Source organism: Sparus aurata, chromosome 10 (genome assembly GCF_900880675.1).
Source record: "Sparus aurata chromosome 10, fSpaAur1.1, whole genome shotgun sequence".
Lineage (NCBI taxonomy): Eukaryota > Metazoa > Chordata > Actinopteri > Spariformes > Sparidae > Sparus > Sparus aurata.
This window is the reverse complement of record NC_044196.1, coordinates 27684490-27917376: the sequence shown is the minus strand read 5'-3', so window position 1 is coordinate 27917376 and position 232887 is coordinate 27684490. Positions and strand designations below refer to the sequence as shown.

Here is a 232887-nt window from a genome sequence, read left to right as displayed (position 1 = left end):
CAGCTCTAATGAAATCGCTATCTGCTCTGCTCACCTGTATATTCAGGATACTTTTTTGTGTGACTTTGTTTCATGCATATAAACCATGTATCTGAAATTATAATGTTAAAATGAATCAATGAATCAATGTGACTTAACCAGTATATTCAGAAGCTTGCATATAACGTCGCTGTAGAAGTCTGAAGAAGCCTAGCTTAAGCTTTCATGATAAAGACTGTCTCGTACTGTCTGTGTTTATTGGGTGATGGTTTTTAACCAAATTAAAGCATATATATATATATATATATATATATATATATAAAAATATATTCAGGATGCCATAACTGATCAGTTAAATACAATAAAAGATTTTGAGTACATTGAGTTTGGAAAATGATTTGTGTGCTTGTTCGATCCAGAAGTAATTCAGACTTGAGTTATGAGTCTCTACCATGATCTTTCTGAAACATTGATCACAACAGTTTCTGTCCACAGAAATAGTAGGGACTTGATCATCATCATTATTTATCAATATCATCATTATTTATTGGATCTTGAACCAATACATTTGCATTCACGTTCACTTTCCGGCAGCACTTCCTCTGGTTTGATCCTTTTGAGTGTGACAATTTAATAAAAAAACTATGTGATTGTCCTACCTAACTTCATTTGTGTGCCTGTGTTGGCGCCCAGCAATGACACAGTAAGTCTCCTGATAAGGACAGTTTGACTTGCAGTACCCACGCCTCAGTATCCTGTTATTACTGCCTCACTTGTACATTTCAATTCAACTTTTACCTCTAGCAAATTCCTGTGATATGGAAAAAGAAATGTTTATGCTAATGATGATGTTTTATTAAATGAATCCTTCCCACTAGGTTTAGATTGTATTTTATTTTCAGATGGTTTCAAACCAAGTTCCAAGATGTTAAATAAAATATCTAGTAAGGACCAACATTAGCACCCTGCTGATAATGTCAATACTTTCAAACTGAAAATTGCAATGACCATCTCCATACTGACATTTTGAATGGCATCTGCTCTACTGCAAATGAGGCCTTCACCTGATCACCATCTTCTTTTAAAATCAATATATGTATGTGACATGAGTATGGAGAATTAATGTTCCTCTTCTGATCCAAACTCTGAATGGAAATCTGATAGGCAAATGGTTTGAAAGCAGTTTGATCTGCAAAACATGTCTTAAAGACTAAGTTAAAAGAATAAAAATTCAACTAGGACTCCAGATGTATCTCAGTTTCAAAATGAAAAGAAAAAGAAAAAAGGGGTATGCAATCCACTACATCACTTACGCTAAATTATGGAGGTCCTCCTTGTTTACACTGCTGCTGTCACTATGAGATGTTATCTACTACAGTGCCATTCAATTCATTATTCAAGACGGCTCTCCCAGTGTTTCCCACACATAGACTTCACTTGGGCAGGCCCGCCTAGGTATATTAATGGCCACTATTTGGTGACCCATCTCAGTATTTCTTACTTCTATTTTTACTTGAGTATCCAGGCGGGAGAATGACGCCATTTGTGTAGGCCTACTCATGCCATTACAAGCTTACAAGCTTGAGAGTATCTGGCTGTTACGAGGTCATTCGGTACCATGTTTGTTTCTATATGACCCCTTAATTAACAAATATCTTCTACTTCATGCGGCTTGCCTGCTCTTGTGAGAACCGAATCACAGGGAGTTTTTTTTTTGTCTGCCATTTTGTTGGAAGTTTATCACATCTCCTTTACTAGATGAGTTTGGGAAAAATACACAACTATGAAACCAGAATAAATAATAGGTTAGCTTTAATATTTCCTCATCTACTACCAACTTGTTATACAAATTAAGTACGATTCATTGATTGAGGAAAATTGATGGAATCTTGAGAAATGTGGATCTTGTACTGTACACCTTATTCAAGTTACAATATGAGAGATTGTAAAGTTTTACTTTCCTATGTTTTAAATGACAAATGTAACTGTTTCAATTAGTGTGTCAACATGTGTGTGTTTCTGACAAAGGCTCAACTGTCCCTAGTTGAGAAAAAGCTTATCTGTGGATCAGTGGTTAACGTTAGAGTTTGTGTTAGCATTTGATGGTGAGGGAGAATTTACAGGAAATGAATGTGAGTCTATGTAGTTTCCAGATGTGATGTTCCTCACTGACTACCTACTGGTAATTTTAAATTTAATAGCATGCAAACACACTTAACTGTTTTTTTCTGCAGGATACCTGCTAAACACCAGCATAGTAGCATTGTCATTGTGAGCATGTTAGCATGCTGATGTAAGCATATAGTTCAAAGCACAGCCTCAAAGAGCTGCTGGCATGGCTGCAGACTCTTGGTCTTGTTTCACTGAATGTCAGTGCAGTGTTCATTGTGGTTTAAAGCATACAGCATCCCACACAGATCCACCTTGAGACCCATCGACATGTGAACACAGAGTTCTTACCAGCACTCAATTTTATGACTTAGAGTACAGTTAGAATAACTCATAATCAAACAAGAGAGAGAAAACTTTTAGAAGTCAAAATGTTTGTGTGTATTGAAATTGATATTGTTGTTGTTATTATTATAAATGATTGTATTGCTTTTGTGCAACTGGCTTTGCCTGTCTATTATTGTACATGGACGGTAAATGGACTTTTGGTTATGGCACTTAGAGCATCAGAAACCTCCTGAGTCCTGTTGAATCATGCGGTCAGACACTGCGAAAGGAAGTATTTATTGATTTATATAATGGTTTAACACTTTTAATATCTATATTTTAAGAAAACATCTGTTCAATACAGCACAGAATGCAGTGTTGGTTACAACTTGATATAATATTTCTTTTTAATCATGAGATGGTAGATGGTTGCTGAACGTACAGCAGAACTCTTATTGTGTATTGGTGCGAGTGATTATATTTGATGCAGGTCATATATTTTTTCAGTAATTTTGAATGCAATTTCAGGGTGAAGTTTTCCATTTATTTTCTCTCAACATGGGACTCTCACCAACGCGATACTTGTGACAAGTGACCATGTGACCATGTTTCCTACATAGCTCATACATAGTTATTTCAGGCTGGCCAATCAAACACAGTCTTGTGTCTTAAGGGTGGAGAAGGTGTTGAGATTCTGTCATTCAACACAAGGATTCTAACATGATGATATATCTGAGGCTTGTCTTCTTCCATCTGACATGTTTGTTCTTGGGGATAATGGGTGAGTTGAGTTTGTTGATTCAAGTATTCATTTTTGAATGTATGGTTACTCCTCATACTTATGTGTCTAATGTAATGATTATTCTGAACTCTTTCATAAAGAAGTAACTGTGTGTTTGCTTTGTCTCTCATTTATTTTCAGCTCAGACAGTAGCTCAGTTTTCCCCATCTGTTCATCCAGACAGTGGTTTTTTATCAGTAAAAACTGGGGACAGCTTAACTTTGCCATGTTTTTACAAAGCCGATGTTGTTGCAAGGCTTTACTGGTATAAACAACCTCTGGGACAGAAACTACAGCTCATCGCTACCATGTTCAAGTTTGAAAAAAATGGCACTTTTTATGGTGAATTCAACAACAACCCACGCTTCACACTGGATACAGGGGATGGTAAAAATCACTTAAAGATCTCAGATCTGCGTATTTCAGATTCTGCTGCTTACAACTGCATGAGCAGTTTTTTAAACACGTTAGAAATTTCAGAGAGTATTACTGTCAGTGTGACGGGTTCAGCTTCAGTCCTTCAGTCAGCATCTGAGATCATCCAGCCAGGAGGCTTTGTGACTCTGAACTGTACAGTACACACTGGGACCTGTGATGGAGAACACAGCGTTTACTGGTTCAAACACTCTCAAGAATCTCATCCAGGACTCATTTACACCCATGGAGGCAGGAATGATCAGTGTGAGAGGAAAGACAACACACAAACACACACCTGTGTCTACAACTTGCCAATGAAGAGCCTGAATCTTTCTCATGCTGGGACCTACTACTGTGCTGTAGCCTCATGTGGACACATACTGTTTGGAGACGGGACAAAGCTGGATGTCCAAGGTATGTAACTCTATAGAAAATATTGTCCCATTTGTAAAATAGTCATTCTTATTCCCCCATAAAACTTAACATGGAAAAAGTAAACATGCTAAGTCTCTGTCACTCTGCAGACAAAGTGGACTCTCCTGTCTTGGTGTATTTCTTGACTGGAGCTTTGACATTCACCACCATCCTGATAGTTTTACTGGTTCTCTCAGTTTTCAAAATGAAGAAGAGAAATGGTTATGGGTCTACAGGTAACTGATACTATCTGTATCTGACAGCTTTTATTTTTATATAAATGTAACTGTTGAATGAAACAGCTTCATCCGTGTCTTCCAGAGTCTCAAGCAAGACTATCTGCTCCGTCGACAACAAATGCAGAGGTGAAATTTATCCTAACGATCCATTAATTGCCATCAAAATAGCTTTTAATTGCGCAACAAAATTTAGAATTCAATCAGAACCCTAATCCACTTCTACATATTTTGTCACCAGGGTCATGGAGATGCAGACAACCTCCATTATGCTGCTTTAAGTGTCAAGCTGCCCAAAAGATCAAGAAGAGAGAGGAACAACACCAACAATGAATGTATGTACTCCAGTGTGAAGCTCTAGAACTGGACCTGTTTCAGCAAATACTCCTGTGTGGCCGTGTTGGTACACAGGAATGGCATGGGAAAGTCTCCTGGCTAGGACAATTTGACCTGTAGTGCTTACACCTCACTGTCCTGTTATTACTGCTTTTTTGTACATTTCAGTTCAGTTTTTATCTCTGGAAAATGTATGTCATATGGAAAAGAAAATATGCAGTCTCATTGGTCGACTCACAATGCATTGCTTTCTGGTAGAACATGTTTTCCTTCAACCATAGCTGTCAGGATACCTACTCATGTTACAATATTGTTCTTGCTGATATTTTCATGTTGCTTGATGGAAAAACAACAATGTGCTGCACTGTAGATCTGTTCAGTACATTTGTCCCTGTTGATCATAATGTTTATTAAATATCCCGCTTGCCACGAGTCTTGATTAATCTCCTTTCCATCTGGTTCAGATCATATTTTAAGTAAATTTCAGAGGGTGTCAAACCAAGTTCCAAGAGGGTTAGTGTAAAGGAATTTTACTTCTTAGCTGGTGACAGGGTTCGTACACATTTTTCAAGGTCAAATTCAAGCACTTTTCAAGCACTTTTAAGGGTAATTTACAAAATTTTCCAGCACCTTATCGCTGGGGTAAAATACATATCTACAGGAATATATATACTCATGATTATTTTTTTCACTTTTTATCACAATAATGTACATTGTATTATGCTGTAAACATCTAAAATTAAGTTTCATGATAGCAGAAAGTAAGAAATTAAAGGAGAACACAACGTTTTTTATCCAAAAAAAGGGAAGCCACTTGGCGTTCTTCAGGTACACTTGCACCGGGACAAAGAGAGACCTGAGAGCTCCCTGTAATCTTCTTTTTTGACATAAACTTTTATAAGATTTTCGCTTATTCATCGAAGTTTATTAATATTAAACGTGTCATCAGTCCAAATTGCATCAAATTCACCTTCTCCTCAGCCATCCTTCTCTATTGCTACCAGGCTGCATGTGTGATGATACACACACACATTGATTTTATTTCCTCTTGTAATAAGAAAACTATCCAGTCTGATCCCAATGTTGCCAAGACACAGAGTTATAATGTCAAGCACTTTCAAGCACTTAAACTACAATCCAAGCACTTTTCCGACCTTGAAAACACAACATTGAAATTCAAGCACTTTCAAGGAATTCAAGCACCCGTACGAACCCTGTGGTGAACGTCTTCTGTTCCCTGTCTCTGAGTTCAGTGTAGTTTTTGACAAAGGCGAAGTAAACAGGTCCCGTTTCTCACTGTTATGCTGTCTCTTACTAAATAAGTGGAATCTGAGGTAAGTTTGATCGTTCTGTCTGTTCAGAACGGTAGTGGTTGACCCACTGTGCTGATCGCTATTATTCTCCTTGGTGAAGCCTGTCAATAAAAGCTGCCTCATATGTCATCAGGTCTCCTTGCATCTTCTTTATAATCTTTTGCATCTTTTTGCCGACATAATGTATGAGCAAGATCACTCACTCAATCAATCAATCAATCAATCAATCAATCAATCAATTATTGGTACAGCACTTTAGTCTGCAGTTGTTTTTAAAGGTGCTTTATTAACTGAAATGGCTAACACAGTGAAAACACAAAGACACAAGGACAAACAGGGGCCACTCTCATACTGAATTAAAAACCAAGGAATTGAGCGTAGGAATACAGATGTTCTATGATTGAGGATATGCACTGACAACGGAAAGGGATGCCTGAGAACAATATAAAGCACCGAAAATTTTCCAAAAAAGCGTATACTGAAATTGATATATATGTAGCCTGGGTGTAAAAGTTAGGGATTAAAACAAGTTAGTTCGTAAATAAAAGCAGATTAAACAATAATTAAGACTATTAAACTGAATGTAACTCAGTTGTATAAAGAAAGAAAAAATGGGTAACTCAGAGATTAGGATAAATTAGTCGGTTAGTAAGGGCAACAGTGTGGAAAACTAAGTGAAAAAAAGCAGAGATTGTGCTTTTATTTTCCATTGTTGTATTTGATTGGTTGTTGTCAATATCAGTCAATGTCACCTGTGGTAACTGGCCTTTGATAGGGAAGAGAACAGTGAGGGAAGAGGAAATAAGAAGAGACCGCGCACAGGCAGAGAAACAGGTTATTTTAATAATCACCCAAAACAGGTAAACCTTTGTGGTACATACCTTAAACAAAACCGAACCCAAAACACTCCATCATTCAAGTCTAAGGTTATCATAGACAATTTAGGTATTTTGTGCAGGGTGGTGGGGTGCTGCGTATATATATATATTTTGTTTAGATGTGCCGTCTTTTAGGTAGCTACAATACGTCTTGCTGTCGGTGCCGTTCTGCACCCTGCTTCTCCACACAGAGGGCAAGCTGACGGTCATCTACTGCAGGTAACACACTGTATAGAGAGAGGTAGGCTACCTCATATAACCCCACATCAAAAGAACTAACAAAGTACTGAGGCATTTAATTTGGTAGCTGTGTGATCTATAAAATGTGTCAAAGAAAAAAAAAGGAAAAATTCAAGCTGGATTCAAGAAACAGAGCCAGTTTCATTTTCAAATCTGAAAAAAAAACAGTAGCTATACGATCCTTTACTTGAGCGGACAGCCAAGGTATATTGAATGCTGCGACTGATATTACATCCCTTCTATAAATGTACTGACTCTAATGCAACCCCTATTCAATGTAGGCCTGCTAATGCCATTGTTTCATACAAATGGTGAATGGACTTGCATTTTTATAGCGCTTTTCCAGTCTACTGGCTGCTCAAAGAGCTTTACACTTGTCAGATTCACCCATTCATACACATTTTCATACAGTGATAGTAGAGGCTGCCATGCAAGTTGCCAACTGCTCATCAGGAGCAATTTGGGGTTCAGTATCTTGCTCAAGGACACTTTGACAAGCAGCTAGGGGGAGCAGGGATTCAAACCAGTGACCCCTCCAACTCACAACAACTCAGAATGATGGTGACCACCTGTGTGTGTAGACGACACAAGAAAATGAGCATTCCGACTCGCAAATCGAGTGCGAGGAAACTGACAAAGACGAAGAAATTGTACAGAGGAAAGGTCATACCACTTCGCTTATTTGGATATAGCTTGGGTAGCTGAAGTCTTACAGGAGAGACCAGCATTATCCGCAAAATGTCAGTGGCCACCAACCTCTTCCATCATCTCAAAAGGTGCTGTCCCAAACAGTACTCCGAAAGCATGCGTTTACGCTATCATGCTGGTGTCAGCCTCCCTGCAAGTAGCCATCAGTCCATCAGGTGTAAACAGAGTGTAGGGTAAAGGTCGAGGAACAGCTCAGTGACACTTTGCAAACTCGCTGATATGTGATCTGGTTGCACGTCTGAGCCACATCAGGTCTTAGAGGACAGGAGGCTAATGAAGCTGAACTGAACAACTACCTGCAAGGTCAACCATGTGCAATATTCACAGAATACAGTAGTATAATCTTCCTCAACATTTAACTTTTATTTAATTTTCTTTAATCAATGTCCAGTTCAGTATACTACCTCTAAAATGTTTGAGACATATTTTAAACAGGCATTTATTTATTCAGTGTTTCACATAGAGCTATTTGGTAGTTTTTTTTTTCTTAATGAAAATACTCTTAAAACTGTCAATTCAGCATTATTATTTTTGTTCACATACTGCATATATTGATCGACATCGATCAAAATAACAAAAAACATATTGTGATAACAGTTTTGGCCATGTCGCCCAGCGCTACACATCTACCTCCTGAGCTACAGCCGACCCCCTACAAGCCTGAGTGCACCTGGTTCTGATAAGTCATTCTGTACCATGCTGGTTTCAATAGTTTTGCATTAATTACATGCTTCCTCAACATGGGCTCACCTGCTTTTGTGACAATGTGATTATGTGTGTGCATTAAGGTGGACAAATAAAGCAACACCATGGGGGCAAATGTAGAGAGTGATTATGAAAAAGATTGATTTTTTTATTTCATTCTCAAGTCATCAACTCCTGATCAGATTGATCTCAATGAGAATTTATGAAGCTTAGTTGACTACTTACTGGATATCTGCTAATGTTGGCATGCTAACATACTAAACTAAGGTGTAAAGCATTGTCTTTACAGGATACCGTGCTCACAATGACAGTGCTACCATGCTGACGTTATCTCGATGTTTTCTCTGAATATCTGTCAGTGCAGTGTTTATTGTGGTTTGCAGCGGGCTTTAAAGGTTTTAGCATTCTCACACCTAAAGACCGTTAAACCATCAAACACTGCAGAGCTCATAGCAGCACCTTATTTTATGACTTCAAGTGCAGTTAGAATAGCTCAAGTCAAACAGTTCAATACAGATAAACTTTTAAAAGTCTAGATGATAATGTGTAGATATTATTGCTTTTCTGCTGCTGCCTGTCTCTCACTGTATATACATATATATATATATATATATGTATATATATATATATATATATGTATAGCCGATACATATATGTATATATGTATATATATATACATATATATATATGTATATATATATATGTATATATATATATATATATATACATATATATATATATATATATATTATTATTTATTAATCTTTTTTTTCTCTTTTTTTTCAGCAATTTGAAATGCAATTTCAAAGTTTTTCATATATTGTCTCTCAACATGGGACTCTTATCACCGCTATACTTGTGACAGTGAACATGTGACCATGTTTCCTACATAGCTCATACAGAGTCAGTTCAGGCCGGCCAATCAAACACAGTCTTCTATCTTAAGAGTGGAGAAGGTGTTGAGATTCTTTCATACAACACAAGGATTCGAACACGATGGCACCTCTGAGGCTTGTCTTCCTCCATCTGACATGTTTGTTCTTGGGGATAATGGGTGAGTTGAGTTTGTTGATTCAAGTATTCATTTATTAATGTATGATTACACTTCATACTAATGTGACTGATGTAATGATTATAATGATTTCCATCACAAAGGAGTAACCGTGTGTTTGCTTTGTCATTTTATTGCAGCTCAGACAGCTGCTCGGAAGTTATCCTCGTCAGTTCATCCAGACGGAAGTTTATTATCATTAAAAACTGGGGACAACTTGACTCTGACATGTTTCCATAAAGCTGATGTTCCTGCAAGGCTTTACTGGTACAAACAACCTCTGGGACAGAAACTACAGCTCATCTCTTCCGTCTACAGGTTCGATAAAAATGGCACTTTCCATGGTGAATTCAAGACAAATCCGCGCTTCCAACTGGATACAAGAGATGGTAAAAATCACTTGAAGATCTCAGATCTGCGTATTTCAGACTCCGCTGTTTACAATTGCATGAGTTGTTTTTCAAGCGCGTTAGAAATTTCAGAGAGTATTACTGTCAGTGTGACGGGTTCAGCTTGGGTCCATCAGTCAGCATCTGAGATCATCCAGCCAGGCGGCTCTGTGACTCTGAACTGTACAGTACACACTGGGACCTGTGATGGAGAACACAGTGTTTACTGGTTCAAACACTCTCAAGAAGCTCATCCAGGACGCATTTACACCCATGGAGGCAGGAATGATCAGTGTGAGAGGAAAGACAACACACAAACACACACCTGTGTCTACAACTTGCCAATAAAGAGGCTGAATCTTTCTCATGCTGGGACCTACTACTGTGCTGTTGCCTCATGTGGACACATACTGTTCGGAGACGGGACCAAGCTGGACGTTCAAAGTGAGTAACTGTTAGTCCATCTCACAATTACCAATTTTTACTTCCTAAATAAAATTAGGATAAAAACAGAAAAAGTAGAAAAAAACACTGTTTGGTTCTATACAGATGAGGCTGCTTTGGTGTATTTCTGGAGGGGAGCTTCGGCATTCTTCAGCATCCTGGCTGTTTTACTGTCTTTCTCAGTGTGCATGATGAACAAGAGAAACAGCTGCCAAACTCCAGGTAACTCACACTGTCTGTGTGTGGCAGCTTAAATTTAATAAACATGACTTTGAATAAAAAGCTTTTTTGTGTTTCACAGCAGAGTCTCAATCAGGATGTTCAGCTCCCTCCGAACCAAGTGCAGAGGTGAATAATAACTGTTGGTTATATGTTTTATTGAACAATACATGTCTTCTGTCAAGAAAGTAACGTTAAGTGATATATATTTTGTTACCAGCGTCACCAAAATGAGGACAAGCGCTGTTACGCTGCTTCAAGTGTCAACCTGACGAAGAGATCAAGAAGACAGAGGGATCAGACCTGGAGTGAGTGTGTGTACTACAGTGTAAAGCAGTAGAACTGGACTCATTACATGTGTACTTTTGACTGAGGAAGAACATATCTTCTCATTGACTCTTCTGAGGTGTAATGCAGAGTTAGATTAAAGTTTGAGGTAAATATGCTTTTAAATATGTATTTGTGGCTTGCAGCTCTATTGAAATTGCTCTCTGCTCTGCTCATTTGTATATTCAGGATACTTTTTTGTGTGACTTTGTTTCGTGCATATAAACCAGGGGTCACCAACACGGTACCAGGTAGCCCCCAAGGACCACATTAGTAGCCCTCAGGCCTGTTCTAAAACTGAAAATTGAATATTGATATTCTCTATTTCCCACCTTGTTAAGTCATTGTTGATAATTATTGTGAGAAATCATTAACGTGATCAGTGTCTTCACATAGATGAGTATCATTAATCATTAATAATCATATAACTAAAGGCAAATTGAGCAAATTAGTTTTTTCAGAAGAGTGTATCAAACAGGTAACTCTTCGTATGACTCGGTGCCCATTAAGTAGCTCTCAGTTTCAAAAACATTGATGACCCCTGAAACCATGTATCTGAAATTATAATGTTAAAATGAATGAATGTGGGGCACCGTTTAGCTCAGTTGGTGGAGCGCGCGTCCCATGTGCCGAGGCTCTGCAGCGGACCTGGGTTCGACTCCCGGCCCGGGTCCCTTTGCTGCGTGTCACTCCCCCTCTCTCTTCCCCTGTTTCCTGTCATATCTTCAGCTGACCTATCAATCAAGCCATAAAAGGCCCAAAAAATACTTAAAAAAAAAAAAAAAAAAATGAATGTGACTTAACCAGTATATTCAGAAGCTTGTATAGAAGCGAAGTATAAGCTTTCATGATAGACTGTCTCATACGCTCTGTGAAAGTTGGGTGATAGTTTTTAGCCAAATAAAAAAATATATATTTCTTTTAAGGATTTGTTATGTTGTTACTGATCAGTTAAATATATTAAAAGATGTGGAGTACATTGAGTTTGAAAAATGATTTGTGTGCTTGTTCCATCCAGAGGTAACTCAGGCTTCTTCCAACATGAGTCGTACCATGTTCTTTCTCAAACACTGATCATAACAGTTTCTGTGCACAGATATAGTAGGGACTGGAACATATCATAATTTATCAATATCATTTTGATCAGTTTGACCTGCAGTACCTACGCCTCATGATCCTGTGATTACTGCTTCACTTGTACATTTTAATTGAACTTGTACCTCTGGCAAATTCCCGTGATATGGAAAAAGAAATTGTTATGCTGATGATGATATTTGATTAAATGCACTGCTTTCTGTTGGTCTTGATTATTCTCCGTCCCACCTGGTTTCACATTTTATTTTATTTTCAGATGGTTTCAAACCAAGTTCCAATATGTAAAATAAAGGATCCAGTGAGGACCAACATTATCACCCTGCTGATAATATCAATAATTTCAAACTAAAAACTGCAATGACCATCTCCATGCTGACATCTTGTATGGTATCTGCTCTACCGCAAATGAGGCCTTCATCTGATCACCATTACCATGGCTGCAGACTCTTGACCTTGTTTCACTGAATATCTGTCAGTGCAGTGTTCATTGTGGTTTTCAGTGGGCTGTAAAGGTGTTACCATTCTCACCAGTGTTGTGGGTAATGCGTTACAAAGTAACGCATTAGAGTACTCTAATTACTTTTTTCATGTAAAGTGTAACGTAACGTGTTTTCTTGCGTCAAGCAACCAGTAACTTATTTTTTTTAAAAAGTAATCCGTTATTTTAAGAATTTCTCCGGATAAGGAAAAGAAAATCCCGACTGCAGCCTGCTTTTTGTCAGACAGTACTGTGCCACCTGCGGATGCGCAGTGCTGTGATGCGTCTGTGCCCTGCTGCTGACCTACGTTACCTGTGTGTGTGTGTGTGTGTGTGTGTGTGTGAGTTTTTTTCGAACCCCCGGCAAGATGGCAGAGAGGACAGCTTTTGCATCGTGGAAGTACGCACATTATTTTCAATTCGCCAGCGAAAAGGACAAGAACAACATAACGGTAAAATGCACACTCTGCGTTGGTGAAAAGCTTCTGTCGACCGCAAAAAATTCCACTTCAAATTAGCTCAGCTAAAACTGTCCCTACCAGTGAAATTCACAAGCTTGTGGCCGGTTAGTGGTTGAGGAGATGCTTCCAATTACAACTGTGGAGTCTCCATCTTTCCGTAAATTAATAAGTAAAATCCTAACGACACGTAACACAGAGGGAACAGTGCCGGACCGAAAAACCTTTGCAAGCTATCTGGACAAATCCTACCTAGATATGGAGAAAGAGCTGAAAAAAACATTTGAAGATCTGGAATATGTTTCTACCACGGCAGACTTGTGGACAGCTAATAATAAGAGTTTCATGGGAATGACGGCACACTGGATACATCGCTCCACTCTGAAGCGGGAGAAAGCTGCAATCGCTTGCGGGTGAGAGGACGGCACACGTATGACGTAATTGCCAGGGAGATTGAACAAATTCATACGTCATATGGCCTTGGTGGGAAAGTGACAGCCACGGTAACTGACAATGGATCTAATTTTGTCAAGGCATTCCAGGTGTTTCACAAAACGGCCTCGGACTCAGAAACAGAGGAGAATATAAACAATGTACTGTCCAGCTCTGATGGTGATGGCATGATCAGTCTCCCTCCACACCACAGATGCGCGTCTCACACGCTGAATCTGATATCCACCACTGACATAGAAAAAATGGCTGTCTTCCAACAGTGACACAAGAGCAGTATACAGGAGTGCCATCGCTAAATATTCGGCACTCTGGACCAAAGCGAGCAGATCAACATTAGCATCAGAAACTGTGGAAAAATTCCGCAGGAGAAAGCTGCTGGTTCCCACGCGACCAGATGGAACTCTTTTTATGAGGCTTTGTGCAGGGTCATAGACATCCCCATCACTGACCTGCATAACTTATGCACCCAACTGGGCATCAGGTGCATTACTGACAGGGAGTACCAGTTTATTAAAGAGTACTGCGTGCTTCTCAGACCGCTGGCCATGGCCCTGAATATTCTTCAAGGGGAGGAGAACTGCTTTTATGGAACTATCCTGCCGACACTGGAGGCCCTGATGGCTAAAACACTGGATTTAAAAGACAGTCTCTCCCGGATGACATCTGGCCTTGCTTGTTCGTCTGTTTTTTTGTTTTTGCTCATATCGTAACAAGCTTTACTAAAAACATTGGGGCATCCACTGCCGGAGGAACTGCCACCTGCACCTGTCAGCGGAGGAGACGCCGAGTCTGACTTTTTTTCATTTACAGAGGACAGACTGGTCTCAGAGTCGGTGGACACTGAAATTGCTGAGTATCTTAAGTCAGGTGTCGAGATTGATATGTTAACCCTCATGTTGTGTTCGTTTCATGTTAAACAATTTTGGGTTCCCGGTCAAAAATGACCGTTCCATTTAAACTCATCAGAAAAACTGTAATAATACATATATTATCACTACTTGTTGTGTTAGATCTTTTTATCAACTTCAGTTCTTGTGAACATTACAAGTTTTGAACTTCTATTTGTTATTTATGGCCTGTATACCTCACTGGTCTGAGCGTATACATCTTGAATTCGAGTTCTAAAAAGCATAATTTCTTGATTATTTTGACTATAAAAAATAATCAGATGAAACATAGTATATTGTTTATCACAGACTACTTAGGGTCAAAGTTACCAAGGACATTTGTTTTGAAACCATTTATTTTTTTTATACAGTCACATAAAGTAACACTAGTCGTGTTCCCGGTCAAAGGGTTAGGTGGGTCTCAGGTGGGGATGAAGACCAGGATAAGTTCCCATTCTTTGACCTGAATGTGACAGCAGCCTCAGCATGGCCATCCTCTTCATCACTGGATTCCTCCCCATCAGTTAATTCTTGGTCAGGATTATATTCTGTGTCGTCTTCATCGTCTGACACTTCCTCCTCTAATCCATCCTCACTGTCAGTTTCCTGGCCTCTCTCCTCATCACCAGTGTGGTGATCACATATGTAATCAATAGCCTCACTTATGGTATATCGACGTGCCATGGTGCTGCCACACAATGAACTGTGAGCAAGGCCTCAAAAAAGCATTTAGATAGGCTACCAAAGCTGCGAGAAAAGTTGAATATTATTGAAACAATGTTGCAACTTTCTGAGAACAGGTGTTGTTCCTGTGGGAGAGAGACTCTACTGGGCTAAGGTTCCCGTGGTGGTTGCCCGGGAACCAAGGTGTGTGTGTGTGTGTGTGCGTGTGTGTGTGTCCATATGACAAATGAGGATGTACCTGAGATCAGTTTTTTACACTAATTGTAGTCTCCCCCATTCATTTCTAATGACTGGTCATTTTTGACCGGGAACACCAAGAGTGTACAAAAGTTGAATAAAATACACAAAATTGTATGCAAATGAATACTAGGGCTGGGTATCACCAGGTACCTCGCGATACGATACTATCACGATATTTTGCCCACAATAACGATAATATCACGATACAGCGATTCTGCAATAATCGATATATTGCAAGGAATTCCATCCACGATACATCACGATATCTGTGTCACTAAAGAAATTCAGAATTTATTGACTGTACTGAATCCATTTCACAGGAATTACAAAACATTGTCAATCAATTTCACATGAATGACAGCCAAGTAAACAAAGAGTATAAGTGTCTCTTCTTAACACACACAATGACTACAACTATCATTAAATATCTATATGTGTGGGTTTCAGAGCTGCTTAAAGCTAGGGTCTGTAATGTTGTTCAGAAACACATTTTGTTATACTGGGTGAAATGATCCTGCTATCCTGAGAGTAGTCAATACATTATGTATTCAGAAAAAGGAACGGAAATAATCAGACCTCTGTGGCAGCTGTAGGACTGAGAAAAATCTGACCAATCCGTGCCATCCGGCCCGGACAGCATGGATTGGTCAGATGCACGGACTGGTCAGATGCCTTCATGTCTCGTCCTTTGTCCCTCCCTCCTCTGCAAGTTGCAAGAGAAGACGTTCATTTGGTTACAATGGCAGAGAAAATGCAGCCAGCGTTACTTGTAACAGCTCACCCCACTAAAAAGGCAAGGAAAAGAAAGCCTGAGGCAGGAAAGGCTGCAACGAAAAAGGCTCTGGATAAAGAAAGAAGTCGGACCGAGTCAACATCGGTGCGGCGTTTGAGTGGTGGAGACAACTGGGGCATGTACGCAAGAAAAACATATTTCTCAATATATTATCTGACAATATATTTCATGTGTATTCATATATTGTGAAATGTAGATATTAATATGTTATATGATATATTATAATAATATATTATATATATGCAAGTCATATATTGCAATATATGGAAAAATACTGCAATTATTGCCGTTTTCATATATTGAATAAATACATAGTTATACTATATAATGTATTGTTATATATTCAAATATGTCCCACATTAGATATGAGATTATATATTGGAAGACATTGTACATATATGTAAATATATGTACGATGAGATAATATACCTCAATGTACAAGATATTATAATTAGATCTATATGGGAATATGTCTTAAATATGTTGAAAACATTGATTTACAATAAATATATAAATATTATATATTGTATACATGGTAAATATGAAATAATCTCACGTACAATGTCTGTCATATTTTAATATAAAATATACATCAAATAAGACACCACTTTAGTTTACATTAACTGAATGTTAAGGCAGCAGCTGAAAGAAACACACAGAATGAAAGGCACTTTTCAATGGCAACACAACAATAAATTAACAGAAACACTGATAAAACATGTCCAATAGGACAACTGTCCATTACAATAAAACAGTAATCAGTGCAACAAAAACACAACAGTCCCTCAGTGGAAAAAAACAGGACAACAATCCCTGCCAACATCAAGACCCGCTCTGATTGGCCAGTCCTTCAGTTGTCCTTGGACTTTTTCTTCTCCTGGTGTCTTAACTCACAGATCCTTTGTTTATTGCCGTCCGTATTTCTGGAATCTTCGCCCTTGGGTGTTGTTGGACAACTGCATCTGTAAAAGATAAGAAATTGAGCAAGACATCCACAATGTTAGCCTCTGATTGTTGCAAAAGTAAAGATGAGGTGAATCCCAATACTGGTAATATTTTCCTTGTATATCAAATATCAAAGCAGTTTACGCGTTTTATCTAATCCATCTGTTTCGCTATTAGGTGTGTACATTTCAGTCCTAAAGTGTTTGTTACCCTTAACTTCAGCAAAATATATTAATCCATTAAACTTTTTTTTTTTTTACTGTCTTACTGAGTAAAGCTTTAAGCTTCTCTGGGTCCAGAGGCTGGCGTCTTTCCGCAGAGGGATCGCCCTTGTTGATCCCTCCTGTCAGGTTGGAATTGAGCAGGACGTCAATGCTGAACAGGCCCAGCAGAAGGGTGCGGGCCATTCCTTTTGCTGTGGCTTGTGCCTTTGCCATCTCCCAACAATGGGCAGACACTGCGGCGGCGTCACCATTCCCTAGTTGCACCTAATTAATTGTAAGAAGCAAAGAATTACAGGAATAAAAAAGAAAATCACCAGTGACAGAATGTTTTATGTTTTTAATTGATCAGTACAAAAATGTACTTACTGTTGTTGGTTTGGGTGATGTGGGTTGAGGAGGTGGAGATGGTAGAGAAACCTCATATTCGCCTTCAGCTTCATAGCTCTCTGTGACCTTAGCTGAAATGAGGGCTCTCACAGCTGCCAAGAGTGATGGAATTTCTGGAAAATATAGCCCACCGAATTTACCACAACAGGACTCCAAACAAGTTGTACATACATAACATGTAAACAAAATACAACTCCGCTCATTTTTGGTGTCTCAACATGTAACAAAATGTGTTGGTGAGGGCTTCTGAAGGCATTACATGGTTTCTGCCAGACCAATTTTGCCTCAGTGGGGAGTTGAGGCAAACCTTGCTCCAATGTTTAACCCTAGGCTAAAAAAAATTCCTACAGGAAACCCTATACTCCATCCAGGGTTCATACACATTTTTCAAGGTCAAATTCAAGCACTTTTCAGGGTCATTTTCAAGATTTTCCAGCACCTCAGAAATTAATTATCCCGTCTGATCCCAATTTTGTGAAAGAAAGAGTTATAATGTCAAGCACTTAAATAAATCCAAGCACTTTTCAGACCTTGAAAACACAAGATTGAAATTCAAGCACTTTCAAGGATTTCAAGCACCCGTACAAACCCTGTCCATCTGTAAATTTCCCCGAAAATGTAGGCAGTTATATCTTTAAGAATAACACCAAAAATTAGGAGAAAATCGAAACACAATCTAAAAGAATCCCTATTTTAATCTAAAAGAGATGGTTGCCTTTAACTGCCATGAAGCGCAGCCTGGTGTTCTCCTTCTGTAAAGCCTTGACTCGGATCTCAAGATCTTTACTGGCTGCAGAAGATGCTACACTCTGCTGGTCTCGCAGTCTTTTATTCTCTTCCCTGAGGGCCCTGATCTTCTCCTCAAGTGCCTCTGAAGAAGTCTCCACTGGGCTGAGCTTAGGTTCTTCTTGGGAAAGAACCTCTAATTCAGACTGTCTTGCTGCTACGAGTCTGTAGTTTTTCTGTTGGATAAAAATTATCAAATCAATTATGTATGAAACAATACAAACAAGAGTTAGGAAAATGAAACCAAAAGATTCATAGCTGTAGTACTATCCACCTTTTAACAAACATCAAAAACGTGAGCCGGTTTTGCTCTTCCGGTGGAATTGTATGTTTATGTTTCCATGGTTTCAGTAGTTTTCATAATTGCGTTAAACCCATGGATCTATTAATGCTGGCATACTCAGAAAGAATAAGAAACTCCACACAGAAAGGCCCCAGCCAGCCGGCAGGTTCAAACCCAGAAACCTCTTGCTGTGGTGTGACAGTGCTAACCACTGCCCCACCATGCCGCTGGTCCCAAAACAATTACAGTTAATATTTTCCATTGTTTGTGTTAGTCTGGCTCACAACCCAACTACAAAACTGACAGTAATGTAAAAATATATTCTCAAATAGCTGTCACGAAAAAAACCCCAATACCTTTTTTGCAGCTTGTCCAACAGTTTCCTCTTGTGTGTCCAGGAAAAGTTTGTTGTGTACCCTCTTTCTCTTCTTGCTTTTTGGTAGGTCCTCTTGCAAGAGATTCTGCTCAGCAGTCTTCAGTGTAGACTCCTTTTCTGTTAGTAAAAAATAGTAGCAAGACAGAATTTAATGACTAGAAACAAAAAAAATGTGGATTACATTACATCAAATACTGTATTTTTATAATAAGTTTAGTCTATTCATTTTAACACGTTACATTTTGGCTGACAATGTTGACTGACAGTCAAGTATTATTATTAACCCAAATCTTACTAATATCTAACGTTAGCTAGCTATAGATAACGTTAGCTACGTTAGCTAGCGACCATCGCTAACGATAGCTAGCTGGTTAAAGACCGCCAACCGCCGTTTGCGAGCTAGGTACCGGTCGCTAACGTTAGCAGCCTTTGCGTTACCGGTCGCTAGCGATAGTTAGCGATAGTTAGCTGGTTAAAGACAACGTTAGCAACCGTTTGCGAGCTGATGACGAGGCCACTGGTGACCATAACCGCCTCCCATCGAGATTACTGAAAGGTGAAGGCTTTCTACCTAATTCAGACATGCAACTGCCAAATCCCCCCAATGAAGATCCTGGGTGCTCATCCTCAGTGTGTCAGACAGAGACTAGAAAGGTCAGTGGAACAAATGAAAAAGTGACCAGTCAGATCGTTGGGCCTATGTTCCACAAAACCAAGAACCAAGACAGGAAATTCAAAAAAATCAAGATTGCGGCCAAAGCACCAGCACAAGCCAACAAAAAATATCAGATCCCTCGCTATGTCCCCAAAGAACATGATCCTGGCTTCACATCAGATGATCCAGTGGATATCTTCCTCACATTCTATCCAAAGTCCCTCAGAGATGCCACACTGGAAATGTCCAATCTTTACGCTGAACAAAAAGGGAAAACACTCAACCTGACTGAGGATGAACTTCTGACATTCTATGGTATTCTGTTGACCAGTGGATACAGCACAGTTCCAAGGCGGCGTCTTCTCTGGTCAGATGATTATGATGTCAGCAACACTGCTGTAAAAGATGCCAATGCGGAGGAACAGGTTTGATGAGATTATGTCTTTTGTTCATTTAGTAGATAATATGAAGATCACAGCTGACCCGTTCTTCAAGGTGCGTCCCCTGTTTGAGTGTCTAAATGACATCAACAACAGAATCCCAATAGCAGAACATGTGACAGTAGATGAGATGATGATTGAGTATTTTGGAAGGCATGTGTGCAAACAGTTTATTAGAGGGAAGCCCATTCGTTTTGGGTATAAAATATGGAGCTTAGCATCCTCCTCCGGGTTTGTCCATCAGATGGAGCCATATGCAGGAAGGCACACAGGTCTGGTGGAAACTGGACTTGGTCAGGGTCCAAGTGTGGTTCTTGGCCTTGCAAAAAAAGCTGACGTGCCACCTGGAGTCAAGTTTTACCACAACAACCTCTTCACAACCCTGTCCCTGCTGGATGAGATGACCCTGAGAGGCTATGGCAACTGTGGCACGATGCGACAAAATCAGCTCCATAACGTTCCCTTCACAGCAGCCCAGACCTTCAAGAAACTGAGGCGAAGAGATGGAACAAACAGAAGCGGAGCATGGACGAGGTCAGACAGCCCAAGTGTATCCAAGACTACAACACACACATGGGAGGAGTGGACCTGCATGACCAGTTTGTCAGCCGCTACAGAGTCAACATCCATTCCAAGAAGTGGTGGTGGCCATGCTTCAGCTGGGCCCTGAACAGTGCCATGGTGAACAGCTGGTGCTATTACAGGTACACAAGGCTATATGTTATTTGGTGATATCACAATTGAGTTTGTGATGTCTGACTCGCTAGTGCTCTTCGGTCGACAACATCACAAACTCAAGTATGATATTGCTTTTACAGAACATTCTATATATGGGGTATAACGCAAGAAAGGATGATAATGATGATTAATCAAAAGCATCATATGCAAACAAAAACATGGCACATTCATGCATCTATCATGCTGTTTTATCATTCATTTAGGTCCTGGAAAAGCGGGGAGAAGGATCTCCTCTCCTTCCAGAGGCTGGTAGCCCAGACCCTCCTCATGCGCCATGGAACAAAGCAAAGTAGGCAGGGCAGAAGATCTTCGATGCCGGTGGCGATAACTGATGCCACCAGGTTTAATAATCTCAACCACTGGCCCTACAACACTGGTAGCAGGTACAAGCGATGCAAGACATGTTCAAGAAGTACCACATTGCATAGAACATGAATGAATGGTAACGGAATGTATGGGAAGAAATAAGTTTGTAGAGGTTCAAAGAAAAAACTGTTTTTGAGTATATAGGTATTTGAGAATATGTAGGTTATCTATTTCATATGCATTGCATTTCTGTGACATAGAAATTATTATTTCTGTTCTGTTTCATTTGCAAAATCAGCAACAAATTATGATTTTATTTCCAGCAACTTGTTCCCACGCTTGTTTGGCGGTTTTTCAATTGGCAGTGTGAATTCAATGTTTACAACCTTTTGTTGTTATGTTTTAACCTGTTGGAGGTTGTTTTTATATCATACAGACTTGGTCTGAGATGTATATCTAATACAAATTTTATTCATTAATAAAGAAACCAGTTAAAATTGTTTGTTGTTTTGAATTTCATACAGGCGGAACCAAGGTTTGAACCATGATCATTAGCTACGTTCCTAATGATAATATCCATTGGTATCCATGTACAGCTTTACATTTATTTATTTTTTTTACACCCCCCACCCCCCCTCCACCTTTTTGTTATTATTTATTATGACTATATTATTATTTTGTTATTACTTTATTATCATTATTATGTCTATATTATTATTAGGTGACATTTGACCTAGTGACAAGCTCTGTGCCCACTGGCAACAATTGTTGCCAGTTATAAAAATGCTGTTTTCTTCAAAACAAAGTACAAAATGGAAAAAATAAATACATAACCTGATTCAGAGGGACTCAATTGATAAAATGATATGCCTTACAACTCCCCAAAAAATCTGGTCACAAACGGGTTAATGATTATAAATTATATAATGATTATAATTTATATCTAACATAAAAACAACAGAATCAAAAATAATCAGCCGTGTATACCATACACATGCTTTGTCTAAAACTGTTCTCTGTTCTTACACAACAGAACCTGGATCAGGATTCCTCTGACCACAACTCTGACAATGGCTCAGAAGACAAACATGATGGTGGTGGGATTACTGTAAGTAATCTACTACTAACTACTACTACTAATGTACTGGCTTCTGTGTTTGACTATGTCTGACAGCACTTCCTCTAAGACTTCTGTATTCTTACACAACAGAACCTGGATCAGGATTCTTCTGACCACAACTCTGACAATGGCTCAGAAGAAGAACATGATGGTGGTGGGATTACTGTAAGTAATCTACTACTAACTACTACTACTAATGTACTGGCTTCTGTGTTTGACTAACTCTGACACAATACACCTTTTAATTATGATTTCTCAGATCTGCTTCTTTGCAAAACAACAGTTCACCTGACACATGCAAGTCGTTCGGGAATTGCTCGGCTCTGTACTGAGGGGTAAATGTCAAGTTTCTCAGCTTTTTCGCCGACGAAGATGGAGCTGTGGGCAGTCGCTTCGCCATGCTTGCATTGTTTTGACGGGGGAGCTCAGTCTGTGGGGGCGGCAGCGACTTGTTGTGCCACCCAGATTTGGTCCCCCCCTGTGCAGTTTTCCCCAGACAAACGTTCCTCTTCCACACGAGAACAACATTTCAGTGAAATTATGTCAAATTCCGCGATATTCCATTAAAAAGTAGATTCCGTTTTAATCGGCCAATTCCGCGATTCTATCCGCGAAACTGGGAAATCATAGGGCCCTACTAAGCCTTTTTTTTCCCTGTATACAACAATGCAACATCTTTAATATTTTTTGTAAGTTTTAATTTTGTGCAAATTTCCTAGCGCCTATGTTTGTCAACTATTCCTTGGACTTACTGTATTTTCCCGTTACAGAGCCTGCAAACAGACCCTGGTGATGATATCCTCAGACATCCTTCCTCCCCACTCTTGTTTGAGGACAGTGTTGATTTTGAGTTGTTTGAACCACTGTGGCAGTCTTTTACTGACTCTGAATCCATTGGCAATGGAGAAGAATGTCCCATGGAAGACAGCACTGACAAGTCAGAAAATTAAGAATCACATTTGGGAGTAGGCGGTAATGAAAAGTTTCCTTTGGCAAATGATAAGCCACTTTACACAGGCTCACAACTAACGAAAGCTCAGAGTTTTTTACTTATACTTTCATATGCTTTGAGACACTCACTTACTGGTGTGGACCTGTCTGATCTTTTAGATTTGATTAATATCCACTGTCCGGAAAATGTTCTAACTTCAAAGCATCTGCTCTTAAAAGAGCTTAAACCAATACAAGGTCACCTAGAACGTCACGTATACTGTCCCAACTGTGAATATTACATCGGCGACCAAGTCACTGAAGGGCAGTGTTCTGTATGTAACTCTGCATGGGATAGAAACAGCTCACTGAAGAATGGAAATTTCTTCCTATACTTACCCATCCAAACATAACTGGAACATCTTCTTCAAAGAGAAGATATTGCATGTTGTCTCAAGTCAGGAAATGGCACGTGCAATTCAGAAAATTATGTTGACATATGTTGTGGTAAAATGTATCATAATCTGAACAAAGATGGAGGCCCACTAGATAGTCCTCATGCATTCTCCTTAACATTAAATTGTGATGGACTTCCATTATTCAAATCATCCCAGTATGGAATTTGGCCATTACAAGGGATGGTAAATGAGCTTCCTTATCATGTCCGTAAAGAGAATGTTTTACTTTTTGGCCTTTGGTTTGGTACTAAAAAGCCAAATGTTAATACATTTTTAAAACCATTCACACAAGAGTGTAAGTCATTGTCAACTGTTGGCTTCAAGTTACACAGCAACAACATTGTGAAGCAGTGTAGAGTGAGCTGTTATGATGTGTGATTCAGTTGCCAGACCCATTCTGCAAAACATGACCCAATTTAATGGTCATTATGGGTGCAGCCTCTGTCTACATCCTGGTGAACAAATTCCAAAGGGAAATGGAACTGTTAGGGTTTATCCATACAAAGATGTTCCAAATAGAGATCATGCTTCAACCCTAACTGGTGCAAGGGAGGCTGTGCGTACCACACAATCTGTGAGGGGCTTTGAGAGAGAAACTTTCAGTCACCACGGATACAGTTGTAAAAATATTCAGTAGAACTTTAGTCAAAGGAGAACTGTATTACTCAGAGCAGTTCACTAGAGTAATGAAAAGGAACAGCTTCACTATTTTGTCGTATGATGGACACATAATCACTGTGTATTATTACATTGTGGTAGGGAGACTTGATAACAGAAAATGTTTTGCTGTTGGAAGACAGTATGACAAATCATACAGTTCAGTGCCAAATTTAGAAAATGTAGTTGGCTTGAAAAGAGTGTTACAGGGCAGGAAACAGGTTTTTGATGTGATGAAATTCAACAGGAAATGTTGGTTGATCTGCCACATCATGCCAACCTTTATGCATGTGTACCTCCACGTGTGGAGGACTGAAATGTTGAGGATGAAATGTCATTTATGGAAAAAAAATTTTAAGATGGAATGTCATTTGTGGAAAAAAATGTTTAAGATGAAATGTCATTTATGGAAAAAAATATTGAAGATGAAATGTCATTTATGGAAAAAAAAAATGTGGAAGATGAAATGTCATTTATGGAAAAAGATGAAGATGAAATGTCATTTATGGAAAAAAATGAAGATGAAATGTCATTTATGGAAAAAAAATGTTGAAGATGAAATGTCATTTATGGAAAAAAAATTTTGTAGATGAAATGTCATTTATGGAAAAAAAAGATGAAGATGAAATGTCATTTATGGAAAAAAAATGTTGAAGATGAAATGTCATTTATGGAAAAAAAATGTTGAAGATGAAATGTCATTTATGGAAAAAAAAGATGAAGATGAAATGTCATTTATGGAAAAAAAAATGATGAAGATGAAATGTCATTTATGGAAAAAAAATGTTGAAGATGAAATGTCATTTATGGAAAAAAAAGATGAAGATGAAATGTCATTTATGGAAAAAAAATGATGAAGATGAAATGTCATTTGGAGGAATAAAAAGTGGATTCAAAGAAAAAAATGTTGTCATTTTTTGCTGCTGTTAATGATAATTTAATTCATAATACTCTGTCATCTACAATTTACAATATATGAATCAACACATAGCCATGTATGGTCCATCCATATGGCTATATAATGTACATTAAATATAATGACCTAAGCATGACTCAAAAAATACTTAGGCAACATACGCAATAATGTATTAGTTTTTTTTTGCACAGCAATGTATTTTACAATATATGAATCGATATATAGCAATAGTTTGTCTATCCATATATCGCTATATATCTTCAAATATATGATCAAGTTTATCATATATTGAAATATATTTTCTAATATATTGCAATATAAATTCAAGTAGATTGCAATATATATTTTGTTTCGTAAGAGGGGCTTGAAAAGTGATGCAGAGGTTGCTCTCTTTCTGTTGGACAGGTAATTATTTGTTTTGTTTCAGGGGGATTTGTTATTTTCATGAAATATGTGAGGTTTGCCAACTTGGCTACATTTGTAGCTCTTGTTAGCCCAATGCTAACGTTAGCTTCTTTGTGTGTTGTTTTTAGCCATGAGAATGGCTAATGAGTCGGCCCAATTTCCACTGGATAGGGGTCCGCTGCGTTGCGGCTCCGATCCGGTTTTGCTCCGCCGTCCGTTGCGGTTTGAGTCCGCAATGGTGCAGTATGGTAGACAGTTGGCCTCACGATGCGGAGTCAACACGGAGTGTTTTATTTTGAAAAGTAACCAGATGTAGTATGTTATTTTGGCGCTTAACTTCCTGTCTGCTCCGTGCTAATTTCAGCTGAATTGCTGCGTCTTGCTCCGGCATCTCCTTCTCCCTGCTGAGTCCCACTAACAGATGCGTGTTCAAGTTTGTGGGGGCGTGGCTTTGGACGGAGCACTGACAGGATGGGGAGGGGGAGGTGGAACTTAGTGGAGGTGCCACTTTCAAATCTTGCTAGCTCTCTTGCTCGCTCTCCAGGATTGTAGAACCTAGCTTTAAACCATTTTTTTAAATTTTATTTGGTTGTATACCTATGTTTGAATAAAGATAAAGCTGTCCTCCGAAGACGGGTGGTGGTGGTGGGCCAAAAAAAAAAATATATAAATATATATTATCATTATTATTATTATTATCATTATTTTTTACATTTTTAAATATCGATATTTGGCACCAGTGTATCGATAATGTACCTCAAGACGAAATATCGCGATATATCGTAGTATCGATATTTTGGCACACCCCTAATGAATACTATTTATTTTGTGTGTTAAAATCCTCTTTGTGGACAAAGTCATGGACTCTTAGGTCAATCTGATCAAATGAAGTACATTTTTCAGAGATAAAACTTTTAAATCGGTCAGATTTGACCGGAACACAACATAAGGGTTAAACAAGTTCCCCAGGATCAAGACAGTATTTCTGCGCTTCAGTACCCCACCACCCTCCAGGGCACCCGTGGAGAGGCTTTTCAGCCTTGGGAGTCTCGTTCTTACTCCCAGGAGAAATCGACTGTCGGATAGACGTTTCGAAAATATTCTTCTGCTACGTTTTAATCATTACTTTAAAGAGTAAATGTAAGTGGACGATGGTAAAGTGAATTTAGGCCTGTGACACTTTAATAGTATTTTAGTTCGGCTATTACGCTATTTGTCATTTGCCTGTGTGCCAGTGAGCGATTTTATTCGGCCTGTTATAATTTTTGTTTGACATAGAGGCAGCTGTTAAAATTTCTGTTAGATCGTTGACTGGTCGTTAATTTTCTAAATGGATCTGAATCTGCTACCTGTTGACCTCAGATTGTGTTTACAAGTAAGCGCACTTTATGCACTTTCATAACTGCATTCGGGTTAAAAAAAATTCAGGAGTTACCTAATCTTGTTTGGTGCTCATATATAGGCTACCTGGGCTGGGTAGGTGTGAATTTTGATTCATATGTTCTGTGATTAAAAAAAAAATTAAAATTAATAAAACGCTATGTGGCATATTGCTGACTGTCTTTCCTGTTATTGTTATCCTGCAGAGTTAATTTGGTTGGATGACTGACGTTATTCATCATTGTCACAACTTCTCGGTGCATTTAAAGGAGGCTGTGTGTGTCAGTTAAGTTACAGCATGTGCGAGGCGCTGCAAACGGCTTTTAATTTTTGGTAACGCATGAGTACTCTAACGCGTTACTTTTATTCATAGGTAATGCTGTAACTTAACTGATTACTTTTAATTGATGGTAACGTTGTAACCTAATTAACTACTTTCCAAAGTAACTATACCCAACACTGATTCTCACACAGATCCACCTAAAGACCCTTCAACATGTGAACACAGAGCTCTTACCAGCAGACCAATTTTATGACTTAGAGTACAGTTAGAACAGCTCACAGTCAAACAAGAACACAAGAGAAAAAACACTGTTGAAAGTCAAAATGTTCATGTGTATTGAGATTGATATTGTTGTTATTATTATGAGCATTGCTTTTCTGTAACTAGCCTTGCCTGTCTATTACTGTACATGAAAGGTAAATGGACTTTTTGTTATGGCACTTAAAGCATCAGAAACCTTCTGAGTCCTGTTGACTCATGCAGTTAGATACTGTGAAAGTATTTATTGTTTAGTATCATGGTTTAACACTTTTAATTTCTATATTTTAAGAAAACATGCGTTCAATACAGCACAGAATACAGTGTCGGTTACAACTTGATATAATATTTCTTTTTAATCATTAGATGGTAGATGTTTGCCAAACGTGGAGCAGGACTCTTATTGTGTATTGGTGAGAGTGTTTATGTTTGATGCAGGTCATATATTTTTTCAGCTATTTTGAATGCAATTTTACAATGCAAGTTTTCCGTTTGTCGCTCAACATGGGACTCTTACCAACGTGATACGTGTGACAGTGAACATGTGACCATGTTTCCTACAGAGCTCATACAGAGTCATTTCAGGCTGGCCAATCACACACAGTCTTCTCTCTATAGGGTGGAGAAGGTGTTGACATTCTGTCATTCAACACAAGGATTCAAACACGATGACATCTCTGAGGCTTGTCTTCTTCCATCTGACATGTTTGTTCTTGGGGATAATGGGTGAGTTGAGTTTGTTTATTCAAGTATTTATTTTTGAATGTACAGTTACTCCTCATACTAATGTGTCTGTTGTAATGATTATTCTGATTTCTTTCACAAATAAATAACTGTGTGTTTGCTTTGTCTCTCATTTCATTTCAGCTCAGACAGCTTCTCAGTTGTCCTCATCTGTTCATCCTGACGGAGGATTTTTATCAGTCAAAACTGGGGGCAGTTTGACTTTGCCATGTTTCTATAAAGCTGATGTCGCCGCAAGGCTTTACTGGTACAAACAACCCCTGGGACAGAAACTACAGCTCATCGCTGCCATGTTCAAGTTTGATAAAAATGGCACTTTTTACGGTGAATTCAAGAACAATCCACGCTTCACACTGGTTACAGGGGATGGTAAAAATCACTTAAAGATCTCAGATCTGAGGATTTCAGATTCTGCTGCTTACAACTGCATGAGTAGTTTTTTAAACACATTAGAAACTTCAGAGAGTATTACTGTCAGTGTGACGGGTTCAGCTTGGGTCCATCAGTCAGCATCTGAGATCATCCAGCCAGGAGGCTCTGTGACTCTGAACTGTACAGTACACACTGGGACCTGTGATGGAGAACAGTGTTTACTGGTTCAAACACTCTCAAGAAGCTTATCCAGGACTCATTTACACCCATGGAGGCAGGAATGATCAGTGTGAGAGGAAAGACAACACACAAACACACACCTGTGTCTACAACTTGCCAATGAAGAGCCTGAATCTTTCTCATGCTGGGACCTACTACTGTGCTGTTGCCTCATGTGGACACATACTGTTTGGAGACGGGACCAAGCTGGACTTCCAAGGTGAGTAACTTTCTGGAAAAGATTGTCCCATTTGTAAAATAGCCATACTAATTCCCCGATAAAACTTAATGTGAAAAAAATTAAACATGCTTGGTTCTGTTTCTGATGTCTGTCTCTCTGCAGACAAAGTGGACTTTGTTGTCTTGGTGTATTTCTTGAGTGGAGCTTTGACATTCACCACTATCCTGGTTGTTTTACTGGCTCTCTTGGTTTTCAAGATGAAGAAGAGAAACAGTTATCAGTCAGCAGGTAACTGATACTAACTGTATCTGACAGCTTTTATTTCATATATATAATTTTTGAATGAAACAGCTTTATCTGTGTTTCACAGAGTCTCAAGCAAGATTATCTGCTCCCTCCGCAACAAATGCAGAGGTGAAATATGTCCTAACGATTCATTAATTACCATCAGAATATTTTTTTTTCTTTATTTCACAACAGAATTTAGAATTTGATCAGAACCCTAATCCACTTCTACATATTTTCTCACCAGGGTCACAGAGACGCAGATAACCTCCATTATTCTGCTCTAAGTGTCAAGCTGCCCAACAGATCAAGAAGACAGAAGAACAACACCAACAATGAATGTGTGTACTCCAGTGTGAAGCTCTAGAACTGGACCTGTTTCAGCAAATACTCCTGTGTGGCTGTGTTGGCACACAGGAATGGCATGGGAAAGTCTCCTGACGAGGACAATTTGACCTGTAGTACCTACGTCTCACTGTCCTGTTTTTATTGCTTTAAAAGTACGTTTCAGTTCAACTTTTATTTCTGGAATATTTATGTAATATGGAGGAGAAAATGTGCAGTCTCACTGGCCAACTCACAATGCATTGCTTTCCAGTAGAACACGTTTTCCTTCAGCCATAGCTGTCGGGACACCTACTCATGTTACAATATCTGCTTGTTCTGGCTGACATTTTTATGTTGCTTGATGGAACAAACAACATTGTGCTGCACTGTAGATCTGTTCAGTACTTTTGTCCCTGTTGATCATGATGTTTATTAAATATTCTGCTTGCCACGAGTCTTGATTAATCTAATTTCCATCTGGGCAGAACCCCATCTCATTTCCTAAATTTGTATAGGTCTACATTAAGTTCTACTATGGAGGACATAACAGGTATTTCTTTTGTGCTCTTTATTATTAAAATAATGCCACAAACAGAGCCAAGTATCTTTATTAAAGTGGGAGATTCGACCGTATTGATGGGCAACATTTCTTCGACGATGAACGAAGCGACAAGTTTGTCCAACCCTTGTTTAGATACCTGGTGAAAATGAAATTTTAGCTGCTCATGTGGGCTTGGACTCGTCATATCATCATTTTCCTGGGGGTCTTGAGCTGCAAGCTTCATGCAGTGCTGGTCCTGAGTAATTTGGTGCCCTAGGCAAAATCTTAGGTGGCGCCCCCCTTGCATCGCAGTCAATTTCACAATCAATTTTCATACACTCACACAGAAACTGCATGTATGTATTCAAGACTATATTTCTTTTAAGTCAAAAATATCACACTAAATAAAAACTGAGGAAATAAACAAGTGATGAAAATAAAATATAAATAAGGCATTGTGTAAACATATCTCTCAGCCTCAGCAAGTGCCATCTCCCTCTTATCTATTGTCAGCCACTTTGCAAAACGACCTTCAACTCCTTCCATGTTGCCATGTGGGTATTGTGCGCCCGGCTATCCTCATGAACCTTCAGCAAGTGGCTTACATTTTTCCAGTCCTTTAGACCTTCCTTATTAAGTCTGAATTCTTTTGGAGAAAACATTTAGCAGCAGAAGCAGTGCAAGCTATCATTTCTGTTTGAGTACATCAGCCAGCTTCTTTAGATTTTTTCAGCATTGACTAAGACTCTGTTACAAAAGCCATGTTGACACTCTCCCATCTTTGTTTTTGGGAAATGTGTACATGTTTTTTTAGTTGAAATGGTCCTCTGTAAACTAACTCTCATCTCACTTTGTCAGTTAGAAGAGATGTCCAGTCAGCATCTATTGGTGCAGCCTTTAGTCCTGATGCTGTGTCACTCTGCTGTGCTGAGGTAGAGGGACAGGAGCACCTGATGATGCTGTGTCACTGGGCTGGTGGTGGTGAAATATGTTAAAAGTGCATCTGAAGAGAGAAGAGAAGTATATGTGACCACTTCATGTTACATTTTAATAAAAAAAAAAGATAAACAGATTGGTGTCATTCATAGGTGATTTGCCTATGAATGACATGGGAAAGCTAAGGTGTGGAGTCTTAACAGTAATACACTTTAACTGCACTTTAAACAATTTCCCCCCGGGGATTAATAAAGTATTCTGAATCTGAATCTGAATTTAACACTGATGTAAACTTTAACAAACATAAACTGTGACACAATAAACCAAAGGCTTACATCCACCCTGTTACAAAGGGGATGGAAAACTAATAGCATTTTAACTAACATACAAGCAGGATAGACACCTGTAATAAACAACTGAACAGGCCTAAGGTTAACTTTCCAAACGTCCCTGATGAATTTAAGTGGAGTAACATTAACACACGTCGACTCAGCTATTTATTGATTATTAATGATGCTGCAATCTGAAGTAAGCTAGCAAGCTAACACTCTGCTCCAACAACGATCATTAAACTATTTATTTCACTCACTTCATCACATTGACGTTACTGTACCTGTATCTTCTTCACGTTTTTCTTCCTCTTCTTTCCGTCTTTTCCTTCACTGGGCGCCGGATGGTTTCATTCTTTTGGACCTTGTGGTTCTGCTACAGTATCAGTAAATCTGTCTCTTGGTCTTGGGGTCTCGGTGCAGCCAGATTCAGGCAGCTCGCCTCACGACCCACCCCCCTAACAAAGGACAGGTACAGTGCAATGAGCCAGAACCCAGAAAAAAGGTCTCTCCGTCATTTAATAGTCTTTGCTATGACGTTATGTGGGCTTATATGATATTTCGAAATAATAGTTGTAATGGCACTGATAAAAAATATATATTCTTTAATTTTGTTTCTCCCTCCGTTTCCGGCACCCCCCGTGGATGACGGCGCACCTAGCATTTGCCTATACTGCCAATGCCCAGGGCCGGCTCTGGCTTCATGTTAGCATGTTTTGCTTTCAAATGTTTGGCGAGGTTGGCTGTTGAGTTCACGGCAGTGAACAAAAGTTTCTGGCCAGGGCACAGTGTACACCTCACACTCAAATTCTTCCCCTTATTTTCAATCAGTTAGAAATAATGGGAATACCGCTATCCCTCAGAAGTTACCATTGGTTGTGGTTGCTCCGCTGCGTTTGCCATGATGACTGACTGCTCTCTGCATGCTATTGCTAGTACCAGCCTCAGTGTGGAATGACAGCCCGCGATTACTGTGCAAGTGCGTAGCTGAGGCGGTGTCGCTGTCAAATCTGTCCCTGAGAAAAGTAATGTTGTGCCCAACTGAAAAAGGAACTATGTTTCGTTACCATATTTTCAGTAGTAACGCGCTACACTACTTTTTACCGTAAAAAAGCAGTTACTTTACTGTAACGTGTTACTTTGTAACATGTGTGTAACACAACACTGCTCTTAAGACATCGGGTCTCCTGGCATCTTCATCGTTACCACAAGTTAAAAGTTAACTTAAAACTTACAAAACTTTTAAAAAATAGATATCTGTTTAAGTGTACACTATATTTTGGACATTTTTGACACTTTTTGACAGCAGTGTCACACAGTCCACGACTGGGACAGCTACACTTGAGAGTAGGAATACAGTTGTTTCACGGTTGAGGAAATGCAGTGCCATCGAATACGGATGTGTGACAGCAATGTAAAGCACAAATGATGTTCAAAATATTGCATACACTGAAATGCATATATATTTTCTAGATGTGCCTTCTTTTTGGTGGCTAAAATACATCTTGCCGTCTGCTGTTTAGCAGCAATATGCTCTGCTTCCCTGACGACGCTGCGCCCCACTTATCCACATGGGGGGGAGCTGACAGTCATCTACTGCAGGAATAGCACTGTATAGAGACAGGTACCTTATACAAACCCACATCAGAAGAACCAAACTATCACTTATGTACTGAGGCATTTAATTTGACAGCAGATTGATCTATAACACACGTTGTAAAGGGGAAAAAAAAGGACAAATTCAAGCTGAGTTAAAGAAATAGAGCTAGTTTCACTTTAAAATCTGACAAAAAAAAAAAGAAGAACAGTATAAAAGCCTTTACTTGAGCGGACAGCCGAGGTATATTGACTGCTGTTGTGAACCATTTTAGCATTTTTAACAGCCATCTGTTTTTATCCATCCAGGAGATTGACACCATCAACGATCTGTTAACTTATAGACAATCTGCATTCCCTTCTTCATCATTCACATGTGTTCTGCAGAGAAACAGAGAGATAATTGTTCTCTGAAAGTACCGATTGTGATCCAACCCCTATTCAATGTAGGCCTGCTTATGCCGTTGTTTCATTCAAGCTTAAGAGCACCAGCTTCTGGCATTGTCATTCGGTACCATGTTGATTTCAGTAGTTTTGATGAGGCTATATCATTAATGACACACTTCCTCGACATCTGCTCACCTGCTGTTGTGAAGATGTGTGTGCATTAAGGTGGACAACTAAAGCAACAGTATGTAGGCAAAGTTTTAGAGCGATTCTGAAAAAGATGGATTTTTCAATCTCATTGTCATGTCATCAAATGCTAATCTGACTGATCTCAATAAGACTTTAAATGAGGCTTAATTGACTACATACTGGATATTTGCAAATGTTAGCATGCTAACACAAAAAACTAAGGTGGTGAGCATTTTCTTTACAGGACACTTGCTAAACACCATGCTTGCAATGACAATGCTAGCATGCAGATGTTAGCCTGATGTTCACTAAATATCTGTCAGTGAAGTGTCCATTGTGGTTTTTTGTGGGCGGTAAAGTATGAGGGGCCGTACAAGACATAATTCATTCTGGCCCTCTCACACACACACACATTCTCCTTTCACATACATATATTCTCCTTTAACACACATACATTCTCCTTTCACACATACACATTCTCCTTTATGCACATACATTCTCCTTTCACATACTTATATTTCCACTCTCACACACACATTCTCCTTGCACATACATATATTTTCACTCTCGCACACACATACATTCTCCTTTCTCAGGGACACAGGAAGTCCCTCCTTAAACAGGAAGTCACTCTCAAACCAGGAAATACATGTGCTTGCTTAGCTTATATTAGCCAGACACAGCAAAACTATGCAATGATGCTATTCAAACTCATCCTATTTTCCCAGTATTTTTTTTATTTTGGGAGTAAGTAGCAATGAAAATGACATAATTGTATTTTAATAATATCTTACAATGTGTGGAATGATTGCATGGAGAAGCTACAGATTCTTTTGTTCACGGGAAGCTGTATAGAGAACTTTGTGATCACATTCAAACCTTATCTGGATTTCTCTCAATCTCTCAAAGATTTGTGGAAGATTCAAGAAATAGAGAAGCAATCAATACTTTACAGTCCTTACATGGATTTCTTAACTTTCGGCTGACTGCTTTTGAAACCAGAAAAAGAACCAGGTCTCGCTTGTGCTTCTCAGCCAATCACAGCGCAGTAGATATTCGACGCAACCGTTACCATGGTAACCGTGGTCAAGAACCATAGTGTGAACAACTCGCAAGAGCTTCTCTCAAAGTCTCACTACACAGGCGCAAAGTTCAACGTGCATTTGTGGTTTGTTGTGTATTGAAGTCATGAAGTCATGATGGAGGGAGAACAGTTGCTTCCTTTGGGATATATTTTGGCTACTATACGAATGCCGAGGGACAGTTTAGTCGAAGTCGTTCATCACGACTTTGGCTACTCTTGCTGCATTCATTTCAGCTCTGTTGACCGGAGCAGTATCTATTGGTGGCAGACGACACAATGACAGGCAGAAAGCCTGTTGTTTTGATAAGGTTTTGCCTGTGATACTATTTTAATATAAAATACATCTATATTTAAATATTCATCTTGGTGAAATTGCTTCAGGTTATCAATATATCAGTGTTTTTTCAATATTTTGAAGACATTTTAAAAATCCCAGTGTATACCAATAACCGCGATCATTTTGGTCACTATTACCATGGTATGAAATGTTCATACCGTTACATCCCTATCTATAATCAACCAAAATTTGTACCTGTGAATAATCTCATTCATCCAGGTCATAGATATATCAAGGAAACTGAATTGAAGGCAACTGAATTTGTTTATATGTACTTGACATACATACAAATAAATCCAGAAGCCTTTGATTCAATTTCCTTCAGAAAACCAAAATTGTGTGACAACATTCTACAAAAGGATGAAAAATTAAAGGAAAACCCGAACATTTTGACCTGGCATCCTGTAGAACCTGGCCGGGCCACTATGAAACTATTTTTATGAAAGTAATGCAGTTACAATTTCAAGTGGTTTCAAACTCTGAAAACACCACATTAAGATTTAAGTGTTTAAGGATATCAACCCTGATTTATGCTTTAAAATGTGTGTCAAACGTGCAAATTGTTTGATACCCTTTTCAAAATACCATACCGAATATTCAATACAATATATTGTGATCTGGCAACACAATAATAAGTTTGATATGTGATGCTTACAGAGTCATTATTTATTAAAGGATTAATGGCAAAACTCTTTCCAGACTTTCTTTTCTCTAATGCCACAGTGCCCTTAGTGTTGAATTCGAAGAAGACAACAACTTTCATTAAAACCAAATCACTTTATTCAATGCCAATGAGGATAAATTAGGTACAGATAAAAGTAGGAAACACTTTTATGTAAACTGTCCAGATCATGTCCTGAAATCAAGTTTCCTTTATACTGAACTGTGTCAGCTGATAATGGAACTCTCAGGTCACACAGATCATCCTGATGCCTCTTCTGTGGATACTGATGCTTCCTGATGCTGCTGGCCGTTGTCTTGACAGCTTTTGCTTGACTGAAGCAACACCCGCCCAACAATATCTTCCTCCTCTGATGGTTTGTCATACTGCAAGGAGAGTCTGGCTGGGTCCAGGAAAACCTCAAACACAGCATCATCAGGTCAATTTGATGATCTGTAAAATATGGCAGAACCACTGTTACTTATATTATACGGTCATGATTAATCAGTCGCAACCATGCACATAACCACTGCATAAATTTGGTTTTGAATGAAGGAGAAGCATGTAGTGGTATGGTGATCTCAGTACTAAAGTCAAGGTGATTACAGTATTAAAACCCAAATGACAACGACATGTTTTTGACAATTACATTGAAATACTTTCTTTGTTTTATTGTCCTTCTGTAAGGATCACTCTTTGTTGATGTGGCAGGCCTGATAAAAGTGTTGTGACATTTGGTAACATTTATTAGTATGTTTATTTTAGTGTAGGCATGTGAATTATTTTGAGCACTAAAAGTATTATTCCTGTTTTATTTGAACTTGGTCGTGTTCTCTGTTTCTTCTGAATATTGCAAGTAGTTGCACCTACCATGCTTTTATGCAGAATGACAGGATTACACTGTTGAAGGCCTCAGTAGTGATGGCTGAGCATCTCCACATCACTTAAGACTGTCCGAGAGACAGGACTGACTGCCACTGAGCCTGAAAATAATATTACAGAGAGAGTTCAAACACTGAATTAGACTGTGTTAGTTTAAGCGAATAAACAGGCAACTAATCAATATATAGAGAGAAATAAAGGGATATTTGAGTAACTCACACCATGTTTATCAACTTTGTCAAAGATGTGGTGGTGTCTGCAGGGTCGGTCTTGTAGTGGTATGTTGGCCTGTGTGCAGAACAGTTACAGTTTACTCCAAAATCACCTCAAATATATGCAACAGCACCAAACAGTTTGCAAAAAAATGATTACAAATCATTGTTTGCCAGTATGAAGGAAATGATTGATTAAATAGAGCATTTGCATTAGACTATGATCTGTGTTGTGACTGACACTCTCCTAGTGATGCTCTGGGTTGTTTATAATGCAATTCAGGACAACCTGACAGCAACAGGGGAGACTTGGAGCTGTTGACAGTAGGGACAAGCAGAAAAAATACACAGACCCCCCCATAATAAAATGTTTAGGTGGATCTGGCCTCTGCAGGGTTTTTTTTTTTTTCAAAACAAGGTCTATTTTGATGATTTTTTCTGCACCCAAGCACCTCATTTACATCAGAGTAGATGTCTTAATCATTGTTGCTGCTTATGTCCATCATCAGCCATCTGATCATGACTTACCGGCTCCCTTGTACTCAACTCACTCCCTATTTCCATGGTCAGATGGCTGATTTTGGCGAATTTATCTTTCTTCATCTGTCCAGTGTTCGAACAAACATAAGCACATGGCTAATTATTATTCAGAATGACATCATAGAAGTTGCGATATTTAGCTTTATCAATAATCCACTGTCAAATGCAATACTGATATTCTGAGGATAGTGATGGTTTCATGTCCTGCATTCATCATAAAAGCGTGCCTCAGGAGTTATCACTGTTAGACTAACAGACTGATAAAATGTAAAACCTTTTGACTAATAGTGCGAGAGACACAACGAGGCTAACGGCTTAGCTGTCTGTGATGCCATGCACAGTTACTTACGTTAGCTGCTAAATTTTTATAACTTCTACACCTCTACTGCTCATGTCATGTTCACGTAACTTAAAAGTCATACAGACATTTTACACACCACCTCATCCTCCTTTAGCTGTCCCTTAGTAAGGTTTTAAATACTTCATAGGTCCAGCTATGCTAAATTAGCCAGGTTAGCCGCGGACAGCGCTGATGCCAGGCTCAAAAGGCTAACATGAAAAATAAACAGTAAAGCACCATAAGAAAGGGCAAAACTTACAGCTTTCAAGTTTGAAGTGAGCATCAATCAATCCTTGATCTTCATTAAACCTTCTTTGTACTGCCACAGGAAAGCAGTCTGCAGTAGTTTTCACAGACATGTCAGAGTTTTCCTGATGTAGGGTTATTTCCATTTAAAATGAAGTGAATCCACTCAGCTCCTCTGTCCTCTGAGGCAGGGGGCTATTCAGCCAACAACAGAGACCTTTCAGTGATTAGCTGTCAGCTTCTACACAAGGCTGGTGAGGCCATCACACGCCAGAGAAAAAATGGCATCCCTTCACAAAAGTAATTTTCAGGGAGTCCCACCCAGTCCCAGCCGAACAGCCAATCACAGCACTTTTCCACTAAACTACTTCCTTTTCCACTAAAATCTCACACACACCTATATTCTCCTCTCACAACCATATATTCTTTTCTCACACACACACATTCTTCTCTCACACAAATATATTCTTATCTCACACCCATATATTCTTCTCTTACACACACATATCTTCTTTTACATTCATATATTTTCTTCAGATATATATAGACACATATTTTCCTTTACATGAAAAATGAAAAAATATATATGTATGAAGGGAGACCGTATGTGTGTGAAAGGAGAATGTATGTGCGTGAAAGGAAAATATATGTGTGTGAAAGAAGAATGTATGTGCGTGAAAGGAGAATGTATGTGTGTGAAAGGAAAATATAGGTGCGTGAAATAAGAATGAATGTGTGTGAATGGAGAATGTATGTGCGTGAAAGGAGAATGTATGTGCGTGAAAGACGAATGTATGTGTGTGAAAGGAGAATGTATGTGTGTGAAAGGAGAATGTATGTGCGTGAAAGAAGAATGTATGTGCATGAAAGGAGAATGTATGTGCATGAAAGGAGAATGTCGGTGTGTGCGAGAGTTAAAATATATGTATGTGAAATGAGAATATATGTGCGTAAAAGGAGAATGTATATGTGTGAAAGGAGAATGTATGTGCATGAAAGGAGAATGTAGGTGTGTGCGAGAGTGAAAATATATGTATGTGAAATGAGAATATATGTGCATAAAAGGAGAATGTATATGTGTGAAAGGAGAATGTATGTATGTGAAAGGAGAATGTATGTATGTGAGAGGAGAATGTGTGTGTGTGAGAGGGCCAGAATAAATTATGTCTTGTACGGCCCCTCATAGTAAAGGTGTTTAGTTCTTAGCAGCATCTGATTTTAGGATCAAGGGTACAGTTCAAATAGCTCACAGTCAAACTGTAACAAGAGAGAGAAAACCTTTAAAAGTCAAAATGTGAGACTTTTAAAGAGAGAGATGTTGCAAAACATTTGTACAACACAGCACAGAAAGCAGGGTTGGTCTCTTGATGATCTGCCCGAAATCTTATACTTCATTTCTGTTTGACATTATGGCATCTGGTCCATTGCTGAACATTGAGCAGAGCTCTTATTGTGTATTAATGCAAGTGTTTATATTTGATGAAGGTACAATATTTTTTCAGTGATTTTAAATCCAATTTCAGGTTCTGTGACTAGCGACTCTAACCAACGTGACACTTGTGGCAGTGAACATGTGACCGTGTTTTCTACAAAGCTCATACAGAGTCATTTCAGGCTGGCCAATCAAACACAGTCTTCTCTCTAAAGGGTGGAGAAGGTGTTGAGATTCTGTCATTCAACACAAGGATTCGAACACGATGACATCTCTGAGGCTTGTCTTCTTCCATCTGACATGTTTGTTCTTGGGAATAATGGGTGAGTTGAGTTTTTTGATTCAAGTATTGGTTACTCCTCATACTAATGTGACTGATGTAATGATTATGCTGAACTCTTCCACAAAGAAGTAACTGTGTCTTTGCTTTGTCTCTCCTTTCACTTTAGCCCAGACAGCTGCTCTGAAGTTGGCCTCGTCGGTTCATCCAGACGGAGGATTGTTGTCATTAAAAACTGGGAACAACTTGACTCTGACATGTTTCTATAAAGCTGATGTTCCTGCAAGGCTTTACTGGTACAAACAACCTCTGGGACAGGAATTACAGCTCATTGCTACATTCTATTATTTTGATAAAAATGGCACTTTTTACAATGATTTCAAAAACAATCCACGCTTCACACTGGATACAGGGGATGGTAAAAATCACTTAAAGATCTCAGATCTGAGGATTTCAGATTCTGCTGCTTACTACTGTATCTGTTACATAAACACGATAGAAATTTCAGAAAGTATTACTGTCAGTGTAACAGGTTCAGGTCGGGTCCATCAGTCAGTTCTTGAGATAGTCCAGCCAGGAGGCTCTGCGATTCTGAACTGTACAGTACACACTGGGACCTGTGATGGAGAACGCAGTGTTTACTGGTTCAAACACTCTCAAGAATCTCATCCAGGACTCATTTACACCCATGGAGGCAGGAATGATCAGTGTGAGAGGAAAGACAATGCACCAACACACACCTGTGTCTACAACTTGCCAATGAAGAGCCTGAATCGTTCTCATGCTGGGACCTACTACTGTGCTGTAGCCTCATGTGGACACATACTGTTTGGAAATGGGACCAAGCTGGACTTTGAAGGTAAGAAACCTTCTAGAAAACAATTTGGTAAATAGTCACTATATAGTCAACAGTTTTGTTCTGTTATTCCCCCATGAAACCTAGTATGGAAACAGAAACAATGATAAGGTTCTGTTTCCGATGTCTGTCTCTCTGCAGACAAAGGTCATTCTGCTGTCTTGGTGTATTTCTTGACTGGAGCTTTGACATTCACCACCATCCTGGTAGTTTTACTGGCTCTCTCAGTGTTCAAGATGAAGAAGAGAAACAGTTATGGGTATACAGGTAACTGATAAAATCTATATCTGACAGCTTTTATTTTATGTATTTAGGTTTTGCATGAAACAGCTTTATTTGTGTTTCACAGAGTCTCAGGCAAGATTATCAGCTTCCTCCACAACAAACGCAGAGGTGAGATTTATCCTGCTGATCCAGTAATTGCCATCAAAACAGTGGCAAAGTGTTATTTGGATATTTTTCATAATTTGATAGATATCCTAAACCACTTCTACATATTTTGTCACCAGTGTCATGGAGACGCAGACGACCTCCATTATGCTGCTGTAAGTGTCAACCTGCCCAACAGATCAAGAAGACATAGGAACAACGCCAACAATGATTGTGTGTACTCCAGTGTGAAGCACTAGAACTGGGCCTGTTTCATTTCTACCCTTTTAGTGAAAATGGATTTGGTGTCATCCTTGTGGTCTGCAGTCAAAAGAATCAGTACAGTATTCCTAGGAATTATATATCGTAGGAAGCAACAGTTTAAAGTGTTGTTGTCACTTGATATCATGTTGTCTGGATTTATGGAATCTGAAGATTTACTTTAAATAAGCAAAAGCAGGGATGCTCTTTTGGATGTCCTCTTACATCAGTACTTATTTTATCAAGCTATCATATTAATTGGATATTGAGATGATACATGAACATTTGTGGTCACTCCCTGGCAGCACTTCTTCTGGCTGTGTAAATTCATGTAATATGGAAAAGATAATGTGATGCTGTTGATGATGGTATTTCATTAAATACATTTGGTGACCTTGATTATTCTCCTTTCCACTTAGTTCAGAACATATTTTAATTATATCTTCGATGGTTTCAAACCAAGTTCAAAGATGGTCAGTAAAGGATCCAGTAAGGACCAACATGAGGCCCCTGCTGCTACTGTAAATAAATTAAACCTGAAAACTGCGCTGTCCATCTTTTTGCCAACATCATGTATGCCATCTGCTCTACCGCAAATTAGGCCCTTACCAGATTAAAGTCTGTTTCGGATTACACTCAGAAGTCTTTCACTAACTTAAAGCTTGTTTTAACTCCAAAAAGAGACAAACATGTATTGCACATGAGTATGGAGCATTGATGTTCCTCCTCTGATCAAAACTCTGAATGGAAGCCTAATAGATGTAGTACAGCGAAATTAAAATGATAGTATGGGTCTTTTGATTGGTTGTATGAGGCATGTATCCCTGGTCAGTGTATTACCAGCAGGTGAAGTCAGCTCTCCCCCCGACGCGGAGAAGCAGGGCGCCACACCGACAAGTAAGTGGAGTGTTATACTGCTGAACAGCACCAACAGCAAGACGTATTTTAGCCACCTAAAAGAAGGTACACGTTGAAAAAATAGATATCTGTTGAAGTGTACGCTATATTGTGAACATTCATAGTTTAGATTGTTGTCAAAGCACTGCGTTATACAGTCTACAGTAGGGATGGGTACTGAGATAAGGTAACGGGCCCGCGAGCAACAAGTGCAACAAGTCTTTTGCATGTTAGGGTGGAAAAAACCTGCAATCTCTCAGAACATTCAGCAGAAAGTACATCACATACAGACGGAGAAATGCAGCTTATAACCGCCTAGCTAGGTCATGAGCTCTGTCTGACATGGTGAAAACATTATCAGGGTTGGAGTTACAACATGAGGTTTGTGGGGGTCTCTGTGATAAGCAACCTTAACCATTGTTACATACTGAAACAGATTTATTAAATAATAGCGCAAACAATGGTTAGCATCAAATGCGTCAAGCCCAACTCTTTATGATGATGGAGGCCTATAGCGACATCATTCGAAAAAACTGATTTGTTTCATACACAAACATTTTCTTTATGTATAATATTTGCTCAATGAACAAGTAAGCTGAAATAGTGGAGAATGTGTTGTTGACAGCGTTTCAGAACGTTTATACAGTTTCTCCTAATGCAACATGTTTAAAAATTTAGTTTTTTTTTTTTCTTTAAGGGAATCCGGCGAAAAAGGCTTTTACAGGGATGCTGCAAAGAAACTGACACTTTTTAAGAGGAAGGAAACTTCTTAATGTTGCACTTAAAGCTGAATTTACAAAATGGCACTAGTGACTTAAAATTTGACAAACCCATTTCACAACTTTACTTAAGTTTCTCCTCATAGCGCAATAACTCTTAAAATCACTTGCCATTGACATTTATCACTTCATTATGTGGTCCATATACATAAAGTTAATCACAACATCAGTTTCATTTATATATAAAAAGGTGTGAAAATGCACATCTCAGAGAGAGAGAATTACAGTACGTGGTCATTGTCACTGTCATTCATGAAATAATATGGTGAGTAGTTCCACTGGAAAACATGGGTCTTTTAACCTATTCATATAAAAATGACCCATTACATCGAAAAATCAATATTTGTGATTAAAATAACAGTTGGCAGTAATGTATTAGAAACCCATACAGATCTGTGATTTCGCAGCTCTAAGAATATATACATACATATATATGTATATATATACATATATATATACATATATGTACACACACTGTCCTGTTATTACTGCTTCACTTGTACATTTCAATTCAACTTTACCTTATTCCTGTGATATGCAAAGGAAAATGTGATGCTGTTGATAATGATGTTTTATTACGTGCACTGCTTTCTCTTGGTCTTGATTATTCTTTTTCCAACATGGTTCAGATCGGATTTTTTTTCAGAAGGTTTCAAACCAATTTTTAAAGGTCCCATATTATGCTCATTTCTGCTTCTTAACATGGTTCCTTGAAGTCTAAATGGAATGTTAGTAACATGCTTTGGTCGAAATAAGCTGAAGGATTGAGCACAGCAGGGTTCTTGAAACACCAGTTTCACAGCCCTGCTCCAGGTGGCCTGTTTCAGTGCCTTTCCCTTTAAATGCTAATTGGCTACTGCGCACCGCCTACGGTGCCGCCCACTTCTTCCTGCCTGCGGAAGACGTGAGGACGGCATCATGTGACCAGGGCAACGGCGGAGTTTCTGGAAGTAATGGCCGCCGGACAACAAGAGGCTCCAGAAGAAAGTAAGAACCAACATTGATTCTTCTCATTGGTTAGTAGTTAAGTTTGTTACCTCGACATTACTTTTATGTTACTGCAGACTAACGAAAGTTTTACGAGCTTATTGGCCGTCTGCCCCGCGTTGTTTCAAATAACAGCCCCCTTCTCCTGCCTCAAATGTTTTACGTTACATCATAAAGCTTAGCCAAACCTCGGCTGGTGTTTACTGCTGTCCAGTTAAAGTAACGCGGATGCAATTTAGCAATAGCAGTTACAAGAGAAAAGCGTGACCGTATATTATTATTTACCTTTATGTAGCCAGGTACGTTGCTTGAGAACCTGTTTATTTGTAGTGACGACCTGTGATTAGCTACTGCCAGCAATTTTCAAGTTTTCAATAAGCCACAGTTGCCCCCCCATCACCTCTCTACCAGCAGAATTGTTTTTTTTTACCAGTTACAACGGTTTATAAACTTTAGATATATTATCAAAGAAAAAATGCGACGTGATTAGCGATTATAGTTTCCAGTGAATAATACAAATTCTGCATAAAAGCAGGTGTTCCTGTGGCAATTGTGTACAAATGCCTACATAACCTGAGAATATCTGCTGTATGGAAATACCACAATTAAGTGTGAACACTGGGCAAACATGGTTGTCATTTTTCTGTCTCTTTTCTCTAATCTATCGTCACTCACTTACCTTTCATAATTTCTAGGTTACACGAAGACTACAGCAGCTTCCTGAGCCACCATCGTGCATGGTGGACCCTCCTGGCCTGTAACGTGTCTGCCTGAATGTATCTGCACTGCAGAATGCACTGAACATTTATCGGACAGACTATGGACCTTTGCGTCTGAGGGGAATAGTGCAGTAAGCTTTTAGTCACATAAATACTATTAATTTATCGCAAAAGTGTTATGATGAAAAGTACATAACTGATTCCTCTATCTTACATTGCTTGTGGTTCATCTTTTACTTATTACCATGAAAATTACATATCAAACAATGAAAACACAGAACAGTCAGGAAAGATGTTTTATTGTAAGAAACATTTGTAAACATGTGTTGACATGAATGAAATAATAACAAGAAAATAAATATCTGAAGTGAAACAGTTTGACTTTACATGTTAACTTCAATATCAAAATAATAAAAAAAAAAAAGTATCTAGTTACCATGGGTGTAAACATTCAGTGCTGACTTTTTATTGAATTGTGTTCAGCCAATATAGCCTACAGAAGCTTTGTAAGCTGGTGCTCTCAGGGGCGGAGAGTGAGAGTTGTGCTGCCTGTCTGCGTTGTCCGAGAGGTCTTCAGGGATTATGAGTTTCAGCACCTCGTTCACATATGGGGCAGGGTCCTGGAAAACCTTCTCGAGAGCAGGTCCAACAGTGCATCACCTCAGTCTGCAGTGCAATAAACAAAAATGTATGTTTACAGGAAAATTGCAGTAGAACCAAAAAGCCTTGTGCTGCAGTGTTGTAAAGTTTCTTATTTCTTCTAATTACTGCTTATTTATACATTCTCCTTATTATTTATTTTGAAAACCATCTTAAAATAATTCAGGTTTTAAGTGTTTGTGTTCAACCTTTTGTGTGATGCCTGTGTGTCCATGTTTATTTTAATTTGAGAGGTTCAAATAAAAGATTGTAAAACTTACGGAATGTCGCCTCTGTCTTCACTGGTTTGGCTCTGCACTCTCCCTTCCTTCCTGGACTTTGGAAAGCTCAGTTTGAAAAGAGGATCTCCTGATGATGTGGTAGCCTGTCCTCCATCAGCCTTCTCACTGTAATGCAGTGCAGCCAGGTAGAGTCTTAAAACATGAAAACAATTGCAAGAAATGGGCAAACAATTTAAATTTTCTCAACAAGTAATCACAGTTTAATTATCCTGCACAGAATTCCCAGATATGGATAGGAGTAACACATGACATCACTGTTACAGTATAATTCAAGCACTAAAGGCTGCATCTAATGCGTTAACATTTCCAAACAAGTGATCAGATTAAAGTTATTTATTCAAGTCACTGTGCATTAGAATTATTTTGGTCATTTTCCTTAGTAAAAATATATATTCTTGCTTTCTTCTTGCGTCTCGGGGAGTGATGTCACGTACGTCTCAAGTCACGTTTTTACCATGAGGATAACTCACGTGTAACACCACGCAGCAACACAAAAATGGAGGGAGGAGAGAGATGCGCGTTTTTCTAGCTGTTATTAAAAACAAAAAAGCACAAATACTTGGTCAAGGGCCCGGTCCGGCCCGTCCGAGGATAGCGGCGGGCTCGGGCTCGGGCAGAGAATCTAAACTCTGTGCATCATTCAGCAGTACACTGGTTTTGCCCTGGCCTAGGCCAACATATTCCAGCTTAGAAAACCTTTTCAAATGCATTATTTCACAAAAACCTGAAAACTTAGACCCGGCGGAGGGTGTGTGTATGTACCGCTTGACCGACCGGGTCTCTGGGTTTGCATGTGGAGACCGTGTTGATCGCGAACGAGCTCGCGGTTAGCATTAGCTTGGAAGATCGCGGTTAGCGTTAGCTGGTACTATGTGACACTGCTTGGTTAGTTCGTGTAAAATTGCTAAATAAAAACAGCTAAATACTTGCACATGCAGACATTTCCCTAGGACACGCATTACATAATGTGCAAGATCAGAAATGTAATACACAGAATGATTCTGCTGTAGCACTAACTTGTGTGGTCAGAGAAGCTAACGTTAGCGGTTAGCCGCTAACCATACCTTGTTCTCAATGGTAAAACACACAGTACATCAGGCACGAGTTCAGCCTTATCTACAGGAACACACAGCACATTATTTGTATACTTACATGTCCTTGGTCTGCAAGTATTCCTTTGAGTACAAGTCTGCCGACTACTCCTGCCTTGTACTGGCCCAAGTTGGTGAAACAGTCAGCGTCAAAGTGGTTCACACACACCAACAGTTTTTTGCCAACTTCAGCTGGGACATTGCTCTCAAAAATAAATTCAGTCCATGCAGCTCTTTTGTCCTCTGCAGCTGGGAGACGATGAAGTGTTTTGTGCTGGTCCTTGCAACCAACAACAGCGCACTTCTCCTTGAGCTTGGACATGGTGATTTCAATAGCGTAATGGCGGATCTCCCAGACGGTAGCTGTACCTGGTGGGTGGAGACACCGTGCGGTGAAGGGAGGGGCAGTGGGGTAGCCATATGCAAATGAGCTGCCGTCGACGTCGACAGCAGCAGGAAATTTGACTGGTGTATCTGGAAACTGCAGGCAGGACCCCTTTAGAAATCTGTATCTCACTCAAAAAAGCACGGATAGGTTTTTTTTTAAAGTTTCTAGGTGTGTGGCAGCACCATGGACCCACAATAACACCCCAAATACCAGAAAAAGTCAGTTTTTCATAATATGGGACCTTTAAGATGTTAAATGAAGGATCCAGTAAGGACCAACATTAGCGCCCAGCCTCTACTTTCAGTCATTTTAAAAGCGAAAATTGCAAGGGCCATCTCTACGCTGACATCTCGTGTGGCATCTGCTCTACCACAAATGAGGCCTTCATCTGATTACAATCTGCTTTTGACAACATCCAACTTAAAGGACTTTTTGAACTAGCTCAGTTCAAAAACTAAAAATTCAAGGTGGATTCCAGATGTAGCGCTAGTCTCAGTTTCAAAACTGAACAAAAACAAAACCAGTATGCCATTCATGACATCATCTGCACTGAAACATGGAGGTCCTCTTTGTTTACACTGTTGCTGTCACTATGAGATGTCATCTACCACGGTGCCATTCAATTCATTACTCGAGACGGCTCTCCCAGTGTTTCCCACACATTGACTTTACTTGGGAAGGCTACTATTCAGTGACCCATCTTAGCATTTCTTACTTTTAATTTTACTCCGAGGGAATGACACCATCTGTGATCAATAAAATTCTACAGCATTCACATATGCTCTGTAGAGAAACAGAGACAGAGGGAGATGTTCTCTGATATCACATTACTTCTATAAAGTACTGATTGTCATGCAACCTCTCATATTTACTGTATGCCGTTGTTTTATACAAGCTTCAGTGCACCTGGTTGTTACAATGTCATGCTGTACCACGACGGTTTCTACATTCTACAACATGTTTTTTGTTGGCCATTCTGTTGGAAGTTTATGTGTCTCCTTTCCTAATTGAGTCAGGAAAAAGTACACAACTATGACACTAGATTAAATAATAGGTCAGCTTTAAAATTTCCTCATCTAGTCCCAACTTGCTATACGAATTAAGTACGATTCATAAAATTTAGAAAAATGTATGGATTCTTGAGAAATGTGGATCTTGTACTGTAGACTTTACAATTGGAATTAATTTCAAAATAAATTGAAGTTCCAATCTGAGAGACTGTAAAGTTTCACTTCCTCATGTTTTATGACAAACATAGCTGTTTCAATTAGTGTGTCATCGTGTGCGTATTTCTGACAATGGCTCACCTGTCCCCAGTTGAGCAAAAGCGTATCTGTGGATCAGTGGTTAAGGTTAGAGTTTGTGTAAGCATTTGATGGAGAGGTAGAATTTACAGGAAATGCATGTGAGTTTCCAAATGTGACTTGAATCAACGTGTGCCTCATTGACTACCTACTGGTAATTTTCAACTGTCAGCATGTAATCACTCTAAACAAAAGTGCTAATCAGTTTTTTTACAGGATACCTACTAAACACCAACATGGTAGCATTGTCACTGTGAGCATGTTAGCATGCTGATGTTAGCATGTAGCTGAAAGCACAGTCTCAAAGAGCTGCTGGCATGGCTGCAGACTCTTGACCTTGTTTCACTGAATATCTGTCAGTGCAGTGTTCATTGTGGTTTGCAGTGAGCTGTAAAGGTGTTAGCATTCTCACACAGATCCACCCAAAGACCCTTCAACATCTAAACACAGAGTTCTTACCAGCACCCAATTTTATTACTTAGAGTACAGTTAGAATAGCTCACAGTCAAACAGGAACAAGAGAGAGAAAAACAATTTTGAACTTTTCCTGCGACTGGCTCTGCCTGCCTATTACTGTACATGAAAGGTAAACTGACTTTTGGTTCTGGCACTTAAAGCATCAGAAACCTTCTGAGTCCTATTGACTCATGCAGTTAGATACTGTGAAATAAATTATTCATTGTTTTGAATCATGGTTTAACACTTTTAATTTCTATATTTTAAGAAAACATGCGTTCAATACAGCACAGAATACAGTGTCGGTTACAACTTGATATAATATTTCTTTTTAATCATTAGATGGTAGATGGTTGCCAAACGTGGAGCAGGACTGTTATTGTGTATTGGTGAGAGTGTTTATATTTGATGCAGGTCATATATTTTTTCAGGTATTTTGAATGCAATTTTACAATGCAAGTTTTCCGTTTGTCTCTCAACATGGGACTCTTACCAACGTGATACGTGTGACAGTGAACATGTGACCATGTTTCCTACATAGCTCATACAGAGTCATTTCAGGCTAGCCAATCACACACAGTCTTCTCTCTATAGGGTGGAGAAGGTGTTGACATTCTGTCATTCAACACAAGGATTCGAACACGATGACATCTCTGAGGCTTGTCTTCTTCCATCTGACATGTTTGTTCTTGGGGATAATTGGTGAGTTGAGTTTGTTGATTCAAGTATTTATTTTTGAATGTACAGTTACTCCTCATACTAATGTGTCTGTTGTAATGATTATTCTGATTTCTTTCACAAATAAATAACTGTGTGTTTGCTTTGTCTCTCATTTCATTTCAGCTCAGACAGCTTCTCAGTTGTCCTCATCTATTCATCCAGACGGAGGATTTTTATCAGTCAAAACTGGGGACAGTTTGACTTTGCCATGTTTCTTTAAAGCTGATGTCGCCGCAAGGCTTTACTGGTACAAACAACCCCTGGGACAGAAACTACAGCTCATCGCTGCCATGTTCAAGTTTGATAAAAATGGCACTTTTTACGGTGAATTCAAGAACAATCCACGCTTCACACTGGTTACAGGGGATGGTAAAAATCACTTAAAGATCTCAGATCTGAGGATTTCAGATTCTGCTGCTTACAACTGCATGAGTAGTTTTTTAAACACATTAGAAACTTCAGAGAGCATTACTGTCAGTGTGACGGGTTCAGCTTGGGTCCTTCAGTCAGCATCTGAGATCATCCAGCCAGGAGGCTCTGTGACTCTGAACTGTACAGTACACACTGGGACCTGTGATGGAGAATACAGTGTTTACTGGTTCAAACACTCTCAAGAATCTCATCCAGGACTCATTTACACCCATGGAGGCAGGAATGATCAGTGTGAGAGGAAAGACAACACACAAACACACACCTGTGTCTACAACTTGCCAATGAAGAGCCTGAATCTTTCTCATGCTGGGACCTACTACTGTGCTGTAGCCTCATGTGGACACATACTGTTTGGAAACGGGACCAGGCTGGATGTCCAAGGTGAGTAACTGTTCGTCCATCTCACAATTACCCAGTTTTACTTCCTAAATAAAATTAGGATAAAAACGTAACGAAAAAGTAGAAAAACAAACCCAAAACACTTTGGTTCTGTACAGATGAGGTCGCCTGGGTGTATTTCTGGAGGGGAGCTTCTGCATTCACCACCATCCTGGTTGTTTTACTGGCTTTCTCAGTGTGCATGATGAACAAGAGAAACAGCTGCCAAACTCCAGGTAACTCACACTGTCTGTGTGTGACAGCTTGTATTTAATAAACATGACTTTGAATAAAATGCATTTTCTGTTTCACGGCAGAGTCTCAATCAGGATGTTCAGCTCCCTCCGAACCAAATGCAGAGGTGAATAATAACTGTTGGTTCATTCAGACACTTTTTTATTGAACAATACACGTCTTCTTTCAAGATAGTAACTTTAAGTGATATATATTTTGTTACCAGCGTCACCAAAATGAGGACGACCACTGTTACGCAGCTTCAAGTGTCAACCTGACGAAGAGATCAAGAAGACAGAGAGATCAGACCTGGAGTGAGTGTGTGTACTACAGTGTAAAGCAGTAGAACTGGATTCATTTCATGTGTACTTTTGACTGAGGATGATAATATCTTCTCATTTACTCTTTTAAGTTGTAATGTAGATTTAGATTAAAGTTGGAACTTCATATGCTTTTATAACTTCATTGTGGCCTCCAGCTCTAATGAAATTGCTATATTCAGGGTGCTTTTTTGTGTGACTTTGTTTAATGCATATAAACCATGTATCTGAAATTATAATGTTAAAATGAATGGATGAATGAATGTGTTTATTGGGTGATGTTTTTTAACCAAATAAAAACATATATGTATGTATATATATATATATATATATATATATATATATATATATATATGTATATATGTGTGTGTGTGTGTGTATATATATACATACATACACACACACATATATATATATATATATATATATATATATATTAGGGCCGGGACTTTAACGCGTTAATTACGATTAATTAATTACACAACAAATAACGCGTTAAAAAAATTAACGCATTTTAATCGCAATAATTTTTGCACCGCGGAACGTTTCTCACTGGACGAGTTTCAGCGGTACCGATTATACTGGAGCACCAACTATCATGCATACCGTTCATGCAGTGTAAGGCAGTAACGTTGCTACAAGTAGGAGCGTTACTAGTTTAACTACATTTTTCAGTAGTGTGGTGGTAGCGTCGCTACTTTCTGAATGAAATAGCTTTTCAGTAGCTTAGCTCTTTTATTGACCAAGTAGCGCGGTAGCGTCTACACAAGCTACATTTTTATGAACACCTCTGAAGTTCAGCGCAGCGGAGCTTTCTGTTGCGGTCTGAAATGAAAGGATAAGTCGGTGATGCCACCGCCACACATGGCCGTGTATGTGGAGCCGACAGAGGCACTTCTGTATGACGGTGACACCACAGACTAATCCTTGCCTAAAACGTCTCTGCTGCACAGGAATACAGACAGGTTAGCCTCAGTGAGTTACGTTACTTGATGGAAAGATGGCAGAGGGTGAGGAGGACAGAGACGAGTTGATCCCGAGGGATGCAAAAGACAAACTTGGATAATAAACAAATACAGTAACAGAGAAACATTAATCTTAATTGTTACTTTTGTAATTTTTAACCAGCACAGGGTACAGCAAAAATGCAATTTCTACAAAACCAAAGTATGGTGATTAGTCAAAATGATTAGCTTAAAATGTATGTAGATATAGCTACTACTACAGAGTGGGCCTAATAAAAATACCAGTTTTGAAACTGCCAGTTATATGAGACACTGGTTGATGGATAGAGTACTTTATTAATCTCAAAGGGAAATTAAAGTGTTACAGCCACTTGACATAAATCAAAATCCAAAAACAATGAGGTAAGTAAAAGAAACAAATACAATAAAAGGCTGAATTATATACAATAACTAAATAGACTAACTCAAATATCAAATATAAATTATAAAGCTGAAACTAGAAGACCAGAGAACCTTAACGAAAACTACAACTATAAACTATGAAAAAAAAAACAACAACAATGTTTTGTTGCCTAAGCTTCTGTATTCAGTCATTAAACAATGGTATACTAAAATCTATGTGAAAAAAATTGCTTCTCACTGTTCTCAGGTCAAATATTTATGTGCGATTAAAATGCGATTAATTTCGATTAATTAATTACAAAGCCTCTGATTAATCCGATTAATTTTTTTAATCGAGTCCCGGCCCTAACATATATACATATATACACACACATATATATATCTTTGAGAATTTTTTATGTTGTTACTGACCAATTAAATATATTAAAAGATTTGGAGTACACTGAGTTTGAAAAATTATTTGTGTGCTTGTTCGGTTCAAGAGGTAAACTCAGGCTTCTTCCAATATGAGTCGGTACCATGATCTCTCTCACACAACGATCGTAACAGTTTCTGTGCACAGGTATAGTAGGGACTAGAATATTATCTTTATTTATCAATATCATCATCATTTTTTAGATCTTGAACCAATGTGTGTGCATTCACGTTCACTCCCTGGCAGCACTTCCACTGGTTTCATCGTCTTGAGTGTGGCAGTTTAATAGAAAACTATGTGATTGTCCAACCAACCCTCATTTGTGTGCCTGTGTTGGTGCACAGGAATGAGACAGGAAGTCTCCTGCCGAAGACAGTTTGACCTGCCTTACCTATGCCTCACTGTCCTCTTATTACTGCTTCACTTATACATTTCAATTCAACTGTTATCTCTGGCAAATTCCTTTGATATGAAAAAATAAATTGTTATGCTGCTGCTGATTTTATATTAAATGCACTGCTTTCTGTTGGTCTTGATTATTCTCCTCTCCACCTGTTTCAGATTTTATTTTCATATGGTTTCAAACCAAGTTCCAAGATGTTAAATAAGGGATTAGATAAGGACCAACATCAGCACCCTGCTGATGATAATAATCAATAATTCTAAACTGAAAATTGCAATGACCATCTTTATACTGACATCTTGTATGGCATCTGCTCTACCGTAAATGGAGCATTAATGTTCCTCCTCTGATTCAAACTCTGAATCTGATAGGCATTTGGTTTGAAAGCAGTTTGATCTGCAAAACCCATCTTAAAGACTAAGTTAAAAAAAAAAGTCAAATTCAAGTTGGATTCCAGATGTAGAGCTAGTCTCAGTTTCAAAATGAAAAAGAAAAAGAAAAAAGAGTATGCAATCCACTACATCATCTACTCTAAATCATGGAGGTCCTCCTTGTTTACACTGCTGCTGTCACTATGAGATGTCATCTACCACAGTGCCATTCAAATCATTCCTCAAGACGGCTCTCCCAGTGTTTCCCACACATAGACTTTACTTGGGCGGACCCACCTAGGTATATTAATGGTCGCAATTTGGCAACTCATCTCAGCATTTCTTACTTTTATTTTTACTTGAGTATCCAGCCGAGAGAATGACGCCATCTGTGTAGGCCCACTCATGCCATTGTTTCGTACAAGCTTGAGTGCACCTGGTTGTTGTGATGTCATTCGTTACCACGTTGGTTTCTCTGCAACATAATTAACAAAAGTCTTCTTCCACATGTGGCTTGCCTGCTCCTCTGAGAATAGAATCACAGGGGTTTGTTTTTTGTCAGCCATTTTGTTGGCAGTGTATCAAATCTCCTTTTCTAGATGAGTTAGGGCAAAATACACACCTATGACACCAGATGACTTAATAGGTTAGCTTTAATATTTCCTCATCTACCACCAACTTACTGTACAAATTAAGTACGATTCATTGGTTGAGGAAAATTGATGGAATCTTGAGACATGTGGATCTTGTATTGTACACCTTATTCAAGTTAGAATATGACAGACTGTAAAGTTTCACTTTCTAATGTTTTAAATGACAAATGTAACGTTTCAAATAGTTTGTCAACATGTGTGTGTTCCTGACAAAGGCTAAATTGTCCCTAGTTTGAAAAAAGCTTATCTGTGGATCAGTGGTTAAAGGAGAACTTCGGTCGATTTAAACATGCAGCTTCATTGCTCAAGCTACCCTTGACTTGACAGTACCGAAGACGCGAAAACATTTGGTCCAGCCATTACAGAGCTCTGTGAACGGAGACTTAGCATTGAACACCAACAGCATGGGGTCAGAACTTTACACTGTGTTTTAAGCATCTTAACATGCTCCACATCTCACACCAAAAGTTATGCAACATCAGCAGACACCTTAGCACACAGCACTGTAGCGTGTATGACTCAAACTGAATAAAAAAGTAGTTAAAACAGTGTGTTTGTGCAAGCAGCTACTTACCTGTTTGTTGACATCCGCGTCTTCCGGTAGCTAGACCAAACTAGCATATCCACCGAGTGTGCACTTAACAGGCTTAACAGGCTATTGTAAGGCTCATGGCTCATGACAGGCTGTAACATGGACATGTACATTATGAACAGAAACACGAAAATGCTGGAATACGTTTCCGTCTCCGCCAGTGAGGGAGTAAGCGCACGCTCGACGGATTGACTAGTTTGGTCTAGCTACCGGAAGACGCCGATGTCAACAAACAGGTACGTGGCTGCTTGCACAAACACACTGTTTTAACTACTTTTTTATTCATTTTGAGTCATACAAGCTACAGTGCTGTGTGCTAAGGTGTCTGCTGATGTTGCATAACTTTTGGTGTGAGATGTGGAGCATGTTAAGATGCTTAAAACACAGTGTAAAGTTCTGACCCCATGCTGTTAGCGTTCAATGCTAAATCTGCGTTCACGGAGCTCTGTAATGGCTGGACCAAATGTGTTCGCATCTTCGGTACTGGCAAGTCAAGGGTAGCTTGAGCAATGAAGCTGCATGTTTGAATCGACAAAGTTCTCCTTTAAGGTTAGAGTTTGGGTAAGAATTTGATGGAGAGGGAGAATTTACAGGAAATGAATGTGAGTTTCCAAATGTGACTTGAATCAACTTGTGCCTCACTGACTACCTACTGGTAATTTTCAACTGTCAGCATGTAATCACACTAGACAAAAGTGATAAGCAGTTTTTTACAGGATACCTACTAAACACCAACATAGTAGCATGTCACTGTGAGCATGTTAGCATGCTGATGTTAGCATGTAGCTGAAAGCACAGTCTCAAAGAGCTGCTGGCATGGCTGCAGACTCTTGACCTTGTTTCACTGAATATCTGTCAGTGCAGTGTTCATTGTGGTTTGCAGTGGGCTGTAAAGGTGTTAGCATTCTTACACAGATCCATCTAAAGACACAGTTAGAAGTTCTTACCAGCACACCAATTTTATGACTTAGAATACAGTTAGAACAGCTCACAGTCAAACAAGAACACGAGAGAAAAAACACTGTTGAAAGTCAAAATGTTCATGTGTATTGAGATTGATATTGTTGTTATTATTATAAGCATTGCTTTTCTGTAACTAGCCTTGCCTGTCTATTACTGTATATGAAAGGTAAATGGACTTTTGGTTATGGCACTTAAAGCATCAGAAACCTTCTGAGTCCTATTGACTCATGCAGTTAGATACTGTGAAAGTATTTATTGTTTAGTATCATAGTTTAACACTTTTAATTTCTATATTTTAAGAAAACATGCGTTCAATACAGCACAGAATGCAGTGTCGGTTACAACTTGATATAATATTTATTTTTAATCATTACATGGTAGATGGTTGCCAAACGTGGAGCAGGACTCTTATTGTGTATTGGTGTGAGTGTTTATATTTGATACATGTCATATATATTTTCAGCGATTTTGAATGCTATTTTGCAATGCAAGTTTTCCATTCATTGTCTCTCAACATGGGACTCTTACCAACACGATACGTGTGACAGTGAACATGTGACCATGTTTCCTACAGAGCTCATACAGAGTCATTTCAGGCTGGCCAATCACACACAGTCTTTTCTCTTAAGGGTGGAGACGGTATTGAGATTCTGTCATTCAACACAAGGATTCGAACACGATGACATCTCTGAGGCTTGTCTTCTTCGATCTGACATGTTTGTTCTTGGGGATAATGGGTGAGTTGAGTTTGTTGATTCAAGTATTCATTGTTGAATGTTTGGTTACTCCTCATACTAATGTGTCTGATCTAATGATTATTCTGATTTCTTTCACAAATAAATAACTGTGTGTTGCTTTGTCTCTCATTTCATTTCAGCTCAGACAGATGCTCAGTTGTCCTCATCTGTTCATCCAGACGGAGGATTTTTATCAGTCAAAACTGGGGACAGCTTGACTTTGCCATGTTTCTATGAAGCTAATGTCGCTGCAAGGCTTTACTGGTACAAGCAACCTCTGGGACAGAAACTACAGCTCATCGCTGCCATGTTCAAGTTTGATAAAAATGGCACTTTTTACGGTGAATTCAAGAACAATCCACGCTTCACACTGGTTACAGGGGATGGTAAAAATCACTTAAAGATCTCAGATCTGAGGATTTCAGATTCTGCTGCTTACAACTGCATGAGTAGTTTTTTAAACACATTAGAAACTTCAGAGAGTATTACTGTCAGTGTGACGGGTTCAGCTTGGGTCCATCAGTCAGCATCTGAGATCATCCAGCCAGGAGGCTCTGTGACTCTGAACTGTACAGTACACACTGGGACCTGTGATGGAGAACACAGTGTTTACTGGTTCAAACACTCTCCAGAATCTCATCCAGGACTCATTTACACCCATGGAGGCAGGAATGATCAGTGTGAGAGGAAAGACAACACACAAACACACACCTGTGTCTACAACTTGCCAATGAAGAGCCTGAATCTTTCTCATGCTGGGACCTACTACTGTGCTGTTGCCTCATGTGGACACATACTGTTTGGAGACGGGACCAAGCTGGACTTCCAAGGTGAGTAACTTTCTGGAAAAATTGTCCCATTTGTAAAATAGTCATACTAATTTCCCGATAAAACTTAATGTGAAAAAAATTAAACATGCTTGGTTCTGTCTCTGATGTCTGTCTCTCTGCAGACAAAGTGGACTTTGTTGTCTTGGTGTATTTCTTGAGTGGAGCTTTGACATTCACCACCATCCTGGTAGTTTTACTGGCTCTCTTGGTTTTCAAGATGAAGAAGAGAAACAGTTATCAGTCAGCAGGTAACTGATACTAACTGTATCTGACAGATTTTATTTCATATATATAATTTTTGAATGAAACAGCTTTATCTGTGTTTCACAGAGTCTCAAGCAAGATTATCTGCTCCCTCCACAACAAATGCAGAGGTGAAATATGTCCTAACGATTCATTAATTACCATCAGAATATTTTTTTTTTTAATTGCACAACAGAATTTGGAATTTGATCAGAACCCTAATCCACTTCTACATATTTTCTCACCAGGGTCACAGAGACGCAGATAACCTCCATTATGCTGCTCTAAGTGTCAAGCTGCCCAACAGATCAAGAAGACAGAAGAACAACACCAACAATGAATGTGTGTACTCCAGTGTGAAGCTCTAGAACTGGACCTGTTTCAGCAAATACTCCTGTGTGGCTGTGTTGGCACACAGGAATGGCATGGGAAAGTCTCCTGACGAGGACAATTTGACCTGTAGCACCTACACCTCACTGTCCTGTTATTACTGCTTTAACAGTACGTTTCAGTTCAACTTTTATCTCTGGAATATTTATGTAATATGGAGGAGAAAATATGCAGTCTCATTGGTCAACTCACAATGCATTGCTTTCCGGTAGAACATGTTTTCCTTCAACCATAGCTGTCAGGACACCTACTCATGTTACAATATCTGCTTGTTCTGGCTGACATTTTTATGTTGCTTGATGGAACAATTAACACTGTGCTGCACTGTAGATCTGTTCAGTACTTTTGTCCCTGTTGATCATAATGTTTATTAAATATTCTGCTTGCCACGAGTCTTGATTAATCTCCTTTCCATCTGGTTCAGATCATATTTTATGTAAATTTCAGATGGTATCAAACCAAAATCCAAGAGGGTTAGTGTAAAGGAATTTTACTTCTCAGTTGGTGACCGTCTTCTGTTCCCTGTCTCTGAGTTCAGTGTAGTCTTTGATAAGACTGAAGTAAACAAGTCCTGTTTCTGACTGTTATGCAGCAACTGTTTCTCAATAAAGTTTAATCTCAGGTTAGACTGATCGTTCTTTCTCAGTACGGAATGCATGTGCATCAACCCAAAAGGATATATAGTATAGAATACGGGAAACCCTGGTGCAACAGCAGGGTTGTTGCACCCCCATCCTCCAAGCACCAGCAGCAATAGCATTTTTAAATGGTTTTATTAACAAACATGGATTGTACACAAACATGCATGCTGGCAGTCTGGAACAATGGAGGAGAGAGCCCACAGGAACTGGGGAGGAGCCGGCCTTTACACCCATGGCTCCAGGAAAGCAGCCAATTGGCTTCACAGGGCAACCTACAATCAGACACACCTGCAACCAATCTCACACACACACGCACACTCATACAGGGTGAGAAAAGAGGGATATTAAAAACAGACAAATAGAAATATTTATGACCTCTAGGGTCGTAACATAAACTTTAACAAACATAAACTGTGACACAATAAACCAAAGGCTTACATCTACCCTGTGACAAAGGGGAAGGAAAACTAATAGCATTTTAACTAACATACAAGCAGGATAGACACCTGTAATAAACAACTGAACAGGCCTAACGTTAACTTTCCAAACGCCCCTGATGAATTTAAGTGGAGTAACATTAACACACGTAGACTCAGCTATTTATTGATTATTAAACGATGCTGCAATCCGAAGTAAGCTAGCAAGCTAACACTCTGCTCCAACAACGATCATTAAACTATTTATTTCACTCACTTCATCACATTGACGTTACTGTACCTGTATCTTCTTCATGTTTTTCTTCCTCTTCTTTCCGTCTTTTCCTTCACTGGGCGCTGGATGGTTTCATTCTTTTGGACCTTGTGGTTCTGCTATAGTATCAGTAAATCTGTCTCTTGGTCTTTAGGTCTCTGTGCGGTCAGATTCAGGCAGCTTGCCTCTCGACCCGCCCCCCTAACAAAGGACAGGTACAGTGCAACGAGCCAGAACCCAGAAAAAAGGCCTCTCCGTCATTTAATAGTCCTTGCCATGACGTTATATTGCTGTGGGCTTATATAATATTTCAAAATAACAGTAGTAATGGCACTGATAAAAAAAATATATTCTTTAATCCACGTGGATGATGGCGCCCCTAGCATTTGCCTATACTTCCTATGTCCAGGGCCGGCTCTGGCTTCATGTTAGCATGTTTTGCTTTCAAATGTTTGGCGAGGTTGGCTGTTGAGTTCACGGCAGTGAACAAAAGTTTCTGGCCAGGGCACAGTGTACACCTCACACTCAAATTCTTCCCCTTATTTTCAATCAGTTAGAAATAATGGGAATACTGCTGTCCCTCAGAAGTTACTGCTGGTTGTGGTTGCTCCGCCGCGTTTGCCATGATAACTGACTGCTCTCTGCATGCTATTGCTAGTACCAGCCTCAGTGTGGAATGGCAGCCCGCGACTATTGTGCAAGCGCGCAGCTGAGGCGGTGTCGCTGTCAAATCTGTCCCTGGGAAAAGTAACGTTGTGCCCAACTAAAAAAGGAACTGTTTCATTACCATATTTTCAGTAGTAACGCGCTACACTACTTTTTACCCCAAAAAGTAGTTACGCTACTGTAACGTGTTACTTTGTAACGTGTGTGTAACACAACACTGCTCTTAAGACATCGGGTCTCCTGGCATCTTCATCGTAACCACAAGTTAAAAGTTAACTTAAAACTTACAAAACTTAAAAAAAATAGATATCTGTTTAAGTGTACACTATATTTTGGACATTTTTGACACTTTACATTGTTGTCTGACAGCCGTGTGACACAGTCCACGACGGGGACAGCTACACTTGAGAGTAGGAATACAGTTGTTTCACAGTTGAGGAAATGCAGTGCCATTGAAAACGGATGTGTGACAGAAATGTAAAGCACAAATGTTGTTCAAAATATTGCATACGCTGAAATACATGTATATTTTCTAGATGTGCCTTCTTTTTGGTGGCTAAAATACGTCTTGCCGTCTGCTGTTTAGCAGCAATATGCTTTGCTTCCCTGACGATGCTGCGCCCCACTTATCCACACAGGGGGAGAGCTGACGGTCATCTACTGCAGAAATAACACTGTATAGAGACAGGTACCTTATACAAACCCACATCAGAAGAACTAATCTATCACTTAAGTACTGAGGCATTTAATTTGACAGCAGATTGATCTATAAAACATGTTGTAAAGGGGAAAAAAAGGACAAATTCAAGCTGGGTTAAAGAAATAGAGCTAGTATCACTTTAAAATCTGACCAAAAAAGAACAGTATACAAGCCTTTACTTGAGTGGACAGCCGAGGTATATTGACTGCTGTTGTGAACCATTTTAGCATTTTTAACAGCCATCTGTTTTTATCCATCCAGGAGATTGACACCATCAACGATCTATTAACTTATAGACAATCTGCATTCCCTTCTTCAGCATTCACATGTGTTCTGCAGAGAAACAGAGAGAGAATTGTTCTCTGAAAGTACTGATTGTGATCCAACCCCTATTCAATGTAGGCCTGCTTATGCCGTTGTTTCATTCAAACTTAAGAGCACCAGCTTCTGGCATTGTCATTCGGTACCATGTTGATTTCAGTAGTTTTGATGAGGCTATATCATTAATGACACACTTCCTCGACATGGGCTCACCTGCTGTTGTGAAGATGTGTGTGCATTAAGGTGAACAACTAAAGCAACAGTATGTAGGCAAAGTTTTAGAGCAATTCTGAAAAAGATGGATCTCATTGTCATGTCATCAAATGCTAATCTGATTGATCTCAATAAGACTTTAAATGAGGCTTAATTGACTACATATCGGATATTTGCAAATGTTAGCAGGCTAACACAAAAAAATAAGGTGGTGAGCATTTTCTTTACAGGACACTTGCTAAACACCATGCTTACAATGACAATGCTAGTGTAGCCTGAGCACCCTCACCCCTCCTCACAGCGGGGCGCTGTGTCTCTCTGGTGCACTGATTGATGGGCGGTCACTCCTCTATATAGCAGGTGGTTTCACCTGGCGCGCCCTCTCCTTTTGCCGTTCTGCTCGTCCTCAGTGGTGGCGGAGTGGATGTCAGCGTGGCGAAGCTCAGGTGGTGTGGCTCTGCTGGCGTTGGAGCGTCCTTGGCATCTTCACCACAGATGCACGTTATCTCTGCAGATGCACGTTATCTCTGCAGACGCACATTATCTCTGCAGCGCACAGGTAAGGCGCAGTAAAGTGCACCGCTGCCTCTTCTCCCCACTCACTTGTCGATTGTGTAAATGTGACACAGTTGTCTCCGCTGCAGTGTGGCAGACTGCTGGTGCTGTGGGGCTGGGTCGTCGTTGTGTTCTCCACGTGGTAAGGCGGCGTTGTCTGCTCCTCGCTTTCCATTCTGTTGTTCCGCCTCCAGCTGATTGCTATTTTGTGTGTTGCCTTAGCATATTTATTCTGACTCTCCACGACGCTGTGCCGGTGAGGTCCAAAAACACCGAAGCCATCACCTCCTGGACCTACTGCTGTTTTGGTTATACTGCAACTGTGTTTTGTGTCTCCTCGGCTCTTCGGAGCTGCGTCGTAGGTCAATTGACCTCAGAGGCTTGTAGCGGAGCTGGCACCGGGGCTTAGATTGCTGCCCCTGGGAACTTCATTAATTAATTAATATAATTAAGATTTGTATTGTGTTTTGGGAATGAGACTCCTCTCTATTAATTTAGTTAACATGGTTTAATAACCTTTTTCTTGATTTGGGTCTTTGTTTATTTCCCTGTTATTCAATTAATGTATTGTTATTCAATTAATGTATTGTGTGTGTGTGTGTGTGTGTGTTAGTGTGTGTGTTAAAGTGGCTGTGCTAGGACTGTGAGGCTTGGTTATATTCTTTTTGTTTGTGGACAGGTGCTGTGGGCCCCTGACGGTGACCTAATCCCTGGTGGTGGACCCTTTTCTTCACGAATGTGTGTGTGTGCAGTGTCACGGGTGCTTTTGTTAATTCTCCCTCCCTTGATTTGATTTCGGGCACCAAGGTAACCTCAGCCCTGTTCACCCCTTCATTTGGCCACAGCCTAGCAGCAAGTGAGTCAGCCAATGATGTCTGTCTTATTAATTAACTGTTAAATAAAACTGTTTAGATTTTTCTAAAAACGTCTCTCGCCTGTGGTAATTTCGGACTGTGCGACCTGTAATAAAGGTAATCAATTATTCCTTTTCCACAATTAACTATTTCCTGGGGCGAAACTCCCCAGGTGGCGTTGTCGGTGACACCTTATTACCCTCCACTTGCCACACTAGCATGCAGATGTTAGCTTGATGTTTACTAAATATCTGTCAGTGAAGTGTCAATTGTGTTTTTTTGTGGGCGGTAAAGGTGTTAGAATTCTCACACAGAAGCACCTAAAGATCCGAAAACATTCAAATACTGCAGAGTTCTTAGCAGCATCTGATTTTAGGATCAAGGGTACAGTTCAAATAGCTCACAGTCAAACTGTAACAAGAAAGAGAAAACCTTTAAAAGTCAAAATGTTCTCATGTGTAGAGATGAGAGAGAGAGAGAGAGAGAGAGAGAGAGAGAGAGAGAGAGAGAGAGAGAGAGAGAGAAAGATGTTACAAAACATTTATACAACACAGCACAGAAAGCAGTGTTGGTCTCTTATCTTCTGTCTGATCTGCCCGAAATCCTATACTTCATTTCTGTTTGACATTATGGCATCTGGTCCATTGCTGAACATGGAGCAGAGCTCTTATTGTGTATTGATGCAAGTGTTTATATTTGATAAAAATATTTTTTCAGTGATTTTAAATCCAATTTCAGGTTGATGTTTGCTATTTATCTGTGACTTGCGACTCTAACCAACGTGACACTTGTGGCAGTGAACACGTGACCATGTTTCCTACAAAGCTCATACAGAGTCATTTCAGGCTGGCCAATCAAACACAGTCTTCTCTCTATAGAGTGGAGAAGGTCTTGAGATTCTGTCATTCACCACAAGGATTCGAACACGATGACATCTCTGAGGCTTTTCTGCTTCAATCTGACATGTTTGTTCTTGGGGATAATGGGTGAGTTGAGTTTGTTGATTCAAGTATTCATTTTTTAACGTGTGGTTACTCCTCATACTGATGAGCAGGAGTCTCGTGTCTGATGTAATGATTATTCTGAACTCTTCCACAAAGAAGTAACTGGGTGTTTGCTTTGTCTCTCATGTCGCTTCAGCTCAGACAGCTGCTCAGAAGTTGTCCTCTGTTCATCCAGATGGAGGTTTATTATCAGTCAAAACTGGGGACAACTTGACTCTGACATGTTTCTATAAATCTGATGTTGGTGCAAGGCTTTACTGGTACAAACACTCTCTGGGACAGAAATTACAGCTGATCACTACATTCAACTATTTTGATAAACATGGGACTTTTCATGGTGAATTCAACAACAATTCACGCTTCACACTGGTTACAGGGGATGGTAAAAATCACTTAAAGATCTCGGATCTGCATATTTCAGATTCCGCGGCTTACTACTGTATTTGTTATATTAACACGTTAGAAATTTTAGAAAGTAGTACTGTCAGTGTGACGGGTTCAGCTTGGGTCCATCAGTCAGTTCTTGAGATCATCCAGCCAGGAGGCTCTGTCACTCTGAACTGTACAGTACACACTGGGACCTGTGATGGAGAACACCGTGTTTACTGGTTCAAACACTCTCAAGAATCTCATCCAGGACTCATTTACACCCATGGAGGCAGGAATGATCAGTGTGAGAGGAAAGACAACACACAAACACACACCTGTGTCTACAACTTGCCAATGAAGAGCCTGAATCTTTCTCATGCTGGGACCTACTACTGTGCTGTTGCCTCCTGTGGACACATACTGTTTGGAAATGGGACCAAGCTGGACTTTGAAGGTAGGAAACCTTCTAGAAAACCATTTGTTGAATAGTCACTATATAGTAAATAGTCTTACTCACTTATTCCCCCATAAAACTTAAAAATGGAAACAGAAAACCTGCTAAGGTTCTGTTTCTGATGTCTGTCTCTCTGCAGACAAAGGCCATTCTGCTGCCTTGGTGTATTTCTTGACTGGAGCTTTGACATTCACCACCATCCTGGTAGTTTTACTGGCTCTCTCAGTGTTCAAGATGAAGAAGAGAAACAGTTATGGGTCTACAGGTAACTGATAAAATCTATATCTGACAGCTTGTATTTTATATGTTTAAGTTTTGAATGAAACAGCTTTATTTGTGTTTCACAGAGTCTCAGGCAAGATTATCAGCTCCCTCCACAACAAATGCAGAGGTGAGATTTATCCTACTGATCCAGTAATTACCATCAAAACAACAAGTGTTATTTGGATATTTTTCATAATTTGATAGATACCCTAATCCACTTCTACACATTTTGTCACCAGTGTCATGGAGAGGCAGACAACCTCCATTATGCTGCTGTAAGTGTCAACCTGCCCAACAGAACAAGAAGACAGAGGAACAACACCAGCAATGATTGTGTGTACTCCAGTGTGAAGCACTAGAACTGGTCCCGTTTCATTTCTGCTCTTTCAGTAAAAATGGATTTGATATCATCCTTGTGGTCTGCAGTCAAAAGATGCAGTACAGTATTCCTAGGAATGATATATCGTAGGAAGGAACAGTTTAAAGTGTTGTCACTGGATGTCATGTTGTCTGGATTTATGGAATGTGAAGATTAACTTCAAATTAGCAAAATCAGGGATGCTCTTTCGGATATCCTCTTACATCAGTACTTATTTTATCAAGCTATCATATTAATTGGATATTGAGATGATACATGAACATGTGTGGTCACTCCCTGGCAGCACTTCCTCTGGCTGTGTAAATTCAAGTAATATCGAAGAAAAAAGTGATGCTGTTGATGATGGTATTTCATTAAATACACTGTTTATTGGTGACCTTGATTATTCTCCTTTCCACTTAGTTCAGAACATATTTTAATTATATCTTCGATGGTTTCAAACCAAGTTCCAAGATGGTTAGTAAAGGATCCAGTAAGGACCAACACGAGGCCCCTGCTGCTACTGTGAATAAATTAAGCCTGAAAATTGCACTGTCCATCTTTTTGCCAACATCATGTATGCCATCTGCTCTACCGCAAAATTAAAATCTAACCAGATTAAAGTCTGTTTTGGATTACACTCAGAAGTCTTTCACTAATTTAAAGCTTGTTTTAACTCCAAAAAGAGACGAACATCTATTGCACATGAGTATGGAGCATTGATGTTCCTCCTCTGATCAAAACTGAATGGAAGTCTAATAGATGTAGTACAGCGAAATTAAAACGATAGTGTGGGTCTTTTGATGTTAGGTTGTATGAGGCATGTATCCCTGGTCAGTGTATTACCAGCAGGTGAAGTCAGCTCTCCCCCGACGTGGAGAAGCAGGGCGCCACACCGACAAGTAAGTAGAGTGTTATACTGCTGAACAGCACCAACAGCAAGATGTATTTTAGCTACCTAAAAGAAGGCACACGTTGAAAAAATAGATATCTGTTGAAGTGTACGCTATATTGTGATTGTTTATAGTGCTTTAGATTGTCGTCAAACCGCTGTGTTATACAGTCTACGGTAGGGATGGGTACTGAGATAAGGTAACGGGCCCGCGTGCAACAAGCGCAGCAAAGTATTTTGCATGTTAGGGTGGAAAAACCTGCAATCTCTCAAAACATTCAGCGGAAAGTACATCACATAGCAGACGGAAAAATGCAATTTTCAACCGCATAGCTAGGTCATGAGCTCTGTCTGACATGGTGAAAGCATCATCAGGGTTGGAGTTACAACATGAGGGTCGTGGGGGTCTCTATGATAAGCAACCCTAACCATTGTTACATACCGAAACAGATAAATAAAATAATAGCGTAAACAATGGCTAGCATCAAACGTGACATGCCCAACTCTATATGAAGATAGAGGCCTACACCTACATCATTCGGAAAAAACGTCATGTTTCATACACAAACATTTTCTTCATGTATAATATTTGACGAATGAACAAGTAGGCAGGAATAGTGGAGAATGTGTTGTAGACAGCGTTTCAGAACGTTTATACAGTTTCTCCTGATGCAACATTTTTTTAAGGGATTCCAGCGACAAAGGCTTTTACAGCGATGCTGTAAAGAAACTGACACTTTTTAAGAGGAAGGAAACTTCTTAATGTTGCACTTAAAGCTGAATTTACAAAATGGCACTAGTGAGTTAAAATTTGCCAAACCCATTTCACAAAGTTTCTCCTCATAATGCAATAACTGTTAAAATCACTTGCCAGTGACATTTATCATTTCATTATGTGGTCCATATCCATAAAGTTGATCACAACAACAGTAATTTAATTTATATATAAAAAGACGTGAAAGCATACATCTCAGAGAGAGAGAATTACAGTACGTGGTAGGGGTGGGCAGATCGATCCAAATATCGATAGTATCGATACCAAGTTGAGTATTGGTATCGGATCGATACTAGCGTGATGAGATCGATATTTTTGTTTCAGTTTCTCTCCTATAAATTCAGCAAATCACACGTATTTCTTCACAGCGTTTGCGTAGCGCAGTGTCTCTCTTAGTCCTCAAGAACAGCGCTCCTCTTCACCTCTCTCACTCCACTCACGCAGGTTCAATGTAACTGTAACACAAAAATATATACTTATATTTAGATATATAGCCTACCTCAAGAATATGATAACCCTTTTGTGTATCTGTTGAAGAAACATTAGTATTCCTATTTAGGCTACATGCAGACAGGTTATAGATTTAATTATGTTAAATATAATTTCCTTATTTGGCTAAAATCTTTTTCCTGTGTTTTATCGTTATTATAATCATGATCAACTAATTAAAGGCAAAAGTACAAAATCATTCATTGATCAGAAATTTTCAAGTATCAGTATTGGTATCGATATCGGCAATACTGGCCCTGTATTTACTTGGTATCGGATCGATATCAAAATTTGCAGTATCGCCCACCCCTAGTACGTGGTCATTGTCACTGTCATTCATGAGATAATATGGTGAGTAGTTCCACTGGAAAACATGGGTCTTTTAAGCTTTTTTATTAATTAATGTTTGTGATTGAAATAACAGTTGGCAGTAATGTATTAGAAACACATACCGATCCGTGATTTTGCAGGTCTAAGAAAATATATATATATATATATATACACACACACACACTGTCGCGTTATTACTGCTTCACTTGTACATTTAAATTCAACTTTTACCTTATTCCTGTAATATGGAAAGGAAAATGTGATGCTGTTGATGATGATGTTTTATTAAATGTACTGCTTTCTCCTGGTCTTGATCATTATCCTTCCCACCTGGTTCAGATCGAATTTATTTTCAGAAGGTTTCAAACCAATTTTCAAGATGTTAAATGAAGGATCCAGTGTGAGAGGAAAGACAACACACAAACACACACCTGTGTCTACAACTTGCCAATGAAGAGCCTGAATCTTTCTCATGCTGGGACCTACTACTGTGCTGTTGCCTCATGTGGACACATACTGTTTGGGGACGGGACCAAGCTGGACGTCCAAGGTGAGTAACTTTCTGGAAAAGATTGTCCCATTCGTAAAATAGTCATACTAATCTCCGATAAAACTTAATTTGAAAAAAAGTAAACATGTTAAGGTTCTGTTTCTGATGTCTGTCTCTCTGCAGACAAAGTGGACTCTCCTGTTCTTGGTGTATTTCTTGAGTGGAGCTTTGACATTCACCACCATCCTGGTAGTTTTACTGGCTCTCTTGGTTTTCAAGATGAAGAAGAGAAACAGTTATGAGTCTACAGGTAACTATTACTAACTGTATCTGACAGCTTTTATTTTATGTATATAATTTTTGAATGAAACAGCTTTATCTGTGTTACACAGAGTCTCAAGCAAGATTATCAGCTCTCTCCACAACAAATGCAGAGGTGAAATCTGTCCTATCGATTCCTTAATTACCATCACAATATTGTTTTTTTAATTGCACAACAGAATTTAGAATTTGATCAGAACCCTAATCCACTTCTTCATATTTTCTCACCAGGGTCACAGAGACGCAGATAACCTCCATTATGCTGCTTTAAGTGTCAAGCTGCCAAACAGATCAAGAAGACAGAAGAACAACACCAACAATGAATGTGTGTACTCCAGTGTGAAGCTCGAGAACTGAACCTGTTTCAGCAAATACTGCTGTGTGGCTGTGTTGGCACACAGGAATGGCATGGGAAAGTCTCCTAATGAGGACAATTTGACCGTAGTACCTACGTCTCACTGTCGTGTTTTTATTGCTTTAAAAGTACGTTTCAGTTCAACTTTTATTTCTGGAATATTTATGTAATATGGAGGAGAAAATATGCAGTCTCATTGGCCAACTCACAATGCATTGCTTTCCTGTAGAACACGTTTTCCTTCAGCCATAGCTGTCAGGACACCTACTCATGTTACAATATCTGCTTGTTCTGGCTGACATTTTTATGTTGCTTGATGGAACAAGCAACATTGTGCTGCACTGTAGATCTGTTCACTACTTTTGTCCCTGTTGATCATAATGTTTATTAAATATTCTGCTTGCCACGAGTCTTGATTAATCTAATTTCCATCTGGTTCAGATCATATTTAAATACATTTCAGATGGTCAAACCAAGTTCCAAGAGGGTTAGTGTAAAGGAATTTTACTTCTCAATTGGTGACCGTCTTCTGTTCCCTGCCTCTGAGTTCAGTGTAGTCTCTGATAAGACTGAAGTAAACAAATCCCGTTTCTGACTGTTATGCAGCAATTGTTTCTCAATAATTAAGCTGAAACTCAGGTTAGACTGTTCATTCTTTCTCAATACAGAATGCATGTGCATCAACCCAAAAGGATCTATAGTATTGCATACGGTTTGACCCAGGTCACTCTAAAGTATACACTGACATCAAGCGATAGGTTAAATAGACCACTGTTCAGAATGATAGTGGTTGACAAACTGTACTGTTCGCTATTATTCTCCATGGTCAAAGCCTGTCAATAAAAGTTGGCTCTTAAGCTGTGTTGAGGAAGTTACTTATAAAAAGTAGTGTTTGCTCGTTACCCGTTACTTCTTAAAAAAGTAATCCCTTACTTTACTTAGTTACCCTCTATGGAAAGTAACTTTTTTACGTTACTGGTTACTCATACTTGAACTTTTATAGTGCTCGACTTTGGGCAGAACCCCATCTCATTTCCTAAATGTGTATAGGCCTACATTAAGTTTTACTATGGAGGACATAACAGGTATTTCTTTTGTGCTCTTTATTGTTAAAAAAACGCCACAAACAGAGCCAAGTATCTTTATTAAAGTGGGAGATTCGATTGTATTGATGGGCAACATTTCTTCGACGATGAACGAAGCGACAAGTTTGTCCAACCCTTGTTTAGATACCTGGTGAAAATGAAATTTTAGCTGCTCATGTGGACTTGGACTTGTCATATCATTTCCCTGGGGGTCTTGAGCTGCAAGCTTCATGCAGTGCCAGTCCTGAGTAATTTGGTGCCCTAGGCAAAATCTTAGACGGCACCCCCCTTGCATCACAGTCAATTTTACAATCAATTTTCATACACTCACACAGAAACTGCATGTATGTATTCAAGATTTTATTTCTTTTAAGTCAAAAATATCACACCAATTAAAAACTGAGGAAAGAAACAAGTGATAAAAATACAATATAAATAAGGCATTGTGTAAACATATTATCTCTCAGCCTCAGCAAGTGCCATCTCTGTCTTATCTATTGTCAGCCACTTTGCAAAATGACCTTCAACTCCTTCCATGTTGCCATGTGGGTATTGTGTGCCCGGCTATCCTCATGAACCTTCAGCAAGTGGCTTGCATTGTTCCAGTCCTTTAGTCCTTCCTTATTAAGTCTGTATTCTTTTGGAGAAAACATTTAGCAGCAGAAGCAGTGCAAGCTATCATTTCTGTTCGAGTACATCAGCCAGCTTCTTTTGATTTTCTTTAGTCCTGATGCTGTGTCACTCTGCTGTGCTGAGGTAGAGGGACAGGAGCACTTGATGATGCTGTGTCACTGGGCTGGTGGTGGTGAAATATGTTAAAAGTGCATCTGAAGAGAGAAGAGAAGTATATGTGACCACTGCATGTTACATTTTAATACAAAAAAAGATAAACAGATTGGTGTCATTCATAGGTGATTTGCCTATGAATGACATGGGAAAGCTAAGGTGTGGAGTCTTAACAGTAATACACTTTAACTGCACTTTAAACAATTTCCCCCCGGGGATTAATAAAGTATTCTGAATCTGAATCTGAATTTAACACTGATGTAAACTTTAACAAACATAAACTGTGACACAATAAACCAAAGGCTTACATCCACCCTGTTACAAAGGGGATGGAAAACTAATAGCATTTTAACTAACATACAAGCAGGATAGACACCTGTAATAAACAACTGAACAGGCCTAAGGTTAACTTTCCAAACGTCCCTGATGAATTTAAGTGGAGTAACATTAACACACATCACCTCAGCTATTTATTGATTATTAATGATGCTGCAATCTGAAGTAAGCTAGCAAGCTAACACTCTGCTCCAACAACGATCATTAAACTATTTATTTCACTCACTTCATCACATTGACGTTACTGTACCTGTATCTTCTTCACGTTTTTCTTCCTCTTCTTTCCGTCTTTTCCTTCACTGGGCGCTGGATGGTTTCATTCTTTTGGACCTTGTGGTTCTGCTACAGCATCAGTAAATCTGTCTCTTGGTCTTGGGGTCTCCGTGCGGCCAGATTCAGGCAGCTCGCCTCTCGACCCGCCCCCCTTACAAAGGACAGGTACAGTGCAATGAGCCAGAATCCAGAAAAAAGGTCTCTCCGTCATTTAATAGTCCTTGCCATGACGTTATATTGCTGTGGGCTTATATGGTATTTCGAAATAATAGTAGTAATAGCACTGATAAACAAAATATATTCTTTAATCCACGTGGATGACGGCGCCCCTATTATTTGCCTATACTGCCTATGCCCAGGGCCCGCACTGGCTTCATGTTAGCATGTTTTGCTTTCAAATGTTTGGCGAGGTTGGCTGTTGAGTTCACGGCAGTGACCAAAAGTTTCTGGCCAGGGCACAGTGTACACCTCACACTCAAATTCTTCCCCTTATTTTCAATCAGTTAGAAATAATGGGAATACCGCTATCCCTCAGAAGTTACCGCTGGTTGTGGTTGCTCCGCCGCGTCTGCCATGATGACTGACTGCTCTCTGCATGCTATTGCTAGTACAAGCCTCAGTGTGGAATGACAGCCCGCGACTATTGTTACCATATTTTCAGTAGTAACGCTCTACACTACTTTTTACCCCAAAAAGTAGTTACGTTGCTGTAACGTGTTACTTTGTAACGTGTGTGTAACGCAACCCTCACCTTAAGACATCGGGTCTCCTGGCATCTTCATCGTAACCACAAGTTAAAAGTTAACTTAAAAGTTACAAAACTTTTAAAAAATAGATATCTGTTTAAGTGTACACTATATTTTGGACATTTTTGACACTTTACATTGTTGTCTGACAGCCGTGTGACACAGTCCACGACGGAGACAGCTACACTTGAGAGTAGGAATACAGTTGTTTTACAGTTGAGGAAATGTAGTGCCATCAAATACAGATGTGTGACAGCAATGTAAAGCACAAATGATGTTCAAAATATTGCGTACACTGAAATGCATATATATTTTCTAGATGTGCCTTCTTTTTGGTGGCTAAAATACGTCTTGCCGTCTGCTGTTTAGCAGCACGATGCTCTGCTTCCCTGTCGATGCTGCGCCCCTCTTCTCCACACAGGGAGAGAGCTGACGGTCATCTACTGCAGGTAACACACTGTATAGAGACAGGTACCTTATACAAACTCACATCAGAAGAACCAAACTATCACTTAAGTACTGAGGCATTTAATTTGACAGCAGATTGATCTATAAAACATGTTGTAAAGAAAAGAAAAAGGAAAAATTCAAGCTGGGTTAAAGAAATGGAGCTAGTTTCACTTTAAAATCTGACAAAAAAAAAAAAAAAAGGAACAGTATACAAGCCTTTACTTGAGTGGACAGCCAAGGCATATTGACTGCTGCTGTGAACCATTTTAGCATTTTTAACAGCCATCTGTTTTTATCCATCCAGGAAGTTGACACCATCAACGATCTTTTAACTTATAGACAATCTGCACTCCCTTCTTCATCATTCACATGTGTTCTGCAGAGAAACAGAGAGAGAATTGTTCTCTGAAAGTACTGATTGTGATCCAACCCCTATTCAATGTAGGCCTGCTTATGCCGTTGTTTCATTCAAACTTGAGAGCACCTGGTTCTGGCATTGTCATTCGGTACCATGTTGATTTCAGTAGTTTTGATAGGCTATATCGTTAATGACACGCTTCCTCGACAACGGCTCACCTGCTGTTGTGAAGATGTGATTGTTTGAGTGCATTAAGGTGGACAACTAAAGCAACACTATGTAGGCAAAGTTTGAGAGTGATTCTGAAAAAGATGGATTTTTCAATCTCATTGTCATGTTATCAAATGCTAATCTGATTGATCTCAATGAGACTTTAAATGAGGCTTACTTGACTACATACTGGATATTTGCAAAGGTGGTGAGCATTTTCTTTACAGGACACTTGCTAAACACCATGCTTACAATGACAATGCTAGCATGCGGATGCTAGCTTGATGTTTACTAAATATCTGTCAGTGAAGTGTCCATTGTGGTTTTTCGTGGGCGGTAAAGGTGTTAGCATTCTCACACAGAAGCACCTAAAGATCCGAAAACATTCAAATACTGCAGAGTTCTTTGCAGCATCTGATTTTAGGATTAAGGGTACAGTTCGAATAGTTCACAGTCAAACTGTAACAAGAGAGAGAAAACCTTCAAAAGTCAGAATGTTCATGTGTAGAGATGAGAGAGAGAGAGAGAGAGAGAGATGTTACAAAACATTTGTACAACACAGCACAGAAAGCAGTGTTGGTCTCTTGATGATCTGCCCGAAATCCTATACTTCATTTCTGTTTGACATTATGGCATCTGGTCCATTGCTGAACGTGGAGCAGAGCTCTTATTGTGTATTGATGCAAGTGTTTATATTTGATGAAGGTACAATTGTTTTTCAGTGATTTTAAATCGAATTTCAGGTAGATGTTTGCCATTTATCTGTGACTAGCGACTCTAACCAACGTGACACTTGTGGCAGTGAACATGTGACCATGTTTCCTCCAAAGCTCATACAGAGTCATTTCAGGCTGGCCAATCAAACACAGTCTTCTCTCTATAGGGTGGAGAAGGTCTTGAGATTCTGTCATTCAACACAAGGATTTGAACACGATGAGATCTCTGAGGCTTGTCTTCTACCACTTGATATGTTTGTTATTGGGGTTAATGGGTGAGTTGAGTTTGTTGATTCAAGTATTCATTTTTTGATAAATGGTTCCTCCTCATACTAATGTGACTGATGTAATGCTAATGTAATGTTGCTTTGTCTCTCATTTCACTTCAGCTCAGACAGCTGCCCTGAAGTTGTCCTCATCTGTTCATCTAGATGGAGGTTTATTATCATTAAAAACTGGGGACAACTTGACTCTGACATGTTTCTATAAAGCTGATGTTCCTGCAAGGCTTTACTGGTACAAACAACCTCTGGGACAGAAATTACAGCTCATTGCTACATTCTACTATTTTGATCAAAATGGCACTTTTTACAACGAATTCAAAAACAATCCACGCTTCACACTGGATACAGGGGATGGTAAAAATCACTTGAAAATCTCAGATCTGCGTATTTCAGACTCAGCTGCTTACTGCTGCTTTTGTTATATAGATACGATAGAAACTTCAGAAAGTATTACTGTCAGTGTGACGGGTTCAGCTCGGGTCCATCAGTCAGCATCTGAGATCATCCAGCCAGGAGGCTCTGTGACTCTGAACTGTACAGTACACACTGGGACCTGTGATGGAGAACACAGTGTTTACTGGTTCAAACACTCTCAAGAATCTCATCCAGGACTCATTTACACCCATGGAGGCAGGAATGATCAGTGTGAGAGGAAAGACAACACACAAACACACACCTGTGTCTATAACTTGCCAATGAAGAGCCTGAATCTTTCTCATACTGGGACCTACTACTGTGCTGTTGCCTCATGTGGACACATACTGTTTGGAAACGGGACCAAGCTGGACTTTGAAGGTAAGAAACCTTCTAGAAAAATATTTTGTTGAATATTCACTATATAGTAAATAGTCTTACTCACTTATTCCCCCATACAATTTAAAATGGAAACAGAAAACATGCTAAGGTTCTGTTTCTGATGTCTGTCTCTCTGCAGACAAAGGCCATTCTGCTGCCTTGGTGTATTTCTTGAGTGGAGCTTTGACACTCACCACCATCCTGGTAGTTTTACTGGCTCTCTCAGTGTTCAAGATGAAGAAGAGAAACAGTTACGGGTCTACAGGTAACTGATAAAATCTATATCCGACAGCTTTTTATATGTTTAAGTTTTGAATGAAACAGCTTTATTTGTGTTTCACAGAGTCTCAGGCAAGATTATCAGCTCCCTCCACAACAAATGCAGAGGTGAGATTTATCCTACTGATCCAGTAATTACCATCAAAACAACAAAGTGTTATTTGGATATTTTTCATAATTTGATAGATACCCTAATCCACTTTTACACATTTTGTCACCAGTGTCATGGAGACGCAGACAACCTCCATTATGCTGCTGTAAGTGTCAACCTGCCCAACAGAACAAGAAGACAGAGGAACAACACCAGCAATGATTGTGTGTACTCCAGTGTGAAGCACTAGAACTGGTCCCGTTTCATTTCTGCTCTTTCAGTAAAAATGGATTTGGTATCATCCTTGTGGTCTGCAGTCAAAAGATGCAGTACAGTATTTCTAGGAATGATATATCATAGGAAGGAACAGTTTAAAGTGTTGTCAATGGATGTCATGTTGTCTGGATTTATGGAATGTGAAGATTAACTTCAAATTAGCAAAATCAGGGATGCTCTTTCGGATATCCTCTTACATCAGTACTTATTTTATCAAGCTATCATATTAATTGGATATTGAGATGATACATGAACATTTGTGGTCACTCCCTGGCAGCAATTCTTCTGGCGTGTGTAAATTCATGTAATATGGAAAAGATAATGTGATGCTGTTGATGATGGTATTTCATTAAATACACTGTTTATTGGTGACCTTGATTATTCTCCTTTCCACTTAGTTCAGAACATATTTTAATTATATCTTCGATGGTTTCAAACCAAGTTCCAAGATGGTTAGTAAAGGATCCAGTAAGGACCAACATGAGGCCCCTGCTGCTACTGTAAATAAATTAAGCCTGAAAATTGCTGAAAAATCACTGTCCATCTTTTTGCCAACATCATGTATGCCATCTGCTCTACCGCAAAATTAAAATCTTACCAGATTAAAGTTTGTTTTGGATTACACTCAGAAGTCTTTCACTAATTTAAAGCTTGTTTTAACTCCAAAAAGAGACGAACATCTATTGCACATGAGTATGGAGCATTGATGTTCCTCCTCTGATCAAAACTCTGAATGGAAGCCTAATAGATGTAGTACAGCGAAAATTAAAATGATAGTATGGGTCTTTTGATGTAAGGTTGTATGAGGCATGTATCCCTGGTCAGTGTATTACCAGCAGGTGAAGTCAGCTCTCCCCCCGACATGGAGAAGCAGGGCGCCACACCGACAAGTAAGTGGAGTGTTATACTGCTGAACAGCACCAACAGCAAGATGTATTTTAGCCACCTAAAAGAAGGCACACGTTGAAAAAATAGATATCTGTTGAAGTGTACACTATATTGTGAACATTCATAGTTTAGATTGTTGTCAAAGCACTGTGTTATACAGTCTACAGTAGGGATGGGTACTGAAATAAGGTAACGGGCCCGCGAGCAACAAGTGCAACAAGTCTTTTGCATGTTAGGGTGGAAAAAACCTGCAATCTCTCAAAACATTCAGCGGAAAGTACATCACATACAGATGGAGAAATGCAGCTTATAACCGCCTAGCTAGGTCATGAGTTCTGTCTGACATGGTGAAAACATTATCAGGGTTGGAGTTACAACATGAGGGTCGTGGGGGTCTCTATTATAAGCAACCTTAACCATTATTACATACTGAAACAGATAAATTAAATAATAGCGCAAACAATGGTTAGCATCAAATGCGTCAAGCCCAACTCTTTATGAAGATGGAGGCCTATAGCGACATCATTCGAAAAAAACTGATTTGTTTCATACACAAACATTTTCTTCACGTATAATATTTGCTCAATGAACAAGTAAGCTGAAATAGTGGAGAATGTGTTGTTGACAGCGTTTCAGAACGTTTATACAGTTTCTCCTAATGCAACGTGTTTAAAAATGTAGTTGTTTTTTTTTTCTTTAAGGGAATCCGGCGAAAAAGGCTTTGACAGGGATGCTGCAAAGAAACTGACACTTTTTAAGAGGAAGGAAACTTCTAAATGAATTGCACTTAAAGCTGAATTTACAAAATGGCACCAGTGACTTAAAATTTGACAAACCCATTTCACAACGTTACTTTCGTTAGTTTACGTTAGTTTCTCCTCATAGCACAATAACTGTTAAAATCACTTGCCATTGACATTTATCACTTCATTATGTGGTCCAGATACATAAAGTTGATCACAACAACAGTTTCATTTATATCTAAAAATGTGTGAAAACGCACATCTCAGAGAGAGAGAATTACAGTACGTGGTCATTGTCACTGTCATTCATGAAATAATAAGGTGAGTAGTTCCACTGGAAAACATGGGTCTTTTAACCTATTCATATAAAAATGACCCATTACATCGAAAAATCAATATTTGTGATTAAAAAACAGTTGGCAGTAATGTATTAGAAACCCATACAGATCTGTGATTTCACAGCTCTAAGAATATATATATATATATATATATATGTATATATATATATATACATACATACATATATATTCATATATATATATATATATATATATATATATATATATATATTTATACACATATATGTACACACACTGTCCTGTTATTACTGCTTCACTTGTACATTTCAATTCAACTTTACCTTATTCCTGTAATATGCAAAGGAAAATGTGATGCTGTTGATAATGATGTTTTATTACATGCACTGCTTTCTCTTGGTCTTGATTATTCTCTTTCAAACCTGGTTCAGATCGGATTTATTTTCAGAAGGTTTCAAACCAATTTTCAAGATGTTAAATGAAGGATCCAGTAAGGACCGACATTAGTGCCCAGCCTCTACTTTCAGTAATTTTAAAAGCGAAAATTGCAAGGACCATCTCTACGCTGACATCTTGTGTGCCATCTGCTCTACCACAAATGAGGCCTTCATCTGATTACAATCTGCTTTTGACAACATCCAACTTAAAGGACTTTTTGAACTAGGTCAGTTCAAAAACTAAAAATTCAAGGTGGATTCCAGATGTAGCGCTAGTCTCAGTTTCAAAACTGAACAAAAACAAAACCAGTATGCCATTCACAACATCATCTGCACTGAATCATGGAGGTCCTCCTTGTTTACACTGTTGCTGTCACTATGAGATGTCATCTACCACAGTGCCATTCAATTCATTGCTCTCCCAGTGTTTCCCACACATTGACTTTACTTGGGAAGGCCACTATTCGGTGACCCATCTTAGCAGGGGCGAAAATCCCAATTCATAGTTGGGGGGGACAATAAACAGTAACATTTTAGAGAATAATTCTATTGGGGGACAAGGACTAAAAGTTGTAGCCTGTCTGTTATACAGCATCTTTTAACGCAATTTGAGGCTTTAGTCTCTCTATCTCTCCAACAGGCAGGCAGAAGACCTTTCTTAGCACTGGCTGAGTCCACCTGCACATGTCTAGATTTAAAACAAAATGACTGAAATCAAATTAACATGTACACATGCAATCAATAAACTAATTATCAGGCAAACATCTAAGTTTGTTTATCAGATTTCTCATAATCAGATAACTGCCTTTTTCCAGATGAAAGATATCAGATTATGCTATTCTCTCTCTCTCTCTCTCTCTCTCTTTACTGTCAAATGTGTACAACTCCAGAATGAATATCATGTGTAATAATAGGATCTGATACTTGTGACAATACTGCTAAAAAAATCTGTTGAAAATTAATTAAAGCCCCTGTACAGACTTTTCATTTAGTGTTGATTTTGGCGGCCCCGGTGGACGAAAGCGGTGGTGTTTTGACGGAATGAAGACCGCATTTCCCATGAGCCCTAGCGCCCACTGTCGTGAAGACGTTTGTCTGGCCGGCGCGTGTAGATTTGTTTTGGAAACGTCGGGAAGAAGACGGGACTTGCTTTGAAAACTTTTTTTTTTTTAGCAGCTATCTGCAGCGTGCATATGGATGAGGTAATGTGTCTATTTGTATTTCTATGTAATATAATATGCCGCCGGTGAAACAAAGTAATGTTAAAACTTGTATCTAAGTTCTCTCTAAGTAATTTAATCATGCCTTGACCTGGACAAATGAGAATTTACACAGGCATACATCTAAGTTCAGTAAGCCTACAACCAACAGTTTAGATAACTCGGTAGTAGAACTGTTTAGTTTAGTTGTCAACTTACCTTAGTAATATTTTATTGTCAGTGCAATAACCCAGCATTGGAAAAAACTGCAGTAGCATTGCCAACATAATACCTTACGTTGTAAGCTAACTGTATTACCGTGATGTCTGTGACATAGGCTAAACATGCAAAGACTGCACTATTGTCACTGTGTGTAATGCTGCTGTTGCGCTGCAATTTCCCAGCTATAAATATTACCCACGGTGCTACAGAGCTAGCGTTACAGCAAAGTCATAGTGATTGTGATGGATGTTTTGTTCTAAGTAAGAAACCGAATCATTTATAATGACAGAGGATATTACCGATGCATCGTTGCAGGTCGGCTGGGCTGATACACATAGCTGAAATGGATGCGTGATCTAAGAAGTTTGTTGTCGTTTTTACGAGTGTAGTATCAAGAGCTAATCTAGTGGTAACGTTAGCCAGCTTTGTTGTAACAATATAAATTCATGTATTGCTGTAAACTACGTCCCGCAATACATTTCATAAATGAAATAAAATTTACATACCTGTCTAGGAGGAATCGGGCAATTTCTGGATCCGACTTGAATCCCTTCAAGCCCCGCAACTCTCTCCATCTCTCGAAGGAATCGCCAATGTTTATCCGTGTGTAGCCCTAGCTCGATCGGATTCCCTCTCGGCCTTTCGTTCGTCTTCGGTTCGAATTATTTTTCTTTCTTTGTCTCATTATCAGCCATGACAAAGGTTTTAGCTCGGTTAGCACTGGCTAGCGTAGCAACAAAACAGATATGCTGAGTGTCGTCAGTTCCGGTCTGACTGCTGTAAATCGTTTTGTCAGTGGTCCGACCCGACCAAGGCCTTTCAGAGGTATAGAATTAGACTACTTAGAAAAAGCGTATCTTCACACTGATGGGCTCATTTGCTGTTGTAGGTAACAGAGATACATCAGCAGAAACCAGAGACTTTTGCCTATCCAGTTAAAAACTCCGTACAGGGGCTTTAAGTTGTGATAAATTAATTGGAGATTGACAGAGACTGCAACATTTGACTCAGAAATGAAAAAATCTGTTTTAAAAACAAAGTAGATACAGTATCTACTAGTTAACTGAACATATTTCAAGACAATTAACTCTGGATGACTGGATAAAACCTTCCTGGAAATAAATCTAAAATGTCTGTAATATCTGATTCTGACATTTATATCCAGACAGTGTTTTAGAATGACAAAAATAATTATTACTGCTCTTGTCCTGTCCCGTCCTCTCCTCTCCCTCTCCTCTCCTCTCTGTCTGTGACTATCACTATCTGTAGCTTTTAACTTATCTTAACAGCACTCGTAATTGAGTAGGCTTTTGAACAATGCGGGATAAATGTTGCAGACAGCCTGGACCTGGCGCTTTTTGTAAAAGGGATGTGTGTTGTTGTAACTTATGTAACTATGTCTGTATAGACCTCTTACCCCGCGAAGCACGGTGTGAGTAGCAGGCTCCGTCCACACCCTGCTGCAGCTGCTAGCTCCACCCGTTGGAAAGAGTGTGGGGTGGAATCTTTAAAGATGTAAATAGCACATTATCGCGCGACTATAATGAGCACTGCTTACATTGTGCTTTCAATAAATGCTACTGCATTGTTCAAAAAATATGAATTGTGTCTCAAATTATTCTGGGGGGACAGCTTTACTGGAGGGGGGGACATGTCCCCCCTGTCCCCCCCGGGATTTCCGCCTATGCATCTTAGCATTTCTTACTTTTAATTTTACTCCGAGGGAATGACACCATCTGCGATCAATAAACTTCTACAGCATTCACATATGCTCTGTAGAGAAACAGAGACAGAGAGAGATGTTCTCTGATATCACATTACTTCTTTAAAGTACTGCTCGTCATGCAACCTCTCATATTTACTGTATGCCGTTGTTTTATACAAGCTTCAGTGCACCTGGTTGTTACAATGTCATGCTGTACCATGACGGTTTCTACATTCTACAACATGTTTTTTGTTGGCCATTCTGTTGGAAGTTTATGTGTCTCCTTTCCTAATTGAGTCAGGAAAAAGTACACAACTATGACATTAGATTAAATAATAGGTCAGCTTTAAAATTTCCTCATCTAGTCCCAACTTGCTATACGAATTAAGTAAGATTCATACAATTGAGAAAAATGTATGGATTCTTGAGAAATGTGGATCTTGTACTGTAGACTTTACAATTGGAATTAATTTCAAAATAAATTGAAGTTCCAATCAGAGAGACTGTAAAGTTTCACTTTCTCATGTTTTATGACAAACGTAGCTGTTTCAATTAGTGTGTCATCGTGTGCGTATTTCTGACAATTGCTCACCTGTCCCCAGTTGAGCAAAAGCTTATCTGTGGATCAGTGGTTAAGGTTAGAGTTTGTGTAAGCATTTGATGGAGAGGTAGAATTTACAGGAAATGCATGTGAGTTTCCAAATGTGACTTGAATCAGCGTGTGCCTCATTGACTACCTACTGGTAATTTTCAACTGTCAGCATGTAATCACTCTAAACAAAAGTGCTAAGCAGTTTTTTTACAGGATACCTACTAAACACCAACATGGTAGCATTGTCACTGTGAGCATGTTAGCATGCTGATGTTAGCATGTAGCTGAAAGCACAGTCTCAAAGAGCTGCTGGCATGGCTGCAGACTCTTGACCTTTTTTCACTGAATATCTGTCAGTGCAGTGTTCATTGTGGTTTGCAGTGGGCTGTAAAGGTGTTAGCATTCTCACACAGATCCACCCAAAGACCCTTCAACATCTAAACACAGAGTTCTTACCAGCACCCAGTTTTATTACTTAGAGTACAGTTAGAATAGCTCACAGTCAAACAGGAACAAGAGAGAGAAAAAAACTTTTGAACTTTTCCTGCGACTGGCTCTGCCTGCCTATTACTGTACATGAAAGGTAAATTGACTTTTGGTTCTGGCACTTAAAGCATTAGAAACCTTCTGAGTCCTATTGACTCATGCAATTAGATACTGTGAAATAAATTATTCATTGTTTTGTATCATGGTTTAAGACTTTTAATATCCATAAAACCATGTGTTCAACACAGCACAGAATGCCATGTCGGTTACAACTCATATAATATTTCTTTTTAATCATTAGATGGCAGATGGTTGCCGACTATGGAGCAGAACTCTTATTGTGTATTGGTGCGAGTGTTTATATTTGATACAGGTCCAATATTTTTTCAGTGATCTTAAATCCAGTGTCAGGGTGATGTTTTTCATTTTTTGTCTCTGAACATGGAACTCTTACCAACGCGATACTTGTAGCAGTGAACATGTGACCACGTTTCCTACATAGGTCATACAGAGTCATTTCAGGCTGGCCAATCAAACACAGACTTCTCTCTAAAGGGTGGAGAAGATGTTGAGATTCTCTCATTCAACACAAGGAATTGAACACGATGACATCTCTAAGGCTTGTCTTTCTCCATCTGTCATGTTTGATCATGAGGCAAATGGGTGAGTTGAGTTTGTTGATTCAAGTATTCAAGTTTTTGTTTTTTTTATGTATGTATGGTTACTCCTCATACTAATGTGTCTAATGTAAGGATTATTCTGAACTCTTCCACAAAGGAGTAACTCTGTGTTTGCTCTGTCTCTCATTTCACTACAGCTCAGACAGCTGCTCAGAAGTTGTCCTCGTCTGTTCATCCAGATGGAGGTTTATTATCGTTAAAAACTGGGGACAACTTGACTTTGCCATGTTTCTACAACGCTGATGTTTCTGCAAAACTTTACTGGTACAAACAACCTCTGGGACAGAAACCACAGCTCATCTCTACCTTCTACAAGTTTGATAAAAATGGGACTTTTCATGGTGAATTCAAGAACAATCTACGCTTCACACTGGTTACGGGGGATGGTAAAAATCACTTAAAGATCTCAGATCTGCGTATTTCAGACTCCGCTGCTTACAACTGCATTCGTTGTTTTGCAAACGCGTTAGAAATTCCAGAGAGTATTACTGTCAGTGTGACGGGTTCAGCTTCAGTCCTTCAGTCAGCATCTGAGATCATCCAGCCAGGAGGCTCTGTGACTCTGAACTGTACAGTACACACTGGGACCTGTGATGGAGAACACAGTGTTTACTGGTTCAAACACTCTCAGGAATCTCATCCAGGACTCATTTACACCCATGGAAGCAGGAATGATCAGTGTGAGAGGAAAGACAACACACAAACACACACCTGTATCTACAACTTGCCAATGAAGAGCCTGAATCTTTCTCATGTTGGGACCTACTACTGTGCTGTTGCATCATGTGGACACATATTGTTTGGAGACGGGACCAAGCTGGACTTCGAAGGTAAGTAACTTGCTAGAAAAAAAATCTCTGATTTGTTTAAGTCATTCTTGCTCTTCTGTCAAAGTTGGTCTGAAAACCATACACATGGTAAGGATTTGTTTCTGATTCCTGTGTCTTGGCAGACAAAGTGGACTCTCCTGTCCTGATGTATTTCTTGAGTGGAGCTTTGACATTCACCACCATCCTGGTAGTTTTACTGGTTCTTTCAGTGTTCAAGAAGAAGAATAGAAACAGTAATCATTCTACAGGTAACTTGGTTCTGTTTTTTCTGACAGCTTGTTTCCACTAAATATAACTTGTGAATGAAGCAGCTTTATTTGTGTTTCACAGAGTCTCAAGCAAGATTATCCGCTCCCACCACAACAAATGCAGAGGTGAGATTTTTCTTACCCATCCATTAGTTACCATCAAAATACCTTTTAACTGCAAAACAACAAAATGTTATCTGGACATAATCTGATCGATATCTTAATCCACCTGTACATATTTTGTTACCAGGGTCACGAACATGCAGATGACCTCCATTATGCTGCTTTAAGTGTCAACTTGCCCAATAGCTCAAGAAGACAGAGGAACAACACCAACAATGAATGTGTGTACTCCAGTGTTAAGCTCTAGACCTGGACCTGTTTCATGACTACTTTTTCATTAAAGATTGATTTTACGTTCACTGCCAACAATTAATACCAATGCCTAGACCTGTGCCTTTTATGGAGCGAGGTGGAAGGACTGGTGGAGTTGGCCGGGTGGATGGCTGCGTATAGTACACCAGACTGTATCTCCTCAAAGACATGTGGGTTACAATGGCCCTTCTTTTGCCATTAAAACAAGCTTTTTTATCACCTTTACCAAGCAAATAATTTGCCTTACCCTATGCCTGTTGTAACAATAGTTAGTTGTTTTTTGTCTGACATCATTCATAACATAGTTTTTCATGAACCTGCAGCTGTTTCATGAATAAAGAAAACAGAAATATTATCATAAAGGCAATGACGCTTCTGACCTCAACACCTATAGGCCTGTATCCAAGCTGTTCTGCAGTCTCATTGGTCAGCTCGCCATACAGTCCTTTGATCAAAAATGCCGTCCTTCAATCGGAGAGGTCAGGACACCTACTCATTATACAATAACTGCTTGTTCCAGATGACAATTTTAATTTGCTTCGCTGCAAATCTGATCAAAGTTTCTGATGTTGTTGATTATGATATTGTATTAAATAAAAAAGAATGCTTCCTATTTGTCTTGATGATTCTGCTTACACCGGGTTCAGGTCACATTTTAAACGGATCACCGTTGCTGACACAACGAGATGCCATTTACCACAGTTTCATTCACTCCATGACTTAAGATGACTGTGGCAGCAGTGTTCCCACACATATATTTGACTTGGGCGTTATCAGTGTTGGGAAAAACAGCGTTACAATAAACAGCGTTACTTTTTTTTCAGTAACGGGTAATCTAAATAATTACTATTTCCATCGTTACAACGCCGCTACTGTTACCGACTATTAAATGTGGCGCGTTACAAACTGAAGCTGCTCATTGAGCTGTCATCCGACTCAGCTCTCAGCCACCGGAACTGCAACGCTGTTTTATTTTATTATTTTTTTTGCTTGGCGAGGGAGGAGGGAGGGGCGGGACAACTGCATAAGTGATGGTGATTGGCTCTCTAAGGTAGAGTGAGAGTTCGTAAGCCAATCAGAGGCTGTGTTCAGTTTACACACAAACCACACATACACACAGCAGCCTCACACACACAAACTAGCAGAGGTAAGCTGCTGCAATAGCAAGTCCGGAGGGAAAGTTAACGTTTTCAAAGTGGAAGTACAGACACTACTTTAATCTCTTTTGTCTATGTCCGTTGTAAGCAACTCTAAACTAATGAAGCATCTCTCAACTGCACCGTTGTTGACACTGTTGATGACAGCAGGCCAGATGTTGTTGAGAACATGCTCCTGTTATCAACAGCTGACTCAGACTCCTTCAGAGCACTCACTGGCAAAAATATCGGGGAGAACAGGTGTCGGTCCGCCATGCAGGAAAACATTTTCTAAATACATGGATGCCGAGTAGCTAAAATGAATGCCGAGCTCAAAAGGGGGAATAATTAAAAGTAACGCAATAGTTACTTTTCCTGGTAACTAGTTACATGTATAGTGGAGTAATTCTGTTTCTCACTCAGTAACTGGTAACTATAAATAATTACTTTTTTAAAGTAACGTGCCCAACACTGGGTGTTATACAGGTACGTTATAAGGCGAAGTTACATGAGGAGGGACGCAGCCAGCTGGCACAGGAAGTTACATGGGGAGGAGCGCAGCCCAGCTGCACGGTGCTTATTAGATATGCAAATGTAGCATGAGTTGCCTTTGCGTAAAAAAAAAAATAATAATAAATAGAAAAACAGAAATATGTGACTGCCCCTGTCTCGGAGAGCAGAGCAGCTGTAGCAGTCTTTATTAGGAGGAGGACAGTCACTGTCGTGTGTCGTGACGTCATCGTTGGGACAAAATGAGCCAAAGGAAACGGAGCAGCATTTTGATGCACTTTTCTCATGTGGAAGACAGTAATGCAAAATACAATATTTGTCATAAAAACATTTCTTTTAAGTCCGGTTCAACAAATAATTTGCATAGACACTTCAAAACACAACACCCAACAGTAAAAGTGGCAGAGGTGAGAAGAGAGCCAACTGACTCAGGCAATAGTGACAATGAAGTCTCCATTGACACTGAAAATGCTAGTGCTTCCCCTGCCTCCACATCAGGTAGTGCTTTGTTTTTTATTGTTTATTTGTAAGTGTTAAGGTCACGGTGTTGCATGAATAACAAGTCATGGTAGCTTTACACACATACAAACAATTTGTACAAAGGGTAATTCCAAAATAGTGACGTCACTGTCAAAGCAGAGTGATATGGCACAACCTTGTGGAATATTTATAATGAATCCAGATCAGACTTTAAAATCTAGTCCACACATGTCAAATGAGGTTATAATCAATATTTCAGAAAAATTGAAACTCAGATATTGGTGGGATATCTAATTTTGTATTATTTTGTTACAAATCTCACCCCATCATACCTCCCTCTGATTATTTCCAAGATAAAATGAGTTACCACCAGGCTGGCTTCTTAAAACTTAATAAATGTAAAAATCAGTCAAATGAGCCAGTTTTTTGAACGGCTCTTTGAAAGGAACGGTTCACCAAGATCCGGCTCCCCTCAAAGAGCCATAAATCCCCTCTCTATTAATTTGTCCTGAACGGACATAAGAACAGCTAGTCTCATGCCAGTACTCCAAAACATGAAAACAAGAAATGACGTAAGGGAGTGCATAGAAAAACAATGCGCACACAGTATTCCGTCCCTCCCACACACCGCGCTGATTCCCTAGCACAGCGCCAATCAGAGTATCCAATGGCTCAGACGACCGACAGCCAACCTCCTCAGACTTCACATGTTGAATCAGAGCCGACAACATCCAGGTGGCTCCGAAAGCTTCCAACGCAGCTGAACCGGACAGATTTGTTCTCGAACTCATCCGAGTCTCCCCAAACACTTTAGATGTCGAACAGTTGGGCCGGTGTGTCCCTGCCTATAGTCCACCCAAGTATATTTGTTGACTGTTTTTTCAAATTGTTTACATTGTCTTTTTTTTATCCATCTGGTTGGAGGCCTACCACATTTAATTAATTACTCAGTCAGTCCTTATTTGCAGTGTGTCCCCTAGATTTTTTTGCAGCAGCAGTGCTCTGAGTCGGTAACCTAGCAACACTAGGGGGGTACAGGGTTGTGCCCCCCCCCCCGTAAGAAACTTTTGAAAAATAACCCTTTAAATGATAACTACTGGTAAGATTTTTGAAAAAAAAAATACAAATAAAATGACAGATTGAGACTTACAACATGAGTCTCATTCTTACAAATGACATAACAAGCAACAGATTCAAGGCATCTGCTGAGACCAGATCATTGTACAAAAGTGCCTTAAACTGGGCAGAAACAAAGTTCATAATTTGTGATAATTTTCAGCTTAATTTTCTTTGATATTTATCATAAGCCTTAAAAAAACAAATTAAGTGGCACAATGTGGAAATATATTTGTTGAATCTAATTTATTTTAAGTACCGCTGCTTATATACTGCTGGTTTGGACTCAGGCGGTCACATGACATGGAAGCTATTGACAAAAACTGCAATTATTTTGTATTAATATATTTATGCTAAGTAATTTAATGAGAGTCCCCAAATCAGTATCCAGCATGAGGCTCTGCGAGGTGAGCTACCCATCTTCCTGCTGCAAAGAATGGGCGAACCTCAGTAAAGTCGCGGCTGGCACCCGAGTGAATATCCACCAAATGTCCAACCTAAAACTAACTTTACCCCGGTGGTTTACGTAGAGTAACGTTTTGCCTAGGAGTGTGGACAGCAGGTCTGAGGGGGACTTCAGACGTCTCTCTCAAGTTTACGTAGTTAGCTGCTAGCAACTTTTAAGTCAAGCTAGCAACTGGGGTCTAATGAATGTAATGTTAATCCAACAAGCGCAGTAATTTGCTCACAACATGGGGTTAACAATAAAATCAGGGACGTTAAAGGAACTAAAGGATATTTATATGGTACTTGTTTTTATTATAACCTAAGTTAGGCTGCCTAACTATACAAATGTTGTTGTCTGCATCACGTCTGGCTTGGATGAGTCACCTGTTGCAGACTTTGAATAGGATGAAGAGGATTTCAGTCACTCAACTTAAACAGTGATTTGGAGAAATTATAAAAATAACAAATGACAATAATAATCGATTTCAAGATAACTTAGGGTGTAGTGCTTTTACTGTGTGCAACTTAAATTCACCATTTGCACGTGATATTAAACCTACAAAAATCATGTCTTTTTTAAAATTTATTTTTCCAATGCAGAATGCATATAGGGGAAACACTGCTTATTTGTATAGCACCAATTGATAACAAAAGTCATCTCATGACCTTGTCCAAACCTTTTCCAGACCTTTTTCTAAACCATACTCCATGATCAATTTATTTACAGAAACCCAACATTTACTCCATGAGCAAGCACTTGGTGACATTGGTGAGAAAAAAAACTGCCTTTTAATAAGCAGTAACCTCAGAGCACCCCATGTCTACTGATGTCCACACATGTTCCACAGAGAAACACAGAGAGAGAGATATTCTCTGGTAACACCTCCATCCTGTAAACTCTAATTGTAACACCACCTCTCCTATTTAACACAGGCCTACATATGCCGTTGTTTTGTTCAAGCTTGAGTGCATCCAGTTGTTTTCTGTGTCATTTGGTATCACATTGGTTTCAATAGCATACTGTAGTTTCTGGGCCGTCATCATCAAAGGTGTTGTGTAGTTTGTTCATAAAAGAATCTGCGGAGGCAAGTCTGGGTGGAATGATAGAGCAATATTTATTGAAACAGATCTCAAGCCTGCGTCCGTACCAGTGCAGCCACTCTCTGGTATTCTCAAATCTGTGGCAAAGTGATGCCCAATGCTATGCTCTCTGCTCTATCAGAAATCCTCTCGAAACTTTGACCTTAGAAAATCTACAAGTAACCATCCCCCTTTCTCTGCTGGTGCAGGCCTTTTTTTAAAGTCTATTCACTTGCCCCTTCCTACTTCTTGGTCGCTTTGGTGGAGCGAGGGTCCATCTATCCAATAGTAGAAAAAGAAGTTGACATGCCTCCTTCTTCTGTACATTATCTAACTCTGCGGAGATCACTCCTTGGCGCTTACAGCCTAAAGTGGACAGGATCGTCTCTTCATTCTTATATGGAAATGTATATTTTAAGTCAGCTCTAAACAACTGGCATGAGAGATAAATTCAGTGTTAGTGCTCCATACGGGCCTGTCCTCCAGCTAAACTTTAACACACACACACACACAGCTGTTAAATTGCTCCAGGCCCCTAGTCATGTAAACATCACATCAGCCACATCTCTTACCTCACAATAAGGGAACACAAACTATCCCTATTAATGCTTAGCTCTGGATGTGTAACTGTGCAGACACCTCATAATCTCACCTGAAAACACACTTATTCCGAGTGGCTTACTCTGTATTAGATTAATCATATAAACACACTCTTGACTATTCTTTATTCCACTCTATTGTACTATTCTCACCCTGGAAGCTCAACCCTGCCTAACCTGGCCCGACCTCCTGTATGGTGAGGACTGCAGATTATGAATTCTGTGCCGAGCTCCTGGCACTATGCAATTGCATCTTCTTAATATCTATTTATTCGCATTGCATTAAATTTTCTCCTGTTTTTGTTGTACTGTTGTTCTTATATGCGGTGTCCATGAGTGCTTTGAAAGGCGCCTTTTAATAAAATGCATTGTTATTATTAATATTTTGTAAAAATGTATAACACATTTTTCATATCATCATTATTATGGTATCAACTCTGGACGATCTGCTCAAAATCATGTACTTTATTTCTGTTCCATTGGAGTGGAGCAGGACTCTATTGGTGCGAGTGTTTATATTTGTTACAGGTCAAATATTTTTTCAGTGATTTTAAATCCAATTTCAGGTAGATGTTTTCCATTTATTGTCTCTGAGCATGAAATTCTTACCAACGTGATACTTGTAGCAGTGAACATGTGACCATGTTTCCTATATAGCTCATATAGAGTCATTTCGGGCTGGCCAATCAAACACAGTCTTCTCTCTGAAGGGTGGAGAAGGTGTTGAGATTCTGTCATTCAACACAAGGATTAGAACACAATGACATCTCTGAGGCTTGTCTTCTTCCATCTGACATCTTTGTTCTTGGGGATAATGGGTGAGTTGAGTTTTGAGAAAATGTCGCTTTTTATGGTGAATTCAAGAACAACCCACGCTTCAAACTGGATACAAGAGATGGTAAAAATCACCTGAATATCTCAGATCTGCATATTTCAGACTCTGCTGCTTACAACTGCATAAGTAGTGTCTTACACTCATTAGAAATATTAGAGAGCCAAACTGTCAGTGTGATGGGTTCAGCTTGGGTCCATCAGTCAACATCTGAGATCATCCAGTCAGGAGGCTCTGTGACTCTGAACTGTACGGTACACACTGGGACCTGTGATGGAGAACACAGTGTTTACTGGTTCAAACACTCTCCAGAATCTCATCCAGGACTCATTTACACCCATGGAGGCAGGAATGATCAGTGTGAGAGGAAAGACAACACACAAACACACACCTGTGTCTACAACTTGCCAATGAAGAGCCTGAATCTTTCTCATGCTGGGACCTACTACTGTGCCGTTGCCTCATGTGGACACATACTGTTTGGAGACGGGACCACGCTGGACTTCCAAGGTGAGTAACTGTTAGTCCATCTCATCATTGCCCATTGTTACTTCCTAAATGTAATTTTAGGATAAAAACAGAAACAATCTGATGTGATGAAATTCTATTTATGGTCTCTTACAAAAATGAACTTAAGATGAAGACAGTGTTAAAATCTCAAACTTCTGCTGATGTCGGTGTCTCTGCAGACAAAATGGACTCTCCTGTCTTGGTGCATTTCTTGAGTGGAGCTTTGATATTCACCACCATCCTGGTAGTTGTACTGGTTCTCTCAGTGTTCAAGATGAAGAAGAGAAACAGTTATCAGTCAACAGGTAATTTGGCACTATTGGCACTATGGCTTGTGTTCGCTTAATGTCACTTTTGATTGAAAGAGCAATATCTGTATTTCACAACCAGAATCTCAAGCAAGATTATCAGCTCCGTCGACCACAAATCCAGAGGTAATATTGATGTTAACAATCTATGAATTTCTATAAAAAAAACAATCAACACATTTTTTTATTGATATTTCTAGGATCGATATCCTAATCAACCTCTATATATTTTGTTATCAGAGTCACAGACACGCAGACAACCTCCATTATGCTGCTTTAAGTGTCAACCTGCCCAACAGATCAAGAAGACAAAGGAACAGCACCAACAATGAATGTGTGTACTCCAGTGTGAAGCTCTAGACCTGGACCTGTTTCATTTTTACCTTTTCATTAAAACTTGATTTTACGTTCAATACCAACAATTACTACCAATGTGAGAAGGCGTGTGCCCTTTATAGAGCAAGGTAGAAAGACTGGTCGAGATAGACGATGGCTGCGTATAGCACACCACACTGTATTTCCTCAAAGACCTGTGGGTAACACTGGTATTCTTTAACATTTAAAACACGCTTGTTATAACCTTTACCAAGTAAATAAATTACCTAGCCCGATGCCTGTACTATCAGTAAGTTGTTTTTTGTCTCACATCAACACTTATTGGCCTGTATCCAAACTGTTCTGCAGTCTCATTGGTCAGCTTACCATACAGTCCTTTGTGGTAGAAAATGCCGTTGAGGTCAGGCCACCTACTCATATAACAATAACTGCTTGTTCTGGTTGACAATTTTAACTTGCTTGATGAAAAAAACAACATTGTGATGCACTGCCAATATGTTCAATGCTTTTGATGCTGGTTGTTATGATATTGTATTAAATAAAAAGAATGCTTCCTATTGGTCTTAATGATGCTACTTACACCTGGTTCACTTCACATTTTAACAGATCACTGCTGCTGACACACAAGAATTGTGATTGTGAGATGTAATTTACCGCAGTCTCATTCGATTCATGACTTATGATAACTGTGGCAGCAGTGTTTCACACACATATATTTTACTTGGGCGGATGCCCAGGTACATTGAAGGCCACCCAAGAATATTTGGTGACCCATTTTTACTTGAATTAGTTTTGTCCATCTGAGTGGAGGCCTTCAATTATCTGTCGCTCTTCACTTCCTGTCTACTGATGTTCACACATGCCCTGCAGAGAAACACACAGAGAGATATTCTCTGGTATCAACTCCCTCCTGTAAACTCTAATACTGGCCTACTTATGCGTTTTTTTGTTCAAGTTTTTTTGTTCCAGTCCGCTTGTTTCCGTGTCATTCTGTACCACATTGGTTTCAACAGACTACATAATTAACGACATGCTTCCTCCACATGCAGCTCACCCACTGTTATGAAAATAGAATTGGGGTTAGACGACCCAAACCAGGAGGTATGTTTTATGGGTGACTTTAGAAAACAAACTGCTGACGAAGAAAGTGAACAGTGCAGACACACACTGGGAATCAGAAACAGGAATGGCAGTGCAAGCCGGTGTATGTACATGAAGGTGGAAAATTAGTGCAACAGTATGTAGCCAAAGTTTAAAAGAAATTCTGAAAAAGACAGTTGATTTTTGAGTTTCATTCTCAGGCCACCAAATACTGACGCCCACTTAAATGTGCACTCAGTGTACAGGGAATAGGTTTTTAACATTAAATTTGGAGAGGAAAAATAAATAATTGAAAAATCAAAATATGTACGAGGCAAAAATCGTGTAATTGTAAGAAGTGCCAGAATTTCAACAGTATTTACCTCAGGCAAGATTTACTGCACAGTGTTTTTTTTCTGACACTCTGACTGTTAAGTGTTCATCAGAGTGACAGCCTGGGGGAAGAAACTTTCTCTGTCTGATCGTTTTGGCGTACGGTGTTCTGTATAGCCTACCAGAGGGGTGGAGCTTGAACAGTATGTGTCCGGGGTGTGAGGCGACTGCAGAGATGTTACCTGCCCATTTCCTGACCCTGGACAAGTTCTGTGTGGAGGGCAGGTCGGCTGCCAATATTTTTTTTCTGCAGACATGGTTGTCCATTGCAGTCTGTCCTGTCCTGTCCTGTTTGGTTGCAGAGCTGAATCAGACAGTGATGAAAGTGCAGAGAACTGACAGTATCATCACCTAGAACCAGATCACCAGCTCTTGAGTCAAGTTGAACTTCCTGAGCTGTTGCAGGGAGGACAGACTCTCCTGGGCCTTTTTCCGAAGAGTGTCTATGTGGGAGGACCACTTCACGTCCTGGGAGACTGGGGTCTCCAGAAACCTGAAAGTGTAGACACTGTCTGTTAAAGATCGTGGGGGCGGAGTTATAGATGGGCTTCTGTCCACTGTCATTTTCATGGTCTTGAACTGGTTCAGCTCCAGATGGTTCGGACCACACCAGAGGGCCAGCTGTTCTACCTCGCATCTGTATGCAGACTCATCACTGTCCCGGATGAGGCCGATGACAGTGGTGGGAGTCTGCAAACTTCAGGAGTTTCACAGAAGTGTCCCCTGAGGTGCAGACATTTGTGGGGGCCACCCACCAATGCTGATAGTTCAGGTGCTGGATGTGATGCTCCCCAGCCTTTCCTGCTGCCTCCTGTCAGTCAGGAAGCTGGTGATCCACTGACAGGTAGAGGAGCTCAGGGATAATGGTGTTTATCACTGAGCTGAAGTCCACAAACAGGATCCATGTGTAGGTCCATGAGGAGTCGTGATGATGCGGGATTAAGTGCAGTCCCAAGATGACTGCATCATCCACCGATTTGTTTGTCAGGTAGTCAAACTGCAGGTCCAGCAGTAATGGTTTACTATGATGTCATTCAGATAGCTCAACACCAGACTCTCACTGAATTTTATGATGGAGGGTTTCTAAGGGACCGGTATGAGGATGAAGCGTTTGAAGCTGGTAAGTGGGTTAGGGGTGTGAAATAGTTTCTTTGAAACCCGGTGTAGAAGGTGTTAAGGTCATCTGCCAGTTGGTGTTTTCCACAGGTTGGGGGGATGGTTTCCTGTAGTTGGTGATGTCCTGGTCACACCAGACCTTATAAAATGGACCCAGCAGTTAATGGCCTCGAGATTATTCGCTGGTACCAGGACTTTATGACCAACCCCGCTAGCCGGGCTCGTCAAATTGCTGCTAGCAACCTTTTTTTCAAGCCACAGCCAAGCTACCAGCCAAAACCCACGCCACAGTCACAGCCACAGCCAAGCGACTTTCCTCAGCCCATGCCTCAACTCCAGCATCAGCTGAAGTGTCTCCTTTCTGGGGAACCCGCCTGGCCTACAAAGCTCCCCTGCCTAGAAAGTGCCGCTCTCGGTGGCGTCTGGGCTCCCTGAGGTCTGGCGCCCTCCTTTGCTGTCCTTCGCCCACACCTGCCAGTGGTCCTCAGTTGGCAGCCTGGTCGACACCTGCCAGTGGCCTTCAGTCGGCGGCCCGGTCGACACCTGCCAGTGGCCTTCAGTCGGCGGCCCGGTCGACCCCTGCCAGTGGCCTTCAGTCGGTGGCCCGGTCGACACCTGCCAGTGGCCTTCAGTCGGCGGCCCGGTCGACCCCTGCCAGTGTCCTTCAGTCGGCGGCCCGGTCGACCCCTGCCAGTGGCCTTCAGTCGGCGGCCCGGTCGACCCCTGCCAGTGGCCTTCAGTCGGCGGACCTGATGGCGCCTGTCCCTGCACCACTGTCGGAGGCCCGGCCAAGGCCCACGCCAAGTCCAGCGCCTGCTCCTCGGTCGGAGGCCCGGCCGATGCTTGCTCCTGCTCCGAGTCCAGTCCCTGCTCCTCGGTCGGAGGCCCGGCCGCGTCCTGTGCCTGCTCCTCGGTCGGAGGCCCCGGCCGAGTACCACACCAAGTCCTGTCCCTGCACCTCGGTCGGAGGACCGGCCGAGGCTTGTCCCTGCTCCTCGGTCGGAGGACTGGCCGAGTCCTGTGCCTGCTCCTCGGTCGGAGGCCCCGGCCGAGTACCACACCAAGTCCTGTCCCTGCACCTCGGTCGGAGGACCGGCCGAGGCCAGACCCTGCTCCTCGGTCGGAGGACCGGCCGAGTCCCACGCCAAGTCCTGTGTCTGCTCCTCGGTCGGAGGACCGGCCGAGGTCGTCTGCTGCCAGCGACCGTTCATCAGCTCCCTGGCCACCAGTTCCCTGCAAACCTCTGTTGGTGGTCCAGCCAAGACCCAGGAGGTTTTCACAGCCAGCGGTCCGGCCTCAGGAGCGTCTTTGTCTTCGCCGCCGGCCTCCAGTGGGTCAAAGCCCACGCCTTCGCCGCCGGCCTCCAGAACGCCTACGTCTTCGTCGCCGGCCTCCAGAACGCCTACGTCTTCGTCTTTGTCTTCGTCGCTGGCCTCCAGAGCGCCTACGCCTTCGTCTTCGTCGCCGGCCTCCAGAGCGCCTACGCCTTTGTCTTCGTCGCCGGCCTCCAGAGCGCCTTCGTCTTCGTCGCTGGCCTCCAGAACGCCTTCATCTTCATCTTCATCGCCGGCCTCCAGGACGTCGGCCTCCAGAGCGCCTACATCTTCGTCGCCGGCCTCCAGAGCGCCTTCGTCTTCGTCGCCGGCCTCCAGAGCGCCTTCGCCTTCGTCCCCGGCTTCTAGTGGGTCCCAGCCCACGTCCCCGGCCTCTAGTGGGTCCCAGACCACGTCCCCGGCCTCCAGTGGGTTCCAGTCCTCGCCTCCACCCTCCTGTTTGTTTGGACCTTGTTTGTCTTGTGTCTATTTCCATGTCTTTGTATCTTGTCTTGTGTCTTATGTTTTTCCATGCCCTCATGTGTCCTTTAAGTTCTCCTGTGTATTTTCCTATTTTCCCTCTGGCTCCCTCTGTCTATTGCTTTGTTCCCTTCATGTTCTCATGTGCTCCTCCCCTTCGTTGTCTCACCTGTTGGTCCACCTCACCTGTTCCTCGTCTTGTCATCAGTGTCTGTGTATTTAGTCTCTGTGTTCCCTTCACTCCTTGTCTGGTCATTGTTCTTGTCAGCGTCCGTCTTTGTCCATGATCCAGTTCATGTGCCTGCTCCTGTCTGTTCCTTGTTCCCCCACGGTATGTGTTTTGGGATTTGAGTTTTGCATTTTGCCTTTTGATTTGAACTTTGCTTTTGATTTGAACTTTGTGCTATTTGGTTTGTACTTTGTCTTGCTGTTTTTGGTTGCTACTTTGCCTTGCTTTCATTTGCTACTTTGCCTTTTGACTTCCTTGGTTTTTGTGAAATTCAGCTTTTGTTAAATAAAAGCTTGCCTTTTGTTTCCCCATGCCTTGCCTCTCGTGTGTTACTGCATTTGGGTCCACCTCCTCTATCCATAGTCTTCCCTCTAACCCCCTGCCTGACAAAATGGGTACACCGCCACCTATCGTACCGGGGTATGACATGCTTCGGCCAATAATTTGATTTTCTCACAGGCATGTATACTCGGACAATTGCAGTTGCATAGTCTATGGCAACTAGAACTATGGCTGTAATCCGACTAAGCTGTGCATGTAAGCGTACTGAATGAGGACCAGGGTGTTTGGGTGATTTGTCTCCAAGTCTGTTATCCAAGTTTTTTGAGTTGAGAAGAAGCAGCTGTTCATCCATCTTATTTGCCAGGGAGCTGACATTTGCCAAGTGTATTGATGGGAGAGAGTGTGTTCTCTCCGCTGCCTCATCTTGGTGAGCACTCCTGCGTGCTTCTTCCCATCTGTGTCTCTGGCAAATCCCATAGAATGCTGCTGCACCTCCAACAAGAATCTCTGTGAAACTTTTTGGTTAAAAAAAAAAAATGCAGAAAGCCAACCGCCCCTCTCCTCGCCAGAAGCAGACATTACCGTGTTTTGATCCCATTTATGGTAAGGGGATATTTTTTGAGCCTTTTATTTTCCTGCATGATTTGAAGTGTTGAATAAACATTTTCATAAAGCAAGCATATTTGCCTAACCCTAACCCTTTCTTATGTTGTTAAAAGTATTAATAACATGAAAAAATACATTAGGGTACATTTAGAACAGAAAAAAATGTGCCAAAAAAATTGCTCGCAAGTGAACTATGGACAAAATGCGATCAATCGCGATTAAAAAAATATATCGTTTGACAGCCTATATATATGTATGTATGTATGTATGTGTATATATGTATGTATATATATATATATATATATATATATATATATATATATATATATATATATATATATATATATATATATGAGATATTATATGAAACTTCAGAATGAAGGGCTGAATTGGTTAGAGTGGCACGTCACAGACACATGGGAAACTTCATTCTAAAGTTTCCCATGTATCTGTGACGTGCGACTCTAACCAATCTGACACTAGTAACAGTGGACATGTGACCATATTTCCTACAAAGCTTATACAGAGTTATTTCAGGCTGGCCAATCAAACACAGTCCTCTCTCTTTAGGGTGGAGAAAGTGTTGAGATTATTTCATTCAACACAAAGATTCGAACACAATGACATCTCTGAGGCTTGTCTTCCATCTGACATGTTTGTTCTTGGGGATAATGGGTGAGTTGAGTTTCGAGTTTTAGTTTGTATGAAAGTGATTTTTAATGTAACTATAATTCTGAATTCTGTTGGGTTGAATCAATGAAGTTTTGCTTTGTCTCTTCTTTTACTTCAGCTCAGATGACAGATCTCTCCGTAACAGTTCGTCAAGAAAGACGTTTCGTATCAGCCAACATTGGAGACCATGTCTGTCTGCAATGTTTCTATGAAGGTGATGACACAGCATGGTTATACTGGTACAAACAACCTCTGGGACAGAAACCACAGCTAATCTCTACCTTCTACAGGTTTGATCACAATGGAACTTTTTATAATGAATTCAAGAACAATCCACGCTTCACACTGGAAACAGGGGATGGCACAAATCACCTTACCATTTTTGAGTTGAGCATTTCAGACTCAGCTACTTACTACTGCGCAAGTGGCTATACATTTGTCTTTAGTTTTACTGAGGGCACAACCGTCAGTGTGAAGGGTTCAGGTTTGAACATCCCAGCTTGGGTCCATCAGTCAGCATCTGGGAACATCCAGCCAAGAGGCTCTGTGACTCTGAACTGTACAGTACACACTGGTACCTGTGATGGAGAACACAGTGTTTACTGGTTCAAACACTCTCAAGAATCTCATCCAGGACTCATTTACACCCATGGAGGCAGGAATGATCAGTGTGAGAGGAAAGACAACACACACACCTGTGTCTACAATTTGCAAATGACAAGTCTGAATCTTTCTCATGCGGGGACCTACTACTGTGCTGTTGCCTCATGTGGACATATACTGTTTGGAGACGGGACCAAGCTGGACATAGAAGGTAAGTAACTTTCTAAAAAAGACTGCCTCATTAATACTCCCAAAACCAAAAACATGCTTATGGATATGTTTCTGATGTCTGTGTCTTTGCAGACAAAATAGACTCTCCTTTCTTGGTGTATTTCTTGAGTGGAGCTTTGACATTCACCACAATCCTGGTAGTTTTACTGGCACTCTCACTGTTCAAGATGAAGAGGAGAAATAGTTATCAGTCTACAGGTAAATGGTACTGTTTGTGTCTGACAGCTTGTTTCCACTTAATATAACTTTTGAATGATCAGCTTTATATGTGTTTCACAGAGTCTCAAGCAAGATTATCTGCTCCCTCGACAAATGAAGAGGTGAAATTTATCTTAATGAGCCATTAATTACCTTTGAAATACAAATTAATTGCACATTAACAAATTGGTATTTTTTTAGAAGTTGTATGATTGCTGTCCTAATTCACTTCTATGTATTTTGTTAACAGGGTCGCAGGGACGACCTCCATTATGCCGCTTTAAATGTCAACCTGCCCAACAGATCAAGAAGACAGAGGAACAACACCAACAGTGAATGTGTGTACTCCAGTGTGAAGCATTAAAATGTTTAATCTTTAATTTCTACTTTTTCAATAAAGTTTGATTTGGCGTCTTTAACGTGGTCTGTAGTCAAAACATGCAGTATTACTATACTATGTCCGTAATGAATGATATTGTGCACCTCGTGATTTGTGTTCAGTGCCAACATTTGGTATCAATGCAAGAAGAAGTGTGCCTTTTTGTGGGAGTTGAGGTGGTGTGTGGCCAATTTTGGAAAAAAAAATAAACAGAAACCAAGACTACATCTTTGACACATGTATGAGAAAGTTCCCAGACTCGCTTAAAAAATCTTGACATTTTGAGAGTTGTTGAGTTAGGAGACACAGGATACATTTTGTTAATGCTGTCTACAACAAATTCTTAATTATTTTCACCCTCTTGTAAATTCTGTAAATGTTATTTCTTATTTCAGTGTACTTTTTTATTGACATGCTGTATACAGTAAAGCAGAGAAGTGAGATCTGAAGTCATGTCAGGTGTGAAAAAGGCTCTTCCTGGGCTGTCTTTGTGGGTTCATCCTTTGCCGGCTTTGCTCGCCCAACATTACAAGACTGTACCCTTTTTAGTTTATCCAGTTCAATCATGATAGCAAACCTTCACATAGACATGACTCAGTATTGCTTCAATTGTATGTTTTCAATTAAACTTTGAGAGGTCGGGAAACTTTTGAAGGGTGAGAATATTTTTCTTATGAAAGTGCTGTATCTATTTTTGTTTTAAAGTATCCATTTAAAAGTTATATTAGGACCCCATGTTGGGTCAAATTCCAAACATTCCATAAAACAAAGTAGATAAACTCATGTGTACCCTGTGACTCTATGTTTTTGAAGCTACCGTCGAAGTCCAACCATCTTCAACAAATTCCACCTCCAAATCCGAATAAATAAGACAACAATTCAAGCTTTTGCAATCAGACTCTTTAAGTGCATGACATAGGCCCAATTACAACAATAACTCAAAAAACTACAGACCATCCTGTGATGGACTCACACCTGCAACGCCCATCAACAGTCATGAGTACTCAGCACCCACTACTAGATTATTCCATGAGCAGTCAATACTCATGAGTTGGACCACACCCATCCTCCAATTGGCCATAACCTTTTAGCTCAACCAAAGTAACATTACCAGAGCTTGCACGGTTTACCTGTTATAGCATTCTGTCCACGGATAGGTGTAGTAGCTATATGTGAACACATACTCTTGAAAATTCTATAGAAGTGTCTCCAGGAGCACATTTTGACATGATGACGCACACACACACACACACGTGCACAGTTTTACAAGGTTTACAACATTGTATACTGAGGCTTTCACAGCAAGGCTATAAAGGCCTGACTGAACCTGTTCCTCATATCCAGATGGTATAGTCTAACATCACAGTGTCAAGTCAAACAGTTGCAACATGCCATCAGGAAATAGAACAAAACTTGACAACATGGATTCTGAGTGACTGACCCACAGACTGGACCCAGCCCCTCACTCTGTGCATGTTAAAGAATATGCCATAATGGGAAAGAAAACATAGCACACTAAGTGAAAAGAAATGTATACTTCTATGCAGACTGCACCTGCACACCCCAAATGTGAACATGACACAGTTTTAAAGTTAAAAATATTTAGTAACATAAATTCACAGATTTGTGTCAAGCTATTGCTAACCAAACCACAAATAAGTAGGTGACAGCTGTGCTATTTAAAATCATTTGTCTGCCCGTGTGAAACACAACAGACTGAACAACTACGACTACTCTGAACACTGTTGGCTGGTAAACATTATACTGTTCTTAAGTGATGAACTATCTTATTTTACCGACTTCTTAGAATACGTGTTTTAGCTATTAAAAGACACATGTAACAACATAACTGTTTAAGCTGAAAAAACATTTTACGAGTTATTCACCAATTCTAAAAATAATCTGCCCAAAATCGCCTGATTTCTCTTTGACATCATGGCATCCAGCCCATTTCCAAACACTGAGCAAGGACTTGTATTGTCCATAGTAACTTGTGTTGTATTTAACTAAGATCTCTTGCTTTATTTTTATTCTTTTGTTTTTTTTTTAACTTATTTTAAGTCCAATGCAAGGAGGATGTTCTCTGTATAGTGTATGTCTAACCGTGTGAATCTCCTCAGAAACCAAACTTGGTGGTGAGCATGTGATCATGTTTCCTACAAGTCACACAGAGATATTTCAGGCTGGCCAATCAAACTCAGTTTTGTCCGTGAAGAGCGGCGAAAAGATACATTTTATGTTACTCAACACACAACTTTGTTACGATGACATCTCTGATGTTTGTCTTCCATCTGACATGTTTGTTCTTTGGGAGAATAGGTGACTTGTGTTTATATGTCTCCAATATTATTTTTTTAATGTATGGTTACTCCTCATGCTAATATGCCTGATGTAATGATTAGTCTGAACTCTTTCAAAAAGAAGTAACTGTGTTTGCTTTGTCTCTCATTTCATTTCAGCTGCTCAGAAGATGTCCTCATCTCTTCATCCAGATGGAGGTTTGTTATCAGTAAAGATTGGGGACAACTTGACTTTGCCGTGTTTCTATAACGCTGATGCTGCTGCAAGGTTTTACTGGTATAAACAAACTCTGGGACAGAAACCACAGCTTATCTCTACCTTGTACAAGTTTGATAAAAATGGGACTTTTCATGGTGAATTCAAGAACAATCCACGCTTCACACTGGATATAGGGGATGGTAAAAATCACTTGAGGATTTCAGATCTGCATATTTCAGACTCAGCAACTTATTACTGCGTAAGTTGTTCTTCAATCGCTTTAGAAATTACAGTGAGTATTACTGTCAGTGTGACGGGTTCAGCTTTGGTCATCCAGTCAGCATCTAAAATCGTCCAGCCAGGAGGCTCTGTGACTCTGAACTGTACAGTACTCACTGGGACCTGTGATGGAGAACACTGTGTTTACTGGTTCAAACACTCTCAAGAAGCTCATCCAGGACTCATTTACACCCATGGAGGCAGGAATGATCAGTGTGAGAGGAAAGACAACACACAAACACACACCTGTGTCTACAACTTGCCAATGAAGAGCCTGAATCTTTCTCATGCTGGGACCTACTACTGTGCTGTAGCTTCATGTGGACACATACTGTTTGGAAGCGGGACCAAGTTGTTCTTTGAGTGTGAGTAACTCTCAAAGATTTCTCATTTGTTTACAGCATCTTACTCACCAATCAAACTTAGAATAAAAACTGAAAGCATGAAAGTGTTTCTGATGTCTGTCTCTCTGCAGACGGAGTGGACTCTCCTGTCTTGGTGTATTTCTTGAGTGGAGCTTTGACATTCACCACCATCCTGGTAGTTTTACTGGCTCTCTCGATGTTCAACATGAAAAAGAGAAACAGTAATCAGTCGACAGGTAACTTGATACTGTTTGTGTCTGACGGCTTGTTTCCACTAAACATAACTTTTGAATGAATCAGCTTTATTTGTGTTTCACAGAGTCTCAAGCAAGATTATCTGCTTCCTCCACAACAAATGCAGTGGTGAAATTTATCTTAATGATCCATTCATTACAATCAAAATACCTTTTAATCACACAACAACAAAATGTTATTTGGATATTTTTAACAATTTGATAAATATCCTAATCTACTTCTACATATTTTGTCACCAGGGGCATGGAGATGCAGATGACCTCCATTATGCTGCTTTAAGTTTCAACCTGCCAAACAGATCAAGAAGACAGAGGAACAACACCAACAGTGAATGTATGTACTCCAGTGTGAAGCATTAAAATGTTTCATGTTTAATTTCTACTTTTTCAGTAAAATTTGATCAGGTGTCTTTAACGTGGTCTGTAGTCAAAACATGTAGTCTATTATTTCTATATTGTGGCTATATTGAATGATATTGTGCACCTTACAATTTATGTTCAGTGCTAACATTCAATACCCATGCAAGAAGAAGTGTGCCTTTTTGTGGGAGTTGAGGTGGTGTGTGGCCAATTTTGAGAAAAGAAAAATAAACTGAAACCAAGGCTACTTCTTTGACACATGTATGAGAAAGTTCCCAGACTTGCTTAAAAGAATCTTGAAATGTTGAGAGTTATTGAGTTAGGAGACACTGGATATATTTTGTTTATGCTGTCTACAACAAATTCTTAATTATTTACAACCTCTTGTAAATTCCGTGAATGCTATTTCTTGTTTGTCCGAGCATTATTTTTTTTAATTGACTATGTGTATATAGTAAAGCAGAGAAGTGAGATCTGAAGTCATGCCAGGCATGAAAAAGGCTCTTCCTGGGTTGTCTTCATGGGTTCATCCTATTGCAGGCTTTGCTCGGCCAACATTACAAGACTGTACCTATTTTAGTTCATCCAGTTCAACCATAATAGCAAATCTGCACATACACATGTCACCATATTGATGTGATCCACCTAAACCTAGTCAAGTCCCCTCAAGAGGACGACTTCCGCTGTTTATTACCGTTTTACTTGTGTGTTTTCAATTAAAATTTGACCTCTTAACACAATAAACTAAGGTGGCGAGTATTTTTAACATCATACAAGCTAACATTGCCATTGTGAACATTTTAGCAGGCTGATGTTAGCATGTCGCTCAAAGCGAAAGCTGCTAGCATGGTTGTATGAATGTGGTTTTCAGCTTGGTTTAAATGTGTTTGCGCTCTGACACAGAATTAATTACAAATAGTAACATGGGAGGAATCATTTTTCTTATAAAACTGCCATATCTGTTTTTGTTTTTAAGTATCCATTTAAAAGTTATCTTAGGACCCCATGTTGGATCAATTCCAAACATACCATAAAACAAGTTTGGTAAACTAATGTGTACCCTTTAACCCTATGTTTTTGGAGCTACATTCGAAGACCAACCATATTCAACAAGCTCTTTACATGCATCACACAGGTCCACTTACAACAATCACTCAGAAAACTACAGACCATCCTGCGATGGTATCACACATAGAACACCCATCAACAGCCATGAGTACTCAGCACCCACTACTACACTACACTACTACATGAGCAGTCAGTACTCATGAGTTGGACCACACCCATCCTCCAGTTGGCCTTTACTTTTTTATCTGAACCAAAGTAACATGACCAGAGCTTGCAAGGTTGAGCTGTTATTGGATTCTGTCCACAGACAGGTGTAGTATTGTTAGATCCCGAGTTTTACCCCTGTTCAGGAGGCACTCGACCAGCTCTCCATTTAAAGGGTTAGATCCCTAAACCTACAAGAGGTTGCTTAAAAACTGGCAATTTAAATAGGGATTGCTTAAACTGGTGGTGAGGAGACTCGCCTAGCTTCTAACTGCCTGAATCCGAACGTCTACCCTGCTTCCTCTGGTTTGGCACTTGACATGAATAGCCCTTGAGTCAGATACGGCCACCAGCCACGCCCATTATGGCAGCTCTCCTCTAAATGATCTGGGCTCTTGGTATGGTGCTAGGTTGGATTTTAAGGGATTTTGGTAAACCCTAAGGGACTGTTTCAATTTGGTTGGCTAGAGTAACCTTTAAGAACCTTTAAGATATTTTGCACACTTAACACCTTAGTTTTACTTCCATCAAAGAGACATAAAATCAATGTCCACAACTTTAACTTTAACTATATTATGTAGGTTTTATTGCACAGACTTTAGCAAGGGCAAAGCATACAGCGCAATACTTATTTCAATTACTATCATTGTCAAAAATTGTTATTGATAGATCACAATACTGTAACTAACAAATTAATCTTAAAGAGCTGAGGCCTGGTTAGAAATACTTAAATTTAGGTGAGATGGAGAGGGTCAGGTCTTTCCATGGCTTGCCTTTCCCTTCCTGCTGAAAGTCCAAGTCCCTGAGGCAAATCACAACCCTGGCCGTGGTCTCGTAACTTCCTCAAAGTCCAAACTTCACTCCAGCAGAGTGAACAAAAGTACTCCAATATCCAAATCCTAATCCACAGCATGTTGGCAAAAATGGTTAATCCGTTGTGCTTTTAATTCCTTGGTCTGTTTCTGCTGAACATTTCTTGAAGTCCTTTCTGCGATGTTTAGGCTGCTCACATTCTCCGTCTCAGGTGTTTCTTCAAGGCTTGTGTGAGTGGAAGAACGAACTTTAGTCCGTGCTCCTCAGGTTATATACACTCTTGCTTCGGACACTGGCTTGGTTTTGTGTCCCTATTAGGACATTGTTATAGCATCTCTCCATTCACTGGCTGATGACCCCTTGATTAAGATTTCATAGCGCTTCCCTCTTGCTTCAGACAGTGGCATGGTTTTATGTCCTTATTAGAACATTTTCCAACCATATCTCCGTTCAATTACTAATAGTCTCTTGATGACGGCTAACAATTTCATAATGATCTAACACGCCTCAGTCACGGTCTGTGCCCGTGCTCAAAACGTGATCGGATTTTGACATTTCCTTTTGGCTTCTTGTTGACCTGATCAGTTCTTTAACACTTTCTCATGACCTCAGCTCAACAACGTTTCTTTACTGAGACAGAGCCTTGAGTGTAACACTTCCTCTTTTTCACATACACACCGTGTCGCACTTTCCTCTTCACTTCCTATTTCAACACACCTTTAATGTAATGGTTTAACACTTTCTGATGAATTTATGGCAAACACAATGCAGCAGGCAAAGTTTTGATATATTTCAGAATCATTTCAGGACTAAGTATGATATCCCTTTCTTGTATTTGTGTCTGGTAAGAGTGTATGAATCTCAACTTTTCTGACACTGTCTCTGTGTGTGTGTACATACTGGTATTTACATTAGACAGAAGTAAATGGATCTCAATTATTTTGACAGTATATATAAACACATACTCTCTAAACTGCTATAAAAGTGTCTCCAGGAGCACATTTTGACATGACACACATACACGCGCACAGTTTTACAAGGTTTACAACATTGTAGACTGAGGCTATCAAAGCAGGGTTATTAAAATGAAACTCTCGCCAAAAAGCAACCCAGGCTTCATTTGTGTATATATATGAGTCAAACTTTCGTGTAAAAGCATAATTACGGCGAAAGAGGCACTTTTAAGATTTACCGTAGTTTCGTTTTCGGGCAAGGTAATTTTCAATGGAGTGCAGGGGCACTCTTATGCTAGCATCAAAATCGCTATTTTCAAAACTCTAAGAAGGCTCGACTCAACATGAAACTTTGCTCATAGTATCACCAGGGTCTCTACACATGAACACGAGCATTGAGAACATTGTTTGTGTACACAGAGTTTACTAGAAAGAAGGGTTTTAAACTACTCACCATTGGAGCTGGATCTCCAGCGCACAGCCGTCAAGGTGCAACCTAACAGGCAGGAGAGTAACGGTGGACCTTCTACCTGTTAGGTCGCACTCGGGGATTGACACTTTTTGTCTGCCATGACGGCCGTGTGTCGGAGATGCTACTGCTAAAGTGAGTCGTCCAAAAACAATCTTTTTAGTAAACTCTGTGTACACAAACATTGTTCTCAATGCTCGTGTTCATGTGTAGAGACCCTGGTGATACTACGAGCAAAGTTTCATGTAGTGTCGAGCCTTCTTAGTGTTTTAAAAATAGCACCTTTGATGCTAGCATAAGAGTGCCCCTGCACTCCATTGAAAATTAGCTTGCCCTAAAACGAAACAAGGCTTAAAAGTGCCTCTTTCGTCATAATTATGCTTTCACATGGAGGTTTGACTCATATACATTCACAAATAAAGCCTGGGTTGCTTTTTGGCGAGAATTTCACTTTAATGCCGGATGGGATGGTCTGACATCACAGTGTCAAGTCAAACAGTTGCAACATGTCATCAGGAAACACAACAAAACTTAACAACATGGATTCTGAGTGACTGACCCACTGGACTGGATGCCAGCCCCTCACTCTGTGCATGTTAAAGAATATGCCATAATGGGAGAAAAAAACATAGCACAATAATTGAAAAGAAATGTATACCTCTATGCAGACTGCACCTGCACACCTTAAATGTGAACATGACACAGTTTTCAAGTTAAACATATTTAGTAACATAAATTCACAGGTTTGTGTCAAGCTATTGCTAACCAAACCACAAATAAGTAGGTGACAGCTGTGCTATTTAAAATCATGTGTCTGCCCGTGTGAAACACAACAGACTGAACAACTACGACTACTCTGAAGACACTGTTGGCTGGTAAACATTATACAACTGTTCTCAAGTGATAAATTATCTTGGTTTACTGACTTCTTAAAATGTGTTTTTCAGCTATTAAAACACATATGTAACAACATCACTGTTTAAGCTGAAAAACATTTTCCGAGTTATTAATGAATTCTATGAATCTGCCCAAAATCACTTGATTTCTCTTTGACATCATGGCATCCATCCCATTTCCACACGCTGAGCAAGGACTTGTATTGTCCATAGTAACTTGTGTATTTAATAAAGGTCACTTGCTTTCTATTTTTAAGTCCAATGCAAGAGGATGTTCTCTGTAGAGTCTATGTCTTACCATGTGAATCTCCTCAGACACCAAACTTGGTGGTGATCATGTGATCGTGTTTCTTATAAGTCACACAGAGATATTTCAGGCTGGCCAATCAAACTCAGTCTCGTCTGTGAGGAGCGGGGACAAGATCAAGTTTATGTCATTTGACACACAAATTCCTTGCGATGACATCCCCGATGTTTGTCCATCTGATATTTTTGTTCTCGGGGATAGCGGGTGAGTTGAGCTTGTTGATTCAAGTATTTATGTTTTAATGTATGGCTGCTCATACTAATGTTTCTGATGTAATGACTATTCTGAACTCTTCCACAAAGAAGTAATTGTTTTTTTTGCTTTGTCTCTCATTTCATTTCAGCTCAGACAGCTGCTCTGTTTGACTCGTCTGGTCAGCAAGACAGAGGTATTGTGTCAGTAAAAACTGGGGACAACCTGACAATCAAAAATCTGACCATCTCAGACTCCGCTACTTACACCTCTGCATATTCAGTTTCATACATGAATGGGAGTATTAATGTCACTGTAGAGGACAGGATCAAGCTGGACTTTGAGTGTGAGTTATTTTCTAGAACAGGCTGTCTCATCTGATGAACATTAGACCTTAATCAAACATAACAAACACAAGCTAAATCTCTGTTTCTGGCGTCTCTCTACAAATGAAGTGGACTGTGAGGTCTTGGTGTACATCTTGAGAGGAGCTTTGGCATTCACCTCCCTCCTGGTTGTTTTACTGGCCTGCACAGTGATCAAGATGAAGAAGAGAAACCGTTTAAGACTCCAAGGTGGGGTAGTCAAATTTTATTCTTGTAACCACTGATGATGGATTTTCATAAAAAAAAGGATTTGTCTGTTTCTCTTTCAGATTCTCAAGCAAGATTTTCAGCTTCCTCCGCGGAAAATGATGTGGTAAGTTTTCTTCTCTCAAACGAATTACCACTCAAATAATACTTTATTGCAAAAAATGTAATCATTCTTCGTCGACGTTCTTTACATTTTTGTCAGACTACTGCAATACATTTTGACCTTGTTTTGTTGTCAGAGTTCCCAAGAGGCAGACAACCTCCATTATGCGACTGTATGTTTTAACCAGCCCAACCAATCAGGACGACAGAGGAATAACACCGTCGATGAGTGCGTCTACTCCACTGTGACGCCATAGAACCAGACATGTTTCACTTCCACTTTTTTAAGTAAGACTGTACTTGTTACCTTTAAAGTAAATTTAAAATGTAGATCTCGAGGTGAACCTTTTATGTTTTTCTTCCCATTGGTCTGTTATCACTGAGATGATAAGATTAGTCAAGGTTTAGCAAAGCACATGGACAGCCCTGTACTCTCTAGTGCTATTGTTGTTACCTTAGAACAAAGTCTCCATCTAATCAAACCAGTAAATTATTTTAAGGTCAGATTATTTGATGCTGCCCAAGCGACATCGACTGTTTTGTTTTGCCAACAGTGGCTTTTTCAACACCCTTGTGTAGGTTTTTGTTTGCACATTTTTGGTTATTAAAGGTCACACACGTATGAACTTCTGTCTGAAACCATGTGAAACCCTTACACATGCGTAGTATATTGTGAGCGTAACCTGGGAAAAAGTTGGGTAAGAAATGGCATCCTCCACGTTGATTTACATAGGGGCCTGGTGTTTTTAGAGCAAAACAACTGTCTAAAGATGGCCGCTGAGTGCCAAGACTCCTCTAAAAGGACTTTGGTTTTGAGTGTGATGGTGACACATTCTAGGGAGGAAATAGATGCGCTCAAGCCTTTTTTGTTAGACCTGGGGGAAACTGTGCGCTTTGTTGAGTTACGTAGGTAGTTTATGTGAAACTACACTTCCTGTGTGTTGTGCCCACTGTACAGAGGCGGATGCCGACGTGCTACACATGCAGCAAGTGTTGACCAGATGTTACATGGCCAAAACTTTTATGATGTACTAAAGCTGTTATGCATGATAAAAGGTGTTGTCCCTCTTTTGGTAATCAACATAGAAATAAAGCAATGAAGCATGCAGTACTCTTATCGTGATTACCTTTAAGTCCCCATGCTTTTTGTAGTGTCTTCTCTTTTCGAGCAGCCCCTTTTTGTGGTTTTCAGCAGGACGCAAGGGCGCCTCTCGCACGGATATCCCTTAAAGCACACAGTAAGGTTCAAAGGCAACAGGTCAAATTCGTACAATTATGTCGACCCTGGGAGACCAAATGTGTACAACTTCAAAGTTACATAAAGGTCATTTTAATTGATTTTAACCCTCTAAGACCCACTGTTGTAATATTACAACGTTACCTTTAGCCACCCTAAAAAACAATCTGTTACATTTTATCTTGTTTTTTACCACATTTACATAGTCATTGGGTCCTATTGTTTAGTCTCACGATGCTATTGGATAGTACATTTGTTTTTAAGTCCAGCCTCATGGCCATGAACTCACACAACCTCTCATGGTTTCCTTCGGACAACATTGCTTTGTTTCATTGGACTAAATTCATCAGAATCAAGTAAGTAAAATGTCTTTTATATTTTTTTTTGTTGTTATTACAATGTCTAGAACATGTACATATGTAGTTTTTGTAGAATAGATTCATCAAGTTTCATTTAGAGCTTGTTATATAATTGTTGTAATATTACAACGTTGGGTGAGTGTGGTAGTCAAAATAGCAGGCTTGTTGCAGTGGGAACAAACAGGTTGTATTCCCTCCACTACACCACTGCCTGAAACAGTGTGTTTTTTTATACATGGAAAGTATACATACTACCCTTGGGTTCAATTTTGACTGATTTAAAAGTTTATCTCCAAAAAAATGTAGTTAATTTGATCAGACTGACCTAAAATTCCACAACTTTGTCCACAAAGTGGATATCAACAGACATTCAGTTCTGAGAAAGGTGAACATTTTCCTGAATGTGGATGTGTGGATGTAAGTTGGGGTATGCATGTTTTCCTTTTAGTATGATAATTAGAGGGCATCACAAGCAGTATTGTCATGTCAAGGCAGTATTGTGTGACTTAATGGCTGGTGATTGGGATGCACATTTCTTTTAGCATGATAAGTAGAGAGCATAGGCTAAGCCATCAACATTTACATTTAGGGCATTTAGCAGATGCTTTTGTCCAAAGCGACTTACAATAAGCAGACAGTATTGTCTGCCTGGAAAACATTGGGGAATTCATTACATGGGAACAGCCAGGCAGGTGCGCCTGCCCAACTGTGACCTTGAGGACGAGAAGAGCTTGAAGAAAAAGGAGAGAGAAAGCGATGACGTCAGAGTGGAGGGGAATCTCAACATCTGTGCTGTCAAATGGTGTGACAACAGGGCCATCACACTTGTGTTATCCTTTGCTGGACCTGAACCTGTGCAGAAGATTCAACGCTGGGACAAAGCCGGCCGAACCTACACTGAAGTTAAGAGGCCTTACATTGTTGGTGTCAACAACAAGTACATGGGAGTTGTATATTTGTTGGACTCATTTACAGCCAAATAGAGGTCCCCATCAAATCCCGTCGCTGGTACATGTACATCTTCTGGCAGACCATCATCCTCTCTCAAGATCTCTAGCAAAGAATCAATGAACAGGAGACAGTTTCAGGCACAGCCAGCATCCTCTCTCATCCTGGTGAACATGGCGCTCCAAACTCCAAAGAGAGGACGACCATCTTCAGGCAAAGGGAGCCCAGCAACAGTGACATCAGGAAGCTCTCTGACTCCTCAGAAGAGACCATCCAAGAGAAGGGCACAGCTCCATTGGGTGTACGCAAGGACCTAGTTGCGCATTTCCCAGTGAAGACAGGGAGAGGAAGCTGCAGACACTGCACTAAAGGATACACTAAAGTGCAATGCAGCAAGTGTGATGTTCACCTTTGCTTTTCAGAGGACAAGAACTGTTTTTGGGACTTTCACTATGAATGAAAGTCAGCCATGAAAAGAAAGAAAAGGAATGAAGAAGTCACTAGAAAAAGCTATTTAATAAAAAATAAATAAAAAATTCTTCATAAAAATATGAATGTGTGATTATTATTAATGTTATATACCTTTATGGGGCTAAGTAAGCAATCAACTCTGCAAATGAATCCTTAGTTGTTCAAAATTGTTGTTCAGAGAACATGAGTACACATACAAAATTCTGCTCCCACCTAAGCCCAACGTTGCAATATTACAACATTTCTCTAAAACCGTACATAAACATTTTTTTTCAAAAACTCTTTAATTTCTGCATCAGAGGCCTCCTACAACAACATCTGAAGGGTCAAAAATTTTTTTTTTTAGGTTTTTCTATATTTGGGTCTTACAGGGTTAAGTCAAATTCTATATAACCTACTTCCTCACCATTTGGACAAAACCTGACACTATATGAAGCGGTGCACATGTGAACGTCCAAAGTAGGACACACAGCACATTGTCACTTCAGCTTGCACAATCACACACACGCTCGTCGCTAAAGGGCAGAGGGGCCATCTACGTTCGTTTCATTTCCCACAGCAGTCTGAACACGATGGCCTCTTCAGTGTTTGCTTTCTGTCTCATATGGCTGTTTGGGGGACAAATGGGTAAGTAGTGTTTTTTGTTATCAAAACTCAAATTTTTAGTGTACAATCATCCACAGGTTTCCATTATTTTTCATGTACTGAATTCTGAGAAAGAAGAAGGAGAAAATTAAATTCACACTCACTCTGTCTTTTATCTCATTTCAGCTCAGACAACTGCTCCCAAATCCTCATCTATTCATCAGGACAGTGATTTTGTATCAGCTAGAGTCGGGGGCGACATTACTTTGCCATGTTACTATAAGGGTGAAATTGCTGCAAAGCTTTACTGGTATAAACAACCTCCAGGACAGAAACCACAGCTCGTCTCTACTTCCTACTTGTATGAGAAAAATGCCACCTTTTACGATGACTTCAAGAACAATTTTCGCTTCACACTGGACAGGGAAAATGGCAAAAACTACTTGACCATCACAGATTTGCACATTTCAGACTCGGCTACCTATTACTGCATGAGGTGTTTTTTAAACATGCTAGAAATTTCAGAGACCATTACCATCGGTGTGACGGGTTCAGCCTCGATCCATCAGTCAGCAACTGAGATCATCCAGCCAGGAGGCTCTGTGACTCTGAACTGTACAGTACACACTGGGACCTGTGATGGAGAACACAGTGTTTACTGGTTCAGACACTCTCAAGAATCTCCTCCAGGACTAATTTACACCCATGGAGGCAGGAATGATCAGTGTGAGCGGAAAGACAACACACAAACACGCACTTGTGTCTACAGCTTGCCAATGAAGAGCCTGAATCTTTCTCATGCTGGGACCTACTACTGTGCTGTAGCCTCATGTGGACACATACTGTTTGGAGACGGGACCAAGCTGGACACAAATGGTAAGTAACTGTTAGTCCATCTCATAATTATTCACTGTATGTCCTAAACTTAGGGTAAAGAAAATACAAAAACACTGTTTGGTTCTGTACAGATGAGGCTGCCTTTGGGTATTTCTGGAGGGGAGCTTCGGCATTCTTCAGCATCCTGGCTGTTTTACTGGCTTTCTCAGTGTGCATGATGAACAGGGGAAACGGCTGCAAAACTCCAGGTAACTAACACTGTCTGTGTGTGACAGCTTGTACTTAAACATGACTTTTGAATGAAAAGCTTTTTCTGTTTCACCACAGAGTCTCGATCGGGACGTTCCGATCCCTCCGAAGCAAATGCAGAGGTGAATAAAAACTGTTGATTTATTCAGACACATAGTTTTACTGCACAATACATGTCTTCTGTGAATAGCAAAATAACTATATGTGATGTATATTTGTTACCAGGGATACCAAAATGAAAACAACCTCTATTACGCTGCTTTAAGTGTGAACCTGACGAAGAGATCAAGAAGACAAAGGGATCAGACCTGGAGCGAGTGCGTGTACCAATGTGTAAAGCAGTAGAACTGGACATGTCTACTTCTGAGTAAGACATTGTAATCCTGTAAAGCAGATTTAGATTAAAGTTGATCTAAAAATGCTTGCGTAGCTTCTTTGTGGCCTGCAGCCCTCATTAAATTGCCCTACATTTTGCTCGTCTGTATATTTGGAATACTTTGTTATACTTCAGTAGCTCAGATTTAATGTCGCTATAGAAGCTGCTCATGTGCTTTTAGGATCAAGATTATCTCATGTACTTTGACTTTCTATTTTTCAATAAATTCAATGTCAATATGCAATCAAATCAAGCTATATTTTTGTATGTGAATTTTATGTTGTTAATGATCAAATAAAAGTTCCAAACATTTTGAGATATTTGAGTTTCAAACATTATGTGTGTGCTTGTTCAATACAGAAGTAACTCTGACCACATGTATGATGGCGACCTCCACCCACTCCCTTTCGAAAGTGAGTGATAAAGCCTGATTGTTGCGATGCCGGAGTAAAATGAGAGTGAACTGTAAATGTGAGACTCTCCTATGAGACATTTCTGCCTGCAGCATGCTAATGCATCAGGTACTGATTTAGATTTTTGATCATTATTCTAGAGGGAGTTTGGTTTTGTACAGAGCCCCAGACATGACATGGTCAAAAAAAGTTTAAATTGTGGCCACAATATAGCTATAGTGTGCGCACGAAATACTACTTTGTGGCCACAATTTAGTTTTAAATACTAATTTGAGGCCACGAAATACTAAATTGTGGCCACTATTTAATATTTCGTGGCCACGAAATAAGGATAATGTGCGCACAAAATACTAATTGATGATATTTATATAATTCCTGGACAACTGGGTAAGCAAATCGAGCGCACCTTCTCTAGAATCCGCAATAGCCTACGTGATGTCCTTTAGTTGAGCATCTTTTCTTATTCTGTTGTAGTCAATATCTTGTTATCCCGCATTTAGGCAGTTATTTAAGTAGGCCTATAATATAGTGAACTTTTAATCGTCTGTGATTTTATTGCTGGACAAATGTCCAGAGAACACTACAGAAACCTTCAGTAGTTCAGTCAGAGCAACAACAACCTGCAAATCAATACAAACTAGATTCTGATCTCTGATAGGCTATAGGTTCCCTTGGCAACACAATACATACAGTGAGTGCTACTGTAACTTTACGGCTGCGTTCAGTGGCATCATTAAACGCTGCGGCTCATATAGCCTCTGTATTCCCTCAGCTGAGACTCTGATACACATGATGCTACTTTCAAAGGAGATGATCAGTGAAAGGCACTGCCTGAATGCGGGATAACAAGATATTGACTAGAACAGAATAAGATAAGACACTCACCTTAAGGACATCACGTAGGCTATTTTGGTTTCTAGAGAAGGTGCGCTCAATTTGCTTAGCGAGCTGTCCATGAATGATATTAATATCATTAATTTGTATTTCGTGCACACAATATACCTACTTCGTGGCCACAAATTAGTATTTTGTGTGCACGTTATACTTATTTCGTGGCCATGAATTAGTATTTTTTGGCAACAATTTAGTAATTTGTGGCCACAAAATAGTATTTCGTGTGCACATTATAGCTAGTGGCCACATTTTTAATTTTTTTTGACCATGTCATGTCTGGGGCTCCATAGTTTTGAAACTTTGGCACAAGATTAAACATCCATAAAACATACACACAAACACACATTGCAAGAGAAACATGGCAGAAACACCCTACACAAAAATAATAACAGTACCTGCTGCCACTCATGCATGTGTTATGAAAGCTGATGGCCAAGGAAACAAAGGAATCATACAAAGCCCTTTCAGCTCTAACGCTTTAACTGCTCCATCAAAGGAGGGAAATGAACAATACAGTGAAAACTGCCCAGATGTTGAGCGCTACGGAACAGTATATTACGCAGGAAATTATTAGATCATGTGGTCAAAAGCTAGGATGAGAAAACTCCAGTGAAAGCACTCCTCTTTGCCACGTGCCACATCTGAAAATGAAAGCTGACAGATATCATCTACATTGTTGACATCTTTCAGTGAGCCGCTGAGCTAACTAAGTTAGCTAATGCTATAGTTTCACAGACACACAGATGAACAGGTTGGTGTGAGGCCCTTGACAGGAATTAAGAGTTTCTGACTATTTCTATCTGTTAGCATTAGCTCTTGCTCAGGGTCACAACCTGTGTGAGCAGGACAAGAGTGGCACCATAAGGAACACAGACAGACAGAAAGACAGACAGGCAGGCAGGAAATCAAGGAACAAAATATGGAGTACAAAAAGCACAAAGCTACCTGGATGAAGTGGCAGAGTATGAGGGAGAATGGGCTGGTTAAATATCTTTAAGGGGAACCAGTGAAATAAGTGGGGGGGCAATGACCCAGACAGGAGATACAAATCTGAGGGCATCTAGTGGACAGAACATGAATAATGACTGTCTGGGGAAGAGGAAGTAAGAGTGTGGCTTGAAGAGAGGGACAAAGACAGATTTTGATAGGCCGGCGCTCCCCTGCTAAAACATTTAGGGCTGTAAACGACGTGCGCAGGTCAGCTAGATCATTCATTGCCTCAAAGAAATATCACTCTGTTAGTCGTTCTAAGCAGCAAAAAGATGCAAACCACTCAGCAGGATGTGAGGTTGATTGCACTCAGAGAATGTCCCGAAACCCTAAAACCCCTTGCAATACAGATCCAAAATAATAGATTATTTATCAGGTCACGTATGATGATAATTCAAACTTAAAGCGCTAGTCAGAAAACGTTTTAATTGGAGTAATAAAAAAAGATCATATTTAGAGTAATCATGCTGGCTTAGATCAATAGAAATCTGATTATGATGTTCAAAGCATCTCACGTTTTAAACGCATCACCCAGTACAGTCTTGCTTTACTCTACCACAGCCCACAGAGTGTTGAATATCAGTATATAATAACAGCAATGGATGAACAGATCAAATCTTTGTTGAATATAATGACCGCAGTTTTTACCCGGACATTGAGCATAAATGCAATGAACTGTCTGTTACTGGCGTGTTCATATTGGAAATGAAGATATCCTTTTGCTTCACGGGGATTTAACCTCCAATAAGGAGCCGTAATGTTCTTCATATATCTCTCGTTTTTTTCAAACCCAGAACTTAGATAGATGGCAGTGATCATGTGCTCATGATCCCTCTATGGGACATAGAGTGTCATTTTAGGTTGGCCAATCAAATTCATGCTTGTCTCTGAAGAGTAGAGAGAACCATCAACATTCTTTCATTCTCCACAGCAGCTTGAACACGATGACATCTCCTGTGTTTGCTCTCTGTCTTCTCACATGTTTGCTCTTGGTGAAAATGGGTGAGTTGCTCTTTGTGACTTTAATCTAGTGTAGTGTACGGTCTCAGTCAAACATTTCTCATATATTTTACTGATTATCCCAATTTGTTACATTCCATTACCTTGTCATTTGTTTTGTCTTTTATTTGATTTCAGCTCAGACGACTGTTCTGAAATTCTCTTCATCTGGTCATCAAGAGAGAAGATTTGTATCAGTTACAACTGGGGACAAGTTGATTTTGCAATGTCTCTACAAAGACGATGTCGTTCCTCCAAGACTTCGCTGGTATAAACAAACTCTAAGACAGAATCCGAGGCTCATCTCTAATTACTACAAGTATGAAAAAAATGTCACTTTTTATGATGAGTTCAAGAACAATCCACGCTTCACACTGGATACAGAAAATGGCAAAAATCACTTGATGATCACTGACTTGAACATTTCAGACTCTGCTACTTACTTCTGCTTAAGTTTCTTTGCAAACGAGTTAACATTTTTAGAGGACATTACTGTCAGTGTGAAGGGTTCGGGTTTGAACGTCCCAGCTCGGGTCCATCAGTCAGCATCTGGGAACAACCAGCCAGGAGGCTCTGTGACTCTGAACTGTACAGTACACACTGGGACCTGTGATGGAGAACACAGTGTTTACTGGTTCAAACACTCACAAGAATCTCAACCAGGACTCATCTACACCCGTGGAGGCAGAAATAATCAGTGTGAGAGGAAAGACAACACACAAACACACACCTGTGTCTACACCTTGCCAATGGAGAGCCTGAGTCTTTCTCATGCTGGGACCTACTACTGTGCTGTTGCCTCATGTGGACACATACTGTTTGGAGACGCAACCAAGCTGGCCTCTAAAGGTGAGTAATTTACTGTATATCCAGATCGTATATTGCACAGACTGTAAATGTGGGGCTTTGGGCATTAAATTTAAAATGGATTTGCCTAGCCATGATACCTGCTTACCAAATTGTGGATCAAAACAGACAACATACTGCAAGCTCTCTTTCTGATGTCTTACTCTCTACAGATGAGGTGGACCGTCTCGCCCTGGTTTATTTCTTGAGTGGAGCTTTGACATTCACCACCGTCCTGGTGGTTTTGCTGGCTCTCTCAGTGTACAAGATGAAGAAGAGAAACAGCTGCCAGTCTACGGGTAACTTGAACTTTTATCCTTTCCTTTTTTGTCGGTCAGCTTGTGTTCTCTTGAGTTTGGGATCAAAACAAGATTTTCTGTTTCATAACCAGAGTCTCAAGCGGGATTTTCACCTTCCTCCACAGAAAATGCTGAAGTGAGTACAATTTTGATCAACTGTTGAATATCTATTTCCCCTCTTTTTATAGCACCGTAATTAGCTGTCTTGTGGACATTTGTTTCTAGGAACCAAATTGTGATCTACTCTTAAAATATCTTGTTTACCAGGGTCACCAAGAAGCTGAAAACCTCCATTATGCTGCTTTACGCGTTAACAAAGCCAAGAGAACAAGAAGACAGAGGAACAACACCAACAATGACTGTGTGTACTCCAGTGTGAAGCTTTAGAACTGCATGTGTTTTTTGCATTGCATCAGTACGGTGTCGGTTTTCCTAAGAATCTTTTGGGAGCTGTCACGTAGGATTAGATGTAGATCCTCTGATGTAGATTTATTGTGATAAGGTTCCATAGCTACTTTGTTTTCTCACTAAAAGCATGTATCTAAACTCTTACCAGTACTTTTAGAGGGACAATTATTTTTTTCAAGCTCCTCTTAGGCTATGAGCACCAACACAAATCAGTGGTATTATATGTCTGTTATCTTTCATTCTTTTTCATTTCCATGTCGATTTTGTGTCATCAATGATCAAATAAATCTAATAATGAAACTTTTTGTTGGTTTCGATCCCTGGAAGTGCCACTCTTATCACCAAAGCATGTGACTGACCTAATCAATACATCGCCAATGGTCTAAAAAATGATACACATTTCATGCAGATGAAACAACATTTACAAATCAATGATGAATTTAACACAACAGACATCTGAGCTGCACTTATGAGTCTGAATTTTTAACACTTAGGTTTTATGACTTATTTCCCAAAGACTGTTTAATGGATGCTCTCAAGCATTGGTATTTTTATCATTATTATAATTATTATTATTATTATTATTATTATCATCATCATTAGTATTACTACTACCAATATTAGGTATTAGTTATGTTTACAGAGTTAGTTGTATAAGGATGTAAAATGCTGTTGATGGCCAATACAGCCATTAGTATTTGAAATTAATTACCTCCAATGGCATGGACGGGTTAAACGAATAAAAGTATAAAATACTAAAATAGGTCAAGTATATGTGTGGGAACCACCGGTATACATTTATTAAGTTACATGTATGAAGAGACTGTCTAGGTTTAAGGTGCCTTGCGGGTGACTCAGATGGTCCCCACTGTAGCACCAACTGTTGAGATGAACAAGATTCACAAATCCACCTTTAATGGCTACTTGGCCTGGTTACATGTTACAAAATATAAAATACTTTACAGCTGTATGTGTAAAACTAGGGAACTCTGAGGTTATAACTTAAATTTGATTTTTACCTTGCCAATTACCTGATATGTACAGGTCCCTGATAAAACCCATTGCATTACATCAAAAATATGGACTTGAGGCAGACTGTGTCACTATGGTCAAAATTTAATGTTCACCATTAGAGGACATATTTACACCAATAAATGCAGAGAACATTATTATTCACAGACACTATGAAAAAATGCATTGTCATTTTCATTTCATTTATTCATTCATTTTACTCAAATCATTTTCTGTTCTTGTTACTACTTGTCTAACTGTGTGAGACTGTCTTTACTTGTTCAGCTGACTCGAACCTGAGCACTGAATGCAGAACAGACCTGCAGCACTGAATGAAGAATATGCTTCATGTATAAGACCACGTTAACAAATTTATGTTTTACAGATGTAACTGTAATTATCCTATGAGAATGAATACAACTGTAAAATATCTATGAATGGCAACATATAAAGGCAATGCCTATCCATGTAATTTAGCCTAATGGAAACAGTTAAGACAGCCGCTTCTCTTTGCAAAACCATCAAAGTCAAGCGTCATATCTGATGTTGAAATTTGCAGCACATAGGACAGGTGTTTATCAGTCAGTTGTGATATGAAACGTGACTTGTATAAGTTCATCACAGAAAAAGTTTCACACACATACATGGAGGCAAATTAAACAATTATCCTCTATGCGCATTTGGAACCTTTTTTTGAGAGCAGGGTCGCACTGTACTGGCGATGTTATGCCCACGGGCCTTGATAAAGTTAACAAGTTTTACCACTGTCTTGGCGACATGATCAAGTGGCAACACAGATTTACACAAGGATTCTTGGTGAATGATGCAGCGTAGGACTATCAAATCTAAGTTAGGGCTGTCCTCTCTTACCCGGTCCTGATTCCTGTGCAGCAGCCTGATGTTCTGCCCAATAAGCTTTGTCAGTGGTCATGTTCAGCAATGTAGTCCATTGCAAGTTCAGTCTCTCAGAGCATCCTGATATAGCATACTTTGTCTTACAGGCCTGATCGCCATGGACTCCATGGCAAGAAACTCCTCCACTATTTTAAACCTGTCATTTATCCCTCAAATGAAAATAAGTAGCTTGGTGGTGTCTTTGACATCTGTGCTCACATTAGGCACGTTGGAAATACATATAAAGTCATCTGCCATTTTTGACAATTCAGCAGACAGTTCTTCATCAATTGATTCCACATACTGGGCCCTATCTTAACGATCTGAAACGCAAGTATCAAACGCAAAGCGCAAGTAGCTTTGTGGGCGGATCTCAGGCAATGTTGCTATTATGCTGGCGGGATAAATGACTCTTGCGCCCAATGCAAATCTAAAATGGGTTGGTCTGAAGTAGCTACATTATTCATAAGTGTGGTTTGGGCGTAACGTGCAATAAACCAATCAGAGCGACATCTCACACTCCCTTTAAAAGCAGGCGCGCTTGTTCCATGGCGCATTGCTATTATAATGGCGAATTTGCCAGGCGCACGCCAGGAGCGGTTCACAGCCGAGGATACCGACGTTCTCGTAAGGGCCATAAAAGACCGAGAAGTGGCCTTGTATGGGGATAAGAGAAATCCATCCAAATTATCTTTGGTTAAACGGGCGTGGGAGGAAATTGCCACAATTGTTTCTACGGCTGGCATCCCCAGGACATCGCACCTGGCCTCGGGAGCAGTGCGCACGGGCCGAGCAGTGCGCAACGGCCAGCTCATGAGGGAGCAGCGCAAACACCAAGGTGCAGAGGATCTAGACCCACACGCCGTGGCAGCATTGTCAGACCGGACCGCACTGTCCGGGATGCGGCAAGGTATTAATGCCCGTCTTGACCGGGTGGCGATGTTGCTGCGGCCTCTCAGGTGCATCGCCTCAAGTCTCCAAACGCACCACCTGCTCCTGTTGTGCACCTTTCTCCTCCTCCCCCAACTCCATCTCCGTCCACCCGCTCCACTAGGAGCACATCGCGAATTGCCACTCCCAGACCCTCACGGCTACGGTGGGCGCGTCGCATATCAAAGGGAAAAAGAATTAGTTCTTCTGTTTAAATCTTTTCAACTTTTTTTTGTATGGTTTGCAAAAACGGGAACTGCTTCCATGTAGATGAGAGAAGCAAAGTGTATGCACGTTAAGCACACGCTACATTATGGCCAAGCATGCACCCTTAAAATAGCATCTGAATAAGCGCCACTGACTTTAGACTAGTTTTTTCCTGGTCTGTGGCACAAGTGTTTTCTGAAACGGCAAAATAGCACCAGTGAACGTTTGCGCCGGAACACGCCTCCTCTTTTCGCTGAACCGCCCCGGGAGCGCAAAGTCATTCCCTAATTTAGGGACGTGCGTCTGCGGAGGGAAAATTCCAGTGTGCGCCGAATGCAAAATAGGAATTACACAAGCGCCAGTGTACAAAGTCAATTGCGCTGAGTGCAAGATAGAGCCCACTGAGTCACTGTGCAAGAAGACAGATTGACGTTTTCGAACTGACCTCTGTTGTCTTGGCACTAGTGATGTGGGGGGACCACTGGACCCTGGAATGCACCTGTGGGTCAGGCGGGTTTGGATCAGCTTTACTAGAGAATATCACAGGTGAGTCAATGACTGCCAAAGCAGTGTTCACATTTGGCCTGACTTATTAATAATGTATGAGAAAAAAACGCCTGTGCCAAAACACTTCTCTGTAAAGGAGCATTGGAAAAACAGAATGTTCACAGAATGGGAAGAAACACTGGGTGAAATCCGGTGAGCATTTTTAGCTAATGCATTGTTCATGTGTGAGAGACAAAAACATTTCTTTTTACTTGTTGAAATGTTCAGACTTTTTTTGCTGCTTTATTCAACAATGAACACCTACGTTTTAGTAATTTTTAATTGACTTTTGTAAAAAGAAAAGAGTGACAGATTTGTTTTGGTCTCCTCTGCTCCCAACAGCTGAATCAGCATCACACACAACACATGATGGACAGCCTATGATTAAGACAGACGTATGGAGCAGGGCTTGTGAGCAACCATGAGGCAGGGCCATACGACAGAGCAGATCTTGATAAAAGCCTGGATGCAGGCAACTCAGATGGAGCTGCTCTAAAGGCTGGCTTCCATGGGCAGAACTGTTCAGGAGGGAGGGCAGAGCTACTCTCGAGGATAGCCTCGTGGTTGGGTGATATACAGAACCGCTCTGGAGGCTGGTAACAGTGCAGGTGGTAAGGAGCAGCTTTCCGTTTCCGAACATTCTGCTGTACGTTGGTGCAGGCTGGTGGATAAGCATCCAACGTGTGGAATACAGGCTAGCGACTGGAGCTTGCTACTGGCCCCGATGATAATCAAGAGCTGAGAGCTTGAGAAGGGTGTTGGACAGGCATGAGGTGGGAAACTGAAGGTCTGGCTATGGGTTGGCAGTGACTGCCATCTTAAGGTGTGGCTGGGTGTCAGTATGGGTAGTCAAGGGTGGTTTTCTGGATGCCGTTACGACGCGTCTTGGCTTCCGTGGGACCTAGTGAAGTGACCTTGCAGTTGTTACCTTCCAAAAAAGTGACTGCTGGATTTGGGTGGGTGGCTCCAGTTTATTGACGGCTCAGAGCAGGGGAGGGAAGTGTAGGATAGGGCTCACAAAAGGCAGGGTCAGAAAGACAGATAGTGGGATAGCTTCAGGCTCACCCAAATCTAATTGGTTGGAGTGAAGGCTTTTTGCTGGCAGACTGATGTGCAGACTGCAGGCTAGCCAGCCAGGGTGAAGGCTGGTCGCTATCATCCTGATGGCAAGCATGCTGAAGGTTAGCTAATTGGGAAGCTGTATGAAGACTACACCCCTTTGCAGTCTCAGCTTATTCATCTGCCAGGCGAGGTCTGGAAAAAATGTCCCACCTGCTTTCTTGTGTGCTTTTGAGCATGTTGCAATACTTTGCAAGGTCGTGAAAGGTGTAAATCATCTCATTTATCCGTGTTTGGCCAGTTCATACTGTCATGACATAGTGTAAGCAGGACCACAGAAGTAGACAATGCAGGCGGAGCTAACATTGATCAATGATTTACTTACAACAATCTGATTCAAAGCTTACAGAACCATGAGGCAGGCAAACAGGTATTATACAACAAGTATTTCCGACCAAGCAATCTGATTGGTCAACAAGACATTTTGGCCTTGCTCAAATCAGCAAGACAGCATGCCTGACTCATTACTCAAAATATTACTCCGCCAAGTCTGTGGCAATAGTGTATCCATCTCCATGGCAACATAGTAACTGTCAGAGCTAGAGCAAAAAAAATAAAAAGTACGACTTGAAATTCAAACTTTCTGCCGTAAAATATGCAGAGGAGAAGTCGGGAGGAGCAGCTGCTAGACGTTTCTCTGTCGACCCCAAGAGAGTGAGAGACTGGCGATAAAATAAAACGGAGCTGTCCGAGGAGGACAGCAACAGGGCCGGGCTGCTTGCTTGAGGGACGAAGAAGGCTAACGAGGAGCCTGAGATAAACATGCGGGAATTAGTTATCAGCAAACGGACACACCACGAGAGAGTGACCCGCAAAATGATCAGGGCGATGGCGAAACAAATGTACGCCACCGTGAGTGACGCAGAGATGAGGAGTTATCTGTGAGTGCTGGTCGGCTGAATCGTTTCCTCCGCCGGAACAACTTCACCTGCAGAAGACAACTATTGCCCAAAAGGATGCCAGAGAATTCACCGAGAAGCTGGAGAAGTTTGTGACATTTTCATGCCGGATTTTTGAGAGGAAGGAATTAAACGCCTGTCCCAAATAAACGCCTGGTCTGTTAAGTGATTGAAACAAATAAACGCCCCGGCTATTATTTATTTTCCCTTCAGTGTGAGAGACACTATTGTGACCGAGGTGAAAATGTTTTATAAAAAGTATAAAAGAAAAAAAAAATCAACATCTCTGTTATAACTTGGGCGATAAAAATAAGCATCTTCTGTTTATCTGTGCAGTATTGATTTAGTTCGGGAAATTCCGAGACCGCGATAAAACATTAACGTCAGCTCAGAGTTCACTCATCTGGGACTAGAAAATCCTTTGTTGCTAGGTCGTTACTAAGGGTTGGATTATTTGCTGGAGTGGTAAACTATGTTCCATTACACATATGAGTCTACTGATGTGACTGATTTTGTTTCAGTTATTAGTCAGACCCCATGTGTTTCCATGGAAACGCGCCGCGCACTTGCAAAAACCTTTAAAATTTGAGAGCAAATTGTCCATCAACATGGATATATTTTGATTATATATTTTATTTGTGTTGGTATTAGTTGTATAATCAACTGCTTTAACGTCATTTGAAATTACGTTAAAGCACACCCTCTCGGGTAATATTGCTTAATTCAATACTCACATATAAATGCACAAACCAAGAAGCCATCCAAGAGGAACTTGCGATGTTTGAGCAAAAATAAAAATCAGGGGGCATCTGGTGAACAGAGAGAGAATGGCAAAGACTATGACTGAGGAAGTGAGAATTTGGCTGAAGTCAGCTAGACCATTTTAACCTTCTTTCAGGTCACCTTTGACAATGCTGCAACAACAAGTTCTAGTCAGAATATATTTTATTTGAATAATAGGAATGATCTTATTTTGAGTACCTATTCCTGGGGCCTTGATGATTGGAATTGATGTTGTGATGATCAAAGCATTGTACGTTTTATTAATATTAATTAATTGTCAAAACCACATAGTACAGTGTGTTGTTTCACTGCACTAAAGTTTGAAAAGAGAGTTAAGTATTAGTATATAATAATAGCTAAGGATGAATGGCTTAAATCTTTGTTTTGGCACACGTTAAACATAATGACTATCAGTTTTTAACTAGATATTGATCTTGTTACTGCTTGTTTATACTGGATCTCTAGATATGCTTTTGTTTTTCGGGAGTTGTAATGTTCTTCATATATCTCTTACCGCTTGAGCATTTTTACAAAACCCAGAACTTAACACAATAGATGCAGTGAGCATGTGATCATGTTCCCTATATGGGGACATAGAGTGTCACTGTAGATTGGCCAATCAAGTTCATTCTTGTCTCTGAAGAGTAGAGAAACCATCAATACTCTTTCATTCAGTACAGCAACTTGGACACGATGACATCTCCAGTGTTTGCTCTCTGTTTTCTAACATGTTTGTTCTTGATGAAAATGGGTAAGTTGCTCTTTGTGACTTTAACCTAGTGTAGTGTACAGTATCAAACAAATGTTTATCATATGTTTTAGTGATAACCCAGATTTGTCACATTACATCAGCTATAAACTGCTCTCATATAATTTCAGCTCTGACGACTGATCTGACATTCTCATCATCTGTTCGAGAGAGAAGATTTGTTTCCGTTAAAACTGGGGACAAGTTGACTTTGCCATGTTTCTATAAAACTAATGTTCCTGCAAGGCTTTATTGGCATAAACAAAGTGTCAGAGAAATACCAAGGCTCATCTCTAATTACTACAAGTATGAAAAAAATGTCACTTTATATGATGAATTCAAGAACAATCCACGCTTCACACTGGATACAGAAAATGGCAAAAATCATTTGATGATCACCGACTTGAACATTTCAGACTCTGCTACTTACTACTGCACAAGTTTATATGCATACAATTTACAGTTTTTAGAGGGCATTACCGTCAGTGTGAAGGGTTCAGGTTGGAACATTCCAACTTCGGTCCATCAGTCGGCATCTGGGAGCATCCAGCCAGGAGGCTCTGTGACTCTGAACTGTACAGTACACACTGGGACCTGTGATGAAGAACACAGTGTTTACTGGTTCAAACACTCTCAAGAATCTCATCCAGGACTCATTTACACGCATGGAGGCAGGAATGATCAGTGTGAGAGGAAAGACAACACACAAACACACACCTGTGTCTACAACTTGCCAATGAAGAGCCTGAATCTTTCTCATGCTGGGACCTACTACTGTGCTGTTGCCTCATGTGGACACGTCGTGTTTGGAAACGGGACCAAGCTGGACTTTGAGGGTGAGTAATTTACTGTTTGAAATTGCTTATCTGAGGAGAAGTAAAAAAAAAGTCAATGCTCGCTCCCCCATTAGAGTTTTTTACTTATTCTAATGAAGGGTTTGATGATAGAGGATCATTTGCTGTACAGACTGTGAATGTGTGGCTTTTGCCTGTATATAAAATGGGTTCTCCTAGCCGTATTACCTCCATACGAACCTTCAGATGGAAACATGCTGCAAGCTCTTTCTGATTTCTTACTCTCTACAGATAAGGTGGATAGTCTCGTGTTAGTATATTTCTTGAGTGGAGCTTTGACATTCACCACCATCGTGGCAGTTTTACTGGCTTTCTCAGTGTACAAGATGAAGAGCAACAGCTGCCTATCTGCAGGTAACTGGACCTTTTATTTTGTTTATCTGGCAGCTAGTGTTGTCTTAATTTTGCCTGGGATTAAAAGGTTTTCTGTTTCATAACCAGAGTCTCAAGCAAGATTTCCACCTTCCTCCACAGAAAATGCTGCGGTGAGTGCAGTTCTGATTAATTGAATGATTGAATAGTTATTCAGTCAGCTTTTATAAACTTTCTTTTCCAACTTTATCAACTGTCTTGTGGACACGTGTTTTAAGGAACCGAAGTGTGATCTACTCTTTATAAAATGTGCTACCAGGGTTACGAAGAAGCTGAAAACCTCCATTATGCTGCTTTAAGTGTTAACCAGGCCAAGAGAACAAGAAGACAGAGGAACAACGCCAACAATGAATGTGTGTACTCCAGTGTGAAGCAGTAGAACTGTTTCATTTGCAATACATGAGTAAGGTGTCAATTTCTAAGAATCTCTTGGGGGGCTGTCACATAGGTTTAGAGGTAGATCCTCCGACGTCTCTTTGTAGCTTCCTTGTGGTAAGGTCTCTCAGCGTACCTTTGCATCCTGGTGGTTTCACTGTTACTTTGTTTTCTCAACAAAAACATGTATCTTAACATACCAGCACATTTAGGACAGATTTTTCTGTTTCGAATCAAGCACTCCCCTTTGGCTCTATGCACCAACACAAATCAGTGATATAATATATCTTTTAATTGTCATTCTTTTTCATTTCAATGTACATTTTTCGTCATCACTGAGTAAATAAATCTAAAACTTTTCTACATTTCCTTAAGACTGTATTTAATGGATGCCCCATTAATAATAACAAAGTTGAAAATGGAAAAATGTTGAATTTTTAAGACTTAAAACATCTTTCAGCGTGGTTAAATGTTTGTAAGTGAGTTGTGTGAGGATTAAAAATACTGTCCATGGCCAACACAGACAGATTAAAAAAGAAAAGTAATAAATACTCAAATGTGACAGCAAATATACTTGGGCCTGCCCAAATAAAATATTTGTGTGGGAAATAACAGTATACATTTAATAGGTCCCAGGTAAAAAAGTAGTATACTTTAGTGTATTAGTAATCTGAATAAAGTACATGAAGTATATAACAAGCATGCTTCTCGGTTTTTGTGCTTCATTTGAAGTGTATTTAATATGTACTTTAAAAAGTATACTTCAAAATAGATGTAATTAAGTTCAACTTCAGAGTCCAAAAAGCAAGTATACTAATTTTTGTAATAATCAAATTGTTTTTTAATTGTACTTTTTGAAAGTGTACTTTGTTGTTAGTGTATTTTAAATTTTATAGAAGTTTAGTTTTTTTAAGTGTATTAAATTCAACATACATGGAGTGGTAATTCAATGTTCTTTTGGGAAGTATCATTTTTGGAAATCAATTGTTAGTATACTTTTTAAAGTGTTACTTCTGTATACTTTATACAGTACACTCTAAAATAAGTGTATTTTTAGTGGCATATCAGAGTACTTTCACAAAATATGTTAAAATACAAAAAATTATAGTGGTAATTTAGTGTACTTTTAGTAAGTACACTTATGTGTAATACAGAGTTAGTATAACTTTCGAAAGTGTCCATTGATTTCACTTAATCAGTAGTGTGATCTTAGTACACCGTAAACAAAGTGCACTACAATATAAGTGTACTTTTATTAGCATATCAAAGTAATTTCAGAAAATATGCTAAAATGCTCTTAGTGGAAATGTATTAATTTACTGTATCCTACTAATGGAACGTGTATTTACATTGTTAGGCTGATTTCTGAAAGGGTAATATGATAAAATGCTGCAGTGTGGACTAAGTAAGTATATTTTTTTCAAATAGTATTTTTTCATTAGGCTCTACGTCTTGTCGAGGGAGCATACAGGTGGCATATTTTAAAAATTATTGTTGTCGAGCAGTGCAAACAGATCAAGATTCAAGACGAATAGACCCAGGAAATGGACCCACCAGTTCCCACATCCAATCAGCGTGCGCAGCATCATCGACATCCAATCACTATGTACACTGCCTGAATGTATCCAAATTGACAGTTAATATTTGAAATTCATCACTGATACTCACTTTAGCACAATGTATGGGTTGTTTTATTTCGTAGACGGGTCCGTTATTGCATCTATTATAGGCTACAGGATGCATATAGAAATGTAGGTATTACAGTCACCTGCATGGAAGACCTCCAGTCCAAGCATGGCTGGATAGAGGTGATTTTGCCTGCTGAACTGCCAACAGGTGCGCGTGCCAGAAGGGAGCGCGACTTTGGTAAGTGATGGTTTCAACAATTTTGATATTTTCTGGTATATCTAACGTTAAGTTACCCAGGAACTCTGTTGACATAGGCTTAGCTAACGTTAGCTACAGCTTGATGAATTGAGTCATTGAACACAGCAGGAGAGAACGCAACGTTAGCCAGCTAAAGCTCCGGTGGAAAATCATTAGCTAACGCTGCCATTAAAGTTAGCCTAACATTAACTAGATATTGTTACAAAAGTTAGCTGCTAGCTTGTACAGCTAACGGTAAATCACAAAAAAAGATATATATATATATATATATATATATATATATACATATATATATATGGATAGGATAGAAGATAGGATATATGGTCTTCCTTTGGTCAGTTTGGCAAAACAACTGGCCAGGATAAGGGGATGATGGAATGACTGTTAGCTTGATTTATGAATTAACAATAATGGAGCATTGTGATTCCACTTTACAATTAACAATGCTGTGGCATCGTAGAATGTGTTTGCCATGGGAGTTACATTGTGATTTTTTGCAAGCTGGGTGCACAAGCATTTAGCAGATTTAGCCAGCAAATATAAATTTGAAATGATAAATATTACTTAAAAGACTGTGAAACAAATCAAGTTAGCTTTTTTGTAATGCCATGCATGTTTAGTCAAAATTAAGTCTCCTGTTACAAATAGCCTACTATCAGAGTGATGGATGGATGGATGGAGGTGGATTCTTGGAAAGTGTGGTGTAGTAGTAGCCTAGTTGCTATATGAAGAAATGCACTAAAGCTATTAAAAAAATAGTCTCTACAGTTACTTAAAGGAGAAATCCGGCGAGTTTTCACATACATCTCCATTTCTCGAGGTCACCGAGTACTGTCGGTACGAAACAATTGTTTTCATTTTGTTTTGTACCAACAGTAATCGGTGACCTCGAGAAACAGAGATCTTTGTGAAAACTCGCTGGATTTCCCCTTAAAAGTCTGGTGGTTTGTGTGGAAATTTTCAAAATCATTCTCTTAAACAAGATGTACGTTGTCAGTCGGGTTCACAGATGGTCCAGATGGGTGAGGTGCTGAAGAGGGACCTCAAACGGCAATGTACAGCACAAGTCGAGTCTGATTCCAACGACACATGTTGCAACATGTTTGATCAACCCAAAAAACGTAAACCGGTATGTTTAAAAATGTAACTGCCTTCATCAAATAATGTGCAGAGTTCCCCAGAGACTTGTCAGAGTTTACAGTGGTGGATAGCCTATTGGTGCTGACATGCATGTAATAGCGCACTTTGAGCTTGCATTGAATTATGTCCCAATATCAAAGTCCAAACCCAACCTAAAAACCTATGCCCTTGGTGCTCAGGGTAAAGCTTTATGTGATATAGCAAAACTGCATTTTTGTGATTTATACGCATACACTCACACCATGAAAATTGTGTTTTGGCAAGTGTATGATTAGGAGTGTATAGCTGCCCTTTTTGTTTAAGGTAACTAGCTTGATGTTTTCTGCATAGGTGATTGTGACCAGTGACGAGAGGGACGCCATCCCTCAGGTGGAGTCTCAGCGGCCAGGGGCAGCACCTGCCGATTTTGTTGAGATGGATGAGGACACATTAAAGGCTCTGAAAGGTGGGTGGGTGCATATGTATGCTAGTGATGCCAGGGTTATCTCTGCCACCACCTGAACCCTCCCATACACCTGTAGCCATTGTCAATGAGGTCATGAAGTGAATTCAAGACATGCACCCCACTGTTAATTTAAAGAACATGAATGCTATGTGTTATGTCTTAGAATACAGACCCGACTTCCCACATTACAAATTTGAAAATAATTTTGCCATCATTGTCTACTGTTAATACTCCTTGTTTGAATTTCACTGATTGAGCAATATGGCACAAGTGACAGTGGGGTTGGTGCGGATATAACCACAAGGCCTCTGGCAGACTGGTGCAGGTAACCACAGCCGTGGGTATCTGTACCAATACCATGACCACAAGTGCCATATTGCTTTTATATATCAGTTCCACTTCCATCACGTTTAAGATATCAAATTGTGTTTTCAATCATTTATGTAGATGCATTGATTTATTTATTCATTTCATCCACTCCAAGAAATAGTTCTAATCTTCCATCTCTGTTGCTAAGCATTCACACAAGAATGTGTAGCAGTTACTTGCAGGGTTCCCACAGGTCATGGAATTTTTGGAACATCATGGATTTTCAGGAAAGGTCAGGGAATGACCTTCCTTGTCATAATTATGAATACACATCCATTGTCATGATTAATTTATTTGTTTGATGTGCTACTGTTGCATTTCTAAAATGGTATGTTTTATTCTATCTGTTACTTTTTGCTGCCCTGTTATGTCTCTGCTGACCTTTTTGGCCAGGTCACCCTTGCGAAAGAGATCCCGATCTCAATGGGCTTTTATCTGGTTAAATAAAGGTTAAATGAAATAAAATAAAATAAATTGACAAATCCACTTTTATCATTAATGATTGTATTTCAATGTTATACATTGTCTATCTTGTTTTAATTCATGTCCATGTCTCTTTCCTGTTTTCACAGATGCAGTGAGGGAGCAATTCCCCAACACACAGGTGACCGAGATCCGGTCCCTTCTACGGAGGAAGTGCAACAATGAGAGCTACAAGGCCTTATCTCATAATCAGAATTAGATGTTGTTCGTTGAAGTTAAAGGCTGTTTGCTGGTGATGTCAATACCTGCTTTTGTATAAGTGTATCATCTTTCTTGTGAGTGTGTTTGAGTTGTTTTCCCCCTTGTGTCAGTTGTGTGATCTATGGCACAGAATGGTGATGTGTAATTATGTCCCTGTTAGTGTTAATTACTATCATCATGATATGTCCTTTGCTTGAATTATGTATTTTTGTTTGAAGTGTATTAAAATTCCTTTTCTGAAATGCAATTTGTAATCTGCTGATGTAATGCACTTGAAATGTAGAAATGTAGTATAATAGCAACATTTATGCTTAAGTATAACAAAATGGGGATAAAAGTACAGATGAAATATACTTCAAACACAATTGTTTTCAAGAAAACAATATAATAGCATTGCACTTAAAGTATGTGTCTATGATGTTTAGGTTGTTATTGAACTTCACTTTAAATACATTATCATTGTCATAGTGGGACACTTTAAAAGCACTAAATATAGTAAGGAAGTGTATTTGTAGATCACTTGAAATATTAAAGAGGCATACTAAATTAACATAGTTTATAGTAATAGTAAGTATGATAACAGTGTACAAAATTTACTTAAACACAACTGTAAGTTGAGCTGCAGTGCTTTTTTAAGTGTATTTCCATTAGAATGGTGATATAATGTAATTGTACTGTAAGTGTGCTTAATTACTCAAGAATCTTGATTTTCATTAGTGTAATTTAGTGCACTTGAAGTTTGAAAAAAGTTGTTCCATTTTAGCATACTATTTACACTTAAAGTGTAGTCAAATAGATTTTAAGTTGAACTTAATACATAATAGAATACACTGAACTACACTTGGATTTGACGAAAAAAGTACAAACTGCACTTAGTACACTTTCAAAAAGTATATTTTTAATAGATTTTTTTTTCACCTGGGGTTACATGTATTAGGAGAATGTCTAGGTTTTAGGTACCCAGCAGATGACTCAGATCCTCACTGCAGGCAATCAGGCACCATCCTTTTAGAACCTGAGGCTATTATAGCTACTGTTCACTACCTTTAAGTCATTATTTGAGACCTGTTGGTCTCTTTCCATCAAACAGTTGGCTTGATGCCTCTTCAAGCACAGCAGGCTTTGTGGTTTTCATGCAGGATGTAAGGGTGGAGTAAATGTAAGGGGGGCACTCTTGCATACACTATGAAGTTCTGTAGTCATCAAATGAAATGACAGATTTAAACATATATCATACATGCAGACCATTTACCATATCAGCCACAAAACTAAAGCCACCTGCTTTATCATGTGTAGATTCCCTTTTTTTTTTTTTTGCCAAAACAGCTATGATGCATCAAGGCGGAGACACAAGACTTATCCTGTGGTGTCTGGCATTGGGAAATTGGCTGATGATCCTCCATGGATCGGAGTTGTTCCTGAACATCCCACAGATGCTTGTCAGAATGGGATCTGTGGAATTTAGGGATCAGATAACCACGTTGGGCTCATGGCCAGTTTTTGTGCTACTGGGAGGCCACTGTCATCTGGGATTGTCGTTAACAGGAAGTAGTTTAGGTGGTCTATGTCTTTGTTTGGTTGGGTGGTGGGTGTCAAGCGGCATCCACATGAATGCCAGCATCTGATGTTTCCCAGGATAACACTGCTTTATAAATGAGATGATCAAGATTAATCAGTCCGCCTATAAGTGGTTTAAATGGCGTGGTTGATCATTCAAAGTCCATTTCTCCTACTCAGCACCTCTAAGGACACACTCTAGGGAATTCATACCATGACCAAGCACATTTGACCGCTAAAGTCTAGTTGGTTTGATCAGTGTAAGCTATCTGTGCCGTCCTCAAGCATGGTACACTTTCTTGGCCATGGCACGGTTTGAAGAGGTGCGTTTTGGCACAGATTGGCAACGTGAAAGAATAATCGTGCATATTACAGCACCTTGCATAATCATGATATACAGAAATGTGAGAGGGCCGTCTATGACCAAATTGACACAAAATACGCCAAAAGAGTCAGTCAAGTTTTTGTGTTCTGCATTGTGCTGGGACCGCCCTACCACATCTTTGTGTGTGTATAAGAGGTAACCTTGCTCAGGCCTCAGCGATGTGAGTGTAGGCCAGTGGGGGCCTTGGGAGGAGGGACTATTGTTCTTGGTATGGAGCAACTGGGCTAAGTGTGAGTGCGATCTGAGGAGTCCCACAAGGTTATGCTCTATATCCACTTTGATTCAAAATGAATATGCTGCCTCTTGGACAAATCTTAAGGAAATATAGTCTAGGATTCCATGCTATGCAGATGACACACACATTTACATATCAAACAAGCCTCCCCTCTCACACACAATACTAACTTGAGGATAGCAAAATGTGAATGCAGCAGAGCTTCCAAAAACTCAACTGTTCAAGTGCTCAGTCTTTTTTGAAAGACTTTTCTTAACAATAAATAAAGCAAGAGAACTAAATTTTATCACTGACATCACTCCAATATCTTCACCGTATCTCAATCGCGGTGTCCTGTTTAACAGCCAGTTCTCTTTTGTAACACGTACAAATTACATAACCAAAACCTCAGTCTTAAACATTAGCAGTATTGCAAAAATAAGACCTTTCTTGTCACTTCCTGGTGTAGATAACAGTATTGCTGTGTTTTATGATCTGCTATGACTTAACTCGACCAAACTTCAATTAGTTCAAAACTGTGGTGACCCTTTTCTCATACACACCATTCATCTTTTTTTTGTAGAATGTGTATGTCTCTGAATTTCTTTGAACTCAGGATTCAAACCCTTAAAACAATTTTATCCACAGCAATTTATACATATAACGTGTGATTCAAGGAATCAAATAACAGTGTAGGTGGCAGGTTTCATGTGATCATGCTTCCTTAATGGGTCCTACAGTAGATGTCACTTCAGCTTAGCCAATCAAACACAGTCTTGTCTGTGAAGTGTACAGAGAGCCTGAGGGTGTTTTTCATTCAACACGACAGTTTGAGCACGATGACTTCTCCAGTCTTTGTCTTCTCTCTCACGTGTCTGTTCTTGGGGAAAATTGGTGAGTTTTGGTCTTTCGTAATTCTAAATTTTATGGAGTATGTTGACTCGATATTTTTCAAATGTTTTAAAATGTACCAATTATGTTGAATTCTGTCACATAAAGTTGACTGTGCTTTTGCTTTGTCTCTCATTTCCCTTCAGGGCAGGCGACTTATCGAAAATTCTCATTTCAACATCAGGAGAATAGTATTATATCAGTTAATGTTGGTAAAATGCTGACTTTAAATTGTGTCTATGAACGCACTAGTTCAACTAAGATTTTCTGGTACAAGCAAAGTCTGGGACAGAAACCAAGAGTCATATCTACATCTTTTTTTTTTCACTCAAAACGGCACTTTTCATGATGAATACAAGAACAATCCACGCTTTGCACTGGATTTAGAAACTGGTAAAAATCACCTGCAGATCTTAGATGTACGCTTTTCAGACTTAGCTTTTTACTACTGTGCAAGAAGGGATTCAATAGATTTTGAATTTGCTGCAGGAGTTTTTGTCAGTGTGAAGGGTTCAGGTTTGAACATCCCAGCCTCGGTCCATCAGTCAGCATCTGGGATCATCCAGCCAGGAGGCTCTGTGACTCTGAACTGTACAGTACACACTGGGACCTGTGATGGAGAACAAAGTCTTTACTGGTTCAAACACTCTCAAGAATCTCATCCAGGACTCATTTACACCCATGGAGGCAGAAGTAAGACACAAACACACACCTGTGTCTACAACTTACCAATGAAGAACCTGAATCTTTCTCATGCTGGGACCTACGACTGTGTTGTTGCTTCATGTGGACACATACTGTTTGGAAACGGGACCACGCTGGATTTTGAGGGTGAGTAACTTTCTAGCAGATACTGTCCCTTATCAAACTTAGAATGAAAAAAGAAAACCTCTGAGGAGTTTTGTTTCTGATCTCTGTCTCTCTGCAGACAAAGTGGATTCTCCTGTCTTGGTGTATTTCTTGAGTGGAGCTTTGACATTCACCACCATCCTGGTAGTTTTACTGGCTTTCTCAGTGCACCAGATGAAGAAGAGAGTAAGCTACTCAGGTACGGCCATTTCATATATCTGACAGCATTTAGTTATTGAATTTGGCAATTTAACAAAAAAAAAAAAAATTGTGTTTCCCCAACAGAGCCTGAATTGAGATCTCCAGCTCACTCTACATCAAATGCAGAGGTGAATACAAAGTTGTTGACTGTAAATTAACCCATTTTCTTTAGACACCTTAATTATTTACCTTTTTTTCTAATATTTTGGTACCAGGGTCACAGAGATGCAGATAATCTCCATTATGCTGCTTTGAGTGTCAACCTGCCAAACAGATCAAGGAGACAGAGGAACAACACCGACAATGAATGCGTGTACTCCAGTGTGAAGCATTAAAACGGACCATGTTTCATTACTACTTTGTGAATAAGATGGAAAATTGTTATAATCCTGTGTTGTATGTTTATGTCTTGTATTTTGAGTTAGATCTCAAAACAATATGGTATTATATATTTGTTTCTGGTCTGGGATGTGTAGAGTTTTAAATATGTATAAACAGCATCTCAAATACGGTCACCATGATTTCCATGCATACAAGTGATCGGCTTCGGTTGTCATTTCAATGATCCATACAATGAATAAAATGCAAATAAAAATTATAAATGTGTAAAGTTCTCTGTGTGTTGTTTTCGTTTGTTTCATGAGTTTTTATTAAACTTTTTGCCAGATAGATTTGACTTCTTTACAAGCCAAAGTAATTGCTGATCATTTGAATATAAAGAATGAGTTTAATCTTTGTATTGCAATTTAAAAGTGGCTGCTAATGATCTAAAAAATACACAAGGGTTAATAAGATAACAATCTTTTACACCACTACAAAATTCAAATGTCAACATCACATCATCACAGCCAAACTAGGGGTGGGCAGATCGATCCAAATATCGATAGTATCGATACCAAGGTGAGAATTGGTATCGGATCGATACTAGCGTGATGAGATCGATATTTTTGTTGTAGTTTCTCTTCTATAAATTCAGCAAATCACTTGTATTTCTTCACAGAGTTTGTGTTAGCACAGCGTCTCTCTCAGTCCTTAAAGCGCAGTGCTCCTCTTCAACTCTCTCACTCCGCTCACTCAGGTTCACTGTAACTCAAAAATATATACTTATATTAAGATATATAACCTACCTCAAGAATATAATAACCCTTTTGTGTATCTGTTGAAGGAACATTAGTATTCCTATTTAGGCTACATGCAGATAGGTTATAGATTTAATTATGTTAAATATAATTTTCTTATTTGGCTAAAATCTTTGTCCTGTGTTTATCATTATTATAATCATAGTCAATTAATTAAAGGCAAAAGTACAAAATCATTAATTGATCAGGAATTTTCAAGTAAAAAGTATCAGTATCGGTATCGGCAATACTGGCCCTGTATTTACTTGGTATCGGATCGATACCAAAATTTGCAGTATCGCCCACCCCTAAGCCAAACATCTTCCTGTATTGTAATTAAACATGTGGAGCTACGGGTGACACTTTGGCCGGGCTTGTTGAAAAGAAGACGATCGCACAAGTTTCAGTGTTCTGGATGAATACAAGGCTGGGTGACCACCATCAGGGGACATTTCCACAAAAAGAAATCTTTCTCGACAGGGGTTATGTTACCTGATTATTTTCCCTTCCTTTCCATAGCACTGCCTTTACCTTTGCTGACATTAACCGTGCTAACATCAGCCATATGTGTATGTAAGAGCCCCTGCTGGTTTTGTTGTTTCTGCCTATGTTACCTAGTTTCAAACAGGATGTCTAGGTGCTCCTGCGTTGTCTTTCGCTGCAATGAAGCAAGCAACCCTTTCATTATTTTTAGCAGCAGAGAAGAGACTGTTCTTTTTCCAATGAAACCAGTATATTTAGAGTAACAGGTTTACTGATACTGCACATTGAGTTATCTTTGTTATAACATTGTGCTGTAAATAATTATTGTACTTTTATCCTCAGTTGTTCCAAATGGCTTGTTGTTATGTTAACTTTGTGCTCAAAAATTATGACATGTAATGCAAGGTACTCATGTGACATTTTGATGAAATCTCTTTTTTAATACATAATTCAATAAAAATGCCAATTAATGTCATGAACCAAATAAACGTACCTCATTCAGAAAAGACTATCCAGTTACTCTGTAGTGCTATAGGTTATTGCTTTGTGTTAACAGGGTTAGCTGCTAAAGAAGTGACTTGCTACTAGCTGCTGAAAAACAGGCTCACAGGCTGTGTTCTAGGCACAGCGCATCATTATTGTAACACATTAAAGTGAAACTCTCGCCAAAATGCAACCTAGGCTTTTTTTGTGAATGTATATGAGTCAAACCTTCGTGTAAAAGCATAATTACGACGAAAGAGGCAATTTTAAGATTTACCGTATTTTTGTTTTCGGGTCAAGCTCATTTTCAATGAAGTGCTGGGGCACTTCTACGATAGCATCAAAATCGCTATTTTTAAAACACTAAGAAGGCTCGACACAACATGAAACGTTGCTCGTAGTATCACCAGGATCTCTACACATGAACATTGAGAACATTGAGTACACACGGTTTGCTAAAAAGAAAGTTTTTGAACAACTCACCTTAGCAGTAGCTTGTTTCGCTCGCAGTCATCACGGCAGCTGAGAAGTTTCGATCTCCGAATGCAACGTAACCTGGAGGAAAGTTAAGGTGGATTGTGGGTTTCACACGGAATTTCATAGGATTTAGAAGTAATCCCATAGGTTTATTATGCAATCCCATAGGTTTATTATGCAATCCCATAGCTTTGACATGGAACCCCATAGATTTCATACGAAATCCCATAGGTTTCACATGTAATTCCATAGGTTTCACATAAAATCCCATAGATTTTACATAAAACCCTATTGGTTTCACATGTTATCTCAGGGGTTTTTACATGTAATCCCATAGGTTTCAGATATAATACCCAAGATTTGACATGAAAACCTATTGGTTTCACATGTAATTCCATACAATTCACATTCAATTGCATAGATTTAACATGTTGTCCCATACGTTTCACATGCAATCCTGTAGGTTTGACATAAACTCCTGTAAATTTCACATTAAACTGCATACATTTCAGATGTAGTCCCATAAATTGAACAAGTAATCCCATAGGTTTCATATGTCGTCCCATTGGTTTCATATCCAATCCCATAGGTTTCACGTGAAATCCCATACATTTTGCATGAGATCCCATAGGTTTCACATATGATCCCATGGGTTTTACATGTAAACCCATAGGTTTCACATATAATACCGTAGATTTTACATGAAATCCTTTTGGTTTCACATGTAATTCCATACATTTTACACTAACTTGCATAGATTTAACATGTTGTCCCATACATTTCACATGCAATACCAATGGTTTCAAATGGGAATTTTCATAGTTATCACTTGTAGCATGAAAATGTTCGAAAAACCAAATTTACCATGTGCAAACCACATCTAGGTGTGTAGGTTGTAGAGCATGTCCAGTCTTTTCATTTGAGCCAAATACGTGTAGAGAGCACCATTGTATTAGCCACTTAGAGGCCTGCAACAGCCAGAGTAAATAGATGTATTTTATTTGCCAGAGCATTTCATTTATTGATTGCTGTCATGACATCAAGAGATTACAACTAACAGAAACGGTTTCCAGTGAATTTCCAAAACCCTACCTTCAAAGAAGGACAGCACTGTCAAACCCAATGACATATACTTTTTCAGAAAAGCTTTTAAGTTGTCGATGTCTTTGAACAGTCTAGCTCGGGTATTTTCTCAAAGGAGACCACAGTAAGAAGCGTACCCTTTATATATTATTATATTGGGACCCTTTACAACAGCAACAATGAGAGTCTGGTTTCTGTGGTCTGCAGCATGTTGATGAAATATGAAGAATATTGATGCAACAAATCTGCCATGTTGTATTCTTAGTGTACTGGACAGATTAGATTAGATCAGTTGTGCTCCAAAGGTTTTAGCGTGACAGAACTCCACAGTATGTTGTTCGTATTAACCTGACTGTGAAACCACACATTGATTTATGAATTCACAACTTATCTGCTGAAGGCTGCAAGCAGACACACCATGAATGATGAACCAATGTCACTACAGTAGCAGTGAACATGTGATCAAGTTACCCTAAATAGGATGTACAGTGTCACTTCTGGTTGGCCAATCAAACACAGTCTTGTCTGTGAAAAGTGGAGAAAGGACTGAGATTCTTTTCATTCAGCACGACAATTTGAACACGATGACATCTCCAAAGTTGGTCTTCTATCTGACATGTTTGTTCTTTGGAAAAATGGGTGAGTTTTGCTTTTGTTTGTTTTTTCGTTTTGGTGATAGCAGTTTGAATCTTTTAAAGTTCATGTCCACTCCATGTGATTTATTTTGACTTCTTTCACATGGTTGTAATGTGAACTTGCTTTGTCTTTTTTTTTTTTTATTTCAGCTCAGACGACGGATCTGAAAATCTCTTCATCCGTTTATCAAGAGAGCAGTTTTGTATCAGCTACAACTGGGGAAAACTTGACATTGCGATGTTTCTATAGAGGTGATGTTGCAGCAAGGTTTTACTGGTACAAACAACCTCTGGGACAGAAACCACGGCTCATGTCTACTTACTACAAGTATGAAAGAAATGGAATATTTCATAATGAATTCAAGGACAATCCACGCTTCACGCTGGATACTGAAATACATCAGAACCACTTGAAGATGACAGATCTGCGCATTGCAGACACAGCTACTTACTACTGCGCAAGTAGCTATTCCTACAATTTTCAATTTGCACAGGGCACTTTTGTAAGTGTGAAGGGTTCAGGTTTGAACATCCCAGCTTTGTTCCATCAGTCAGCATCTGAGATCATCCAGCCAGGAGGCTCTGTGACTCTGAACTGTACAGTACACACTGGGACCTGTGATGGAGAACACAGTGTTTACTGGTTCAAACACTCTCAAGAATCTCAAGAATCTCTTATTTCCATTCATGGAGGCAGAAATGTTCAGTGTGAGAGGAAAGACAACACACAATCACACACCTGTGTCTACAACTTGCCAATGAAGAGCCTGAATCTTTCTCATGCTGGGACCTACTACTGCGCTGTCGCTTCATGTGGCCACATACTGTTTGGAGATGGGACCAAGCTGGACTTTGAAGGTAAGAAACTTTCTAGCTGAGGTTGTCTTAGCTGTTAAAAGTATTATACTTAAAATGTCTCCTGGTGTCTGACTCTTTGCAGATGAGGTGGACTCTCCTGTATTGGTGTATTTCCTGAGCGGAGCTTTGACATTCACTGTCGTCCTGAGTATTTTACTGGCTTTCTCCATGTGTTTGATCAAAAAGAGAAACAACTGCAAATGTGCAGGTACTGTTCCTACTTATCCTTGTAGTTGACAATGAATACTCACTTGATATGGTGTCAGACTAAGGGCGAATTCACATTAATTCTCTTTCAGAGTCTCATGCAAGATTTACAGCTCCCTCTACAATAAATGCAGAGGTAATTACTTTTTGTATTAACATCCAAACATTTTCGTACATATATAGCTTTTGTTTCACTCAAGTACAACATTGCAATTGACTGTTTAACATTTTCATATCAGGGTGACCAACATGAAGAAAACCTCCATTACGCAGCTCTAAGGGCACACAGGGGCAACAGATCAAGAAGGCAAAAGAACAAGAGCGAGACTGAATGTGTGTACTCAAGTGTAAAACAGTAGAACTGCACAGGTTTTGTATTTTTTTCTGTGTGACAGGATAAATAAAGACTTGTGTGTTGCTATATTAGCAGTTTTTATTCCCGTGGCTATAACTGAAGCGGGCAGTGCTGTGCCTCGTTCGGTTTCCACTCCTTTCTGTGAATCCTAGAAATGTGTTGATTCAACTGGTTATTTTGTGTCTGTGGTTGTGCGCTGGGTTGGCCTGCCTTGACCATATTTAAAAGCAAAAAGGTTAAAAGATTAAAATGGTCTGCCCTTGATGTAGTCCTCAGTTTACAATATAGCCTTCAGAACAAGTGAATGGTAGGGAGAGTGGTATGAATTTACCTTGGCTGATCGCAAATAACACGACAGGCATTAAGGATCTTAATCGTTGTTGTTGTTACATTAGATTATTTTATGTTTCCTTGAACAGAGCTGGAGAAAAAATAAATCGAGACAAACGAAGGGACAGAGGAAACAGACAAAAAGTTGTAGAAAGGAAAATTTTTCATGTGGTCTTTGGGAAAAGTGAAAAAACACATTGCATCATGGCACATCAAAATAAGTTTTATCTCATTTGTTAACATTTATTGGTGCAGGTTTTTTTTTTTTTTTTTTTTAGGTAATTCTACATTGTGTTATGCTTTTGACAGCAACGGGGACAAAAATGGTCATTTCAAGAATTGGCAAGGACATAACACATCTAAGCAGTAATATGATCTTCATCCTATGTGTTCCTGTGACGTTGAACAATTGGTCTGTTTTTTTCAGAATTTTATCACATCACAGTGAAGTTGACCTTTGACCTTTTGGATATAAAATTACTACATGTCATCATTTTATCCTGTTGGGTACGTTTTTGTCATACCTATCAACCTGCCATTTCCGAGATATTGCGGATGGACGGGCAACATGAAAACGTATCCACGGCTATCATCAACACAGACACATAAGGACTTTATTGATCTTAACATGCAATGTTATAACGTGCATACATTGACTGTTTCATTTAAAGTCCATGAAAACATTACAGTCACTAATCACCTTAAATATGAAGAATATGGATCATAGATGAGACATTTTCTGTCTGTGCTCTTCTCAGTTGTTGAAAATGGGCGTGGCTAAGTGAAAAAAGAAAAATGTATGCTACATTTATTTCCAACAATTAGATCTTTGCAGTATTTTGATTAAGAATCTGACGCCAGTGATTAGATTGTTTTGCCTGGCCTCTGTCAGTCAAATCTGTTAAGCGACACTGACACGGTCCTGGTGTAGCAGATCAGCTGACATAATAAATAATACCTGAGGATGTTATTCTTCTAGTGTTGAATATATTTGTTATATTGTATATAAGACTACTAAATTTGAAATCATAATTTCGATGGCGTTAATTGTTATGCAATTAATTTTTGCTGCAATAATAAATTTGGCTGATGAATCACCTAAACCTTCTGCCGTGTCCTGAGATGATGTCATCTCCTGTATGTGCTGAAAGGAGACACCCCCACCGCTAATTATCTGCATGTGTCTATGACTAAATATCTGATGTGTTAAGCATAAACATACAGAAATCATAACAGTTCATCATCTTTGTAGTTTCTTCTGCCACACGATGTCCAGATGCCAGGGAGGTTCTGCAAGAGCGCTTCTGTTAGATGCAATTAAATCAGAAAAAGATCAAGGACATTAAAACTAGACGTCTGTGCCATACACCCAACAGCAGTTCAAACATGTCTAACAATACCAACAACATGAGCCTCTTTGTGGCGATAAAGGAAATGTCCACAGGTCACTTAACATACTCTGAAAAACCCCTGGGAGCCCACGAATGTGTGTACAAAACCTCATGGCTATTGAGTCAATATATCCAGAGAGACATCTCTTTGGACCACAGTGGGTAACTGACAGTGGCATAAACCGAGCTACACCAGTACAGCTCAGTTTCACACCATAGTGTTTAGTAGGTAGGTTGAGTGTGATTTGTCTTGCTTCAGGCTAAAAAGTACATGTGTATGAAGGTTGGAAATCCCACCTTTGGGGGAGGTTGGGGTTGATTGCGTGGGTCATTCATGGGAATTTTTGTAGTCCTATATAAACACGATACTGTAAATAGCAGTACTGCAATATAAGCAAAACCACATTCTTTTTCTAAACCCATTAAACTACGAGTGATTGTTTTAAGGAAGTAGTTATATTAAGCCAAACCATGATCTTTTCCTAAACATAACCAATTACAGTTTAAGCCTTTGCAAACAGATGTTGTATGTTTTTTTATTGCTAATTTAACCATAGAATGAGACAACAGTGATCACACAGTTGGCTGAAAATGTAGCTGGAGGAAGAAAGAAGAAAACAGATTTAAAGTGTGTTTGATGACTTATTGATATACCAAAGAACAATTGGAAAAGCTCAATTGTTGCTGAGCATGCTATAATTACTTGAGTGGAGCCACAATATGGCACCATTTCCAAAAAAAAAGCTCCTGTATTAATCAATACACTACACAGTCGCCCTCTCTCAGCTCTCATAACTAGCTCTAAATACACACATCAGCACCAAAACAAACACATTCGTAGTTAAAACTCACAATTTTGAGTTTTTTAACATCTATACAAAGTAACAATTAAAGATTATCTCCTTATTATTGACAATCCTGAGGAGTCACTCTGTCTTTCATATACGTCTTAACGAGCAACATTTCTCAGGAGCCAAGCTTGACACAATAGGTGGTAGAGAACATGTGGTCTTGTGTCCTAAATAGGACATACAGTGTCACATCAGTTTGGCCAATCAGCCACAGTCTTGTCTGTGAGGAGTAAAGAAAGAGCTAGATTCTTTTTTTTTCACTCAAGTCAGCAGCACGATGACAGCTCCAGCATTTGTTTTCTTTCTGACATGTTTGTTCTTGGGCAAAATAGGTGAGTTGTCTGTTGATGGCTCCAATTTGTATGGTATAGAGTGTATGGTGACTCGTGGTGTCATTGTTTTTTTATGTATTTCGTATAATTTAATTATTATCAGGTTAAAGTAATTGTGTATTTGCTTTGTCTCTCCTGCCGCTGCAGCCCAGATGGCTGATCTGTCCTCATCTGTTCGTCAACACAGTGCTTTTGTGTCGGCTAATGTTGGTGACAGCTTGACATTACCTTGTTTCTATAAAGATTACATATCAACAATGTTTTACTGGTACAAGCAAAGTGTGGGGCAGAAACTAACGCTCATCTCTACCTACTACAAGTACGAAAGAAGTGGACTTTTTCATGATGAATTCAAGAACAATCCACGCTTCACACTGGATATCAAAAATGGGACATATTTCTTAAAGATCTCAGATGTACACATTTCAGACTCAGCTACTTACCACTGTGTGACCAGCCACTCAGCATCATTCGAATTTGGAGGGGGTGTTACTGTCAGTGTGAAGGGTTCAGGTTTGAACATCCCAGCTTTGTTCCATCAGTCGGCATCTGGGAGCATCCAGCCAGAAGGCTCTGTGACTCTGAACTGTACAGTACACACTGGGACCTGTGATGGAGAACACAGTGTTTACTGGTTCAAACACTCTCAAGAAGCTCATCCAGGACTCATTTACACCCATGGAGGCAGGAATGATCAGTGTGAGAGGAAAGACAACACGCAAACACACACCTGTGTCTATAACTTGCCATTGGAGAGCCTGAATCTTACTCATGCTGGGACCTACTACTGTGCTGTTGCCTCATGTGGACACATACTGTTTGGAGACGGGACCAAGCTTGATATAAATGGTGAGTAACTTTCATCAGACTGTCATTCATTTCTAAGAATATTACTTCATATTTAAACTCAGATGAACATGACTGAAAGCTCTGTAATGTCTCCTGCTGTCAGGATCTACAGATGATGAAGACCCTCCTGCCTTGGTGTATTTTTTGACCGGCACGTCAGCATTCACCACCAGCCTGTGTGTTTTAATGGCTTTCTTGGTGTGCATGACGAACAAGAGACACAGCTGCCTTTGCACAGGTAACAGATCATGTTTTCATCTATAGTGTGTATTTTCTGAACATTACAGTATGGTAACATTTTTATTTTGCTTTTCAGAGTCTCAAGCAAGATTTTCAGCTCCCTCCACAACAAATGTCAAGGTAATTAACTGTTTAGAGGACTACACGTGTTATTCAGGTATCACTATGGAACTAAAAGTTTTTTTTTTCTCTTTTTCATTAACAGGTTTACCAACATGAGGATCATGACTATGAGAATGTTTCAAGGGAGAACAGGGTCAACAGACGGAGACGACAGAGAGACAAGACCTGGAGTGAATGTGTGTACCTCAGTGTAAAGCAGTAGAGCAGTTTCATCTTTGTCTTTGTGTAGCAGAACATGACTTAATACTGACTTTTAAAAGTATAATACGGCTTTTGTAAATATAATTTTACCTAACTATGATGACTGTAAGGCATTGTTTTTTAATAAACACAATAAACAAGCTTTTAAAAAGACAATAGATGAGAGAGTGCAATGATTTTAACTGTCTGTGCCAATAAGCCGCGATAAACATACCACAGTGTTTCTGTTAGCTGCTACATGGACTTCCTGACAGAAAAATGAGCACTAAGTAAAATAAGTGCAAATCAGTTGTGGATCTTATTATAGTTTCCATGTGGTCAGCAGTAAGCTGTGGTTTTGTAAGGTGTAGACTTGTGCACTCTTCGAGTCATGACTATCTACACTTTTTTGTAAATGCGGATGTAGCGGTTCACGCAGGATGTGTTCATACATATAACCAAATCATGTTGCAGTGGAGTAGACAACATTTTCTGTGCCTTTGAAACAAGGACGTAGCAAATCAGAAATTTACAATGCGACACTTTTCAGCTGCTCTTGCTGCTTTTGCAGCGTTATAAAATCAAGGAGAAGTAGCAATACTAAGGGGGAAAGTACTCTGTAACAAATAAAAGTTGGCTGTTCAAAATGTTAGTCAAGAACAGTATCAGCGTTAAAATATGAAGTGCCAAATGTAAGAGAATTCATAATTTCAGAATCATTCTATATGTACTGCTGGGTAGTTTAACATTTGATGATAAATGTTTGATTTGATCTCTATCTAAATCAGCAAATCTAAAGCTATCAAGTAGCAAGAGTTAAAAGTATGACCACAATTGGGTGGAGTTGAAGTATCAGGTAAATGGAAATGCTCACGTGAAGTACTTGACCCCCAAAATTGTACTTGAGTACAGTTTAAAGAACAGTATGTACTTAATTACATTGCAGGACTGAATATGGGTCATAAAAATCATTGCAGAGGCCAGGATGTCTGGTACAACTGATACATCAGTGATCTCTTCTTCTTGTTTTAGTCCTGGTTGATCTAGTGACACTTGTGGTTGCTGATGGTAAAGCACATGCAGTTTAATACCCAAAGGTCCATGAATTCTGAGGTCAACACCCTCCTTGAGCTGCTACTTTTTCATTTACTTCATCTTTTTATAGTGCTGCCAATCAAAGGCCATGAAGATATCAGTCAATAAATGGCACTCAATATCATGCCATTAGCAAATGTGATGCAATTTCATACTGGACATGACATGTTTCCACACAACATCCTTCTCGTTCCCATACTGCCAGCAATAATTAGAACTCTTTCCAGTCAAAAAATGCTTATAATGACCATGTCTTGCTTTGTGGACACAGTTTTGATGGACATCCTGTCATGATTCTGAATCTTATGTTTTGTCATTATGCCCTTTTGTGTCTCTTCTGTCTTTTCAGTGTCTTTTTGTTATGTGTTCTGTTCTATTTTGACTCTATGCCCTCGTGTGTCTCTTCAGTTATCCTCTGTATTTTCGGATCGGATTTCTGCGTTGTGCGCACGCTTGAGATTTTTTTCCCAGGACTGCTATCCGGAAGTGGAAGGACGGCGATGTCGACGGCGGTGGCGTCTTTCCTCTGAAATAACCGCAAGCAAGGGAGCCATCGTGCATCTAGTTTGTGTAATTATCATGTATACCATATACGTAATGTACAAAGATGTAGCTTCGTCTCGCTCATCGTATGCCATTTTTCTCGAATGCCGAGGCGGTTTGTTGTTGCTGGTGACGTAAAGAGGTCAGCCGGAGGTGGCTCTGTTACCACTTGTTGAAATGGGTACAGCACCACCTATTGTACCAGGGTATGACATGCTTCCACCAATAATTAGATTTTCTCACTGGCATGTATACTCAGGCAATTGCAGTTGTCTGATTGAGTAGCTGGCTTAATGATTTAATCCGACTAAGCTGTGCATGTAAACGTAGTGCCTATGTATCAAATCTATGTTCTCCCTTGACTCCTTGTCAGTTTGTTTTGCGTGGATTTTGATTTCTGTTTTTTTTCTATGTTGATGTGAACTTTGCTTTTTTTTGCGTGTTCACGGCATACTTAAATAGACCTCGCGATCGCTCACAGAATCACCGATGGGAACATGGATAAGAGTCGCGCTTCATATTTCACGGCCGCTGAACAACAGCTCCTGATGGAGTTCTATGAAGAGGTGAAAGATCTCATAAGAAATAAAAGGCAATACCAATGCCATAATTAAAGAAAGAGACAAAGCCTGGCAAACAATAGCGGACTGGCTACATGCGTAAGTCGTCCAAAACTGTACAATTAATAAACAGTGCTCCACTGGAACTGTCATAATTAGGCTACAAATAAAGGACTAAATGAGTTACTTTTCAAGTCCACTTATCAAATGTTGTACACTTTGCTTTAAATCTGGCAAGTAGAGGTGCATGTTACTCAGGAATTAAGTATGATTAAGTGCAAACAATTATCCACAATGTGTGTAATTTAATCTATTTTTCTCATGTTACATTTTTATCTTATCTTTCTATCCTTCATTAAGAACAAACTTGTCTGGCCATAAAAAGACCTGGCAGCAAGTTAAAATTAAATGCAAGAATATTTTGTAGGCTGGTAAGTGACTTTAAAGTAGATAACAGTGAACAAATGAGGTGAATAGATTAGGTGTCTGCTGACATGCTGAATGTCTGTATGATTGTAGCAGTTAACCCACCAAGCCAGGATATGATCCCAGCAGAGGAGCTGGCACTCCATTTAAATAAAGGGAGGCCAGTGATGGAGGGGATCCAGGGAGGGACAGTAACAGACTCTGTCTCAGACACAGAAACTTCTCACACTTCTCGAGCCACCAGAAGATGATCCGGTTAGTGCATTGTATTGAAATCACAGGCTTGGTATGTCCTGTGAAGTCTTAATACAAGTTCTCACATATGTATGTATGTATGTATGTAGGTATGTAGGTAGGTAGGTAAGTAGTCAGTCAGTCGTCTCCAGAAGGCTTGAGGTATGTCAGTTTTATGGAAATATCCTGCTTATTTAGTCCATAAAGGTTATGAGGTCAGTGATGTGGTGCTAATATATGTGTAACAGGACCAGATGCTACAGTCTTCTAAGCAGCCTGTTAACATTGGCCCTCATTTATCAATCTTGCGTGAAAACGGGTGCAGATCTGAGCGCAGAATTGGCCGTACGACAGGACACACGTGTGATTCATGAAACATTCGTATCTGACCAATCTCACCGTACAAATGATCGGGTCGGAATTCGATCGTCATTAACATGTTACACCCTTAAATATTCCTGGTTCGGAGGCCTCGCCCACTGAGGTCAAACATGGAGAGGAGAAACACTGGCAAGAAAATAAACTTTTCCGAGATGGAGATCGGCATCCTGACATCTGAGGTGGAGCAAAACAAAGATGTGCTTTTTGGCAGTCTGAAAAACAGAATTAAAGGAGGTCATAAAAACGCTGTATGGAAGAGAATAACGGAGGCAGTCAACAGCGTTGCCAGAGGAACGGACTCCGGCTGAGGTGACACAGACGCACTCGCGTCAGAGCCAGAGCAGAATGGTAACTAACAACCCCCTTTGCTTGCATTGTAAAATCTATCAAACTCTGACTGTTCACATTTCTTACAAATAATTAGGCTTACACATGTTACATGGGTGACATTTTTATTGTATTTTTAAATGTTTCAGAGCCAGGCACCAGCATCATGTCGGCGAGGTCTCCTCCCCAGAGCGCATGTCCTCTGTCCCCAGTGCTGCGCCCAGACCAAACAATATCACGGCAGTGGTCCTGGACAGACAAACAGAAATATGCAGTTTATTGGCCTCAGTTGTCGGCGCACTTGAGGCAATAAATAACACATTAAAAGAAATTAATGAAACTCTAAAAAAGGCTTGAAGTGTTGTCCATTTTCTGTGTTTATTATGCCTTAGCCAATTCCACCAATACTTCACATTACTGATTAAATACTGCAGAGCATTTGCAAGTGTTTAAGGTATACTATACGTTTTAAAGGCAATGAATGAGGTCCTTTCTCCTCCGTATCGCCCACAGTGGAAGCTGTGCTGGCCACGGTTGGCATTGGCTCATCTGGCTGCGCCGGCACATCAAAGGCACTCCATTCACTAATGCGATGTTGTGCAAAACTTGACAGACCAAATAATATCGCACCCCCTGCTGGTCTGAGACAGAGCCACCTGCCCTTCAGCAACTCGAAGCAGCTCCACTGTGACCCGTGTGCGCATTGTTGAACCTGCGTTCCTGCTCTGTAGTGGGGTTTGCCAGCGAGGTTATTAGGTATTCCGTTAATTAGTTGTCATGTTAGGCTATTTAGCCTATCATATTTTATATTACAAAAAAGTGGTAGCCTATCAGTAAAAACGTGGGCTTTTAAAAAAAAATGTTTCTGTTTTATTCGTTTTAAGAATCCGTTTTGATCTGATCTAAATATGTGACTGCTTATGTCCATTAGCTACATGGTAGTAGAGCTGTCCAAAACGACTATTTTTCAAACGATTAATCTAGCGATTATTTTTTCGATTAGTCGACTAATCTAACGATTAAGTTAACGTTACATTACCAAACAAAAGTGAAGTAGTAACTGTAACAGTCCTTGGTAACTAATATGAGGAAAAAATACCGCAGTTGTAGGCGGAGCAGCGTCTTTCCTCCCGCCTGTCCTACCAACTCTTCATCACATTTCTGCCCGAAAAACAGCGGCAAAAACCCTTAACTCACTCAAGTGGTTGTGTTGATATAAATCACTGCGATGGTCAGCCCTTCCGACCGAGACTTCAGTGAACTTTCCCCCAGAAAACAGCCTCCGTCCCCGCAAGTGACAGAGTCACGCAGCGACCTGTTTACTGATGGCGATTATGTAATAATGTAATTTAGCGCGAACAACGTAACTCGTTCACCTTCCAGGAGGGGTTGGGTTCTCAATCACTACACATTATACACGGTCCGCAGGTTTAGAGTGACAGGGGAGACACCTGGCAAACACCCAGACGTCATCATCATGACGTGTACCGTCACGTCTCTTTAGGAGCGGCAGCGCAGCTTTCTGCGTGAATTACATGGCGGTTCGTCTTTATTTCAGCCGGTGCTTCGCACTGTGTGAATGACCAACGGCCGCTGCGGCGTTAATGCAGCTTCTCTGTGTGAGAGGGGCTATTCTCAGCCTCCGCAGGTACTACTTCCTGTTTGGGACAACGCGCCAACGCAAATTATTCATGTCGACGAATTTATGTCGTCGATTACGTCGACTACCCTACATGATAGTAAATGTAACAACACATAAGAACAAACTAAGTAACATATTCAGACAGACTAACCATTCTGAAATGTCCTGCTGCAGCCACAGAGTCTGTATTTTCTCAGGAGCTTCTCCTTCTGGGTCTGATTGTGGGTCAAACTGGTATGGTTGAACAACAGCATCTTGGCAAGCCATAGCAATACATCCACTGTAAACATTAGCGCATACTACCACTAGTGTAAGCGGCATCCTCTCCCTGAGAGGGGTGTGTAGCAGGCAAGGCAGGCGTTGACAGACGGAGCTCATTAGCATTTAAAGGTGCAGGCACAGAAACAGCCTGCTCTCAGGAGAGCTCACTTGAGCGACTTTTAAACAGCTGAAATTTAGAACCACGGGTGGGTTTGAGGCAATACATTTCAAATACAGTGTTGTTGGACCTCTGACAGCTGTGTGAAATTGATGAAAAACAGTATAATATGGGATCTTTAAACACAATTTCATGGGAGGTCACTGGGAAAATTGCTCGGGAAAGAGTTATGGGTGATACTTCTGGTGCTTGGCGGACCAGCTGAGTAACAAAGAACAATAAAAACAAACACCAGCAATATTGGTTTTAGAAGTGTTGGCTAAGTAATAATATTAGCCTTCATGATATTCATGAATAAATGTTTATTCAACATGCTCCAGGGATTGTACAATGCTCAGCGTTTTTGTCTGTTGTATTTGAATTCCATTATGTTGGATGCTTCTTATATCATTTTTATGTACATACTCTATTTTATTTGTGCTCTCGACATCATTGAAAATGAGGGCTTGCCCGCAACGATTATTCCCAATTTAAATAAAGGTTGAAAGAAATCCTCACTATTAAAATTAATGTTCTGGATAAGTGACAAGACCTGCTTTAAGCCGTGCCCATAATAATAAGTCTAATTCATAATTAATCCATCACTGAGCTACCTATTGGATAACCAGCATTTTTAAGACCTCTGTTGTTTCCTGTACTGTCAAAGAATGCAAACATCATCATCGAAATCAGCATGGTGTTAAATGCGGGGACGTGTGGTTGTCTAATCGAAGTGCCATTATGTTTTTCAGATAACTCTCGAGAACCAAACTTTTTTTTTGTTGGTGGTGGTGGTTGGAGCATGTGATCTTCTCTCCTTAAGAGGACATACAGTGTCATTTCAGCTGGGCCAATCAAACTCAATCTTCTCTGTGAAGAGTGGGGAAAATATCAAGGTTGTTTTCACTCAAGTCAGCAGGCTGAGACGATGACATCTCCAAAGTTTGTTTTCCAGCTGATATTTTTGTTCTTGTCGAAAATAGGTGAGTTTTGTTTTTATGGTTGAAGTTTATATATATATTAAATGGTATGGTCATTCTTGTGTCATTTATTCTAATTATTTCTCATGTCTTTAGTATCTTACTGTCACGTTAAAGTAATAGTGTATTTACTTTATCTCTTCAGCTCAAACGACGGAATATTCCTCAACTGTTCATCAAGAGGGACGTTTTGTATCGGCTCATGTTGGTGACAGCGTGACATTGGAATGTTTCTATGAGGGTGAAGTCATAGCCAAGTATTACTGGTATAAACAAACGCTGGGAGAGAAACCAAGGCTCATCTCTTCAGTCTATGTGTCTAATAAAAATGTCGCTTTTTATGATGAATGCAAGAACAATCCACGCTTCACACTGGACACTGACACTGGGAACAATCACTTGAAGATCTCAGATTTACACATTTCAGATTCAGCCGCTTACTACTGTGCAAGCAGCTTTTCAGTAACATTTGAATTTGTACAAGGCGTTACTGTCAGTGTGAAGGGTTTAGGCTTGGACATCCCAGCCTTGGTCCATCAGTCAGCATCTGAGATCATCCAGCCAGGAGGCTCTGTGACTCTGAACTGTACAGTACACACCGGGACCTGTGATGGAGAACACAGTGTTTACTGGTTCAAACAGTCTCAAGAATCTCATCCAGGACTCATTTACACCCATGAAGGCAGGAATGATCAGTGTGAGAGGAAAGATGACACACAAACACACACCTGTGTCTACAATTTGCCAATGAAGAGCCTGAATCTTTCTCATACTGGGACCTACTACTGTGCTGTTGTCTCATGTGGACACATACTGTTTGGAGACGGGACCAGGCTGGACTTTGAGGGTGAGTAACCTTTCTAGAAGAGGTTGTCTTGTTTAATAACTCGTGAATTGTAGTCACTGTCAATTCAATCCTAGGACACAGTAATACATGTCGAATGCTCTGTTTCTGTCTCTCTAGATGTTGAAGACTCGACTGTCTTTGTGTATTTCTTGAGTGGAGCTTTGGCATTTACCACCATCCTGAGTGTTTTACTGGCTGCCTTGCTGTACATTATAAGAAGGAGAACATGCTGCCAGTGCAGAGGTAAATGGTACAGTTTCTAACTACTGTTTAATTACTGAACATGGCGTCTTAGAATCACAGCTTCACATTGTTTTAATTGTTTTTCAGAGGCTCGTGTGAGATTTTCCGCTTCCTCCACAACCAATGCAGAGGTAGTTTGTGTCTCAATATTTAATTGCCATTCAAGTTTATTTTCAAATCATAAACCGTTCAGTGGAATTCGATTTGATTTTCATCTCGTGCCAGATTGTGATGCACTGTTTTCTATTTCATTGCTAGAATTTCACAAATGAGGATCATCTCCATTACGCTGCTTTAAGAGTCAAAAAGGCCAGCAGATCAAGACGGAAGGACGACACAGAGAGTGAATGTGTGTACTCCAGTGTGAAGCTATGAGTGTGTCTTTTCAAGTGTAATTTTGGAATCTGGCTTTACCTAGAAGAGGAACAGTGCCTTGTACTATGGTTTGATTCTGGAGCTGTTGTTTACTTGCAACTTGTAATTGAAAAATAAATAAATATTGATGATCCGTCCATATTCAGTGTCACAGTGTATAAGTGTATCAGTGTACGCTTTGTACCACAGTGGAGGGTCTTTGTAAATGACTCTAAGAAAAGTGTTTAAAGGGTAAAATCTGCAGTGAAAGCGTATGAAAAGTCATCACACACAGTAGACACAGTGAGTGTCTATATTAGTCACCATAAATTCTTAATAGTTTCCATGTGGTGGTGGTGAATTGATCAAATTTCTCTATGTCTTTTTGTCCTGTGCATATTATGATCATGTTAACTCCTAGTTTCAAGTACAGGGTTTCAAAAGAGTGCGACATCTGACTTATAATGTAATATCTATAATAGGTTAGAAAGAAACCTAGATTGAGGCTAAATTCAGTGACGCTGCTTAACAGGCTTCTATGACACACTGACATAAGAAAGTGTGTGCATAACACGTGGGTGCAACCACAAACCATAAATATGATCTCTCAATGTGGTAACGAACATGTAAACTGACAAGCCACAATAGTTTGTTCATGAATATTGAGACATTGTTCTTTTCTTGTCACTGTTGAAAGTATAACACTATAAAATTATAATATCAACGAGGCTGTAAGCAATGATTTATTAACAGAAGTGTTGAATAGCTCTGTTTTGCAATCACTACGATAGTGTGGTGGTCAGTTACCCATGACTCTCCTCCCCCCATTCCTGCAGTAAAAGAGATATCCCTGCCCACCTTATCCAATCAGTATAGAGAACTCCATAAAGAGGCTTTAAAAAAAATGTTTAAAACTTTTTTTTTATCAGCTGTAATTATGGTTGTTATCATCATGTGTGACATTGCTCATTATCCATATGTTTTCAACCAACTAAATTATCTTGTACTATATCTGTATTCGGAATAGGTGGAGCCTGAACCAAATGTTGGCTGTGCTTCAAACTGATGTGGTTCAAAAGCTAAGGAAAACGTTATAAATTTGATCAATCAACCCAACATCCTGGGTTGAAAAATGACCCTTCCTACAGCCTACACATTTTCACTCAAGTTACAGTTGAGCTAGCTTGGTACCCTGATGAACCATGGTCGACTTTCCCGTTTCCTGTTAAACATATACAGTATGTACTATATTGTGTGCTATAACAAGTTAAAAAGATGATAAAAAGATGTAGCTGAGGGACCTGCACTTCCAAATCCTGACCCTATGGAAGGTGTTCTGTTTATTCCATCCCCACAGCCGAAGCCAAATTTTATCCAGAGTAAAGATTGGATTGGGCTTTGCAGTAGACCTTGGCATCAGCTGAACATCAACACCATCGCCAAAGACACCGACATTTGTTCAAAGGGTTAAAAACATTATGCCACTAACTAACATTGCATTTAGAGGAGTTATACCTTATGTCAGATCACCTTCAAACTTCGGCCTTGTTTGCTTCCTTGTTATTTCTGTGATAACATTAAGAAAGATTTGGAGAAGCACAAAAGGCTCACATGATGTATTTGGAAGATGAAATATGGTTAACCAGGACAGAGCAACGACTCTCTCGTTTTACTTCAGACTGGAATGACTGTTGCCCCTGACGTCGGCTTCTTGAAGTTATGTTGCCCGACTGTAAACACGGAACCTGGCTGAATGGGCCAACATTGCCATGTTTTTTTACTGTCAAGTTTGTCCAACCTAGCAGCAGTAACTAAAGGGGTTGGACTTTGGATTGGTGAATTAAGGTCCCCACATCCTAATCTGGAGCTGAGAAATACCCATTACTACTGCAGGGTCCTTTGACTGGAGAATAAAATGCATTTCCCACTGAAAACAAAAGCTAGATGTTAGTGGGTTTCTTGTCCAGTGTGAAAGGGGTATCAGACTGCCGCCATTTTCCTCAGAAGAGCAGAATCTTCAGTGATCTGTGTTCATCGCACTATATCGCATTTCAATTTAAATGATACACTGACTTTTTCACCTGAGCCGAGCGTTCAAAACTTATTTTGCAATATTTCATGACTGTATTTCAAATTTGGGGCGTTGTCACTCTTGTTTTTATACACAATTTGAAAATGCGCCTAAAACAGGTGGATGGAAACACACCTATTGACAGAGCATCTTAAAAAATCCCCGCCGATCTATAAATACCTCCCGCTTACCAGAACAACCTTGTAACTGGGCAGCTCTCAGCAACCGATGTTTGTTTTGACTCCTGTGGTGACTAAAGTGTGAACTGCTGTGAAAAAGTTTGCAGGTTATGGAAACTTGGGTTCTAGCTTGAGCACAGGAAGACCGGCCTGTGGTCTTGAGGCCACAGCGTATAGCAGCTCAGAAAGCAGCAAAGAGCAGAGAGAAGGCATTTTGAAAGGGTAGCTGTGGCTGTGTGAAACAAGGGTTTTGTCTTCACTGCACATAACATGATGTGTACACAAACAGGAACTGCAAGCGCTTACAAGGATTGGTGTGAAAGGTCCAACACTGACGCTTTGGGTTGGTAGGTGGGGTCAGCCACCATACCAAAGAGAAGGAGACTCAACAATCATCTATCTTACAAACTAGATCTTTAACACTGTAATGTGGGTGGAGAGTATCACGTTTTGTGAAGTGGTACCCTCAACAGAGTGAAACTTTACATAATCAGTATTAGTTGTGTTATAAAGTATGGAAAAACTCAATTATTATCATGTCTTTAAGGTCTTCCAAAAAAAAAAAAAATCATTACCTGCAGCAGTTTGGATGCACAGCGGGACAGAGCCACACCAGTGCTGCACACTTTGCAAACTTTTGGGTATGAACTTCACAGATGAACTGTACAGATAATAATTTATTATTGATCACAACTTTGGCACACACTTATTTTTGTGTTTGGTTTTCAGTTTTCATTTTCCATTTGTCAGATTTGCTGGCTGTTTGTGTTGCCAAATCAGGAGAATGAGCCCCCCTGACTGTTCATAGGTATGTATCTATGTGAACAAACTTCCACGTGCCAAACTATGCACACTATAGAACCCAGTGTATAATACAGCTGAAAGTGTTACCGCCTAAATCCAGTTGTTTGTGACCATTAAATATACAAAATGTGACTTCTAATGCTAGTGGGCCCATTATCAAAACAAAACATGTTTGCGGAGCAGGGGGCAAGAGCGTCTGCTCAGCTGCCTAGAACAAACTAAAGGACCTCTAGAGAATAAACACCTGGGGCCCTATTTAGACAGTCTATAGCGCATATTCTGTAGCACAAAGCTCTACTGCGTGTAGGGGTTGTCCAAGTCATTTTTACCATTTAAACGCTGGATAATCTGGGTGCAAAGTGCACAAAGGGGTTGTATTCTCTGAATTAGTCACAGGTGTGTTTTGGAGAGAACATAAATCAGACCAGTCCGAGTGTCGTCTTCCATGCCCTTTAGGAGGCAGGTGTTCCAGGGCCTGATATTAAAGTGAAGAAGGCTCTCTGAGCTCTGTGTACACAAACACTGTTCTCAATGCTCGTGTTCATGTGTAGAGACCCTGGTGATGCTACGAGCAAAGTTTCATGTTGTGTCGAGCCTTCTTAGTGTTCTAAAAATAGCGATTTTGATGCCATCGTATCTATGCCCCTAGCATTCCCGTTCAAAATTAACGTGCCGGAAAACGCAAATACGGTAAATCTTAAAAGTGCCTCTTTCGTCATAATTATGCTTTTACACGAAGGTTTGACTCATATTCAATCGCAAATAAAGCCGCGGTTGCTTTTTGGCAAGAGTTTCACTTTAAACTGAGGAGGAGGAGGAGCGATGCTGCGTGTATGTGCGGATATCAGTCCATGCATCAATAGAGGTATCATCCTTATCAATAACGAGTGGCACGAGAGGGGTGAATGGGGTGGTAATGAGGAAAATATTAATGACATTACCTGCAGCGATCATCCAGCAGCAGTAATGATATGTGTATCTCTACATTAACATGCACATTTGCGCACAAGGAACAGATTATAAGCTTAATTGATTGATATTTGTAACAGTGCGTTACTGAAAACACCCTCTCAAATCATAAAATCAGAGCGTATATGCACGGTGTGAAACCTCCTGTGTAGGCCCATCTTACTGTTTGACTAAGACATCCTTTAAAGCTCCTGTTTGTAAGATGGTAAAACTGACACTTTGGGTTTCCCAACTCGTCAGATACTGACGCTTTAGGATTGTAGGTCGGGTCGCCCACCATCTGAAAGCGTCAGTATCTGACGAGTTGGGAAACCCAAAGCGTCAGTTTTACCATCTTACAAACAGGACCTTTAAATAGCAGTAAACAGATTGCACCTTTGACCTTAAACCAGCTTTTTGTTGGTCTATGGCACAATCACTTTCTGCTGGCGCAAGATAGCAATCAGTGCCACCAGTGAGCCTGACCACACCTCATTCTAAGACCAACACGCCCAGTGGCACACAGGTGGGCGCAAGTACAATGGCTTTTAACACAATGTGGTTCTGACAGTGAGCTTGAGCGCAGGCCGGTGGCTCCCAGGGTGGTGCAGGTGGAGACTATCGGTTACTGGCTTGCTCAGGCGGTCAGGGTTGTGAGGGGTGGCAGAGGTGCAGAAGGCTGGGTTATAAGTAGTTGGCCCACGAGTATGGTTCGGTCAAACTGGAAAAGGAGAAAAGCAGGATTAAAGCCTAACCAAGCACCTCTGAATCACAGAAATAGACAACAAACAGGCTACCAATGAGTCCAATCATAACACTTCCCTATCCTAGAAGTAGAGGCGGCTATGTAATGAATCGTACCATTACCTGAAGCAAAACAATATTCCTTTATTCAAAACATTTCCTTCCTCACTATCTGATGTATCTTTTTGTCATAGGAAGTTATTGCAAAATGAAATGCACTGATTCCTTGAGTAAAATAATTTTCGAGGTTTGAAAATTGTAGGAAACATTTGAAAAAAGATAAGTACACAACTGAAGAAAATGTAGAACAAAAGGTCCAGTCAGTTTTTATCTTTTTAATTCAGAAATGTTGTATATCATATCTGTAACTGTGGATCAAACAGCAGAAAGGTAAAGAAGGATGTTGTTCACTATACAGATTGTAAAGCCCATTGAGGCAATGTGGGCTATATAAATAAAATTGATTTGATTTGATTTGATTAAAGAAACAGCTGACATTGAGTTAAATGTCCCTTAATAATCCTATCTTGAAAATGCTGAATGTGGCGAGTTTGTTCGAGTCATGTTGATGTTACTGTCCCACGATAGGGGGACGATGAACGTGTGTGCACTGTTCCCATAATAGGATGTTCATTCTGATTGGCCAATCAAGTACAGTGTCCTCTGTGAAGAGAAGAGAACGTACAGAGATTCAATTCATTCAGCACAGCATCTGAAGCACAATGACATCTCCAAGCTTTGCTCTGTGTCTCACATGCGTGTTCATGGCCAATATGGGTAAGTTGTGTTTTGTTACTGCACTAAAATACTTTACCATGTGTTGCTTTGTAACATGTTTTCATGCATTCTGTGATACAGATCATTACAACATACCAGCATTAGATTAACTGTGTATGTGCTTTGTTTCTTCATTTTCTCCTCAGCTCATATGACAACTTTAAAACAGTCATTGTTAGATTTTCAATCAGCCGATGTTGGAGCTAACATGACTTTGCTGTGCTCCTGCCAAGACGATAAAACAGTGATGTTCCACTGGTACAAGCAAACTGTGGGAGAGACACCAGCGCTGGTGTCTACTTTCTACAAGCATAATAATAAAGGCAACTTTCACAATGAATTTAAGAACACTTCCCGATTCTCAATGGACACTGAAAACCTACAATGTTACCTCAGGATTTCAGACTTGAGAATTTCAGACTCAGCTACTTATTACTGCGTAGGGACCAATTTATTTGACAATGTATTTGAATTCTGTGAGGGCACGACCATCAGTGTGAAGGGTTCAGGTTTGAACATCCCAGCTTGGATCCATCAGTCAGCATCTGAGATCATCCAGCCAGGAGGCTCTGTGACTCTAAACTGTACAGTACACACTGGGACCTGTGATGGAGAACACAGTGTTTACTGGTTCAAACACTCTCAAGAAGCTCATCCAGGACTCATTTACACCCATGGAGGAAGGAATGATCAGTGTGAGAGGAAAGACAACATACAAACACACACCTGTGTCTACAACTTGCCAACGAAGAGCCTGAATCTTTCTCATACTGGGACCTACTACTGTGCAGTTGCTTCATGTGGACACATACTGTTTGGAAACAGGACCAATGGAGACTTGAAAGGTAAGTTTGTTTCTAGCAGAGGGTTTTTCTCTGGTTTGCTTAATAATCACATGCTGACATGAGCTTCTGGTGAGTAACACACTGGCATTGAAGCAATGTCTTCCTTTAGCTGTAGGAGATAAAGATCTACGGTCCTTGTTTCGTTCAACTGAAAATAAATTTTAAGTCAGGATAAGAACAATGGATTTTGTTTTGTTTTTTAGAATTACAGTAACTCTTTCAATGTTCAGATTTGCATGTCAGCATTGTTTGAAATGTGATTGAGAGAAAAACGTCTCAGAGCTCTGTCATGGTGCCGCTGTCTCTCCGTACAGATGAGGTGGACTCTCTCGTCTCGGTGTACTTCTTGAGTGCAGCTTTGACATTCACCACTGTCCTGGTTGTTTTGCTGGCTCTCTCACTGTACAAGATGAATAAAATTAACTGCCAGTGTACAGGTAACTGATACTATTTGAATTTGCCTGCAAGTATTGATCATGTGTTGCATTTCATTTAAATGACTCTCATTTTGTGTCACAATGTAACGTTTTCAGAAACCCCAACTCCAGATACAGTGGTAAGTAACATCTATTGAAAATAGAGACTTTTACTTGAAGACAGGTGTCATGAGAGATAAAAGTAATTTTAACCAGTTAGGAGTCAGGCTATCGACACATAGAGATACATATATAATTTGACAACTCTATAACTGTATGTTAAGTTGTCAAATGTTAACAGTGTTGTTACATTTTATATTCTGTTCATTGGGGCAGACAAATGATTCATTTTAGAGACTTTATTTATTTTCGTTCTTCAGTGACACTGAGTTCTGTTTATCTCATTCTTGTGCAGTATGTTTTATAAAAGTGATAATCCGTTTCATATTTTCAACAGTTACACCAAGACACAGAAAGCCTTCATTACGCTGCTTTAAGGGCTCACAAGCCCAACAGATCAAGAAGACAGAGGAACAACACCGACAGTGAATGTGTGTACTCCAGTGTGAAGCCGTAGACAAGTCTGATTCATTTCCCCCATGAGCAGGCTCTTAGTGACAGTTACAAGAAAGAACTGCCTAAGAGCTGGTCATGTTTATGTGGAAGCAGAATGAATGAAACAGTCTAACATAAAGTCATCAACTCAAAGCAGATGTGTTACTGTCCAGCAGGCTACAACCTCTCGTCGGCCTGGGGGAAACACGCAACCAACAGTGGCGGTTTGAATGGTATAGGCTAATAAAGTGTATGTATGTAAGTGTGTATACATTCGTTGGATTGGATTACAGTCAAATGCACAATCATGGTTATTCCCTAATCTGACATTTTCATTTCATATAAATTGCTGCACTTGTCAAGAGGTCATCTAAACATGCCGACATAGTACTGCTGATATAATATGGCCCATATGGCCTTCATGGGCTTCTGTGTGTTTCTGTACCTTGTTGCAACAGTTTTTTTTTTCTTTTTGTATAAGGCTAATTAGAAATTTCCTGAAACATGATTTTTTACCATGATTCCACCATATTCTATGAAGTTACTTGCTTTGCAATAAACTAAGCAAATCTTGTCTTGTGTCAGAGGTTTCTCCACGAAGTGATGTCAGCCGTGAAACAAGGGATGAGCAAGTTAACCATTATGTGTGTCTGTTCAACAAACTAAATTATCCGTACTTCTACTCAGTACGGGGCGGGCTTGAACAGGGAGCGGGTGGAGCTTGAACAACAAAGGGCAGGACCAACCAGAAGTTGTGAGTTAGACGTCAGATGAGAAATAGTCTTTGGCTCTGTCGAAACGTCAATCATATTCTGAGACATCTGGATCCGATGAGGTGGGAACTGGATATGGAGGTCAATGGTGTGGTGGTGGGTCGCAACGATTTTGCAGCGAACAACATCTGTCAACAGCATAGAGGTGAACAGATGTGAAATTGCTGTCAACAACATGACTGGTCCTATGACTAAATCTATAATTAAACCCTTATTAAAGCATGCAGGTTAATTCCAAGTTTGAAATATTCTTTAGAAATGCAATTGTGTCAGAGATTCATATAAAAAGATTTTTCTCTTCAGAGTATTTGATTTAAAAAATATAACAAAAAAATACTGGCTGAGAGGTGGAGGGAGGAAGAGAGGTAGCTCACGATTGCGCTGGTGGAATGCGTGGCGTGTAGAGACTCAGGTGAGCGCAGCGCATGGCTGTTTGCTGCAGAGGTGCCTAGAGCTGGGATGCTAGAGACAGAACAAAGCAATATTAGTTCTCGTAGGAAAATACACAAAAACACTAGTAGTACTCTAGACATTTTGACGGAGCCATGTACCACATCTGACTCGTGGAATTATCTGGCAGCAAGTAGCGTGGAGAACAGGGCTTATCAGAAGGTGCGTCTCAGTGCACTTCTGGTGTTTTGTTTGCGTTCTATTGTGCTTGCATGCATAAAAAAAACACCACGGACTTATGAGATCGTGACAGTTCATTTATGTCTTTATTTTAATCTCCTTTCATCACCAGGGTTACTAAAATGAAGATAATGACTATGACCATGTTTGAATAGGGTGGCGGCTGTAGCTCAGCGGGGAGGGCAGGCCGGCTAGTGATCGGAAGGTTGCTGGTTCAAGCTGAGCTCCATGTCGAAGTCTCCTTGAGCAAGATACTGAACCCCGGATTGCTCCTGATGTGCGGTTGGCACCTTGCATGGCAGTCTCTGCCATCCCTGAGGGCCCTGTGATGAGCTGGCGACTTGTACAGGCGACTGGCCCTCGCCCAGAGACAGCTGGGATAAGCTCCAGTAAAAACTCTGTGAGACCCCATAAATGGGATAAAGTGGTTACAGACAATGGATGGATGGATGTTTCAACTGAGAATAAAGTCAACAGACTGAGACGACAAAGAGACAACACCTGGAGTGAATGTGTGTGCTTCAGTTTAAAGCAGTAGAGCTGTTTCATCTTTGTCTTTGTGCAGCAGAACAGGACTTCATATTAGCCGTTTTTAGACAGGGCACCAAGCCGCCAATTTGCCCGTCCTTTTGGTGGCTCGATCCGCGGTTTTAGACAGAGAGTGGCAAATTAGGGGTCTGTTTTGGTCCGCCGATTTTCCGCCTCGGAGGGTACACTTATTTCTGCCTCGCCTGCTATCTAAAAATGAGGCGGCAATGTGCCGGCCTCTACGTGAGGTGGGCGGAGGTGTCAATGACCTGCACTGTAGTGCGACCCACAGCCAGGGAGTTTTAAAACCAAGAAACAGCTGATCACGGCAGTCAGTCCATCATTTCATCTGCGGACATTAAGATGAGCAACTGGACAGCCGCTGAGATCCAGGAGGGGGACAGCCTTCCATTCCGACAACCCTCCATTGCGAAACCCCTCCATTCCGAAACACCCCCACTCCGAAACACCGCTGTTCCGACCCTCCCCCCAAACACTGCTTTTCCGAAATTAAACACCGCTGTTCCGAAATTGATTTTCAAGTTTACATTACTTCCTACATCAAACACTGCCATCCACTCACCGGCCAATTCTGAAATAAACTGTGGCCCATGGGTGCAATCTGCCGGGAAATGACCCCTCTGGTCGTTCGTTTTAACATTTCAATTCAACGTAGCCATTTGTCCAGCTGAAGCATAATGAGCGTTATGTCATTAATATGAAGTAGGCTTGTTTTGCGGTTAATCAGCCACATGATCCGTTTGAACCCACAAAGGAAAAAAGGATAAATGCGCAGCCTCCGTTTCCTTTTCGGAAATAGCGGGGTCTTTGAAAAAAAGGGGAACTCCGCCATTATGATGAATTGAAGTCTATGTTCGGAACAGCGGGGTTTCGGAAAGGCAGGGTGTAACCATCCAGGAGATGCTAGCATCTCCTCGGTCTCTGTAGCTGTTTGGTTGTGTTAGCTTGTTGTTGTGTCGGCAAGTGAAGGACGGTCGCTACTTTCAAATTTAAAGCCCCTCACTAAGTTCGCACTTATAAACTCGAATGAGGTGCAATGTAAAGCTCTTATTTTGAAGACAAATGTGTAGTCACTGTTCACAACCCAACTTCGAGCTTCACGTCACGTCACATGTTTACGCCTACCTCAGAGGTGGCTTTTGGAAAAGGAGGAATACTACGCCTCCGTTTTAGAAAGACAGGCCAGCACATTGCCGCCCTTACCTTGGAGCACATGTGCAGCCTTTTCTATCTAAAAAGGGCTACTGACTCTTTTAAAAGAATAATCTGGCTTTATCTACATGACTTCACCTAAATATGATGACTGTAAGTGTTTCTAATAAACCAATTAAACGAGCTTTTGCAAAGACAGCACATGAGAAGTGTCCATATTTCACTGCTTTGTACCTCTGTTTTTGGTGCTGTTAGCTACTTGACTGTTTAACTGACAGAAATATGTGCACTAATACTATGACAAATGCATATCAGAAGTCACAGGTGAAGAGTATAGTGTGTCATGCACACAAAAATGTACAGAGCCTTTTATAGTTTCGGTGTGGTGAGCAGGGAAAAGATAATGTCTCTCTTGTGCATGTAAATGACGCAATAGGACAAGCATTGTGAAGCCATGCACTAGTGTGTGAGAGTGTGTGCATCTGTGTTTGTAAAGCCACTCAGAAACCACAAAGGTTTTTTGCTGGTGTGGTGAAAAGAATGTGAACTGACAGGATGGGACGGGCCATTTCTGAATGTTCAGATTTAAAAAAATAAAAAAATCATACAGAGTCTCCTGCAAACCAGTGAAACAAAATGTAGAAATGCACAATTCAGCACCTTTAAGCTGCTCTGTGGATTATTTTAAGAGCTCTATGGGAGAACGACTGAAAATTAGAGGGCATTATGTTTTCATCACAGCTAATAAACACGTGTGACTAATAGAGTCCTTTGAATGGAAAATGAATGTCTGTCGTACTGTAGACAGGAGACAGATGTTAGTGGGTTTCTTGTCAAGTGTGAAAGGGGTATCAGAGCAGAGTCTTCAGTGATCTGCAGCTGATCATTGCATTATATCACATTTCACTATAATGTATATACTAAATTTTTTTCCTGGCCCAAGTGAAAAATTGGATTGGATTTCAAATTTGGTGTTGTTACTGTTTTTTTTATGCAGAATTTAAAGATGCGCCTAAAACAGGCAGATGGAAACAGACCTATTGACAGAGCATCTTTTGAGCTATAAATACCTTGCGCTTACCAAAAGTGTAAGTGAAAAGCGCAACCTTGTAACAGCTCTCGGCAACTGATGTTTGTCTTGACTCCTGTGGCGGTTAAAGTGTGAACTGCTGTGAACAAGTTTCAGCTGGTGGAAACTTAAGTCCTAGCTTGAGCACAGGAAGACCGGCCTGTGGTCTCGAGGCCACAGTGTATAGCAGCTCAGAAAGCAGCAGAGAGAAGTCATTTTGAAAGGGTAGCTGTAGCTGTGTAAAATGAGGGTTGTGCTCACTGCACATGATGTGTACACAAACAGGAACTACCCGCCCTTACAGCGATTGGATTGAATGGTTTAAGGTCCAATTTATAAGATAGTTCATTCTTGAGTCTCATTCCCAATTCATCAAATACTCACTTTGCGTTGGTAAGCAGGGTCAGCCACCAAGTGTCAGTATTTTGCAAGTTGGGAACGAGACTCAACAATCAACTATCTTACAATTTCGACTTTTCACACTTCAGTGAGAGTAGCATTTTATGTTAAGTGGCACACTCCTCAGAGTGACGCTTTCCTTAATTAATATTAAACAATACGGAAAAGTGTAATTATTAAGTGGTCTTTGTGTATATATAAAAAAACTCAATACCTACAGCAGCACAGACAGTTTGGATGCACAGCAGGATAGAATCCCACCAGTGTTGCACACTTTGCAAACTATTTGGTATGAACTTCATGCACCTGTATGTACAGATAATAGTTTATTATTAAACATAACTTTGGCACACATTTAGTTTTGTGTTTTATGTTCTTTTTTTTTTAAGTAAGATTTTACTTTTCATTTGTCAGATTTGCTGTGGCCAGAACAGGAAAATGAGTCCCTCCCATGACTGTGGATAGGTATGTTTCTATGTGAGCAAACTTTCACGTGCCAAACCCTGCACACTATAGAACCCCGTGTGTAATATACACTGCTCAAAAAAATGAAGGGGAACACTTTAATCACATGTCAGATCTTGATGAGTGAATTACCCTAAATTCCGGACTATAGAGCGCACCTGAATATAAGCCTCATGGAAATTAGCAACCGCCACCCGCCAAATGCAGGTGAATTTGTGTGCTGGTGGGTGAATTGAATCAGTTTACCAGCCACTGTGGCGGATTCATTCCAGTCAGACCAAAAAACTCAGAATTCGAAAATTAACAATTAAAAGTATCTTATTTGATTATGAATCATTGTTTAATAATATATGATAAAAATAATAACAATAATAATCAAAAAAGCTGGAATCGAGCTGATCTAAAACACAAACAAAACGAGCCGTTATCACTGGTCACAGTCTACGCAGATTACCTCCGCTCTCCTCAGAGTTACAACACACGGGCTTGTGGCATTTCAAGTTTCCGATGTTTGGTTCCGTTTGCAGCTCTTTCGGACCGGTACTGCCTCTGTGTCCGTGCCTGCAGCTGCTGCGGTGGTTGCTTCCGCTGCTGGTTGCTTCGCCCCACTAAAGGTGCCCAGATGCTCAGGATGCAGACATTCTTCCTCTGCTTTCCCCTGCTGCACAGTCAGAGTTGCATCATTTAAGCACCTTGTGTTGAACAGCCCCGCTTGCTGTTTCACAGAGGGGGAACTCCCGTTTTTGTTTGCCCATGGTGCCAACCAGGCTATATAATACAGCTATATAATAATTAACTTAAAAGTAAATTTGCAGAGAAGCACAGCTGGAGACCGCTAACAAAGTTAGAGACAAGAGAGACAATGAAAGAAGCAAACCGCCTGAAAAATGCAACAATGAAACCCTGCGGAATGATGTGCAGTCATTATGACCGATTATGGCTTAAATAGGTAAAACATATCATATTTTGTGTAATTCATATAAAAACTATTCTAGATTAAAATACAGATACTTTTAGGAAAAGTCATGTAACAGCTCAAGTCATGTAACACCTCATTGCCGAGGTAGGTTGCAACAATTCGACGATAGAAGGAAAAACAGATGCCACACCATGCAGTATGCTTCTGAATGAGGTTAATTGAAATAAAAGAACAATTCAGAACAATGTCTCTATAACTCTCCAGTGGCCTGTCACATGCGTCCCTTGTCCAGGTCAGGTCAGTGGACACTTGCTCATGCACCTCAGAGAAAACTCTGTTGCTGCTCTTGTAACCTAAACTGGGAAGATCACTGGACCCCTGGTCTCTCAGTTTCTGCAGTGATTTGCAGTTTCTGCTCACTGTTTAATGGTGCATTGGATGGCAGAAAGGAGCGTCGAATGCGTTAGGAGGCAGAAAGGGTAGGGTCGAGTGCATTAGACATTGGGCTATGGCGACTGGATACGTTTGTAGAGTGCAAAGGAAGGAGAGAGTGAGGACAGTCGAGGGGCCAAATGATGATGCACTATCTACCGCCGTGGTAGCTTCCAAACCTAAAGAGTGCAGCGTCAGTGTACAGCTGTATGTCCTTGGGCTGGGCGATTTTATCGTTGTAAAAGAAATGAAAAAAAAGATGCCATTCCGTAAAAAGAGGAAGGGGGGTCAGGTGCATGCTTCATTTTATGGGAGTCAGCAAAGCTGATGTAGACACAGAGGAAGAACAGGTGGGTGGCATGGGTGGTCAGTGGGAGATAAAGGATAGGATTTGAGGGCTGGTGCGAACAGCGAAATTGAGGTGTCTGAGCGGACAGGAGCTGTTGCTTACGGTAGGTGTGTTGAGGATGATGCAGAGGAATTACAGGTATGTGCTGGATCCTACACTTGATTCAGCGAACAGGGGAATGCCCGAGACGAATGAGGAGTCGGGGATTTAACTTTGATGCCCGGGTGGAAACTGAAAGTGGAAACGTGGGTGAGGAAGTGGACGAGCTGACTGGTCGGAGTGGTGTTTTGAGCGGACTTTGAGGTGTTGATGTCAGTGGGGGTTTAGAGGTATTGAGTTAGTCAGAGTGCGTGTTGTGAGGGCAAGTGGACCTGCCATGGACTCCAAAGCAGAACGAGCAGTCTGGGGAAGTGGCAGTTAGATGCATTGCAACCCCGGGTGTGAGGGAGTCAGGGAGGTTCTTATTGCTTATATGCTGCAAAAGAGCTTTGAGTCCAGGGCCCCCAAGTAGGTGCCCTGGTTGAAATGGTGGAGACACCCTGTGGCTTGGGAGGAAAAAAATAACATGGTGAGGATAAAAACCTGTGCAGCCGAACCACAGAGCCAGGTCCAAGATGGTGGAGAGTAAGTCGTCCATTTCGGCCCTACTTTCAGGGGAGACAGAGCAGATGGTGTCCCAGTAAAGTGAGAAGGCAAAGGCACACTCCAAAGCTGTGAATTACCTGGAACGTTAAGGTGGGGGGTGCCTTAGCTGGGCTGTGCTGGACAGTGTGGGGAGCTCCCTGGGGGCGGCGGGGGAGGCAATTGGATGGCTAAAAAAGTAGGGTGCAGGTCAATGTATGTACCTCATAGGATCTGTTGAAGTTGAATCGGTGAGGGTATTGTAGCTGAAGGGTGCAGATGGGAGGGGTGGAAGAAGCCATAGTGAAGTTGCCAGTTGTCGTGGGGTTGACGATGGTGGCGCGATAGGGCTGCTGGTAGAGGGCGTTGTGGGAACAGTAAAGGGGGGGGGGGGGGGGGGGGTGCACGGTGGCATGGTTGATAGTAGTTACTGGAAATGAGTCACTGGGGGTAGCTGCAGCAGGAGCTACATTGGTGGGGGGAAAGGAAGAAGGAAGAGAAGGAAGACGGACAAAAGGATGCTGGGGTGGAGGGATGCATGAGCAAGGGATGATTGTGCAGACCGCAGATATAGGGAAGGGAGGAATGAGGAAAAAAGGTGGGACAGGTGAGACTTGTTATCCCTATGTTATCCCTGATTAGTGGATATATAGTGTTAATCACTTCCCATGTTACAACAATACCCGGTCTCCCCTACACAACTGAAGAAAATGTAGAACAAAAGGTCTGGTAATTTTCAGACATTTTAATGTGGACATGTTGCCTATCATATCTTTGGCTGTGGATCAAACAGCAGAAAGTCAGAGAAACAGTTGAAATAGGGTTAAATGCTCCTTCCAATAATGTATGTGGTGAGTTTGTTCGAAGCAGGTTGTTGTTACTGTCCCAAGGTAGGCGGACAATGATCATGTGTGCACTGTTTCCATAATAGGATGTTCATTCTGATTGGCCAATCACGTACAGTCTCCTCTGTGAAGAGTAGAGAACGGATAGAGATTCAATTCATTCAGCACAGCATCTGAAGCACGATGACATCTCCAAGCGTTGCTCTGTTTTTCACATGCCTGTTCGTGGCCAATATGGGTAAGTTGTATTTTTTCACTGCACTGTAATACTTTGCCATGTGTTGGTTTGGAGCATGTTATTATGCACTCTGTGATGCAGATCATTACAACATACCAGCATTAGATTAAATGTGTATATGCTTTGTTTCTTTATTTTCTCCTCAGCTCATATGACAACTTTAAAACAATCATCATTAAATTTTCAATCAGCCGATGTTGGAGCTAGTGTGACTTTGCTGTGCTCCTGCCAAGATGACAAAGCAGTGATGTTTCACTGGTACAAGCAAAGTGTGGGACAGACACCAGCGCTGGTGTCTACTTTCTACAAGCGCAATAATATCGGCACCCTTTATGATGACTTTAAGAACGATTCCCGATTCTCAGTGGACACTAAAAACCATAAATGTCACTTGAAGATTTCGGATGTGCAAATTTCAGACTCAGCTACTTACTACTGCATAGGGACCAATTTATATGACTATGAGTTTGAATTTTGTGAGGGCATAACCATGAGTGTGAAGGGTTCAGGTTTGAACATCCCAGCTTTAGTCCATCAGTCAGCATCTGAGATCATCCAGCCAGGAGGCTCTGTGGCTCTGAACTGTACAATACACACTGGGACCTGTGATGGAGAACACAGTGTTTACTGGTTCAAACACTCTCAAGAATCTCATCCAGGACTCATTTACACCCATGGAAATCGGTGTGGGAGCAAAGCCAACACACAAACACAAACCTGTGTCTACAATTTGCCAATGAAGAGCCTGAATCTTTCTCACAGTGGGACCTACTACTGTGCTGTTGCCTCATGTGGACACATACTTTTTGGAAACAGAACCAATGGAGACTTGAAAGGTAAGTTTGATTCTAGCAGAGGGTTCTTATTTGAGAAATAGTAATGTTTATTTGTCACTGTTTTTCTGAATAATCGCATGCTGACCAGAGCTCCTGGTCATTTACATACTGACAGTGAAGCAATTTCTTCACTGTGCTGCAGGAGATAACGATCTACAGTCCTCGTTTCGTTCACTTGAAACTTTAGAGTTACTTTTTAGTCAGGATGAGGATGGTAGATTTTATTCTGTGTTACTTTCCTAAATTCCAAAATTTAGATCAATTATATTTAAATATTGACTTGAAAATATCAAAATCTATCCTTTAATGAACATTAAGAGAAAAAGATCTCAGAGCTCTGTCATGTGTGCCGCTGTCTTTCCGTACAGATGAGGTGGACTCTCTCGTCCTGGTGTACTTCTTGAGTGCAGCTTTGACATTCACCACCGTCCTGGTTGTTTTACTGGCTTTCTCAGTGTACCAGATGAACAAAATAAACTGCCAGTGTACAGGTAACTGATAATATTCGAATCAGACAGCAAGTATTAAGTGTATTATGCATTTCAATATAATTCTTTTGATTTTGTGTGTCCCCATGTAACATTTTCAGAAAACTCTACTCCAGAAACAGTGGTAAGCAACATTTTCTAATGAAAATAGAGATTTTTTTTGTTGACACAGCAATATTTATTTATTTATACTTGGCAGGTGTCATGGGAAATAAAAGTAATTTGTAAAAGTTAGGTGTCAGTCTATGGGCCATAGAGATACATAGATATAATTTGACAACTCTTTAGTTGTCAAATGTCAACAGTAACACTCAGAGACACTTGCAGAGTTCTGTACATCTCTTTCTTGTGCTGTATCTTTTATAATAGTGATGCACCACTTTATATTGTGTTACCAGTTACACCAAGACACAGAGAGCCTTCATTACGCTGCTTTAAGGGCTCACAAGCCCAGAAGATCAAGAAGACAGAGGAGCAACACCGACAGTGAATGTGTGTACTCCAGTGTGAAGTCGTAGTCAAGTCAGATTCAATTCCCCCATGAGCAAGCACTTGGTGACAGTTACAAGAAAGAACGATCTTAGACCTGATAATGTTTGTATGGAAGCAGAATGAATGAAACAGCCTAACATACAGTCATCAACCCGAAGCAGATGTGTTTCTGTCCAATATGCTGCAATCGGCCTGGGGAAAACACACAACCCACAGTGGCAGTTTGAATGGTGTAGGGCAATAAAGTATGTGTATATATTTGTGAGACTGGATTACAGTCAGATGCACGATCAATAATGGTTTTTTTCTAACCTGACATTTTCAGTTTATATAAGTTGCTAAACCTATGAAGAGGCCATCTATGCATGCCAACATAATACTGCTGATATGATAACATTAAACTCAGTTATAATAGAGAATGACCTTTTGATGAGACAAATTAGAAAATGACCATAGTTCTTTTGAAATAACGTTATAATTAAATATATATATATATATATATATATATATATATATATATATATATATATATATATATATTCACACACACATATGTTGTATTATATATCATAATGAATGTCAGTAAGGGGCATTGAAATAACTGCACATATGGCCTTTGGTTTTTTAAGTGTTTCTGTACCATGTTGTAACGACAGCTTGTTTTTTCTTTTTTGATGAGGCTAATTAGAATTTTCCTGAAACATAAACACTTACCATGACTCCCCCATATTCTGTCAATGTAAAGTTACTTGCTTTGCAATAAATGTCTTGTGTCAGAGATTTTTCTTTGAAGTGAGGTCAGCTGTGACACAAGGGATGAGCAACCATTATGTGTGTCTGTTCAAAGAACTAAATTATCCGTATCTGTTCTCAGTATGGGCTGGGCTTAAACTGATGTTGGGTGGCCCTTGAACCACAAATGGGCAGGACCAATAAGAAGTTGTGAAGTAGATGTCAGATGAGAAATAGTCTTTCGCCCCATCGAGATGTCAGTCATATTCTGAGAGATCTGGATGTGACGAGGTGGGCACTGGATATGGAGGTCAATGGGGTGGAGGATGGTTGCAAAGATTTTGCCCTGAAACTGAAACAGCATAGAGGAGAAGAGATTTGAAATGGCTGTCAACAACATGTCTGGTCCTATTACTAAATATTCTACAGAAATTCAGTTGTGTCAGAGATTCTGGTAAACAGGACACTGACCAGGGTCCCTCCTCTGAGCTGGGTAGAACCCCCTCAGAGACCAATGTTGTCCTCAGACCACTGGTTGAGAATCACTGCTTTACAAAAAACTACATCTGATGCAGCCATTGTCGCGGTTTGTGTTGACAAACGCAGTCGAGAGCGTGGCTACTTTGGTGGTATCCTTACGTGGAGGGATGACGTATTTCTGCTTTTACGTAGCAGTGATGTTGATAGGTTTTCAATGTAGTGAGTCCCCGGGACCCACAGGTGGTGAGTTGAGTGGGTCCCTGGGAAATTCAATGGGTCCCGACTCCCCAGTTAAAAAAATGTATTTCTTTCTTATATTATTCTATTTCTTAAATTTTATTGAGTGTTAAACTCCTTTGATGGTGGTATGATATGGTTATAATAAACGGATATATTTATGTATGTTCAAAATGTATCTGAAATTAAACAAATAAAATTCCAAATCTGAAAAGTTTATTGCAAAACAACTGTCACAGTGGCATGACGTATGACATTCAAATGGAGAAACAGTTTTTTTGTAGCAACAGAGATAGCACCAAAATAAATTACTAAAATTCAAATAGTCTGCTGACCTGCAATAGGTTTTATCTTTCTCTTTGGTGGCATTTTTGCGTTCTCCTTTTCCTGCTTACTCAAGAAAAAACAGGATCTCGTTGGAAGCGCGATGTATGCGCTGAAGCCATTTGGGCATAACAAAATGGCGGCTGCCATTCAATGTAGTTTTCATCACCACCACCGGATTATATTTTATTTATTTCATTACGGCACATCCCCTAAACGTTAAAACATAATCAACACGAATGAGCATAGCATCGAGCAGTGGAAACGTGGATTTATTTACTATGAAGTTCTTTTTTTTAATTGTTGAAATCAGAGGTGTAGCAAGCTTTTCAAAAGTGCGGGGGATGGATGTGGTGGTGGTGTTTTTTAAAACAATTTTGGGTCGGGGGGGTGATGATAAATGACACTTAAATATTAAATCTGTGTCTATAATAACCACACCCTGACATGTAAATGTGACATCTGTCTTGATTCGTTTCATTTTAATATAATATAATATTTATAATTGAAGCCTACTGCAACTGTACTTTTTTTTACCATTAAATGTTATTTTATACATTATCATATTTTATAATGTTCTGTCATGGACTATGTCACTTCACTGCTGACAGAAAAGAGAGCTGCTCACTGCCTGTTGCAGCTTCTTATCTTGATCTGCAGTCTTTGTTAATTTTTTGTCATGATTGTTATTATTAGTACTTAGATTATCAAAAATCACAGTTACATGTCAGGATGTGGTTATTATAGACAGATTCAATATTTAACTGTTAAATGTCATCACAGTAACATTAGCAGCTGTAAACACATAAAAACATTATAAAACACATCATGTGGCCTGGTGTCGACCTGTATACTGAACGTATCAGGAGTAATCAACGTTTATAATCATCAGAGAACATTACAGACATTTTGGTTCCTCTCCGTTTCCAGAGAATTCACAGAGAAGCTGGAGAAGTTTGTGACATTTTCATCCCGGATTTTTGTGAGGAGGGACTTAAACGCCTCTCCCAAATAAACGACTGGTCTGTTAAGTGGTTGAGACAAATACACGCCCGGCTATTATTTGGCATTTTACGGTAGATACCGCCTCATCAGCACGAGCTGAACAATAAATCTAACATAGCAAGAGAGGCGGGACTTAAGGCAGAACAGCCAATCATCAGCCGGTCAGTCCCAAAGCCGGTGTCAGGTTTGAAGCAGCAACAGGAGAGGGAGGAGGAGAGGAGGCAGCTGCAGCGAGAGCAGACACACAGCGGTCAGAGAAAGTGACTCCGGCCGCAGTAAGGCGTTTGTGCAAAACTGCAGAAAAACTGCAGAAAAAGTGTGGGTGTTGAACCCTCTCACCGGGAAAAGTGTGGGTGTTAAAACACACACATCCCCCACGGGTGCGACGCCCCTGGTTGAAATGAAATCAGCGGTGAAGGGCTAGTTGTTTTGGTAGCGGCTAAATTAGCATGTCGCGATACTTTGTACAGGGGATCACGTCTGCGCCGAGTAGATGCGCAGAGGGTTGAAACAGCGCTTGTCCGGTCTGCTAACAACAAGGTTTCTTTTGCCAGTTACTGTGATCAAACGCGAGTTGTTTAATGTTCACAATGTATCGTTTTTTCATGGGTAAAATGAGGTGCGTCCCCGGGACGCATGGATAGTGAGTTTAGTGCGTCCTTTCAGATTTTAATGCGTCAGGGACGCAGGACGCATACCTAGCAACATCACTGAAAAGTGGATCCCAGTGGAGAGCGTGCACTGTGATAGGTTTCCTTCTTTGACAAACACAGCTTGTGTCCAATAGTATTTTAGAAAAAAAAAAAAAAAAAAAGAGCAGACCTGAAAGTAACGAGTACTTTTCAGCCTTCCTAGAAATTAACTTGAGTAAAAGTAAAAATATTTGTCCTGGAAATGTATTCAAGTAAGAGTAATAAGTACCAAAGAAATCTAATACTCAAGTAAAGTACAAATCCTCTAGATATGTACTTAAGTACAGTACTCACGTAAATTTACTCCGTTACTGTCCACCACTGGAGCTGGGATGTCCACAGTAGCTGCTACTACAAAGATATGTAATGTGAATGTTAAATAGATTAAATCATGGCAAAATCTGGTTGGTTTAACTGAAGTAGAGAACTCACATATTCAACCAATTAAGAAGTGGAGAGAGAGAGTAATAAATTGTTGTGAATTAATGAAGATTAAGACCTTTTTCTTGTCAGAGCATTTGATTTATGATTGCAGTCAGAATGTTTGGAAAAAAAAATATTAAGATGCTTTATAAACAGCATCAAGAAAAAATAATTTTGTGAAGATGTTGAGCATTATAACTGAAGGGTATCAAAGAAGAGGTTAATGACCACCAGTAACCAGCAGTAGGCCCATCGATCAATAAACTATTTGATAGCCAGCATTTTTGAGAAAGATTTTCTTTTTATCCTCAACCTGATGTTTCTTTGGTTTGCCGTTAAAAGTGCATTATGTAGTTTCGGGGAAGACATGTTAAACAGACGACACAGATCTTGATGGACTGATTTTTTTTCGTGGCTAAACAAACTAAACAATATCCTTGATTTTTATGATTGAATAAACAAATCGACACAATTCCATACTGTTTCAATGTGTTTATCTGCTAACTTTCTAACTCCAACCAGTGCTCTGGGGATCTTATTTTCCTCTGAGAACAGCTTGTTTGTTCAGAATAAATAAAAGGGTTATATCTCAGAGTCTGTATACAAACCTAATTCTGAGTTTGAATTTCTTCTCCATTTAAAGAAAGTAAATATGAACCATTAGTGAACCATTATTAAATGAAATCATTTAAACTCCAATAATGAGCTGTAATGTTTTTCATATATCTCTAACATGTGAACGTTTTTTCAAAACCCAGCAACTGACACGAAAGATTGCAGTGAGCATGTGATCATGGAGTGTCACTTTAGATTGGCCAATCAAATTCAGTCTTGTTTCTGAAGAGTAGAGAAACCATCAGTATTCTTTCATTCAGCAAAGCAGCTTGAACATGATGACATCTCCAGTGTTTGCTCTCTGTCTTCTCAAATGTTTGTTCTTGATGAAAATGGGTAAGTGGCTCTTTGTGACTTTAATCTAGTGTAGTGTACAGTATCAAACAATTGTTTCTCATATATTTTACTGATTACCCAGATTTGTCACATTACATCAACTATAAACTGTTCTTATATAATTTCAGCTCTGACGACTGATCTGACATTCTCATCATCTGTTCGAGAGAGAAGATTTGTTTCCGTTAAAACTGGGGACAAGTTGACTTTGCCATGTTTCTATAAAACTAATGTTCCTGCAAGGCTTTATTGGCATAAACAAAGTGTCAGAGAAATACCAAGGCTCATCTCTAATTACTACAAGTATGAAAAAAATGTCACTTTATATGATGAATTCAAGAACAATCCACGCTTCACACTGGATACAGAAAATGGCAAAAATCACTTGATGATCACTGACTTGACCATTTCAGACTCTGCTACTTACTACTGCACAAGTTTATATCCATTCAATTTACAATTTTTAGAGGGCTTTACCGTCAGTGTGAAGGGTTCAGGTTGGAACATCCCAGCTTCTGTCCATCAGTCGGCATCTGGGAACATCCAGCCAGGAGGCTCTGTGTCTCTGAACTGTACAGTACACACTGGGACCTGTGATGGAGAACACAGTGTTTACTGGTTTAAACACTCTCAAGAATCTCATCCAGGACTCATTTACACCCATGGAGGCAGGAATGATCAGTGTGAGAGGAAAGACAACACACAAACACACACCTGTGTCTACAACTTGCCACTGAAGAGCCTGAATCTTTCTCATGCTGGGACCTACTACTGTGCTGTTGCCTCATGTGGACACATACTGTTTGGAGACGGGACCAGGTTGGACTTTGAAAGTAAGTAACTTTCTACCAGACTTACTTCTTATTCAAACTCAGATGAACATGACTGAAAGCTCTGTAATGTCTCCTGCTGTCTGAATCTACAGATGATGAAGACTCCCCTGTCTTGATGCATTTGTTGACCAGCACATCAGCATTCTCCACCAGCCTGTGTGTTTTAATGGCTTTCATAGTGTGCATGACGAACAGGAGACACAGCTGCCTTTGTACAGGTGATCAATCCCGTTTCCATGTATAGTGTCTGTATACGCATGTGACATTATAGTAAGGTTTTATTTTGCTTTTCAGAGTCTCAAGCAAGATTTTCAGCTCCCTCCACAACAAATGTCAAGGTAATTTCTCTTAAGAATACTAAATATGTTATCGTTCAAATAAGTTTATGGCAAAAAAATGTTTGTGGAGTTCATTTATGATTTTATTTTAATTTCCTCTCATCACCAGGGTTACCAAAATGAGGACTATGAGAATGTTTCAAGGGAGAACAGGATCAACAGACGGAGACGACAGAGAGACAACACCTGGAGTGAATGTGTGTACTTCAGTGTAAACCAGTAGAGCTGTTTCATCTTTGTCTTTGTGCAGCAGAACATGACTTCATACTGACTCTTTTAAAAGTATAATCTCGTTTTTGTCTACATGATTTCACCTAAATATGATGACTGTAAAGTGTTGCTTTCTAATAAATCCGTTAAACGAGCTTTTGCAAAGACAGCACGTGAGAAGTGTCAGTATTTTTTACTGCTTTGTAGCTCTGTTTTTGGTGCTGTTAGCTACTTGACTATTTGCCTGACAGAAATATGAGCACTAATAGTATGACAAGTGCAAATCAGAATTTGTAGTAGAAGGGTATAGTGTGTTACTCACACAAAAATGTTTGTATGCTTTTATAGTTTCCATGTGGTGAGCAGGGAAAAGATAATGCCTCTCTTGTGCATGTTAATGGCACTTTAGGACAAAGCATTTTGAAGCTATGCACAAGTGTGTGAGCGTGTGTGTGTGTGTTTGTAAAGCCACCCAGAAACCACAAAGGTTTTTTGCTGTTGTGGTGAAAAAAATGTGAACTGACAGGATGGGATGGGCCATTTCTGAATATTCAGATAAAAAATAAACACAATCAAGTCATAGAGGGTCTCCTACAAATGTCGTGTATGAAATCAGTGAAACAAAAATGTAGAAAAGTAAAATTCAGGACTTTTTAGCTGCTCTGTGGATCATTTTAAAGTGAAACTCTCGCCAAAATGCAACCTAGGCTTTTTTGTGAATGTATATGAGTCAAACCTTTGTGTGAAAGCATAATGACGACGAAAGAGGCACTTTTAAGATTTACCGTATTTTCATTTTTGGGTCAAACTCATTTTCAGTGGGAGTGCTTGGGACAAATTAGCGATAGCATCAAAATTGCTATTTTTAAAACACTAAGAAGTCTCGACACAACATGAGACTTTGCTCATAGTATCACCAGGGTCTCTACACATGAACATGAGCATTGAAAACATTGTTTGTGTACACAGAGTTTACTAAAAAGAGAGTTTTTGGACAACTCACATTAGCAGATATTTCCTCCACTTGCCGCCGTCCTGCCAGTGAGAAATGTCGATCTCCGAATGTGACATAACATGGAGGTGAATTAAGGTGGACCGCTCCTAAAGCTTAGTTCCATATAAATGCACGGATAATTCTTTGTTTTGTCGTAGGGAAAAACAATATTGATCTTGAAGTTGAAAAAGGAGCCTCATAAAAGAAACAATACTAAAATCAAAAGCCGGAAAAGTCATGTGAGATATCGCATGGATAGTTGCCGGAAGACAGTAGCGTTCCACCTTAACTCTCCTCCAGGTTACGTCGCATTTTGAGATCGATACTTCTCTGCTGCCATGACAGCAGCTAGCGAAAAAAGCTACTGCTAAGGTGAGTTGTTCAAAAACTTTCTTTTAGCACACTCTGTGTACACAAACAATGTTCATGTGAAAGGCGACCCGTGAGCGGCTGGATGATGCCGAGGAAAAGTAGTAGACTCTGGTCAGGTTCCCCAATTTTCCAGTATTTATTACTTAATTCACAATAACAACAGATGAAATGATAATGAGTGTCATAGTTTCAACCAGCAACACAGACAGATGGGAACTGGCGCCTTATATACTGTGCCACCGGTAACAATCACTGCACTCTTCCACTAATGAGGTAAAATTAAAATATTATCAAATGGCTATCTTACCAAATGACCATTTCCTATTTTACCTTTAGCCCATAATATTTACAATTCTTCTGTTACTGCTATGCCCCCACCAATAAACAGATAAAAGATATTTACAATAAATAGAAATAACCAAAATACATTTCAATATGTACAAGTAACGAAATGCGCTTTGTTACAGTTCTCAATGCACGTGCTCATGTGTAGAGACCCTGGTCATACTACGAGCAAAGTTTTATGTTGTGTCGAGCCTTCTTAGTGTTTTAAAAATAGCGATGTTGATGCTATCGCTAATTTGCCAGAAGCACTCCCATTGAATCTGAGTTTGAGCCAAAAACGAAAAAACGGTAAATCTTAAAAGTGCCTCTTTCATTGTAATTATGCTAACACAAAGGTTTGACTCATATACATTCACAAAAAAAGCCTAGGTTGCATTTTGGCGAGAGTTTCACTTTAAAATGATCCACAGAGCAGCTAAAAAGTCCTGAATTGTACTTTTCTACATTTTTGTTTCACTGATTTCATACAAAGGAGCTCCTGGATCAGGGCAGAAAATGAGACCGTCCACCTGGGCATCATGTTTCATCACAGCCGATAAACACGTGTGACTACTGCAGAGTCCTTTGACTGGAGAATGAATGTCTTTCCTACTGAAGACAAAAGCCAGATGTGAGTGGGTTTTCTGTCAAGTGTAAAATGGCCATTTTGTCTCATGAGTAGAGCAGGGTCTTCAGTGATCTGTTTTCATGCACTATATCACCATCCATCCATCCATCCATTTTCTTCCGCTTATCCGGGGCCGGGTCGCGGGGGCAGCTGCCTGAGCAGGGACACCCAGACTTCCCTCTCCCCGGATACTGCCTCCAGCTCTTCCGGGAGGACCCCAAGGCGTTCCCAGGCCAGCTGAGTGACATAGTCACACCAGCGTGTCCTGGGTCTTCCTCGGGGTCTCCTCCCGGAGGGACATGCCAGGAACACCTCCCGAGGGAGGCGTCCCGGGGGCATCCGAAACAGATGCCCGAGCCACCTCAGCTGGCTCCTCTCGATGTGGAGGAGCAGCGGCTCTACTCTGAGCTCCTCCCGGGTGACAGAGCTCTTCACCCTATCTCTAAGGGAGCGCCCTGCCACCCTGCGGAGGAAACTCATTTCGGCCGCTTGTATCCGGGATCTTATTCTTTCGGTCATGACCCAGAGTTCATGGCCATAGGTGAGGGTCGGAACGTAGATTGACTGGTAAATCGAGAGCTTCGCCTTTCGGCTCAGCTCTCTCTTCACCACGACAGACCGATACAAAGACCGCATTACTGCGGCCGCTGCACCGATCCGTCTGTCAATCTCACGCTCCGTCCTTCCCTCACTCGTGAACAAGACCCCAAGATACTTAAACTCCTCCACTTGAGGCAGGAACTCTCCTCCCACCTGGAGGGAGCAGGCCACCTTTTTCCGGTCGAGAACCATGGCCTCGGATTTGGAGGTGCTGATTCTCATCCCAGCCGCTTCACACTCGGCTGCAAACCGCCCCAGGGCATGCTGGAGGTCCCGGCTCGAAGGAGCCAACAAGACCACGTCATCCGCGAAAAGCAGAGACGAGATCCATTGGCTCCCGAACCAGATCCCCTCCGGCCCGTGGCTGCGCCTAGAAATTCTGTCCATAAAAGTAATGAACAGAACCGGTGACAAAGGGCAGCCCTGCCGGAGTCCAACATGCACTGGGAACAGGTCTGACTTACTGCCGGCAATGCGAACCAGGCTCCTGCTCCGGCAGTACAGGGACCGCACAGCCCTTAACAGAGGGCCCCCGACCCCGTACTCCCGGAGCACCCCCCACAGTATGCCACGAGGGACACGGTCGAATGCCTTCTCCAAGTCCACAAAACACATGTGGACTGGTTGGGCAAACTCCCATGAACCCTCGAGCACCCTGCGGAGGGTATAGAGCTGGTCCAGTGTTCCACGGCCAGGACGAAAACCGCATTGTTCCTCCTGGATCCGAGGTTCGACTATCGGCCGAATTCTCCTCTCCAGTACCCTGGAATAGACTTTCCCGGGGAGGCTGAGGAGTGTGATCCCCCGATAGTTGGAGCACACCCTCCGGTCCCCCTTTTTAAATAGGGGGACCACCACCCCGGTCTGCCAGTCCAGAGGCACTGTCCCCGACTGCCACGCGATGCTGTAGAGACGTGTCAGCCAAGACAGCCCCACAACATCCAGAGACTTGAGGTACTCAGGGCGGATCTCATCCACCCCCGGTGCTTTGCCACTGAGGAGCTTACAGACTACCTCAGTGACTTCGGCTTGGGTGATGGATGGGTCAACCTCTGAGTCCCCAGCCTCTGCTTCCTCAATGGAAGGCGTGTCTATATCACATTTCATATAATTGATACACTGACTTTTTCACCTGGGCCGAGTGTAAAAACTTTTTTGCATTACTTGAAGCTTGTATTTCAAATTTGTGACTCATACCTTTCGGCCCAATTTGAAAATGCACCTAAAACAGGCAGATGAAAACACACCTATAGACGGAGCATCTTCAGATCTATAAATACCTTCCGCTTACTAGAAGTGTAAGTGAAGAGTGTGACCTTGGAACTGAGCTCTCAGCTGTTAAAGTGTGAACTGCTCTGAACAGGTTTCATGTTGTGGAAACTAAAGTCCTAGCTTGAGCACAGGAAGACCGGTGTGTGGTCAGGAGGCCACAGCGTATAGCAGCTCAGATCGGGAGGAAATAAAGCGAGCTTCACCGAACAAAGCTGAGGTCCGAATAGAAAATATACGAATACAAAAAGCGAATACAAAAGGCAACAAAAACAAGAGGATCAGGCAGTAGCAAATACTGAAAAAAAAGAGGGAGAACAAAGACTAAATACCAACAAAACTAATGGGGGGATGAGGAATAGGTCGAGAGAGGAGGGAAACGAACACTGGGAGGGAAAAACACACAGGAGGAACTGAAAAGCAAGACAAGACACATGAGGGTAAATTTCCAAAATAAAACAGGAAACAAGAACATAAAAAATACTGGGATCCTAACAAAAACAGGAAAATGAGACTGCCCCTGACAGTGAATAGGTATGTATCTATGTGAAGAAACTTTCACGTGTCAAACCCTGTACACTATAGAACCCAGTGTGTAATATAAACTGCTCAAAAAAATAAAGGGAGCCCTTTAATCACACATCAGATCTTGATGAGTGTGTTATTCAAGTTGAAATTATTTACTGATGCATAGAATTTGCTGAGAACAAAATGAGTAACAGCGGTCAGTGGACACCTAAATCATCAACCCACTGAGGGCTGAATTCAAAATCACACTGAACATCAAAGTAAAAATTTGAAATCACACGCTGATCCAACTTTCATAATCGCGACTCATAACATGTCTCCTGTATGCACTCCTGACAATGTCTGAGATTGCACCTGATGAATTGACGGACAATGTCCTGGGGAATCTCCCCAGACCTGGATCAGGGCATCACTGAGCTCTTGGACAAACTGTGGCTGTACTTGGTGGCAATCAGATGAGCTGTATATAACGTCTTTAAGGTGCTCAATTGGATTTAGGTCAAAAGATATAGAGGGCCAGTCAATGGCAACAATGCCATCATCATCCAGGAACCGCCTACACAGTCTAGCCACATGGGCCGGGCATTGTCATGCACCAGAGGGAACCTCGACCCACTGCACCAGCGTAAGGTCTGACAATCGTTCTGGGGATTTTGTGACATTCCAAGGATATGCCATCCGGGCCCGGTTCTAGGCATGGGCATGGGGGGCCAATGCCCCCCCAAATGCTTCGGCTGCCCCACCAAACCGACCCCGCTTCGTTCCGAAAAAAAAGTATAGTAGTATATAAGTATATTCAAATATATGATATTGTAACGTATTCCCATAAATGCTGCTCAGAGTAATCACAGTCCTCGGCTCTTCTGCCAACAGAGCCGGTGTCTCTCTCTCTCTTGTACCGTGCATACAGTCAGTAGCAGCTTCTCTCAGTTAGCATCACATTAGATACTAAGGGCACTCCAGGCTTGTTAGTTGTTAGCATGTCGGCTAGCAACTGCTAGTAGTAGCCTAGTCCCATCGGCGGCTGCTGCCGAGTTTGTCTCTGTCCCACTCCGCGGCGTGGGAAGCGTCACACAGGCAGGCTACGTACCGGTTGTGAAGCGGGTTTCAACTTTCAACCCTTGCCAGCCCCGCTGTTAGTCCTGTTGGCCCACGAGCCTCACCCACCCCCGCCAACAGGATTAAACAACACACGTTAGTGAGAGGGGACTCCATAACCTGTAAACTCAGGTTAGCGCCGCCGGCCACTGTTTAACATTACTTCCTGGGGCCAGAGCCTCCAACAGCGGCTAGTCTGAGGCTGCTGGCATCTGGCCGGGAGAAACAGGGAACCCAGGCAGGCACACACTACTTTCCAAAGTGCGAGAAAGTCGTACACAATAACATAGCATCAACCAATCAGACAAGATTTATTTATTTATTTTTATAGCGCTGTTTACAAAATTGCTTTGATGATATTCCATCTCTCCAATTTCTATACACCTGCACTGTCAGTTATCTGATCACTATTTATAAACCACATATAAGTCTCTATATCACAGTCATGGTTACCCTCTACAGTCACGAACTTTTACATCAGTCTGCATTCTTTTGTAGCTAATTTCTTATTCAGATGTTCAAAAACGTGCATGATTTGAAATAATACAAATCTACCTCCATTTTTTAATTTGATTATTTGTTTGCAAAAGTTAAAAATGAAGCAATGCCTTCTGGGAATTTCAAGACGCATCTGCGTGGTTGTTGGAAGTTGGAGATTGAAAATTGGAAGCTGACTGAGATTAAGCTAGCAAAAAAATGAATCGAGGCATCAAGCGACACAAGGGGTGAGTGGAGAAAAGAGAGAGAGAGAAATCTGAGAGCACTGTAGGCTGACGGTGAAAAATGCTGCAAACCGACTGATTTGTTTTTAAAATCAAGTGCAGCTTCATCTAGAAGTAGTAAACCTGGATAACGAATGATGACAAGACATTTTTATTATGGAACGGCTGGCTCCGATGATTTAGTTTTTTTTTTTATGCATTGGGGTTGTGCACCGATATGTCCATGTTTTGGTGCAGTTGTTTATAGCATCACTGGGGCTCAAAAGTGTGTGTTCTTTCCGTGCGGCAAAAGTTCTATCTGCCAGTTGCGCAATATTTAGGTTTAGATTCCATTTAATATTAGATAACTAATTATAATTGGGCATTGATAAAGTTGTCCTACATCGGGGAGGTGGAGGTGGGCTTTAAATGTAAGATGCAAATTACATTGTAGCTTTAAATTTAAATAGAATATAGGTCAGTAGACTGACATCAATAATTTGTTGGCCACATGATATGTTTTCTTCGTCAATCCAGAAAAAGAATTCCTGTTGGAGCTTTGCTGATGGAACAACGGCGAATCTGCCATGCTTACGTCTGGGTTGGCATCATAGACTGGAAGGCATACAAAAAACGGTGATCCCTATGGCACTCAAAACAGTAGCAGCTGGTGACCCATCGAAATTTCTTACTGCCCCCCCCAATCAAGGCAGTCTAGAACCGGGCCTGATGCCATCCCAGACCATCACTGAGCCACCAACAAACTATCCATGCTGGATGATGTTACAGGCAGCATAATGTTCAACATGGCATCCCCTGACTATTTCACATCTGTTACATGTGCTCCATGTGAACCAGCTCTCATTGTGAAAAGAACAGGGCGCACAAAGCAAGCCACACAGACACACAGATCCGCTGAGTAAATTTACTCAGCGGATCTGTGAGGTACTTTGTAACAAAAAAAAACACAAACAGATTCCACACCATGCAGTATGATTCAAAATGAGGTTTATGATTGATTTAACGTATGTGTCTTTGCAACTGACCTGACTGACTTGCACTTTGTGACCTCATCAGATGCTGTTTTTTAAAATACACTACGTGCAAACACACCTCTATCAGTCTATCAAAAAGGTATATCAAGGGGATCGTTCAAACACTTTTTAAAGATGGATTTAAACAATAGCTGACCCCTGTGAGCCATTATTTAGCTAGTTGTATTAGCATAGTGGTTTGAAATTACCGGTGGAAAAATGCATTGCATTTTGCTCGAGAAACTAGAGTTTAATCTACTATAAGTCATGTGATTTTATCTGCAATGTTATAAGTATGAAAAACACATGTATAAATAAATGTACTTTCTTCATCTTTACCACAAAATTTTTCTCAGTAAAATCTTCATGCACTTGTTTCCAGCCTTGCCAACCACCATGTATGATCATTGAGGAAGTGGGTACTAAAAAGGATCATGTGACTCCTATCTTATCCCTGATTGGTTGATATGGGGGGTGTTAATCTCTTCCCATGTTACAACCAGACCCTGTCTCCCCTACACAACTGAAGAAAATGTAGAACAAAAGGTCTGGTCATTTTCAGACATTTTAATGTGGAAATGTTGCCTATCATATCTATAGCTGTGGATCAAACAGCAGAAAGTCTGAGAAACGGTTGACATTGGGTTAAATGTACCTTAATCAATCATCAACATTCCTTATGTAAGAGTATATGTGATATATATTTTGTTAATTTTTCTCCTAAATCTAATGTAAAGTTGAGTCATGTTGTTGTTACTGTCCCAAGGTAGTGGGGTGATGAACGTGTGTGCACTGTTTCCAAAATAGGATGTTCATTCTGATTGGCCAATCACGTAAAGTCTCCTCTGTGAAGAGTAGAGAACGGATAGAGATTCACTTCATTCAGCACAGCATCTGAAGCACGATGACACCTCCAAGCTTTGCTCTGTTTTTCACATGCGTGTTCATGGCCAATATGGGTAAGTTGTATTTTTTTACTGCACTATAATAGTTTACCATGTGTTTGTTAGTAACATGTTCTTATGCATGTTGTAATACAGATCATTACAACATACCAGCATTAGATTAACTGTGTATATGCTTTGTTTCTTTATTTTCTCCTCAGCTCATATGACGACTTTCAAACAATCATCATTAGATTTTCAATCAGTCGATGTTGGAGCTAGTGTGGCTTTGCCATGCTCCTGCCAAGACGATAAAGTGGTGATGTTTTACTGGTACAAGCAAAGTGTGGGACAGACACCAACGCTGGTGTCTACTTTCTACAAGCAAAATAATAATGCCACCCTTTATGATGAATTTTGGAACAATCCACGGTTCTCGCTGGATACTGAAAACCGTAACTATCACTTGAAGATTTCAGATTTGCAAATTTCAGACTCAGCTACTTACTACTGCATAGGGAGCAATTTATATGACTTTGAGTTCGAATTTTGTGACGGCACAACTGTCAGTGTGAAGGGTTCAGGTTTGAACATCCCAGCCTCCATCCATCAGTCAGAATCTGGGAGCATCCAGCCAGGAGGCTCTGCGACTCTGAACTGTACAGTACACACTGGGACCTGTGATGGAGAACACAGTGTTTACTGGTTCAAACACTCTCAAGAATCTCATCCAGGACTCATTTACACCCATGGAGGCAGGACTGATCAGTGTGAGAAGACAGACAACACACAAACACACACCTGTGTCTACAATTTGCCGATGAAGAGCCTGAATCGTTCTCATGCTGGGACCTACTACTGTGCTGTTGCCTCATGTGGACACATGCTGTTTGGAGACGGGACCAATGGAGACTTGAAAGGTAAGTTCGTTTCTAGCAGAGCTTTTTGCATTTGAGAAATTGTAATGTTTTTTCCTCCCCATTTTTTCTTACAATCACATGCTGACAGGAGCTACTGGTCATTAACAAACTGACATTGAAGCAGTTTCTTCACTGAGCTGTAGGAGATTAAGATTGTGTTTTGTTTTGTTTTCAGAATTACCAAGAACTCTTTCGAAGTACAGATTAGGATGTCAGCATTGTTCATGGATGGACTTGAAAATATCTAAACCTATCCTTTAATAAACATTTAGAGAAAAACATCTCAGTCATCTGTCATGTGTGCCGCTGTCTTTCCATACAGATACGGTGGACTCTCTCGTCTTGGTGTATTGCCTGAGTGCTGCTTTGACATTCACCACCGTCCTGGTTGTTTTACTGGCTTTCTCAGTGTACAAGATGAACAAAATAAACTGCCAGTGTACAGGTAACTGACACTATTTGAATCAGACATCAAGTATTGAGCGTGTGTTGCATTTCAATAAAATGATTTTCATTTTATGTGTCACAATGTACATTTTCAGAAACTTCTACTCCAGATGCATTGGTAAGTACAGTTTCTATTAAAACGAGAGAAGTTTTAATAGCACAGCTTTCATTTGTTTATATTTGACAGCAGGTGCCATAGGAAATAAAAGTAATTTGTACAAGTTAGGTGTCAGGCTACAAACAATCTGCATGGGCAGAAATACATAGATATAATTTGACGACTCCATTATTGTATGTTCAGTTGTGACATGTAAAGAGTATTGTTAAATTTTATATTCTCTTCATAAAAGCACACAAATGCATTTTTTTGCTTTTTTTTCTCTGTGACACTACAGAGGTCTGTACATGTCTTTCTTGTGCAGTATCTTATAAAACATTGATTAACTATTTTACATTTTGTTCCCAGTTTCACCAGGATGCAGAGAGCCTTCATTATGCTGCTTTAAGGGCTCACAAGCCCAACAGATCAAGAAGACAGAGGAACAACACAGACAGCGAATGTGTGTACTCCAGTGTGAAGCCATAGAGACGGATATGTTTCAGTTCTTTTTTTGTACCGGCGCATTTTCTCATTTGATTTTTATCCGGGTGATTTTAAGTTGAACTTGAACTCTTACTATGATTCCACCTTATTCAGTAAAGTAAAGGCTTGCCTTGCATTAAAGCTTTTGGACTGAAAGAACATCATGTCTTTTGTCAAAGGGTTTTCTTCAAAGTTAAGAGCAACTACACCATTTTTGGTATCAGTCCAATTAAGTAAACTGAATCAGGAATGGGCAGGGTTTAACCCAGTAGTGGCTGGTGCTGAAATCAGACATGGCCAGGACTGACCGGAGGTTATTTATTTAAGCCTGAATGTCATATAGGTAGATCGGAAGGTGCTGTATTTGTTATCTAATATACATTTTTTTTGCAGAGCAGCATCAGAACTGAGCTTCAGATCAATGTTTTTGATTGTTGTTGAAGAGTAAGAGAACCATTTTATAGAACATAGTATTACGGGTCCCAGGATTGGTACCAAAGTAACAAAATAAATGTCTGTAAAATACAGATAAAGATCAGCAACAATGAAGACACACACAACTGTTTGTCATCCAGATTGCAGCTGGGGTATGGGGAAAAGTTCCTCCCAAAACAACCTGGGGTGCAATCGTTCCTGTGTCACATGTTCCACCTGTATGCTTCTGACATTTTCCACACATATTTGTCACACATGAAAAATAAAATAATTAGACGGTTCACCATATTATTTAGCAAAATATTAGACCCAAGAAATTAAAGGAAATTACTTTTCATCTTATCAAATTAAATAAACACCAAAAGTGGTCACTATATTTTGGGGTGTAACCGCAATAGTTCTAATCATGAATAAATAAACATTAGCCAGCTACTCAATGACAATTTTCCTCCAACCCTATGAAAAACATGCACTGTTGCCATATCTCAATGAATCGCCCTCACAGCTCTGTGGGCTGAGTTCTGAGAGTTTGTCTCCACAATTGTAACCTGCATCATTGGCATCACATGTGCAGTTATTGACACAGTTATAAAGAATTTTCAAAATAATTATATATACAAAAAACCCATGAGTACGATTATGAAAAGACAATACATTTAACAATTTAATCACATCATACCGTCTATACAAACCTTATGTTCTGTGTAAGAGGGCAGATTCTTCAATATTTTGTTTGCTAGTGTTACAGCGACAGATTGTTCTGAACACATTGTTCAGATGCTATACGGTTCCACCTTCCTATTACCACCAGCAATCTGAGAAAAACAACGAGCACTGTGTAAAAGTTGATCTCATATGCTCTTCAATGTACGGTATATTGCTCAAACGAAGTGGGGGTTTATGGCCTGTATCTTGTGCCCTCTTTAGATTGTACTTCAGATGTACAATCATCTCCTTTAACTTTGGTTTCTTCGTTTATGTGTTTGTTCCTGACTCATAAAACACAAGGGATGATCAAGAATACCATGAGGCTGCTTCGTCTGGGTCAGAAGCCTGGCTTGTTTGCACCAAAGGAAGTCCTGCCTCCAACAGGTGGGCTAGGTTAGGTGTATTAGACCTGACGACAAAGAAAGATTTTACCTTAGTCAAGTAGAGACTTTAAGGGCATCTTTAACCAAGTTTTACACTCATACAAAATAGGTGATGAGAAAGCAGCCTCTAAAGCAGTTAGCTTGACAGAAAACAGGGCAGCTTAAGGCCTAATTCATCACGTTTTGTATGTAAGTTACCTTTTGGGCATGCTGCCACAAACCCAGAACCGTAAAAAGGTACTTATGGTCTCTTTGCTGTAACAGTAAAGTAATTTCAGGCCCTTTTGTGTCTTTGTATCTGTGGTTTCAGGCAGGATGTCTCTACATCAGCGGTTCTCAGTTCTCTGAACCTGGCCTTTAGATTATTTCCGCAAAGGAAGTATTTCAATTGTTTACTAAGGTAGAAGAGACACCATAGTGGTAGTTGAAGTACTGCATTGAAGATTTAATTTAAAAGGGAACAAAAGGAGATCATGAACAGAGTCATCAGTCTGTGAGAACAGTTGTGTAGTGTCTTCTGCGGCTCTGGAGAAGTTTCAACAAGTCTGAGAATATTACCATGATAACTCACCAATAGGACACTGAGGTGAAAAGACTATTCACATATTTGTGACTTATCTTCTGTGTTTGTACACTACCATAATCATATGTTCACGTGGGCTTTACTTGTTCTTCTCTCATGATGCTTATGTTATGCTTATGTACATTTCAGCTTCATCACTGAAAACAGGCCACACCTTTTGGTCCGTGTCTTTTTTTAGCAATCGTGTGGTCTCCAGTAAAAGAATAGAACTCTCCACGCATTGGTCGTGATTGGTCATGCGCCTGTTGTCTTTGTGCTCTTTTTGTGTTTGTATGAGGGTGGTTTTCAAGCAGGATGTCCTCATTTTTTTGCAAGGGACCTGCGTACGTTTACAGGAATTTTGTTTTCGTCATCAACCACACACGGATGTTATGTAACGCTGTTATGGTTAGCAAAATCTGAGCAAAGTTTCTGGGTTGATTAGACAATAGGTTAAAGGTGTTCCCACTGCTTTTTTAAAACTGTTTTGTTGTTGCTCTTCATAGCTATATTGTATGCTCTAATTATATCTCCACAAAATGCATCATCCTCTACAAACCAAAGTCTGTTTATTAGGAGACAAACGATGGCTTTTTGAAAGTTGCTTTTATTAAAAAGTGTAACAAAGAATGACAATATGTTTTTATACTTATATTGTGTTATTTCAGATGACAACTGTAACAGAGATTCTGATTTACATGAGCATTCTCAGCGGCTATGCCTGGTCTTACCAACATAAACCAAGAGACAAACAGTAACACAGAACAAGAGAATCCCAGTTCTGATGATGGAGAGCCAGACTAGGATTTTCATCTTGGCCATTTGGTCCTCAGCCTTACTTTGGACAAACAGCTTGCTTCCATTGCCGAACAGTATCCCCCCACAGGAGGCCACTGCGCAGTAGTAGGTTCCAGCATCAGAGGAGCTCAGGTTCATCTTCTGCAAATGGTAGACACAGCTCGCTGAAGGAGACCCCGGTGAAGGAGGCCCCGTTGAAGGGACGTGTTTCCATCGATCCCTGGGCATGTGAAGGATTCCTTGGTGAGACTCATGTCTGAACCAGTAAACACTGTGTTCTCCATCACAGGTTCCAGTGTGCACTGTGCAGTCAAAAGTCACAGAGCCTCCCTGTGGGACAATCTTGGAGTCTGGCCCCTGGATTACTTCCTTGAGGCTGGCTCCTACAATCCAAAAGAATTTGCAAGGAAAAACAGTCTGAGACACTATTTAGGTTGCTTTTCCTATGTAAAATTTTTTGACTTGATGCTTATTTAGCCTTTTATTCTATTTTTTTTTTGTTGTATTTATTGTATGTATTTTAAGAGTTCATCTAAAAATGAAAACTCAGTCATATTTGCCCTCATGCTGATGGAAACTCAGGTGAACTTTTTTAGTCCACAAACATTTCAGGATTATGCAGGAAGAGCTGCATGGTGCCATTATTTTTTTCTTTTTTGTTTTTTAAAATTTAAATTAAATTTAATAATTAAATAATCCCCATCTACTTCAGTTGTTTTTGGAGAACGCTGCAACTCAGTTTTGCTGTTAAGCTCCAGAAATGTTTTGTGGACTGCGAAAACTTCACTCGTTCTTCCATCACGAGTGGGGGAGTAGATCGGATAGTCTGATTATTTCATTTCAGTCAAAACCAGTGAGGGAAAAAAAAAGGGACAATACCTTTGACACTTAGAAAGACCCCCTCTCCAAACTCCACTCTGTTCGAGTGCGAGCTCCCACAGAAGTAAGTCGCTGAATCTGAGATGTGGACGTCAGAGATGTGTAAATGATTAATCCCGTCCTTCATTTGCACATAGAATCGAGGGTGTTTCTCCATCCAGTGGAAGCCTTTGGACGGTTGGTCATACTTGTAAATACTGGTAAGGAGCTCAGGTCCACCTCCTAATGTTTGCCGGTACCAGGAGAAGTGCATCGCCACTTGGCTGTCATAGAAACAATGTAAAGTCACATTGTCCCCCACACTGGCAGATATAACCCCAGTGTCCTGTTTGACTGCAGCCGACTGGATCACTGCTGTCAGATGAACTAGGTCAAACAAACAAAATGTAAAAGAAACATGAGCTGATTTCAAAAAATGTTCCTTGATTAGAAGAACAGATGGAACATATTTCATATCAAGAGACTTACATAGTCCACAGAGGATCATATACAGCTGCATCGTCTCAGAGGGTTAAAGAGCAGAATGCTTCGAGTGGAAAAGAAGACGGCAGCTTCAAAATGGGGTTACATTTGATTGGTTGTCAATAGGGTCAAACTCTGTGGCACTTCAAACATCTTGAAAAAACACATTTTTAGAAACACTTTACAGAGCAGGATGTTTCAGCTGACAGTCTATAGTGCCTCCTATAGGGGACAAGTTGCAATATGTCGTGAGCAACAGTCAGATGTGATTTTATCTTCCCTTTTGGTTATACAGTATCTTTATAGTACAGTGATTCGGGGAATGAAAGGGGAAGACTTATATGATTGTGGAGCTCTGATAAAGGATGGTCTGGCTGCCTAAATACAACATGTCAGATTTCTGCATTCAAATTTCTAAGAAACGTCTACACCTTTGTTATGTATGTTGTTTGGTTGTCTTCTTACGTTATGCAAAATGTTTCCAATAAAGTTCAAGCCCAAGAGACAAAACGTACCATGAATAAAACTTTAAAACGTCGACTAGTTTATGAGTGAATGTGGCTGGCTCACATCAGATTTTCATCAGCAACCTTGATAGTTAAATAGTGCTTTCACTGTCAGCAAAGCGAGTTTTTGCCTCACGCTAGTCATGCAAGTTTGACAGCGGTATCATTTGTGTTTATTTGCTTTACTGGCACAAGTGTTTATTCATCCCAAACGCACAAATTAATAAGCTAGCATGCAACGGCACATACGGAGGGTGTGTGTGTCTATGTGTGTGTTTGAATTCAGGTCAACCGCTCACTTACCTCAGCACTCGCCAAAGACTATGGTTCTCTTGGTTCTTTTTTTCGTCTCATCTGCATCTCGATCTGCTGCATCGTTAGCACCGCAGACCGTTGCTGCAGTCAGGTTGATAAACAGGAGTGAAGATAAATCAAGTTCAAAGTCATGTCTGAGCTTGCCTCACATTGGTAACCCACTCTAGATCAGAGCAAAATTTGATGTGAGTGCGGATGTTTATTGCTCCAGGTCTGGCTCTGCACTTAACTATCTCCTCCAGAGCTGGCGCACTTTGAGCACTGCAAACATTTTTTGTTCTGTGTTGTTTTAGATACCCCTCGTTGCAGAAATTACATAGAGTGTTTTAACCCTGTAAGACCCAAATATAGAAAAACCTAAAAAAAAAATGTTTTGACCCTTCAGATGTTGTTGTAGGAGGCCTCTGATGCAGAAATGAAATTGTTTTTTTTATAAAAAAATGTTTATGTACGTTTTTAGAGAAATGTTGTAATATTGCAACGTTGGGCTTAGTTGGGTGCAGAATTTCTGTATGTGTACTCATGTTCTCTGAACAACAATTCAAGACAACTAAGGGTTCATGTGCAGGGTTGATTGCTTACTTAGCCCCATAAAGGTATATAACATTAATAATAATCACACATTCATATTTTTATGAAGATTATTATTTTTTTTTTATTAAACATTTTCTACTTTTTGTAGTGACTTCTTCATTCCTTTATTTCTTTTTATGGCTGACTTTCATTCATAGTGAAAGTCCCAAAAACAGTTCTTGTCCTCTGAAAAGCAAAGGTGAACATCACACTTGCTGCATTGCATGTTAGTGTATCCTTTAATGCAGTGTCTGCAGCTTCCTCTCCCTGTCTTCACTGGGAAATGCGCAACTAGGTCCTTGTGTACATCCAATGGGAGCTGTGCACTTCTCTTGGATGGTCTCTTCTGATGAGTCAGAGGGCTTCCTGATGTCACTGTTGCTGGGCTCCCGTTGCCTGAAGATGGTCGTCCTCTCTTTGGAGTTTGGAGCGCTGTGTTCACCAGGATGAGAGAGGATGCTCGCTGTGCCTGAAACTGTCTCCTGTTCATTGTCTCTTTGCTAGACATCTTGAGAGAGGATGATGGTGTGCCAGAAGATGTACATGTACCAGCGACGGGATTTGATGGGGGACCTTTATTTGGCTGTAAATGAGTCCAACAAATCCACAACTCCCTTGTACTTGTTGTTGGCACCAACAATGTAAGGCCTCTCAACTTCAGTGTAGGTTCAGCTGGCTTTGTCCCAGCGTTGAATCTTCTGCACAGGTTGAGGTCCAGCAAAGGATGACAAGTGTGATGGCCCTGTTGTCAGACCATTTGACAGCACAGATGTTGTGATTCCCCTCCACTCTGACGTCATCGCTTCCTCTCCCCTTTTTCTTCAGGCTCCTCTCGTCTTCAAGGTCACAGTTGAGCAGGCGCACCTGCCTGGCTGTTCCCACGTGATGAATTCCCCAATGTTTTCCAGGCAGACAATACTGTTTGCTTATTGTAAGTCCATCCATCCATCCATTTTCATCCGCTTATCCGGGGCCGGGTCGCGGGGGCAGCTGCCTGAGCAGGGACACCCAGACTTCTCTCTCCCCGGATACTGCCTCCAGCTCTTCCGGGAGGACCCCAAGGCGTTCCCAGGCCAGCTGAGCGACATAGTCACACCAGCGTGTCCTGGGTCTTCCTCGGGGTCTCCTCCCGGAGGGACATGCCAGGAACACCTCCCGAGGGAGGCGTCCCGGGGGCATCCGAAACAGATGCCCGAGCCACCTCAGCTGGCTCCTCTCGATGTGGAGGAGCAGCGGCTCTACTCTGAGCTCCTCCCGGGTGACAGAGCTCTTCACCCTATCTCTAAGGGAGCGCCCTGCCACCCTGCGGAGGAAAATCATTTCGGCCGCTTGTATCCGGGATTTTATTCTTTCGGTCATGACCCAAAGTTCATGGCCATAGGTGAGGGTCGGAACGTAGATTGACTGGTAAATCGAGAGCTTCGCCTTTCGGCTCAGCTCTCTCTTTACCACGACAGACCGATACAAAGACCGCATTACTGCGGCCGCTGCACCGATCCGTCTGTCAATCTCACGCTCCATCCTTCCCTCACTCGTGAACAAGACCCCAAGATACTTAAACTCCTCCACTTGAGGCAGGAACTCTCCTCCCACCTGGAGGGAGCAGGCCACCTTTTTCCGGTCGAGAACCATGGCCTCGGATTTGGAGGTGCTGATTCTCATCCCAGCCGCTTCACACTCGGCTGCAAACCGCCCCAGGACATGCTGGAGGTCCCGGCTCGAAGGAGCCAACAAGACCACGTCATCCGCGAAAAGCAGAGATGAGATCCATTGGCTCCCGAACCAGATCCCCTCCGGCCCGTGGCTGCGCCTAGAAATTCTGTCCATAAAAGTAATGAACAGAACCGGTGACAAAGGGCAGCCCTGCCGGAGTCCAACATGTACTGGGAACAGGTCTGACTTACTGCCGGCAATGCGAACCAAGCTCCTGCTCGGGCAGTACAGGGACCGTACGGCCCTTAACAGAGGGCCCCCGACCCCGTACTCCCGGAGCACCCCCCACAGTATGCCACGAGGGACACGGTCGAATGCCTTCTCCAAGTCCACAAAACACATGTGGACTGGTTGGGCAAACTCCCATGAACCCTCGAGCATCCTGCAGAGGGTATAGAGCTGGTCCAGTGTTCCACGGCCAGGACGAAAACCGCATTGTTCCTCCTGGATCCGAGGTTCGACTATCGGCCGAATTCTCCTCTCCAGTACCCTGGAATAGACTTTCCCGGGGAGGCTGAGGAGTGTGATCCCCCGATAGTTGGAACACACCCTCCGGTCCCCCTTTTTAAATAGGGTACCCTGGAATAGACTCCCCCTTTTTAAATAGGGGGACCACCACCCCGGTCTGCCAGTCCAGAGGCACTGTCCCCGACTGCCACGCGATGCTGCAGAGACGTGTCAGCCAAGACAGCCCCACAACATCCAGAGACTTGAGGTACTCAGGGCGGATCTCATCCACCCCCAGTGCTTTGCCACTGAGGAGCTTACGGACTACCTCAGTGACTTTGGCTTGGGTGATGGATGGGTCAACCTCTGAGTCCCCAGCCTCTGCTTCCTCTATGGAAGGTGTGTCAGTGGGATTGAGGAGATCCTCGAAGTATTCCTTCCACCGCCCGACGATGTCCCCAGTCGAGGTCAACAGCTCCCCACCTCCACTGTAAACAGTGTTGGTGGAGGACTGCTTCCCCCTCCTGAGGCGCCGGATGGTTTGCCAGAATTTCCTCGAGGCCGACCGGTAGTCTTCCTCCATGGCCTCCCCGAACTCTTCCCAGGCCCGAGTTTTTGCTTCCGAGAACGCCCGTGCTGCCGCACGCTTGGCCTGCCGGTAACCGTCAGCTGCCTCAGGAGTCCCCCGGGCCAGCCAGGCCCGGTAGGACTCCTTCTTCAGCTTGACAGCAACCCTTACTTCCGGGGTCCGTGTGTGGAGGTGAGCCCGATTATTTCTAGTTGGTACCGCTCAACCTCCCGCACCAGCTCAGGCTCTTTCCCCCCCAGTGAGGTGACATTCCATGTCCCCATGGCTAGAGTCACCATCCGGGGATCGGGCCGCCGGGGCCCCCGCCCACGACCGCCACCCATATCCCTCTGCACCGGCCCCTTCTGAACCCTCCCGCGAGTGGTGAGCCCACGGGAAGGCGGGCCCACGTTGCTCGTTCGGGCTGCGCCCGGCCGGGTCCCATGGGCAGAGACCCGGCCACCAGGCGCTCGCCTGCGAGCCCCAACCCCAGGCCTGGCTCCAGGGTGGGGCCCCGGTGACGCCGATCCGGGCGACGTGCACGTCCTTGGTATTCTTGCTTTCATCAGGGGCGAGTGAACCGATCTTAGTCTGACCCGTCACCTAGGACCTGTTTGCCTTGGGAGACCCTACCAGGGGCATTAAGCCCCGGACAACATAGCTCCTAGGAACATTCGGGTGCTCAAACCCCTCCACCACGATAAGGTGCCGGTTCAAGGAGGAGTTATTGTAAGTCGCTTTGGAAAAAAGCATCTGCTAAATGCCCTAAATGTAAATGGCTTAGCCTATGCTCTCTACTTGTCATGCTAAAAGAAATGTCCATCCCAATCACCAGCCATTAAGTCACACAATACTGCCTTGAAATGACAATACTGCTTGTAATGCGCTCTAATTATCATACTAAAAGGAAAACAGGCATACCCCCACTTACATCCACACATCCACATTCAGGAAAATGTTCACCTTTCCCAGAACTGAATTGTCTGTTGATATCCTCTTTGTGGATAAAGTCGTGGAATTTTAGGTCAGTCTGATCAAATTAACTAAATTTTTTAATGATAAAACTTTTAAATCAGTCAAATTTGACCAGAACACACCACAAGAGTAGTGTACGTTTCATGTATAAAAAAAACACACTGTTTCAGGCAGTGGTGTAGTGGAGGGAATACAACCTGTATGTTCCCACTGCAACAAGCCTGCTATTTTGACTACCACACTCACCCAACGTTGTAATATTGCAACAAATATATAACAAGCTCTAAATGAAATTTGATGAATCTATTCTACAAAAACTACATATGTACATGTTCTAGACATTGTAATAACAACAAAAAAATATATAAAAGACATTTTACTTACTTGAATCTGATGAATTTAGTCCAGTGAAACAAAGCAACGTTGTCCGAAGGAAATCATGAGAGGTTGTGTGAGTTCATGGCCATGAGGCGGGACTTATATGTACTATCCAATAGCATCGTGAGACTGAACAATAGGACCCAATGACTATGTAGATGTGGTAAAAAAACAAGATAAAATATAACAGATTGCTAAAGGTAACGTTGTAATATTACAACAGTGGGTCTTAGAGGGTTAAGTGCTGTCTCAAAAGTTGTCTTTATAAACATGTGGTCAACACCTCCCTCTGTCACTGAGGGCACCTGGGAAGTCCCTCACTCTATCTTTCTCAGCGCTACATGCTCGGCCCCCTGCTATTCAGACTGTTGACACCTAGATGTCAAGTAATTTCCAATTGCAAGTTTGCTGATGACATAGTCATGGTAGATCAGATTTTCTAGCTGTTAAAATCAAGAAGCCTCAGATGTACAGTATATTCACAATGTGTTGCACAACCCTCTGTACATTCTGTGTACATGATGGAAAGCAGAAAGCACATAGTAAATTATAATGAACAATCCAGACCTACATCTTTTGGCATCTAGCTGTGAATGAAGAGGAGTAGCACGGAAGAAATAAGGTTAATCCAACATTACTTAACTAACTTATAGAAACTGCTTGCGTTTTTTTAAAGGTTGCATTTAAACACATGTCTCTTAATGACCTCCGTCCCGAGCTGCTGCAGGTCGTATCAAATGTATGTGTAGTCGAAGTTGTTCTGTCTGTGCACCTTGCTCCAAGAGACGAATAAAATGTAGTTAAACTGTATTCATGAACACAGATGTATAACAAAAAACTTGCACGTGATGTACACTATCTGAGCTGCTGTATCTGATTTCTGCAAATGAGGTGAGGATATCTTTCATGATGGCTGTAAAAAAAAAACTGTAAAACCGGCAGAGGAATTGTTACTTATGGTGACAGAAAATCTTTGAAGCACATTTTTTATCTCAGATTGCATCAGGCGCAGACATTCGTGGTAAAGATTTGAGGTCTTTACATAAATGATTCAATACCCGACCCCTTTCCAATGAACGCCCCTTTACAGAGATATAAGTGCCCTAGCTGTGACACAGTTACACGCACAATGAAGAGCTTCACCTTTATGACATCTTTACTTCTCTGCAGCCTCAGTAAGTACTGGAAGCAGCAAATACAATCAAATTAATTACCCTTCATTTTTCCTTACAAATGAGTGAGTATTAAGCTAATTTAGATGTGTCGTTGCTTTATCAGCTAAAGGAATAAATCTCATGTTGTGTCTGCTGTTTGTTTCAGGCTGGATCTCTGTCTCAGGTTCTGAGTCTCACACTCTGGAGGTTCGGACTGGTGATGAAGTCACACTGCTGTGCTCCAACCTCGCCACAAGTCCAACTCAGACAGACTGGTTCAGAGTGGTCAACAGAACCAAGCCCCATTGTATCTCCTCTATGTACGGGTCCGATGGCAAAGTTTTATTCTGTGATGGATTTCAAAATGGAAAATTTGAAATGAGCTCCAACGTCTCCACTGTTTTCCTCAAAATCAAGCAAGTGGATTTATCTGACACCGGACTGTATTTCTGTGGATTTTACATAAAAACGCATACAGTCATTTCAACTGCAACATACTTAAACGTTCAAGGTAAGACTGGGAGTGATCTCTTTTCCTCGTCATATTTACACTATATCTCGAATTGATTGTAGGCATCAAATTATAACCTCCCCATCATTCTTAAAGGTGATAGTTGGGATGATGAAGACAGTTTTCACACTCAAAGTAGGTTTCCCCTCTTCTCTGCTAAGAGCTTCTTAATTGGGAAAGTTATCACAGCTAAAGACACCACATTATAACACAGAGTCTAACTCTACCATTTCTCTAGGAGAGGAGAGGTATGGAATGGCAAACATAATGTGTTTGATCCTGGGTGGTCTGACTGTCCTCCTCACTATATTCATCATTGCTCTGGCTGTTAAAATCAAGACAATTCAAACAGGTACAGTAGATTTACAACGTGTTGCACATCCCCATGTACATTCTGTCTACATGATGGAAATCATGAAGCATGGTGAATAATAATAAACAATCTATACCACTATCTTTTGTTATTTAGCTGTGAATGAAGGGGAGCAGCCTGGAGGAAACAAGGTAAATCCAGCGTTTACTTATGGAAACTGTTTGCTGCGTTTAAAAACACAGGTCTCTTCATGACCTCTGTCCCAAGCTGCTACAAGTCATATCAAACTCTAACTTCGGAAAGGCAAAACGGTCTTCTTTAAGGTAGAGCTGAAATTATCTTCATTAATATATACTTTTAAACCCTGAATTTTGTTCTCCAAGCTTTAAATTGACAGTTGAGGTTCATTAAAGGAGTCATCACCTGGTTGTTTACATATCCAGTCCCTCTTGGATCGCTTTGGATCAATTCTTAAAACATATTAGAATTTTTTTTATTTTTTTTTAAATCAAACATAGAGCTTGTTCTGACACTTTTTCATACCGCGACTTTCTCACGCGAGATTATGCGCGAGGTTTTGACCGGTCCGGATGTGCATTGTATTAATATGTAATGAGGCGCGCGTTGATTGGCCGCGGGAAGGACAGAGCCTGCATGCACACAGACTCCAAAACATAAACAGCCCCCTGTCATGGCGCACACACTAAATGACGAACCTTACGGAGTTCAGGCATTTATGTACGAGCCGGAGTCGGAACCCAAAGAGAGTGAAGATGCAGAGACGGTGGAAGAGACACGTTTACAGCAGGATGTCTCTGAATGGAAAATTCTTTTTTTTTCCTTCTTACTTTTCACACTCGTGTTTTACATGTAAGACCTGAGTTTTAATGCTGGCGGTCACGATGTATGGCGTGAAAATGACAGAGAAATAAGCAGATTCGGCGTGCTCACTCAGAAAGTCTGGCTGAGGACGGCTGTGAGCTGATACTTATGCAAGTAGCCTCCTGTGGTAACGTCACCACAGGAGCAGAGTCAAAATCTCGTGCTTTAGGAACGCGCACTATTGTGCGCTATTCCTGTTCGGAAAAAGAGCCAAAGCGAAAAAAATAAGCCACTTTCAAACTCCAGCTTTTCAGGCAAGTTTCAACAGAGGTCCAACACCAATATGCATGATTTAACGAGAGAAATTGCGATTTCCGGGTGATGACTCCTTTAACTTGGAGTAAAATATGTATTTTAGAGCAAATGATGTGGGCAAACACAACTTGTAGCTGTACTTTTTCCTTTTTCTTAATAATCCTTTATTTTTATTTATTTATTTATTGCCTCGGACACAAAACATGAGATGCTCCATCAGCTCAACCTGTAAGATTATTTATCATAAAGACTTAAAATAATTTGAATTTATATCAGTGACCAGTTTCTTTGACAGGAGTTTTAATTGAAATTGTGCAACGAGACTGGGATTAGAAATCTGGTTAAACCTGGTCTTCACTGACCCACTAATCCACCAGTTTTACAGATTTTTATGGTGTCCCTGACAGAGTAATTGACTCTCATTTACAGAATATGGGCTCAGATGACCTGAGCTACGCAGCAGTACGCTTCCAGGCTAAACCGAAAAGAAACCGCAGGCCTGCATCAGAGAGAGAGATGGAGACACACGTTGTGTACGCTGCCACCAGATAGATTCAGGAAGCACCGGAACTGCAGCTTGCACATATTATACTGCTGTTGTGTTCTTGTGTGGGTGGATGGTGTCAAAAAAATAAAGTTTGAATATTGTGTTTTTATTTTATTTTCCGCATGTCTTTTTATTTGCTATTGGTCAACGTGTCTGCCTTTATTTTTTGTCTGAGAGGACAAACAGCTTGCTTAATGTGTGACAGAGGAGGACGAGTCAGAGAGGACACTGATGAGTGAGATGGTCGGCGGAGGGAGCAAAGAGTGAGGCTCACATCACTTGTTTGACAGGAAGAGACAGCACAGTGTGGTCTGACAGCAACTGAGGTGAAAATGACGAGGCCTCTGATGTTCTGTAGAAAGTAGCCTCTCAAAGGAAGCAATGACAACCAGCTTCTCATGACAGAATCAGACTAGCTGCTGTATCAAGACATTTTTGAAAAAAAAAAACACTATAGAAATAAATAATAGGAGAACACATCAGCTGCCTGTGGTAACACATTGTCAGTTAAAGATAAAGTTTCCACCACAGGAAGATTTCAGACATTTGACCACAAACATCAAAGGCAATGCTGCTCTCACAGAACGAGAAGTTACCTTAAAAATGGATCAGTCTCTCGGTGAAATCTCTTCAGACCTCATTTCATTTTACACAAAGGTTTCTCATAGAGAGTTAAAAGCAAAAAGGACATGACAGAGTTTACAGCCATGCTAGTGGCTCTGTGAGGCTGCACTCTTAAAGCCACAGAGAGCAGGTAAGTATCTGTCGCTGTGTGTCATAATGTACATTGACTGACCAAAACATATAATGAGAATTTTATTCTCAGTAAAAAAATATTTAATCTCATCTTGTCAAGTGTTTCTGTGGGCTTAGAGATCACACCAACAAAAGTATGATCCTGAAGTTTATTGCATATGATGGATATCTGAGAGGATTTAAGTGGGGTGGATTGAGGGTAAGTGGACAGAGTGGAGCTATGAAGGGATGGGGGAAGAAGGGTCATCGAAGAATAGACGTTGGGTTAGTGTTGGTTGAAACATTCAGTCAGTGCGTTTACATGACACTGAAGAAAAATGAATTACTGTGCTAGTCCGACTATGATCGGATTTTTAAGATGCTTATACACCTTAGTCTGACTAAAATCGGACCGGATCGGATTTCTCATAGTCGGATTAAAACACCTGGATTATTCGATTGATCGTCGCATTACTCCTGCACATATACTTCCCATCATTCCCTGCGCAGGCTCGAGATTTCTTTCCTGTGGCCGTGAGTTGGAAGTAGAAGGACGGCGGCAGTGGCGTCTTTCCTCCAAAATCACTGCAAGCAAGAGCGATATTGTGCATCTAGTTTGCGTAATTATCAGGTACATCATGTATGAAATGTACAAAGATGTAGCTTCGTCTCGCTCTTCGTACGCCATCTTTCTCGAACACAGAGGCAGGGTTTGTTGTTGCTGGTGACGTAAAGAGGTCAGCCAGAGGTGGCTCTGTTACCACTAGTTGAAATGGGTACAGCGCCACCTATAGTGCCGGGGTACGACATACTTTGGCCAATAATTCGATTTTCTCACTGGCATGTATATTCGGACAATTGCAGTTGTCTGATTGCGTAGCATAGTCTAACTATGGCTGTAATCCGACTAAGCTGTCCATGTAAACGTACTGAGGGTTCCTGCATACGCAATACAGAGGACCCTGGAGACCTCTATCTTTTGCCATTTAGCTGGGAATGAAGAGTAGCAGTCTGGAAGAAATAAGGTTAATCCAACATTAATTTACAAAAACTGCTTGTTGTGTTTTTTAAAGTTGCATTTAATCACACGTCTCTTAATGACCTGCTGCAGGTCGTATCAAATGTATGTGTTGTTCAAATTGTTCTGTCTGTGCACCTTGGTCCAAGAGACGAATAACATATAATTAAACTGTATTTATGAACACAGATGTATAACAGAAGACTTGCACGTGATTTATTATTGTCTGAGCTGCTGTATCTGACTTCTACAAATGAGGTGAGGATATCTTCCATGATGGCTGTACAAAAACCTGTTAGACCAGCAAAGGAATTGTTACTTATGGCGACAGAAAACTTACAGAAGCACATGTTTATGTCAGATTGCACCAGGCGCAGACATTCATGGTAAAGATTTGAGGTCTTTACATAGATTTTTCAATACCCCACCCCTTTCCATTGAACGCCCCTTTACAGGGATATAAGTGCCCTAGCTGTGACACGGTTATACGCACAATGAAGAGCTTCACCTTAATGACATCTTTACTTCTCTGCAGCCTCAGTAAGTACTGGAAGCAGCAAATACAATCAAATTAATTATCCTTGATTATTCCTTACAAAAGAGTGAGTATTGAGCTAATTTAGGTGTATTGTTGCTTTATCAGCTAAAGGAATAAATCTCATGTTGTTTCTGCCGTTTGTTTCAGGCTGGATCTCTGTCTCAGGTTCTGAGTCTCACACTCTGGAGGTTCGGACTGGTGATGAAGTCACACTGCTGTGCTCCAGCCTCGCCACAAGTCCAACTCAGAGAGAGTGGTTCAGAGTGGTCAACAGAACCAAGCCCCACTGTATCTCCTCTGTGTACGGGTCCGATAGCAAAGTTTCATTCTGTGATGGATTTCAAAATGGAAAATTTGAAATGAGCTCCAACGTCTCCACTGTTTCCCTCAAAATCAAGCAAGTGGATTTATCTGACACCGGACTGTATTTCTGTGGATTTTATATAAAAACACATACAGTCATTTCCACTGCAACATACTTAAACGTTCAAGGTAAGACTGGGAGTGATCTCTTTTCCTCGTCATATTTACACTATATCTCAAATTGATTGTCACATAAGAATGAAAACAGCATGAAGACAAACAGCGAACCAATCGGCATTAAATAATTACCTCCCCGTTTTTTTTAAAGATGATAGTTTGGATGATGAAGACAGTTTTCACACTCTACGTAAGTTTCCCCTCTTCTCTGCTAAGAGCTTCTTAATCGGGAAAGTTATCAGCGCTAAAGCCACCACATTAAAACACAGAGTCTAATTCTACCATTTCTATAGGAGAGGAGAGGGATAGAATGCCAAACATAATGTGTTTGATCCTGGGCGGTCTGACTGTCCTCCTCACTATATTCATCATTGCTCTGGCTGTTAAAATCCAGAAACTTCAGACAGGTACAGTATGTTAACAATTTGTTGCACGACCCCTATGTACTTTCTGTCTACATGATGAAAGCATGAAGCATATAATGAATAACAATAAACAATCCAGACCTCTATCTTTTGTCTTTAGCTTTGAATGAAGGGGAGCAGCCTGGAGGAAACAAGGTAAATCCAACGATAACTTAAAGAAACTGTTAGCTGCATTTAAAAAAAACAGGTCTCTTAAATTCTACAGTTGGTGTTCATAAACTTGGAGTAAAATATACATTTCAGAGCAAATAGTGATTTTGTTCAGAATGCAAGCAAACACTGCTTAGAGCCGTACTTTTTCCTTTCTTTTAATAATTCTTTATTTTCATTTATGTATGCATCAGAAACACATGAAGATGCTCCATCAGCTCAACCTGGAGATTATTTGTCAGTAAATACTTCAAATAATTTTAATTTAATTCAAATTGTGTAACAACACTGGGATTAGAAATCTGGTTAAATCTGGTCAGCGTCAACCCACTTATCCACCAATTTTCCCAATTTTTATGGTGTCCCTGACAGTGTAAGTGACTTTCATTTACAGAATATGGGCTCAGATGACCTGAACTACGCAGCAGTACGCTTCCAGGCTAAACCGAAAAGAAACCGCAGGCCTGCATCAGAGAGAGAGATGGAGCCACATGTTGTGTACGCTGCCACCAGATAGATTCAGGAAGCAACTGGAACTGCAGCTCGCTCATGTTAAACTGCTGTTGTGTTTCTTGTGTGGGTGGAAGGTGTAAAAAAAATAAAGTTTGAATGATGTGTTTTTATTTTATTTTCCGCATGTCTTTTTATTTGCTGTTGGTCAACGTGTCTGCCTTTATTTTTTGTCTGAGAGGACAAACAGCTTGCTTAATGTGTGACAGAGGAGGACGAGTCAGAGAGGACACTGATGAGTGAAATGGTCGGCGGAGGGAGAAAAGAGCGATGCTCACATCACTTGTTTGACAGGAAGAGACAGCACAGTGTGGTCTGACAGCAACTGAGGTGAAAATGACGAGGCCTCTGATGTTCTGTAGAAAGTAGCCTCTCAAAGGAAGCAATGAGAACCAGCTTCTCATGACAGCATCAAACTAGCTCCTGTATTAAAACTTTTTTGCAAAAAACACTATAGAAATAAATTAATAGGAGAACACATCAGCTAGCAGTGGTAACACATTGTCAGTAAAAGATAAAGTTTTCACCACAGGAAGATTTCAGCCATTTGACAACAAACATCAAAGGCAACGCTGCTCTCACATAACAAGAAGTTACCTTAAAAATGTATCATTCTCTCAGTGAAATCTCTTCAGCACTCATTTCATTGTACACAAGGGTTTCCCATAGAGATTTCACTTCACTTCAAGAGCACAAACTGCAAAAAGGAGGATGTTCGACATGACAGTTTACAGCCATGCTAGTGACTCTGTGAGGCTGCACTTTTAAAGCCACAGAGAGCAGGTAAGTATTTGTCGCCGTGTGTCATAATGTACATTGACTGACCAAAACATATGAATGAGAATTTTATTCTCAATGATAAAAATATTTAATTGCATCTTGTCAAGTGTTTCTGTGGGCTTAGAGATCACACCAACACAAGTATGATCCTGAAGTTTATTTCATATGATGGATATCTGAGAGGATGTAAGTGGGGTGGATTGAGGGTAAGTGGACAGAGTGGAGCTATGAAGGGATGGACGAAAAAGGGTGAGGGATAGAGGAATCAGGGTCGTGGAAGGATAGATGTTGGGTTAGTGTTGGTTGAAACATTCAATCAGTGCGTTTACATGACACTCAAGAAAACCGAATTACTGTGTTAGTCCGACTATGATCGGATTTTTAAGATGCATGTATACACCTTAGTCTGACTAAAATCGGACTGGATCGGATTTCTCACAGTCAGATTAAAACACCTAGATTATTCGATTGATAGTCGCATTACTCCTGCATGTATACTTTCCATCAGATTAGATTTGGATTTTGCGTTCTGCGCAGGCTCGAGATTTTTTTCCCGGGGCTGTGAGCCGGAAGTAGAAGGACGGCAGCTGTGGTGTCTTTCCTCTGAAATCACTGCACGCAAGAGCGCCATTGTGCATCTAGTTTGTGTAATTATCATGTACACCATATACAAAGATGTAGCTTCGTCTCGCTCTTCGTACGCCATCTTTCTCGAATGCCGAGGCAGAGTTTGTTGTTGCTGGTGACGTAAAGAGGTCAGCCGGAGGTGGCTCTGTTACCACTAGTTGAAATGGGTACAGCGCCACCTATCGTACCGGGGTATGACATGCTTCAGCCAATAATTCGATTTTCTCACTGGCATGTATACCCGGACAATTGCAGTTGTCTGATTGAGCAGCCTAGTCAAACTATGGCTGTAATCCGACTAAACTGTGCATGTAAACATACTGAGGGTTCCTGCATATGCAACACGGAGGACCCTGGAGACCTCTATCTTTTGCCATTTAGCTGTGAATGAAGAGGAGCAGTCTGGATGAAATAAGGTTAATCCAACATTTACTTATAAAAACTGCGTGTTGTGTTTTTTTATATATATATATTTTTGTGGCCTTTATGATAGTACAGCTGAAGAGGGTGAGAGGGAGGGGGAGTGACACGAAGCAAAGGGACCCAGGCCGGGAGTCGAACTCAGGTCCACTGCAGAGCCTGAGCACATGGGACCCCCACTCTACCAACTGAGCTAGACGACACCCTTGTTGTGTTTTTTAAAGTTGCATTTAATCACACGTCTCTTCATGACCTCCCTCCCGAGCTGTTGCAGGTCGTCTCAAATGTATGTGTTGTTCAAGTTGTTCTGTCTGTGCACCTTGGTCCAAGAGACGAATAACATGTAGTTACTGTTCATGAACTGTATTCATGAACATAGATGTATAACGAAAGACTTGCATGTAATTTATTCTGTCTGAGCTGCTGTATCTGACTTCTACAAATGAGCTGAGGATATCTTCCATGATGGCTGTACAAAAACCTGTTAGAGCGGCAGAGGAATTGTTACTTATGGCGACAGAAAACTTACAGAAGCACATGTTTATGTCAGATTGCACCAGGCGCAGACATTCATGGTAAAGATTTGAGGTCTTTACATAAATTATTCAATACCCCACCCCTTTTCAATGAACGCCCCTTTACAGAGATATAAGTGCCCTAGCTGTGACACGGTTATACGCACAATGAAGAGCTTCACCTTTATGACATCTTTACTTCTCTGCAGCTTCAGTAAGTACTGGAAGCAGCAAATACAATCAAATTAATTATCCTTGATTATTCCATGCAAAAGTGTGAGTATTGAGCTAATTTAGATGTGTTGTTGATTTATCAGCTAAAGGAATACATCTCATGTTATGTCTGCTGTTTGTTTCAGGCTGGATCTCTGTCTCAGGTTCTGAGTCTCACACTCTGGAGGTTCGGACAGGATATGAAGTCACACTGCTGTGCTCCGACCTCGCCACAAGTCCAACTTGGAAAGAGTGGTTCAGAGTGGTCAACAGAACGAAGCCCCACTGTATCTCCTCTCTGTACGGGTCAGATGACGAAGTGTCATTCTGTGATGGATTTCAAAATGGAAAATTTGAAATGAGCTCCAACGTCTCCACTGTTTTCCTCAAAATCAAGCAAGTGGAATTATCTGACACTGGACTGTACTTCTGTGGATTTTATATGAAAACACATACAGTCATTTCTACTGCAACATACTTAAACGTTCAAGGTAAGACTGGGAGTGATCTCTTTTCCTCGTCATGTTTACACTTTATCTCAAATTGATTGTCACAGAAGTGAGAAAACAGCATGAAGACAAACAGCGAACCAATAGGCAATAAATTATTACCTTCCCATTTTTTTTAAAGGTGATGTCTTAGATGATGAGGACAGTTTTCACACTCTAGGTAAGCTTCCCCTCTTCTCTGCTAAGAGCTTCTTAATTGGGAAAGATATCAGAGCTAAAGCCACCACATTATAACACAGAGTCTAATTCTACCATTTCTCTAGGAGAGGAGAGGTATGGAATGGCAAACATAATGTGTTTGATCCTGGGCGGTCTGACTGTCCTCCTCACTATATTCATCATTGCTCTGGCTGTTAAAATCAAGAAACTTCTGACAGGTACAGTACATTTAGAATTTGTTGCACAACCCCTCTGTACATTCTGTCTACATGATGGAGAGAGTGAAGCATAAAGTGTATCATAATAAACAATCCAGACCTCTATCTTTTGCTATTTAGCTGTGAATGAAGGGGAGCAGCCTGGAGGAAACAAGGTAAATCCAACAATAACTGTCTCTGTCCCGAGCTGCTACAGTTCATATGAAACTGTAAATTCAGAAATGCAAAACAGTCGTCTTCAACATAGAGCTAAAATTATCTTTAATACATACTTTAAAACCCTGAAATGTGTTCTCCAAGCTTACAATTGACAGTCAGTGACCAGTTTCTTTGACCGGAGTTTGATTTCAAATTGTGCAACAAGACTGGCATTAGAATTCCAGTAATCCACCCGTTTTACAGATATTCATGGTGTCCCTGACAGAGAAAGTGACTTTCATTTACAGAATATGGGCTCAGATGACCTGAATTACGCAGCAGTACACTTCCAGGCTAAACCGAAAAGAAACCGCAGGCCTGCATCAGAGAGAGAGATGGAGACACACGTTGTGTACGCTGCCACCAGATAGATTCAGGAAGCAACTGGAACTGCAGCTTGATCATATCATACTGCTGTTGTGTTCTTGTGTGGGTGGATGGTGTCAAAAAAATAAAGTTTGAATGATGTGTTTTTATTTTTTATTTTCCGCATGTCTTTTTATTTGCTATTGGTCAACGTGTCTGCCTTTTATTTTTTGTCTGAGAGGACAAACAGCTTGCTTAATGTGTGACAAAGGAGGACAAGTCAGAGAGGACACTGATGAGTGAAATGGTCGGCGGAGGGAGAAAAGAGTGAGGCTCACATCACTTGTTTGACAGGAAGAGACAGCACAGTGTGGTCTGACAGCAACTGAGGTGAAAATGACGAGGCCTCTGATGTTCTGTAGAGAGTAGCCTCTCAAAGGAAGCAATGACAACCAGCTTCTCATGACAGCATCAAACTAGCTCCTGTATTAAAACTTTTTTGAAAAAACACTGTAGAAATAAATTAATGGGAGAACACATCAGCTAGCAGTGGTAACACGTTGTCAGTAAAAGATAAAGTTTTCACCACAGGAAGATTTCAGACATTTGACCACAAACATCAAAGGCAACGCTGCTCTCACAGAACGAGAAGTTACCTTAAAAATGGATCAGTCTCTCAGTGAAATCTCTTCAGCCCTCATTTCATTTTACACAAGGGTTTCTCATAGAGATTTCACTTCACTTCATAAGCACAAACTGCAAAAAGGAGGATGTTCAACATGACAGTTTACAGCCATGCTAGTGGCTCTGTGAGGCTGCACTTTTAAAGCCACAGAGAGGTAAGTATCTGTCGCCGTGTGTCATAATGTACATTGACTGACCAAAACATATGAATGAGAATTTTATTCTCAATAATAAAAATATTTAACTGCATCTTGTCAAGTGTTTCTGTGGGCTTAGAGATCACACCAACAAAAGTATGATCTTGAAGTTTATTGCATATGATGGATATCTGAGAGGATGTAAGTGGGGTGGATTGAGGGTAAGTGGACAGAGTGGAGCTATGAAGGGATGGTGGAAGAAGGGTAAGGGATAGAGGGAATCAGGGTCGTGGAAGGATAGATGTTGGGTTAGTGTTAGTTGAAACATTCAATCAGTGCGTTTACATGACACTAGAGAAAACCGAATTACTGTGTTAGTCCGACTATGATCGGATTTTTAAGATGCATGTATACACCTTAGTCTGACTAAAATCGGACCGGATCGGATTTCTCACAGTCAGATTAAAACACCTAGATTATTCGATTGATAGTCGCATTACTCCTGCATGTATACTTTCCATCAGATTAGATTTGGATTTTACGTTCTGTGCAGGCTCGAGATTTTTTTCCCAGGGCCGTGAGCCGGAAGTAGATGGACGGTGGCGGTGGCGTCTTTCCTCCGAAATCACCGCACGCAAGAGAGCCATTGTGCATCTAGTTTGTGTAATTATCATGTACACCATATACATAGATGTAGATTTGTCTCGCTCTTCGTACGCCATCTTTCTCGAATGCCGAGGTAGAGTTTGTTGTTGCTGGTGAAGTAAAGAGGTCAGCCGGAGGTGGCTCTGTTACCACTAGTTGAAATGGGTACAGCGCCACCTATCGTACCGGGGTATGACATGCTTTGGCCAATAATTCGATTTTCTCACCAGCATGTATACTCGGATAATTGCAGTTGTCAGATTGAGAAGCATAGTCTAACTATGGCTGTAATCCGACTAAGCTGTGCATGTAAACATACTGAGGGTTCCTGCATATGCAACACGGAGGACCCTGGAGACCTCTATCTTTTGCCATTTAGCTGTGAATGAAGAGGTCAGTCTGGAAGAAATAAGGTTAATCCAACATTAACTTATAAAAACTGCTTGTTCTGTTTTTATATATATATATATATATATATATATATATATATATATTTGTGGCCTTTATGATAGTACAGCCGAAGAGGGTGAGAGGGAGGGGGAGTGACACGAAGCAAAGGGACCCAGGCCGGGAGTCGAACCCAGGTCCACTGCAGAGCCTGAGTACATGGGACCCCCACTCTACCAACTGAGCTAGACGACACCCTTGTTGTGTTTTTTAAAGTTGCATTTAATCACACGTCTCTTAATGACCTCCGTCCCGAGCTGTTGCAGGTCGTCTCAAATGTATGTATTGTTCAAGTTGTTCTGTCTGTGCACCTTGGTCCAAGAGACGAATAACATGTAGTTACTGTTCATGAACTGTATTCATGAACATAGATGTATAACGAAAGACTTGCATGTAATTTATTCTGTCTGAGCTGCTGTATCTGACTTCTACAAATGAGGTGAGGATATCTTCCATGATGGCTGTACAAAAACTGTTAGAGCGGCAGATGAATTGTTACTTATGGCGACAGAAAACTTAGAAGTACATTTTTGTGTCAGATTGCATCAGGTGCAGACATTCATGGTAAAGATTTGAGGTCTTTACATAGATTTTTCAATACCCCACCCCTTTTCAATGAACGCCCCTTTACAGAGATATAAGTGCCCTAGCTGTGACACGGTTACACGCACAATGAAGAGCTTCACCTTCATGACATCTTTACTTCTCTGTAGCCTCAGTAAGTACTAGATGCAGCAAATACAATCAAATTAATTATCCTTAATTATTCCTTACAAAAGTGTGAGTATTGAGCTAATTTAGATGTGTCATTGGTTTATCAGCTAAAGGAATAAATCTCATGTTATGTCTGCTGTTTGTTTCAGGCTGGATCTCTGTCTCAGGTTCTGAGTCTCACACTGTGGAGGTTCAGACTGGTGATGAAGTCACACTGCTGTGCTCCGACCTCGCCACAAGTCCAACTCAGAGAGAGTGGTTCAGAGTGGTCAACATAACTAAGCCCCACTGTATCTCCTCTGTGTATGGCTCTGAGGGCGAAGTTTCATTCTGTGATGGATTTCAAAATGGAAAATTTGAAATGAGCTCCAACGTCTCCACTGTTTTCCTCAAAATCAAGCGAGTGGAATTATCTGACACTGGACTATACTTCTGTGGATTTTATATAAAAACACATACAGTCATTTCCACTGCAACATACCTAAACGTTCAAGGTAAGACTGGGAGTGATCTCTTTTCCTTGTCATGTTTACACTATATCTCAAATTGATTGTCACAGAAGTGAGAAAACAGCTTGAAGACAAACAGCGAACCAATAGGCAATAAATTATTACCTCCCCATTTTTTCTGAAGGTGATGTTTTGGATGATGAAGACAGTTTTCACACTCTAGGTAAGTTTCCCCTCTTCTCTGCTAAGAGCTCATTAATTGGGAAAGTTATCATAGCTAAAGCCACCACATTATAACACAGAGTCTAATTCTACCATTTCTCTAGGAGAGGAGAGGGATAGAATGGCAAACATAATGTGTTTGATCCTGGGCGGTCTGACTGTCCTCCTCACTATATTTAGCATTGTTCTGGCTATTAAAATCAAGAAACTTCAGACAGGTACAGTGATTTAAGAATTTGTTGCACAACCCCTCTGTACATTCTGTCTACATGATGGAAAGAGTTAAGCATGAAGTGAACAATAATAAACAATCCAGACCTCTATCTTTTGCTATTTAGCTGTGAATGAAGGGGAGCGGCCTGGAGGAAACAAGGTAAATCCAACAATAACTGTCTCTGTCCCGAGCTGCTTCAGTTCATATGAAACTGTAAATTCAGAAAGGCTAAACAGTCGTCTTTAACATAGAGCTGAAATTATCTTCATTAATACATACTTTAAAACCCTGAAATGTGTTCTCCAAGCTTTAAATTGACAGTTGATGCTCATTAACTTGGAGTAAAATATGCATTTCAGAGCAAATAGTGATTTTGTTCAGAATGCAAGCAAACAATAGTTGTAGCCTCATTATTATCATCATTGTTTATTGCCTCAGAAACACATGAAAATGCTTCATCAGATCAACCTGGGGATTATTTGTGACCAAACACTTTTTATTTATATCAGTGACCGGTTTCTTTGACTGGAGTTTGAATTGAAATTATGCATCAAGACTGGGATTAGAAATCTGGTAATCCACCAGTTTTACAGATTTTTATGGTGTCCCTAACAGAGTAAGTGTCTCTCATTTACAGAATATGGGCTCAGGTGACCTGAACTACGCAGCAGTACGCTTCCAGGCTAAACCGAAAAGAAACCGCAGGCCTGCATCAGAGAGAGAGATGGAGCCACAAGTTGTGTACGCTGCCACCAGATAGATTCAGGAAGCAACTGGAACTGCAGCTCGCTCATGTTAAACTGCTGTTGTGTTCTTGTGTGGGTGGAAGTTATGAAAGAATAATAAAGTTTGAATAATGTGTTTGTATGTTATTTTCCGCGTGTCTTTTTATTTGCTTTTGGTTAAAGTGTCTGCCTTTTATTTTTTGTGTGAGAGGACAAACAGCTTGCTTAATGTGTGACAGAGGAGGACGAGTCTGAGAGGACACTGATGAGTGAAATGGTCGGCGGAGGGAGCAAAGAGTGAGGCTCACATCACTTGTTTGACAGGAAGAGACAGCACAGTGTGGTCTGACAGCAACTGAGGTGAAAATGACAACACACACATTGTCAGTAAAAGATAAAGTTTCCACCACAGGAAGATTTCAGCCATTTGACCACAAACATCAAAGGTATTTCTGTTCTTACAGAGCAAGAACAGCTACATTACTAGCTGCTGTATCAAGACATTTTTGAAAAAAAAACACTATAGAAATAAATAATAGGAGAACACATCAGCAGCCTGTGGTAACTACCATTGTCAGTTAAAGATAAAGTTTCCACCATAGGAAGATTTCAGACATTTGACAACAAACATCAAAGGCAACGCTGCTCTCACAGAACGAGAAGTTACCTTAAAAATGGATCAGTCTCTCAGTGAAATCTCTTCAGCCCTCATTTCTATTTACACAAAGGTTTCTCATAGAGATTTCACTTCACTTCAAGAGCACAATCTGCAAAAAGGAGAATGTTCAACATGACAGAGTTTACAGCCATGCTAGTGGCTCTGTGCAACTGCACTTTTAAAGCCACAGAGAGCAGGTAAGTATCTGCTGCTGTGTGTCATCATGTACATTGACTGACCAAAACATATGAATGAGAATTTCATTCTTAATAATAAAAATATTTAACTGCATCTTGTCAAGTGTTTCTGTGGGCTTAGAGATCACACCATCAAAAGTATGATCTTGACGTTTATTGCATATGATGGATATCTGAGGGGATGCCAATGGGGTGGATTGAGGGTAAGTGGACAGAGTGGAGCTATGAAAGGATGGGGGAAGAAGGGTGAGGGATAAAGGATTGAGGGGTTGAAGGGTGAAGGATAGGGGGAATCAGGGTTGTGGAAGGATAGATGTTGGGTTAGTGTTGGTTGAAACATTCAGTGTTCCTGCATATGCAACACTGCGGACCCTGGAGACCTCTATCTTTTGCCATTTAGCTGTGAATGAAGAGGAGCAGCCTGGAAGAAATAAGGTTAATCGAGCATTAACTCGTGGTGGACACCGGTGGTCAGGGAAGCCGTCCGACTGAAGAAGGAGTCCTTCAGGGACATGTTGTCCCGGGGGACTCCTGAGGCAGTTTTGGGGTACCAACGGGCCCGAAGGGCAGCAGCCGCAGCTGTTGCAGAGGCAAAGCAGCGGGTGTGGGAGGAGTTTGGCGAGGCCATGGAGAAGGACTTTCGGGCGGCGCCAAAGCGCTTTTGGAAAACTGTCCGTCACCTCAGGAGGGGGAAACGGGGAATCATCCAAGCTGTGTACAGCAAGGATGGGACCTTGTTGACTTCGACTGAGGAGGTCATAGGACGATGGAAGGGGTACTTTGATGACCTCCTGAATCCCACCAAGCCACCCTCTGTAATGGACAGAGCTGGGGGATGATGGGGTATCATTGCCGATTTCCCTGGGTGAAGTCACTGTGGTAGTCAAACAACTCCACAGTGGCAAAGCCCCAGGGATCGATGAGATACCACCAGAAATGCTGAAGGCTCTGGGTGTTGAGGGGCTGTCTTGGTTGACACGCCTCTTCAGCATTGCGTGGGGGTCGGGGTTGGTGCCGAAGGACACAGCTGCAGCTTCAACAATGGAAGCTTTGAACATCGTCCATTCAGGTTCGATATCCCCAGCCTCCACAGGGATGCTAGAGAAGCTCCTTCGGAGGTGGGAGTTGAAGGCTTCTCGGACAGGGGCCTCCCCCAGACGTTCCCAGCTTACCCGCACTACTCGTTTGGGCTTACCAGGTCTCTCCAGGGATTTCCCCTGCCACCGAAACCAACTCACCACCAGGTGGTGATCAGTTGACAGCTCTGCCCCTCTCTTCACCCGAGTGTCCAAAACACACGGTCGAAGATCAGATGATATGATCACAAAATCGATCATTGACCTTCGACCTAGGGTGCTCTGGTACCACGTACACATATGAGCATCCTTGTGTTCGAACATGGTGTTCATTATAGACAGACTGTGACTTGCACAGAAGTCTAATAATAGAACACCACTCGGGTTCAGATCGGGGAGGCCGTTCCTCCCAATCACGCCCCTCCAGGTATCTCCGTCATTGCCGACGTGCGCGTTGAAGTCCCCCAGTAAGACTATGGAGTCCCCCACTGGGGCCCCCTGCAGGGCCCCAGCCAGGACCTCCAAGAAGGCCGCATACTCCGATAGAACTAATAGAAACAGCTTGTTGTGTTTTTTAATGTTGCATTTAAACATGCACGTCTCGTAATGACCTCCGTCCCGATCTGCTGCAGGTCATATTATCAGTTTTTAAGTGTCTTAACGGCCTTGGGCCTTCTTATCTGCCTGACCTGCTTTTACCGTATCGGGGTCCTCCGGTACTGGTCTTTTATCTGTTCCCAATGTTAGAACCAAAACCTTTGGTGAAGCTTCATTTTATCATTACGGCCCTCGCCTGTGGAACAGCCTGCCGGAGGGCCTCATGGCCACTGAGTCTGTTGAGGATTTTAAATGCAGGCTCGAGACTCACCTTTTTAATTTAGCTTTTAACTGAGTCCCCTTTTACTCATTTAGTATTACTCATTTATGCTGTCCTGTCATTTTTCTTTGTCCTTTAATTTTCTCTTAAAGGTTTTATTATTCATTTACGTATTTATTTATTTTTAATGCTGCTTTTACGGGTTTAGTGCTTAAAAGCTATGTTTTGCTCTTAGTAATTTATATTAACATTCATTTATGTTGTTTTAGGAGGTTTTTTCATTTATTTTAGTACTTATTTTATTGATTGTCTCTTTGTTTTCAGGGGTGCCGTCCTGGGAGTTGTCCCGGCCTTGATAGTTGGGGAGTCCTGCCCCAGGTCTTTATGGCTTTGGTATGGGCCCCTAACTGTCTGGGTCGGGGTGGTCTCTGTGGCAGCGTCCCCTGTAGTTGTGGGCTTGGACGGCTCTCGGTGGGGATGGCTCCCATAGGATGGTGTTTCCTCTCTTGGTCTATCAGTGCTCAGCCATACTCTAATTTATCTTGTGGGCGTGGGGGGGTTTACTTATCGGTGTAGTATGCTGTGTGCTCAAGGGTGTGTGTGCGTGTGTGTATGTGTGTTACATGACTGAGGGTGTGGGGAGTGGGGATGTTAAGGGGGTTTGTTTCATTTTCTTTTCTTTTAATGTAAAGCACTTTGGGCTGCATTTTTACATGTATGAAAGGTGCTATATAAATAAAGTTGATTTGATTTGATTTGATATCAAATATTTGTGTTGTTCAAGTTGTTCTGTCTGTGCACCTTGGTCCAAGAGACGAATAACATGTAGTTCAACTGTGTTCATGAACACAGATGCATAACAAATAACATGCACGTGATTTATTCTGTCTGAGCTGCTGTATCTGTTCTGCAAATGAGGTGAGGATATCTTCCATGATGGCTGTACAAAAAACTGTAAGACCGGCAGAGGAATTGTTACTTATGGCGACAGAAAATCATTGACGCACATTTTTATGTCAGATTGCATCAGGCGCAGACATTCGTGGTAAGGATTTGAGGTCTTTACATAAATTATTCAATACCCCACCCCTTTTCAATGAACGCCCCTTTACAGAGATATAAGTGCCCTAGCTGTGACACGGTTATACGCACAATGAAGAGCTTCACCTTAATGACATCTTTACTTCTCTGTAGCCTCAGTAAGTACTGGAAGCAAATACAATCAAATTAATTACCTTTCTTTTTTTCCTTACAAATCAGTAAGTATTGAGCTAATTTAGATGTGTTGTTGGTTTATCAGCTAAAAGAATAAATCTCATGTTGTTTCTGCTGTTTGTTTTAGGCTGGATCTCTGTCTCAGGTTCTGAGTCTCACAATGTGGGGGTTCGGACTGGTGATGAAGTCACACTGCTGTGCTCCAACCTCTCCACAATTAAAACTCAGACAGACTGGTTCAGAGTGGTCAACAGAACCAAGCCCCACTGTATCTCCTCTATGTACGAGTCTGATGGCGAAGTTTCATTCTGTGATGGATTTCAAAATGGAAAATTTGAAATGAGCTCCAACGTCTCCACTGTTTTCCTCAAAATCAAGCAAGTGGATTTATCTGACACCGGATTGTATTTCTGTGGATTTTACATAAGAACACATACAGTCATTTCTACTGCAACATACTTAAACGTTCAAGGTAAGACTGGGAGTGATCTCTTTTCCTCGCCATATTTACACTATATCTCAAATTGATTGTCACATAAGTATGAAAACAGCATGAAGACAAACAGCGAACCATAAGGCATCAAATTATTTCCTCCCCATTTTTTTAAAAGGTGATAGTTTGGATGATGGAGGCAGTTTTCACACTCTACGTAAGTTTCCCCTCTTCTCTGCTAAGAGCTTCTTAATCACAGACACACATAGTCTAACTCTACCATTTCTATAGGAGAGGAGAGGGATAGAATGGCAAACATAATGTGTTTGATCCTGGGCGGTCTGACTGTCCTCCTCACTATATTCAGCATTGCTCTGGCTGTAAAAATCAGGAAACTTCAGACAGGTACAGTACATTTGGAATTTGTTGCACAACCCCTCTGTACATTCTGTCTACATGATGGAAACCATGACGCATACAGTGAATAATAATAAACAATCCAGACCTCTATCTTTTGCTATTTAGCCGTGAATGAAGGGGAGCAGCCTGGAGAAAACAAGGTAAATCCAACGATATCTTATAGAAACTGTTTGCTGCATTTAAAAACACAGGTCTCTTCATGACTTCTGTCCCGAGCTGCTTCAGTTCGTATGAAACTGTAACTTCAGAAAGGCAAAACAGTCGTCTTTAACATAGAGCTAAAATTATCTTCATTAATACATATTTTAAAGCCCCGAAATGTGTTCTCCAAGCTTTAAATTGACAGATGATGCTCATTACTTTGGAGAAAAATCTGCATTTCAAAGCAAATGGGGATTTTGTTCAGAATGCGAGCAAACACTTCCTTTTTCTTACAATTCTTTATTTTCATTTATTCATTTATTTATCACCTCAGAAACATACGAAAATGCTCCATCAGCTCAACATGGAGATTATTTGTCAGTAAAGACTCAAATTGTGCAACAAACCTGGGATTAGAAATCTGCTTAAATCTGGCCAACACCAACCTACTAATCCACTAGTTTTACAGATATTTACAGTGTCCCCAATAGAGTAATTGACTCTCATTTACAGAATATGGGCTCAGATGACCTGCACTACGCAGCAGTACGCTTCCAGGCTAAACCCAAAAGAAACCGCAGGCCTGCATCAGAGAGAGAGATGGAGCCACATGTTGTGTACGCTGCCACCAGATAGATTCAGGAAGCAACTGGAACTGCAGCTCGCTCATATTAAACTGCTGTTGTGTTCTTGTGTGGGTGGAAGGTGTAAAAAGAAAAATAAAGTTTGAATGATGTTTTCGTATCTTATTTTCCGTGTTTCTTTTTATTCACTGTTGGTCAAAGTGTCTGACTTTTATTTTTTGTCTGAGAGGACAAACAGCTTGCTTAATGTTTGACAGAGGAGGACAAGTCAGAGAGAACACTGATGAGTGAAATGGTCGGTGGAGGGAGCAAAGAGTGAGACTCACATCACTTGTTTGACAGGAAGAGACAGCACAGTGTGGTCTGACAGCAACTGAGGTGAAAATCACGAGGCCTCTGAAGTTCTGTAGAGAGTAGCCTCTAAAAGGAAGCAGTGAGAACCAGCTTCTCATGACAGCATCAGACTAGCTCCTGTATTAAGACTTTTTTGAAAAAAACATTACCAGAATACCAGAATACATCAGCTGCTTATGGTAACACATTGTCAGTAAAATATAGAGTGTACAGCCATGTTAGCAGCTCTGTGCCTCTGTGAGGCTTCACCAGGCTCAGAGACACTTGATGTTAGCTCAATGACATTTACTATTGGCTAAATGCTAAGATGCTCTCACCATCAATGTTAGGGGCTCATAAAATTCCATGACAATGCATCCTCATCACTAGTTGCTACTGGTAGGTATCTCATTTAAAGCCATTAAACTCAACCTAACGGTGGTGCTACACTTTGTGTTGAATTCAAAACGTCTCTACGTATACACAATGGAAAAATAATGACGAAAAGAAAATAACAGTGGAACAAGCCGGCCCTCTGCCGTGACAATCATTGTCTGCCTGAGTGAAAAATAAAGTCCCCACCACAGGAAGACTTCAGCCACGACCACAAACATCACTCAACCTGCTGTTCTGAAAGACAACCAAGAGTGATGCTACTACTTATAAACCCGATATCAATCTCTGCTTTGCACACACTTATTTAGAAAACCTTCTTTCACAAACCTCAGCATCTACCTTTCAAATTTTAAACCTCATTAGTGAGTCGGTGTCGCTATAGCGCAAGCTTGCCAGTGACAGAAGTAACTGAGTCCAGACATTGTGGACGAATAAACACCCAGTCACATCAGATTCTGCTCTGATCAGTAAGGAGCACTCAGGGATTACTTTTTTAACATTATGGATTAAAAAGCGTATTTGTCTTCACTCATGTTAATCAACCTGACCGTAGCAGCTATTCAGGCAAATGTGTTTATGTATCGGAGTGTTGACTGCCGCCTGTAGCCAGAGGGGAGACTACTTTATGATCTATGAACGCAACAATCCATCAACCCTCAAAATTTGCCTTCAAACTACTTCTTTATCACAAACAGCTAGCTATTGGCTCTCAGCTGCTGCTTCTGTGTCCCCTCAAGCCACAGAGAGCAGGTAATTATCTGCTGCCGTGTGTCATAATGTAGATTCAGTGAACAAAAATTGGAATGAGAACTTTATTCTCAATAAGAAAAAAATATTGAACTGCATCTCGTCAAGTGTTTCTTTGGGCTAAAAGATCACACCTGCAAAAGTATGATTCTGAAGTTTATTGCATGTTACGAATATCTGAGTAAGGGGAAAGTGTGGAGCTAAGAAGGGATGGCAGGATGAAGAGTAAGGGCTAAAGGACTGAGGGGCTGAAGGGTGAGGGATAGAGGAAATTGGGGTTGTGTAAAGATAGACGTTGGATTCGTGTCAACTGAAGGCGAGAAGATGAAAGTAAACCTCTGGAGTTGAGGGTACATGCTGAGACCAGAAAATATTCAGTGTTCCTGCATACGCAATGCTGGGGAGGGAAAACGGTGTTTTGCTGCAATTTTTTGAAACTTGGCTGTTTTGTCACAGTGCTGGAAAGGGATGCTTTTTCTTCAATCAACACCTGTCCACTTCATGTGTGAAGGTAGTAATCGATGTAGAAAATGGGTTGCATTAGCTTTGCCTGTCATGCCGGGACCACGATTACGTCGAGAGAGAGAGGCATCTAGAAGGGTACGTTTCTAGGCTAAACAGAAAAGAAACCACCAGCCTGCATCTGAGAGAGAGATGGAGCCACATGTTGTGTTCGCTGCCACCAGATAGATTCAGGAAACAACCGGACCTGCAATTCGCTCACATTAAACTGCTGTTGTGTTTCTTGTGTGGGTGGAAGGTGTCAAAAAAAATAAGGTTTATGTCTTGTATTGTTTTGAGAGAACAAACAGCTTAATGCTTAATGTGTGACAGAGGAGGACAGAGTCACAGAGGACACTGATGACGCTGATGAGTGAAATGGAGGGAGCAAAGAGCGATGCTCACATCACTTGTTTGACAGGAAGAGACAGCACAGTGTGGTCTGACAGCAACTGAGGTGAAAATGACGAGGCCTCTGAAGTTCTGTAGAGAGATGCCTCTCAAAGGAAGCAGTGACAACCAGCTTCTCATGACAGCATCAAACTAGCTGCTGTATCAGGACTTTTTAAAACATGTTGAAGAATCTAAATAACAATAGGGTAAATAAGCTGTCATGGGTGACACACATTGTCAGTGAAAGATAAAGTTTCCACCACAGGAAGATTTCAGCCATTTGACCACAAACATCAAAGGTATTTCTGTTTTTACAGAGCAAGAACAGCTACATTAAAAAATATGTCAACCCCCCTATGACTTTGTAAGTAATAAGGAGTAAATCTCAGGTTGCACTCTTAAATATCAAGTTCCCAATCTTGAGAAGTGTTTACTGAACTGTTCCTTAAGAGCACCGGGAGGTTAGCTTGAATAATAACTAGTTTTGTTATATTCAAGAGCTCAAATAGCAAAGTAAAGGAGACTGTTAACCAGACAAAGTCCACAGCCATGCTACTCGCACTGCGAGTACAAAGGCATAGTGATATTTTGAGCTAATGCTAACATCAGAATGCGAACATGCTCACTATATCAAAGTTAGGGGTCATAAGATATCACGCCAGTCCATCCAATAGTTGCTGAGACATCTCATTGAAACAGTCAATCTTATGGTCTACCCAGATGTCAGGGGATCTCCTACATCTTTAGGATTCATCCTCTGAGGAGCAGGAATGGTCACATTGGACAACACACGTCTGATGAATTTGTCTGCTGCCATTTTCTTATTTTCAGTGATGAGTGATGTTTCGGTCACATGTTTAAGGTACATCCTGATGTATTTGTTAAGTCTGTTTTCTCTGCACTGCTTTTCTTTTTCTTTTTTTCAACACACCAACCTTCTGAAGGTAACAGTGTTGAGCCTCTAAGTAGTAACATGGGAATCAATAAAAGTCTAAAGACAGCTGAGTCTTAGAAATGAACTCTCCTGTAAAGTCGATTTCAGTATGTGTCCGTAATATGAGTTAACGATGGTATTGCATTGTCAAGGAGGTGTGAGCTGTCAGGTGAAAACAAAGACGCCCCGCCTCTCTAAATCCCTTTGTACCAGCGCTGTGATACAAACTCTCCCTGCAGTGACGCGATCAAACACACGATGAAGAGCTTCACCTGGATCACAGCTTTACTTGTCGGCAGCCTCGGTGAGTACTAGTGCTTGATTATTCTCAGCGTCAGATAATGTGAATAGTAACAGTCCCACATTAGTACTGAATTATTTTTGTTGTTGCCTTATGAATTTCATGTTGTGGATGCCGTTTGTTTCAGGCTGGATCTCTGTCTCAGGTTCTGAGTCTAACACTCTGGAGGTTCAGACTGGTGATGAAGTCACACTGCTGTGCTCCAACCTCGCCACAAGTCCAACTCAGACAGACTGGTTCAGAGTGGTCAACAGAACCAAGCCCCACTGTATCTCCTCTATGTACGGGTCCGATGATGAAGTTTCATTCTGTGATGGATTTCAAAATGGAAAATTTTAAATGAGCTCCAACGTCTCCACTGTTTCCCTCAAAATCAAGCAAGTGGATTTATCTGACTCTGGACTGTATTTCTGTGGATTTTACATAAAAACACATACAGTCATTTCCACTGCAACATACTTAAACGTTCAAGGTAAGACTGGGAGTGATCTCTTTTCCTCGTCATATTTACACTATATCTCAAATTGATTGTCACAGAAGTGAGAAAACAGCTTGAAGACAAACAGCGAACCAATAGGCAATGAATTATTACCTCCCCATTTTTTTTAAAGGTGATGTTTTGGATGATGAAGACAGTTTTCAAACTCTACGTAAGTTTCCCCTATTTCAGTGGATTTTACTTAAAGACACATACAGTCCTTTCCACTGCACCATACTTAAACGTCCAAGGTAAGACTGTAGTTAAGCCCAACTCCTCAAAAGATCTAATTTTCTTGTCATATTTTTTGCATGTTTCAAACTTACTGACATAGAAATATGAAAGCAGCCTAAAGACATGTGGCTAACTGTGAATAATGATATTTTACTGTCTTAATAATTATACGGTTTTATTTTTTTCCAAGATGATACATGGGAAAATGAAGTGGATTTTGAGACTACAGGTAACACTGTGTAAAAATGTTTCTTGCAGTGGAGCCTGAAGGAACAAGAATCCTGTTGATTGTGTCCCTGGGTGCTCTCGCTGTTTTCTTCATGGCAGCTGCCATCGTTCTGGCTGTTAAAATCAGGCAACTTCAGAAAGGTACAGCCGGCCTATCATTTGATGCACATCCTGTTCAGTGATCCTCAACTAATCAGAGTTATCTTTTGTCATGTAGCTGCTGATGGACAACTGCATCCTGAATTATGCAAGGTGAAGTACTGCAATATTCCGCAACCAATATTCAACTTTTAATTTCATCCTACTTAAAGATAATACAAGCTAAGGTATGATGAATGGTGCCAACCAGTATTTTTGTAAAGTATGTGGCTGAAACACGACCTCAAGATCCAGCTTTCTTGCTGTAAACTTTTCGGTTTTTATTCACCAAGGTCAGTGCAGAGTCTGTGACAAACTTAGCTACAGTGTGTGATATGCGTTACATGACCGTAAATACTTTGGTTTACAGAATCTGGGCTCTGATGAGCTGAACTCTGCAGCACTGAAGTTCCTCCCAAAGCCAATAAGAAACAGGAGGCCTGCATCAGAGAGACAAGTGGAGACTCACGTTATCTATACTGCCAGCAGATAGACTCAGGAAGTTACTGCAGCGCTGATGCTTCATCATATTAATCTGCGTGCTTTGCTCGTGTTTGCTGCTTTTATTTTATTGGCCAAAGCCTCTGTCACACAGAGTACACTGATGACTGTCACGCCTACTCATAGGGAGAGTCAAATGGAGGGAGGAGTGAGAGAGAGACACATGACTTCACAGGAAGAGACAGAACAGTGTGGTGTGAGTAAGTCAGGAGGCCTCTCAGGTCAAAGCTTTGCAGCAAAGCATACAAGTAAACCTGAAAAGTGACCTATGTTGTGTTGAATAATAACTCAGCCTTTGTATTTCTACTGAATGGAAATAAATAGCAATTGAATAAGCCAGCTCTGTGTGTTGACCATCATTGTTTGTCTGAGTGAAAAATAAAGTCCCCACCACAGGAAGACTTCAGCCACAAACATCACACAGCCTGCTGTTCTCAAAGACAACCAAGAGTGCTGCGACTACTTATAAACCCGATATCAATCTCTGCTTTACACACATTTAGGATACCGTTCTTTCACAAGTGACATCAGCATGGGCCTTTCAACTTTTAAACCTCATTAGTGAGTTGGTGTCGCTATAGCACAAGCTTGCCAGGTGACAGAAGTAACTGAGTCCAGACATTGTGGAGCACTCAGGGATTACTTTTTAACATTATGAATTAAAAAGCATATTGATCTTCACTCATGTTCATCAATCTGACTGTAGAAGCTATCCAGGCAAATTACCTCCATTGTCATGTGTTTATGTATTGGAGTGTTGACTGCCGGCTGTAGCCAGAGGGGAGACGACTTTAAGTCTGTAAACGTAACAATCCATCAACCCTCGACGTCGGCCTTCAAACTACTTCTTTGTCACAAACAGCTAGCTATTGGCTCTCAGCTGCTGCTTCTGTGTCCCCTCAAGTGGTACTTTAAAAGCCACAGAGAGCAGGTCATTATCTGTTGCTGTGTCTTATAATGTACATTCAAACAAAACTTGGAATGAGATCTTTGTTCTCAATAAAAAATATATATTTAACTGTATCTCATCAAGTGTTTCTGTGGGCTTATAGATCACACCCGCAAAAAAAGTATGATCTTGAAGTTTATTGCATATCATGGATATTTGAGATGATGTAAGTGGGGTGGATTGAGGGTAAGCGGAGAGCGTGGCGCTATGAAGGGATGAGAGGATGAAGGGCACGGGATAAAGAATTGAAGGGTAGAAGGGTGAGGGATAGAGGGAATCAGGGTTGTGGAAAGATAGACATTGGATTCGTGTCAATTGAAGGCGAGAAGATAGAAGTGAACCACGGGAGCTGAGGGTGCATGCTGAGACGAGAAGATATTCAGTGTTCCTGCATACACAACGCTGTGGATCCTGGAGGCTTGATTGAAAATGATGTTTTGTTACTTTGCGACTTTTTTAAAGATTGACCGTTTTGTCACGGCGCTGGAATGGGATGTTTACCTGGCAGAGTGTATTCTTCAATCAACAACTTTCCACTTCATGTTTGACGGTAGTAGGCGATGCAGAAAGTGGGTTGCATTAGCTTTGCCTGTCATGCTGGGACCACGATTACGTCGAGAGAGGGGCATCTAGAAGGGTACGTTTCCAGGCTAAACAGAAAAGAAGCCACCAGCCAGCATCGGAGAGAGAGATGGAGCCACATGTTGTGTTCGCTGCCACCAGATAGATTCAGGAAACAACCGGACCTGCAGCTCGCTCATATTAAACTGCTGTTGTGTTTTTTGTGTGGGTGGAAGGTGTCAAAAAAATGAGGTTCATGTCTTGTATTGTTTTGAGAGAACAAACAGCCAAATGCTTAATGTGTGACAGAGGAGGACAGAGTCAGAGAGGACACTGATGACGCTGATGAGTGAAATGGAGGGAGCAAAGAGCGATGCTCACATCACTTGTTTGACAGGAAGAGACAGCACAGTGTGGTCTGACAGCAACTGAGGTGAAAATGACGAGGCCTCTGATGTTCTGTAGAGAGAAGCCTCTAAAAGGAAGCAGTGACAACCAGCTTCTCATGACAGCATCAAACTAGCTGCTGTATCAGGACTTTTTAAAAAATGTTGTAGAATCTAAATAACAATAGAGTAAATCAGCCATCAGGGGTGACACACATTGTCAGTAAAAGATAAAGTTACCACCACAGGAAGATTTTAGCCATTTGACCACAAACATCAAAGATATTTCTGTTCTTAAAGAGCAAGAACAGCTACATTTAAAAATATATCAACCCCCCCTATGACTTTGTAAGTAATGAGGAGTAAATCTCAGGTTGCACTCTTAAATATCAAGTTCCCAATCTTGACCCTTAAGAGCATGGGGAAGTTAGCTGGAATAATAACTAGTTTTGTCATCATCGAGAGCTCAAATAGCATCGTAAAGGAGACCGTTAAACCAGACACAGTCCACAGCCATGCTACTCGCTCTGTGAGTACAAAGGCATAGTGATACTTTGAGCTAATGCTAACATCAGAATGCGAACATGCTCACTATATCAAAGTTAGGGGTCATAAGATATCACGCCAATCCATCGAATAGTTGTTGAGACATCTCACTGAAAAACACTAAAGTCAACCTTATGGTGGACCCAGATGTCAGGGGATCTCCAACATCTTTGGGATTCATCCTCTGAGGAGCAGGAATGGCTACATTGGTCAACACACGTCTGATGAATTTGTCCGCTGCCATTTTCTTATCTTCAGTGATGAGCGATATTTCGGTCACATGTTTAAGGTACATCCTGATGTATTTGTTAAGTCTGTTTTCTCTGCACTGCTTTTCTTTTTCTTTTTTTCAACACACCAACCTTCTGAAGGTAACAGTGTTGAGCCTCTAAGTAGTAACATGGGAATCAATAATAGTCCAAAGACAGCTGAGTCTTAGAATTGAACTCCCCTGTAAAGTCGATTTCAGTTTATGTTGTCCGTAATTATTGAGTTTAAATATCGAATGGGTATTATTGCATTGTCAAGGAGGTGTGAGCTGTCAGGTGAAAACAAAGACGCTCCGCCTCTCTAAATCCCTTTGTACCAGCGCTGTGATACAAACTCTCCCTGCAGTGACGCGATCAAACACACGATGAAGAGCTTCACCTCGATCACAGCTTTACTTCTCTGCAGCCTCGGTGAGTACTGCTGCTTGAATATTCTCAGTGCCAGATAATGTAACTAGTAACAGTCACAGAACAGACTTATTTTTGTCGTTGCCTTATGAATTTCATGTTGTGGATGCCGTTTGTTTCAGGCTGGATCTCTGTCTCAGGTTCTGAGTCTCACACTCTGGAGGTTCGGACTGGTGATGAAATCACACTGATGTGCTCCAACCTCTCCACAAGACCAACTCAGACAGACTGGTTCAGAGTGGTCAACAGAACCAAGCCCCACTGTATCTCCTCTATGTACGAGTCCGATGGTGAAGTTCCATTCTGTGATGGATTTCAAAATGGAAAATTTGAAATGAGCTCCAACATCTCCACTGTTTTCCTCAAAATCAAGCAAGTGGATTTATCTGACACCGGACTGTATTTCTGTGGATTTTACATAAACACACATACAGTCATTTCTACTGCAATATACTTAAATGTTCAAGGTAAGACTGTAGTTAAGCCTAACTCCTCAAAAGATCTAATTTTCTTGTCATATTTTAGCATATTTCAGACTTATTGTCACAGAGATATGAAAGCAGCCTAAAGACATGTGGTCCACTGTGAATATTAATATTTTACTGTCTTAATAATTTCACTGCTATATTTTTTCTAAGACGATACATGGGATAATGACGTGGATTTTGAGACTACAGGTAACACTTCATTTTCTAAAGATTGTGTTTAGTGTACAAGTTTATAATCTGGAATATGAAAGAAGACTGCCCAGTGTAAAAATGTTTCTTGCAGTGGAGCCTGAAGGAACAACAATCCTGATGATTGTGACCCTGGGTGCTCTCGCTGTTTTCTTCATGGCAGCTGCCATCGTTCTCGCTGTTAAAATCAGGCAACTTCAGAAAGGTACAGCCGGCCTATCATTTGTTGCACATCCTGTTCAGTGATCCTCAACTAATCAGAGTTATTTTTGTCATGTAGCTGCTGATGAACAACTGCATCCTGAATTATGCAAGGTGAAGTACTACAATATTCTGCAACCAATATTCAACTTTTAATTTCATCCCATTCAAAAATAATACAAGCTAAAGTATGATGAATAGTACAAAGCAGTATTTTTCTATTATGTGGCTGAGAACACATTTCAACATTCACCCTTCTTGCTGTAAACTTTTTGGTTTTGTTCACCACAGTCAGTGCAGATTCTGTCACAAACTTAGCTACAGTGTGTGAGATATGTTACATGACCGTAAATACTCTGGTTTACAGAATCTGGGCTCTGATGAGCTGAACTCTGCAGCACTGAAGTTCCTCCCAAAGCCAATAAGAAACAGGAGGCCTGCATCAGAGAGACAAGTGGAGACTCACGTTATTTATACTGTCAGCAGATAGACTCAGGAAGTTACTGCAGCGCTGATGCTTCATCATATTAATCTGCGTGCTTTGCTCACGTTCGCTTATTTTACTTTATCGGCCAAAGTCTATGTCACACAAAGGACACTGATGGCTGTCAAACCTACTTATAGGGAGAGTCAAATGGAGGGAGGAGCGAGAGAGAGACACATGACTTCACAGGAAGAGACAGCACAGTGTGGTGTGAGTAAGTCAGGAGGCATCTCAGGTCAAAGCTTTGCAGCAAAGTATAAAAGTAAACACGGAAAGGTGACCTATGTTGTGTTGAATATAGAATGTCAGTCTCTGTATTTACACTGAATGGAAATAAATAGCATTTGAATAAGCCAGCTCTTTGTGGTGACAATCATTGTTTGTCTGAGTGAAAAATAAAGTCCCCACCACAGGAAGACTTCGGCCACAAACATCACACAACCTGCTGTCCTCAAAGACAACCAAGAGTGATGCAACCACTTATAAACTCTATTTCAATCTCTGCTTCACACACACTTATCTTTACTTACTTTCTTCCGTTACTTTCAAAGCAACATCAACCTTTAAACATCAGATTCTGCTCTGATTTGGAGCTGTTTACCGACAGGAGGAGAGCTTTAGAGATTACTTTTGAACTTTCTGGATTCTGGAAATTCCAGAATACAGAGACAAGAGGGGGGAAAGAAGTGAGTGCTGAGTTCGGGGAGGGCCTAGACAATCACACACAGAAACACACACCCACACCATAGCCCACTAATTTACAGCCAATGTACAGTAAAGTACTGTGTAACTGTGGCAAATAAACACTCGCGTAACAGGAACAGTTCAAAAATGCTTCATCAAATATCCAGTATAAGAAAATTAAGATGACAGGAGGGAAGAATTAAAATCCCTTTTTCTAAAATTTCATTTATAAAAAAGATACAACATTAAGGTGAATAAATTCATTTCTCGCCAGACTTTGATTCTGATTCTCACATGCTTCTTCTTCACCCGCTCTCAGAACCAAAAATGTTATCATTTTATTAGTAATTGATCGTTGTTTGAACTAAAGAAACACCCACTTGACGTTTGATGGAGGAGGGAACTGTGAAGACACTGATGATTGTTGCATGTCCTTATAGGGAGAGTCTGCTGGGAGGTAGGAGTGGTGATGAACAGTGGTTAAATAGGAGGAATAATAGGAATAAGAGTGGTTAAATAAAAATGCTGAAAATGTTTCCATAAGCCTGTATTTTCTCTATTCGACTGAAAAGATTCACTTATATTTTCATTCTCTAATCTTCTTTATTGTATTCTGACAGAGTGACTGTAAAAATGAAATAGACAGAAAAGGGCTTGACTTTTGCTCTGGCTGTTGTTTGTCTTGTGCCCCCTCCCCCCTGTAATTTTCCACTGTGGTCGAAAAAACAGGAAGACTGGCCTTCTGCTCTATGCATTCAAACCACATGCAACAAAAGCTGTACAACTTTCACACTGACGTCTCTTAAAATGTGAAGATATTTTTGTTAGATTTTGATGGTTGTGTTGTGGTTCAGTAGAAGTCTAATAACAGCCTGTGATCAGATTTAAAATGCTGTGTACTTTGTACATTTCAAATGTAAAACATTCGTTATTTTAGCAATCATTGTCAGAGTTTTGAGTTCACTGACACTTATTTAACATGATGGACAAAAATGGCAAAGTAAAAACAGCTGAAACATTGTTGATGAGTTTATTCCAGCTGTGAGGGCCAACAGTGTTGAGTTAAGTCACTGCCCTGAATTGTTTTCTGCTTTTTTTTTACACTGCAGGCCAATCAGCCAGGCCACTGGGGTTCCCTATGACCAATACAGCATGGAGAAAACATTATTGCTTAGATAAAGATGAATAAAAAAACTCATGAGAACAGAAATGTATACTATCAACCACTGTTGTACTCTGGAGTTAATGGCTTTCTGCGGTGCCCTTCCACTGCATAAAACGTGATAATGCATCCTCTAGGGTGCCCATCCACTGGACAAAACCTGATGAAGCGCCTGATACGGTGCCCGTCCAATGGAAAAAAAAGGTTAAAGTGCCCTCTATGGTGCCACTCTACTGGACAAAACTTGATAAAGGCCCTCTAGGCTGCCCTTCCACTGGACAAAACATGATTAAGTGCCCTATAGGGTGCCCTTTCAATGGACAAAACACGATAAAGCACCCTGAGGATGTCTTTCCAATGGAAAATTTGATAAAATGCCCTACAGGGTGCCCTTCCACTGAACAAAACATGACAAAGCGCCCTATAGGGTACCCTTTCAATGGACAGAATGCGATAAAGCATATCAAGGGTGCCCTTCCAATAGAAAATGTGACAAAACGCCCTACAGGGTGCCCTTCCACTGGACAAAAATGTGATTAAGTGCCCTATAGGGTGCCCTTTCAATGGACAAAATGTGATAAAGCACCCTGTAGGTTGCTGTTCTACTCAACAAAATGTGATAGTGCATCCTTTAGGATGCCCTTCAACTGGACAAAATGCGATAATGCACCCTCTAGGGTGCCCCTCCACTGGAAAAAACATGATTAATGTTGGGACCAACCGCACAGTTCTGACAATAGAGCGGCCTATCTAAGGTCAAAGCTTAAAGGAGTCATCACCCGGAAATCGCAATTTCTCTCGTTAAATCATGCATATTGGTGTTGGACCTCTGTTGAAACTTGCCTGAAAAGCTGGAGTTTGAAAGTGGCTCATTTTTTTCGCTTTGGCTCTTTTTCCGAACAGGAATAGCGCACAATAGTGCGCATTCCTAAATCACGAGATTTTGACTCTGCTCCTGTGATGACATTACCACAGGAGGCTACTTGCATAAGCTCACATAAGCATCGGCTCACAGCCGTCCTCAGCCAGACTTTCTGTGTGAGCACGCCGAATCTGCCTATTTCTCTGTCATTTTCACGCCATACATCGTGACCGCCAGCATTAAAACTCAGGTCTTACATGTAAAACACGAGTGTGAAAATTAAGAAGGAAAAAAAAAATAATTTACCATTCAGAGACATCCTGCTGTAAACGTGTCTCTTTCACCGTCTCTGCCTCTTCACTCTCCCGTTCGGTTTCCGACTCTGGCTCGTACATGAATGCCTGAATTCCGTAAGGTTCGTCATTTAGTGCGTTCCCCATGACAGGGGGCTGTTTATGTTTTGGAGTCTGTGTGCATGCAGGCTCGCCCCCGATTCCGGCTCTGTCCTTCCTGCGGCCAATCAACGCGCGCCTCATTACATAATAATACAGTGCACATCTAGACCGGTCAAAACCTCGCGCATAATCCCGCGTGAGAAAGTCGCATAGTAAATGAAACAGAACAGTCATTAACCTTCTGTGTTACTCTCTGTCTGTCTTAGGTCAAGGTCATATCTATTTATATAGCACATTTAAAAAATGTATTGATCAAAGTGCTTCACAGGTACAAGAATCCACAATACAAATAAATAAAAGTGCCAGCACGGCCATCCAGTCGCTCAGGATGACCAAAGACAACCACTTCTGTTTTGTTTTCATTCAGACAGAGAAAGTTCAGATCCAGCCAGGTTTTTAGATCACTCAAGCAGTTGAATAAGGGCTGTAGGGAGTCTGAATTGTTTGGTTGTAATGGCAATTGCAATGGTACGTAGATTTGTACATTATCCACAAAGCAATGAAAGGAGATGTTCTGTTTCTTTTATATGGAAACAAAGGGCAGCTTATATAACAAAAACAGTAAAGAGCCTAAAACAGAGCCTTGGGGAAGAAGAAGAAAATTCACCAAGTTGGGCAGAGTAAATTCTGTTTGACAAAGATGATTTTAGCCACTCAAGGGCAGTACCATTAATGCCCACACACTTTTCAAGTCGGAATAAAAGAATCAAGTGATTGACAGTGTCAGAGGCAGCAGTCAAATCCAAAAGCACTAAAACCACTGAGTTACCCGAGTCAGCTGTTAAAAGAAGATTGTGTAGCACTCTTAGAAGGTCAGTTTCAGTAGTGTACTGATGCTTAAAACCAGACTGAAACTTTTCATGAATACTAAAATCATGCAAGAATGATTGCAATTGATTAAAAACAATAATGAGTTTCGAAATTGGTCTAAAATTGAAAAGAACTGAATGGTCTTGATCTTTCTTTTTTTAAAAGAGGTTGCATGACTGCATGTTTAAAAGCGGAGGGAACACACCCTGTGCTAAGGGATGAATGAACGAGAGTTAAAATGCTTGACCCGGCAGTGTTTGAAACGCCTTTGAATAAAGAACAGGAATACTGTCCAGGGGGCGGTTTGCAGGACGTAGCTGTTGTCAGACAGATGGGGAATGAAACCGGCTGAAACTGCTGGAAGACAGCTGAGCACAGAGGAGGGACAGAGGGGTCTGACATAGAACGAATGGAAAGGAGGCTAAGAACAGAGACTGTGTTAGTAAAATACCTCATGAAATTCTGACGCAGAGTAGATGAAGGCACAACATGATCTGTGTCATGAGGATTAATGAGAGAGTTAATAACATTAACTCGTAACAGCGCCTGAGGCCTCCGGCTGTCGTCAGCAGCGTGAGATAAAAACTCAGTTTTTGCAATTTTCACTGATTTCGGATAATTAAAT

The 232887-nt window shown here is 40.6% G+C and overlaps 28 protein-coding genes, 1 long non-coding RNA gene and 2 pseudogenes across 31 annotated transcripts; 29 read left to right on the top strand and 2 right to left on the bottom strand.

Moving 5' to 3' along the window:
* The first annotated feature begins 3153 nt into the window (after positions 1-3153).
* On the top strand, positions 3154-5031 carry LOC115589935 (uncharacterized). Its single transcript, XM_030431112.1, has 5 exons — positions 3154-3196; positions 3338-4027; positions 4138-4263; positions 4349-4392; positions 4505-5031. The coding sequence occupies exons 1-5, from the start codon at positions 3193-3195 to the stop codon at positions 4622-4624; spliced, it is 984 nt and encodes a 327-aa protein (XP_030286972.1). The 5' UTR covers positions 3154-3192; the 3' UTR covers positions 4625-5031.
* A 4462-nt stretch (positions 5032-9493) lies between these two features.
* Positions 9494-11501, top strand: LOC115589438 (uncharacterized). The gene is made up of 5 exons (XM_030430279.1): positions 9494-9497; positions 9599-10327; positions 10433-10549; positions 10629-10675; positions 10767-11501. Exons 1-5 carry the CDS (start codon positions 9494-9496, stop codon positions 10884-10886), a joined length of 1017 nt encoding a protein of 338 aa, XP_030286139.1. The 3' UTR covers positions 10887-11501.
* Positions 11502-19471: 7970 nt separating this feature from the next.
* LOC115589437 (piggyBac transposable element-derived protein 2-like) lies at positions 19472-27179 on the top strand. The gene is made up of 7 exons (XM_030430277.1): positions 19472-20761; positions 20999-21178; positions 22135-22209; positions 22312-22386; positions 22481-22503; positions 27050-27063; positions 27174-27179. Exons 1-7 carry the CDS (start codon positions 20583-20585, stop codon positions 27177-27179), a joined length of 552 nt encoding a protein of 183 aa, XP_030286137.1. The 5' UTR covers positions 19472-20582.
* Positions 27180-28169: 990 nt separating this feature from the next.
* LOC115589929 (uncharacterized) lies at positions 28170-30090 on the top strand (annotated as a pseudogene).
* Positions 30091-35792: 5702 nt separating this feature from the next.
* LOC115589937 (uncharacterized) lies at positions 35793-36716 on the bottom strand. The gene is made up of 2 exons (XR_003985644.1): positions 36567-36716; positions 35793-36149 (listed from the first exon to the last, which is right to left on the bottom strand). It is a non-coding gene; the product is annotated as an uncharacterized LOC115589937 (long non-coding RNA).
* Positions 36717-39487: 2771 nt separating this feature from the next.
* LOC115589930 (uncharacterized) lies at positions 39488-41513 on the top strand. Its single transcript, XM_030431108.1, has 5 exons — positions 39488-39671; positions 39798-40487; positions 40626-40751; positions 40834-40877; positions 40994-41513. Exons 1-5 carry the CDS (start codon positions 39614-39616, stop codon positions 41111-41113), a joined length of 1038 nt encoding a protein of 345 aa, XP_030286968.1. The 5' UTR covers positions 39488-39613; the 3' UTR covers positions 41114-41513.
* Positions 41514-49515: 8002 nt separating this feature from the next.
* LOC115589436 (uncharacterized) lies at positions 49516-50809 on the top strand (the record flags this gene model as incomplete). Its single annotated transcript, XM_030430276.1, has 4 exons — positions 49516-50209; positions 50326-50442; positions 50524-50567; positions 50667-50809. Coding segments are annotated over 4 exons (975 nt in total), but the record flags the coding sequence as incomplete, so codon positions are not given.
* Positions 50810-56203: 5394 nt separating this feature from the next.
* Positions 56204-58037, top strand: LOC115589928 (uncharacterized). Its single transcript, XM_030431107.1, has 5 exons — positions 56204-56261; positions 56402-57091; positions 57214-57339; positions 57422-57465; positions 57583-58037. The coding sequence occupies exons 1-5, from the start codon at positions 56204-56206 to the stop codon at positions 57700-57702; spliced, it is 1038 nt and encodes a 345-aa protein (XP_030286967.1). The 3' UTR covers positions 57703-58037.
* A 5255-nt stretch (positions 58038-63292) lies between these two features.
* Positions 63293-68467, top strand: LOC115589926 (uncharacterized). Its single transcript, XM_030431104.1, has 5 exons — positions 63293-63350; positions 63505-64191; positions 64331-64456; positions 64539-64582; positions 68342-68467. The coding sequence occupies exons 1-5, from the start codon at positions 63293-63295 to the stop codon at positions 68465-68467; spliced, it is 1041 nt and encodes a 346-aa protein (XP_030286964.1).
* A 5121-nt stretch (positions 68468-73588) lies between these two features.
* LOC115589927 (uncharacterized) lies at positions 73589-75522 on the top strand. The gene is made up of 5 exons (XM_030431106.1): positions 73589-73700; positions 73815-74504; positions 74644-74769; positions 74848-74891; positions 75005-75522. Exons 1-5 carry the CDS (start codon positions 73643-73645, stop codon positions 75122-75124), a joined length of 1038 nt encoding a protein of 345 aa, XP_030286966.1. The 5' UTR covers positions 73589-73642; the 3' UTR covers positions 75125-75522.
* Positions 75523-76012: 490 nt separating this feature from the next.
* LOC115589435 (uncharacterized) lies at positions 76013-84439 on the top strand. Its single transcript, XM_030430275.1, has 5 exons — positions 76013-76040; positions 82557-83249; positions 83372-83497; positions 83580-83623; positions 83748-84439. Exons 1-5 carry the CDS (start codon positions 76013-76015, stop codon positions 83865-83867), a joined length of 1011 nt encoding a protein of 336 aa, XP_030286135.1. The 3' UTR covers positions 83868-84439.
* Positions 84440-87506: 3067 nt separating this feature from the next.
* On the top strand, positions 87507-91738 carry LOC115589434 (uncharacterized). Its single transcript, XM_030430274.1, has 5 exons — positions 87507-87564; positions 90076-90582; positions 90762-90887; positions 90973-91016; positions 91131-91738. Exons 1-5 carry the CDS (start codon positions 87507-87509, stop codon positions 91248-91250), a joined length of 855 nt encoding a protein of 284 aa, XP_030286134.1. The 3' UTR covers positions 91251-91738.
* Positions 91739-97345: 5607 nt separating this feature from the next.
* Positions 97346-98848, top strand: LOC115590175 (uncharacterized). The gene is made up of 5 exons (XM_030431438.1): positions 97346-97400; positions 97516-98211; positions 98304-98429; positions 98511-98551; positions 98680-98848. Exons 1-5 carry the CDS (start codon positions 97346-97348, stop codon positions 98791-98793), a joined length of 1032 nt encoding a protein of 343 aa, XP_030287298.1. The 3' UTR covers positions 98794-98848.
* A 2224-nt stretch (positions 98849-101072) lies between these two features.
* LOC115589433 (uncharacterized) lies at positions 101073-102565 on the top strand. Its single transcript, XM_030430273.1, has 5 exons — positions 101073-101136; positions 101268-101951; positions 102062-102187; positions 102271-102314; positions 102446-102565. Exons 1-5 carry the CDS (start codon positions 101073-101075, stop codon positions 102563-102565), a joined length of 1038 nt encoding a protein of 345 aa, XP_030286133.1.
* Positions 102566-111556: 8991 nt separating this feature from the next.
* Positions 111557-113544, top strand: LOC115589184 (uncharacterized). The gene is made up of 5 exons (XM_030429938.1): positions 111557-111804; positions 111949-112638; positions 112731-112847; positions 112927-112970; positions 113074-113544. Exons 1-5 carry the CDS (start codon positions 111750-111752, stop codon positions 113191-113193), a joined length of 1026 nt encoding a protein of 341 aa, XP_030285798.1. The 5' UTR covers positions 111557-111749; the 3' UTR covers positions 113194-113544.
* A 2917-nt stretch (positions 113545-116461) lies between these two features.
* LOC115590181 (uncharacterized) lies at positions 116462-118376 on the top strand. The gene is made up of 5 exons (XM_030431445.1): positions 116462-116523; positions 116659-117369; positions 117540-117665; positions 117758-117801; positions 117933-118376. The coding sequence occupies exons 1-5, from the start codon at positions 116466-116468 to the stop codon at positions 118050-118052; spliced, it is 1059 nt and encodes a 352-aa protein (XP_030287305.1). The 5' UTR covers positions 116462-116465; the 3' UTR covers positions 118053-118376.
* A 6775-nt stretch (positions 118377-125151) lies between these two features.
* LOC115589062 (uncharacterized) lies at positions 125152-127179 on the top strand. Its single transcript, XM_030429744.1, has 5 exons — positions 125152-125213; positions 125342-126046; positions 126296-126418; positions 126506-126549; positions 126696-127179. The coding sequence occupies exons 1-5, from the start codon at positions 125156-125158 to the stop codon at positions 126813-126815; spliced, it is 1050 nt and encodes a 349-aa protein (XP_030285604.1). The 5' UTR covers positions 125152-125155; the 3' UTR covers positions 126816-127179.
* A 6581-nt stretch (positions 127180-133760) lies between these two features.
* Positions 133761-136039, top strand: LOC115589058 (uncharacterized; annotated as a pseudogene).
* A 3618-nt stretch (positions 136040-139657) lies between these two features.
* LOC115589060 (immunoglobulin kappa light chain-like) lies at positions 139658-141198 on the top strand. The gene is made up of 5 exons (XM_030429743.1): positions 139658-139716; positions 139863-140570; positions 140653-140778; positions 140870-140913; positions 141017-141198. Exons 1-5 carry the CDS (start codon positions 139662-139664, stop codon positions 141134-141136), a joined length of 1053 nt encoding a protein of 350 aa, XP_030285603.1. The 5' UTR covers positions 139658-139661; the 3' UTR covers positions 141137-141198.
* A 2752-nt stretch (positions 141199-143950) lies between these two features.
* On the top strand, positions 143951-145583 carry LOC115589059 (uncharacterized). Its single transcript, XM_030429742.1, has 5 exons — positions 143951-144036; positions 144184-144885; positions 144989-145123; positions 145202-145245; positions 145331-145583. Exons 1-5 carry the CDS (start codon positions 143982-143984, stop codon positions 145448-145450), a joined length of 1056 nt encoding a protein of 351 aa, XP_030285602.1. The 5' UTR covers positions 143951-143981; the 3' UTR covers positions 145451-145583.
* Positions 145584-151965: 6382 nt separating this feature from the next.
* LOC115589191 (uncharacterized) lies at positions 151966-153631 on the top strand. The gene is made up of 5 exons (XM_030429954.1): positions 151966-152037; positions 152180-152881; positions 152999-153124; positions 153212-153255; positions 153383-153631. Exons 1-5 carry the CDS (start codon positions 151983-151985, stop codon positions 153497-153499), a joined length of 1044 nt encoding a protein of 347 aa, XP_030285814.1. The 5' UTR covers positions 151966-151982; the 3' UTR covers positions 153500-153631.
* A 5366-nt stretch (positions 153632-158997) lies between these two features.
* Positions 158998-161391, top strand: LOC115589432 (uncharacterized). Its single transcript, XM_030430272.1, has 5 exons — positions 158998-159001; positions 159148-159846; positions 160161-160283; positions 160380-160402; positions 160720-161391. The coding sequence occupies exons 1-5, from the start codon at positions 158998-159000 to the stop codon at positions 160837-160839; spliced, it is 969 nt and encodes a 322-aa protein (XP_030286132.1). The 3' UTR covers positions 160840-161391.
* Positions 161392-169189: 7798 nt separating this feature from the next.
* LOC115590160 (uncharacterized) lies at positions 169190-171539 on the top strand. Its single transcript, XM_030431414.1, has 5 exons — positions 169190-169258; positions 169405-170094; positions 170463-170585; positions 170684-170706; positions 170981-171539. Exons 1-5 carry the CDS (start codon positions 169204-169206, stop codon positions 171098-171100), a joined length of 1011 nt encoding a protein of 336 aa, XP_030287274.1. The 5' UTR covers positions 169190-169203; the 3' UTR covers positions 171101-171539.
* A 4302-nt stretch (positions 171540-175841) lies between these two features.
* On the top strand, positions 175842-177468 carry LOC115590161 (uncharacterized). Its single transcript, XM_030431415.1, has 5 exons — positions 175842-175918; positions 176047-176751; positions 176844-176969; positions 177046-177089; positions 177199-177468. The coding sequence occupies exons 1-5, from the start codon at positions 175858-175860 to the stop codon at positions 177310-177312; spliced, it is 1050 nt and encodes a 349-aa protein (XP_030287275.1). The 5' UTR covers positions 175842-175857; the 3' UTR covers positions 177313-177468.
* Positions 177469-185727: 8259 nt separating this feature from the next.
* On the top strand, positions 185728-187837 carry LOC115590173 (uncharacterized). The gene is made up of 5 exons (XM_030431434.1): positions 185728-185806; positions 185953-186651; positions 186974-187096; positions 187194-187216; positions 187565-187837. Exons 1-5 carry the CDS (start codon positions 185752-185754, stop codon positions 187682-187684), a joined length of 1020 nt encoding a protein of 339 aa, XP_030287294.1. The 5' UTR covers positions 185728-185751; the 3' UTR covers positions 187685-187837.
* Positions 187838-190356: 2519 nt separating this feature from the next.
* LOC115589209 (uncharacterized) lies at positions 190357-197475 on the bottom strand. Of its 3 annotated transcripts, XM_030429987.1 has the most exons (5): positions 197390-197475; positions 192718-192810; positions 191915-191972; positions 191447-191812; positions 190357-190950 (listed from the first exon to the last, which is right to left on the bottom strand). In XM_030429987.1, exons 3-5 carry the CDS (start codon positions 191943-191945, stop codon positions 190478-190480), a joined length of 870 nt encoding a protein of 289 aa, XP_030285847.1. In that variant the 5' UTR covers positions 191946-191972; positions 192718-192810; positions 197390-197475; the 3' UTR covers positions 190357-190477. The 3 variants fall into 3 exon arrangements, with proteins under 3 accessions (XP_030285847.1, XP_030285846.1, XP_030285848.1); XM_030429986.1 differs by having other exon boundaries at positions 191447-191972; XM_030429988.1 differs by lacking the exons at positions 191915-191972; positions 197390-197475 and having other exon boundaries at positions 192718-192834.
* Positions 197476-198485: 1010 nt separating this feature from the next.
* On the top strand, positions 198486-201071 carry LOC115590249 (uncharacterized). Its single transcript, XM_030431531.1, has 6 exons — positions 198486-198558; positions 198704-199048; positions 199145-199183; positions 199287-199400; positions 199518-199552; positions 200928-201071. Exons 1-6 carry the CDS (start codon positions 198513-198515, stop codon positions 201048-201050), a joined length of 702 nt encoding a protein of 233 aa, XP_030287391.1. The 5' UTR covers positions 198486-198512; the 3' UTR covers positions 201051-201071.
* Positions 201072-203293: 2222 nt separating this feature from the next.
* On the top strand, positions 203294-204967 carry LOC115589154 (uncharacterized). Its single transcript, XM_030429883.1, has 6 exons — positions 203294-203338; positions 203484-203828; positions 203968-204006; positions 204110-204223; positions 204342-204376; positions 204786-204967. Exons 1-6 carry the CDS (start codon positions 203311-203313, stop codon positions 204906-204908), a joined length of 684 nt encoding a protein of 227 aa, XP_030285743.1. The 5' UTR covers positions 203294-203310; the 3' UTR covers positions 204909-204967.
* Positions 204968-207542: 2575 nt separating this feature from the next.
* Positions 207543-213146, top strand: LOC115589155 (uncharacterized). Its single transcript, XM_030429885.1, has 5 exons — positions 207543-207947; positions 208087-208125; positions 208229-208342; positions 208463-208497; positions 212996-213146. The coding sequence occupies exons 1-5, from the start codon at positions 207578-207580 to the stop codon at positions 213116-213118; spliced, it is 681 nt and encodes a 226-aa protein (XP_030285745.1). The 5' UTR covers positions 207543-207577; the 3' UTR covers positions 213119-213146.
* Positions 213147-216983: 3837 nt separating this feature from the next.
* LOC115589153 (uncharacterized) lies at positions 216984-218743 on the top strand. The gene is made up of 6 exons (XM_030429882.1): positions 216984-217030; positions 217174-217518; positions 217658-217696; positions 217771-217884; positions 218005-218039; positions 218554-218743. Exons 1-6 carry the CDS (start codon positions 216985-216987, stop codon positions 218674-218676), a joined length of 702 nt encoding a protein of 233 aa, XP_030285742.1. The 5' UTR covers position 216984; the 3' UTR covers positions 218677-218743.
* An 8135-nt stretch (positions 218744-226878) lies between these two features.
* LOC115590214 (uncharacterized) lies at positions 226879-228637 on the top strand. The gene is made up of 6 exons (XM_030431494.1): positions 226879-226930; positions 227050-227394; positions 227566-227604; positions 227699-227809; positions 227885-227919; positions 228173-228637. The coding sequence occupies exons 1-6, from the start codon at positions 226885-226887 to the stop codon at positions 228293-228295; spliced, it is 699 nt and encodes a 232-aa protein (XP_030287354.1). The 5' UTR covers positions 226879-226884; the 3' UTR covers positions 228296-228637.
* Positions 228638-232887: the final 4250 nt, after the last annotated feature.

Excerpts from the sequence above, each read along its gene's own strand:
- LOC115589184 (XM_030429938.1), top strand. The coding sequence starts at position 111,750 with ATGGCCTCTTCAGTGTTTGCTTTCTGTCTCATATGGCTGTTTGGGGGA. Across the intron at positions 112,848-112,926 it reads AAACGGCTGCAAAACTCCAG|AGTCTCGATCGGGACGTTCC; the intron begins GTAACTAACACT and ends GTTTCACCACAG. Across the intron at positions 112,971-113,073 it reads CCTCCGAAGCAAATGCAGAG|GGATACCAAAATGAAAACAA; the intron begins GTGAATAAAAAC and ends ATTTGTTACCAG.
- LOC115589930 (XM_030431108.1), top strand. The coding sequence starts at position 39,614 with ATGACATCTCTGAGGCTTGTCTTCTTCCATCTGACATGTTTGTTCTTG. Across the intron at positions 40,752-40,833 it reads AAACAGTTATGGGTATACAG|AGTCTCAGGCAAGATTATCA; the intron begins GTAACTGATAAA and ends TGTGTTTCACAG. Across the intron at positions 40,878-40,993 it reads CCTCCACAACAAACGCAGAG|TGTCATGGAGACGCAGACGA; the intron begins GTGAGATTTATC and ends TTTTGTCACCAG.
- LOC115589191 (XM_030429954.1), top strand. The coding sequence starts at position 151,983 with ATGACATCTCCAAAGTTTGTTTTCCAGCTGATATTTTTGTTCTTGTCG. Across the intron at positions 152,038-152,179 it reads TTTGTTCTTGTCGAAAATAG|CTCAAACGACGGAATATTCC; the intron begins GTGAGTTTTGTT and ends TTATCTCTTCAG. Across the intron at positions 153,256-153,382 it reads CCTCCACAACCAATGCAGAG|AATTTCACAAATGAGGATCA; the intron begins GTAGTTTGTGTC and ends TTTCATTGCTAG.
- LOC115589209 (XM_030429986.1), bottom strand. The coding sequence starts at position 191,945 with ATGCAGCTGTATATGATCCTCTGTGGACTATGTAAGTCTCTTGATATG. Across the intron at positions 190,951-191,446 it reads GGTCTTTCTAAGTGTCAAAG|GAGCCAGCCTCAAGGAAGTA; the intron begins GTATTGTCCCTT and ends TTTGGATTGTAG.
- LOC115590160 (XM_030431414.1), top strand. The coding sequence starts at position 169,204 with ATGACATCTCCAAGCGTTGCTCTGTTTTTCACATGCCTGTTCGTGGCC. Across the intron at positions 170,586-170,683 it reads AATAAACTGCCAGTGTACAG|AAAACTCTACTCCAGAAACA; the intron begins GTAACTGATAAT and ends TAACATTTTCAG. Across the intron at positions 170,707-170,980 it reads ACTCTACTCCAGAAACAGTG|TTACACCAAGACACAGAGAG; the intron begins GTAAGCAACATT and ends TTGTGTTACCAG.
- LOC115590161 (XM_030431415.1), top strand. The coding sequence starts at position 175,858 with ATGATGACATCTCCAGTGTTTGCTCTCTGTCTTCTCAAATGTTTGTTC. Across the intron at positions 175,919-176,046 it reads TTTGTTCTTGATGAAAATGG|CTCTGACGACTGATCTGACA; the intron begins GTAAGTGGCTCT and ends ATATAATTTCAG. Across the intron at positions 176,970-177,045 it reads ACACAGCTGCCTTTGTACAG|AGTCTCAAGCAAGATTTTCA; the intron begins GTGATCAATCCC and ends TTTGCTTTTCAG.
- LOC115589927 (XM_030431106.1), top strand. The coding sequence starts at position 73,643 with ATGAGATCTCTGAGGCTTGTCTTCTACCACTTGATATGTTTGTTATTG. Across the intron at positions 73,701-73,814 it reads TTTGTTATTGGGGTTAATGG|CTCAGACAGCTGCCCTGAAG; the intron begins GTGAGTTGAGTT and ends ATTTCACTTCAG. Across the intron at positions 74,505-74,643 it reads GACCAAGCTGGACTTTGAAG|ACAAAGGCCATTCTGCTGCC; the intron begins GTAAGAAACCTT and ends GTCTCTCTGCAG.
- LOC115590249 (XM_030431531.1), top strand. The coding sequence starts at position 198,513 with ATGAAGAGCTTCACCTTTATGACATCTTTACTTCTCTGCAGCCTCA. Across the intron at positions 199,049-199,144 it reads AACATACTTAAACGTTCAAG|GTGATAGTTGGGATGATGAA; the intron begins GTAAGACTGGGA and ends TCATTCTTAAAG. Across the intron at positions 199,553-200,927 it reads AGCAGCCTGGAGGAAACAAG|AATATGGGCTCAGATGACCT; the intron begins GTAAATCCAGCG and ends TCTCATTTACAG.
- LOC115589062 (XM_030429744.1), top strand. The coding sequence starts at position 125,156 with ATGACATCTCCAGTGTTTGCTCTCTGTTTTCTAACATGTTTGTTCTTG. Across the intron at positions 125,214-125,341 it reads TTTGTTCTTGATGAAAATGG|CTCTGACGACTGATCTGACA; the intron begins GTAAGTTGCTCT and ends ATATAATTTCAG. Across the intron at positions 126,550-126,695 it reads CCTCCACAGAAAATGCTGCG|GGTTACGAAGAAGCTGAAAA; the intron begins GTGAGTGCAGTT and ends ATGTGCTACCAG.
- LOC115589434 (XM_030430274.1), top strand. The coding sequence starts at position 87,507 with ATGAGGCTCTGCGAGGTGAGCTACCCATCTTCCTGCTGCAAAGAATGG. Across the intron at positions 90,583-90,761 it reads GACCACGCTGGACTTCCAAG|ACAAAATGGACTCTCCTGTC; the intron begins GTGAGTAACTGT and ends GTGTCTCTGCAG. Across the intron at positions 90,888-90,972 it reads AAACAGTTATCAGTCAACAG|AATCTCAAGCAAGATTATCA; the intron begins GTAATTTGGCAC and ends TTTCACAACCAG.
- LOC115589438 (XM_030430279.1), top strand. Across the intron at positions 10,550-10,628 it reads AAACAGCTGCCAAACTCCAG|CAGAGTCTCAATCAGGATGT; the intron begins GTAACTCACACT and ends TGTGTTTCACAG. Across the intron at positions 10,676-10,766 it reads CCTCCGAACCAAGTGCAGAG|CGTCACCAAAATGAGGACAA; the intron begins GTGAATAATAAC and ends TTTTGTTACCAG.
- LOC115589059 (XM_030429742.1), top strand. The coding sequence starts at position 143,982 with ATGACAGCTCCAGCATTTGTTTTCTTTCTGACATGTTTGTTCTTGGGC. Across the intron at positions 144,886-144,988 it reads GACCAAGCTTGATATAAATG|GATCTACAGATGATGAAGAC; the intron begins GTGAGTAACTTT and ends TCCTGCTGTCAG. Across the intron at positions 145,246-145,330 it reads CCTCCACAACAAATGTCAAG|GTTTACCAACATGAGGATCA; the intron begins GTAATTAACTGT and ends TTTCATTAACAG.
- LOC115589928 (XM_030431107.1), top strand. The coding sequence starts at position 56,204 with ATGACATCTCTGAGGCTTGTCTTCTTCGATCTGACATGTTTGTTCTTG. Across the intron at positions 56,262-56,401 it reads TTTGTTCTTGGGGATAATGG|CTCAGACAGATGCTCAGTTG; the intron begins GTGAGTTGAGTT and ends ATTTCATTTCAG. Across the intron at positions 57,092-57,213 it reads GACCAAGCTGGACTTCCAAG|ACAAAGTGGACTTTGTTGTC; the intron begins GTGAGTAACTTT and ends GTCTCTCTGCAG.
- LOC115589155 (XM_030429885.1), top strand. The coding sequence starts at position 207,578 with ATGTTATGTCTGCTGTTTGTTTCAGGCTGGATCTCTGTCTCAGGTTCT. Across the intron at positions 208,343-208,462 it reads AATCAAGAAACTTCTGACAG|CTGTGAATGAAGGGGAGCAG; the intron begins GTACAGTACATT and ends TTTGCTATTTAG. Across the intron at positions 208,498-212,995 it reads AGCAGCCTGGAGGAAACAAG|AATATGGGCTCAGGTGACCT; the intron begins GTAAATCCAACA and ends TCTCATTTACAG.
- LOC115590214 (XM_030431494.1), top strand. The coding sequence starts at position 226,885 with ATGAAGAGCTTCACCTCGATCACAGCTTTACTTCTCTGCAGCCTCG. Across the intron at positions 227,395-227,565 it reads AATATACTTAAATGTTCAAG|ACGATACATGGGATAATGAC; the intron begins GTAAGACTGTAG and ends ATTTTTTCTAAG. Across the intron at positions 227,810-227,884 it reads AATCAGGCAACTTCAGAAAG|CTGCTGATGAACAACTGCAT; the intron begins GTACAGCCGGCC and ends TTTGTCATGTAG.
- LOC115589433 (XM_030430273.1), top strand. The coding sequence starts at position 101,073 with ATGACATCTCTGATGTTTGTCTTCCATCTGACATGTTTGTTCTTTGGG. Across the intron at positions 101,137-101,267 it reads TGGGAGAATAGGTGACTTGT|CTGCTCAGAAGATGTCCTCA; the intron begins GTTTATATGTCT and ends ATTTCATTTCAG. Across the intron at positions 101,952-102,061 it reads GACCAAGTTGTTCTTTGAGT|ACGGAGTGGACTCTCCTGTC; the intron begins GTGAGTAACTCT and ends GTCTCTCTGCAG.
- LOC115589435 (XM_030430275.1), top strand. The coding sequence starts at position 76,013 with ATGGAGAAGCAGGGCGCCACACCGACAA. Across the intron at positions 76,041-82,556 it reads GCAGGGCGCCACACCGACAA|CTCAGACAGCTGCTCAGAAG; the intron begins GTAAGTGGAGTG and ends ATTTCACTACAG. Across the intron at positions 83,250-83,371 it reads GACCAAGCTGGACTTCGAAG|ACAAAGTGGACTCTCCTGTC; the intron begins GTAAGTAACTTG and ends GTGTCTTGGCAG.
- LOC115589153 (XM_030429882.1), top strand. The coding sequence starts at position 216,985 with ATGAAGAGCTTCACCTTAATGACATCTTTACTTCTCTGTAGCCTCA. Across the intron at positions 217,031-217,173 it reads TTTACTTCTCTGTAGCCTCA|GCTGGATCTCTGTCTCAGGT; the intron begins GTAAGTACTGGA and ends TGTTTGTTTTAG. Across the intron at positions 217,885-218,004 it reads AATCAGGAAACTTCAGACAG|CCGTGAATGAAGGGGAGCAG; the intron begins GTACAGTACATT and ends TTTGCTATTTAG.
- LOC115590175 (XM_030431438.1), top strand. The coding sequence starts at position 97,346 with ATGACATCTCTGAGGCTTGTCTTCCATCTGACATGTTTGTTCTTGGGG. Across the intron at positions 97,401-97,515 it reads TTTGTTCTTGGGGATAATGG|CTCAGATGACAGATCTCTCC; the intron begins GTGAGTTGAGTT and ends CTTTTACTTCAG. Across the intron at positions 98,430-98,510 it reads AAATAGTTATCAGTCTACAG|AGTCTCAAGCAAGATTATCT; the intron begins GTAAATGGTACT and ends TGTGTTTCACAG.
- LOC115589437 (XM_030430277.1), top strand. The coding sequence starts at position 20,583 with ATGGACGAGGTCAGACAGCCCAAGTGTATCCAAGACTACAACACACAC. Across the intron at positions 22,210-22,311 it reads ATGATGGTGGTGGGATTACT|AACCTGGATCAGGATTCTTC; the intron begins GTAAGTAATCTA and ends CTTACACAACAG. Across the intron at positions 22,387-22,480 it reads ATGATGGTGGTGGGATTACT|ATCTGCTTCTTTGCAAAACA; the intron begins GTAAGTAATCTA and ends ATGATTTCTCAG.
- LOC115589060 (XM_030429743.1), top strand. The coding sequence starts at position 139,662 with ATGACATCTCCAAAGTTGGTCTTCTATCTGACATGTTTGTTCTTTGGA. Across the intron at positions 139,717-139,862 it reads TTTGTTCTTTGGAAAAATGG|CTCAGACGACGGATCTGAAA; the intron begins GTGAGTTTTGCT and ends TTTTTATTTCAG. Across the intron at positions 140,914-141,016 it reads CCTCTACAATAAATGCAGAG|GGTGACCAACATGAAGAAAA; the intron begins GTAATTACTTTT and ends TTTTCATATCAG.
- LOC115590173 (XM_030431434.1), top strand. The coding sequence starts at position 185,752 with ATGACACCTCCAAGCTTTGCTCTGTTTTTCACATGCGTGTTCATGGCC. Across the intron at positions 186,652-186,973 it reads GACCAATGGAGACTTGAAAG|ATACGGTGGACTCTCTCGTC; the intron begins GTAAGTTCGTTT and ends CTTTCCATACAG. Across the intron at positions 187,217-187,564 it reads CTTCTACTCCAGATGCATTG|TTTCACCAGGATGCAGAGAG; the intron begins GTAAGTACAGTT and ends TTTTGTTCCCAG.
- LOC115589432 (XM_030430272.1), top strand. Across the intron at positions 160,284-160,379 it reads AATTAACTGCCAGTGTACAG|AAACCCCAACTCCAGATACA; the intron begins GTAACTGATACT and ends TAACGTTTTCAG. Across the intron at positions 160,403-160,719 it reads CCCCAACTCCAGATACAGTG|TTACACCAAGACACAGAAAG; the intron begins GTAAGTAACATC and ends TATTTTCAACAG.
- LOC115590181 (XM_030431445.1), top strand. The coding sequence starts at position 116,466 with ATGACATCTCCTGTGTTTGCTCTCTGTCTTCTCACATGTTTGCTCTTG. Across the intron at positions 117,370-117,539 it reads AACCAAGCTGGCCTCTAAAG|ATGAGGTGGACCGTCTCGCC; the intron begins GTGAGTAATTTA and ends TACTCTCTACAG. Across the intron at positions 117,666-117,757 it reads AAACAGCTGCCAGTCTACGG|AGTCTCAAGCGGGATTTTCA; the intron begins GTAACTTGAACT and ends TTTCATAACCAG.
- LOC115589154 (XM_030429883.1), top strand. The coding sequence starts at position 203,311 with ATGACATCTTTACTTCTCTGCAGCCTCA. Across the intron at positions 204,007-204,109 it reads AGACAGTTTTCACACTCTAC|GAGAGGAGAGGGATAGAATG; the intron begins GTAAGTTTCCCC and ends CCATTTCTATAG. Across the intron at positions 204,224-204,341 it reads AATCCAGAAACTTCAGACAG|CTTTGAATGAAGGGGAGCAG; the intron begins GTACAGTATGTT and ends TTTTGTCTTTAG.
- LOC115589935 (XM_030431112.1), top strand. Across the intron at positions 4,028-4,137 it reads GACAAAGCTGGATGTCCAAG|ACAAAGTGGACTCTCCTGTC; the intron begins GTATGTAACTCT and ends GTCACTCTGCAG. Across the intron at positions 4,264-4,348 it reads AAATGGTTATGGGTCTACAG|AGTCTCAAGCAAGACTATCT; the intron begins GTAACTGATACT and ends CGTGTCTTCCAG.
- LOC115589926 (XM_030431104.1), top strand. The coding sequence starts at position 63,293 with ATGACATCTCTGAGGCTTTTCTGCTTCAATCTGACATGTTTGTTCTTG. Across the intron at positions 64,457-64,538 it reads AAACAGTTATGGGTCTACAG|AGTCTCAGGCAAGATTATCA; the intron begins GTAACTGATAAA and ends TGTGTTTCACAG. Across the intron at positions 64,583-68,341 it reads CCTCCACAACAAATGCAGAG|GGTCACAGAGACGCAGATAA; the intron begins GTGAGATTTATC and ends TTTTCTCACCAG.